Raw genomic sequence first — 288,358 nt, forward strand, 5'->3', positions numbered from 1 at the left:
TTGCGTGGCTGAAATAGCAGAATCCACAAATTTGAAGGGGTGTCAACATACTTTTTGTGTATTATATAGTGTATTATCCATCCTTTGGCCTCACACAGTGTCCTTGAACTCATATGCTATTTATGACAATCTTGGCCTCTTCCCTTGTGGAATAATTTCCTTGGACTGATCTGGAGTCTTCCATTAGCCAATTTCATGTAAAGGATGATGTATTTAAGAGACTTGCACGTGAAGATAATTTTTTTCCAGGACTAGGCCTTACCTTCGTCTTGAAAACTGTCCCATAATGTCTGACTGTGTGTAGTGCTTACAGAGATTGCAATAAGTTGCTCGGAGAAGACATTATGTGGGCCGGACTCTGATGCAGAGCTTTGGCCAAGAGTTAAGACAGGTAAACAAGAACATTGTCACCTTGACCTCCAGCACCAAGTGTTTGCTTGACACAGTTCAGTCTGTGAGCTGACTAGATTGCCAAGGCTGGCAAGCCAACACCTCCCCAAGTTGAAGACTGTCATTGGCAAATGACCAGAGAACAAAATCATCACAGGTGGAGTCCTATGGGCAAATTATTTTGGTCTTGGACTTGAAAGCACCCAGATGATAAATCTGCTGAGAAACCACACTGTTGAAAGAGGAATCTGAATCTGGTTGTAGTAACCAGATTCAACAATGTTATTGATAGCATTTTTCAAACATTTTGCCTTGGCTTGCCAGCACACCTTCTCTCCAGCACACGTCAGAGGGAAGGGTAACCGTTGCACTGGACAGCATTCTTGACTTGAAATGTTTTTTTTTTAGCTTTACTTAAGTAGGCAAGTCTGTTAAGAACAAATTGTTATTTTCAATGACGGCCTAGGAACAGACAGTCTTGTCTACTAGATATTCTTTAATTAATTACAATTACAATTCTGCAACAAGCATTTTCACACAATACTGCAACGAGCAGTCCGCTAGTTATTCTGCAACAATGCCCTCTTTTACCCTTCATCTTATAGGATGTACAGCCAGTATATTATAGTCTCAGTAAGTGACTGGGTTTGAAGTTTTGTAGCCTAATTGGTTGAGTCTGGAAACCTTCAATGTTCCACGCCACCAGGTCTTAAGCCTCTGCTCTTAAACACACTGGTCTAATCTGGGAACAGATGTCTTGTCTGGGCTCTCTGTGCACAAGCACAACAAGAAACAGCCTTCCTTATGGATAGAATTATGTACACAGGCTACAGGATATTATGGACATAATTACAGCCATCATAATTCATGATACCTATGTGTGTAATTTACTGTAGTTTGTTTGACAAGTGAAGTCACCACCAGTAGCTGGGTGTGGTTTTAGTGTATGATGTAGAGCCTGGAATATATGTTGGGAGGTTGTCAGAGTTCCATGCCATGGGTCTTTTCTTAGGTTATTTAAACCAGCGTGTCCCAAACTCAGTCCTACTAACTCCAAGGGGTGCACATTTAGGTTTTTGCCCTAACACTACACAGCTGATTCAATTAATCAAAACTTGAGGATGAGTTGATTATTTGAACCGGCTGTTAAGTGCTAGGGCAAAAACCTAAAAGTGCACTTGTTTGGGAAAGGCTGCTTTAAACACACAGCCTGGTTTAATCTTCTTTAGCCTGGTTTAATCTGGGTGCAGATTTCTGTCTGGTGTGTTTAGGGGTCCCTGGCTCGTTTTGGTTTCAATATCCTCCTTTGGAGACATTCTACTTTTTCTTCTGTGATTTCCTTTTACTTTTCTTCCTTTTACTTTCCTGACACTTCTTGCCGCTGTGGTCTGCATCATCTTGTGGTGTTTGTTCAGTTTTTTTTCTTTATCTCCTCTTCCATAGCAGGAAAGGATTGCCCCATGGGTAGGTGAGTGTGACTGTTTGAACTCATTGCTTTATCTTTGCATGATACCCATCTGTTCCAGAGCGTGAAAAGTCTGTGACTACCAGTGTGTCCATTTTTACTACTCAAGATCGGTCTGTGAAACTGCATGGAGAATGTTTTGACAGTTTAAAAAATATGTTTAGTTTGCCATCTAAGTACATGGACAGTTGCCCACTGTGGGAAAAACAATTTACAATTCGGTGTTTACTATTTCAGAACACAGATAAGATTGATACGACTGATGTAGCTTACCTACTATTGTGGCAAATGTGGCATGGTTTTACACTAGGGACCAACCAGCCCCTTACCTTGAGTCATGTGAACGTGTTCACATTCACAGCTGAATCGACAGATGAAGTCATGGCCATAAACCTGCTCTCACAGCTGGACGCTAACCCCTCCCCCCCTCGATCGTTGCATATATTTTCCTATCATCCCTCATTATTTTACAAAGTACTCTTTAAAACACATGGGAGGGAATGGCAACCAAAGCTGTTGTCCTGTCGGTGTTGTCAGGTCTCACCCTCACCCTGTCTTGCAGGTCTTATTAGCCTCGTTTTAGCTGGGCTGTTCTTCAGAGACCCCGACCTGTTGCTGGGGGATCTCGAGTTTGTGTTACAGGTGGCACAGAGACGCTGCTTTTTACCCTCAGGGAGCTGGAGACACTCAACCTCTTTCAGTCAGCTGGGACATGTGTCATTTGATAGCATCGACAAGACTTTTGGGTTTTACGATGCAGTTATCAGACATTGCTCTAATCAGAGTGGACTGTATAGGCACATTTGAGGTCTATGAATTCAGTAATGGAATGATCTATCTCAATATAGAACAATATTGGAACGATTCAACTGAATGTGTGGATTGGATTCATGTAGGGCTTGTGCTGTCTTTCCAGCTGAACATTCTGTCTTCGTTTTGGTATTTTAATTTTTAATTTTATTTCACCTTTTATTTAGCCAGGTAGGCTAGTTGAGAAGAAGTTATCATTTGCAACTGCGACCTGGTCAAGATGAAGCACAGCAGTTCGACACATACAACAACAGTTACACATGGAATAAACAAACATACAATCAATAACACAATAGAAAACTCTATATACAACATGTGCAAATGAGGTTGGATAAGAGGGGTAAGGCAATAAATAGGCCATGGTGGTGAAGTAATTACAATATAGCAATTAAACACTGGAATGGTAGAATGTGCAGAAGATGAATGTGCAAGTAGAGATTAGAGGTCGACCGATTATGATTTTTCAACTCCGATACCGATTATTGGAGGACCAAAAAAGCCGATATCGATTAATCGGCCAATTTTTTAAAATGTGTTTATTTGTAATAATGACAATTACAACAATACTGAATGAAGACTTATTTTAACTTAATATAATACATCAATAAAATCAATTTAGCCTCAAATAAATAATGAAACATGTTCAATTTGGTTTAAATAATGCAAAAACAAAGTGTTGGAGAAGAAAGTAAAAGTGCAATATGTGCTATGTAAGAAAGCTAACGTTTCAGTTCCTTGCTCAGAACATGAGAACATATGAAAGCTGGTGGTTCCTTTAAACATGAGTCTTCAATATAGGTTGTAGTTATTATAGGAATTATAGGACTATTTCCCTCTATACCATTTGTATTTCATTAACCTTTGACTATTGGATGTTCTTATAGGCACTTTAGTATTGCCAGGGGTCCAAAATGTTTATTTCAATTTTTTTAAATCTGCAAATCGGCGCCCAAAAATACAGATTTCCGATTTGTTATAAAAACTTGAAATCTGCCCTAATTAATCGGCCATTCCGATTAGTCAGTCGACCTCTAGTAGAGATACTGGGGTGCAAAGGAGCACGATAAATCAATACAATACGGGGATGAGGTAGATTGGATGTGCTCTTTACAGATGAGCTAATTACAGGTGCAGTGATCTGTGAGCTGCTCTGACAGCTGGTGCTTAAAGCTAGTGTGGGAGGTAAGAGTCTCCAGCTTTAGTGATTTTGTAAAAAAAATTGCAGTTCGTTCCAATTCCAGGCAGCAGAGAACTGGAAGGTGAAGCGGCCAAAGGAAGAATTGGCTTTGGGGGTGACCAGTGAGATATACCTGCTGGAGTGCGTGCTACGGGTGGGTGCTGCTGTGGTGACCAGTGAGCTGAGGCGGGCTGGGGCTTTACCTATCAGAGACTTGTAGATGACATGGAGCCAGTGGGTTTGGCGACGAGTATGAGGTGAAGGCCAGCCAATGAGAGGGTACAGGTCGCAGTGGTGGGTAGTATATGGGGCTTTGGTGACAAAACGGATGGCACTGTGATAGACTGCATCCAATTTGTTGAGTAGAGTGTTGGAGGCTATTTTGTAAATGACATCGCCGAAGTCGAGGATCAGTTGGATAGTCAGTTTTACGAGGGTATGTTTGGCAGCATGAGTGAAGGATGCTTTGTTGTGAAATAGGAATGCCGATTCTAGATTTCATTTTGGATTGGAGATGTTTAATGTCAGTCTGGAAGGAGAGTGGCAGCTTTCCAATCTATGGGAATCTCAAATGATACGAAAGAAAGGTTGAACAGGCTAGTAATAGGGATTGCAACAATTTCGGCAGATAATTTTAGAGTGAGGGGGTCCAGATTGTCTAGCCTGGCTGATTTGTAGGAGTCCAGATTTTACAGCTCTTTCAGAACATCAGCTATTTGGGTGAAGGAGAACTGGGGTAGGTTTGGGTGAGTTGCTGTGGGGAGCGCAGGGCTGTTGACCGGGGTAGGGGTAGCCAGGTGGAAAGCATGGCCAGCCATAGAAAAAAGCTTATTGAAATTCTTAATTATAGTAGATTTATCGGTGGTGACAGTGTTTCCTATTCTCAGTGCAGTGGGCAGCTCGGAGGAGGTGCTCTTGTTCTCCATGGACTTTAGTGTCCCAGAACTTTTTGGAGTTTGTGCTACATGATGCAAATTTCTACTTGAAAATGCTAGCCTTAGCTTTCCTAACTGCCTGTGTGTATTTGTTCCTAACTTCCCTGAAAAGTTGCATATCACGGGGGCTGTTCGATGCTAATGCAGAACGCCACAGGATGTTTTTCTGCTGGTCAAGGGCAGTCAGGTCTGGAGAGAACCAAGGGCAATATCTTTATTTTACCTTTATTTAACCAGGTAGGCTAGTTGAGAAAAAGTTCTCATTTGCAACTGTGACCTGGCCAAGATAGCAAAGCAGTGTGACACACACAACAACACAGAGTTACACATGGAGTAAACAATAAACAAGCCAGTAACACAATAAACAAATCAATGACACCGTAGAAAAAAAGAAAGTCTATATACAGTGTGTGCAAAAGGCATGAGATGAGGAGGTAGCCAATAAATAGGCCATAGGAGCGAATAGTTACAATTTAGCAGATTAACACTGGAGTGATAAATGAGCAGATGATGATGTGCAGGTAGAGATACTGGTGTGCAAAAGAGCAGAAAAGTAAATAAAATAAAAACCTTATGGGGATGAGGTAGGTAGATTGGGTGGGCTAATTAGATGGACTATGTACAGCTGCAGCTGTTCCTGGTTCTACATTTTTTAAATGGGGCATGCTTATTTAAGATGAGGAAGCACTTTTCAAGAATAACTAGGCATCCTCTACTGACAGGATGAGGTCAATATCCTTCCAGGATACCCGGGCCAGGTCGATTAGAAAGGCCTCCTCGCTGAAGTGTTTTAGGGAGCTTTGACAGTGATGAGGGGTGGTCGTTTGACCGCAGACCCATTACGGATGCAGGCAATGAGGCAGTGATCGCTAAGATCTTGGTTGAAAACAGCAGAGGTGTATTTGGAGGGCAAGTTAGTTAGGATGATATCTATGAGGGTGCCCCTGTTTACGGATTTGGGGTTGTACCCGGTGGGTTCATTGATAATCAATTCCCATATGGTGTCCAGGAGAGGAACAGAGGATGGTGGGATGAGGGTACGGCTAAAGGCTATCAAGACTGGTCGTTTAGTGCGTTCAGAGCAGAGAGTAAAAGGAGCAGGTTTCTGTGCGTGAGAGAATAGATTCAAGGTGTAGTGTACAGACAGAGGTGTGGTAGGATGTGAGTACATTAGAGGTAAAACTAGGCATTGAGTAATGATAGAGATATTTAAACCAGGTGATCTCACCGCATATGTGTGAGGTGGAACTAAATGTTAGGTTAAGGCATATTGAGCAGGGCTAGAGGCTCTATAGTGAAATAAGATGATAATCACTAACCAGGACAGTAATGGACAGGGCATATTGATATTAGGGAGAGGCATGCGTAGCCGGGTGATCTGGCGGGAGACGCAGGGATTCAGACAGCTAGCAGGCCGGGGATAGCAAACTAGCAGAAGGGCCTTTGAGGGACTTCTCGACGCGTGTGGTGACGTCGACAGACAAGTCGTGATGGATAAGTTGGGTTCCGAGTAGCAGAGAGGTCCAAGTCCAATTGGCAAAATAGGTATAGTGGCCCAAGAAATTGGCAGATTGATCTATACAGCTAACAGTCCAATATGCTCTAGACTAGAGGTCGACCGATTAATCGGAATGGCCGATTAATTAGGGCCGATTTCAAGCTTTCATAATAATCGGAAATTGGTATTTTTGGGCGCCGATTTGCAGATTTAAAAAAATATATATACATACACAAACACGCCTTTTTATTTAACTAGGCAAGTCAGTTAAGAACACATTCTTATTTTCAATGATGGCCTAGGAACGGTGGGTTAACTGCCTTGTTCAGGGGCAGAACGACAGATTTTCACCTTGTCAGCTCGGGGGATCCAATCTTGCAACCTTAGTTAACTAGTCCAACGCAATAACGACCTGCCTCTTTCTCGTTGCACTCCACAAGGAGACTGCCTGTTACGCGAATGCAGTAAGCCAAGGTAAGTTTCTAGCTAGCATTAAACTTATCTTATAAAACGCAATCAATCATAATCACTAGTTAAGTACATATGGTTGATGATATTACTAGATATTATCTATCGTGTCCTGCATTGCATATAATCTGACTGAGCATACAAGTATCTGACTGAGTGGTGGTTAGTCAGAAGCAGGCACGTAAACATTCATTCAAACAGCACCTTCGTGCATTTTGCCAGCAGTTCTTCGTTGTGCGTCAAGCATTGCGCTGTTTATGATTTCAAGCCTATCAACTCCCGAGATGAGGCTCGTGTAACCAAAGGGAAATGGCTAGCTAGTTAGCACGCGCTAATTGTCGTTGTGTTGCTGGTTCGAGCCCAGGGAGGAGCGAGGAGAGGGACGGAAGCTACTGTTACACTGGCATATGTGCCTATAAGAATATCCAATAGCCAAAGGTTAATGAAATACAAATGGTATAGAGGGAAATAGTCCTATAATTCCTATAATAACTATAACCTAAAACTTCTTACCTGGGAATATTGAAGACTCATGTTAAAAGGAACCACCAGCTTTCATATTGTCTCATGTTCTGAGCAAGGAACTGAAACGTTAGCTTTCTTACATAGCACATATTGCACTTTTACTTTCTTCTCAATTACCAAATTAAACATGTTTCATTATTTATTTGAGGCTAAATTGATTTTATTGATGTATTATATTAAGTTGATGTATAAAATAAGTGTTCATTCAGTATTGTTGTAATTGTCATTATTACAAATAAAAAAATAAAAAAATAGACCGATTAATCGGTATCGGCTTTTTTGGTCCTCCAATAATCAGCATCGGCGTTGAAAAAAAATCATAATCGGTGGACCTCTACTCTAGACAGCTAGCGAGCCTCGGCTATCGGATGGGTATTCAGGGCGGGTCGCGATGTAGAGGCCAGTTGGGTACCCCCTCGAGCAGATTACATCTTAGTCCAGTCGTAAAGGATCGGCGGGGTTCCGTGCCCCGTACCGGCAGTAGAAGGGGTCCGGGTATTGTAGCCCAGGAGTGGCTGATGGGCCTCTTTCAGCTAGCTGGGAGAAAGGGCCTAGCATGCGCTAGCTCCAGGCTAATTGTTGCTTGCTCCGGGACCGACGTTAGCCAGTACTTGGATAGCAGCTAGCTAGCTGCGAAGATCCAGGTGAAATTGTCCAGAGCTTGCAGTAGGAATCCGGGGATATGGAGAGAAAATAGGTCCAGTATGCTCTGGTTTGAGTCACGTTGTACAAACTGGCAAGAGCTTTCTGAGCTAAAGGTTAGCTGATGACCGCTAGCAGTGGTTAGCTGACTATTAGCTAGTGAGCTGGCTAGCTTCTGTTGGGGGATTCCGAATTCGAGGTGAATAATACTTTAGAAATAAACAGATCCGCATTGGGTGAGGCGGGTTGCAGGAGAGTGTTTTAAAGTTGAGTTTTAGAGGACAAAAGACGTCTGACTGCTACGCCATCTTGGATTAATGGTGTATAGATTAGATGGTTTGATTTGGATTAAAGTTTTAATTATGCAAAGTGGGTAATGGATTTCAAACTCGTCCAAGGTCATCGTGGTGACTAATTGTAAACCACCGTTCTCCATGGTCTTGGAGAGAACTACACCCTGTTAAATTGGCCTTGTGGCTTCCCTGCTCTTCAGAACATAGTGGATAATTACAAGGGGATAACCTGAGCTCTGACACATGGTGCATCTTTAGGTTAGTAGACATTGGATGTAATGTTTACCTCAGTGTCCCTATATAAATAAAAACACACATACCACCCCATTCAAATGGATGTTTATGAACATTAGAGCCCTAAGGCTGACAATAACCATATTGAGTCAGCGAATAAGTGTTTTGATTTCTGTGAGGATTTCAGAGAGTAGTCCCACTGCACTTTCAGCTATGCCATTTAAATGAAAGGATTCTTTATATCAACAAGCTGAAGAAGTCAATAGCAGTTGTTTGTCCCTTTTAACTGGTGGTTTAAGTATGGACTTTTAAATTGCATGTCTGATAGCAATTTTCTCCTCTGCGGGAAAGAACACACACAGTCAACCCCTTTTTTGCACCACATGGGTAGCGGGTAGTTGATGTACTGTTGTTGGATTGGGATGAATGTGTCTTCAATAGATCTGTTTACAAATGGCTTGTCCTATAAATGTTTGAGAAGATTTAATAATTTTTGCTGATTTTGTTTGTTTAAGGGAGGGTTGCTCTCTATATTGTGTCTCTTGTGGAAAGGGCTTCCTTGCCAGCCTGTGCCAAGGCCTGTTGCATTGTTTCTGAACGGCACATGCTCATTTGATGTGAAAGCACCACTAAGACCAGGGTGCAAAGTTTTCATCTGCATCACTATATCTGTGTTTGGAGTCAGTGGATGGGCTGCTGCGCTCTAAGCAGTGTCACTTGGCATGTTTGTGTTTGTATTTATTAGGGATCCCGGTTAGCTGCTGCCAAGGCAGTAGCTACTTTTCCTGGGGGTCCAAACACATTAAGGCACTTACATTACATATAAAACAGTACATCATATAACATTATTACACCACTACATATCTACAATACAAAATGTGTAATACCACCTGACAGCGTCACAAAAACGATGCACACGCTTCAATGGGGCAGAAGTCTGTGTGTTGTGATTCTGACAGGTCAGATGGCTAGCAACAATGACAAGAAGCTGCCATGTGGGGAGTCGTAGGTGGCTAGTTTCAGCTAGTTTTATCTTATTCTTGATGCCATGTCTTTTGACTAAAGTCAATGCTATGCTAAAATTCACTGAGAACTAGTGCTCATTGTAAAAATGTTGCATGAAATATAGTTTGCGACATGTTGTCAACAAATATAGTTTACTACATGGTGTCAACCAATTTAGTTTACTACATGTTGTCAACAATCTAAGCCAACCCTGTCTATTTTGCCATATACAGTAGTTGCAAAAGTTTTGGTTTTGTTGCTAAACAACCAACCTGTCTATAGAAGGCAACACAGGCCTGTCTCTGCAAGTAGCAGTCTGAATACTTCCTCCTGAACGGGCAGGATTCCCGTTTCTTACTGTGTGGTGGTTCAGCACCCTTTTTTTTTCTCTCAATCTGTCGGGAGTTCGGCACATTTTTTTGTCAGAACGTTAACTTAGGAGCGCATACAATTTTGTGTCAAATGAAAGCTGTCATATTTTTATTAGGGCATATACATTTTTCAACAACTGTGCATCTTTAAAAGGTAGGAATAAGCTAAGGCTTTGATTTCTGATCAAATGGATAGAAAGGGGGTCTTAGAAAACATCTAGCAGAACATGGAGTGGTAGAGGACCATGAGATAACATCTAGCAGAACATGGAGTGGTAGAGGACCATGAGATAACATATTAAACATGAGGTGGTAGCGGACCATGAGATAACATATGAGGTGGTAGCGGACCATGAGATAACATATTAAACATGAGGTGGTAGCGGACCATGAGATAACATATTAAACATGAGGTGGTAGCGGACCATGAGATAACATGTTAAACATGAGGTGGTAGCGGACCATGAGATAACATGTTAAACATGAGGTGGTAGAGGACCATGAGATAACATGTTAAACATGGCGTGGTAGAGGACCATGAGATAACATGTTAAACATGGTGTGGTAGAGGACCATGAGATAACATGTTAAACATGGCGTGGTAGAGGACCATGAGATAACATGTTAAACATGGCGTGGTAGAGGACCATGAGATAACATGTTAAACATGGCGTGGTAGAGGACCATGAGATAACATGTTAAACATGGCGTGGTAGAGGACCATGAGATAACATGTTAAACATGGCGTGGTAGAGGACCATGAGATAACATGTTAAACATGGCGTGGTAGAGGACCATGAGATAACATGTTAAGCATGGCGTGGTAGAGGACCATGAGATAACATGTTAAACATGGAGTAGTGAGGACCATGAGATAACATGTTAAACATGGCGTGGTAGTGGACCATGAGATAACATGTTAAACATGGAGTGGTAGCGGACCATGAGATAACATGTTAAACATGGCGTGGTAGAGGACCATGAGATAACATGTTAAACATGGCGTGGTAGAGGACCATGAGATAACATGTTAAACACGGAGTTAATTAGAAATGCATCAAAACTAGGGCTCGGTGATACGTCAAATGAATTAGATTAATTCAAATTTGTTTTTTTGCTATTCCAAATGCCTGTATTGTAAGAATCAAGTAAAAAAAATATATTTTAAAAAATCAGCATTTGGCTGCTTTTTCTCATTTTGTTTTTGGTCTTGTCTCCTTGGCTCCTTCTGTGCTTTGTTTAATGACTGTAGGCTGTGTGCACCCTCACATTTCTCTCACTCACTCACACACAAAGCCCCTCACCCTGCCACTCACAACAACGAAGAGATCACTCCTTCCTCTCTGACAAGCGGTTTCAACTCGCTTTTTGCATTTGCGGTTTGGTCCAACAGAATCGGTCATATGGACACCGATACACATTGAGGCATTATTTTACTTTTAATAGAGAAGTTATCCGTAGAGCTCCGAAACAGAATTGTGTCGAGGCCTCGATCTGGGGAAGGGTACCAAAAAAATTCTGAAGCATTGGATGTCCCCAAGAACACAGTGGCCTTGATCATTCTTAAATGGAAGTAGTTTGGAACCACAAGGACTCTTCCTAAAGCTGGCTGCCTGGCCAAACTGAACTTTTGATGGAGAGAAAGGCCTTGGTCAGGGAGGTGACCAAGAACCCAATGGTCACTCTGACAAGAGTTCCTCTGTGGAGATGGGAGAACCTTCCAGAAGGACAACCATCTCTGCAGCACTCCACCTATCAGGCCTATCTGTCAGAGTGGCCAGACGGAAGCCACTCCTCAGTAAAAGGCACATGACAGGCCGCTTGGAGTTTGCCAAAAGGCACCTAAAGACTCTCAGACCATAAGAAACAAGATTCTCTGGTCTGATCAAAACAAGATTAAACTCTTTGGCCTGAATGCCAAGGGTCACATGTGGAGGAAACCTGGCACCATCCCTACGGTGAAGCATGGTGGTGGCAGCATCATGCTGTGGGGATGTTTTTCAGCAGCAGGGATTGTGAGACTAGTCAGGATCGAGGGAATGATGGACGGAGCAAAGTACAGAGATCCTTGAAAACCTGCTCCAGAGCATTCAGGACTTCAGACTGGGATGAAGGTTCACCTTCCAACAGGACAACGACCCTAAGCACACAGCCAAGACAACGCAGGACTTGCTTCGAGACAAGTCTCCGCATGTCCTTGAGTAGTCCAGCCAGAGCCCAGTCGAACATCTCTGGAGAGATCTGAAAATATCTGTGCAGCAACGCTACCCATCCAACCTGAGAGCTTGAGAGGATCTGCAGAGAAGAATGGGAGAAACTCCCCAAATACATTTGTCAAGATTGTAGAGTCATACCCAAGATGACTTGTCGCTGTAATTGCTGCCAATGGTGCTTCAACAAAGTACTGAGTAAAGGGTCTGAATACTTATTTAAATGTAATATTTCAGTTTTTATATTTATAAATTAGCTAAAATGTGAACTTGTTTTTGCTTTGTCATTGTTGTTTTTTTCCTCCCTCATCGATATACACACAATGTAATACATTTCAGAATAAGGCTGTAATCTAACAAAATGTGAAAATAGCCAAGGGGTCTGAATACTTTCTGAAGCTAATGTGTAAGGAATTGTCAACTGGTTCTATTTCTGAGAAATAAGGTAGACCTCATGATTTCAACATCTGAACAAAGTGGACGGGCTAGCATGCTGTTCAAACAGTTGGAGACAGACAAGTGTGTGTTCATAACAATTCATCTGTTCTACCTTGTTATCTAGCAAATGGATCCAAGTTGGCTAAACTTGAAATATAAAGATTAGCTGGCTCCTCACTAGAATGTGGGCTTGTGCTTGAGAGATTTGAGTTAATTTGTGTACATTTTCTTGTAATGCCTGCTACAAAAAGTTAGTTATTATTAGTGAATGTGTATTATGCATGGTTCAGGTTTAAATACAAAAATAAAAATGCTTTTTCTTAGACTCAGTGATTATTGTAAAAAAGCAGGTTAAACTTTTGATAAAATTATTCAATTATTGGTGGGTCTTATGGTTGTGGAAGGATATTTTTGATTTATTTAAACTTTTATTATGACTGGGAAGTTGTTCTGAGACCAGGGTCTCTTTTACAGATGAGCACTGCAGGAATACATTTAAATGCATACAATTAACAAAACGGACCCATTTATCAACAGAGGTTTCCGATCAGTACTCTGTACTGGTCCCCCTTGGTCAGTTCATATCCTCATAATCTAAAATGGCCTGGACAATTTCCTTCCTATTAACAAAAGTCAGACATCCTTTTGTTTCTGTAAAATAAACCAACATTGAACTTTGACTTCACCAGCTGTGACATTTTTTTTAAATGACAGTTTATCATCAAGATATTTGTAGGAACTCTCAATTTCTGTACCGTTCAAACTAGTCATTACAATTAATTGAAATCTGATTTATGGGGCCTTGGAAAAATGCATGCGTTTTGTTTGGATTTAACACTAACTTTAGATCCAATGGTGATCTCTAAAGTGCTTGAAAACCAGACTTCAAATGTGAAAAGGCTTTTCACATTTCCTGACATTTAATCTTAACAATGACCTGTCCCTGCTCAGTTAGGATCACCACTTTATTTTAAGAATGTGATGTCAGAAATAATAGTAGTGATTGATTTCAGCTTTTATTTCTTTCATCACATTCCCAGTGGGTCAGAAGTTTACATACACTCAATTAGTATTTGGTAGCATTGCCTTTAAATTGTTTAACTTGGGTTAAATGTTTCTGGGTAGCCTTCCACAAGCTTCCCACAATAAGTTCGGTGAATTTTAACTGAGACAGGTTTGTAAGGCCTCCTTGCTCGCACACGCTTTTTCAGTTCTGCCCACAAATTTTCTATAGGATTGAGGTCAGGCCTTTGTGATGGCCACTCCAATACCTTGACTTTGCTGTCCTTAAGCCATTTTGCCACAACTTTGAAAGTATGCTTGGGGTCATTGTCCATTTGAAAGACCCATTTGCGACCAAGCTTTAACTTCCTGACTGATGTCTTGAGATTTTGCTTCAATATATCCACATGAAGTAGGAAAAGTATGATGCCATCTATTTTGTGAAGTGCACCAGTCCCTCCTGCAGCAAAGCACCCCAACATGATGCTGCCACCCCCGTGCTTCAAGGTTGGGGGTTGGGATGGTGTTCTCTGGCTTGTAAGCCTCCCCCTTTTTCTTCCAAACATAACAATGGTTATTATGGCCAAACAGTTCTATTATTGTTTCATCAGACCAGAGGACATTTCTCCAAAAAGTATGATCTTTGTCCCCTTGTGCAGTTGCAGACCGTAGTCTGGCTTTTTTATGGTGGTTTTGGAGCAGTGACTTCTTCCTTGCTGAGCGGCCTATCAGGTTATATTGATATAGGACTCGTTTTACTGTGGATGTAGATACTTTTGTACCGGTTTCCTCCAGCATCTTCACAAGGTCCTTTGCTACTGTTCTGGGATTGATTTGCACTTTTCGCACCAAAGTACTTTCATCTCTAGGAGAGAGAACGCATCTCCTTCCTGAGTGGTATGATGGATGTGTGGTCCCATGGTGTTTATACTTGCGTACTATTGTTTGTACAGATGAACGTGGTACCGGAATAAACGTTTTGATTTCGAGGTGATTGTTTCCAGATTTGACCTAAGGCTCGTATTTCTGTGTGTTTATTATAGGTAAGTCTGATATTTGATAGAGCAGTCTGACTGAGGGGTGGTAGGCAGAAGCAGGCTCGTAATAGTCAAAGGTATATGATTTAGAGAGAAATAGTTGACGTGTTATAATTCCTGTAATAACTTGCGGCTGAACTTGAAAGGGGTTCCTTTGTTATTTTACCGTTCATGTCTTCCATAGAGAATGTCTTGATCTTCTTCGAATAAGGTCTGTGTTTCATGCAGGCTGAAACCGCCTCAGCATTTTGATACCTTATCCTAGTGAGATTTACACTTGTCAACATATTTTCATAAATCCACTCTACAAAAATTATGATCTTCGCTTATTTTTAGCCAATATTGATCAGAGTTACCTTGTCCTATGGATATCTACACAGTTATAAAATTGGCAAAGTGGTGTAAGCCTACACGAAACACAGACCTACACGAAACCTGTTTTAAGTGAACCTAAAAATATCCTATGGAATAAATGAAGGAACCACTTTTCAGATTTTGCTAGAAGGTGTCATGGGAATTATGACTCGCACTTTGGTAGTCAATTCTTACCATGCCCATTATTAAAATGATTAAAATAGGATTTCCTGCATATAGAAATTACAGTTTTTGTTTTCAACATTCATCATTCATGTTATTTGAGACCAAATAGATTTTTATTTGTCCTCCAATAATCACTATCGGCGTTGAAAAATCATAATCGGTCGACCTCTATAACAGTCCATTACTTTAAGACATGAAGGTCTGTCAATCCGGAGATTTCATGAACCTTGAAAGTTTCTTCAAGTTCAGTTGCAAAAACCATCAAGTCCAAATTTGAGATTTTTGGTCCCAACCGCAATTACTTTGTGAGACGCAGAGTAGGTGAGCGGATGATCTCTGCATTTGTGGTTTCCACCGTGAAGCATGGAGGAGAAGGTTTGCTTTGCTGGTGACACTGATTTTCTTTCTTTATTATTCCACAAATTAACTTTTAACAAGGCACACCTGTTAATTAAAATGGATTCCAGGTGACTACCTCTTGAAGCTGGTTTAGAGAATACCAAGAGTGTGCAAAGCTGTAATGGCAAAGGGTGGCTACTTTTGAAGAATCTCAAATAATTTGTTTTGATTTAACACTTTATTTTGGTTACTACATGAATGCGTATGTTATTTCATAGTTTTGATGTCTTCACTATTATTCTACAATGTGGAAAATAGTAAACATTAAACTCTGGAACGAGTAGGTGTCCAAAACTTCAAATCAAATCAAATTTTATTTGTCACATACACATGGTTAGCAGATGTTAATGCGAGTGTAGCGAAATGCCAACTTTTGACTGGTAGTGTGTGAACTCAACAAAAAAAATAAACGTCCTCTCATTGTCAACTGAGTTTAATTTCAGCAAACTTAAGATGTGTAAATATTGTATGAACATACAGTTCAAGTCTGAAGTTTACATACACCTTAACCAAATACATTTAAACTCAGTTTTTCACAATTCCTGACATTTAATCCTAGTAAAAATTCCCGGCCTTTGGTCAGTTAGGATCACCACTTTATTTTAAGAATGTGAAATGTTAGAATAATAGTAGAGTGATTTGATTTCAGCTTTTATTTCTTTCATCACATTCCCAGTGAGTCAGAAGTTTACATACACTCAATTAGTATTTGGTAGCATTGCCTTTCAATTGTTTAACTTGGGTTATATGTTTCTGGTAGCCTTCCGCAAGCTTCCAACAATAAGTCCTTGCTCGCACATGCTTTTTCAGTTCTGCCCACAAATGTTCTATAGGATGGAGGTCAGGGCTTTGTGATGGCCACTCTAATACCTTGACTTTGTCCTTAAGCCATGTTGCCTCAACTTTGGAAGTATGCTTGAGGTCATTGTCCATTTGGATGACCCATTTGCGACCACGCTTTAACTGATGTATTGAGATGTTGCTTCAATATATCCACATAATTTTCCTACCTCATGATGCCATCTATTTTGTGAAGTGCACCATGACTTCCGGCGCCGACAGAGATGGCCGCCTCGCTTCGCGTTCCTAGGAAACTATGCAGTTTTTTGTTTTTTTTACGTGTTATTTCTTACATTAGTACGTGAAACAAAAAATTGAACGGTTTGGCCATAATGACCATTATTTTGTTTGGAGTAAAATGGGGGAGGCTTGCAAGCTATAGAACAACATCCCAACCGTGAAGCACGGGGGTGGTAGCATCATATTGTGGGGGTGCTTTGCTGCAGGAGGGACTGGTGCACTTCACGAAATAGATGGCATTATGCGGTAGGAAAATGATGGGAAGCAACATCAAGACATCAGTCAGGAAGTTAAAGCTTGGTTGCAAATGGGTCTTCCGAATGGACAATGACCCCAGGCATACTTCCAAAGTTGTGACCGAAAGGCTTACGGACAATAAAGTAAAGGTATTTGTGGCCATCAATCCTGAACTGAACTGAAAAAGCGTGTGCAAGCAAGGAGGCATCATAACCTGACTCAGTTACACCAGCTCTGTCAGGAGGAATGGGCCAAAATTCACCCGACTTATTGTGGGAAGCTTGTGGAAGGCTACCCAAAACGTTTGACCCAAGTTAAACAATTTTGAAGGCAATGCTAACAAATACTAATTGAGTGTATGTAAACTTCTGACCCACTGGGAATGTGATGAATGAAATAAAAGCTGAAATAATGAATTCTCTCTATTATTCTGACATTTCACATTCTTAGTGGTGCTCCTAACTGACCTAAGACCGGGATTTTTTTTACTAGGATTAAATGTCAGGAATTGTGAAAAACTGAGTATTTGGCTAAGGTGTTTGTAAACTTCTGACTTCAACTGTATATTTAAACGTTTTTGGAAAATGTGGTCACAAACAGATTTGACTCATTCTTGTTACCAAACTTTAAATCTGCACTATTAAAAAAAAAAACTATGTACAGTGGAAATGAAGTAGTCCTTGTGCTTAGATTTCTATGTTTTACCTTTGGAATCAATGATTTTTGTTTAAAAGTATGCCAAAGTAAAACACATTGGCGTCTCAACTTCTTTCTGTTACCATGGAATTGTCCGGAGGCTTTCCTGGCACTGCTCTTTGCAGCTGGGTAGTGTCGGGTTATTCCCTGTTTGATGGGCCACCTTTCTAAATATAACCCCAAACCACCTCTACGTGGGCACGCATAAGCCCTTCGGCTCGACTGCACTCCCTCTGTCAACACTCTTACTCACACACTACGTCTCCGGTACACACACAGACACTCTCCCAGTTACCGTTTTGTACCCTCATTCAATCAAACACTCACTCTTCCTCAAACACTCCATGTAATACTTCAAAGTATACTGAGGAAATAATTCATATTGACTATATAGCCTTCTGGTAGTTGGTAGGAGTGATTCCCCTGGACAAGCTACTTTACTGTAATGAATGACATCCGGTGCAGTTGGCAGACCATCTTAGGTCATTCAATATTGTTTGTCAGCTACAAGACAACTGGACGGGCAGCATGATGACATGTCCTCTTTAAAAGACTGAAACATACACTACTTGACCCGAAAGTATGTGGACACTTGTCAAATGTCTCATTCCAAAATCATGGGCATGAATATGAGGTTGGTCCCCCCCTTTGCTGCTATAACAGCCTCCACTCTTTTGGGAAGGCTTTCCACTAGATGATGGAACATTGCTGAGAGAACTTGCTTCCACTCAGCCACGAGCAGTAGAGAGGACGGGCACAGATGTCGGGAGATTAGGCCTGGCTCGCAGTCGCCGTTACAATTCATCCCAAAGGTTTTCGATGGGGTTGAGGTCAGGGCTATGTGCAGGCCAGTAAATTTCTTCCACACCGATTTCGACAAACCATTTCTGTATGGACCTCGCTTTGTGCACGGGGGTATTGTCATGCTGAAACAGGGAAGGGCCTTCCCCAAACTGTTGCCACAAAGTTGGAAGCACAGAATCGTCTAGAATGTCATTGTCTGCTGAAGCGTTAAGAATTCCCTTCACTGGAACTAAGGGGCAGCCCCACACGATTTTTCCTTCTCCACCAAACTTTACAGTTGGCACTATGCATTGGGCAGGTAGCGTTCTCCTGGCATCCGCCAAACCCAGATTTGTCTATCGGACTGCGAGATGAAGTGTGATTCATCACTCCATAAAATGTGTTTCCACTGCTCCGGAGTCCAATGGCAGCCAACATTACACCACTGAAGCTGACGCTTGGCATTGCGCATGGTGATTTTAGGCTTATGTGCGGCACCCGGCGAACAGTTCTTGTGCCGACATTGCTTCTAGAGGCAGTTTGGAACTCGGTAGTGAGTGTTGCAACCAAGGACAGACTATTTTTACGCGCTGCACACTTCAGCACGGGGCAGTCCTGTTCTGTGAGCTTGTGTGGTCTACCACTTCGCAGCTGAGCTTTTTGTTGCTCCCAGAATTTTCCACTTCACAATAACACTTAGAGTTGACCGGGGCAGGGCGTGATTCATCACTTCATAAAATGTGTTTTACGAACTGACTTGTTGGAAAGGTGGCATCCTATGACGATTCCACATTGAAACGAAGAGCTCTGTGATTTAACGCAAGTCTACTGCCGATGTTTGTCTATGGAGATTGCATGACTGTGTTGGATTTGTCTACACCTGTCAACAACGGGTGTGGCTGAAATAGCCAGATCAACTATATTGAAGTGTTGTCCTCATACGTGTGTGTGTGTGTGTGTGTGTATTATATATATATATATATGAGGTTAATGACTTTATTTGGGACATGATGATAGGGATGGGAGACTAATGCCTCTTGAGTTTTGTTCCCTTTTTCTGCATGAAGTGGATGGAAATAGACATTTGTGTCGCAGCAGCCCCTAGTCCTCATGCTGTAGCCAATGACTGGTCTCTTCATTAAAAATCAAGCAGCAGTGCGCTCAAAGCTTTTCAAGATTATTACCATATGTCTGCAAAGCCCAAAGCAAGAGTGACAGAGCAGACGGGCTCCCATCTTACCCTCTAATTTCTCATCCCAAATTTGGATATTTTGGTTTTTGTGTGACATTGTCCCTCCCTTCCATGGCTAGCAGAGCGCGTTCTCGCACTATTTCTATTATAGATGTATAGTAACAGTGAATCAACTGTTCAGCAATGGTATGCCAATAGACTGATAACTTACTGGTCTGGTTTTAACCCATCCTACGTTTGCAGAGCAGAGGATGTGTCTGTGGCCTCTTCACAAAAGAGCTTGGTTCTGCTACATCTGTCTTCTCTCTGGGAAACTGTTTCTCAATGTTTGTAATTTAATACTGTACCTCTGCAGAAATAGATGAACCCAGACATTAGACGTGTTGCATTCCTAAAAACAATTAATCTTTCTGGAGACAAAGAGCAAGGCTCTAGCAAGCCCAATTAATGCAGAAAAATGTCAGGCTTTTACAGTTTGCGCAAAACAAAGTTCTACTCTCCTTGTAGGAGTGAGTTTTTAAAAGAGATCTTTGTGTCAGTTAGAAAGCCATTGGCCCAGACTGCCAGTCCCAGCATGCATTGCAACTCACCTCTGTATGAATACATCACTTGTTTGATTGAGTGGGTTGAATGCCCCTCTATCGTCCACACATCCTACACGGGCTATGACACTCAACAGCTTGTCGCACAGAAGATGTTAGGAAGTTGAGAACTTTATCATTGCTACATTTTAAATCTATGAGGGGATGCTGACAACAGTTATTACTAGGTAGCAGTAACAAAGTACCTTGGGAAGACAACTGTGTGAGCGGTAATCAGGGTGTGTTTTGAACTCCTCAGGAGTAACTCAAATGAATGGCTTGGAAGAGGATGTTGGAAGGGGACTTGACTTTGTTTGGATGCTTATAACACTTTAACCCCGGGACGACAGAAGGAGCAACAGGAAGAGACGTTATCAAGACCATGGAAATGGTCTTTAGTTGATGGTTGTGGATTATGAACATCTGTCAGATTCTTCAAGGATTTTGAACTGGAGCACAGTTTGCATTGAGAGTTTAGACCAGTCTTCTCCTGCTGGGTTGGATCTTCAATACAGATCCTGGAGGGCTCTGATAAATCAGGTGTCAGCTGTCTGTTTATTATTAGTGATGGTTTGGTTTCCTTAGAGAGCTAATTGAAACCCAGTTAGAAGGACTTCTTGACTAATGTATGCCCAGTTGGACCTGAAGTGAGTAGCTCTGGCACATGGCTTGGAGAGAAGGTTCAAAGCAAGTGTTTAGTGGTTGAGCTGGATGAGGTAATATTGCCTAGTTTTGCAGGTGCAGTTTTTGAATGAAGTTGAATAAGCTATTGGCAGAGTGCAAGATTTGTACTGCGTTGAGTTGGACTCTGTTAAGATGGGTTTGATGTAGGTAAGATATAGGTAGTTGTTGGTAGACTAGTGCTTAATGTTGGTGTGTGGCATGAGGGTCAGTCTACTGCAGTGATCGGGGACAGAATTTAGGTTATTTACATAAGGTTGAGGTTGTTAAGATCCATGGTTAGGGTTGAGAGTGAGGGAGACACGGGTTGGTCACCATGTTCCTGTATTGGAAGAAGAGGGGGGCATATGAGCTCGAGACCCTCCCATCCTACATCATTGACCAGGGGGCAGAACGCTACTCCTGGTCCTCCTCATTTGACGTCATCCGTGATCTTTGCGGTAAGCTTTAGGAGCTATGAAACAGGTTAAGTAGTACACCTGATCTATTCAGGTGGCATGCTTAATTCCATTCAGACTGATATCCTAATATGTCACTGGCAGAGGGAATTGGATTCCATTGGAAGATGATCATAGTAACAGACTCGACGACGCCTAGCATTTGACATTTACAATTAGGCCTATGATGTTGTGTAATTTATCTGAATCAGCCACAATGTCATATGACACTAGGTTTCCATCCAATTGGTGACAGATTTTCATGCAAATATTTTAAAATATGCATAAAACAATATGCACATTTTCCCAACGGAATTGTTGCAGATAAAAGGCTGTGTGTGATGATGTAATGCACAGAAAAATAACTTTCGCAGTTCAATTAAATCGGTTTGAATCGCATTTAACATATGGTTTTGTTACAAAAACTGTTGCCGTTATATACAGTTGAAGTCGGAAGTTTACACACACCGTAGCCAGATACATTTAAACTCAGTTTTTCACAATTCCTGACATTTAATCCTAGTAAAAATTCAGTTAGGATCACCACTTTATTTTAATAATGTGAAATGTCAGAATAATAGTAGAGAGAATGCTTTATTTCTGCTTATATTTCATTCATCACATTTCCAGTGGGTCAGAAGTTTACATGCACTCAATTAGTATTTGGTAGCATTGCCTTTCAATTGTTTAACTTGGGTTAAATGTTTCAGTAGCCGAAACGTACGACAATAAGTTGGGTGAATTTTGGCCCAATCATCCTGACAGAGCTGGTGTAACTGAGTCAGGTTTGTAGGCCTCCTTGCTCGCACACGCTTTTTCAGTTCTGTCCATACATTTTCAATAGGATTGAGGTCAGGGCTCTGTGATGGCCACTCCAATACCTTGACTTTGTCCTTAAGCCATTTTGCCACAACTTAGGATGTATGCTTGGTGTCATTGTCCATTTGGAAGACCCATTTCCAAAGCTTACCCTAGTAAAACTGACTATCCTTCCGATCCTCGACTTCGGCGATGTCATCTACAAAATGGCTTCCAACACTACTCAGCAAACTGGATGCAGTCTATCACAGTGCCATCCGTTTTGTCACTAAAGCACCTTATACCACCCACCACTGCGACCTGTATGCTCTAGTCGGCTGGCCCTCATTACATATTCGTCGCCAGACCCACTGGCTCCAGGTCATCTACAAGTCCATGCTAGGTAAAGCTCCGCCTTATCTCAGTTCACTGGTCACGATGGCAACACCCATCCGTAGCACGCGCTCCAGCAGGTGTATCTCACTGATCATCCCTAAAGCCAACACCTCATTTGGCCGCCTTTCGTTCCAGTACTCTGCTGCCTGTGACTGGAACGAATTGCAAAATCGCTGAAGTTGGAGACTTTTATCTCCCTCACCAACTTCAAACATCAGCTATCTGAGCAGCTAACCGATCGCTGCTGCTGTACATAGTCTATTGGTAAATAGCCCACCCATTTCACCTACCTCATCCCCATACTGTTTTTATTTATTTACTTGCTCTTTTGCACACCAATATCTCTACCTGTACATGACCATCTGATCATTTATCACTCCAGTGTTAATCTGCAAAATTGTAATTATTCGCCTACCTCCTCATGCCTTTTGCACACATTGTATATAGACTCCCCCCTTTGTTTTCTACTGTGTTATTGACTTGTTAATTGTTTATTCCATGTGTAACTCTGTGTTGTCTGCTCACACTGCTATGCTTTATCTTGGCCAGGTCGCAGTTGCAAATGAGAACTTGTTCTCAACTGGCCTACCTGGTGAAATAAAAAAAAATAAAAAAATAAAAAAATTTGTGACCAAGCTTTAACTTCATGACTGATGTCTTGAGATGTTGCTTTAGTATATCCACACAACTTTCCTGCCTCGTGATGCCATCTATTTTAAAGTGCACCAGTCCCTCGTGCAGCAAATCACCCCCACAACATGATGCTGCCAACCCCGTGCTTCACGGGTGGGATGGTGTTCTTCGGCTTGTAAGCTGCCCCCCTTTTTCCTCTAAACACAACGATGGTCATTATGGCCACAGTTCTATTTTTGTTTCATCAGACCAGAGGACATTTCTCCCAAAAGATCTTTGTCCCCATATGCAGTTGCAAACTGTAGTCTGGCTTTTTTTTATGATGGTTTTCGAGCAGTGGCTTCTTCCTTGCTGAGCGGCCTTTCAGGTTATGTCGATATAGGACTCATTTTACTGTGGATATAGATATTTTTTTACCCTTTTCCTCCAGCATCTTCGCAAGGTCCATTGCTGTTCTGGGATTGATTTACACTTTTCGCACCAAATTACATTCATCTCTTGGAGACAGAATGCGTCTCCTTCCTGAGCGTTATGACGGCTGCGTGGTCCCATGGTGTTTATACTTGTGTACTATCGTTTGTACAGATGAACGTGGTACGTTCAGGCGTTTGGAAATTGCTCCCAAGGATGAACCAGACTTGTGGAGGTCTACAATTTTTTTCTGAGGTCTTGGCTGATTTCTTTTGATTTCCCCATGATGTCTAGTGTAGAGGCACTGAGTTTGAAGGTAGGCCTTGAAATACAACCACAGGTACACAAATGTCAATTAGCCTATCGGAAGCTTCTAAAGCCATGAAAAATTACTTGTGTCATGCACAAAGTAGATTCCTGAGTGACTTGCCAAAACTATAGTTTGTTAACAAAATATTTGTGGAGTGGTTGAAAAATGAGTCTTAATGACTCCAACCAAAATGTATGTAAACTTCCGACTTCAACTGTAGCAACGGTACCCACTCTGTTCTTGGCATGCGCACTCTAGCAAACATCTCGCAGATACAGTGAGAGGAGCAGCCTACATGGAGATTATTATGGATAAAGCAAGATTATTTTGACTTGTCCAACGGCAGCTCAGGATCGCTCATTTTGTCACCAGAATAAGATCCTAGATATTTATTGGAAAGCATCAAGCTCATCACTGTGCACTTTCACCACCCTGTGAAGTTCATCATAAATGATTTATTCTGTAGCCTAATGAACTGAATTATTTCCTGAGTCGTAGTGGGAGGACCACACAACATATCGCGTGACTCCAAGTTTACTAAGATACAGTATAATGGTGGTTATATCAACTGTTGAGCATAAAGGCATTTACAGCATAATTAATTTTAGACACAAAGATCCCACAAAGTCAAATGTACAAATTGTCTATTGACAATTAAGAAATTGTACTGACATTTCCTGTTTCCATCAGACCTGTCTTGACTTTTTTTCTCATGTGGGCTAATTCATCTGCATGAAATGGTTGGATGGGAACCTGGTTACAGATAGACTTGAATAATGAAATGTAACCAGTTTCTCTGCGAGCAGATGGCAATGCGCTGCCGCATGGTTCACATACATCTGTGATCTTGGTCTCAGCATTTCAGCACCATCATGGAATCTTTTTTTCCCATTCACACTTCTTCTGTTCAGTCCGTGAAAAGCACTCGAACATGACATAGAGAGCACCTCAAATGAGAGGAGCCGAGACTGGGATGGGAACAGCTGCTGCTGTGAAGAGAAAATATTTACCACTGAAGGAGGGAGTGCATAATATAGGCCTAGAAGTGCTTCTACTTTTTGAAGCTTGAAGCAGCACAGGCTTTCTGCTTTCCACCATCCGGTGCCCTCTATGCCATTAGTGAACGGGAAGTAATAACATTGGGCTGGAATGCTCTTATACAATCCTGCCAGGCCAGCAGTGTCTTGGAGGTCTGCCTGAGTCGCTAGGCAGCTTCAGGTGTCTGCAGGTCAGAGTAGACCTCCGTGTTCTAGAATGAGAAATGGAATGTCTGACTGCTACAGAGGGAACAGAACGACAAGTCTTTCATCCCCACCCAGTTCCTGTAATTCAGCCTCAACTGAACTGCTCCTGAAAAAAATTCTCCACTCTGCTGTGGGATAGGGTTGCTTGGGGCTAGTGGACTATTCTACCTGGATCCAAAAAGGGTTCTACACACCATGTATGGTTTAGGTAGCTCTCTTTTTCTAAGAGTGGGGCAGGAGGTATAGGGCTGGGGGACTTGGATCATACCTTTCCACCCTCTCTCTCTGTGCCATTTTATCCCATAGCTCCTAAAGAAAATGTCCTGACACGTGATCACATTATATAATCAACTGAAATTACCTATTGCTTTATGATGTTGCTCAGTCAGACATTAAGGCCCTCAAACCTTCTGCTTACGTAATGAATGATCCCCACATATCATCTTCAATATGGTTATAAGTGTAATACGTGGGTGCACTTATACTCCTATGTAATGAATCCTCTTCAAAATGGTTATAAGCGGGTGCACAAATACTCCCACGGTGGACACAATTATGCTTTCAGTTTTGTTACGTTTGGCACTTTGATGACATGTTTTAGACTTCTTGACTATGGCTTTTGCAACATTCGATTGAACTGTGAAACAATTGTCCTTTTTAGCTATGTAACTATGTTGTACTCTGTTGTCCAGGCACAGCCTGAAACTCGCATAAGATTACTCATTGAAATAAAATCAGCTTTATTGTATTTCTCCATCCGAATGGAGTGATCCACCATCCAGCCCTCTACTGTTCTGAATACATTCCACTTGTGCGCTGCTGGCCATGTTTTGATTGGTGTAATGGTGTGTGTGTGCGCGCCAAACAACATCAACAGGATGGCTTTGTTCAATACCCACTGACTGCCACTTTATATGCTGTTATGTTAATAACCGCTGGTCTGTCATTTTTTGTTGTTGTACTGGAACAACAAGGCCAAGACAGGCAGCCCGGCCCACTCAGTTCATGCCACCATTTCAGCTGTGTGCTGAAGTGTACTAGCCCGGTCCCAGATCTGTTTGTGCGGTCTTTCCAACTCCTATTGTTTGGCATAACAATGAGCTCAGGAATTGGAAAGCACAAACTGATCTGGGACCAGGCTATGACAGTACCAGGGTTTCATTTACAGTGGTGGTCTAATTAACATTCACTGTAGTCACATTTCCCTCCCTCATCTTAGAAGCCTTGTGTTTTAACAAGACTATCTGTAACAATGGAGGTGGCTAGACTGCACAAACAGATCTGGAACCAGGCTAGGGCGGCAGTGCTGCAGGTCCTGCCAGTGCTGAATAATGTCAGCTTCTGAAACATGCAGCAGAACTCCACAAACCCCAGGCCTTGGAAACACCTTGTTCGCTGGCCAACTCCTCCATCTGCCATCCATCTTTTGTCTTCCAGGAGACAAAAATACAGTACCTAACATTGTATTTGTACCAAACTTTTTTCTCTAAGACTTGAGGCATCCAGCATCCAACATCATGGTCAAAAGCAACCCACGGACACCCCAACAGCGAGTATACAGTATCAGTTCTCTGTCTGGCAGGTACTATGGAGCTGTGGCTCTGAGTATTGTTTCTTCATGCTATGTCATGTATTCTCAGTGAATGTGGTGATTTCCCCCTGTTCAGAAACATTTGTCATTGAAGTTTGTATCCCATCCTGATATTACCATGTTCTGACCACTAGATGGTGCTCCCCCCCACTGTCTCAATATTAAAGGGAAAGTTCACCCAAATGACATTGGTTTACATATCGAAAAGGTATAATGGCAACCCATGTTTTTGTTTTTCTGGCCACTGATTCATGTGCTAGCTTTTTAGCATTTATGGCACAAATCTAATGCAAGTACCTATATTAGCATTTTCACGCTTCATATCCAAATAATCTGTATAAATCAATGTATGTTACTTAATCAAGTTTTAGATACTTAAGGATGATTTGGACATGACCACTTACAGGGTAAGGAAACCAATGTCATTTTTTAATTTGGGTTAACTATCCCTTTAACATGGGGGGGGGAGAGAACTCATAGCAGGAACACCACCATCTAGTTGTCAGAACCTGGTAAGATGGGACATAAACCTAACAACTTCAATGACAAATTCCTCTGAAGAAGGGAGGCCGTGGGTGGCTTTAGACAGTTGTTGTTGGGATTCCTCATGTCAAACTCATGGTCCGAATTGGATGTTAGGTTATATATAAATGCAACATGTAAAGTGTTGGTCCCATGTTTCATGAGCTGAATTAAAAGATACCAGACGTGATCCATATTAGAGGTCGACCGAATATGATTTTTCAATGCCGATACCGATTATTGGAGGAACAAAAAAAAGCCGAAACCGATTAAACGGCCGATGTTTAAAAAAAAATATATATATATTTTTTTTCATTTGTAATAATGACAATTACAACAATACTAAATTAACACTTATTTTAACTTAATATAATACATCAATAAAATCAATTTAGCCTCAAATAAATAATGAAACCTGTTCAATTTGGTTTAAATAATGCAAAAACAAAGTGTTGGAGAAGAAAGTAAAAGTGCAATATGTGCCATGTAAGAAAGCATTTAAGTTCCTTGCTCAGAACATGAGAACACATGAAAGCTGGTGATTTCTTTTAACATGAGTTTTCAATATTCCCAGGTAAGAAGTTTTAGGTTGTTGTTATTATAGGAATTATAGCACTTTCTCTCTATACCATTTCTATTTCGTATACCTTTGACTATTGGATGTTCTTATAGGCCAACGCTCAGTCAGACTGCTCTATCAAATATCAAATCATAGACTTAATTATAACATCATAACACACAGAAATACGAGCCTTTGGTCATTAATATGGTAAAATCCGGAAACTATCATTTCGAAAACAAAACGTTTATTCTTTCAGTGAAATATGGAACCGTTCCGTATTTTATCTAAAGGGTGGCATCCCTAAGTCTAAATATTGCTGTTGCATTGTACAACCTTCAATGTTATGTCATAATTACGTACAATTCTGGCAAATTAGTTTGCAACGAGCCAGGCGGCCCAAACTGTTGCATTTACCCAGACTCTGCGCGCAATGAACGCAAGAGAAGTGACACAATTTCACCTGGTTATATTCTCTGCTAACCTGGATTTCTTTTAGCTAAATATGCAGGTTTCGCAACGAGCCAGGCGGCCCAAAATGCTGCATATACCCTGACTCTGTTGCAAGGGCAGTGACACAATTTCCATAGTTAATTTCCCTAGGAATTAATGTTAGCAGGCAATATTAACTAAATATGCAGGTTTAAAAATATATACTTGTGTATTGATTTTAAGAAAGGCATTGATGCTTATGGTTAGGTACACGTTGGAGCAGCGACAGTCCTTTTTCGCGAATGCACACCGATTATATGCAACGCAGGACACGCTAGTTAAACTAGTAATATTATCAACCATGTGTAGTTAACTAGTGATTATGATTCTTTTTTAGAAGATAAGTTTATTGCTAGCTTGCAACTTACCTTGGCTTCTTACTGCATTCGCATAACAGGCAGGCTCCTCGTGGAGTGCAATGAGAGACAGGTGGTTAGAGCGTTGGACTTGTAACTGGAAGGTTGCAAAAACGAATTCCCGAGCTGACAAGGTAAAAATCTGTCGTTCTGCCCCTGAACAAGGCAGTTAACCCACCGTTCCTAGGCCATCATTGAAAATAAGAATGTGATCTTAACTGACTTGCCTAGTTAAATAAAGATTAAATAAAGGTGTACATTTTTTTTAAAGCTGCCAAATTAGTGTCCTAAAATACCGATTTCCGATTGTTATGAAAACTTGAAATCGGCCCTAATTAATCGGCCGACCTCCAATTAGAAGGCATAATATTAATGTTATTACTTAGTTTCGACTGGTGGAGGTCCTGATGAACCTCGTCCAGATAAAGCATCGGGGGTGAAAACGTTGAATGAAAGAAAAGTTGAGCAAGAGGAAAAAATATAAAACGGTAATTCAAAAGTAAAAACCAAGTTTTGAGGGAGTGTGCAATTGTCATGCTGACTGCGGGAATGTCCACCATAGCTGTTGCCAGAGAATGTGATGTTCATTTCTCTACCATAAGCCGTTGTTTTACAGAATTTGGCATTACGTCCAACACGCCTCACCAACCGCAGACCACATGTATGGCATCATGTGGGCGAGTGGTTTGCTGATGTCAACGTTGTGAACAGAGTGCCCCATGGTGGCAGTGGGGTTATGATATTGGCAGGCATAAGCTACGGACAACGAACACAACTGCATTTTGTCTGGCAATTTGAATGCACAAAAATACCTTGATGAGATCCTGAGGCCCTTTCGTTCGATCGGTTCGGTTGTGTGACGACCCTACCACTCTGTCTGACGAATTCTTTCAGTTTTCTCTTGTTTTCCTTAGTAGGATGTCTGTGGGTGGGGCTGGGAGGGTCGTCAGCGAAATGGGACACACCTGGGCTCAGGTTTTTGCCTGCCATACAAGTTCTGTTATACACAGGCATCATTCAAACAGTTTTAGAAACAGTTTTCTACCCAAATCAACTAATAATATGCATATCTTAGCTTCTGGGCCTGAGTAGCAGGAAGTTAACTCTGGGCACCTTATTCATCCAAGCTACTCAATACTGCCCCCCAGCCATAAGAAGTTAAGCTGTTTTTCTAGTGGCTATTTGGATACAACCATAACAGTGAGCTAATGTGGCGCGATTTAGCCTGAAATAGAACATTTGCTCAATCGTCAGGACACTGTTGTTCAGAGGTGCTAGCCAACAACACAGCTAACACAATCACTTCAAACTGAAGCTGGAAAGACTGCAAACTCTATTGGCATGGGTGCCTTACACCCATGCCAATATATCCTCCAAACACTGGCATCTCTGGCATTATCACTTCAATGTCTAATTATACTGTAGGCCCTGTCTGCACCTCCCTGTAGAGAGAGCAAAGAAAAAGGCTGTGCAAACTGAACCTGTTGTTTCTCTTAGTGTGCATCAACTCATTGTCTGCTATCACGTGAGTATGCATGCATGCATGCATGTGTGTGTGTGTGCATGTTTGTAAATGTTTTGGCTTAATCAGCAGTGCTGAGTTCTGGAATTCCTGTTCATCGCAGAGAGAGAAAGGGAAAAGGAGAAATATAGTGAGGGGGTCAGAGCAGACAGTGTGAGCTTGAGAGATTAAGGGGAAGACAGAGGATATAAGACCGTCCCATAGAAAGGGTATGTTATACAGATAAATAGTTATCTAGCTATATGAAGGACAGACATGAACATCATAGGTGAGCGAGGGTGCTGAGTCAGAGATCCAGAAGCTGACGGTTCTGCAGTGCACTCTGAAATTTCCAAAGCATTGTTGCTGTAGAACTAGACAGATGTAGTTTTAAGCAAAGTGCCCCTGAAGTGCGCCATAGTTCTGAAATGTTTTCTGTAGTTAGAAAACAAAAGAAAAGCATTCCAGCAACATTATTTTAATCAAAGACAATTTGAACTCTTAGAAATGTAGCTAATTGATTCCACCCATATTGGCCATTTCAATTTATAGTATAATATCTAATAAATATAGTACCCAACATCCAATTTGGACATTTTTTGGGGTGTTCAAATCAAACTGGTAATAATAATGAAAATGACATGCACTACCATTCAAAAGTTTGGGATCACTTAGACATTTCCTTGTTTTTGAAAGAAAAGCAAGAAGGCCAGCATCCAAGAGTCGCCTCTTCACTGTTGACGTTGAGACTGCTATTTTGCGGGTACTATTTAATGAAGCTGCCAGTTGAGGACTTGTGAGGCGTCTGTTTTTCAAACTAGACACTCTAATGTACTTGTCCTCTTGCTCAGTTGTGCACCGGCCTCCCACTGCTCTTTCTATTCTGGTTAGAAGCAGTTGGCACTGTTCTGTGAAGGGAGTACTACACAGCATTGTTCGAGATCTTCAGTTTCTTGGCAATTTTTCACATGTAATAGGCTTCATTTCTCAGAACAAGTATAGACTGACGAGTTTCAGAAAAAAGGTCTTTGTTTCTGGCCATTTTGAGCCTGTAATCGAACCCACAAATGCTGATGCTCCAGATACTCAAGTAGTCTAAAGAAGGTCCATTTTATTGCTTCTTTAATCAGCACGACAGTTTTCAATTGTGCTAACATAATTTCAAAAGGGTTTTCAATTAGCCTTTTAAAATGATAAACTTGAATTAGCTAACACAACGTGCCATGGGAACACAGGAGCGAGTGATGGTTGCTGATAATGGGCCTCTGTACGCCTATATAGATAACCATTAAAAAGCATCCATTTCGAGCTACAATAGTCATTTACAAAATGTTTTATTTTATTTTTTAAATGTTTTATTTAACTAGGCAAGTCAGTTAAGAACAAATTCTAATTTTCATTGAGGGCATAGGAACAGTGGCTTAACTGCCTTGTTCAGGGGAAGAACGACAGATTTATACCTTGTCAGTTCGGGGATTTGATATTGCAACCTTTCGGTTTTATGTCCAACACTCTACCCACTAGGCCACCTGCCTAGTGGGTAGAAACATTAGCAATTTCTACACTGCATTTCTGATCAATTTAATGTTATATTAATGGACAAAAAATGTGCTTTACTTTCAAATACAAGGACATTTCTAAGTGACCCCAAACTTTTGAAGCACCCCCTTCATGGGAGACCCCCCCTATGCTGTCCCTTCCCTGTGGGCCTGAAAGCAAAGAAAGAAAATAAGATGTTTTAAATATTAATATGTATGTGTGTGTGTGTGTGTGTGTGTGTGTATATATATTGTTTGCATGTTTTGGGCTTTAGCTGAGATTATTTTCTAGAGTCAAGTATATTTGTCTAAGCCTCAATTGTTCCTTGACTAGCAGTATTCATGCTCACTGTCAAATTCTGTTAGAACTTCTAATAGTAAGTGTAGCCGCTGGTGAGATTATTGCCATCTAAGAGCCAACATCTTTTTATGTGGCAGTGCTGTCTGCCAGTGGTAAAAGTCTCTGAGATATTCAAGGAGCTATCATCGTTAAGTGACATAGTAGATGCTGTTGTGTCTTTACTATCATTAACTGAAGACTTAATTTTGATCAAATATTATTATTACGCTGATAAACGGATTAATCAAATAACTGTAATTAACTACGAAGTCAGGGCACCAAGGAAAATATTCAGATTACGAAGTTTAAATTTTCCTAATATAACTTTTCAGATATTTTCATACCTGATCAATAGTCTTCTGATTAATGAATTCTTCTTTACCTCACGTTAGTCTCATTCCAAACATCGTAAATTGTTGGTTATCTGCACGAACCCAGTCTTCACTATGAGTCATCCATACATCAATTGTCTTAAATCATTTATTTATTAACTAACTAAACAATCACAGAAGTGCACACACAAACAAAGTAAATATGGTTACAAGAAATTATAGGGGAATGTGCCCTAGTGGGCTAAACCGGCATCGCGGCTTGGTGTACAAAAGGGAAGTGGGGGTTGACTGAGAAGACAACACACAGTTGATAATTATAACAATTGAAATGCTAATCCCTTGCACATGAACGCTCACTCATTAAGGAAAAATTGCAATCAATATATATATTTACGCTCCGTGTGTCGTCGGGGTCTCTGTTGAAAAGTTTGTTTCTGTTGGAGAGAGTGTCCGCCCTCTCTGTCGTGGTTAGAATGGATAGTTCAGAGTAACATTCATTAATGTCGTTATCGGTCTTCACGTTCAATGATACCAAATTCCTAGCTGCAGACTAGTAATTAATATCAAAGACTTGTTCTTATTCTGTCGGTATCGGTAGTCTAAGAGTTTAACCACGTGCGATGGTTAAATATTTCAGCAGTCTGGTCTCAAACCTTGGCCCTCTCGTCATCGAGGTAAGCTGGTCTGCAACCTTTGTCCTCTCGTAATTGAGAGCAACATGGTCAGTTGAGAAATTCTCAAAGTGGGGGTTTTATTCGGGAGAGCAGAAAAGGGCCTGTCCCAGGATGCCCGACCATAACTGTGCTCATGGGCGGTCCTCTGATTTAGTTAAACTCCTAAGGGAATTGGAGTTTCCTTCATTAAACAGTCAAAAATCACGACACAATTTCACAAACAGTGTCATTCTCACTCATTCATCTTATACAACAATTAGATGTAAGCCTCATATCTGAGGCTATTATATAAACAGCGTTGTGGTAATGTGGCCATATTGTCTCCCATGAGTTTCACTAAATTGTACCAAACGGACCTAGCTGGATTCTTCACGGATCTTTTCTACTTTCTCCAGAACATAAATGTTGTTTGGACCTCAAGTTCTGTGAGGTGGAAGAAATTCCTTTGTTCTCTATGAAAATTCAATCTGTCTCTATACTTTGGCCATGAGCAGATTAGCTCCTCCAGGAATTTACCTCTCTCTGACCACAGCAGCCTGGGTGTAGGAGACAGGGAGAGGGGGATGGGGCTTGCTGTACCCAAAGAGGGCAACATCATGACAATGCAAATAACTGAATATTTAAATTCATGCACTTCAAAATTAATTTTTTGACTTTGTCCCAGAAGCATTTAACTGCAGGGCACTCCCACATCATATGAAGGAATGTGATATAGAAACCAGTCCTTCTGGGATAATTGATCAATTCCATCATTGGAGAAGTTGCCTGATAATGTGTCTTTTCAAATCTTGGAATGTTCTCACCATTACTGTCCATGATATTGGCAAGGGTACAGATTCCACATTTGGGGGGACGGGGGAAAGATATGCAAAAGGATGCCTTCCAGATTGCAAGGAATTGTGAAATAGTGGAGAATGGGTATGCCATTTTGATTTCCAGTTGTATTGTTTTAAAATATTGTGCCAAATTAGAAATTGTGAGAAATAATAGGACCAACGCGTAGTTTACATTGTTTAAGTGATATCATTGAAGACCACCTCTTCCAGGGCAATAGGAGGCACCATATTTCTCTCTATACTCAGCCAGAGGTCAGAAGAATCATGTCTAAACCAATTTATGATGGGGCGAAATGCTAGTGCATGGAAATACAATTTAAAGTTTGGTATGGGTAGTCCTCCTACGTCTTTCCCGCTTTGCAAGTTTCATTTTATCTGGGCTCATTTACCTTGCCAAATACATTTTGAGGCCACACTATGGATTTTATCCCAATAGCCAGAAGATGAATACAAGGGAAGCATTGAACTACCGAAATTCAGCCACTCTCTTCTTAACAATGATTTAAGGAATCCAAATAAATTGTCAAAAGCCACCCACGGACCCCCCACACCCCACCTCAAGCCCACCCCAATGGCCAGTATACAGTATCAGTTCTCCATGGTTGACAAGTAGTATGAAGCTGCTGCTTGGAGTTTTGTTCATTCATATCATGTAATGTATTCTCAGTGAATTTGGTGATGTTTTTTCCCCCGTTTAGAGAAATTAGCCACTTGTCGTCGCTTGCATTTCCCCCCATAATTTAATGTATAAAGTACCAGGTTTTGCCAAATAAATGCAGCTGTTCCTGCTACTGCCACACTATTTTATCTATTTTGCTTGTCTCTTGTGTTTATCAAATGGATTCCAACATGTTTTGGGTAGAAAACCAATAGCTTTTGCTCATGATGAAAAATCAATTGTGTTAATCCTCAAGTCAAACCAGTCATCCATGAAAGCAATTGTTTGTCTTTCTCTTAGCAACCTAATGCTTCAACCCAACTCTCCTTGAACAAATGGCAAGGCTCTGAGATGGCTATCCCTAAGGTGAAATGATCATTTATCATATGTGACAACCCTAATAAAATATTACAAGTGTAAACATTTGTATGGTAGGTATGTTTTTCAATAAAAGTATTCAAATATATCTCTGTGTTGTGAGATTGGTGACATTTACCATCAACCCAACCCAATACCTTTGTAAAAAAACTATACATTGTGTGTGTTTGGGACTTGTACCATTGAAGACCATTAGACCATAACATTGAAACGATTAGAACTTCTGTAGCCTAATGGTTTGCTTGTTCACCAGGAATGGTCTAACTAATCCAAACATTTTATTGAAGGGAATAAACCACACACACAGGCCGTTTCCTGGACACAGGTGAAGTTTATGAGAAGGACAAAGTGAATTGCTTTCATGGAGGACTGGCTTGACATGTGAGGTTGCAAAGAAAATGTTGTGACCCATTTTTAACAAACATTTTGAGACCAGCAAAATGGATAAAAGGGTGTTGTGGGATCTAGTGGGCAACTTCAATAGCAAAAAAACAACCTTCCCCCATATTCACAGTGAATACATTACATAGTATGAAACAAGTATTTCCCTACACCTGCTTAACACGTGTATGTGACCAATGAAATTTGATTTGATACACCAAGCCGCAGCTTCATATTACTTGTCAAACATAGGACACTGATGCTGTATACTGGCTGTTCAAATCAAAATCAAATCAAATTTTATTTGTCACATACACATGGTTAGCAGATGTTAATGCGAGTGTAGCGAAATGCTTGTGCTTCTAGTTCCGACAATGCAGTAATAACGAGCAAGTAATCTAACTAACAATTCCAAAAAAAACTACTGTCATACACAGTGTAAGGGGATAAAGAATATGTACATAAGGATATATGAATGAGTGATGGTACAGAGCAGCATAGGCAAGATACAGTAGATGATATCGAGTACAGTATATACATATGAGATAAGTATGTAAACCAAGTGGCATAGTTAAAGTGGCTAGTGATACATGTATTACATAAGGATGCAGTCGATGATATAGAGTACAGTATCAACGTATGCATATGAGATGAACAATGTAGGGTAAGTAACATTATATAAGGTAGCATTGTTTAAAGTGGCTAGTGATATATTTACATTTTCCCATCGATTCCCATGATTAAAGTGGCTGGAGTAGAGTCAGTGTCATTGACAGTGTGTTGGCAGTAGCCACTCAATGTTAGTGGTGGCTGTTTAACAGTCTGATGGCCTTGAGATAGAAGCTGTTTTTCAGTCTCTCGGTCCCAGCTTTGATGCACCTGTACTGACCTCGCCTTCTGGATGGCAGCGGGGTGAACAGGCAGTGGCTCGGGTGGTTGATGTCCTTGATGATCTTTATGGCCTTCCTGTAGCATCGGGTGGTGTAGGTGTCCTGGAGGGCAGGTAGTTTGCCCCCGGTGATGCGTTGTGCAGACCTCACTACCCTCTGGAGAGCCTTACGGTTGAGGGCGGTGCAGTTGCCATACCAGGCGGTGATACAGCCCGCCAGGATGCTCTCGATTGTGCATCTGTAGAAGTTTGTGAGTGCTTTTGGTGACAAGCCGAATTTCTTCAGCCTCCTGAGGTTGAAGAGGCGCTGCTGCGCCTTCCTCACGATGCTGTCTGTGTGAGTGGACCAATTCAGTTTGTCTGTGATGTGTATGCCGAGGAACTTAAAACTTGCTACCCTCTCCACTACTGTTCCATCGATGTGGATGGCTGTTTCCTGAAGTCCACAATCATCTCCTTAGTTTTGTTGACGTTGAGTGTGAGGTTATTTTCCTGACACCACACTCCGAGGGCCCTCACCTCCTCCCTGTAGGCCGACTCGTCGTTGTTGGTAATCAAGCCTACCACTGTTGTGTCGTCCGCAAACTTGATGATTGAGTTGGAGGCGTGCATGGCCACGCAGTCGTGGGTGAACAGGGAGTACAGGAGAGGGCTCAGAACGCACCCTTGTGGGGCCCCAGTGTTGAGGATCAGCGGGGAGGAGATGTTGTTGCCTACCCTCACCACCTGGGGGCGGCCCGTCAGGAAGTCCAGTACCCAGTTGCACAGGGCGGGGTCGAGACCCAGGGTCTTGATGACGAGCTTGGAGGGTACTATGGTGTTGAATGCCGAGCTGTAGTCGATGAACAGCATTCTCACATAGGTATTCCTCTTGTCCAGATGGGTTAGGGCAGTGTGCAGTGTGGTTGAGATTGCATCGTCTGTGGACCTATTTGGGCGGTAAGCAAATTGGAGTGGGTCAAGGGTGTCAGGTAGGGTGGAGGTGATATGGTCCTTGACTAGTCTCTCAAAGCACTTCATGATGACGGATGTGAGTGCTACGGGGCGGTAGTCGTTTAGCTCAGTTACCTTAGCTTTCTTGGGAACAGGAACAATGGTGGCCCTCTTGAAGCATGTGGGAACAGCAGACTGGTATAGGGATTGATTGAATATGTCCGTAAACACACCGGCCAGCTAGGGCGCGGCTGGGGATGCCGTCTGGGCCTGCAGCCTTGCGAGGGTTAACACGTTTAAATGTCTTACTCACTTCGGCTGCAGTGAAGGAGAGACCGCATGTTTCCGTTGCAGGCCGTGTCAGTGGCACTGTATTGTCCTCAAAGCGGGCAAAAAAGTTATTTAGTCTGCCTGGGAGCAAGACATCCTGGTCCGTGACTGGGCTGGGTTTCTTCCTGTAGTCCGTGATTGACTGTAGACCCTGCCACATACCTCTTGTGTCTGAGCCGTTGAATTGAGATTCTACTTTGTCTCTGTACTGGCGCTTAGCTTGTTTGATAGCCTTGCGGAGGGAATAGCTGCACTGTTTGTATTCAGCCATGTTACCAGACACCTTGCCCTGATTAAAAGCAGTGGTTCGTGCCTTCAGTTTCACACGAATGCTGCCATCAATCCACGGTTTCTGGTTAGGGAATGTTTTAATCGTTGCTATGGGAACGACATCTTCAACGCACGTTCTAATGAACTCGCACACCGTATCAGCGTATTCGTCAATGTTGTTGTCTGACGCAATACGAAACATCTCCCAGTCCACGTGATGGAAGCAGTCTTGGAGTGTGGAGTCAGCTTGGTCGGACCAGCGTTGGACAGACCTCAGCGTGGGAGCTTCTTGTTTTAGTTTCTGTCTGTAGGCAGGGATCAACAAAATGGAGTCGTGGTCAGCTTTTCCGAAAGGGGGCGGGGCAGGGCCTTATATGCGTCGCGGAAGTTAGAGTAACAATGATCCAGGGTCTTTCCACCCCTGGTTGCGCAATCGATATGCTGATAAAATTTAGGGAGTCTTGTTTTCAGATTAGCCTTGTTAAAATCCCCAGCTACAATGAATGCAGCCTCCGGATAAATCGTTTCCAGTTTGCAGAGAGTTAAATAAAGTTCGTTCAGAGCCATCGATGTGTCTGCTTGGGGGGATATATACGGCTGTGATTATAATCGAAGAGAATTCTCTTGGTAGATAATGCGGTCTACATTTGATTGTGAGGAATTCTAAATCAGGTGAACAGAAGGATTTGAGTTCCTGTATGTTTCTTTCATCACACCATGTCACGTTGGCCATAAGACATACGCCCCCGCCCCTCTTCTTACCAGAAAGATGTTTGTTTCTGTCGGCGCGATGCGTGGAGAAACCCGCTGGCTGCACCGCTTCGGATTGCGTCTCTCCAGTTAGCCATGTTTCCGTGAAGCAGAGAACGTTACAGTCTCTGATGTCCCTCTGGAATGCTACCCTTGCTCGGATTTCATCAACCTTGTTGTCAAGAGACTGGACATTGGCAAGAAGAATGCTAGGGAGTGGTGCACAATGTGCCCGTCTCCGGAGTCTGACCAGAAGACCGCTTCGTTTCCCTCTTTTTCTGAGTCGTTTTTTTTTTTTGGTCGCTGCATGTGATCCACTCGGTTACACTGGTTGTAAGGCAGAACACAGGATCCGCGTCGCGAAAAACATATTCTTGGTCGTACTGATGGTGAGTTGACGCTGATCTTATATTCAGTAGTTCTTGTCGGCTGTATGTAAAGAAACCTAAGATGACCTGGGGTACTAGTGTAAGAAATAACACGTAAAAAAACAAAAAACTGCATAGTTTCCTAGGAACGCGAAGCGAGGCGGCCATCTCTGTCGGCGCCGGAAGTACAATGAGTGGGCTTGGTGTAGGGGGTCCGTGGGCAGCTATTGGGTGGGCTTGGTGTAGGGGGTCCGTGGGCAGCTATTGACAACTTTTTTTGAATTCCTCATGTCTTACTCATTGTTGAAGAAGTTTTGATGGGTGTTATTATATTAATCATAATCAAATTAAAATGGCCAGTTGGTGCAATCAATTAGCTTATTTTCTCAGAGATCAAATTAAATTTAACAAAATAACATTACAGGAATGCTTATCTTATGTTTCTAACTACAGAAATTATTTCAGAAAAATCTGAGATGGTTGGTGCCGAAATCCTTTCTTTTGCTTTTTGAGGCTGAACATATAATGTATGCTGGAACGACCCGTATGCTAGATAGGCTATGTGTAATTGATCCTGATTGTATCCATAAAATGGAGATTATAAGAGAGCAGGAGAAACGGGCATCATTGTGGACAGGTCTGCTAATCTATTGTTCCTGGAAAGTTATTACAGTACAGCCTCTCTGTTAAACTCTTACACTCTTGTCAATCTGTCTCCCTCTTATGCCTGATGGGTTTACGATATGTTTTGACACATTTACTTAGTTTGCGTGTCTGTGTGTTTGACCTACAGTTGTAGTCGGAAGTTTACATAGACCATAGCCAAATACATTTAAACTCAGTTTTTCACAATTCCTGACATTTAATCCTGGTAAAAAAAATTGTCTTAGGTCCGTTAGGATCACCACTTTATTTTAAGAATGTAAAATGTCAGAATAATAGAGTGATTTATTTCCGCTTTTATTTCTTTCATCACCATTCCCAGTGGGTCAGAAGTTTACATGCACTCAATTAGTATTTGGTAGAATTTATTTTAAATTTAACTTGGGTCAAATGTTTTGGGTAGCCTTCCACAAGCTTCCCACAATAAGTTGGGTGAATTTTGGCCCATTCCTCCTGACAGAGCTGGTGTAACTGAGTCAGGTTATGATGCCTCCTTGCTCGCACAAGCTTTTTCAATTCTGCCCGTTCCGCCCGTCAGGGCTTTGTGATGGCCACAACATTGGAAGTATGCTTGGGGTCATTGTCCATTTTGGAAGACCCATTTGCAACCAAGCTTTAACTTTCTGACTGATGTCTTGAGATGTTGCTTCAATATATCCACATAATTTGTCCTCCCTCATGATGCCATCTATTTTGTGAAGTGCACCAGTCCCTCCTGCAGCAAATCACCCACACAACATGATGCTGCCACCCCCATGCTTCATGGTTGGGATGGTGTTATTTGGCTTGCAAGCCTCCCCCTTTTTCCTCCAAACATAAAGATGGTCATTATGGCCAAACAGTTCTATTTTTGTTTCATCAGACCAGAGGACATTTTGTCCAAAGAGTACCATCTTTGTCCCCATGTGCAGTTGCAAATGTTGTCTGGCTTTTTTTTATGGCGGTTTTGGAGCAGTGACTTCTTCCTTACTGAGTGGCCTTTCAGGTTATGTCAATATAGGACTCGTTTTACTGTGGATATAGATACTTTTTACCAGTTTCCTCCATCTTCATAAGGTCCTTTGCTGTTGTTCCGGGATTGATTTCGAGGCAAGCAACACTGAGGCATGCATGAGCATCAGCTGTTCCGGATGACTGTGATCACACTCTCTGTAGCCAACGTGAGTAAGACCTTTAAACAGGTCAACAATACACAAGGCTGCGAGGCCAGACGGATTACCAGGACGTGTGCTCTGGGCATGTGCTGACCAACTGGCAGGTGTCTCACTGACATTTTCAACATGTCCCTGATTTGAGTCACCATAGTCCCTGTGCCCAAGAACACAAAGGAAACCTGCCTAAATGACTACAGACCCGTAGCACTCACGTCCGTAGCCATGAAGTGCTTTGAAAGGCTGGTAATGGCTCACATCAACACCATTATCCCAGAAACCCTAGACCCACTCCAATTTGCATACTGCCCAAACAGATCCACAGATGTTGCAATCTCTATTGCACGCCACACTGCCCTTTCCCACCTGGAAAAAAAGGCCTATGTGAGAATGCTGTTCATTTACTACAGCTCAGCATTCAACACCATAGTACCCTCAAAGCTCATCACCAAGCTAAGGATCCTGGGACTAAACACCTCCCTCTGCAACTGGATCCTGGACTTCCTGACAGGCCGCCCCCAGGTGGTGAGGGTAGGTAGCACCACATCTGCCACGCTGATCCTCAACACTGGAGCTCTCTCCAGGGATGCGTGCTCAGTCCCCTCCTGTACTCCCTGTTCACCCACGACTGCATGGCCAGGCACAACTCCAACACCATCATTAAGTTTGCTGACGACACAACAGTGGTATGCCTGGTCGCCGATAACAACAAGACAGCCTATAGGGAGGAGGTCAGAGACCTGGCCGGGTGGTGCCAGAATAACAACCTATCGCTCAATGTAACGAAGACTAAGGAGATGATTGTGGACTACAGGAAAAGGAGCACCTAGCACGTTCCCATTCTCATCGACGGGGCTGTAGTGGAGCAGGTTGAGAGCTTCAAATTCCTCGGTGTCCACATCAACAACAAACTAGATTTGTCCAAACACACCAAGACAGTCGTGCAGAGGGCACGACAAAGCCTATTTCCCCCTCAGGAAACTAAAAAGATTTGTCATGGGTCCTGAGATCCTCAAAAGATTGTACAGCTGCAACATCGAGAGCATCCTGCCCGGTTGCATCACTGCCTGGAACTGCAATTGGTCGGCCTGAGACCGCAAGACACTACAGAGGGTAGTGCGTACAGCCCAGTACATCACTGGGGCAAAGCTGCCTGCCATCCAGGACCTCTATACCAGGCGGTGTCAGAGGAAGGCCTAAAAATTATCAAAGACCCCAGCCACCCCAGTCATAGACGGTTCTCTCTACTACCGCATGGCAAGCGGTACCGGAGTGCCAAGTCTAGGATAAAAAGGCTTCTCAACAGTTTTTACCCCCAAGCCATAAGACTCCTGAACATCTAACCAAATGGTTACCTGGACTATTTGCATTGTGCCCCCCCGCCCCCAACCCCTCTTTTACGCTGCTGCTACTCTCTGTTTATCTTATATGCATAGTCACTTTAACTATACATTCATGTACATACTACCTAAATGGCCTGACCAACCAGTTCTCCCGCACATTGGCTAACCAGGCTATCTACATTGTGTCCCACCACCCGCCAACCCCTCATTTTACGCTTCTGCTACTCTGTTCATCATGTATGCATAGTCACTTTAAAAATACCTACATGTGCATACTACCTCAATAAGCCTGGCTAACAGGTGTCTGTATATAGCCTTGCTATCCTTTTTTTCAGATGTCTTTTTACTGTTTTATTTCTTTACTTACCTACACAAACATACACCTTCATTTTCGCACCATTGGTTAGAGCCTGTAAGTAAGCATTTCACTGTAAGGTCTACTACACCTGTTTTCGGTGCACGTGACGTATAAACTTTGATTTGCACATCTCTAGGAGACCGAACACGTCTTCTTCCTGAGCGGTATGACAGCTGCGTGGTCTCATGGTGTTTATACTTTCATACTATTGCTTGTACAGATGAACGTGGTACCTTCAGGTGTTTATTGCTCCCAAGGATGAATCAGACTTGTGGAGATCTACAATTCTTTTCTGAGGTCTTGGCTGATTTCTTTTGATTTTCCCATGATGTCAAGCATAGAGGCACTGAGTTTGAAGATAGGCCTTGAAATACATCCACAGGCACACCTCCAACAGGCTAATTGACATCATTTGAGGCAATCAGAAGCTTCTAAAGCCATGACATAATTTTCTGGAATTTTCCAAGCTGTTTAAATGCACAGTCAACTTAGTTTATGTAAACTTCTGACCCACTGGAATTGTGAAATAATCTGTCTATAAACAATTGTTGGAAAAATTACTTTTGTCATGCATAGTGTAGATGTCCTAACCGACTTGCCAAAACTATAGTTTGTTAACAAGATATTTGTGGCTTGGTTGAAAAATGAGTTTTAATGACTCCAACCTAAGTGTATGTAAACTTCCGACTTCAACTGTATGTGGAGGTGTGTTTTTCTTATGGTCTTTCCTCTGCTGTCTTCCAGATGAGAAGCCCGTTCAGGAGGAGGACTGGGTGGTGTGCCAGCACGCTGAATGCCCCGACCGTCGACGAGCCTCGAAGGTAATACACATCCTGGGATGGGCTGGTCTGTTTGAAGGCACTATAGCCCAAACCATGGTCAAATAAATCCATGGCAAGGAGAGCTCGGTGTGTAACTTTATTTAATTCGGCTTGTCCCTTTGGACAGAACTCTTAAGGCTACATGAGGTGCAGCTTGAGTCCATAAGACCCCCCCAAGTCCTTTACCCCCCCCTTTGACGTAGCCAGACACTATTGAAGCTCTCTATGGTGGGGCCCCTGTTACATACGACATGATCAGAGAGGAGCAGGGAGACCCCTTTTCTTCTGTTAGGTGTTAAAAGGGTGCGAGACGTGAGGCTGTGTCTCGCCACTAGACTGTGAAATGAATTTGAATTTTTCCTTTGAAGCCTTTCTGAAAAGTGGACCATAGCCAGGCGGCCAGATGAACCAAAGCAGTGTTTGTCTCCAAGCCTGGTTGCTCGCCCCACCCCCCCCCAAAAAAAGTCCATGTCACTGTAGCCTTTTCTGTCTGTATTAGCTGTATTTTTCCCTCGGTATCTGTGACTGAGAGCAAGCAGCCCCTCCCTTTCACAAAAAATGGAAATGATGGACTGGAGTGAAAGATGAGAAAATAAGAGGGAAGCGATGGAAAAGAGCACAAAGATCGAGGATGACGACGTCACAGCACACACAAATAATAGTTATAGATAAGGCCAGATATAGAAGCATATTATTATACAAAAAGTAGAATAAAGTGAAGTCACAAGTAGAGCTTAACCTGCAGTAGCCTCCCGGTCGCTCAGCCTCTTCAGCTTCACATGTTATTGAGCAGATCCTCCTCCCCCTCCTTTCCCTGATAGATCAAAGCACCACTCTTCTCTTCCCACACATGTTATAACAGGCGACAAGGCTCTTCTTCTGCAGGCCTTTTAGGATTTGTTTTGTAAAAGTTGAGCAAGAGAAAAGCCATGTACACAGTGGTTAAAGTGTCTACATTTATGTGTGTGTTGACCTGTGTACTGGAGGAGGCTGGGTGACGTGTCTACATTTATGTGTGTGTTGACCTGTGTACCGGGGGAGGCTGGGTGACATGTCTACATTTATGTGTGTGTTGACCTGTGTACCGGGGAGGCTGGGTGACGTGTCTACATCTATGTGTGTGTTGACCTGTGTACCGGGGGAGGCTGGGTGACGTGTCTACATTTATGGGTGACGTGTCTACATCTATGTGTGTGTTGACCTGTGCACCGGGGAGGCTGGGTGACGTGTCTACATTTATGTGTGTGTTGACCTGTGTACCGGGGGAGGCTGGGTGACGTGTCTACATTTATGTGTGTGTTGACCTGTGCACCGGGGGAGGCTGGGTGACGTGTCTACATTTATGTGTGTGTTGACCTGTGTACCGGGGGAGGCTGGGTGACGTGTCTACATCTATGTGTGTGTTGACCTGTGTACCGGGGAGGCTGGGTGACGTGTCTACATTTATGTGTGTGTTGACCTGTGCACCGGGGAGGCTGGGTGACGTGTCTACATTTATGTGTGTGTTGACCTGTGCACCGGGGGAGGCTGGGTGACGTGTCTACATTTATGTGTGTGTTGACCTGTGTACCGGGGGAGGCTGGGTGACGTGTCTACATCGTGTGTGTGTGTTGACCTGTGTACCGGGGGGTGAGGCTGGGTGAGGCGTGTCTACATTTATGTGTGTGACCTGTGTACCGGGGAGGCTGGGTGACGTGTCTACATCGTGTGTGTGTGTTGACCTGTGCACCGGGGAGGCTGGGTGACGTGTCTACATTTATGTGTGTGTTGACCTGTGTACCGGGGAGGCTGGGTGACGTGTCTACATTTATGTGTGTGTTGACCTGTGTACCGGGGGAGGCTGGGTGACGTGTCTACATTTATGTGTGTGTTGACCTGTGTACCGGGGAGGCTGGGTGACGTGTCTACATCGTGTGTGTGTGTGGGTGACCTGTGCACCGGGGGAGGCTGGGTGACGTGTCTACATCGTGTGTGTGTGTTGACCTGTGTACCGGGGGAGGCTGGGTGACGTGTCTACATTTATGTGTGTGTTGACCTGTGTACCGGGGGAGGCTGGGTGACGTGTCTACATTTGTGTGTGTGTTGACCTGTGCACCGGGGGAGGCTGGGTGACGTGTCTACATTTATGTGTGTGTTGACCTGTGTACCGGGGAGGCTGGGTGACGTGTCTACATTTATGTGTGTGTTGACCTGTGTACCGGGGGAGGCTGGGTGACGTGTCTACATTTATGTGTGTGTTGACCTGTGTACCGGGGAGGCTGGGTGACGTGTCTACATTTATGTGTGTGTTGACCTGTGTACCGGGAGGCTGGGTGACGTGTCTACATTTATGTGTGTGTTGACCTGTGTACCGGGGGAGGCTGGGTGACGTGTCTACATTTATGTGTGTGTTGACCTGTGTGTGTTGACCTGTGCACCGGGGGAGGCTGGGTGACGTGTCTACATTTATGTGTGTGTTGACCTGTGCACCGGGGAGGCTGGGTGACGTGTCTACATTTATGTGTGTGACCTGACCTGTGCACCGGGGGAGGCTGGGTGACGTGTCTACATTTATGTGTGTGTTGACCTGTGTACCGGGGAGGCTGGGTGACGTGTCTACATTTATGTGTGTGTTGACCTGTGCACCGGGGAGGCTGGGTGACGTGTCTACATCGTGTGTGTGTGTTGACCTGTGCACCGGGGGAGGCTGGGTGACGTGTCTACATCGTGTGTGTGTGTTGGCCTGTGCACCGGGGGGGGAGGCTGGGTGACGTGTCTACATCGTGTGTGTGTGTGACCTGTGTACCGGGGAGGCTGGGTGACGTGTCTACATCGTGTGTGTGTGTTGACCTGTGTACCGGGGGAGGCTGGGTGACGTGTCTACATCGTGTGTGTGTGTTGACCTGTGCACCGGGGAGGCTGGGTGACGTGTCTACATCGTGTGTTGACCTGTGTGGGGAGGCTGGGTGACTGTGCACCGGGGGGGGAGGCTGGGTGACGTGTCTACATCGTGTGTGTGTTGACCTGTGCACCGGGGGAGGCTGGGTGACGTGTCTACATCGTGTGTGTGTGTGTTGACCTGTGCACCGGGGAGGCTGGGTGACGTGTCTACATCGTGTCCTGTGCACATCGTGTGTGTGTGTGTTGACCTGTGCACCGGGGAGGCTGGGGAGGCTGGGTGTGACGTGTGTGTGTGACCTGTGCACCGGGGAGGCTGGGTGACGTGTCTACATCGTGTGTGTGTGTGTGACCTGTGCACCGGGGAGGCTGGGTGACGTGTCTACATCGTGTGTGTGTGTTGACCTGTGCACCGGGGGAGGCTGGGTGACGTGTCTACATCGTGTGTGTGTGTTGGCCTGTGTACCGGGGAGGCTGGGTGACGTGTCTACATCGTGTGTGTGTGTGACCTGTGCACCGGGGAGGCTGGGTGACGTGTCTACATCGTGTGTGTTGACCTGTGCCTGTGCACCGGGGAGGCTGGGTGACGTGTCTACATCGTGTGTGTGTGTGGCCTGTGTACCGGGGAGGCTGGGTGACATGTCTACATCGTGTGTGTGTGTGACCTGTGGCCTGTGTACCGGGGGGGAGGCTGGGTGACATGTCTACATCGTGTGTGTGTTGGCCTGTGTACCGGGGAGGCTGGGTGACATGTCTACATCGTGTGTGTGTGTGTGGCCTGTGTACCGGGGGAGGCTGGGTGACATGTCTACATCGTGTCTACATGTGTGTGTGTTGACCTGTGCACCGGGGAGGCTGGGTGACGTGTCTACATCGTGTGTGTGTGTGTTGACCTGTGCACCGGGGAGGCTGGGTGACGTGTCTACATCGTGTGTGTGTGTTGACCTGTGCACCGGGGAGGCTGGGTGACGTGTCTACATCGTGTGTGTGTTGGCCTGTGCACCGGGGAGGCTGGGTGACGTGTCTACATCGTGTGTGTGTGTTGACCTGTGCACCGGGGGTGGCTGGGTGTGTGTGTTGACGTGTCTGGGTGACGTGTCTACATCGTGTGTGTGTGTTGACCTGTGCACCGGGGGAGGCTGGGTGACGTGTCTACATCGTGTGTGTGTGGGCCTGTGCACCGGGGGGAGGCTGGGTGACGTGTCTACATCGTGTGTGTGTTGGCCTGTGTACCGGAGGAGGCTGGGTGACATGTCTACATCGTGTGTGTGTGTGTTGGCCTGTGTACCGGGGGAGGCTGGGTGACATGTCTACATCGTGTGTGTGTTGGCCTGTGTACCGGAGGAGGCTGGGTGACATGTCTACATCGTGTGTGTGTGTGTTGGCCTGTGTACCGGGGGAGGCTGGGTGACATGTCTACATCGTGTGTGTGTGTTGGCCTGTGCACCGGGGGAGGCTGGGTGAAGTGTCTACATCATGTGTGTGTTGACATGTGGGGAGGGGAGGCCGGTCGGACTGACACTACCTGTCTCCTTGGCTGAGGTCACGGGCTGACGTTATGTAAAGAGATTAGGATAAGGCCTGTTTAGTTATGGGGAGGGGACTGGAATAGGAGGGGAGGATTGAGAAGATGGCTGGGGGGGGGGGTTTCAACTGCAAGCAACAGCTCAGCCTTGATCTCTTCTTTTTCTCTGACTTTTTCTGGCAGATTTCCATTGAATACCCTTAATTTGTCCAGTCAGCTGACAAAACTGTACCTGTCAGAGGATGGCACGGCAAAGCCTTGTTCCTTCACTTGTAAGCATTTCACTTTTCCCCCCCACAAGTATTTATTAGGTATATAACAATTAGTTTCAAAATATATATTTTTTTGGTAAATAAATATATCCATACATGCATACACACACACACATATACACATACCTATTTAGACATACATACTTTTTAAAGAATATACCTTTATTATTATTCCCCGCAAACCCTACCACCGATCCCCCAATTGAAGTAAACTAATGAATACTTCGGCTTTTACCTTCAATTTATACACATTTTACAGGCAGTCTATTTTACAATACATAGTTTTGTTTGTTTTTAGTCCTTCCTCTATTTCTGATGTCCATCCAGTTTGATTTCTATGTGTAACTGTGCTATTTCACAAAAGTTCTGAACCTATATACATTTTACAGACCCCATATGTATTACATGTTTTATCTTGCTGTTAGTCCCACCCTTCAGCTCCATTCAACCTCTCCCATCCATCTCTCAACATCATCCATTTTGGATTTCTATTTGCCATATATTTTTCAACTGTGCTGTGATGCTTCACAAACGGATTGAACCTTTCTATTCTCATAGCTTCTACAGATTGTAAATTAAAAATAAACGTTTTTCCTAAAATAATGATTATATTATTGATTGATTGACTATGGCTTTTCAAATCACCCAGTATTGCTATCTGCAGCGTTAGTTTTAGGCAAATGTTGCAATTCTTCAGCCATTCCTGGACCTGTGACCAAAAACAAGCTACATATGGACAATACCAAAATAAATGATCTAATGACTCTGCCTCCTCACAGCAGAATCTGCAGAGCTGGGAAGATTGTAATCCCTCATATATACACTGCTCAAAAAAAATAAAGGGAACACTTAAACTTCACAATGTAACTCCAAGTCAATCACACTTCTGTGAAATCAAACTGTCCACTTAGGAAGCAACACTGATTGACAATACATTTCACATGCTGTTGTGCAAATGGAATAGACAACAGGTGGAAATTGTAGGCATTTAGCAAGACACCCCCAATAAAGGAGTGGTTCTGCAGGGGGTGACCACAGACCACTTCTCAGTTCCTATGCTTCCTGGCTGATGTTTTGGTCACTTTTGAATGCTGGCGGTGCTTTCACTCTAGTGGTAGCATGAGACGGAGTCTACAACCCACACAAGTGGCTCAGGTAGTGCAGCTTATCCAGGATGGCACATCAATGAGAGCTGTGGCAAGAAGGTTTGCTGTGTCTGTCAGCATAGTGTCCAGAGCATGGAGGCGCTACCAGGAGACAGGCCAGTACATCAGGAGATGTGGAGGAGGCCGTAGGAGGGCAACAACCCAGCAGCAGGACCGCTACCTCTGCCTTTGTGCAAGGAGAAGCACTGCCAGAGCCCTGCAAAATGACCTCCAGCAGGCCACAAATGTGCATGTGTCTGCTCAAACGGTCAGAAACGGACTCCATGAGGGTGTTATGAGGGTCCGACGTCCACAGGTGGGGGTTGTGCTTACAGCCCAACACCGTGCAGGACATTTGGCATTTGCCAGAGAACCCCAAGATTGGCAAAATCGCCACTGGCGCCCTGTACTCTTCACAGATGAAAGCAGGTTCACACTGAGCACATGTGACAGACGTAACAGTCTGGAGACGCCGTGGAGAACGTTTTGCTGCCTGCAACATCCTCCAGCATGACCGGTTTGGCGGTGGGTCAGTCATGGTGTGGGGTGGCATTTCTTTGGGGGGCCGCAGAGTCCTCCATGTGCTCGCCAGAGGTAGCCTGACTGCCATTAGGTACCGAGATGAGATCCTCAGACCCCTTGTGAGACCATATGCTGGTGCGGTTGGCCCTGGGTTCCTCCTAATGCAAGACAATGCTAGACCTCATGTGGCTGGAGTGTGGCAGCAGTTCCTGCAAGAGGAAGGCATCGATGCTATGTACTGGCCCGCCCGTTCCCCAGACCTGAATCCAATTGAGCATATCTGGGACATCATGTCTCGCTCCATCCACCAACGCCACGTTGCACCACAAGACTGTCCAGGAGTTGGCGGATGCTTTAGTCCAGGTCTGGGAGGAGATCCCTCAGGAGACCATCCGCCACCTGATCAGGAGCATGCCCAGGCGTTGTAGGGAGGTCATGCAGGCATGTGGATGGCCACACACACTACTGAGCCTCATTTTGACTTGTTTTAAGGACATCAAAGTTGGATCAGCCTGTAGTGTGGTTTTCTGCTTTTAATTTTGAGTGTGACTCCAAATTCAGACCTCCATGGGTTGATAAATTTGGTTTCCATTGATAATTTTTGTGATTTATTTCTTATTAAAAGTATTTAATAAGAATATTTAATTCATTCAGATCTAGGATGTGTTATTTTAGTGTTCCCTTTATTTTTTTGAGCAGTGTATAACATTCTATTACTTGCAAGAATTCTGTATAGTAAATTTGAAGTTTTGCATCCGGTGTTGTTTTGCGTATCAATTCATAAACCATGTGCCATGGAATGGGTACATCGCAAATCTCTTCCCAACTATTTTGCAATTTATGTGGCACAGATGTCAGTTTTTGGTCCTTAAATGAAATTGGTATATGTTTTTATTTATCACACTTTTCTTTAACCATTTATGTTCTTTAATACAGGACCGACATAAAAGTTCCTTACTTTTTCCCCTTTTACTCTTCCATCTTTGTGGTAATGCTGCAATGAATTGGTTGTAATTTTGGGTAGAGCAGACATTTCCATATGTATGTGTTAGCTGCATGTGTGACATAACTCCACCAGTCCTATTTATGATATCCTATTTATGATATCATTCACAAAAATTATAGTTTTTATTTTAACATTTCTTAGAATTTTTTTATTTTTATCAATTAGTATATTTGAATTGAACCACTATTTGTTGTATTATTTGTTCTGTCTTTTCAGGTGGATTAAACTGAAATTGCAACCAACTTTCTAAGGCTTGTTTAAAAAAGAAAGATATTTTGGAGATTATTTCCTTTTCAAACAATCGAAAGTGGGCCGGTGTAATCTGAATAAAGGGGAAAAGGCCCTTCTTGAACATAGGATGAGACATTCCTACCAATTTACTAGAGAACCAGTTTGGATTGTATTATAACTTTTGTATGACTGATGCCTTTAGTGAGAGGTCTAATGCATTAATATTTAATAATTTCTGCCCTCCAAAATCATATTCATTATATAAATAGGCCCTTTTAATTTTATCTGGCTTGCCGTTCCAAATAAAATTGAATATTTTATGTTCATATAATTTAAAAAGCAGGACACTAGGTGTAGGCAAAACCATAAGCAAATAGGTAAACTGTGATATGACTAAAGATTTAATCAGGGTGATTTTTCCACAAATAGACAGTTATTTTCCTTTCCATGGTAGCAAGATCTTATCTATTTTTGCTAACTTTCTATAAAAATTTATTGAAGTGAGAATTTCTTTCTTTTCGGATTTGTATACCGAGTATGTCCACATCTCCGTCAGACCATTTTATTGGTAAACTACATGGTAATGTAAAATGTGCTTTTTTTTTTTAGTGGTCCAAAATGTAATATATTTACTTATCATAATTTGGTTTTAATCCAGAGAGAATAGCAAAAGTATCTAGATCCTCTATGAGGATTTCACTGTTAGTCTACACCTGTTGTTTACCAAGCATGTGACAAATACAATTTGATTTGATTGTGCTTATGTTGTCTTCAGTTGGCAGACGGAGCAGCAGAGAAAGGACCATGTCTCCAGGCTGTGACAGGTCTGGTTTTAGACACCAGGGGTCACTAGTGAAGCAGCCTCATCTCTTGCTATTCTCTCTTGTTTCGTCTTTAATGGCCTGTATTGCACAAGCATTCGAGACATGATTTAGAGCATTTTAAATATGCACTTTGTATTATATCCAATGTGGTTTTAAATAAACTCGTCAAAGAAGCCTTTTGACTTACAACAGAAACATTAAATTTTATGAGTATTTTAAGGAGTTTGAACTGAGCTGCTTCTAGCAACAGTTCTATACACTGAAGTCTGTTTCCTCCTGTTATGTCTCCATTCTGTTTGAGCATTCTTGGTCTTTATAGCTCTGGCTTTTGGTCTCACTGCATACTGTAGTATTTGATTAGTTCCCTTCTGCAGTAACTCCGATCCTCAGGCATTGTGTCTGTTCCAGTTGCAGCATGAGCCCTGGCTGGCGTGGCGGGAGTTGAGTTCACCTGTCCTGTTCACTGAATCAATCCAGGCTGCTCTGAGGTACTGGCAGTGCCTACTATAGCTGTGTACAAGTCGAGTCATCACATTATTCAACACTACCTGTACTGAGGTATGTCTTAGATAACGCTTTAATGTGTTTCCATAGGGTTTGAACATTCATTTGAACCTGGTTGTAGGTCTGTGACAACGCCCCTCGTTATTGCTATTTATTGTTACTACTTTTACTTTAGTTTATTTAGTAAATATTTTTTAAACTCTTATTTTATTAACAGCATTTTTGGTTAAGGGCTTGTAAGCATTTCACGGTAAGGTCTACACCTGTTGTATTCGGCACACGTGACAAAATCAAATTTGATTTTATCTGTGAATGTTTTTCAGGCCGATAGCTAGGCCTTAGCCCTAAATTAATACTGAACCGACGGACTGCTGTTAAGCAGCCCCAGTAGCAGTCTTGTTTACATACAGTAAGGAGATGAGGAGACCAGTCTGAGCTCGCTCTGGGACACAGGTGTCTCACACATACACCCCTCCCCCTCTCAGTCACTACGGGACAGGATCAGACAGGGCCCCTAAAGGTGTGGGTTCCCATGGCAACGTGCCCCACCTAGGACAAACAGCTGGAGGGAGAATGGATGGATGGAAGGGGAAGAGGGGTGGGGCAGAGAGGAAGAGGAGGAGAGACGTTTCAATCAGCTGATTGACTTTTTTATTTTCTTGCTCTTTTTTTTCCTAATTTCTTCTTTGTTTTGTTTCATTGGTTTTGGTTTCACTTGGTGGGTTTCCATATTTCTTCCTGTCCCTTGTGTATCTATTTGATGACTACTTGTCTGAGGTTGTTTTCTATGGATGTAATATTATCCACGCGTTAAAGCTACTTACTAATGAAACAACCCCTGCAGCTTCCAGCAGAATTTATGATTTAAATAATTATTGTCAAAAGCCACTGTCAGCAATTCAACACTTCGATCTACACTGAGTATACCAAACTGACACCTATGATCATATCCTGTACAAAGGCACTTATATCTTTTGTCTTGCCCATTCACACTCTGAATGGCACACATACTGTACGCAATCCATGGTTTTAAAGGTCTCCTCCCCTTCATCTACACTGATTGAAGTGGATTTAACAGGTGACATCAATTAGGGAGCAGAGCTTTTACCTGGATTCAACTGGTCAGTCTGTCATGGAAAGGGCAGGTGTTCTTAATGTTTTGTACACTCAGTGTATATAGCGAGACTGAAACCCAGGAATTGAACCTCTATTTCCAGGTACAGCATTCACTCTAAGTTTGGTGTAGTTCTCTAGGTTTGGTAAGTTAGTCACGTATAGATGTGTTAAGCTGTCCGTACTGGGGTACATAATGATGCTTCCCTGGCCTGCTTGGCTCTCTTCAGGCAAGAGTCTGGCTGTAGCCTCATGGACGGATTAGAGGACTATTTAAAGCAGCTGTGCTCATCCCTTTAATGTTCATCCTGACCTTTCTCCTTCTTTCTTTTGTCTTTTTTTGTTCTGGGATAATGAGGAACACAGTCTGTTTGAAAAGGTCTTGGACCCGAGGGGATCAGCCAACACTGGAGAATAATTTATAGATGTACCTTGAATAATGGGAAGTGGAATTATCTAGCACTGTGTGTGAGGGCATAAGCACGTGTGTGTATGTGCGTTTGCATGCATGTGCAAACCCTTTCATATCCATTTGAAAGTAGCCCAATATTCTACGTGCTTAGAGTACTGTGTCCTGGCTGTCTCGGGCTGTTGATTTGTGAATACACACATACTTCTACCATCCCATTGGTCACTCCGCTATGGTGATTCATATCACTTGAAGCATTAAAATGTCTGAGTACGTCACACTTGATTGTCATCCGTATATTCCTCACAGCTTGTATTGCCGTTATATAACAAGCACCAAAATCGATATAGCTTAAGTAGACAAGTTAATGAGTCGAAATGAGAGAGCACAGTCTCCTAGGGGTTCCTGAGAAGGAAGGATAACCTCAGTTTCTGTGTAAGAGCCCAGAGGAAAGTTTTCCCTGTATGAGAAGTCAGATACTTTGTCCCTTATGGCACCCTATTCCCTATTTAGTGCACTACTTTTGACTACGGCCCATATGGGTCTTTTCAAAAGTAGTGCACTACATAGGAAATAGGGTGCCAATTGGGACTGTGCCAGAATAACTGCTGCTGGCATGGATGGGCTCTGCTGTGGTGGGACTGTGATGTTAGACTCCCAAGCAGGATTTGGCCATTGGGATTGCAAGGCTAATGGTTTTTCAATGTGAAGTACATAGAGAAAGTTAAGTGCGGGGTCTTTGATATGCCTGTTAGACTGGCACTTCAATCATCTTTACAGGGAAATCAATAACGCTAACGATAGTTTTTACATTCATTTCATCCCATTTTATTTTTTTACCGGATGTGATTTATGGAAATGTTTGGGGTAACAGAATTTTAAGTATTTAAACATCATAGGCTACATCTCACTTATGTGACACTGTAGTATGGTTGAATTGGCTGAGGACAGGAAAGCATTTGCTGTCTATGAAGTGATTTCATCTCATAAAGTGCAGGCTATAAGCTCCTCAATGACAAGAATAATAGTTAAGGTATTTAAAATGTGCTGTATCGTATTTTGCACGCCAGTGGATATACTACTTCAGGTAGCATTACTGTATGATAATCCACTTATCTTAATCGTTGTTGTGTACATTATGAACACAGGCATGTACACAGGGCGATTTGGGTAAAAACTGGTGGAGGCTATAGCCAATCATGAAGCAGTGGCTGAAGTGCGACCTTGTACATCCGTACAGGATCATCCAGGATGAGTATAATAATAATTTATTGGCATACCTGTGTAGACTGAGGTTGTAAAGAGAGGCCTTTGCGGTCTGTTTTGGTAAAGGACAGTGTAGAGAAGGGTTGGGCAATCTCATTTCACCCTGCAAGGCAAAGCAGTTACATAGCTGATTCAACTAATAAAGTATTCATTGAAGACTGAGTAGTTGTATAGGTGTGTGTGATAAAGTTGAGCCCTATAGATAAGCCCTAATGGGATAAATGGTGGGTCCCCCTGCTTGAGGTAAAGTCCCAGTGTTAGTCTGCAGCAGACCTAGAATCATAGTCAGCCTCAGAAACAAGCTACAACAAGCTTTTCACTCCACAGAACTCCATTGCACAGTCATCACCTATGAGCCAATCACAGAGCTTGTTATACTGTACTTTTCCATGACTCTTTTGAAGTGGTCATAGTGAATGAAGGGGGTGTTTTCAAAGTAGTCCCAGGGACCATCAGAATACTGCTGAAAATATTTGTATCTCGTTCTCAGTGACAGTGTCAGGTTTCTATTGAATGTTTTTCTTGAAATTCTTTAGAAAGTGACTAGAACTCTGACATCAGAAGTCAGGGATGGGCAACTTTGATTTTAAATTTTAAAAATATATATTAATTAACCTTTATTTAACTATGCAAGTCAGTTAAGAACACATTCTTATTTCCAATGATGGCCTACCCGGGAACAGTGGGTTAACTGACTTTAACTGACAGATTTTTACCTTGTCAGCTCGGGGATTCGATCCAGCAACCTTACTGGCCCAATGCGCTAACCACTAGGCTACCTGCCGATTAAACCAATTTAGTAATGTAAATGTTAGCTGACATGGATAATTGAGTGACTATCTGTGACTGACATAACGAGGGAAAACTGCTGATGCACAACCAAATTTTGAAAATGCACCTTGTGAATTCTACTATTCTAACCCCTTTTAAGAATTCAAATAACAGCTAATCAAGCTATGAAGACAGTTATCAGATTGAAATTAGTCTGCTGCTCTTCCTGGAGAGATTTACCTTGATTAGTAGTACACTTGTGTTCCAACGTCACATAAAATTCCATTGCAATGCAGAAAAGAAAAGAGATGGCCCTGTATGTTGGTGTATAGAAACTAGCCCTAAGGCATTTGTTTTGCATCCAACAATAACAAACATGATGCGTGCCGATCGGTAAATGTCTTGTCAGGAAGGTATTCAGAGTCAGAAGGGGGTCCCCGTGACGATGGTGACGTCAACCCTAGGCCCCATGGGTCTCTGACAGGAAGCAGACGGCACAATAACAGGAAGAGGGCACCTGACCGACCGACACTCCAATGGAAATGGCCTTGGGCTGAAAGGGAGTCCGGGACAACCAATATAACTGCCTACTTCAAAGACTTTTAAAACGAGGCCCCCAGTGGCGAAATGATGGGTTGAAACAACATAAATCCAAATCCCTCCTCACATGCAAGGCTCTGCTCTTCTTCATGGCATACCAAACTAATAGCCTGTATAATTGTTGGTTTGGACTGATTTCTGAGGGAGGGAGTCTACAGGGTGGCTGAAGCTAATGAACTCTTTAAGAATGACTGCTTTCAATTAGGAGGAACAGTGCGCTAGATTGTCTCCCAAATCCAAAACATGTTATTATCGCGGATAAGATGAGTAATAGTAGGCAAATCTTTAAGTTGAATTAACTCACAAACGAAACTAACAACCCCTGGAACTTCCAACATAATTCATGATGAAATAATTAGGCAATATTTCTCCTTTTGTCACCCTTCTCGCTCTCTCTGTACTTTCTACATACCTTTTTTGCTCTGTTTTATCTCTTTTTGTTTTGAAATGTGTCCATCTCTTGAACTCTCCTTGTGAGAATTTCTGGGCTTCTAGGTCAGGGAGGCTTTAATGCCAAGGTCAGGCATCAAGGGAAGGTCTCCTCTATACACAGTACACACTCCCCCTCTCCTCCCCAACAATGGCATTGCCACTAGAGACTAATCCTTCAGGGTAATTGCCTGACTGCCACTCCCTCTTTTTAAATATAGACTGCTGTAATTGAGGTTGGCAACAGGGGGCAGAGGGGTGGGCGGGGCACCAGTACTTTGACTTGTTTTGAACAGGTGAGATTAGAGGGAACAGAGGAGAGATGAGTTTGGCTTTCCAACCGAACAGAACAGACCCTTCCCCAAACTGTGCCTCCAGCCATGGAGTCCTGAATAGATTTTCTGAGCTGGTTAATTGAGGACTTAAATGATGCTCATATAGTAGGCTTAGGTTTAATGACAAAACAGAGAGCAGTGGACAGGACAGCGCTGTAGACCCAGCAAAGACATGGGGATGATGAAGGCAGTAGTGTCTGATATTACAGCCACCAGCAGTTTTAACAGTATTGAGGTTAATGTCCTTGTATGGGAGGCTCCTAGGTTAAGATTATTCCAAAATCATGTCTTCAAGATTGAAATCATATAAACTGATTTATTAAATTTTTTATCTGAAAAGTAAACAAGTTCAGTTCTCCAACACTTCTCACACATTTCCTCCCATTGATAAGAACTAATTTTACTACATAGGCGCAAACCACTAAACACCTCCCCCACTTATTTTCCTGTCAGCGCTTTTTAAAGCACATCTATTCCGTCCTCTGACCTTGTGACACAGAGGTCAGGAGTCAAACACAGGGACAAATTGGAGCTGAATACGGAGCAAGATAGACAAGGGTAGAGAGAACCGTATAAATCGTGGGAATGCAGTTCTGGTAATTCCTTTTCTGTGACAAGAAGCAGTGACAAAGCTGATTAACTTATATTACAGGCTCCTGGGGGGGGTTGATGGGTCAGCCCAGCGTGTGTGCTTGTAGGTCTGTGACTGGCTAGGCTGAGGCTCAGAGGCTGACGGTGGTCTAATGTGGTCGGGGGTGGGGGGTTGATGGGTCAGCCCAGCATGTGCTTGTAGGTCTGACTGGCTAGGCTGAGGCTCAGAGGCTGAAGGTGGTGTAATGGGTCAGCCCAGCATGTGTCCTTGTAGGTCTGTGACTGGCTAGGCTGAGGCTCAGAGGCTGATGGTGGTGTAATGTGCGTTGGGGGCGGGTATCGTAAATACAGCAGAGGCAGCAGCAGCTCACATGCTCATTCTGGGTGATTCTTCACGAAACTAGAACAAAACAGGACCATTTTGCGGATTTTCATGAAATTGAATCCATAGAAGGGACCTTTGGAAGGATTGTTGACATATATTTGACATGTTGACATTTTGTATCTTAAAGTATCATTGAGAAACACTTTGGGAGGGGTCTGGTGGTCCTCCTGCAGAATATTTTGGGGCACATAATGCATTTTTACACAATCCAATATGTTGTCTCTATTTAGAAGAAAAGTAAGCAAAAATGCCCACAGTCATCAAGCTAGATAAGAGATGATTATTAAATAAGTAATTAACAAGACTGAGCTAGATCAAAAGTAATTAAATAATACATATTGTGTTGTACCTTTAACCAATAGCCTAACAAATGAACAACTCTGGATTTTCTCAAAATACTTTTCATTGTTTTTATTAAGAAATCCTCTCAAATTTGACAGCCTGAGCCGCCTACACGCCGGACCCCGACCAGCCTAGTCAATAACTCAACTCTCTCCCAACACATTTTCCTTAACAGTTCACACCTTATTTTTTTCATTCCCTAAGGGAAAGGTAAAAAACACAAGCACATACGGTGCCTTCGGAAAGTATTCAGACCCCTTGACTTTTTCCAGATTTTGTTATGTTACAGCCTTATTCTAACATGGACTAAATACAAAGACATACTCAGCAATATGCACAAAATATCCCATAATGACAAAGGCAAAACAGGTTTTTAGAAATAGTTTAAAATGTATGAAAAATAAACAAACACCTTATTTACATATGTTTTCAGACCCTTTGCTATGAGACTAGAAATTGAGCACCGGTGCATCCTGTTTACATTGATCATGCTTGATGTTTATACAACCTGAATGGAGTCCATCTGTGGTCAATTGAATTGATTGGACATTATTTGGAAAGGCACACACCTGTCTATATAAGGCCCCACAGTTGACGGTGTATGTCAGAGCAAAAACCAAGCCATGAGGTCGAAGGAATTGTCAGTAGAACTCTGAGACAGGATTGTCTCGAGGCACAGATCTGAGGAAGGGTAACAAAACATTTCTTCAGTGTTGAAACTCCTCAAGAACACAGTGGCCTCATTTAAGAAAGAAGACTCTCAGACCATGAGTAACAAGGTTCTCTGGTCTGATGAAACCAAGATTGAACTCTTTGGCCTGAATGGAAACCTGGCACCATCCCTACGGGGAAGCATGGTGGTTGCAGCAGCATGCTGTGGAGACTGGAAGACTACTTATGACCGAGGCAAATATGAACGAAGCAAAGTACAGAGAACCTTGATGAAAACCTGCTCTAGAGCACTCAGGATCTCAGACTGGAACGAATGTTCACCTTCCAACAACTCTAAGCACACACTCAAAACAACGCAGGTGTGGCTTCGGGACAAGTCTTTGAATATCCTTCAGTGGCCCAGCCAGAGCCCGGACTTGAACCTGATCGAATATCTCTGGAGACACCGAAAATAGCTGTGCAGCAACGCTCTCCAGCCAACCTGACAGAGCTTGAGAGGATATGCAGAGAAGAATGGGAGAAACTCCCCAAATACAGGTGTGCCAAGCTTGTAGCATCATACCCAAGAAACCTTGCGGCTGTAATCGCTGCCAAATGTGCTTTAACAAAGTACTGAGTAAATGGTCTGAATACGTACAGTACCCGTCAAAAGTTTGGACACACCTACTCATTTATTTTTCTATCAAATCTATGAAATAACACATGGAATCATGTAGTAACCAAAAAAGTGTATGTTATATTTGAGATTCTTCAAAGTAGCCACCCTTTGCCTTGATGACAGTTTTGCACACTCTATTATTCGACAATGTAGAAAATAGTAAAAATAAAGAAAAACCCTTGAATGAGTAGGTGTCCAAACCTTTGACTGGTACTGTACATTGACACAGAAACAGCAAATCCTCCAAATGAATTTAATCTTATAGGACTGATTGTAGAGCTCTTTTTACTTGCAGACAATATACAGTAGCTGGGTCCCCCCGTCCTTAATGGTCTACCACCCTGCAGCGCCCCAACCCAACACACCCCACTCAACTTTAGGATCTTAGTGAAGCATTACTTATTGGTTTCGGGTGTGTTAGGCCAAGGCCAGAGTGACCTACAGGGCGGCAGACCTAAATAGGTATCTCCCCTGACGTGGGCATGTTTTCAATAGACTATAGTCGTACTGTATTCCATATAAGTCATCCAGACCTAATGAAAGTTGCCCAGTATACCCTTAGTCTTGTAATAAATCAAATCTAGTAATACATAACTGGGAGGATAACCAACCTTCCAATTAATGACAATGTACTTCTTAGCCGCTATAAATGCTTAGTTACACAGTTTCTTCAGATAAGTCTCCAGTATCAACATTTCCAAGCAAACAAAAACAAAGGGAGAATCTATAGACATGCAGAGATAAAATAACAACTCTTTGCCAGAATTCAGCAAGCCTTAAGAACCAAAACATATGCAAATATGACCCCTTTTGTGTGTTACACCTCCAAATCAAATGTTATTGGTCACATACACATGGTTAGCAGATGTTATTGCGAGTGTAGAGAAATGCTTGTGCTTCTAGTTCCGACAGTGCAGCATTATCTAACAAGTAATCTAACAATTCCACAAAAACTACATAATACACACAAATCTAAGTAAAGGGATGAAATAAGAATGTATCAATCTATGGATGAGCAATGACAGAGCTTGCATAGGCAAGATGCAGTAGATGGTATAATGTATGAGTAATGCAAGATATGTAAACATTAGTGAAGTGGCATTGTTTAAAGTGACTAGTGATCCATTTATTGAAGTGGCCAGTGATTTAAAGTCTATGTATATAGTGCACAGCCTCTGTGCTAGGGGTGGCTATTTAACAGTCTGATGGCCTTGAGATTGAAAAAACGCTAGTAAAAACGCAAGTAGTTTGCCCCTAGTGATGTGTTGTGCAGACTGCACCACCCTCTGGTGAGCCTTGCAGTTGTGGCCGGTAAATTTGACGTACCAGGCGGTGATACAGCCCGACAGGATGCTCTCAATTGTGCATCCAAAAGTTTGTTAGGGGTTTTACGTGACAAGCCAAATTTCTTCAGCCTCCTCAGGTTGAAGAGGTGCTATTGCGCCTTCACCACACAGTCTGTGTGAGTGGACCATTTAAGTTTGTCCATGATGTGTACACCAAGGAACTTCAAGCTTTCCACCTTCTCCACTGCTGTCCTGTATATGCGGATAAGGGGGTGCTCTGCTGTTTCCTGAAGTCCACAATCATCATCTTTGTTTTGTTGACGAGTGAGGGGTTGTTTTCCTGACACCACATTCCGAGAGCCCTCACCACCTCCCTGTAGGTTCTCGTCGTTGGTAATCAAGCCTACTACTGTTGTGGTCTGCAAATTTGCATGAGTTGGCGACGTGCATGGCCAGGCAGTCATGGGTGAAGAGGGGAGTACACGTGCATGGCCAGGCAGTCATGGGATGAAGAGGGGAGTGGACAGGAGGGGGCAAGTTTTAAGTTCTGAGCCACTCACACAGACAGCACCCTTGGAGGCTGGGGCCCCAGTGTTGAGGATCATTGAAGCGCCCTCAACCGAGAGAGGGTGTTGTTTCCTCCACCTTGCTACAGGAAGGCCACCTCAACCACCCTAGCCACTGCCTGTTCACCCCGCTGCCATCCAGAAGGCCAGTACAGGTGCATCAAAGCTCCAGGACTGAAAAACAGCTTCTATCTCAAGGCCATCAGGTTAAACAGCCACCACTAACATTGGTGGCTACTGAGACACTGTCAATGGTCCTCAAGCCACTTTAATCATGAGCTGGGAAATGATGTAAATATATCACTAGGGTTACTATGGTGATACTGAATGACTGCATCCTTATGCTGTAGCCACTCATGCCACTTGAACTCACATTCATCTACTGTATTTGCCTATGTGCTCTGTACCATTCATTCATCTTGTACCAGATGTGATGACAGTAGTTTTTTTGGAATTGTTAGTTAGATTAATGTGATTACTGCATTGTCGGAACTAGAAGCACAAGCATTTCGCAACACTCGCATTAACACCTGCTAACCATGTGTATGTGACAAATAAAATTTGATTTGATTTACATAGGTATTCCTCTTGTCCAGATGTGATAGGGCAGTGTACAATGTGATGGCGATTGCATCGTCTGTGGACCTATTGGGGCGTTATGCAAATTGAAGTGGGTCTAGGGTGACGGGTAAGGTGGAGGTGATATGATCCTTGACATTTTTGTTTTACTTGTTTTGTGTCATTGGGAAAAGCCTCTATCAACCCTTGATACAGTTTGGAAATGAACTTTGGAGGTTTGTCAGACGGCCTTAAAATAGCACCTGGCTTGTCTTGCGTTTGCTGCACAGAGAGCGTAGTGTTGTATCTGCAAAAATTCACCTCACCTCCGTAAGACTGGTCTTCCCTGGCTGCCTGACCCTGCTGAGACCCCTGTCACCATCTGATCCTCCTAAAATAAGGCATGACAAATAATTACCTTGGTGTACATTTATACATTATATTATCCAAGAATATAATCAATGGTTCAATAATTGAAATTACCATTATTCCCAGACTGTAGCTTTGCTTAAGCTGCTGTACTGTAGGTCTACCCATCAATTCAAGATGGAACTTTGTATCATTCACTGATATTGTTAATATACAGCAAAATTCACCTGAGCTCCGTAGACTGGTTTTCCCTGGCTGTCTGACCCTGCTGGTACCCCTGTCACCAACTGATCCTGCTAAGACATGATGAGCATAGGGTTGCGTACTGACTGTGCTAGAGGGCTGCATTCCCGTGGGATGCCTCGGGGTCCATGTGGGTCCAGACAGATCATTGCGGTGTGGTCTGCGCTTCTCATGCTGCCAGCAGGAGCACATATCATTGTGGCGTGGTCTCTGTTTCTCATGCTGCCAGCAGGAGCACAGATCATTGTGGCGTGGTCTCCGTTTCTCATGCTGCCAACAGGAGCACAGATCATTTGTAAACATTCCTTATTTCTGCTTTGTGTGCATTAGTCTACCTATTGTATTAGAAGCACATCTTTTTCACAGTCAGAATTCGGTACTTCAACTTCAGTAGCCTACCTCTCCAATCAAAAAATGCAATAATTGAAAAGGAAAAGCGCACATAGGTTAGGCTGCTAAGGTGAGCGAGCGTTGCACCTTTTTCATTTTCATTGATTACCCATTTATTTGTCTCTGCCTGCAAATCGTCCTGCTAAAAGGTAGGCTATATCCAGTAGGTCTATGCAAAACATTGCAAGAGTTGCTGTCATCATTCTTGCTCCTTAAAGTTCAGTAGCTATACCTGCGAGATCAGGTATAGCGCATTTGGTCTCAATTAAATAGAGTAGCCTAAGCATGGGCGTTGAAGCATGGGGCAGTCATCTTTCCAAGGAAATGTACTTCCTAAATAGGCCTAGAAATAGGGCTAAATATTGATCACCCATATTTCTTTGTCTGAAAAACATCCCACTCCTAAAAGCTAGTCTATAAAAATAGCTCAATAGAAAGTACTAGTCTCTCTGACCGCTGAGGCATCCACATGGTTCTGTAGCAGACCTTTGCTGCTTTTTGTATCACATCGCATTGATAAAACGGCCCCAGTGAAAGTCGCGCCCCTTCTGAGAAATAATTGAAGTTTGAACATTTGTGACATTTTGACCTTACCCAGGCCTCCTTTTAAGACTCTGATGTTTAATTGGGGCGGCAGGGTAGCCTAGTGGTTAGAGCATTGGACGTTCAAATCCCCGAGCTGACAAGGTACAAAATCTGTCGTTCTGCCCCTGAACAGGCTGTTGGCCTAGGAATAGTGGCTGTTCGTCATTGAAAATAAGAATTTGTTCTTAACTGACTTGCCTAGTAAAATAAATGTGCAACAAAGGACAAATTGGTGTCATGCTGAATGTTTATTTATTTTTATTTTACTAGGCAAGTCAGTTAAGAACAAATTCTTATTTTCAATGACGGCCTAGAAACAGTGGGTTAACTGCCTGTTTAGGGGCAGAACGACAGATTTGTACTTTGTCAGCTCGGGGATTTGAACTTTCAACCTTGCGGTTACTAGTCCAACACTCTAACCACTAGGCTACCCTGCCGCCCCAAGTAGTGTTTTTCCTTTCAATAACAATGTTCTGACATTAAAATTATATCTTAATAAAAAGTGAGTCACCCAGTAAAATGCTACTTGAGTAAAAGTCTAAAAATATCTGATTTTAAATATACTAAAGTATCAAAAGTAAAAGTATAAATCATTTAAAATTCCTTATAAATTAAACAAACCAGATAGCGCATCTTCTTATAGCACCTTCTTATTTACGGATAGCCAGAGGCACACTGCAACACCAGACCTAATTTACAAATGCGTGTGTTTAGTGAGTTCGTCAGATAAGAGGCAGTACGGATGACCAGGTATGTTCTCTTGATAAGTCAGTGAATTGGACCATTTTCCTATCCTGCTAAGCATTCAAAATGTAACGAGTACTTTTGGGTGTCAGGAAAAATGTATGGAGTAAAAAGTACATTTATTTTCTTTAGGCATGTGTAAAACTAACCAAAAAAAACTATTTAAGTAGTACTTTCAAGTATTTTTACTGAAGTACATTAAACCACTGCATAGTAGGGACAACTAAATGAAGCATTCAAAGAAAAGAACACCCTCCCTACAATCAAACATGCGGGAGGTTTGATAATGCTGTGGGGTTGCTTTGTTGCCTCTAGTACTAAGGGCATTGAACATGCTCAAGGTATCATGACATCAGCAGATTTTCAGCTCTTCTGGAGTCCAATGTTCAACCCAGCGTCCAAAAACAGGGTCTCAATTGAAGGTTGTGGGTCTTCCAGCAGGACAACAACCCCAAACACATATAAAAAAAGGAGTGGTTCAAGAGGAAACATTGGCCTATTCTGGAGTGGCCAGCGAACAGTCCAGATCTGAATCACATGGCGAGATCTGAAAACAGCAGCTGCTGGAGAGCACCCTCAAACTTTGAAGAATTAGAGAAGTTTGCTCCAGGAAAGTGGGCCACTAAATAGGTGCAGCAAGCTCATTGAATGCTACAATAAGCATTTGTCTGCAGTTGGGGTATACAACAAAGTACTAGCGCTTGGGTGCCAATCATTTTGTCCAGGTCCCTTTGTCTTTATTTTCTACTTTAAAATTGTAAACTTAAGTTTACAAAAATGAAACAGGTTCTGCAATGTTGAAATCCAATAAGGTGTGGAGACAATTTCATTTAGAATAAATAGGGAATTCTTTAAGAAAAGTTAAAGGGTGCCAATATATTTGGCCGCAGCTGTATTTGAACAATCCTTCCTCCAAAGCACCCTCCTATGGATTACATTTTGTGAAATTCCCAAAAACGATGGTCCTGTTTTTGTTCTACTTTTACGAGGAATTCCCCTCCTAGTCTCTTGTCTGTCAGATTATCCAGATTATCAAACACTTTCTCACTCACTCACTGATGGACAAACTTTACTGAACATAAATATAAATGCAACATGTTTAAATTTCTATGATTTTACTGAGTTACCGTTCATATAAGGAAATCAGTCAATTCAAATGAATTCATTAGGCCCTAATCTATGGGTTTCACATGACTGGACAGGGGCCCACCCACAGAAGCCAGGCCCAGACAATCAGAATGAGTTTTTTTTCCCACTAAAGGGCTTTGTTACAGACAGAATTACTCCTAAATTTTATCAGCTGTCTGGGTGGCTGGTTTCAGAAGAAGCCGGATGTGGAGCTCCAGGGCTGGCATGGTTACACGTGGTCTGCAGTTATGAGGCCGGTTGGACGTACTGCCAAATTCTCTAAAATTACATTCCTGCAGTCCGCATGCCAATTGCACGCTCCCTCAATTTGAGACAACTCTGGCATTGTGACAAAACTGCACATTTTAGAGTGGCCTTTTATTGTCCCCAGCACAAGGTGCAGCTTTGCAATGATAGGCTAATGCGATTAGCATGAGGTTGTAAGTAACAAGAACATTTCCCAGGACATAGACACATCTGAGATTGGCAGAAAACTTAGATTCTTGTTAATCTAACTGCACTGTCCAATTTACAGTAGCTATTACAGTGAAATAATACCATGCTATTGTTTGAGAGTGCACAATTTTGAACATGAAAAGTTATAAATAAACAAATGAGACACATTTGGACAGTCTTGAAACAAAATTTTGAACAGAGATGCAATGGTTCATTGGATCAGTCTAAAACTTTAGACATACACTGATGCCATCTAGTTGCCAAAATCTAAATTCCACCTGAGCTGGAATAATACATTATGGCCTTTCTCTTGCATTTCAAAGATGATGGTACAAAACAAATACAAAAGACCGTTTTTTTCCTATGTATTATTTTTTAACAGATTTAACAGTATTGTGTGTTCTACTACATTCCATTCACATTTCCACAAACCTAAGTGTTTCCTTTCAAATATTTTGGCCAGGACGCTCTTGAAAAAGAGATTTTTAAATCTCAATGGCCCTTCCTGGTTAAATAAAAGTTAAATAAAAAATAATAAAAAAAATAAAAAATGATACCAAGAATATGCATATCCTTACTTCAGGACCTGAGCTACAGGCAGTTGGATTTGGGTATATAATTTTAGGTGAAAATTGAAAAAAAGTGGCTAATTCTTAAAAGGATTAAGATTTTCAGCTTCTTGATATGCTACTACACCTGTAAGGTTGGATGGGCTATCTTGGCAAAGGAGACATTTCGCTAACAGGGATGTCAACAAATTTGTGCACAATTTGAGAGAAATAAGCTTTTTTTGCATATGGAAAATTTCTCTGATCATTTATTTCAGTTCATGAAATGTGGGACCAACACACATGTTGTGTTTTATATTTTTGTTCACTATAGATTAGAGAGGAGCTTCTATCCAGGGTGGGACTTTTAATTCTGGTCTGCCTGCCACCAACCTTTAAAAAGCTGGAACTATTTGCCACTTTCCCATTAAAACTTGAATAAACATTTCCCATCACACTTTTTCTCATTGCATTTTTTTTCATACTGGGGGTGTGTGATTGAGAAAACATCCTCCCTCTCTCACAACTTCTTCCACTGTCTTCATTAGTACGGAGGTTCAGTGAAAGCAGGGCTGTTCAATTCTGGTCCTGGAGGGCTGATAAGCTTCTGTTTTTTTTGTTTCTACCTGGTAAATTGCATTCACCTGGTGTCCCAGATCTGAACTTGTTCCTTATTAGACAGAGAGGATGAAAACCAGAATTATTACGGCTCTCCAGGACCAACATTGAACAGCCCTGAGTATAAGGATCCCAGCATGTGTCGTTATCATCTACCTAGGATTGTGTAGTTTAGGGTTGATCTTACATTTGGTTCACATCTAGGTGTAATGTATAGGGACTGATGGGATATCATACCTGGCTGAGTATAGCCAGAGTGAAGGTGATAAGGGTATTTTGTTCCTCAATGAGAGTGCTAGTGCAATACACCCGCTAGTTCTGTCTTGACTTGTAAACTCTTGCTCCTCAGGTAGCATAGGTTGACAAACTTCCTCCAGCTGTTCTATAGTTTTTCTCAGTGTTTTGCTGGGTTTGTTTACGTGTTGTGTGCCTCTGACAATGTTAGCTGCCTGCTAGGGATGATGGCACACATACGCACGCGCATATACGCACACAAATCCAAATCCAAAGTTTAGTGGCCTTTTAAGTCTGGTTTTCCTTAGACGTCGGCATATTCCACATCTGGTTCTTACATCAACAAGCCAAGGTCTTCAGCAGCACCAGCCAGTGTCTCCCCTCTCCGTTTTCATTATATCAAATCCAAAGTCGCTTCCAAACGATCAATTTCCAAGTTGAAAGTGGAACAGCCTGTGTCCAGATCAGCAGTTATCCTAGAGAAAGACCTAATTTGTCTCTAGGAGTTTCCAGCAGCTCCCAAAATCGTTTAGTTTTTTCTTTCTCACTTCCTCCTTTTTTGGTCATGCACACCACCTTCCTGCCTGTCTCCTTTCCTTCCCTAAAACTATGGATAGGAAGCCTGGTTGCATCATAGTCCAGCGGTGCAGCCTGAGACAACACGAACTCCCGTCTCAGTGCCCTTGACTGCATTAGAGTGGAGACCGATCAGCTGCTGGTGAGTGGTTATTTTGTTTTCTCATGTTGTCACTTCGATAACACTTTGTTTACGTGTAAAATGTCAAATAAACACATTTTGATAGTTCAGTCTGAGGTGAAGCCAACAAAATCTGCAGTTTTAGGATTGTGTATTTAAAAATGCCTCAGAGTAGATACAGTACATCATGGTTATAGGGCAAAAGGCTTGACATTACCTTTTAGGGAGAAAAGACTTGACTTCAGGGTGATCTGCGTCTTTTGATATTAAGTACTAGCCTATTTCTCAAGGTGTGGGTGTGCAATCTGTGCATGCATGTGCAGTGTACAGGCAAGGCTCTTCATGTTGAAACACTCTTAGTGGAATGTTTACTTTGTAAAAATAGCTATTTCCTGTGAGGTTCTGTTAGGTGGATGGCCTTGAGGTTATCTCTGTCATAGAACAGACAACTCACAAACTCTACTGTACAATAATGGACCAAACACAGCTAATCCAATGGACCGTTGCCCATTGGAAAAATAACATGTTTTTTGGGGGAGATGGTCAGTTCAGAGTTTTTGACACTGCTTTACTTGTGTGATTTGGGATATATGTTGGACAAGCAAGTTTCTGGACCGCTTTTTATTAAACATATATTTTTGTAACTTTTTTCCAAATTACACACAGCATCAAAATTGAGAAGCAGGGAAAAAAACTGTTGCAATAAGGTAGGTACAGTACAATATATTAAAGCAATTATATTGCATTTTTACCAAAGTAAACTTCTTTCAGGCCAGTCAGTCTTAAAGGCCCAGTGCAGTGAATTCATTTTTACCCTTTGTTTTAATTATATTTCCACATTGAGGTTGAAATAATACTGTGAAATTGTGAACATGATGATAATGCCCTTTTAGTGTAAGAGCGGTTTGAAAAGACCACCAGAAATGTCAGCTTGTTTTGGTGGGATGGAATTGTGGCCTTCCATGGTGACATCACCATGCGGTAAATTGGTAAATAGACCAATAAGAAAGAGTTCTAAACCCTTCTGCCAATAAAAGCACATTTTCAGTTTCCCCTTCCAAATTAGACCACTCCCAGACAGTCCTAGCTTGAGAAATTGCTCTTTGCTACGAATCTATTTTTTTTTCTCGTTTTGACCATTTTAATTGTAAAGTCACAGCAAGGTACTTCATTGTTACCCAGAAATGATTTGATATTGAGATCAAAAAGGCTGCTTTGGACCTCTTTTTTAAGGCATAAGTAAGTCTTTCCACAACAATTATTTCTTGAATTATACTTTCCAATTCTTCAGACTTTGGAGCTTCCACTTTATACCAATTCCTGTTAATAGCTTTAATCAACGATATGTCACTGTCAATTACAACCTCCAGAACATTACCAAGGTACATAACAGGGCAGGATCTAGGGACTTCCTATCCTAGAATATATTTTATTACAGAACATACAGTACATTGTCCCAGAACAGTGTTATCTTCAGACATTCCCCGAAAACATGAATGCTTGGGATCTAACCTACATGGCCACACAGCTGCAAGCATGCTTGTGTACCTAGCTATTGGCTTTTGATTCTAGGTGTGATTCAAAAGTCATATTTTTCCAACAAAACTCCCGCCATGTTTTCAGTTTGGAACAATATATTCAAAATACTTCAATACTTGGAGGTTTGTCATCATTATGAAACTCCATGTGGTTTTCCCCCAGTCTGCCTGACAACTTCTCAAATATACATATACACAGATGACAAGTCACAGAGTTTAGTTTGACCAAGGACTTAGCCACTGGTTTGGTACGTGATGTACTGAGCTTTTAGGCCTGTGGCCGTTTTGGTTAAGAGTGTTCAACCCAGCCTGGGAGAAATGCGTCCGGTTGTACGTCAACATTATTTGACTGGATTGGAACTAAAAAGCATAAAGCAGCAGGCATCTTAGTACAACACTAGACACATTCTAATACCTGTGGTATAGGTCTTAGTGACATAAACCAGACACTGAGCAGTCGCTCAGCCTCAGGTGTGGGCTTGGACAGTCAATCTCCTCATTACAAATTAGAAAATAAGCCTGTTCAAGTTTTATGGCTGTATCATCCCATGTGTCACAGAAAAACATGCACACACTGCCTTAGCCTTAATCTCTGACACGTGTTGTGTCAGAGGAGGGACGTGTGTTGTGTCAGAGGTTACAAGGCTAAGGCAGAGTGAGTGCATGTTTTTCTGTAGACATCCATATGTGTTTGAAGGAGACCAAACCAATCCCAAGTAAAGGGAGGGTGGTTAATAGGAGACAAACATGATAGGGTGGCGTTGGCCTCCTGCATTGGTAAAGCTCTGGCCGGCTTCTGGCACTCTGAGCCCAGCTAGAGGAATGGTCGGATGGCGGGAGAAGAAAGAGAGCGGCGGTACGGTTTTATCCTGCCTCTTCTCAGACGTGTCAAAGTTTATACATAGAATAATACTTTATTCGACCAGGTCCAGTCATGATCTGGGGCTCTGATTTGTCCCTTTGATCTCATCTGCCCCCCCCACCCATGTTTCCACCTACAATATCTACCAACAATAACCAAATGGTGAGACCTACGCTATGTAATCTGTAGGAAACCTAGGCTATCCCCCAGGCGTGTGCTCAACTCCCAAGAGGGACATCAAAATGAATTACCAGAAAACTGTACAAAAAAATAGATATAGAGAGATCCTAGATGGCAGACCCAAGAAGTAGTACTTGAAGTCATGTCTTTTATGTGAAGCATACTCCCTGGGTATTTATTGCTTAGTATTTGTGTGCCAATCCATCATTCTTAATTCAGAGAAATCATGATTGATACGATAGAGTACTTTTTTAGCTCTCCATTATTCCACCATGTCTCAGTAGTAATTAGCAGTACGGTAAGTGCTGGTCTCTCAGGCTGAAGCTATATTATTTGTTTAGTGGTGTGGAGAGAAGTCACCCAGGCAGCTTGCCGATGGAGGCAGAGGCTGTTTGAGTGAAGTCTGAACACCAGACCATAACAGACCAGAATAGGAGGGCCTGGGAAGGATTAGAGAGCAAAGAAGACATCCATGTCTAGGACATCAGCTGTGGAAACAATACATTTCTTCATTCATAATGAATACGTTATGAGTGCTGGGCCTAGTAATGTGTGTGTTTGTCATTTGTTTGACTGTCTGGATATCTCAGTTTGTGTATATTTGTATCGGTCTGTGTATACTTGATCCAAAGGAAGAGCAAAAAAGCGAGGCGGAGAGAGGAGTTGCCCAAAGAGGCCCGCTTTGCGTGTTTGAGAGAAAGAGCATAGCTCATGAATGAGTTGAAATTGGTGCTTTTCAGTGAAAGAGTATGAGCCATTAATGTTGTGTACTTTTGTCTGTGTTTGGGATCTGTTTGATTAGTTAGATGGGAGTGAGTCTGAACTTGTGTCTGTCTGAAGTCTGGACCAATGACTGTCAGTTGAGGGTGTGTGAGTACACAATTATCTTATTATTTGCACAAGACTACACAAATGAGTCAAACCAATCGTGATTGTGACACCAGACAAACCTCATATGGTTCAAGCCAGGGGTGTGATTCAGTACGTCTACTTTTAGCCACACAGTTAGCCCCTTACATGTTCAAATGACTGATGATAAGAAGGCCTAGCTGCTAAGATGGTCTTTAGTCTGGCTCACACAACTGTCTTCCTGACTTTAGAGTCTGGATAGGCTCCTTGATGGTGTAGGCACGATGCTTCAATAATAAAGGGGGCTGTACTTTAAACATTTCTTTTTTTACTGATTTTGGTTCTCCTTTTGTCTTTCTTACTCAAACACCCACATGGACAGCCACACACAGCCCCTGAGCGCAGCCCCCCTCCAATACAGCTGTTGGATTTTCAAATCCAAACAATGAGAGATCTCAACCCCCCAAGAGAGAAATAAATAAACAGTTTGAGAGAAATAATCAAAGCTCAAGACGATGTTTGTGCGAACATTGCACCAACAAACCGACTCCTGTCCAGACCAGTGTGTCACAGCTCTCCCTCACTGTGTACCACGTTAATCGTGTCAACCAGGCTCTGGAATCTCCTCTTCAAGTTTCCAAATCAAAGATGACTAACATGTTAGGGCCTGGTCCTGAAGGAACCCGTATGTGGGGTGATGTTAGGGTTTGGGATATTTCACTGAAACACTGTGCACCACACTGTCATCTGACTGCAGTGTTAACAAAGCACACAGTAAATAACTGAAATGAAGGCTTTATTAGAGCACAAAAAGCCATATCCAAATGTCATCATGACTTTTTGGTCTGTGCTCCATGTAGCTAAAACATAATCGTCTATTGTCTTGACTCTGAATGTCATAGCTGTTCACTGATGTGTTGATTCATGCTGCCTGTGATCGTGTGTGTTGTGAGAGCGTGGGAGCTGGCTGCTGGAGACAGACTGTATGTGGATGACAATGGGAAGCAAGGAATTGAATTAGCTCTGGGTGTGGGCACCAACAACGTGTGTGTGTGTGTGTGTGTGTGTGTGTGTGTGTGTGTGTGTGTGTGTGTGTGTGTGTGTGTAGAGCAGTAGACCAAACACAACGGGTCCTATTAAAAACCTGGGGCGGGGCCTTTTCTCTTTCACGATGTCTCTCCCAATAACAAGTCTCCTACTAATATCACTGTCTGCCAACTCTTTTCCAATGAGCACCACTCCATCTTTCACTCACACACTATGGCATTGCACAGGGGCTCATTGCAACATGTGTGCTGCAAACATGTCCGTTCACTGAAACGATTAACAACAGTGTTGTGCGCGCGCACACACACACACACACGTGACGTTGCTCATGTGTGATCAGACATGCACTACCTTTCAAAAGTTTGGGGTCACTTAGAAATGTTCTTGTTTTTTGAAGAAAAAAATGTTTTGTCATTTAAATAACATCAAATTGATCAGAAATACAGTGTAGACATTGTTAATGTTGTAAAAAACTATTGTAGCTGGAAACGGCCGATTTGTAAAAAAAAATGTTTTTATCTACATAGGCGTACAAAGTTCCCATTATCAGCAACCATCAATCCTGTCTTCCAATGGCACGTTGTGTTAGCTATTCCAGGTTTATCATTTTAAAAGGTTAATTGATCATTAGAAAACCCTTTTGCAATTACGTTAGCACAGCTGAAAACTGCTGTTATGATTAAAGAAGCAATAAAAGTGGCCTCTTTTGGACTAGTTGAGTATCTGGAGCATCAGAATTTGTGGGTTCGATTTACAGGCTCAGAATGGCCAGAAACAAAGACCTTTCTTTTGAAACTCGGTAAATTCTTGTTCTGAGAAATGAAGGCTATTCCATGTCAGAAGTTTCAAAAGAAATCAGCCAAGACCTCGGAACAAAAATTGTAGATCTCCACAAGTCTGGTTCATCCTTGGGAGCCATTTCCAAACGCCTGAAGGTACCACGTTCATCTGTACAAACAATCGTATGCAAGTATAAACACCATGGGACCACACAGTCGTCATACCACTCAGGGAGGAGACGCGTTCTGTATCATAGAGATGAACGTACTTTGGTGCAAGAAATGCATAATCAATTCCAGAACAACAGCAAAGAACCTTGTGAAGATGCTGGAGGAAACGGGTACAGAAGTATCTATATCCACAGTAAAACGAGTCCTATATCTACTCAGAAAGGAAGAAGCTACTGCTCCAAAACCGCCATAAATAAGCCACACAACGGTTTGCAACTGCACATGGGGACGAAGATCATACTTTTTTGGAGAAATGTCCTCTGGTCTGATGAAACAAAAATAGAACTGTTTGTCCATAATGACCATCGTTATGTTAGGAGGAAAAAGGGGGAGGCTTGCAAGCCAAAGAATACATCCAAACCGTGAAGCACGGGGGTGGCAGCATCATGTTGTGGGGGTGCTTTGCTGCAGGAGGGACTGGTGTACTTCACAAAATAGATGGCATTATGAGGTAGGAAAATGATGTTGATATATTGAAGCTACATTTCAAGACATCAGTCAGGAAGTCAAAGCTTGGTCGCAAATGGGTCTTCCAAATGGACATTGACCCCAAGCATACTTCCAAAGTTGTGGCAAAATGGCTTAAGGACAACAAAGTCAAGGTATTGGAGTGGTCATCACAAAGCCCTGACCTCAATCCCATAGGAAATGGACAGAACTGAAGAAGTGTGTGCGAGCAAGGAGGCCTACAAACCTGACTCAGTTACACCAGCTCTGTCAGGAGGATTCACCCAACTTATTGTGGGAAGCTTGTGGAAAGCTACCCGAAACGTTTGACCCAAGTTAAACAATTTAAAGGCAATGCTACCGAATACTAATTTCACAAATAATTTTTAGGATTAAATGTCAGTAATTTTGAAACTGAGTTTAAGTGTATTTGGTTAAGGTGTATGTAAACTTCCGACTTCAACTGAACGTGTGTGTGTGTGTGTGTGTGTGTACAGTTGTTGCGAGTTTTGAGAATGACACAAATATTAATTTTCAGAAAGTCTGCTGCCTCAATTTGTATGATGGTAATTTGCATATACTCCAGAATGTTATGAAGATCAGATGAATTGCAATTAATTGCAATGTCCCCTTTCGCCATGCAAAAGGGGAATCTCCAAAAAACATTTCCACTGCTATTCAGCCCTGCCACAAAAGGACCAGCTGACATGTCAGTGATTCTCTCGTTAACACAGGTGTGAGTGTTGACGAGGACAAGGCTGGAAATCACTCTGTCATGCTGATTGACTTCGGATTACAGACTGGAAGCTTCAAAAGGAGGGTGGTGCTTGGAATCCATTGTTCTTCCTCTGTCAGACATGGTTACCTGCAAGGAAACACATGCCGTCATCATTGCTTTACACAAAAAGGGCTTCACAGGCAAGGAGATTGCTGCCAGTAGAATTGCACCTGAATCTTCCATTTATCGGATCATCTAAACCTACAAGGAGAACGGTTCAATTGTTGTGAAAAAGGCTTCAGGGCGCCCAAGAAAGTCCAGCAAGCCACAGGACCGTCTCCTCTAGTTGATTCAGCTGCAGGATCGGGGCACCACCAGTACAGAGCTTGCTCAGGAATGGCAGCAGGCAGGTGTGAGTGCATTTGCACGCACAGTAAGGGGAAGACCTTTGGAGGATGGCCTGGTGTCAAGAAGGGCAGCAAAGAAGCCACTTCTCTCCAGGAAAAACATCAGGGACAGACTGATATTCTGCAAAAGGGTACAGGGATTGGACTGTTGTGGACTGGCGTAAAGTAATGTTCTCTGAATCCCCTTTCTGATTGTTTGGGGCATCTGGAAATGAAGAAGACAAGGTGAGCGCTACCATCAGTCCTGTATCATGCCAACAGTAAAGCATCCTGAGACCATTCATGTGTGGGGTTGCTTCTCAGCCAAGGGAGTGGGCTCACTCACAATTTTGCCTAAGAACACAGCCATGAATAAAGAATGGTACCAACACAGCCTCTGAGAGCAATTTTCCCCCAACCATCCAGGAAGAGTTTGGTGATGAACAATGCCTTTTCCAGAATGTTCAAAACTGAAATTCTGAATTGTTTCAATGAGCACTTTGTATCATCTGGTAGGCTGTTTGATTCAGTGTCCTTTGTCTCTGTACAACCCTGTGTGGATGAACCAGTGAGAGCTGGTCAAACCTTTGGCAAAAAGCTATTCTCAGTGCAGGTGGTACATAAAGCCCTGAAATCCTTAGATCAGAGAAAGCCTGCAGGTCCTGACCTTTTGGATCCCTGCTTTTTAAATCTGGCAGCTGATTTCATAGCTGAACCACTTACATCTCTGTTCAATCTCACCCTGGAATGTAAAGAAATTCCAAAGATCTGGAAATCAGCATTTGTCCTACCACTTTTAAAAAGGGGAGATCCAACCCTTTTAAATAATTATAGGACAATCTCAAAGCTGTCACCCCTGGTGAAAATACTTGAAACTCTTGTAAGTGAACAGCTAAAAGAGTTTTTAAAATTTACTAACTCTATTTTATCAATGTACCAATCGGGCTTCAGGAAGAAGCATAGCACAATTACAGCAGCCATGAAGGTTTTAAATGATATCACTGAAGTCATTGACAAAAAAACAGCACCGTGTCTCACTTTTTATTGATCTCTCTAAAGCTTTTGATACAGTTGATCATGCTATACTAAGGCAGAGATTGTCGAGTGTAGGTCTTTTGGAGCATGCAGTTGCATGGTTTGCTAACTATCTGTCTGATAGAACTCAGTGCACTCAATTTGATGGGCTTATGTCTGTTAAATTGTCTGTCTTGAATGGTGTGCCCAAAGGCTCTGTACTTGGTCCTCTCTTATTCACTATTTATATAAATTATTTAGACAAAAATGTCCAAAATGCACAACTTCCTTTTTATGCTGATGATACTGTTATTTACTGTTGTGCCTTGTCTCTTACAAAAGCTTTCCAGAACATGCAAACTGCTTTTTATACTGTTCAACATACTTTGTCAATTGAAGCTTATCCTCAATACTGACAAAACTAAACTAATGGTGTTTTCTAATGCAAGAAATAGACCTCTGAACCTTTCACCTATTACTACCTGTCAGGGCAAGCAGATTGAGGTTGTAACCTCATATAAATATCTTGGAATTTTAATTGATGACGGCCTCTTTTAAATTGCATATTCAACAACTTACAAAACAATTGAAGCTGAAATTGGGATATTATTTTAGGAATAAGGCCTGTTTTTTTCTTTTGTAGCCAGAAGGAGGCTAGTATCAGCTACATTTATGCCTTTACTAGACTATGGGGATATTTTAAATATGAATGCTTCCACTCAGTGATTGAGATCAATTGACACTCTTTACCATGGCACTTAGAGATTTATTTTAAACTGCAAAACCCTTACGCACCACTGCATTTTGTATACCAGGGATGGCTGGCCTTCTCTAGTCACTCGTAGGGTCAGTCACTGGTATACAAAGCCATTTTGGGTTTACTACCTTTTTTATTTGGGCATTTTTATTGTTCAGAAATGTGGTGGGTACTCTCTTCGTTCGCTGGACTTTATCCTGCTAACTGTTCCAAATGTCCGAACTGAATTTGGTAAAAGGGCTTTTATGTTCTCTGCGCCATCGTCTTGGAACACCTTACAAGATACTTTTAAACTGGAAGAACTTGTCCTGATTGGTGTTTTTAAATCACTGATGAAGGATTTTGAGGCTGATTCCCTGACCTGTCAATGTTTTTAATTTGCTGTTTTATACTCTTGTGAATTCAATGGTTTTTACTAGATTACTTTTAGTTTTTCATGTTGTCTGTCTAATTTTTTTGTAATGACTTGGTGCTGCCTATCTTGGCCAGGGCGCTCTTGAAAAATAGATTTTAATCTCAATGAGCCCATCCTGGTTAAATAAAGGTTGAATAAATAAATGAAAAATGTTGGAGCACCTTGCCATACGGCAAAAGTGATAACTAAGTGTCTCGGGGAACAAAACATTGATATTTTGGGTCCATGGCCAGGAAACTCCCAAGACCTTAATCCTGTTGAGAACTTGTGGTCAATCCTCAAGAGGGCGGGTGGAAAAACAACAACCCACATTCTGACAAACTCCAAGCATTGATTTTGCAAGAATGGGCTGCCATCAGTCAGGATGTGGCCCATAAGTTCATTGACAGCATGCAAGGGCAGATTGCAGAGGTCTTGATAAAGAAGGGTCAACACTGCAAATATTGACTCTTTGCATCAAATTCATGTAATTGTCAATAAAAGCCTTTGACACTTATGAAATGCTTGTAATTATACTTGAGTATTCCATAGTAACATCTGACAAAAATATCTAAAGACACTGAAGCAGCAAACTTTGTGGAAATTAATATTTGTGTCATTCTCAAACCAGAGTCGTGGCCAAAAGGTGTGTGTATATGTATGTGTGTGTGTGTGTGTGTGTGTGTGGAGATAGACACACACACACTAAAGGCTTCCGCATACATAGATTTGGTTTGCTCCTAGCAGAACTTGGCTATGCGACGTGAACATCTGTGCTCGCATACTCCCTTAAAATACATTTGCTTGTCCCTCTTGAGACGCCATAGCCTGTACACACATCTGTAATACATGTTGACGTTTTTGCAGAGGTCCTAGTCACCTAATTGCACATCTAATAAAGATGTTTGGTGCAGTATTTATTGCAATGTGCATGAAAACAACCAGTTGTCTGTCGTTGTATGACAAACACTTAATTGAAGGATCCCTACTGTTGACCAACCACTAACGAAGGGGGCGTAGACTTCGGCTTGCCTCGAGAGAATGTTGTGTGCTCGAACTGCTTGGGAAAACAATGGCCAAACACCAAAATGAACAAAAAACGTAAACATTTTGTTATACTATACAATGCATTCGGAAAGTATTCAGACCCCTTGACTTTTTCCACATTTTGTTACGTTACAGCCTTATTCTAAAATGTATAAAATGTTAAATCTTCAATCTACACACAATACCCCATAAAAAAGCGAAAACAGGTTTTTAGACAATTTTGCAAATGTAATACAAATAAAAAAACATACCTTTTATTTTCTATGAGACTCGAAATATTGATCTCGGGTGCATCCTGTTTCCATTGATCATCCATGAGATGTTTCTACAACTTGATTGGAGTCCACCTGTGGTAAATTCAATTGATTGGACAGGATTTGGAAAGGCGCACACACCTGTCAATATATATGGTCCCACAATTGACAGTGCATGTCAGAGCAAAAACCAAGCCATGAGGTCGATGGAATTGTCCATAGAGCTCTGAGACAGGGTTGTGTCGGTACACAGATCTAGGGAAGAGTACCAAAAATGTATGCAGCATTGAAGGGCCTCAAGAACACAGTGGCCTCCATCATTCTTAAATGGAAGAAGTTTGGAACCACCAAGACTCTTCCTTGAGCTGGCTGCCTGGCCAAACTGAGCAATCGGTGACCAAGAACCCGATGGTCACTCTGACAGAGCTCCCGAGTTCCTATGTGGAGATGGGAAAACTTTCCAGAAGGACAACAATCTCTGCTGCATTCTACCAATCATGCCTTTCTGGTAGAGTGTCCAGACGGAAGCCACTCCTTAGCAAAAAGCACATGACAGCCTCCTTGAAGTTTGCCAAAAGACACCTAAAAGACCCTTTAGTCAAAGATTTATCTAGTCTAATGAAACAAAGATTGAACTCTTTGGCCTGAATTCCAAGCTTCATGTCTGGAGGAAGAATGGTAGTGGCAACAACTTTTACTTCATTCCTAAAGATAATAATGTACTTTTTACTCCATACGTTTTCCCTGACACCCAAAAATACTTGTTCATTTGACAGGAAAATGGTCCAATTCACGCACTTATCAAGTGAACATCCCTACTGCCTCTGATCTGGCGTACTCACTAAATACACGTTTTGTTTGGTAAATGACGTCTGAGTGTTGGAGTGTGCCCCTGTCTATCTGTAAAAAAAGATTTGTACTTTTACTGTTGATGCTTAAGTATATTTTAGCAATTGTAATTTTGATACAGAAGTATATTTAAAACCAAATACTTTTAGACTTTTCCTCAATTAGTATTTTACTAGGTGATTTTCACTTGAGTCATTTTCTATTAAGATATCTTTACTTTTACTCTGACAATTGGGTACCTTTTCCACCACTGAAGAGTGGCTTCGGGACAAGTCTCTGAATGTCCTTGAGTGGCCCAGTCAGAGCTTGAACTTGAACCTAAGCAAACATCTCTGGAGAGACCTGAAAATAGTGCATTGACGCTCCCCATCATACCTGACAGATCTTGAGAGGCTCTGCAGAGAAGAATGGGAGAAACTCCCCAAATACAGGTGTTCCAAGCTTAGTGTCATAGGGGCTTCAACAAAGTAATGAGTAAAGGGTCTGAATACTTATGTAAAAGTTTTTCTGTTTTTTATTTTTTATTAATTTGCTGAAATGTATAAACTTTTTTTGCTTTGCCATTATGGGGTATTGTGTGTTGACTGAGGAAAAACAATAATTGAATCAATTTTAGAGTAAGGCTGTAACGTAACAAAATGTGGAGAAAGTCAAGTGGACTGAATACTGGGAACCATACAGTAATCTTAACACACACAGAGGTTGAGATGGAGGTTATATAAGAGTTAGGTGTGCTCTAGCAGGACAGGCTGTTCAGATTAAAGCCAGCCAGTCAGTCAGGGGAGGGGTTTGTGTCTGATCCAGTGCTGTTGGCAGCATGGTCTTGCATTTTTATCAGTATTTTCTTAATGGGGATGGAGGGGCATCAAACCTTATTATGCTGATCATACAGCCTAATAAACTGTTGTGTGTCATCATGTAGGGAGTGCATTTGTGTAGGGTTAACCCTGACTGAGGTAACCGGGCTGAATCACCTCAAGAGGCTCCAGTCCAGTCATCTCGAAGTGAGACAGCTGTAGTCAGTGAGAGGAAATCTAACCCCTTTCATTCAATATAGGTCTAGCTCTCCCGCTGAAGGGTCACAAGTTGGAACGTGGGACGTTTGTGTTCACGTGATTGTGTGTCTAGGCTACTGCGGGTGTGGTAGTGTGTGATGGCGCCTTGGTCATGTGTGTGATGGCGCCTTGGTCATGTGTGGTATGCGTTGAAACAAGTGTGCGTAAGCAGGTGCCACGTGGTAGTGAATGTATTAAGCTTGAGTGAGGGGCGCAGAGGGGCCGTGTGTGTGTTCACAGCTGCCCGGGGGGCTCCGGATGTGAGTGGTGTGTGTCGCTCAGGCCACGGTAGCTGTTCTTTCTCTAAACCCACCACTAATTCGCTTGACTTGAGAGTGCACGTCTGGACACACGCACAGAACACACATACTCAAACACAACATACACAAACCAGTGGAGGCTTCTCAGAGGAGGAAGGGGAAGACAATCCTCAGTGAATTTCAGAAATGTTTTAATTAAAAAAAAAAACACTTCAGGGCCTCCCGGGTGGCGCAGTGGTTAAGAGCGCTGTACTGCAGTGCCAACTGTGCCATCAGAGACTCTGGGTTTGCGCCCAGGCTCTGTCGTAACCGACCGGGAGGTCCGTGGGGCAACGCACAATTGGCCTAGCGTCGTCTGGGTTAGGGAGGGTTTGGAAGGTAGGGATGTCCTTGTCTCATCGCGCACCAGCGACTCCTAGCGCAGTGCGCGCTAACCAAGGTTGCCAGGTGCACGGTGTTTCCTCCGACACATTGGTGCAGCTGGCTTCCGAGTTTGATGCGCGCTGTGTAAAGAAGCAGTGCGGCTTGGTTGGGTTGTGTATCGGAGGACGCATGACTTTCAACCTTTGTCTCTCCCGAGCCCGTACGGGAGTTGTAGCGATGAGACAAGATCGTAGCTACTAAAACAATTGGATACCACAAAAAAGGGGTCAAATTAAAATATATATATATATATATATGTGTGTGTATATATATGTGTATGTGTGTGTATGTGTGTGTATGTATGTATATATATATATGTATGTATGTATGTATGTGTGTGTGTGTGTGTGTGTGTGTGTGTATATACATATATGTGTGTGTGTGTATATATATATATATATATATACACACACATTTCAAACATTATCCTTTTACATAAAACTGTACTAAATATACTCACGGCACCAAATAATTGATTAAAGCAAACTGTTTTGCAATGAAGGTCTACAGTAGCCTCAACAGCACTCAGTAGGGTAGCACCATGGTGTAGCCGGAGGACCGCTAGCTTCCGTCCTCTGGGTACATTTTATTTATTTACAAAACTTAGGAGACACATGGTTCTCACCCCTTTCCATAGACTTACTCAGTAATTATGACAACTTTTGGAAGACATCCTACAACCTATCAGAGCTCTTGCATCATGAACTGACAATTTTTTCCACCCAGTCAAAGGATCAGATAATGAATCTAGTACTGAAAACATAAGCTACAGCTAACTAGCACTGTAGTACATTAAATGTGGTGAGTAGTTGTCTCAAAGAGAGAGAGAGGCAATAGTTGAACAGTTTTGAACAAATTAATTTCTTAAAAAGTTAAGGAGAAGCAAAAGATTTCTCAACAAAAAAAAGTTTCACATACTTAGTTAGCAGATGCAGCTAGCTAGTTTAGCTTACTCAGAGGGATGCTATGACTATCCAACACAACACTGGAACTCTTCCAAGTCAAAGTAATCTACCAGAAGATGGTTAGGCCTATCATTAGCATCAATAATTTTTTTTCCTATTCCTTAATCGTTTGAAACCTGGACTTCATATTGTGAGGCATGTCTTAGGCCTTACTTAAAAGTAGCATAAAGCCAAAATCCCACCATAGAAACGTGGAGGCAATTATTTCTATAAAGTCTTACTCATATGCTTTCTCCTGTTCTATTGATTAATTTTCAATTGTCTAGCAGTCAAAGGCATTATCGTAGTCATAATAGCAACCCATGATAGTTGTTGCATATTTAAATCCTCCCCTATTTCTAACATATTTCTGTCCACTGTTGCCAACTAATTTTCAGGGGAAGTTGCTAGAGGCAGGTCGATTTGTTTGATAAATGACGTGATGTCATTGCGTGATGACGTCATTACGTAATGTAAAACTGCGTCATTACGTAGAATACACAATAACATTACTTAAATTGACTGGTCAACTCAGTGTAAAAAATATGATTTTACATTTGTTAGTTTAGATTTGTTTTATCACATTTTTATTTGTAAAAGTAATTTCAAACATTTTTTTATGATCAGATTTTTTAAAACAACACATTGAATTATTGAACAATTACACATTATTGAACAATTACATTTGATTGATTTTCTTTTTAACTAGTAAACCTACACCTTCTGATCAATTATAGTTTTAAGCATTGGTAGTTAACATGCTACCTAACTGATCAACAATTATAAGTACAAGCTAATAACAAGGTATATATGCTATCTTATTGAACAAGCAACTTAACTCAAATAATGTGTGCGTTAGGCAGCTTTCTCCAGGTTGTTGTGCTGATCAAATGGTTTCCTCCAGATATTGCCACTGTTCTCGCTCACACTGCGGTGTACACTGCCACCATCAGCTGTGTCTCCGCCAGTTCCAGAAAGTCCACTCCTTGCATACGTACTGTAAATATGACGAATCATAGATTGGCAAGGAAATCCTCTTCATCTTCACTGTCCAACTGCATTGTCACGGAGCTGGAACCAGCAGAAGAGGATGGAGTGGCCTTTAAGCTGTATGCTGCTGTGGTGCCAAACTGCTGTCGAACTTCACTTGGTAGTTTATGCTGGTAACAGGTATCACCAGCCAGCTTTAGTTCATACTGCACCAGGAGTATGGAGTTAAGTGTGCAGTGACTTTGTATTTCTTAACTTTGACTTACCACACTTATTTGGCTGAACAGCAGTTCAACCTCCACATTTGAGTGTGGCAAGGAGAGGGCATTGAGTGCAGCTTTGCACAGTTCTTCAAGTGGATTTAACCCGGAAGAGTGTTTGTAGTTAGTCAATTCACTCCAAAACTCAACTGTATTTTCAGTTGAGTCCCACCTAAACAGATGGATGTTTCTCTATTGGGAAACAATTTGATCATTTGTTTGGGCCTGGTACCCCAGTAGCTCAGCTACTTTAATAATTTCAGTGGTGCCTTTATTGTGCTTTAGCGTTTCCTTAACACTGAACAAGGCCATGTTTCACAAGACTTCTAGGTTGTCTGAGATGTCCATCAATGGTATCCTTCAGGACATTCATTTTTGCCGTAGGCTTGACTACTCTGCTACAAATTGATGTTGATGTGTACCAGATTGTCCAAAAGCTTGACAGGATCTGTCTGTTCTCCCTCAAATGACTGCAAGTTGTATGTCGGACAGGGTTGATTTCCAGAATGTCAGGTAGACATAGTTGGTCTTGTACATGAAGCACATGGAGCACATCCACCATGTAGCAATGCTCACTGGCCTTGGTCAACTCAAAGTAGAGTTTCAGTTCTTCCCACTGGCTCAAGTTACAGCGGGCTCATCGATAGTCAAGATGTGGCACACACTTTGGTGATCTGCAGGGTTTTCTGGCCACAATTAATGATGGCATAAACTGCTTTGTATGCCTTGTGCCGTTTTGGGGAAATTGAAAACCAGTTGTAGGTTTCTCTGATTAAGTACTCAACACTCCTAGGGATGGTTTATTTGAATGCTGCACTGACAGCCAATTGTAAAGACTGGCACACATAGTGGATGAGTACCAAATTGGGCAATGCACATTCTTCCTTTAAAATCCTGTGCACCCCAGTCATCACGGACACATTATCAGTGCCAATACCCCGAAGATTATCTTTAAGGTTACACTTCTCAAGAAACTCAACTATCGCCTTTGCTATTGATCCGGCATCGCCCCCCTTCAATTCAACCAGCCCGAGAAATGTGGATAGCGCTTTTTATTTTACCACTGAAATACCGAATCACCACACCCAGGTATTTTGAGACACTGACATCAGTGAACTCATCCAAAAGGAGACTGAACTTCTCATCCCCCCACATCTGATGTTACCCTTTTGTGAAAATAAGGAGCCAGTACTCCCCTAATCATTTCTGTGCACTTGGTGCGGTGCATTTGGAAGTTTGTTGCTGCCACATAATCTGAAAAGGCAGCTTTGCAAGCCATACCTAAATGGTTGCATGCTAGCAGCGAACAATGCTCCATAATGACCATTGCCATAGTAGCTTCTGCACTTTTGCAGTTATCCACTTTCTTAACCAACTGCGGTAATGTAGACTGCGTTGTGGGGTTGTACGGTTTTGATTTATTTATATGCTTTGCTGTAGCACAATGTTTTTTGATGTCATACATTGTTGCAAGCATATCTGATTTGCAGTATGCACAGTATGCCCAACAATCATCCCCAATTACTGGCTTCAGCCAACCTTTAAATTCAGGTACAGACTCCCACTCTTTTCTGTACTTCTGGCTGTACAGTTTTGATTGAGACATATTGATTGATGTTGTAAGTTCTGTTCAAGATCAAACATTCGTGACCAACTATATTCATTGGGTTTGTCTCGTCGAAAGCATACTACTGCTGCTGCAGTCAGCCAACAATGATTTGCAATTTGCTGATATTGTTGCTGGCCTGTTGCTGCCTGTGCACGAACTGAGCGCCTGCTGTTGACGTCACTCACAATGCAATTTTGCAGCCAGGCACATGTTGTGACTGAGTGTGACATAGAAAAATCGTTTTTTTGTAATTTAGAGCGGAAATGCGTGCATTTTAGCATTTGAGTCACTTTTCAAAAGTTGCTAAAAGTTCCAAATACATTTTAAAAGTAGCTACATTTGTTGCTAGGTGCTGTTTGAAAAAAAGTTGCCAGGGTAGTCTGAAAAGTTGCTAAATCTAGCTAAATTGGCATCACTGTTTCCGTCTCTGTCCATTTTAAACCGCTCACATGTGAGGAACTTTCACGCGAAGGCTGACCGCCGTCGGTACATTTCTGCGCCTGTGAAGAATAATAGTTTATAAAAATGATAAGTTAACATTCTGATCTGTTTCATCAGCCGTATTAATTGAAACGCCATATATCTCCACTACGCTACTTTATTGCGCATCGTACAGTAGGTATTAAGAATTGAGTATACGCAATGCCCATGGAAAAATACGTGGGTATACCCACATATGGTGCATATACCACCCTCTAAACCACGGTGCACATCAGTCATCGATAATTGAGCGATGGCGATTGAGTTTGTACACTGCCATGGGACACAACGCAACGCGAGCAGTATTGCAGCTTTCATTTATTTCAAAGAAAGCGTCCAATCAATGGCTGATGTCAATGCTGGATGGCTGTTGTGTAGTAAATAAAATGGTAATAGAACATTCATGATTTCTTTGACAAAGCCTCTGAGTATGTTCATATTTAGTCAGTTTTGTCTTTAAAAGGAAACTCTCAGACAGGTTTTGGGAGTAGTATCACAGTTCTCCTCATCCCAGATCCAACAGGCTCATTTTTGTTGGCTCGGCCAAACAACAGATATTTTCAGCAGCTTTATTCCTGAAAGGAATGCAGCCAGCTGCCTGGACACCCAGCCCATGGTTGTCTTTTTGGCTACCTTTCTGAGCCTGTAGTTGTCTAAATATGCCATCTTATTTTACCTGTCTAAACACACACAAACATAGACATACAGTATCTTCTGAGCGGAGGTTCATTGTTATTTTGAGGAGACAAATTTGAAAGCAGTACTCTTTTGATTTCTGACATGCTTGTGTTGTTACTTAGCACAATGCTATCTATGTACACTGAACAAAAATATAAACCCATCATGTAAAGTGTTGGTCCAATGTTTCATGAGCTGAAATAAAAAATCCCTGAAATGTTCCATATGCACAAAAAGCTTATTTATCTCTGTTGTGCAATAATGTATTTACATCCCCGCTCGTGAGCATTTCTCCTTTGCCAAGATAATCCACCCACCTGTCAGGTGTGGCATAGCTGATTAAACAGCATGGTCATTACACAGCTGCACCTTGTGCTGGGGAAAATAAAAGGCCACTTTTAAAATGTGCACATTTGTCCCACAACACAATGCCACAGATGTCTCAAGTTTTGAGGGAGCATTCAATTGTCATGCTGACTGCCTGAATGTCTACCAGAGTTGTTGCCAGAGAATGGAATGTTCATTTCTCTACCATAAGCTGCATCCAACGTCGTTTTAGAGAATTTGGCAGTACGTCCAACCGGCCTCAAAACCGCAGGCCACGTATAATCAGCCAGCCCAGGACCTCCACATCCGGCTTCTTCACATGTGGGATCATCGGGGAGGGGGGAGGGAGGAGGAGGGGGGGGGGGTCATCTGGGGAGTGGGGGCCATAGATTAGGGCCTGATGATTTTATTTAAATTGACTGATTTCCTTATATGAACATCTATGAACTGTAACTCAATTGTTGCATGGTTGTATTTATATTTTTGTTCAGTATGTTTTATTTACAGAGAGAAAGAGAGAGCAGAAGAAATATTCCGACCAAACTTGATTAATATAATTATCAATATACCACCATAACAATGTTTATGATGAATGGAACAAGGCCTTTCAAGTTGCATTTGAAACTCCCATCCAACTGCCAGAGACATGCTCCGTCTAAAAATATGAAAGCACACTTAACTTAATTGTGCCTATTACAGTTAACAAGGGCCATTCTCTGGGTGTTGACTAGAGGTCCTAAGGAAGGGAAGGGAAGGGAGGAGCATCAGAGAGGCGAGGACTCTGGCAGACTGAGAGCTGAAAGAGGCCCCTGGTTTAATCTCCACCCTGCCTGTCTGCCTGCCGAGGGAGCGTCAGATGGCTTTGACAGAGAGTCCAGCCCATCTCACTGAGCCCAGGCAACAATTAGAGCTCCAGATTAAGGGGGCTTTGGACTACTGAAAGCTGTTCATATTCTCTTCCTTCTTATGGGTCCTCTCTATACTGGGATTCCTTACCCCCCCCAGCTTAATGGCACTGGCAAGAACATATCTACATTTTGTGGATAGCTTGAGTAGACATCCTGCATGTTTGTGTTATGTATTTGATATCTGTGTATGGAACACAGCCCACAGGTGTATTTATTGACTTGTTAACATAGTAAGAACATGGTTCAACCTGAGTGACTGGAAACTTGCGGGAAAACACTTGTGCTGTTTTTCTTGTGTGTACTCTATTTGTGCCTGCTTACTTGCAGCCCCCACTACACGCGCGTGCGCACACCTCCAGTCCCAAGCAGAGCACACGGAGACAATGACAGGAAATACATTAGCAGGACTTCCATTGTATCTCCCCATACGTCCTAATTTCCTGTATAGAAGTCATAGCGGGTAGTGGTGGTGCTGGAGAGGGGTAACTCATGCGGCTCTCCTCTTCTCCCTGGGCCAAGGAGGCCACCCCTTGAAGGTGCTAGAGGAGGGGGAGATCTGTCTGTCTGTCTGTCTGGCTCCAGGCAGAGGGGGCCTAATCCAGCTCATTTCTGGTGCATGTCTGGCTGCTTGTATGGCTGGCTGCGTGGTTGACTGGCTGGCTGGCTTACTGACTGGCTGTCTCTCAAGCTTTAGTCACAAGACCTCTGTGTACTTCGATATTGAACTTTGTCTGCTGCTTCTATCCCTGTAATGGTGTAAACAATGGCTTGGGGACTAGGTGGCTGTCTGTCCTGCCATCAGTTAGATGTGTGTAGCGTTATACTGTGACCTGTCTCTTATCTCAGCCAGACCACTGCCCTGGCTGTGTGTTGATGGATGTGTGGAGCTTTATACTGTGACCTGTCTCTCTGTAGGCCTACCTAACCTCCCCAGGGCTCCAGACTAACCCTTACCCTACCTAACCTCTTCCCCATTTCAGATTGTCAATGATGTGGACGCAGAGGTACTTGAAGCTTTTCACCTTCTCCACTGCATCCCTGTGGATGGGGGCATGCTCCCTCTGCTGTCTCCTAATGTTTACAATCAGCTCCTTTGTTTTGTTGACACGGGAGAGGTTGTTTTCCTGGCACAACTCCACCAGTGCCCTTACCTGCTCCCTGTAGTCTCGTCATTGTTGGTAATCAGGCTTACCACTTTTGTTGTCTGCAAACTTGATTATTGAGTTGGAGGCGTGCGTGGCCATGCAGTCATGGGTGAACAGGGCTGTAGAGAGGGCTGAGCACATACCCTTGTGGGGCCCCTGTGTTGAGGATCAGCGTAGTGGTGTTGCCTACCTTCACCACCTGGGGGCGACATGTCAAGAAGTCCAGGACCCAATTGCACAGGGTGGTGTTCAGACCCAGGGCCCGAGCTTAATGATGAGCTTAGAGGGAACTATGGTGTTGAAGGCTGAGCTGTTGTCAATGAACAGCATTCTTACATAGGGATTCCTCTTGTCCAGATGGGACAGGGCAGTGTGATGGCGATTGCGTCATCTGTGGATCTGTTGGGGCGGATTGCAACTTACAGTGGGTTGTGTCTGGTTCGCGAGACTACTCTGTACCTGAGCCCGACTACTGACCAGGTAGATTGGTACATCTGCTGTACTGACCCTCACACCCATCTCTCCCCAGGTGTGCCACCACTTGGACTGCCAGGACCTGAACAACAAGAGCCCACTTAATTTGTGTGAGTCATGTGACTCCCGCTGCCACCTGGAAGACACAGACAACATGCACTTTGACCGACACCCCCGCTTTGACCTGCAACCCCAAGGTACACAACACTACCCAGTACCAACCACACCAACAGCTTCACACCCAGACTTCCTCCCCACTAGTTTATATACATTTAGTGCCCAATCCTACACTCAGTAGTAATCCTACACGCAGGTAGCCTATCGAGCTTTGGGCCAGTAACAGATAGGTTTCTTGTCTGAATCTCCGTGCCGACAAGGTGAAAAATCTGTCTCTGCCCTTGAGCAAGCCACTACCCTAATTGCTCCATTGTCGCTGTTGATAATAGCAGGGTGTCTCGGTGAGTTGAGATATGCAAAAAAACACATTTCCAATTCACACATGCATATTAATACACACTTATACATGTGTGAAATGGAACAAATAATGTGTAAGCACCCACCAAATTATTATTATTATATGCATGAAAAGTAACACTGGCACATCTTCCTGTTCCACCACTGACTTCCCTCCACCTGTGATTTTTATCTTAAACTGGGGTTCATAACCTTAAGATATGAGACTGTCTGTCATGCAATTACGGCTTCTAGGCTCATTGAACTGTTGGTCGTGACAGCTGGACTGACTCATTCTTTCTGCGTCATCCATCGTGACTGTCTTCCACATTTAGAAGAGTTGATAAACTTTTGTCATGCTACATTAAACTGGAAGTACCTGTGTTATTAAGGAAAGTGTTGTTAAAGAATATTATTAATGATCTAATATTCTGTGTAACCCCCGTGTAAGGTTCCATCCTGGCCCGGAATGTGTCGACGCGCTCCTGTCCCCCCACCAGCCCCCTCTGATCTGGAGGAGGAGGATGAAGGGGCCAACAACCAAGGGTATGTCAATCCTCGTTATGCGAAAATGTATTACATCTGTCTGTCTGCATGGCGCTTGTCACTTCGATTTAAAATACAAAATGTAAACTAGTAGAGCGAGGAGTGTCCTCTTTGACTGCACTGCTCTATTTATATACAATAGTTGTAGTTATGCTTCAGTTAGTGTTGACCTGTTGTTCCATAGATCAGGGATCATCAGCTATATTCAGCCACGGGATGATATTTTCTTGAGCGGATGGTCAGGGGGCCGGAACATGTTTACAAAACATTTGTAGACTATAAATTACTTCAGGAAGCCCAAACAGATATAATGTTTGACTAAAGCATAATCATTTCAAACCTTTCTTACATTTGTATACGTTCGCATATATCTATATTTTATACCTGGGAATACTTTAGAACTTGATTTCCAAAATGAAAATCCCTTGGAGCTGATTTGCTGAGAGGAACTAGTGGGACAAATTTAGCCCAAGGGCCACCAGTTGGTGAGCCCTGCCATAGATAGTTCAATTACACTATGTGCATAGGATATTATTTTTCTTTCAGGGAGCGTAAAACTGGGGGTCTGAAGTTGGTGAAGAAGAAACCACGGCGGCGGCACACAGATGTGAGTATTGATACAGCCAGGTAGGGGTGTGACACACACGCCCCTTAAGAAACCACATCTCTTCACCTTAGACTTGTCCCAATACTATTAGGAACTATGTTGGTTAGAACATACCTGTCTTGTTGTATGTGGTGGAAAGTTAGATTGTATGATGATCACAGTGCCATCTACAGGCGAGGACTCTGTCTGGCTACAGGCTTCAAGCTGTTATGTTATACAGCTGAAAATGGCAGCCATTATCAGCAGAGGCCAGGGACCCAGGTTAGGGAGTGATATATCATGGTGTCCAATGGTCCATCCCTCAGTGTTCCTGGCCAGTCAGTCTGCCTGGTAAAGTGCCTCCCTGTGGATCTAATGAGAGAGAAATCACTATAGGAGCTCTGGCCTTCTCAGTTTTACAGCCATTATCTTCTATTGTCTGTCGCCCCCTGCAGGACCCCAGAAAGGAGTGCTTCAGCCTCAAGTTTGATCTGAACGTGGACATTGACACAGAGATCGTCCCCGCTGTGAAAAAGAAGACCCTGAGGTGAGTTAGGAGAATTGGTAGTGGGCTGAATAAATAGGGATGATTGTGACCGATTTCTGTCTTTTCTATTTAAGGTCTGGTCTGAGTTTGTCCAAGGCATGGGACAAAGTCATAGTATATATTAATGTTCCATTTGATTATTTGGATAGGACCCACTGCATTAGTGTTGCATAAACATATGGTGTGAATGGTCTCTGTTGACTCTGTCCTGTGCTTACATAACTGTATTGGGTGAATGTTCTGTGTTAATTCTGTTCTCTCTGTCCTGTGTGTTCCTCTATTCCAGGGAGGTGCTGGGCCCTGTGTTTGAACGAAAAGGTATTGAGTTATCCCGGGTAGATCTGTTCCTAGACCAGTCCAACACTCCGCTGTCCCTCAACTTTGAGGCCTACCGCTTCGGAGGCCACTATCTCAAGGTCAAAGGTAAGAGTCAACTGCATCAGAGGACCAGTCAGAACATTTTCCTCAAGCTTCACAATTAATAGAATAAAAGAACTCTGTGGAAGTATGGGTGTTTTTGATTCTAAGCAAACCAAGGTACAATGTGTTTCAACTTTTGATTACTGCCCTGCACTGAGAACTACATTTTAAGGGTTGGCAAAATATGAAACAAACACCAATCTAATGAATTTGCATTTATTATAGAGTATTTGGCTCCTCTTTGTACCCCCTAGCATAAACAATGCCTGGGTGAAACCGATGGCAGAGCCTCCGTTTCCTATCTCTCCCTTGATTCAGAGGAAACTGGACAAAGTCCTTCATCTTGGATCCCTGGAGGAGACTATGACCTTTTCTCATTTAGGAAAAAGTCTGACCTCCAGCCTCTCTCCTCTGTCCTCTCCTCCCTGACCCTCAAACCCACGAGAGGTTTAGTGGTCGAGGAGAAGTCAATTTGTTAACAGGCGAACGGAAGAGTGTTCTCCCCTTCTCGACAGTCTACTTTCATTGAGGATAGTCATGTGCATCTTATCTGAGTCCCTCGCGGAATAGTATTGAAATCTGCCACACCCCCTTTGAATCAGCTTTTGCTTTGTCAGAGTAGAAAAGCATGCACACTTTACACATTTGTTTTGGGATCTACCCCTGTAAACGTAATTTGCCTGGTAAAGCACGAGTAGAAAAGGAGTCTGATTTCATACAATTACCTTTTCGTTCACTTTCCCTCTCCACGACGCCTCTCCTTGATTTACCTTTGCCCTTTTTCAAAAGGAGGTGAGAGAGGACACATGAGTTGAGCAAATCCAATTGAGAAAAGGCCTATATCTGTGGCAGCAGCCTTTGGATCAAAGACCCATACACGGGTTAGCTGAGAACGTTGCGAAAAACAACACGCACCCTTCAATGGGCCAGATGGCCGTGTGTTGTGATTCTGGATGGCCAGATAGCTAGCAACAATGACATGAAGCTGCTATGTGGAGAATCGTAAGTGGCTTGTTTCAGTTAGTTTTATCTTGTTCTTAATGTCTTGTTTTGGTGTGTTTTAACTTCTTATGGCTGGGGTCAGTATTGAGTAGCTTGGATGAATAAGTTGCCCAAAGTAAACGGCCTGCTCCTCAGTTGCTAATATATGCATATTGTTATTTGTATTGGATAGAAAACACTCTAAAGTTTCTAAAACTGTTTGAATGATGTCTGTGAGTATAACAGAACTCATATGGCAGGCAAAATCCTGAGGAGAAATCAAAACAGGAAGTGAGAAATCTGAGCTTTGTATGTATTCAACAGAGTCCCCAATGAAATCCCCTTGAGATATTAATGATGTTGCACTGCCTAGTGCTTCCACTAGATGTCAACCATCGATAGAAATTTGAATGAGACTTCTACGGTGTTGTGGGAGTGAATGAGAGCAGAATCTATCAGGTGTCTGGCAGTCAGCCATTTTCTGATCACGCTTATTCCCCATGGTATCCACTTGCGTTCCATTGCTCAGGAAGACACACAGGATTACTCCGGTTGGAACTTTATTGAAGCTATATGTTAAAAACATCCTAATGATTGGTTCTGTACTTAGTGTGAAATGTTTCTTCGACCTGTAATAGAACTTTTTGAAGTTTTTGTCCAATGTAACGCTGACCAGAATGAGCGTTTGGATATGTATACCAAACGCGCTAACAAAAGAAGGTATTTGGACATGAATAACGGACATTATCGAACAAAACAAACATTTATTGTGGACCTGGGATTCCTGGAGTGCTTTCTGATGTAGATCATCAAAGGTAAGGGAAAATGTATCATGTAATTTCTTGTTTATGTTGACACAATCATTGCGGCTATTGTGACTTTTACTTCTGAGCGCCGTCTCAGATTATTGCATGGGTTTCTTTTTCCGTAAAGTTGTTTTGAAATCTGACACAGCGGTTGCATTAAGGAGAGATATATCTATAATTCCATGTGTATAACTTGTATTATCATCTACATTTATGATGAGTATTTCTGTTGAATGATGTGGCTACGCAAAATCACCAGATGTTTTTGGAACTAGTGAATGTAATGCGCCAATGTAAACTCATATTTTGATAAATATAAATTTTATCAAACAAACATACATGTATTGTGTAACGTGAAGTCCTATGAGTGTCATCTGATGAAGATGATCAAAGTTTAGTGATTACTTTAATCTCTTTGTGGTTTTTGTGACTGGCTGGAAAAATGGCTGTGTTTTTCTGTGGCTATGTGGTGACCTAACATAATCATTTGTGGTGCTTTTGCTGTAATGCATATTTGAAATTGGACACTGTGGTGGGATTAACAACAAGATTAGCTTTAAAATGGTATGAGATACATGTATGTTTGAGGAATTTTAATTACGAGATTTGTGATGTTTTGAAATTGGCGACCTGCACTTTCACTGGCTGTTGTCATATCGCTCCCGTTAACGGGATTGCAGCCATGATGTCACATCTAACCAACTGTTACAATGTATTTGAAAGACAACAAGTGCTCATTATGCAACTTTATTTATGTTTTCAATAAACTTTGGAGACAAAATATCTTCATCGACGTCATTGGCACCTGGGGAACAGTGGGATAACTGCCTTGCTCGGGCAGAACAACAGATCTTGTTAGCTAGTGGATGTTATCCAGCAACCTTTCGGTTACTGGCCCAATGTTCCTACCCGCCAGGCTCTCAACTTATCCAATGCAATCTGCAGCTATTAAGCAAATTTTAAAAGCTAGCTTTGTTGTATAATATTTTCACAATCTAATGTTTAAAAGGGATTTAAGACTGTCCACTAGAGATCCTGTTTTGGTGCCTGAGGAAAGAACTTAAACAGGAAGCTAGTCCTGAAATAAATAAATGTTGATGTACTTCTCTATTACACCTACCTATCTTCAATAAGAGAATTATAACACACTAAGCTAACCCTCCATGTTGGTTTCTCCTCAGCACGGCCAGGTGATGAGCTGAAGGTGGAGCAGGGAGTGAAGGACCTGCGCTCGCTCAGTCTGCCCAACATGAAACCCTCCTCTGGGGTTCAGAGCCCCTACATCCTCACTGCAAGCAGCGAGAGGGTGGAGCACGGCTCTCTGGGACGCATGAAGAGCAACGTTGACCTACTGGTCAGCGCAGCCTCTACTACAGTATGTATTCACTCACACACTGCAACCGATGTACATCAAATCTCTCTCTCGCGCACACCATGGGTCCATATACAGTATCACACATACAGTATACACACAGAGTTCAGGTGGGCCTTCGCAGATGGGCCTTGAACAAATGAAGGAAAGGAGAATGACTAATTCAAAATGACTAATTCAAGGAGTTGGAGCACTCAACAAAAAAAGCAGAGTGATTTATTTTAGGTCACTTTAGTTTGTTGTCCAGGATGTGAACAGGTGACAGATGTTACCACTACATGAGCTCAGTATAAGCACACTTAACCTATACATCCTATCTGACTTATACACACCTACTACTGGTTGTGACTAGATGGAGTACAGCTACTACTGTTTGTGACTTTTTGTTGCAGGTTAGGAGAGCATTTTTGCTAACCCTTTTCAGAACCTTAACCTAATTATCCTAACCTGTTACATTAATTATCCTAACTACCCCCTCATCTCTTAAACATCTTGAAACTTTAGATGCCACTTTCTACCTCTTTCCATAATCTAACCCTTTATCCCATGATGCCTTTATGAAGTGGATCGTTTTATGAAGTGGATGATAATCCAGTCATTATCATAACCCTATTTTTCATTACCTTGCTATCTTTCATCCCATCGGAACACTTAAAGTCTGCTTTCCTCATATGCCTTGTGCTGTGCCAGCCACCTTTATGGCCTTCAAGCCTTGCTGGGTAGGCTGGTGACCTAGAAGAAGAGGCATTGCCATTAGCTGCTTATTCTGGCTGACAGGAAGAACCCGGTAGTGTTCACTTTGGCCTGGAGGAGAGGTGCTGAGAGAAGGAGTCTGCTGGACCAGGGGGAACTGGCACCCTGCTTCACCCTGTGTTAATAGACCGTGGGAGAGGCTAGAATCATAAGGTTTAGTGTCCTGTCTGTCTCATTCTGTACTGCAGTTATTCTCCGACTGACTAAAACCTACATTCTGAGATGTCATTTAGTCAACTTTGCTGGAAGAAAATGAGATTGTCCATTGCCTTCTCAGTATAATCTCGGAACCCAGAAAAAAGTTTGGCGTGCCAGCAAGTCAATTTGTGTTAAGTCTGTCATGAGCAACTACTTTCAGTATGAAAACAGCATGCTCTTTTTGTGCCATACTCTTTCGCTGCCTCTGCACATTGCTTTGAAAGATTGGTAACTGTCTTGTATGGACTAGCCCTTAACACTTACAGATTGAAAAACAAGTCAGTGGGTGTGAACTGTGGAGATCCCTGCAGGCAAGTCTAGACACACTCAGTCAGTACTCACACACTCAGGTGAGACAGTGTAGCATTGCATGCACTGAAAACGTGTGATGTCATTGTGGCCGTGCTGCTGTGCTAGGCAACGGGGTAGAGCCTGGGAGGATACCTGAGGTTTCTGTAATTTAGGGATTTTAGTGTCTGTCTGCAGGTCGGTAAGTCATCACCCTTGGACATTAAGTTCTTACGGCTGAATTCCCGTTAACGGGATCGATTTGACAGTGAAAGTGCAGGGCGCCAAATTCAAACAGAAATCTCATAATTAAAATTCCTCAAACATACAAGTATTATACACATTTTAAAGATAAACTTGTGTTAAGATATGTAAAGATATCCCACCACAGTGTCCGATTTCAAAAAGGCTTTACGATGTAAGCATACCATGCGATTATGTTAGGTCAGCACCTAGTCACAGAAAAACACAGCCATTTTCCAGCCAAAGAGAGTCACAAAAAGCAGAAATATAGATCAAATGAATCACTAACCTTTGACGATCTTCATCAGATGATACTCATAGGACTTCATGTTGCACAACACATGTATGTTTTGTTCGATAAAGTTCATATTTATATCCAAAAATCTCAGTTTACATTGGCACTATATGTTCAGTAATGTTTTGCTTCCAAAACATCCAGTGATTTTGCAGAGAGCCACATCAATTTACAGAAATACTCATCATAAATGTTGATGAAAATACACGTGTTATACATGGAATTAAAGATATACTTCTTGCCATATTTAAAAAAAATCTTTACAGAAAAAGCACACCATGCAATAATCTGAGTACAGCGCTCATGCCCAAAACAAGCCATACAGATACCCACCATGTTGTGGAGTCAACAGAAGTCAGAAATAGCATTATAAATATTCACTTTTGATGATCTTCATTGGAATGCACTCCCAGGAATCCCAGTTCCACAACAAATGTTTGTTTTGTTTGATAAAGTCCATAATTTACATCCAAATATACCTCCTCTTTGTTTGCGCGTTTAGTTCACAAATTCACAAGGCACAGGCACTTAGTTCAGACGACAGTTCCATTACAGTTCGTAGAAACATGTCAAACGATGTATAGAATCAATCTTTAGGATGTTATCATAAATGTTCAATAATATTCCAACCGGACAATTCATTTGTCTTTAGAATTGAAAAGGAACGCAGCTAACTCTCACGGTCACGTGCCTGACTGAGCTCATGACATTCTGCCAGACACCTGACTCAAACCGCTCTTATTCTCTCCCCCTTCACAGTAGAAGCCTGAAACAAGGCTCTAAAGACTGTTGACATCTAGTGGAAGCCTTAGGAAGTGCAATCGGACCAAATTTACACTATCTTGGATAGGCAAAGACTTGAAAACCAACAAATCTCAGATTTCCCACTTCCTGGTTGGATTTTTTCTCAGGTTCTGTTATACTCACAGACATCATTCAAACAGTTTTAGAAACTTCAGAGTTTTCTATCCAAATCTACTAATAATATGCATATCTTAGCTTCTGGGCCTTAGTAGCAGGCAGTTTACTCTGGGCACCTTATTCATCCAAGGTACTCAATACTGCCCCCCAGCCATAAGAAGTTAAACATGTCTGTCTGATTTAGTCAGGAGTTTGGTCATACTGTTCCTCTCCAATCCTGTCTTTGTTTAGTTTGAGGAGTCTCATTCAGTCAAAGACAAGCAGTAAATGCATGATATACAAAACCCCTTCAGAAAAAAAGAAAGTAAAAAAGCCTGTATCAGCTCACTCAAACTTGGACACTGTTTATATTCATACACAGAGAGCAGCCATTATGCCCTCAAGGAGGTGATAAAGAGCAAAGTAAAGGTACACACTTTAAAGAACTGCCCCTATAAATTACACAATGTACATGGGACAATGTTAAAATTCCAATAGCTCTACATTTCAATGACTTAACCTCAAACCAACTATACATTTTAGAAATTCCTTTAAAAATATTGAAAGCATTTAATGAGAACTAAAAGGTGTGCAACATTGAAAATATTGTCTCATTTACATTGTGTAATTTATTGATATCCCTAACTAGCCCTGGAGTTATCCAAAGTGAAACCAATTTTCCCACAGTTGCACACCAGACAGCTGAAGCTAATTGGCTAAGTAATTTGGCTAACTCTTCACACCTGAAAACACACACACTTAGTAATGTAGTCTGATTTCTTGTTCTGGAGGCAGCTCTGCTGAGTGGTCACTAGCTGGCACAGCCACAGTCAACCTTAATGCCTAAACCTAACCTTAAATTAATGCAAATTTACATTTTTACAATGTTGCCAGTTTTTACTTTGCATCTGGCCCATCTAGCAGAAATTCTCAGTTCTGCCTCAAGACCAGACTCATCCAAATAAATGTCAACCTGCTCAAGAGGCATTAGAAGACAAAAATTAATATTACCAATTGAAGACATCTATAGCAGGATAAATCAATGTTAGTTTACATAGCTGGCCATGAATGTTGCATTTTTCTTCATGGGTTGTTTATGGAAGTGTATACTACATATAATATAATTATGATATCTTTACATAAAACCAAAACAGAGTCTGTCTAGTCATTCCAATTATTTTAATACCCCTTGGTCTTCAATAATAGAACTTTGAAATATAGTATTGTGGAGTAGCTTCAATGTTATTTCTCCTATCACAGCCATTAAACTCTAACTGTTTTAAAGTCATCATTGGCCTCATGGTGAAATCCCTGAGCGGTTTCCTTCCTCTCCGGCAACTGAGTTCGGAAGGACACCTGTATCTTTGTGGCGACTGGGTGTATTGATACACTATCCAAAGTGTAATTAATAACTTCAGGGATGTTTCTGCTACATTCCAGGAGGTTAAGTTAAGTTGTTAGGCTCAGATACAAATGCTGGGAAGAGTTTGACCAAAGGCTAAATTACTACATGAGTAATTAAGCATGTCCAATAGTTTGGCTTTCATGTACTGGCTTTGTGGATTGGCTAGTCACTGTGTAGGCCTACAGTGTGTAACTTTTGAATAATCCCATTTGTCGAGAATCTAAACAGTTGACCTCGAGTCACATGGTTTACAATGGGTACTTCAAACAGAATGCTCTAGACAGATGGGGATCATGTGATTTACAATAGCTAGATCACATCTATAAAAGTGATCTTTGAACCTTTTAGAAGGCCTTTGTGTAATATGCGCCATTTGGTTGCCATGGAAAACAACACACTACAAAGATAGCCAAAGATTCACCTGGTCAGAATGAAACAGCATTTGATAGCTAGACAGAATCATTTCAACGCCTTGTCACTGTGAACTGATTGGACCTCAGTTTATAAAGATTATTATTCAAAAATTCTCCCCAAAATAATATCTGTATCCCATAAGTATTTTATTGGGTGAATAAAAATGTGATATAACAAACCCCTCTACCAATGACTGTTGTGAAATGCAATGGTGCACAGATTTCTTTAAAGAGAAGAGCAGTACAGTAGAGCACAGATGGAAATGTAATTTAGGGAAGAAGAAGACTCAAGGAAACCCTCCACATCCTCCCACATGTTCGTTCTTGTCTGTCTTATTCCGTGAGAGGACTCACTTATCTAACAGTCTCAGATTACCCCCATTCCCGTCAGTCGGTCACTCGGTAGGCTACGTGCTGACATTGGCTCACCATGATCTAACCAGTAGAAACTCTATCCACGCACCAAGTCAACCAGGGCTTGTGTTTCACCCAGGTTTATAGTAGATGGTCTTATGATGGTCTAGCCTAGAGTTATCTGCTGGCATCTGTGGAACTTGAGTGTTGGGAGGGAGGGGGAAGAATGTTGTGTAAGGACAGGTAGGTCAACAAGAAGACTGATGGGGAGATTATTGGAGCTGTTGAATAGCCTGGATGGTTGAAGGAACCATACCCTCTTCTTTTAGAGGATTTGACATAGATGTGACACATGAGCACTCCATTTACATTTTTACATTTGAGTCATTTAGCAGACTCATTTTACATTTGAGTTGTTTAGCATACGCTCGTTTAACAGACTAGGTGAAAAATATGTTGATGTGCCCATGAGCAAGGCACATTCCTAATTGCTTTTAAGTAGCTCTGGATAAGAGAGTCTGCTAATGACTCAAATGCATGCATTAAGCCTATGTAGTTATAATGTGCGTTTGGTTATATAAACTGGTAGCTTAAGTTAGTGTCTGGTTTATTAATTCTTTGGTAATGGTAGCAGGAAGTAGGTTATGTAAAAAACTGTTTTTCGTCATTTATTTTTCCTTGTTTATATGCTGTATTTTCCCCCGCTAAGCAGTGTTCACATTCATGTCTTTCCCCTAAACTACAGTTGTAATTGTTTTGCTTAGCCAGCCTAACAAAACTAACAGCTCATTCATTTAAGGACATCAAATCTCTGAGTGAAATACACAATCAGGACAATCAGCAATTTGCGCAATAGTCATTTGAATGACGATGGAGAATGGGGAGTAGTCACATGCATTTTACTTGTATGTTTATGTTTGATGATCTGCACTTACATGCCTATTTATTGAAATGACTAGCCATTCACACATCTCAGGTTAGTTGAGATGAAATACAGACTGCCTCGCAACAATAGAAGTACAAGTTGAAATTGTTATACTTTGATAGACAACTCCACTATGAAAATGCTACATTTTGTTAGATTTATATTGCATTGGTCTTGGATCCCAAGTGGCACAGTGGTCTAAGACACTGCATCTCAGTGCTAGAGGCATCACTACAGACAACCTGGTTAGAATCCAGACTGTATCACAACCGGCCGTGATTGGGAGTCCCATAGGACGGTGCACAATTGGCCCAGCGTCGTTCGAGTTTAGCCGGTGTAGGCCGTCAATTGTAAATAAGAATTTGTACTTAACTGACTTGGCTAGTTAAATAATAAATATGAGAGGCTGAAATATACAGGCTGTAGTGTAGATTTGGTGTACATTGGTGATTCAACCAATTACTATTTATTTTTTATTTTACCTTTTATTTAACTAGGCAAGTCAGTTAAGCACAAATTCTTATTTTCAATGACAGAAGTGTCATTTAAATATTGCAATGCTGAACCATATTCTGTTGAACCGCATGCTGTTTATCCATCTATCCCTAACTGACATTTATTTATTATTTAACCTTTTATTTTAATCAAGTGTGTTTCTCGAAAACGGTTTGTTTATCCAGCATGAAAGGGGATTTTTGTGTGTACTTGGTGGTGTTTATGTTTAAAATAGGCCTACTGTTGTGTGGTTGAGTATGCAGGCCCTGGTGGGCACGGATGTCTGCTGTTTACGGCCTATCAGGGTTGGGAGCTCAGGTGTGACTAGGCGTGGCTGGGAGCCATTTGAACTGCTGCAGGAGAGGTAGTTGTGTGTTTCGATGTGTTAGACTGAGACAGTAAAGTGTGTTTAGGTGTGGAGGCTTGAGGAGAGAAGGGAGGATACAGCGTTTTTATGATCCCAGTGTGATTGTCAGGCATTACTGCTCTGGTGACAGACAGAAGAAGCAGCTACAACTCTCCTCCACCTCAGTACTTCACTGTGCGTTGTTGCACTCCCCGTCTCTGTGGACTTTGGTTGGGTGCTTCCTCTTTTTTTCTAGCTGTAATGTTTTTCGGATCTCATAGACTTTTGGATTTAGGGTCTTCCTAATTTAAATTAGTCATATTTACTTTTGGATGACTGGTTTTGCATCTATTCTTAAGTGAGGCTTGAGAATGGTGCGGTTTAATCGCCTCTCGTCTTGGCGTAGCTGGGACCTGCTGCATGTGGAGTGTATTCCTGAATCAGCCCCCCTCCAGAGCCCAACAACAACACAATGTCAGGTGAGACAGACAGAACCACTGGGTCTCTGTTCCTCTGTGGCTTCAGTATTTAAGTTGATATTAGATAAGGAAATGCCATTGTAATGTAAGCCATCTTGAATGTAATACTTAGGCAATGATTGCAGGATTCTCAATCTGTAACCTTAGCCATGGTGGAGATTGTATCTGATTTATTTATCTCTTTGTCCCGTGAATGGTGGAAAACACCAGCCAGGTAGTGTGTGTGTAGTGGCAACAGTGGAGACACCAGTCATGCTGGTGGGCCTCTTCTGATGGCACGTTTGGGATCCAGTGCCAGGTAGGCGGCAGGTAGCCTAGCAGTTAAGAGCGTTGGGCCAGTAACCGAAAGGTCTCTGGCTCGAATCCCTGAGCCGACTAGGTGAAAATTCTGTCTGTGCCCTTGAACAAGGCACTTAACCCTAATTGCACCTGTAAGTTGCTCTGGATAAGAGCGTCTGCTAAATTACTAAAATGTAAATGGGTCCCATGCTGACCATTAACCAGTGATATCTGGGTTAGCAGGTGATAAGGACTATCCTATTGTTGTAATGGACGATTCATCTTCTTCCCTCTAACTCAGTGGTTCTTTGTTTCACCATGGCGCTAACTGGCTGTAGAATTAGGTGCAGATTTTTGGAGCAAGGCCACTGGCCCTGTGATATGTTGACCATGATGGGGGTTTGCACTGCATTCCCATCCAATGGAACTTGACATGGTCTTGTGTGTCGTTGCACATACGCGTGTTTGCGTGTGTGTGATTGCCTTTCTTCCTGTCTTTGCGTGTGTGTGTCACAGTGGGTGTCCATGTGGGCAGGAAGGTTAACGTCACACCTTTTGCATCGTTAATCAGACAGCCCGATCAAGGATCCTCTTATCGGTGAATAACAACATAACTGATAGGCCAGTAGCGCGGTGGGGGCGGGTTGCTACAGCATTACCGCTTAGCTACTTTCAATTAGAGGTCGACTGATTATCGGAATGGCCGATTTCAGGTTTTCATAACAATTGGAAAATGGTAATTTTGGGCGCCCATTTGCCGAGTTTAAAATTAAAAAAAAAAAAAACTAGGCAAGTCAGTTAAGAACACATTCTTATTTTCAATGACTACCTAGGAATGGTGGGTTAACTGCCTCGTTCAGGGGCAGAACGACAGATTTTCACCTTGTTAGCTCAGGGGATCCAATCTTGCAACCTTACAGTTAACTCGTCCAACGCAATAACGACCTGCCTCTCTCTCGTTGCACTCCACAAGGAGACTGCCTGTTATGTGAATGCAGTGAGCCAAGGTAAGTTGCTAGCTCGCATTAAACTTATCTTATAAAAAACAATCAATCATAATCACTAGTTAACTACACATGGTTGATGATATTACTAGATATTATATTGTGTGTCCTGCGTTGCATATAATCTGACTGAGCATACAAGTATCTAAGTATCATATAATACATACAAGTATCATATAATCTGACTGAGCAGTGGTAGGCAGAGACAGGCATGTAACATTCATTCAAACAGCACTTTCTTTGCGTTTTGCCAGCAGCTCTTCGTCAAGCATTGCGCTGTTTATGACTTCAAGCCTATCAACTCCCGAGATGAGGCTGGTGTAACCGAAGTGAGATCGCTAGCTAGTTAGCGCGCTCTAATAGCGTTTCAAACGTCACTCGCCATGAGCCTTCTTGTAGTTGTTCCCCTTGCTCTGCATGGGTAACCCTGCTTTGATGGTGGCTGTTGTCGTTGTGTTGCTGGTTCGAGCCCAGGGAGGAGCGAGGAGAGGGACGGAAGCTATACTGTTACACTGGCAATACTAAAGTGCCTATAAGAACATCCAATAGTCAAAGGTTAATGAAATACAAATGGTATAGAGGGAAATAGTCCTATAATTCCTATAATAACTACAACCTAAAACTTCTTATCTGGGAATATTGAAGACTCATGTTAAAATGAACCATCAGCTTTCATATGTTCTCATGTTCTGAGCAAGGAACTGAAACGTTAGCTTTCTTACATAGCACATATTGCACTTTTACTTTCTTCTCCAACACTTTGTTTTTGCATTATTTAAACCAAATTGAACATGTTTCATTATTTACTTGAGGCTAAATTGATTTTATTGATGTATTATATTTAGTTAAAATAAGTTTTCATTCAGTATTGTTGTAATTGTCATTATTACAAATAAATAAATATAAAATCGACCGAATAATCGGTATCGGCGTTAAAGTCATAATCGGCCGACCTCTACTTTCAATACTTTCCTCCATTCAGGTCTCTGGGTTTTTTTTTTTTCAAACCAAGGTTAAAACCACAAAGGGCTGTGATAAGATGAGGAAGGAACCAACTGGACACGAGACTTTGTCATTAACCTGCTTGGAGCTGAACGTGACTGCCAACTACTCAGGGCCACCAATTTCCCTAGTTCCCAGACCTGTCAATGGTGTTGTAGGTCAGGGTCCTCTCTGTTATTAATGGACGATGACAGATAGGTCTGCACAGAGGCCAGGTGAAACTCAATAAAGTTTAGAGAGGGCTGGTCAGATATACAGGGCTGCACAGAAAAGTAGGTAAAATGGTTTTTAGTTAGGTGTTGAATGCTGCTCTTTTGAACAGACTTCTGCAATATCTGCTGTTTTTGTAAGTAGAGAATCTGTACAAATAGGTCATTAAAATAGCCCATTGAGAAATATATAGGATCAATGCTAAAATAAGTACATGAACCCCAGTTGATTAGATATGACCTGAATTTGATGGTGTGTAGTTGTGCTGCCACGTATTGTGGAAAGGGGTGTTTGCTTAGTCATATCTGTGAGGAATATCTAAGCATACTAAAGAAATGTTAAAACAGGTCATTACTGGTCATTTCTTACCTTGTTACAGTCAACCAGGAAAGCTTTGTGGAAAGTTGTGTCCACGGGCAAACAAAAACATAATTGATTTGAGAAAACATAGGCCTAATGGGTTGGGTAACTTGGGTTCAAACCACAATAGAGCAAGACTTTGTGGTTGTCATTGCGGTAAAGGCCTAACTGACGTTCTCACCAGTTCAGTAATACTTGCTTTTGTTAGCTCACTCATTGCCTATTTTTCTCCTCCTGGAGACATTCCAAAATCAATTTGTCTATACGTGACAATTAGCTTTGCTCCCAAGAGGCACAACTGTCCTTGTAAGTATGTTTCTATATGCCTGGTATAGGTGTCACATTAGTGACTGAATACATGTCTGTTCTGTGTTAGAGTATCAGTTTCATTTACAATCAGGGAGTGGAATTGGAGGCATGCCAGATTTTAAATGACGTAAAGCTGTCAGTCAGTTTGGAAAGAGAATCAGTGGTTTAAAAGAAAAGGGAAAAGAAGTGAAGGGAGAGGGGGTGTGTGTCTGTGGGGGATTCAGAACAGTCAGAACAAGGAAAGTGGACGTCAGAGGCAGCGACTAAACAAAGGGTGAGTTACTATGAACAGTTGGCATGTCCTCTGCAGCACCAGGATGCCTGCTCTTTTCTGTTGGAGCCCTGCAAGCTGTTGCTCTGGCCACACCCCTTTCTATGCAGATCACACACAGACACTCACTCACTTTTCCTGTAGCCCCGCCTCCTCTTCCTTTCCTCCTCAACACAATGGGGCAGACAGGATCCTCCTGGTTGCTATGACTCCAGGACAGTGGCTGTGTGAAATTCTAGGCAGGCAGCAGACTCAATCAGCACAGCAGGCTTCACCTCTGAGTTAGAACAGCGGGACAGGCAGGACTACCACGGAGTACACAGAGACACAGAGTTCAAAGACGAGACCTGGGGTGGTGCTCATGGTGTATTCATGGAGATAAGAAGGATACAAGAACTTCTATCAGACATACCAACCTGGACTCTTTCAACTTGAGCAAGACCTCTTATCTCAGTTCATAACTGGACTTCAGAAGCACTTTTCTTTGAGGAACAACCTTTCATTGTTCCAGCTGTCGCTCTTCGGGGCTTTCCTCTCTTAGTCTGAGGGCTCTGGCACGAGTGTATCGTGAATGTATGCGTAAGAGAAGGAGAGGTTGAACTTGAGAGAACACAGCAGCTGGGTCCAGTATGGGCTGCAAAATCTAACTAACAGAAGGATTAGGATGGTTTTTCAGATCTTTGACATGCCGCTGGCTTTAATGGTGAGTACTCTACTGCTTCCATTGTGTGGGAAGCTTTGGGGAGCCTTTCCCCTACTATATCTGGGTGATCAATCTGCAGTGTAAGAGAGAGTTATACATCCCAGTTTAGACAGTAAGTCTTGAAGTCAGTAGAGGCTTTAGGCTACTTGTTTCTGGGTTGTTTGGTATAGTGCCAGGACTTTGATTTGTACTGTAATGTTCTGCAAATTACTGATTTGCTTAGGTTTTAGTTTTTCTGATTAGGTTTTAGTTTTGGTTAAATGTTCATACTACTCTAAAACCCATGTCACTAAATCAAAGAGTCACATTTTTCGCCCCTACCATGCTCTGTGTATCTGTTGCCAGAGCATTCCTGAGCCAAGGTAATCGGAATTCAGCCCCTCTAGTCCAGCCCAATGAGCTGCTGTCACTGGCAGAGAGTCCAGTGTGTGTCTCTCGCTGTCTCCCTCTCGCTCCACTTCCTGCACCTGTGTCCTTGTCCTCTTGGCCGAGATCCCCCAGAAATCCCCCTGGTCAGAGCTGGATGAGGGGCCTCGCTGTTTGCCCCACTGAAGCGATTATATCTAAATATAGTGGATGGGAAATTTAGCTTGAAATATTTGGTCCTTTCCCCTTCGATTTTCGTCCCACTTGAATACTAAAACAGAGGAGGAAAACTATCCACCATATGGAGTTGAAGTAATATATCTTTGGACAGAAGGAAAAGATTGTACTCTAGTACAGCGATTGGTCTAAATGTTTGCTTCTGCATGAACACTTTTAAAGAATCCCGAAAGGTAATACATTTGGAACAGTATTGTTTATAGATGGGCATGTTTGTGTCTGCGGAGAGAGAGAGAGTGGTTTATTATTGCTCCTCTCTGTCTGACAGTTTGTTTAGAGACCATTGCTCAATCCTTACCGACCTCTTGTGTGGACATTCTCACTGTTGGTCTTATCCTGTAGGCCCGTGAGGGAACTCAGCCGGGGTCTCAACTTACTAATGAGAGTTAGAATAGTAGTTGGGTTGTGCATCAGCAGTCACTTAATTAGCCGATGTCAGCTAAATTATTTTAGATTGTTAAATTAGTCTAGCAGCCAGCTATTTAAACTTGTAGTAAGCATGGTTGAATTACCAACTATGCTTACTACATGCTTACTGATGATCAATGGGGTGGGGCCCATTGATCATTGGTTGTAAAACTGATAATTTTTCTCTCCGCCCCATGGCAAAATGTGTAGAATTGCAGGAAATTAACTCTAAAACATTTTTTTCTTCTCTTTGCTGTCACAAGGGGGGCCGCTAAAATGGTTTGCACGCAAGGTCGAGGGAGGGGGGGTCTAAAGGCTGCACATTTTGGGTTTTGCCATAGCACTACACAGCTGATTCAAATTGAATCAGCTGTGTAGTGCTAGGGGAAAAATACAAAATTGCACCCCCTTGGGGTCCCGAGGACAGAGTTTGGGAAACGCTGCTCTTCTGTGTAATGACCTAAACTGGGGTCAATGGCCCAGCGACTCCCTAGTCCCCACTAGCACATTACTCTGCACTGACATACTGTCTCTCTCTGATGGCAAAAACAACTGCTTCCTCAGATACTGAGGCCTGAGAAGGCCCATGTTTGTTTGGTTTGCACGGCGGCCGGTGCTCGTAAAGTGGATTGAGATTGCTTGTCTTTAAGACTCACAGGCCGGCAGCAGGGCTTGCTTGATGACAGGGTAACGATAGGAATGAAACGATGGAGTGGAGTGACTCTAGCTGACCTGTCTGTCCGTTCTGCCATGTTCCCTTTGATTTAAGGAGTGTTCCGTCTCAGGAAGTGGCATTCATTTCCTCTCAATCCTGTATGTCTGAACGGCAGTTAGGATGGCTTTAACAGCTCTCCTGATGACGATGTCATTCCTCACATCAAAAATCCCCTTTGATTGCCTTTTTATTCTCCTTGTGTATTTCTCATCTTTTTTAACTTCTGTCGCGTCTCTTTCCATATCTCTGCCTGACGACTCACTATTATCTCCAAGTGATGCCCTCACCTAAACGCTTTCAATCTTATTTACTTTTTATTAACTCTGTCTGTTTCTCTCTCCCTCTCTGCCTTTGGTGGGGATTCCATGTGAACACTGGTCTCTCCTGGTTCTTGCAGGGTCAGGCGCGTCGCAGGAAAAACATGACAGAGTTCCTTGGGGACGCCAGCATCCCGTCTCCGGACTCCTTGGCCGGGCTGAGCGGCTCTCTGCCAGGCGTAGGACCTGGACCGGACAGCTGGAAGAACCGTGCAGCCAGCCGCTTCTCTGGCTTCTTCAGCTCCAACGCTGTAGCAGGGGCTTTCGGAAAGGTGATGGGAAAGGCCTGGTCTGGGCCATCAGGGGGGGGACCCAGCCACTAGTAGAGGGAGGGGCTTGGTGGTGGGCTGGTTAGTGTGTGCGCAATCATGTGTGTGTGGTGCAGGGGTCAAAGGCCATTTCCACTCAGCTCCCAGTGAGATCACTTCCCTTCTCTCCTAAGCCTCCGAGTTGGCTCACACAGCAGCTTTCCACTAAACAAATATGCTTAGTAGCTGTGGTGGAAGTGGCCTGGAAGAATGAAGGTTTAACAAAGGTGTTCCGTGTTAGACAAAATTCTATTCAGGTCCCTACCATGATGATGATGATAATAATACAATAAGACACAAGGATCTGAAATGAAAATAATCATTAGCCTTTATCGCCTAACAAAGCACAGTCATACACACGCTGACGCACACAGACACCCTCCTCTCCCCCCCACACACACATACATTGTCTCCACTCCCCTGAGGTCATATCCTGCACTGTAGCAGATGTCAGAGGGAGACGGCGTCTGTCACTCACCTGTCAGCTACCAGATCATCTCTATTCATCTTGTCAGGGCAGTGTAGGGTAGGGGCAGATCAGAGACCTGGCCCCTCTCCTCCACAAAGCAGGGGTGAATCAGGGCATCCTGTACCCCCTTCAGGGAACAGGTCCCTTAAGCACAGTTGGCACACCCCCTCCTTCCCACTCCACTAGCCTCCTTCCCCCTCCACCCACCTCCTCTATTGTCCAACTGATCTCAATGCACAGAGCTCATTTTCATAAGTACATGAGGCTGGTCTGTGTCCTGGCAGGACAATAGGCTGGATAGCTGTTGACAGATTTAAGAATTCAGTGGACTCGAGGGAGGGTTATGCTAATGCAGGATTTCAAGCCTGTTTACATTTTGCTTTAGGAGTGTAATAAGCTCTATTTTAATATTGTAATGGACAGGAAAATGCACTGTTCCTGCCTCTCCCCTTCCTATAGTAATACTGATTTAATCTAAATGTGCTCTACATGTGAATGACTTTGTAGTGAAGCAGGAAGAAGAATATTGCCCAGGGTCTGTTTGTTTACATGTGTTGGCATCCATTCTAACAGGAGATGGACCGCATGGAGCAGCTCCAGAATAAGCTGCAGTCGTACACTCTTTTTGGCCTTCCCAAGGTTCCTCCTCAGCTGTCCTTCCACCAGGACTCCTGGGAAGAGGAAGAAGAGGAGACAAGCTTTGCACTGGAGGACAGCTGGACGCAGCTACTGGACCATCCTGAGGTATGGTAACAAGAACACGCACACACATGAATACAGGCACTCACCAAAACACACTCCACTGACACAACCACACATGCTTGTACCAGTCAAAAGTTTGGACACACCTACTCATTCAAGGAGTTTTCTTTATTTTATTTTTGATGGCTTCACTCTTATTCTACAATGTCGAAAATAGTAAAATATTTTCGACATTGTAGAATAAGAGTGAAGACATAAAAAATAAAATTGGGGGATTATTTGTCAGTCACACCAATTTAATCAGTGTTTAAGTGCTAGAATGGTATCATTTTGACATACTCTTGTAACAGTAAAGCTGTTATGTCATGAGCTGGATGATATAGAAAAAAATACATATCGTGTTAAATTGACTGAATTATTGCCTTAACGATGAATTGAATGATAAGTTTATGACATTGATGTGCGCTACAGTTCTTTTTTTTTAATCTACCTTTTAAATTACTAATACTACTTTGATTGTTGTAGCCATCAATTTTCCCATTAACAAACCTATTTCATTTTGAATTTCACACTTTTTATTGTTTTTCAATAATAATAAACTGTGACCGTTTACATACAGACATGCCAATAGACAGCCACAACACAGGGCAACAGTGACCGTATACATACAGACATACCAATAGACAGCCACAACACAGGGCAACAGTGACCGTATACATACAGACATGCCAATAGACAGCCACAACACAGGGCAACAGTGACCGTTTACATACAGACATACCAATAGACAGCCACAACACAGGGCAACAGTGACCGTTTACATACAGACATACCAATAGACAGCCACAACACAGGGCAACAGTGACCGTTTACATACAGACATACCAATAGACAGCCACAACACAGGGCAACAGTGACCGTTTACATACAGACATACCAATAGACAGCCACAACACAGGGCAACAGTGACCGTATACATACAGACATACCAATAGACAGCCACAACACAGGGCAACAGTGACCGTTTACATACAGACATACCAATAGACAGCCACAACACAGGGCAACAGTGACCGTTTACATACAGACATACCAATATACAGCCACAACACAGGGCAACAGTGACCGCATACAGTATACAGCCACAGACATACCAATAGACAGCCACAACACAGGGCAACAGTGGCCGTATACATACAGACATACCAATAGACAGCCACAACACAGGGCAACAGTGACCGTTTACATACAGACATACCAATAGACAGCCACAACACAGGGCAACAGTGACCGTATACATACAGACATACCAATAGACAGCCACAACACAGGGCAACAGTGACCGTTTACATACAGACATACCAATAGACAGCCACAACACAGGGCAACAGTGACCGTATACATACAGACATACCAATAGACAGCCACAACACAGGGCAACAGTGACCGTTTACATACAGACATACCAATAGACAGCCACAACACAGGGCAACAGTGGCCGTATACATACAGACATACCAATAGACAGCCACAACACAGGGTAACAGTGACCGTTTACATACAGACATACCAATAGACAGCCACAACACAGGGCAACAGTGACCGTTTACATACAGACATACCAATAGACAGCCACAACACAGGGCAACAGTGACCGGGCAACAGTGACCGTTACATACAGACATACCAATAGACAGCCACAACACAGGGCAACAGTGACCGTGATACATACAGACATACCAATAGACAGCCACAACAAGGGCAACAGTGACCGTAGACAGCAGCCACAACACAGGGCAACAGTGACCGTTACATACAGACATACCAATAGACAGCCACAACACAGGGCAACAGTGACCGTTTACATACAGACATGCCAATATACAGCCACAACACAGGGCAACAGTGACCGTACATACAGACATACCAATAGACAGCCACAACACAGGGCAACAGTGACCGTTTACATACAGACATACCAATAGACAGCCACAACACAGGGCAACAGTGACCGTATACATACAGACATACCAATAGACAGCCACAACACAGGGCAACAGTGACCGTATACATACAGACATACCAATAGACAGCCACAACACAGGGCAACAGTGACCGACATATACATACAGACATACCAATAGACAGCCACAACACAGGGCAACAGTGACCGTTTACATACAGACATACCAATAGACAGCCACAACACAGGGCAACAGTGACCGTTTACATACAGACATACCAATAGACAGCCACAACACAGGGCAACAGTGACCGTTTACATACAGACATACCAATAGACAGCCACAACACAGGGCAACAGTGACCGTTTACATACAGACATACCAATAGACAGCCACAACACAGGGCAACAGTGACCGTACCAATATACATACAGACATACCAATAGACAGCCACAACACAGGGCAACAGTGACCGTTTACATACATACAGACATACCAATAGACAGCCACAACACAGGGCAACAGTGACCGTTTACATACAGACATACCAATATACAGCCACAACACAGGGCAACAGTGACCGTTTACATACAGACATACCAATATACAGCCACAACACAGGGCAACAGTGACCGTTTACATACAGACATACCAATAGACAGCCACAACACAGGGCAACAGTGACCGTTTACATACAGACATACCAATAGACAGCCACAACACAGGGCAACAGTGACCGTTTACATACAGACATACCAATATACAGCCACAACACAGGGCAACAGTGACCGTTTACATACAGACATACCAATAGACAGCCACAACACAGGGCAACAGTGCTGAGCGATTCATCAGAATGGAGCTTTTTTCCTGGTGGTTAAACAACTAATTGACAGATGTCTTGTACTAGAATTCCATTTTTTTTTGTGTGTGCCCAACGCACCGTTTCTTTAGAGAAATCAAATAATTCACGAGAGAAATCAAGTCAAGAACTTTGTGTGAAGCTGGGCTGAAGGGAGTTGTAGTTTTCATTAAGCAAAGTGAAAGTGTTGTGTTCACAACAGGGTTGGTGTCACTTCCATTTCAATTCCAGTCAATTCAAGAAGTACACAAATTCCAATGCTTTTCAATTTGGAAAATGTTGAATTGGGTTTATTTTCTGAATTAAATGGAATTTAAATTGAATTGACCCCACCCCTGGTTCACAAACATGAGGCCATTATCTAATGTGTGTGTTTCTAGACTTTGACCAGACGCCAGTTCCATCAGCAGGAGGCTATCTGGGAGCTTCTGCACACTGAGGCCACCTACATCAAGAAACTACGAGTCATCACTGATGTAAGTACACTTTAGATAAGAATGTCCATATTCCCACACTGTAACCCTGTCTCAGGTCCTAAGTAATCACTTGAATTCATCTCAATTAGATGTCCTATTTGTTAGGCATATGAGTGCTTTACCTAGATGTCCCATTCTGACAACTTTTCTCCTCTCTTCCTGTAGTTGTTCCTGTGTGGGCTGTTGAACCTGCAGGAGAGTGGTCTGCTGACAGAGGTGGAGCCAATGCGTCTCTTCAGTAACATCCAGGACATCGTGCGTCTACACACTGCCCTTTGGAGCCAGGTGATGCTGCCCGCCCTGGAAATTGCTCGGCAGGCCAGGACCCTTCTCAACCCTGTTGACCTCCACCATGGCTTCAGGACCTTTGGCTCCCGTTTCAAGCCCTACATCCGTTACTGCATGGAGGAAGAGGCCAGCCTGGAGTACATGAGATCACTACACAGGGACAACGAGCTCTTCAGGATCTACGTCACGGTGAGTTGCAGTCTGTCGGTCTTCCCTATTTCTCTGTTTATAGTGACAGTGTAAAGTTAAACAACTGCCTACCAAAGACTGTTTGCTCCTCTCAACATGTATCTCACTAACACAGCACAGTCAACCAATTTGAAACATCAGTAGTACATTCTACCTGACACTTTTCAGTACTGGTCATTATGTGCCACAATTTCTTTAAGCTTCAACTCTTGATTTTGTATTTTATTTCTTTATTTTATTTCACCTTTATTTAACGAAGTAGGCAAGTTGAGAACAAGTTCTCATATACAACTGCGACCTGACTAAGATAAAGCAAAGCAGTTCCACACATACAACAACACAGAGTTACACATGGAGTAAAACAAACATACAGTCAATAATACAGTAGAAAAATAAGTCTATATACGATGTGAGCAAATGAGGTGAGATAAGGGAGGTAAAGGCAAAAAAAAGGCCATGGTGGCGAAGTAAATACAATATAGCAATTAAAACACTGGATTGGTAGATTTGCAGTGGAAGAAATGTGCGAAGTAGAAATAGAAATAATGTGGCGCAAAGGAGCAAAATAAATAAATACAGTAGGGGGAGAGGTAGTTGTTTGGGCTAAATTATAGATGGGATATGTACAGGTGCAGTAATTGATCTAACGCCTGGTGTGTCTCTCGCTCTCTCTCTCGCTCTCTCTCTCTATTTCTCACACACACACACACACACACACACACACACACACACACACACACACACACACACACACACACACACACACACACACACACACACACACACAGTGGGCTGAGACTCATAAGCAGTGTAATCGTCTTAAGCTGGCTGACATGCTGGCCAAGCCCCACCAGAGACTCACCAAGTACCCCCTACTGCTGAAGGCTGTCCTCAAGAAGACTGACGACTCATCATCCCGCGACGCCGTCAGCAGCATGGTGGCGTGTGTGGAGGGCTTTATCAACAGTGTGGACTCTCAGATGCGTCAGCGGGAGGAGCGGCAAAAGCTAGCCACCATCTCTGGACGCATTGACTCCTACGAAGCAGTGGAGGGGAGCAGCGAGGAGGTGGAGAAGGTGAGCACACACCGTACTCAGGGCTGGTTTCCTGAGTATAATGCTGCAAGTCTACTGCTAGACTAAAAGCACGTTCAATTGAGAATCTCTATTGACTGTGAATTTTAGTCCAAGTTGAAGTTGTGCTGCATTTTGCTACAAGAGGCTTGTATTTCTGCTTGGTGTTTAACCCTTCTCTCGCTCCTCAGATACTGCGTGAGTTTAACTGCTTTGACCTGATGGCTCCTATGAGAGGCACATCACCAGAGGAGACTAGAGAACTCCATCTAGAGGGGGCACTGCGCATGAAGGAGGGAAAAGACAGCAGGGTAAGAGACTAGCTGGGCTGCTTCTAATTGATTTTAACACATTAGAATTGCTTTTAACTCATCCTAACTGGTTATAACTGCTTAACTGCTTTTAACTCATAACTGTTGCAGGCTGAGAACTACCCAACACTGTATTTTAAGTTGTGGTAGAATATTTCAATGACCAGGGTGATTGGGGAGCAAATGATTTGATTTAGCCTAGTTATTGAATGATTGGTGAATGAATGAGGATGATTGACCTGAAATTAAGCTGGAAGTATTTCCGCATCCGTCCCTCCTTAGATGGACGTCTACTGCTTCCTCTTCACGGACCTGCTGCTCATCACCAAGCCAGTGAAGAAGGTTGAGAAGGTCAAGGTGATCAGACAGCCACTCCTCATCCACAATGTTGTCTGCAAGGAACTCAAGGACCCTGGTGAGTGCCGGCAATCAACTACATTTGAACCAGACCTGTATTCAAAGTATTTGTTTTCTTTCAAATTCTTTAGCTGTGCTTGATTAAGCATGTCTGGGGCAATGGAACCAGTGGAAAAGTCATAAAAGTTCAAGCACAGATCCCTACCAGTTAACATTTTTTGGGCTGTTCAAGTAAGCTCATGATTGTTTTTTAGAGAACTCCATAATGACTGCACTGGAAAAACATATGTGCGCATTTATCTATAGGCCTATGCCAATAGTGTGCAACAATGTCTAATTTATCATAACCGTTACAGATAACAAATCCTAATTGCTAAGTTGCCCAATATACTGTATATTCATTCAATAAAAATAAACAAGTGCCATTTAAGATAAATGTATTGAAACCATAATATCAACTGGTTATATTATGGAGCACAATCTTCAAAAAGCCAGTAACCTCAGCAGTGGTGCTTGTAGAAGCCTATGACTGCAATGGCATAGCCTTGTTATGTTCGTTTAGCAGATAAGACATTCTTATTTCCCCAGCCTATTTTACAGTAAAAGAAAGATGTGATATAACAGAATGAAATGAAGAAAGTTTCCAGTCTGATGATCATCTCGAGTCTGGAACAGTTATTCTCAGTGATCATTTGAAACGGGCTCTAATTGGCGAGTTGAAAGGAAAATATTTAAGGGTTACAAACCAAAATCTGTTGTCTTTTAGATATAAAGACGTTCGATTTAGTTGGAATTTGGAATTTTCCAAATGTATTAACAATTCCACATTGAACATAGAGGAATTACGGCCATGACATCTGTTGGTGAGTAGGCATATGCTTAATGATTCTGCTGCAAATATGTTCTTTGTCATTATCAAACTAATGTTTTTGCATATTTTCAGTGTTTTATTTTTAAATTTTATTTCACCTTTATTTAACCAGGTAGGCTAGTTGAGAACAAGTTCTCATTTGCAACTGCGACCTGGCCAAGATAAAGCACAGCAATACGACACATGGAATAAACAAAACATACAGTCAACAATACAGTAGCAAAAAAGTCTATATACAGTGAGTGCAAATGAGGTAAGATAAGGGAGTTGAGGCAATGGCCATGGGGGCGAAGTAATTACAATATAGCAATTAAACACTGGAATGGTAGATGTGCAGAAGATGAATGTGCAAGTAGAGATACTAGAGTGCAAAGGAGCAAGATAAATAAATGAATAAACACAGTATGGGGATGAGGTAGGTAGATAGATGGGCTGTTTACAGATGGGCTATGTACAGCTGCAGTGATCTGTGAGCTGCTCTGACAGCTGGTGCTTAAAGCTAGTGAGGGAGATATGAGTCTCCAGCAATTATTCCAGAATGGCAGCTCGTTGTTGGACACATTGTCCTACTTAAATCAACCAGTCCATTTACAATTTGTGATAAAACTGTCGTCATTTGGCAAGGAATGTACAGTGCCAATTTTAGCATGTAAATCTAGGTTGGGCAAACTCCATTTCTTTTTTTTTTTTGGCATGCCAGCAAAGCCACAACAAGACATGTTTTGCACTATAAACGTGACAAACGGTGCCTCACTTTAGATTTTGCAGTGACGTAGTGGCCCCATGAGTGACAGAACACTGAGCCAATCACGGGCACAACTAGAGAACATTACTAACCCCTACTCTGTATTTTCCATTGGCTGCCCCACCACCACAGAAAGCACTGAGCTAGGCTGAACACCTGCATTTTGGAGCTGCCTTACTCAAGAAATCAAAAAAGAAACCATGCTTGTATGCGGCTTTGTTTTTGATTACATTGTTTGAAAACGGTTATATGACACGTATCAATGCCAAACCTACATGCAAAACAGGCCACAAATTGTAGCTTGTGTGTCCCATTAGTTAGATATATTTTTATAGGAATTTATTTCTGTAGGCCTAACGGAAGCACTCAGCACGTGTGTGTGAAGGGAGCGGTTGAAAGGCAATTGAGTGAATGAGACAAGGAGGGGAAAGGGAAGGACTGTGTGATGCTTGTACATTTGTGGGACACAAAAAAATAATTATAAACCCATGTACAAATGGAACACTACAGTCAAAGCAAATTAACGTGGTCTTCAAGACAGCATTTCACTTGCCTGTTCGGGCAGCCACATCACTTTCCACCAAGTAGTTTTCTCTTGTTAAAAATTGAGCTTTGATGTCTGTTCAAGTACTGGATCACTCAGGTCCATCCCTACCTTCTGGCACTCATGGCACGCTCAAGCAAACGCTCAAACTGTCTGAAAGATTTGAACACATGCAATTCAACCCAAACTAGCTCTATTTACTTAATAAACACCATGATGATTCTCTGTTCTCTCTTCCTGTAGGGTCCTTAATTATCATCTACCTCAATGAGTTCAAGACTGCCGTGGCAGCCTACACATTCCAGGCCAACAGCGCCACCCAGGGGCGAAGCTGGGTAGATGCCATCTGCAACGTCCAGAACCAGCTCGAGAGACTGCGGACTGTAGAGGTTCTCAGGCAGCAGACCACCTTACAGCACCGGCTACATGGAGAGGAGGAAGAAGAGGAGGAGGAGGTAGACGAGAGTAGCAACTCCACCGCCAGCTCTCCCGGCACAAGGCACAAAGACGAGCAGGGACCAAGGTACAAACCCAAACCACTACTTAGCTACAGAAGAGTGAAGCACTACTAGAAGGACATTGTGTAGATGGTCATCAGTTCTGTGCAGAGATTATTTATTGTCAACATTATACATTATACATTATACATTATACATTATTGTTAATGTTATAATTATTCTCATCATTCTAACCTTTTAGTTCTCTTTCTCTTCCAGTCAATCGGACGGCTCCACAGAGACCCTGTCAGTCATGGACATAGGAGAAGACTTAGTAGGGCACCCAGACCCCTCCGCCCCACACACAGACCCAGGCGGACCCTTAGAGAAAAGCCCAGACTCAAGCATAGTTACCCCACCTACTGGCCCTGAGCCCCTGCACTGCCACCCTGCTAGCCCCCTGGACCCAGACCGGGACCCTGAGCAAGAGCAGGAGGGGGGTCTGGAGGGAGGGGAGGGTCAGCTGGAACCTCAGTGTCGCTCTCTGTCCATGGATAGTGCCTACGGTACCCTCTCCCCAGAGTCCCTCTTGAGAGAGCTGGACCTGCAGACACGGCCAGGCCAGAGCGATGGAGAGGAGACCGAAGAGGAGGGAGAGGTGGAGAGCCACGATGTGGGTGTGAAGTTGGACAAGAAGGTGGAAATGGAACTGGTAGAGGAAGGGGGAGATGAAGACGATTCAACCTCTGTTTGTTCCCAGCTGTCAGTGGTTCAGTCTCTGAAGCCTCGGCGACGCCCCCCGGTGACTCCCCGCCTCCACTGCTTCCAGAGCCGAAACATCAAGTCCCGTTCAGAGGACAACCTCCTACAGCTTTTCCACGATAACGTCTCTGTCTCCTGGATACACACCCGCAGCCCTACAGTCCAGGAACAGTCAGAACACAGGAGAGAACAGGCGGATTGCCTGGCCCATAGTAAGAGCCTATCAGAACTTGGCCGAGCCCGTGACCTCACTGGGCTGTTTCAGATTGACCTCGACTCAGAACAGACTGATGATGACTTCCTCACCCTGAGCATGCCCTCTAGTAAGCTATGTGACACCCTGAGGAGGGCAGAGGCCCGCAAGAGGGCTCTGGGTGCAGCTGAGGCCTGCGAAGGCAGCATGAGCCTGGCCAACAGTAGCGGCTCGGCGGTGGCGCCATCTGGAGGACAGGAAGGGAAGTGCAGTAAGTCGTTGACAGCCGGTGGCCCAGAGGAGCAGTCATTGGCCAAAAGCAGAAAGTCCCCGGCCCAGCAGCACAAGAAGCTGACCCTTGCCCAGCTCTATAGGATACGCACCACCCTAGTTCTCAACTCTACGCTCACCGCATCGTAAGTCACAGCTCACTTTATACCGGGTATCATCTCTATGTACGTGGATGTGCTCTTTTCTATTTAACCTTTTCACTAACAGGGAGTCATGCTGAGACCAAAGTCTCTTTCACAGATGAGCCCTGTATTGCAAAATAATATACAGATCAATACCATATGAAACTCAAGAGAGGTCCAAAACACAACGATAGACAACAAACACATTTGTCATTTAAAAAGGTCCTCAATCAGCCATCTGAGATGACTTAGTGGCACCAAATCATCACATTTTAAAGCTGATTTACCTGACTCTGTAGAGACCGAAGGAATTTTCAGAGTTAGTTGCTTGTATGTCTAAAGGTTAGTTATGTTAGGTAGAGAGGGAGTTTTTGTAAAATAACTTTATAAACAATGAGAGCAACGCATCAATCTACAAGACTTCAAAGAGGACCATCCTACTTTCTGATTCAGAATGCAGTGATGTGTACTGAACCTCCCGCCTGTTGTAAAGTGTAGTGCTCTGTGATAAACTCCAGTCTTTGGGCTTCCATGTGTCATTCTAAATGTAGGCCTATAGTATTTGATTATATGAAGTCTCTGCCAAGTTAACACAATTCAAGCTATGATTATTTGCGCTAAAATCACTACCGAATTACAAGCATCAGAGGAACTGTTTTAGTATACTATCTGTATTGTTAGGAGCTAGTAACACAAGCATTTCGCTGCACCCGCTATAACACTTGCTAAACTATTTACGCGGCTAATAAACTTTATTTTGATCTGTTTTACTGTGTTCAATATCGAAGTCCTTGTGGTAATCAACCTCTGTTGTGTGTTTTTGTTTTTCTAGGGAGGTGTAACCACTGGCAGACAACCAACCAACTAGTGACACCTGAGCATGAAGAGGAACCACACTTGGTGGTGTCTGCATGGAGGGGACTGAATTCCTTGACACAAATGCACTCTCTCAGATGCCTTTTCCCTTCACATTGCCTGTTGGACAGTGTCTGCTGCACAGTTTTGCTATCTGACAATAAGAATATTATTTGTTGCATTTGGTTTCAGTTTATTGCGAGGGGAAAGGCAGAGAGACATTTAAATGCTTGCACTTTGAAACGGACGGACATAGCTTTGAGGGGAGCCGAGGCTGGGACCTTTGGGTGGACTGGACAATTACTGGTGTGGGGTAACTCTACTGGCCACCCAATTAAAGGAGACTGTAAGAGGGGTCGTCCAGGCATAGATCTACCTGCTTCACTCTGCTATGGACCGGACTGGATCAGAGAAGATGTAAGAAAGGCTTGGATGGCCCAAAAACTCTTAACTCTTAAGTTATGAAAAAAAAGTGAACAGTTCCCGAAATATACCTGCTCTGTAGAATGTGGTTTGAAATACCAGCTCTGTAGAATGTGGTTTGAAATACCAGCTCTGTAGAATGTGGTTGAAAATACCAGCTCTGTAGAATGTGGTTGAAAATACCAGCTCTGTAGAATGTGGTTGAAAATACCAGCTCTGTAGAATGTGGTTGAAAATACCAGCTCTGTAGAATGTGGTTGAAAATACCAGCTCTGTAGAATGTGGTTGAAAATACCAGCTCTGTAGAATGTGGTTGAAAATACCAGCTCTGTAGAATGTGGTTGAAAATACCAGCTCTGTAGAATGTGGTTGAAAATACCAGCTCTGTAGAATGTGGTTGAAAATACCAGCTCTGTAGAATGTGGTTGAAAATACCAGCTCTGTAGAATGTTGAAAAGTCCGGCTCTCTAGAATGTGGTTGAAAATTCCGGCTCTCTAGAATGTGGTTGAAAATAACAGCTCTCTAGAATGTGGTTAAAAATAACTTTTCTTGTGAATGTGGTTGAAAATTCCGGCTCTCTAGAATGTGGTTGAAAATACCGGCTCTCTAGAATGTGGTGGTTGAATTGCAGCATTTAGGATGTCATGGTATTTGTACTCCTCCTGGTTCGCTTTTGACAAAACAATACATGTTGCACAATGGTATCTTTGTGTTAAATAGAAGAATCACAAAGGGAATTACTTTACATTCACAATGCACACTTTGAATTTGCTGTGTGTGTGTGTGGGGGGGGGTTTATGTCTGTTTGAATGAAACATTGTCCTAAACTCCTGACTGAACCAAAAATACTTCCTTCATGATTTCCATCCTCTGTGAGTAATGCCAACATACCCAAAGATGTAAAGACCTGACTAGCCAGTAGATTTCAAACTAAAGGTTAACTTACAAGTGTTCAAACAACCATAACAAACAGAACATAATGTATTACTGTATGTTATCAACTGCTGTGTGTTTTCAAATGTACACAGGCAACTATTACATTTTCAAAGTGGCTGCGTTTAAGACATGGAGTATTCTCTGGGCTTTGTATTTTCTACTGGGCTGCTGCAGCCATTTTTTTGAATGAATAGTGGTTGTATGATTTAACTATGAGATGATAATGATCTGGTTTTCCATTCTCAGATGAACCCTTGGTTATTGGGTGGAATGGAGTTGTTTTGAGGAAACATTACTGCACCAATGTAGAACGATGTGAGCAAGCACTCACAACCTGCAGCCTACATAAGAACAAACAGCAGCAGGTAGAATGTGGTGATTGTAAAAAAGCAGTCTACACTAAAAAGTATTCCATGTCATGATGAGCTTGGAGCACTTTTTGAGACATTGTATATTTTGTGTTTATTTAATGTACAGTAACTTAGAAACTGAAAACAATGGTTTGGGGTTGCATATTATTCATGAATGAGTTTTTTTTAAATGGTTTTCTGTCCACACTAATAGGAGAAGTGATTTGGCGGGAGCATTGACCACCATAGTAGACTAACATGGTCTAACTGACATGCAGCTTGTTCTTATTGATGATTTAATGAGTTGTCGAAAAACCCTCCTTGTCAAGTGTTTCGCAAACTAAATAGTTTAACATTTGTTTACTTCTAGTTTTTGTTTATTTGTAATATTTATTAAGCTTGCTATGTTTATATATATATATATATATATATATATAAATTCTTTGATTTTATGACTTGTACATTTTGTCTTAATATTTTGTTTCTTGTTTTTCATATCAGGAATGATGAATCTACTATGAACCAAAACCATTTGTTTTCCCTTTCAGGAATGTCTCGAAAGTGTCTTACCAAATAAAAAATGATCATCAAATTGTATTAGTCAAGTACACATATTTTGCAGATGTTGTTGCAGGTGCAGGTAAATACGTATCTTTCTGGCTCCAACAGTGCAGTAATACAAAACAATACACACACATCCCAACAATACAGGAATTAAGAAATATCAGAACAGGCAATGTCAGAGTCTAGAATGAATATATACACTGTGCATTCTGAAAGTTTTCAGACCCCTTGACTTTATCCACATTTCGTTACGTGACAGCCTTATTCCAAAATTTTTTATTTTTTATTCCCTCATCAATCTACACACAGTAGTACCCCATGATGACAAGCAAAAACAGGTTTCTAGAAATTATTGCTAATTTAATAAAAAAATGTAAAGTATTCAGACCCTTTACTCAGTACTTTGTTGAAGCACTTTGACAGCGATTACAGCCACACGTCTTCTTGGGTATTAAGCTACAAGCTTGGCACAACTGTATTTGGGGAGTTTCTCGAATTCTTCTCAGCAGAACCTCTCAAGCTCTATTTGGTTGGATGGGAAGCATTGCTGCACAGCTATTTTCAGGTCTCTCCAAAAATGTTTGATCGAGTTCAAGTCCGGACTCTGGCTGGGCAACTCAAGGACATTGAGACTTGTCCCGAAGCCACTCATGCGATGTCTTGGCTGTGTGCTTAGGGTCGGTGTCCTGTTGAAAGGTGAACCTTCACCTAGTCTAAGGACCCGAGGTCTCTGGAGCAGGTTTTCATCAAGGTTCTCTCTGTACTTTGCTGCGTTCATCTTTCCCATGTTCCTGCCGCTGAAAAACAACCCCACCGCATGATGCTTCCACGACCCTGCTTCACCGTAGGGATGGGGCCAGGTTTCCTCCAGACATGACGCTTGGCATTCAGGTCAGAGTTCAATCTTGGTTTTATCAGACCAAAGAATCTTGTTTCTTTGGTGTGTAGTGGAGTACACAATGTATATCACATTCTACATTTACATTTTTAAAGAGTAGTGACCTGACTATTGGGTACCCAATTTACAAAATTATATTGATTTCCTCACACAGTAAGCATGTTCTTATTTAACAGCACTGAGTGGTCTGTGTCTTAAAAGTCTGAAATGGAGTCCAATTATAGCCTAGTAACATTACTGGACGAGCGATTAACGTCACATTAGTGTTCTTATGAACTGCCAGCAGATGGCGTTACAAATCTTTGGTGTTTCATCATTGTATTTCACCAATATTAGTACCAGGGAGAAGCAAGATATTTATGCTCTTTAGCAACGACTAAAATGGGTGGATCCTTATGTTTACATCTCTACATACATGTTTCAATTGAGTTCATTGTGTATAGCACAATACCTCTTCGTTTGAGGTAGGTGTACCATTTACTACAAAGTCTGGATCCTCTTATTAGGCGGCGCACAATTGGCCCAGCGTCGTCGGGGTTTGGCTGGGGGAGGCCGTCATTGTAAATAAAAATTTGTTCTTAACTGATTTGCCTAGTTAAATGTTAAAGAAAAAATAAGATTTTTTTGTGTAAGATGACAATCAGAAAGCTTCCGAATGTATTTTCAGAGTTTGGCAGATGTTGCTGTTTTTTACATTTGGACAGTGTGACGGGTTGAAGAAAGTGTTGGATTTGTGGTTTTAACCTGGGTGCCGGTCTGTTTCTGCTGTCTTGCCAACCACTTACTGTATGTGGAATTGTCATGTTTGACAATGACAATGGTGTAGGCAAAAGCACAAACAGATCGGGGACAAAGCTAGTGTTGGATTACTTATGAATCAAGATCATCTTTTATATTCCTCTACAGAGATAGTTCCTGCTGAATTAGTACAAATTTAGGATTTTAATTTGAGCCAGTTTGCTACAGCAGGAAAATTAACCTGCAGCAACAGTCGATGTGAATTATTACGTGGATTTTTCGGAAGGGAAAATCAAGTCTCTGAAATTTGTGGAAATTACAAACATCTAATACATTGCAGGGAAGTTCACCTGCAACAGGATGATCCAATTAAGATCCTACATCTGTATGAACTCATGATGCATGATGAGATCATACCATATATTTCTGGCTGACTAACCTCTCCTTCCTTTTCCTCAGCATATGAAACTGCATCCACATATTCCCATAAGACACATTGTTTTCATGCGGAGGCTTTGAATAGTGGGATGTTCACGGTCCACAAGTGTGTGGCAGATCTTCCAGAGGCATGGCAGGGACATGCATGCACGTAAGTGCGCACGCACTCAAGCACACACACACACACAAACATATCCACTTACAGGGATTGCTGGTCCTGTGCTATCCTGCCTTGCCCTGGCTGTAGTGTGCACTGGACAAGGTGTATTTACAGGTGATTATATCAGCTAATCGGTGCATTACAGCATGTTGATTCCACACAAGCCCCTAATCCACATGGAAAAGGCAGCATGGCCCCTCTGGGATAGTCTCTAGTCTTAATCTGATCCAGAATCCGGTCGGTCGGTGGGCGGTGTCTCCTCCCTTGCTCACATCTGGCCCTGTGGGATTTAATGTTGTAATCCTTGATTTTAAAACAATTTTATTGTGCTTTAGCGCTGATATCCTGGACTTTAATTATTGAAATGCAGCTTTCGGTTTGAACCACAAAGTAATTACACAACCTCTGCTATATTAGCTTCTCCTAATATGGAATGTGTGTGGTACACAGAATGTACTCTCACTGGACACTGCAGTGCAGTGTGCACGTCCTCACAATTATAGTCGGAAAGGTGAAAGACATTGCTTAACCTGGTTTCTTTAAACACTTTCTATGTGATGTTACTGTTGGAGCAAAATTGGTGTATGTAAAAGAAGTATGACATATGAGGCATTGTTATGCTCTCCCACTTTTGCTTCGTTTTTTCAACATTGGGATACTCCCTTGAACTCTTATGGTGGCAGTAATTACGTGCTGTATATGGGATTGTGGATGTATTGTCTATGATGAGATCCATTTTAAATATATAGTATTATCATCCTGGTTGTTCTGTTTCGTTCCAAGCAGCTGGGGAATGTGAGGGTTAACACTCCTCCCTGTGACAGATGTCAAAAAGCATGCTGTAAAAAATGTCAGATTAACACAAAGGGGCACTTTGTGCAAATCCCGATTATGGAGAGCACTTTCATTTATTAAAGTCTGCCAATCCCTGTGCTCATTTGGAGCCGAGATTAAAATCAGGTAGACACCATTGTTTGTCTAAACAATCCCCTCTCTAATCTAAGCTCTCCCTCCTTCCCGCTCTCCCTCAACTTGTTTCCTCTGTAGCTTGGAGCCTAAATGGGCCCAGGGCTGGCCGGCCGGCTGGCTGGCTGGATGTACTGACAGCAGGGGCTTATGTTATGGGTCGTCCGCTTGCTACTGCCACCACTGATTCCCATTAAATCAACATCATCCCCTTTAGAAAGGCTAGGTGATTGGATTTAGGACGTGTTTTTACAGAGGGGTAAAAAAGAGAACTGATAACTAAAGCGTGTTCAAAAGGTCTGTGCTGTGAAAAGGCCCACGGACAAGTGGCAACCATATGGAGTGGATCACTGTGCTAGTCATAGTGAACATCTGCCCTATATCAGAGCCAGGACACCACCAGTCCATGTCACGCGCTGCCATTAGTTAAAGACTAATTGACCCTCATATTGTTGGAGACTGAGAGGGCCACAGCTCTCAGAACATCTGGCCCCTCAAGGCCCCAAGGCAGACTCTGGGCCCCTAAAGGTTTAAGCAGACAGGTGCCCAATAATCCGGTCATGGGTCACCCTGTGTTGTTCATGGTGGAATCTTTGTTACACATCTCAATCACATCTCGGAGGTTAGACCAAGGAGGTTAGACCAAGGAGGTTAGACCAAGGAGGTTAGACCAAGGAGGTTAGACCAAGGAGGTTAGACCAAGGAGGTTAGACCAAGGAGGTTAGACCAAGGAGGTTAGACCAAGGAGTTTAGACCAAGAGCAGTTGTTTTCAAAAGTAACATCTTGGAAATGTTATTATTTGCCGTGTTTTCTATAAAATAGTTGTATTCAAATTGTTTCCCCATGGACATATGTCAACTTCACGCTTGTACAGACACATCCTACCTGCTTTATATATTAGGATTTGTGTCTTCATTACTGTGATAGATGTACTTTCTAAATCATTTTCCAAATTGCTCCATACTGTATTGTGAGCGAAGTTATTACATGATTGATACATATTATTTACCCTCCACTTTGTGTCTTTTCAGTAATGGCAAAGTGATTATTGAATATGTTCTCAGCTTCTGTCTGGAATTTTACAACACACAGACATGGCATAGGTCAGCGGATCATCATTCTTTATCCTCATAGTAAAAGTTAGGGTGTTTTTCAAAAATGGCAATGCATAAGGTCTCATTTTGTTGTGTGAACTGCAAGATTACTAGGGCCTACTCCACACTGTAATTGTATCAGCTCATAAGAAGCTTATTGTCATCTCAACATTGTATTTTTTAGGATGATAAAACATATGAAATTGAAATCACAAGCATATTTCTTAATTAAATGGAAACTCATCTAAAGAGTATCTAGCTACAAGTGGAAAAAGAGAGAGAGCAAGTGAGATTACTGAGGTAAATCGAACACATTTAATATTCAGAACGCATTGACACAATTAATCTGACATTGTGGTGTAGGATAATACCTTAACTGACACTAGGCATCAACTATAATGGGGCTCTGTCTGAGCACCATGGTCCCTCTTGCTGTGGCATATGTTTACACACCGGATAGATGCTTTCACCTATGTGAACCCAACTAGTCCTACTGCATGAGTTGTATGATTCTAATGGTGACTTTTGTCATGAAATTCTAAGGAAAATGTTTTTATCTAAACCTAATAAAAAAGTTTTTAAAAAATCATAAATATTTGAAGGGAAATGTTTTATTCTAAACCTTAAAGTCATATCATAGATGAAGCATCTCTCTAAAAGGCAGTAGAATTACATAGGCCCCTAGGTCCTAAACTTTGTGGAGGATGCTGACTCAAAGGCTATAAAATAACTATACGATAGACTAGGCTAATAATGCATTGAGAAAGGATGGGTTGCTCAGTGCTATGCCAAAGACTTTGACATTGTAAGAGAAGCCTAGGCCTTGTTTGAACAAATCTATATGCCACTGTAATAAAGTTGCAACATGCTGTCAAAAACCCTTGCTGTCTCCCTCTCAGCTTTGTTTCAGTCCTGAAAGAGTTAACCGGAGGAGGCGCAGTGAGTGGTTGGGTTTGGGTGGAGTTCGGTGGAGTAAAGTTGGATGTACTATACCATTTTTTTTTCTCTCAAATTAGCCAGGATACGCTACAATGTCATAGCAGCAAGATCATAAGAATTCTAAAAGAAACCTGATTTTATCATAGAACACGAGCATTGATATATCGATAATGGGCGATGTAAGTGAAGAATCGTTGTTGGATTATTTCTACTCAGCCGGAGGGAAAGTAAAAAATTCAGATTTAATGAAAACATACAAGCCTTTTATTGGTCACAAGGACATGGAGCTGCGTGGTAAGTAGCGGTACATTGTATCTGAAATGTAGAATTGAGAAAGGATTTAACCTCAACAGCAACAGTTTCATGTGTTCAGTGATGGATGGCTTTTAGCGATGTCACTGACCGTACCATGTCTCGCCTCATGCGACATCTGTCATGTAGCTTTCATGATATGATCATATTCAACGGTTTCCAATTTCATATATAGTTTTCCCGTAAACCCATTTGTTTCTCATTGTTCCCAATCCCCAGTCGGTTAGCTTAAACGTAACATCTGCTTTACATTAAAGGTCCTTTAAAAAGATACAATTACACCAGGAATTCTGTCATTTCCTTTGAGACCAGTTATAGCTGCATGAATTCTCCAGTGCCCGCTACCCAAGCCTCAGATCCAGACCACTCCAACGAATCATTTTCACCATTGGACTGTGGTATTCTGTTGTGACATTACAACAAAGCTTCACCCTACCCTGATAAACAGTGTGATTACGGTGCTGCCTTTCTGTAATTGATACCAGCCCCTGAATCATGAACCCAAGTCAGCATTATCCTTAAACCTGCTACTGTGACATAAAAATATGTTCTTATGCTTATGCTTTACCAATCATTTCCCATGCACTACACCACAGCATCATCCCTGCTTGGTACTGGATAACATAACTAGGCCTTAACATGTTTGACCGGCTCTAGATAAATGATTATCCAATGTGACCTTGTATTACAGTTGTACCGCTTGTACTGTCCAGATGCTATCTCAGTGGTACAGTTGTTGACAGAGGTTTCCAACGAAAGCTGCTTTACTGTGCCATCTGACATGGCTGGAGTGTCCAATTATGGAAATGATTTTCAGTACATACAGTACTTAAAGTCTGTTATAACAACATGTGTTCCCTTCTTTAATGGGCACTATTGCACCATAATAGTGTTTGAATCATAATGAAATAAATTAGGCCACATGTACCAGCACAGCTAGATCTCTAATGGAGTGCTCTTTTATTACGATTGAACAAAATGGGGACATTGTGGGAAAGTGATAGCTAACATGGCTGTGTCTGTCCAGTTGCTATGGTTATCTGTCTACCTCAAGATAATGAATAACTGCAGGTGTAAACTGTGTCACCCCTATATTACTAAGTCAGGAATTATTTTGTTGATGTGATGTAAGTGGCCACTTCCTCTGGATTTCCTGTTTTTGTGGATGTGAACTACTGTCTTATTCTGAAATGTTATTTCCTTACCCTGTTGTCAGGAAAAAGGAAAGAGGTCAATTGTCCAGCTCTATATATTCCTTCATAACTAAGCATTCTTTCAAACACAGGGCTTCTGCCATTGGTATTTTGTATGTTGAACTAGGATGGTCTATGTTAATTAGGTGGTCTGGCCGCTGGAGTAATGGATCAATTCTCAGAAACAGTACCCTATATAAACCAACGTCTGTTAGCATCAAGTCTGAATATAATTTCACAAACTCAGTTGTATTTGTGAGAGGAGTTAAATAGTTAACTATTGTAATAGCCATCCATCTGCAGTTGGTTTGGGTTCCCATAGGAAAGATTTAATACTGCGGAAATAGACAGATAGGTTGGGGTTGGGAGTTTTGGAGATGATGCGTGAGTAGAGTTTTTTTTTATTTTATCTGCCCGCCTCTCATGTTGGCAGCGAGGGGTCTGGTTTCCTCTCTGTCCCTTTTCCCAGTCAGTGACTTTGTTCTGAGATGATTGTTTTGCAACTGGAGCAGTGCTTGGCCTGCAGAGGAATGAAGAATGAAAGCCCCTCACTCCTGGAGCCCCTGGAGTTCACCCCAAATTGCACCCTATTCCTTATATAGTGCACTACTTTTGCCCAGAGCTCTATGGGCCCTGGTCATAAGTAGTGCACTAAATTGGCAATAGGGTGTCATTTGGGACAGAAGCCTGGTCTCTGCAGGCAGGGGGAATATGGTGAAATAACAGGGAGGGGAGATCAACCACCAGCCTTCACAGGCCACACAATAATCTCAAATAGCCATCACGCATTCTTCTGGTTCAAAAGGTCTACATCTTGGAATGCCAGAGTGATGCAACAGCCTTATTTAGAGTAAATAGAACATTCCGTTTCAGATAAATCTAATCAATCATAAGATAACACTTGATTTGATTAGTGGTTATTATTCCATAAGAAATCTATTACTACACTTGTTATAAAGTATTGTTAGACCAAATTATATTTGTTTTCCTCGTCATCCTTTGACATGTTTTCTCCAAATCCCTCAGAGAATGAAAGTCTGAGGTTTTGGGAGAGAACTAAAAGCGATATCATGTTTTTGAAAGTGGATATGCCAACATTGTTTCTTTTCCCCAGCCAAATACAGAGAGGAGTTCAAACAGATCATCGACAGGATTGCTCTTGTGAAATCAGAGAATGTAAGTGAAGTAGAGCTTTTGACCATTTGTGGATTGTGTGCCGTGAAAAGCTGTGATAAAATCAGTGTGCATAATTCTTTAATGCTCCACACTCAAATCACGTTCCCTTTCCACAATATTGAGTCAGCCATGGTAGTTAAATTGTATGAAACTAAAAAAATATATGGTATTTCTTTGCTTCTTTGCTTTGTCTGTTTACTATGTAGTTTGTTGTGTTATTGGTTATATACAGTGTTGTTATTACCATTCAGTTACATATTAATTAGAAAGGGCAACTTACAATAATTACTTTTAGGTCAAAGTTGACATCTCATATACAGTAGGCCTTTACCTTCATCTCCTGCCGGCCTGCTGTCTGTCCCTATCAGGGTGAGAAGTACCTAGTTCTGAAGAAGAGATACCGGCAGCAGAAGCAGGACAGTGAGACAGAGCCTGGGACAGACAGACAGGCCAGCCCTGCCAGGCCATCGGCCTCAGCCCAGTGGGATGGGTCAGGGGTCTCGTCTCTCTCCAGTGCCCAGATGGAACCAGACCTCCAGCCTGAACCGGCCAAGTGGGCAGAGGAGAGGAAGCCTTCCCGGGTGACGTGGTGTGGAAGAGGCCCCAGCATTACTGTCACAGAGGCACCCGAGCAGGAGCACATGCAAGAGGTCAGTCTCTATGTTGGCTCACTAGACTCTGTCCTTGATACTTGTGTGTGCCCTTTAGCCTGCTCAAGTCTGCACATTTGATAAAATATAAATGCCATGACCGCATTAGAGAGGAATAAATCTGTATGAAAACAAGACTTGCCACTACTATCATTCTCATCCATTTCCTATGGATTTGAGTTAAGTATGACTGCTCTCTCATTCTGGAATCAGACCTCATTCTGGGCATAAGAGTTGAAGCACAGACGAGTTTAATGATGAGAAAGTCAAACAACTTGTTCCAGTGGCTGTATCGTTTACTCAAAGGGTATAGCGGTTCAGAACCAAATGTGGGTTGTCATTCCCATTATGTTTGAGCTGCAAAATTGCAATTGTATTTCCTGATAAATCAGGGGTGGACTGGGACCAGAAATGGCAACTGGCATTTCTAACACACCAGCCCATTCTTTCCCTTGAGGCACCCACACATTTTCTTCCCTCATGCCCCCCTTGAGGCCCCTCTTATTAGTCAGATAATGATCATTTGATGCTAAAAACCCAAGTTAGATAGGCCCACTGGGCTAAAAATGGACCAGCCCAGTCCGCCCCTGTGATAAATGTAAGGGTAATTTGTACATTGATATTTGACCTCAATAAAACCCATATTCAGCATTTTCATGATAATGTGGCTGAAGTGATTTTACATATTGTTCATGGAAAACAATCTTAGTAGTAGTGTGTCTACAATCCTAGCATTTAAAGAGATTATTCAGTAACAGTAAAAAGGTTTGGACACACAGGGTTTTTCTTTATTTTGACTGTTTTCTATGTTGTATAATAATAGTGAAGACATCAAAACTATGAAATAACACATATGGAATCATGTAGTAACCAAAAAAGTGTTAAACATATCAAAATATATTTCATATTTTAAATTCTTCAAAGTAGCCACCATTTGCCTTGATGACAGCTTTGCACACTCATGGCATTCTCTCATCCAGCTTCATGAGGTAGTCACCTGGAATGCATTTCAATTAACAGGTGTGCCTTGTTAAAAGTACATTTGTTGAATTTCTTTCCTCTTTACTGTGTTTGAGCCAATCAGTTGTGTTGTGACAAGGTAGGGGTGGTATACAGAAGATAGCCATATTTGGTAAAATACCAAGTCCATATTTTGGCAAGAACAGCTCAAATAAGCAAAGAGAAACGATAGTCCATCATTACTTTAAGACATGACAGTGCAGTCGCAAAAACCATAAATCGCTATGAGGAAATTGGCGCTCATGAGGACCGCCACAAGAAAGGAAGACCCAGAGTTACCTCTGCTGCAGAGGATAAGTTCAGTGGAGTTACAGTGGCTTGCGGAAGTATTCACCCCACTTGGCATTTTTCCTATTTTGTTGCCTTACAACCTGGAATTAAAATGTAAAATGATTCCATGTGTTATTTCATAGTTTTGATGTATTCACTATTATTCTACAATATAGAAAATAGTAAAAATAAGAAAAACCCTTGAATGAGTAGGTGTGTCCCAACTTGGCTGGTACTGTATGTTAAGCCGATAGTGTCAATATCCACAGAAGTATGTATAAAGCGTTCAAGCTCAAACGGTATCTACTCACACTGTTGTTGAAGACAGGAAAAGGTCAACAGCACAACACAAGTAGTTTCTGCATAAAGTGTGAATTGTAGCTGCTCACCTCAACAAGCCGTTAACAGGCCGTTAACAGAACACATTTTACACCCTGTGCACTGCACATGCAGTCTAATGTGGCTATAATTTTGGCAGAGCTACAGTAACCAGGGGTAAATTGAGAATGTTCGTATTAAATGGAGAATGGAGAAATGGCATCATTCTGTATGTTATGTCGCTGTGCCTCCAGGATCAGCACACTGAGAGAAAACCCTCACCGTCTGTTTCGGAGGAACCCCTTGTGCACAGCAAAGGGGAGAATGAGCTAGACAGAGACTCAGGGTCAAAGGTGAGAGGCTAGTGACACCAGGAGTAAATCTCAAAAGTATTTTCCTCAATTCCTTGCATCCCATCTTGCCTCGTCTCCTCATAAAGTTGGAGAGAAGCGGAGAGAGCGTTAGAGAAGTTCTGAGGAGAAGATGTCTTCCAATGCTCTCCTCACATCCCTCTCAAAATGTCAGTGGGAGGTGAGGAGAGCAGCTCCAGGAATTAGGAAAATACTTTTGAGATTGAATTTTCCCCTGATGTTACTTCATCATATTTCACTGTGTTGGATTTTAACAGGTCTGTGGAAAGAACCAGTTGTCAGCAAATATTCCCCTGTGTAAAAATACTGTTAAACTGTGGCAGGTTGAACTTCCTCTTTGCACTCTGTTTATACTACTCTCCTTTGCTCTTGAAGAGCTTGGTGTTCTAATCTCTGGCTCTGAACGTTGTTCTAATCCTTGGTTCTAAACGGTGTTCCAATCCCTGGTTCTAAACTGTGTTCTAATCCCTTGTTCTTAACTTTATTCTTATCCCTGGTTCTGAACAGTGTTCTAATCCCTCGTTCTGAACCTAGACAAAGAGAATGGAATTACATGACAGAGAGAAGAAAAATGCTCAGAGCTCTTATTGTAATTATTCAGAACTCAACGATAAAAAAAATCTGTCCAACAAATAGACTACATGACTAAATGTATGTGGACACCTGCCCGTCGAACATCTTATTCCAAAATCGTGGGCATTAATATGGAGTTGGTCCCCCCCTTTTGCTGCTATAACAGTCTCCACTCTTCCTAGAAGGCTTTCCAATAGATGTTGAAACATTGTTGCGGGGACTTGCTCCATTCAGCCACAAGCACTTTAGTGAGGTTGGGCACTGATGTTGGGCTATTAGGCCTGGCTCGCAGTAGGAATTCCAATTCACCCCAAAGGTGTTTGATGGGGTTGAGGTCAGGGCTCTCTGCAGGCCAGTCAAGTTCTTCCACACCGATCTCGTCTAACAATTTCTGTATGCACCTCGCTTTGTACAAGTGGGTATTGTCATGCTGAAACAGGAAAGGGCCTTCCCCAAACTGTTGCAATAAAGTTGGAAGCACAGAATGGTCCAGAATGTATAGCACTAAGGGGCCTATCCGAACCACAAAAAACATCCCCAGACCATTATTTCTCCTCCACCAAACTTTACAGATGGCACTATGCATCGGGGCAGGTAGCGTCGGAATGACAAATGGTGAAGCGTGATTCATCACTCCAGAAAACGCGTTTCCAATGAGTCCAATGGCGGTGAGCTTTTTATTTTTTTATTTTAATTTTACCTTTATTTAACTAGGCAAGTCAGTTAAGAAGTTAAGAACAAATTCTTATTTTCAATGACGGCCTAGGAACAGTGGTTTAACTGCCTTGTTCAGGGGTGGAACGACCGATTTTTACCTTGTCAGCTCGGGGATTTGATCTTGCAACCTTTCAGTTGCACCTTGGAAAGGTGGCATCTTATGACTGTGCCACATTGAAAGTCACTGAGCTCTTCAGTAAGGCCATTCTACTGCCAATGTATGTCTATGGAGATTGCATGACTGTGTGCTCGATTTTATATACCTGCCACCAACGGAAGTTGCTGAAATAGCCGAATCCACTAATTTGAAGAGGTGTCCACATACTTTGGTATATATAGTGTATTTTTTTCCCTTGTAATTTTTCTTTCCAGCAGAGAAAAAAGTGGACATGTGCCATTGTGGAATTGGTTGAATAAATAGACTTTTCTTGTTACACAAGGCATGTATGACAGCGACATGAAAGAGTTGTGTGTTTTACACCATCTCTCTGTATGATCTGAGAACAATTAGCAATCAAGAGCTTGACCAAACAAAACATAAAGAACATTTTCTCCCTACATTAATCAGCCAGAATGACTCTTTTGTGCATACCGAGAATTCTGTGCTTTATTTTCTGAGCATTTTTGACCCTCTGTAAAACGGTGGGTGTTCACAGTTATTATTACATTGTACCCTTGGTGTGAAAAACTGTGTTTGCTCTGTGGCTCCATTTGCCATCCTGTCTGTTTGTATGTCTGTCTCACTCTTTTTGCATCACTTCATCCCTTTTGATCTCTGAAGTTTAAGGTGATAAATACAAACAGTGTGATTGTAATAATTATGTGTGTGTGTGTGTGTGTGTGTGTGCGCACACATGAGTGTGAGTTAGGCTCTGAACACATACTCATCATATTCCATGATAATTTACTTGAAGTAAGCGCTACCAAAATAGTGCAGTACCCTTCATAATAAGTCTGCTCAACCATTGATCTATGGACTGCCACCTTTGTCTAAATGTGACCTAAATGTATGAACCTTAACCAGGCACTGATGTTTTTCCAGAAAATATGTATTTTAAAGTCGTGGATTTTATTGTATTGATTGTTTTATTGTGTATTTATGACTATTGTGAATTGTGTCCAAAAAAAATCAGCATTAGCTGCCATTGATACTTTCTTTATTAAATTGAAATAAACCATTCGTGTATGTCTCTCAGTCAGAGTCCGAAGATCAGGAAGAGGAGTGTACGGGCAGTATGGGCTCCACCCCAGTGGCTGTGAGTTTCCTCATTAATTTACAGGTAGCATTAATATACAGAGGCGGCAGGTAGCCCAGCGGTTAAGAGCATCACTGCTTCGAAATTCCCAAGCCGACTAGTTGAAAAATCTGCCGATGTGTCCTTAAGCAAGGCATTTAACCCTAATTGCTCCTGTAAATCGCTTTGGATATGTGCGTCTGCTAAATTACTAAAATGTAAATGTATACAATCATATATTCATACTACACGTTAATGTATACCGTACTGTGATATCTGTGCTGGCCATTTACTTAGCTCATCCACTCCCTGTCCTACAGCTGGACCCTGTGGAAAAGGAATGGATCTACTCTGCTGCATGTGGCTGTCTCTCTGACCTCGCCCAGCTGCTACAACAGGAGCCCTCCCTGGCCAACAAGAAGGTAACCCCACCACATGGCCCACCCCAACGTTGCCCTTAAAAATATGTTATAAGTCACCCTCATCATTCTGTATGCCATTGCAATATAAATGTTGTGGATGAATAAGTAGCCATGTTTTAATGGGAGTCAGTTAAAAGTATTCTAAGATGTTTAACTCAGAGCACCACACTGATATTGAGTTTTTTCCTTCTTTCCTTCATTTGGCTTTTAAAGGACTTCACCTCGGTGAGTATACTTTCTCCAAGCTTTTGAATATAATAAATATGTATACTTCATGTGCATGAGCGGTCTACATAGAAGAGTGTATGTTATGACCTGCATGAACTATGTAGTTAGTTTGACTAATATTGTTTCTTTTCTGGTTGGAATCTGCTATGTTTTGCCTGCCTGTGACCATGACTGTCTCTCTCAGGGGGTAAGTAGTCTGACTATTGATATCCCACTGTATGGGCAGTCTTTATATGTTCTGTCTCTAAATTCTTGACCACTTAAACTTCTTATGGCTGCAGGGTCAGTATTGAGTAGCTTGGATGAAAGGTGCTCAGAGTAAATGGACTGTTCCTCAGTCCCAGTTGCTAATACAGTGGGGCAAAAAAGTATTTAGTCAGCCACCAATTGTGCAAGTTCTCCCACTTAAAAAGATGAGAGAGGCCTGTAATTTTCATCATAGGTACACTTCAACTATGACAGACAAAATGAGAAACAAAAATCCAGAAAATCACATTGTAGGATTTTTTATGAATTTATTTGCAAATTTATGGTGGAAAATAAGTATTTGGTCACCTACAAACAAGCAAGATTTCTGGCTCTCACAGACCTGTAACTTCTTTAAGAGGCTCCTCTGTCCTCCACTCGTTACTTGTATTAATGGCACCTGTTTGAAATTGTTATCAGTATAACATCCTAAAGATTGATTCTATACTTAGTTTGACAAGTTTCTTCGACCTGTAATATAACTTTTTGAAGTTTTCGTCCGACTTTCGAATGGACCTGGATGAGCGTTTGGATTTGTGTACTAAACGCGCTAACAAAAGTAGCTACTTGGACATAAATAATGGACATTATCGAACAAATCAAGCATTTAATGTGGAAGTAGGATTCCTGGGAGTGCATTCTGATGAAGATCGTCAAAGGTAAGCAAATATTTATAATGTGATTTCTGTTGACTCCAACATGGCGGATAATTTTATTTATTTTCTGAGTGCCGTCTCAGATTATTGCATGGTTTGCTTTGTCCGTAAAGTAAAAAAAAAAAAATCTGACACAGCAGTTGCATTAAGGAGAGGTATATCTATATTTCCATGTCTAGCAATTGTATTTATCGACATTTATAATGAGAGTTTCTGTCAAATGATGTGGCTCTCTGGGGCGGCAGGGTAGCCTAGTGGTTAGTTCAAATCTGTCGTTCTGCCCCTGAACAGGCAGTTAACCCACTGTTCCTAGGCCGTCATTGAAAATAAGAATTTGTTCTTAACTGACTTGCCTAGTTAAATAAAGGTAAAAAATATATAAAAAATATCACCGGATGTTTTTGGAACTAGTGAACATAACGTGCCAATGTATACTGAGATTTTTTGATATAAATATGAACTTTATCAAACAAAACATACATGTATTATGTAACATGAAGTGCTATGAGTGTCATCTGATGAAGATCATCAAAGGTTAGTGATTCATTTTCTCTATTTGTGCTTTTTGTGACTCCTCTCTTTGGCTGGAAAAATGGCTGTATTTTTCTGTGATTTGGTGGTCACCTAACATAATCGTTTGTGGAGCTTTTGTTGTAAAGCATTTTGGAAATCAGACACTATGGTGGGATTAACAACAAGATTACCTTTAAAACGGGATAAAATACATGTATGTTTGAGGAATCTTAATGATGAGATTTCTGTTTTGAATTTGGCGCCCTGCATTTTCACTGGCTGTTGTCATATCAATCCCGTTAAAACCTCTTGTGACTAGGGGGCAGTATTTTAATTTTTGGAAAAATAACGTTCCCAAAGTAAACGAGATATTTTGTCAGGACAAGATGCTAGAATATGCATATAATTGACAGCTTAGGATAGAAAACACTCTAAAGTTTCCAAAACTGTAAAATCATTGCCTGTGAGATCTGATATTGCAGATATTGCAAGCCTGAGAAAAATCCTATCCGGAAGTGCCTCATGTTTTGAAAGGTCTGTGTTCCAATGCGTCCCTATTGAGCAGTGAATGGGCTATCAACCAGATTACTTTTTCTACGTATTCCCCAAGGTGTCTACAGCATTGTGATGTAGTTTTACGCCTTTATGTTGAAGAATACCCATAAGCGGCTACATTGTGTAAGTGGTCACCTGATGGCTCTGAGTGATTCTCGCGTAAAATACAGAGGTAGCCATTTTTCCAATCGGTCCTACTGAAAAACCAATTGTCACGGGGGATATATTATTGAATAGATATTTGAAAAACACCTTGAGGATTGATTATAAACAACATGTTTCTGTCAATATTATGGAGCTAATTTGGAATATTTTTCAGCGTTGTCGTGACCGAAATTTCCGGTCGATTTCTCAGCCAAACGTGAAGAACAAACGGAGCTATTTCGCCTACAAAAATAATATTTTTGGAAAAAAGGAACATTGGCTATCTAACTGGGAGTCTCGTGAGTGAAAACATCTGAAGCTCATCAAAGGTAAACAATTTAATTTGATTGCTTTTCTGATTTTTGTGACCAAGTTACCTGCTGCTAGCTGGACATAATGCTATGCTAGACTATCAATAAACTTACACAAATGCTTGTCTTGCTTTGGCTGTAAAGCATATTTTGAAAATCTGAGATGACAGAGTGATTAACAAAAGGCTAAACTGTGTCTCAATATATTTCACTTGTGATTTTCATGAATAGGAATATTTTCTAGTAGTATTTATGTCCGTTGCGTTATACTAATTAGTCTCAGTCGATGATTACGCTCCCGGATCCGGGATGGGGTGTCACTAGAGGTTAACAGGATTGCAGCCCTAAGAAGTTTTAAAAGTGCCTAACAACAATAGCCTATATTAGGTGTATTAACATTTGGTCATGATTGCTCATATTTTCGTTGCTCATCATTATCAACAGGTAAAAAGCAGTGTCAAACATGCTCCTAACTCCCAATTCCATATGTACTAATTGCAAATAGTCAACATTCCATAGTTTTTGTTTTACTTAATTGTATTTTAAAAACCCTGTGATGTAAAAACATCAGATCATGCATTTCCTGCGGTGCCACTATCAAAAGGATTATGAAAGATAGCTTTTTAACTCCTGAACCCCCCACCCGACAACCCAAATCCCTTTATTGGTCTCCCTGTGCGCTCAAGAGATTTGGGTTTATGTTTGTTGTCCCTCCCCTCTGTTGGGGTTCTCACACTGTCCTGTTTCAGACCACCTTCTAAGACCTAACCCTAAGCCCCTGCCATCACCACACCCACCCGGAAAATATTCAAGGGTCGCCATTGAAGTGCAGGGAGATGGGAGGGGGGGATTAGAGAGAGACTCTTAATGCTCCACAAAGACTTCAACCACTTAAAGATAAGCTAAAAGTTATAGAGCAGGCTTGGATTAATTGAAGAACAATTTTGGTTGTGTCCTCGGGAAGATGCTTAATCTCCCTCGGACGGCTTTGATGCCCACCCTTCGGCGGTGAAGTCACCCGTACCTAGGGCCTGAGTTTGAGGAGGTCTGGGTGCCATTTGTTCCTTGGTCTGAGGTTGTAACTGACTCTGTGACCTACAAAGATTAGACCATTCATAAACTTTGACTTTCACAATAGCAGATGCATTGTGTAGCCTTACTCTCCCCCTCAACCGTTATTAACTAAGACTTGCTTATTCAAAGACCAACAAATTTTAACCACATCTAACATATAGATGTAGGATCTTCATTTGATCACTCTTCTGTTGGTGAGAATTTTCTAGCACCACAGGAAATGCAGATGAGCTTTGTGATTTACATAACTTCACTGAAAACCCACACTAACACATGGTAATATTAACAGAAACATAAGTGTTTTGCTGCAGCTGCAATAACATCAGAAAAATATGTGTACAAATATGGAGCAATAAAATTAGATTTTGATTTGACTGTATTGCACTTTTCATGTTACCTACTTTTAGCTAGCTAATAGCCTCCGAAGTATTGGTACACTAGCAATGATAAAATACATTATTTACCATGAATTTCTATTTGGCACAAAATAATCTGAAACACAACCAAGACAAACAGCAAATGCATCCAACATTCAACTTGATGCATTCAACTTGATTCAACACTGTGTGTTCTGAATATAGGACCAAATATTTAACTTTTTAAGTGCATTTTCTCCAATACCTTTGGTACCCTAAAATGGGGGGGACTATGTACAAAAGTAATTTCTAAACGGTTAACCCACAAATGATGAAAATACCATCAAATTAAATCTGACCGTCTGCACTTTAACCTAATAATCATTGTATAATTTCAAACCAATGTGCTGGAGTACAGAGCCAAAACAAAAATTGTCACTGTCCCAATTATTTTGGGGCTCACTGTATGTCAAATTAAGATCCTACACCTGTATCATATTCCTTCATCATCTCCATCTCTCTCTTTTTCTTCATCAACATGTGACATGGGCTCCCCCCTCCTGCCATGTTGGACTGGGATGTACTTCCTTTTACCCTGTCCTGTAGTTTGTAAGTATATCATTCTCCAATCCCTCCTCAGTGGTCTTACTATGAACAGCAAGGTGTCACACAGGCCATAGGTCATTTTGTCAGATGTGTCTCCAGTTGACCAACCCTTGGCCCTTTGGCCACTACTTACTTACCTCCACAATGGGTGTATGACACACACACACACACACACACACACACACACACACACACACACAAAGTTGGTCATCAGTCAAGCAGGCAGGCATGCGGGGGGTGCCCCACCGAGCTAGGACAGGAACGAGAGGCACGTGGAGGGGTTGAGGCCACATCCTGTCCGACTTCATCCGTCACTCCTGCCCACTAGGGGACCCGCCGAGCAGCCACTCAAACGACCCATCCGACCAATCCGTCTTCAGCGTGTGACAGGACAGACAACAGAGATAGAGATACTCAGAGCCAGAGTTCATCTATCACAATCTGTCTCCCAGACTGTTTTTTTTACATCTAGAGGTATATCTTCCCCCATGCTTCTATGATATCTGATATTGAGGTTTTGTATAGTTCACTGAGGTTGTGGTATATAGTGCACAATGCAGGAGACAAAGAATAACCATTATGGCCATAAACAAGCATGAATAATCATCACAGATTGTAAGCTCATACTTTCTAACAAACTAAAGGAGATGATTGATTGACATATTTTGATTGATATAGGAAACCTACTTTTGTTTTCCCTGTTCCATGTCTGGAGTCAGACTCAGACACACAGGTTGTAGTTAACAGGCTGACATCTGTAGCAGCCCATGTTTTCACCTGCCAAATAGCTTGTTATTACACAGCCTGAAGTGCTCAGTGCTCAGAGACCCATTGACAAGAGTAACACAGTTGATCACAACAGCAGCACTGTCAGACAGGTGGATGTGGTGTGAATGGGAGTTTTCATGTGTGTGCATGTGTTGTTTTGTGTGTGTGTGTGCATGTCTGTCTGTGTATGTGAGAGTTTGTGTGTGTGTCTTTGAGTATGTATGTGTGTGCGTGTTGTCTCTGAGCGTGTGTGGTAGGCCCACAGCACGGAGGGGCCCCAGTGCTGTTCTTCTGACGGCTGCGTGCTGACAGTGGTGCGTTGCTTGGGTGGGTCTCCCCTCTGTGGGTCACACCAACACCATCAATCTTCCCCCCCGTGACAGGCGGCTGGGCACCCCTGTTGTGCGCACAGTGCAGTGTTGTTTTGTAATTAGGCTCAGTCAGATGGCAGGAAACCATCCCACCACCTTTCCCTCCATCTCTACTCCTCCTGTGCACAGCTGGGCCACTGCCTCAGCCAGCCTATCAGAGCTCTCAACCTGATATGATTCACTCTGTTTAAACTCCTTGTTAGAGGAGTAATGACGCTATGCTAATTACTATCTACTAAATAACCACCACTGGGAATGTACATGTATCTACAAGTATTTGTGTATATGCAAATACAAATATTTGTGTATACTTAAAAATAAAATGGCAACTCCTGTGTCAGTGTTGTAGTAAAGTGCTTTTGTTATGTACAGTATAGGGAATTCGTCTGTATTTTGTAAATGGCTTACATTTCCCTCCTTGTTTTGGCCACAGACAGCTCTACACTGGGCAGCCAAACATGGCAAAGAGGACATGGCTACCATGATGGCCAATGCAGGGGCTGACGTCAACACTAAATCTGTGAGTATTAGCCTAGTGTTTAGAGCGTTGGACTAGTAACCGAAAGGTTACAAGATCGAATCCTGAGCTGACAAGGTAAAAATCTGTCGTTCTGCCCCTGAACAAGGCAGTTAACCCGTTGTTCCTAGGCCGTCATTGAAAATAAGAATTTGTTCTTAACTGACTTGCCTAGTTAAATAAAGATTTAAAAAAGGTACACCGTGGGTCGGTCCACGAAGTGAGTTCCTTTTGCGTCCCTTTGATATTTTAAGTAGACATTGTGCACAAATATTTATTTTTAAAAGCCTGTTATATTAAATGAAGTGCCCATTAATACAGACCACATGGAGAATTCAATAAATCTGATTTTCTATATGAATAAAGGCTTGCTAAAGTGCCAAAATGTGCATTTTGAAATGTCCTTCTGTGACTTCTAGGAAGATTTTAACCCACTTGTTCCCAACATTTCTGAAAGTTTTCAATATAATTGTAAAGCCCTAGTTATTTTGTTGCTGTGACAGTCATTTCTGAAGATTATTATTTAGTTCATGTTAATATTAATAAATAAATAAAATAATAATAATGATGGCCCTCATTTTAAGGTCAACCCTGTTATGTGAACCGAACTCTATTTTTAAGAGAGATTTTATTTTCAAAAGAAACATTGAACAGCTAATAGTCAAATAACAGTGTAAAATCAGATGAGCTGATTCTATTCTTTTTTGGCAATTTGCTAGTGTTTTGTGGTGGAAAACTGAGTGGGTCGAGCATAACATGTCAACCATGTTACCCATATATAGACAGGCTAGAAATCAACCATTTCAATATTTTTTGTGAAGCATGCATTTAATTCCTGTTGTGTTGCACACAACAAGCTTCCATTCCGCCTGTCACAAGACATGGCTGATTTTAAGATGAACTTGTCAACCCTGTTATTTTATTCAGTAATTAATAGGCATGGGAAAATATGTTTTTTATTAAGTTGAACATATGTTGTTCATGACAAAATCTTAAAACTAAGTTAAATAAAAAAGTTGTTTCACTACTCAAAAGGGACTTTGAGTTTGAGTTCATTTTTATTTTTACGACAGTGCACATTAATCAACATTTCAGTAAAATAGCAAGCCGGCTCATTTTCAATGGCAGCCCCGGAACAGGTTATTGTTTTGTGGATTGACTCCTGTTTGGCACAGCTGCATTTGGGGAGTTTTTCCCATTCTTCTGTATCAGAAATTGGAATGGTCTGTTACAAAATATTGTCTTACTGTACAGGTAATAACATTACTCCTGCTTTTATTTTCTTTCAGCATGTGAGTATCTCCTCTTTCATCTAAGTGTATCATGCACAGGAAGTGATCTGGTAAAATAGGTACTGTATGTTGTTGTCTGTATACACTATTTGGAGGCTGGCAGCCAGGTTAGATGTAATGTTGCATCATAATGGTTCCTGTGAAGATACCGCTTTGCGAATGCATTACAGTAGTCACACACACACACACACACACACACGCACACACACACAGTGTCTACTAATAAATCAAGCCACATAATGTTCTTTCCCCTAAACACTGTCGGAATGTATTACCGTGCCAAACTCACAACTATGGCAATTTTTGGGGAATTACTAGCTAATTATGTATTTGGTCATTAGGTTTTGTTGCCATAACCTCTGGTAATTTGTATATTCTCTCCTTTCATGTATTCATTGGCTGTGTTGGGGCCATGGGAAACTGTAGGGGGTAGGTATTAAAACGCCTTGTACATTTTTCCATTGTTGAACCCTGCACACAGTAGACATCAGAGGTTATGTTCAAATAGCTATGTTATCCCATTTGCATTTTCCCCCAATGTTTTTGGTGGGGAACATACAGTATAGACACATTTGCATGATTTTGCCCTTTTTGTTTTGCAGGGCTATACACCCCTGCATATTGCAGCATTGCATGGCCATCGAAACATTTTGGAGCTGCTCATTGGAACATATGGTAAATGACAGGGAAAGTTAACTCACTTGCTTTTTGTCTTTGGGGTGTGGAATGAAGGGTATCAATCATTGTCTCACGTCAGATACCGCGATAGCTGTCTGCACTGTTCTGTCTGATAACTCGCAAACACTCATGAAATAGCTAAAAAGAAATTTGGCTACAATATACTGTCCTCACATTCAAAAAATTTACCAATGTGACTTCGTCCACTGAGCCCCCTTTCATCCTCAAAAGAGTCAGTTAATCTGACCCAAAATTATAAACCTGTAGCTAATATTGATGGGGCCGACAGAGATGGCCGCCTCGCTTTGCGTTCCTAGGAAACTATGCAGTTTTTTGTTTTTTTACATGTTATTTCTTACATTGGTACCCAGGCAATCTTAAGTTTCATTACATACAGTCGGGAAGAACTACTGAATATAAGAAAAACATCAACTCACCATCAGTACGACCTGGAATATGACTTTCCCGAAGCGATCCCAGCCTGCGACCCAAAACAAAGACGTTGTAAAAGAGGGAAACGAAGCGGTCTTCTGGTCAGGCTCCGGAGACGGGCACATCGCGCACCACTCCCTAGCATACTTCTCGCCAATGTCCAGTCTCTTGACAACAAGGTTGATGAAATCCGAGCAAGGGTAGCATTCCAGAGGGACATCAGAGACTGTAACGTTCTTTGCTTCACGGAAACATGGCTCACTCGAGAGACTCTAACGGAATCGGTGCAGCCAGCTGGTTTCTTCACGCATCGCGCCGACAGATACAAACATCTTTCTGGTAAGAAGAGGGGCGGGGGCGTATGCCTTATGGTTAACGAGACGTGGTGTGGTCACAACAACATACAGGAACTCACCTGATTTAGAATTCCTCACAATCAAATGTCGACCGCATTATCTACCAAGGGAATTCTCTTCGATTATAATCACAGCCGTATATATTCCCCCCCAAGCAAACACATCGATGGCTCTGAACAAACTTTATTTGACTCTTTGCAAACTGGAAACCACATATCCTAAGGCTGCATTCATTGTAGCTGGGGATTTTAACAAGGCTAATCTGAAAACAAGACTCCCTAAATTGTATCAGCATATCGATTGCGCAACCAGGGCTGGTAAAACCTTGGATCATTGCTATTCTAACTTCCGCGACGCATATAAGGCCTTCCCCCGCCCTCCTTTCGGAAAAGCTGACCACGACTCCATTTTGTTGCTCCCTGCCTACAGACAGAAGCTAAAACAAGAAGCTCCCGCACTCAGGTCTGTTCAACGCTGGTCCGACCAATCTGATTCCACGCTCCAAGACTGCTTCCATCACGTGGACTGGGATATGTTCCGCACTGCGTCCAACAACAACATTGACGAATACGCTGATTCGGTGAGCGAGTTCATTAGAACGTGCATTGAAGATGTCGTTCCCATAGCAACGATTAAAACATTACCAAACCAGAAACTGTGGATTGATGGCAGCATTCGCATGAAACTGAAAGCGCAAACCACTGCTTTTAACCAGAGCAAGGTGACCGGAAACATGACCGAATACAAACAGTGTAGGTATTCCCTCCGCAAGGCAATCAAACAAGCTAAGCATCAGGATAGAGACAAAGTAGAATTGCAATTCAACGGCTCAGACACAAGAGGTATGTGGCAGGGTCTACAGTCAATCACGGATTACAAAAAGAAAACCAGCCCCGTCACTGACCAGGATGTCTTGCTTCCACGCAGACTAAATAACTTTTTTGCCCGCTTTGAGGACAATACAGTGCCACCAAAACATGCGGACTCTCCTTCACTGCAGCCGATGTGAGTAAAACATTTAAACGTGTTAACCCTCGCAAGGCTGCAGGCCCAGACTGCATCCCCAGCCGCGCCCTCAGAGCATGCGCAGACCAGCTGGCTGGTGTGTTTACAGACATATTCAATCAATCCTTATCCCAGTCTGCTGTTCCCACATGCTTGAAGAGGGCCACAATTGTTCCTGTTCCCAAGAAAGCGAAGGTAACTGAGCTAAACGACTACCGCCCCGTAGCACTCACTTCCGTCATCATGAAGTGCTTTGAGAGACTAGTCAAGGACCATATCACCTCCACCCTACCTGACACCCTAGACCCACTCCAATTTGCTTACCGCCCAAATAGGTCCACAGACGATGCAATCTCAACCACACTGCACACTGTCCTAACTCATCTGGACAAGAGGAATACCTATGTGAGAATGCTGTTCATCGACTACAGCTCAGCATTTAACACCATAGTACCCTCCAAACTCGTCATCAAGCTCGAGACCCTGGGTCTCGACGCCGCCCTGTGCAACTGGGTACTGGACTTCCTGACGGGCCATCCCCAGGTGGTGAGGGTAGGTAACAACATCTCCACCCCGCTGATCCTCAACACTGGGGCCCCACAAGGGTGCGTTCTGAGCCCTCTCCTGTACTCCCTGTTTACCCACGACTGTGTGGCCATGCACGCCTCCAAATCAATCATCAAGTTTGCTGACGACACTACAGTGGTAGGCTTGATTACCAATAATGACGAGACGGCCTGTCGGCTTGTCACCAAAAGCACTCACAATCTTCTACAGATGCACAATCGAGAGCATCCTGTCGGGCTGTATCACCGCCTGGTACAGCAACTGCTCCGCCCACAACCGTAAGGCTCTCCAGAGGGTAGTGAGGTCTGCACAACGCATCACCGGGGGCAAATTACCTGCCCTCCAGGACACCTACACCACCCGATGTCACAGGAAGGCCATAAAGATCATCAAGGACAACAACCACCTGAGCCACTGCCTGTTCACCCCGCTATCATCCAGAAGGCGAGGTCAGTACAGGTGCATCAAAGCAGGGACCAAGAGACTGAAAAACAGCTTCTATCTCAAGGCCATCAGACTGTTCAACAGCCACCACTAACATTGAGTGGCTGCTGCCAACACACTGACTCAACTCCAGCCACTTTAATAATGGGAATTGATGGAAATTGATGTAAAATATATCACTAGCCACTTTAAACAATGCTACTTAATATAATGTTTACATACTCTAAATTATTCATCTCATATGTATATGTATATACTGTACTCTATATCATCTACTGCATCTTTATGTAATACATGTATCACTAGCCACTTTAAACTATGCCACTTTGTTTACATACCCTACATTACTCATCTCATATGTATATACTGTACTCGATACCATCTACTGCATCTTGCCTATGCCGTTCTGTACCATCACTCATTCATATATGTATGTACATATTCTTTATCCCTTTACACTTGTGTGTATAAGGTAGTAGTTTTGGAATTGTTAGGTTAGATTACTACTGCATTGTCGGAATTAGAAGCACAAGCATTTCGCTACACTCACATTTACATCTGCTAACCATGTGTATGTGACAAATAGATTTGATTTGATTTTTTCATGAGCAAGTCTTCACTACCTACTTCTACATCTAGTTAAGATGTTTTGTGGTTGTAGAGTCAGTTTTTATGAAATTTGAAATGTGCACGAAAATGTTATTAGTTAGCTCGCAAGTATCAAATCAAATTGTATTTGTCACATGCACCGAATAAAACAGCTGTAGACTTTACAGTGAAATGCTTACTTACAAGCCCCTAAACAACAATGCAGTTTAAAAAAATATGAATAAGAATAAGAAATAAATGGAACAAGTAATTAAGGAGCAGCAGTAAAATAACAATAGCGAGACTATATACAGGGGGTACCAGTAAATCAAATCGAATCAAATCAAATTTTATTTGTCACATACACATGGTTAGCAGATGTTAATGCGAGTGTAGCGAAATGCTTGTGCTTCTAGTTCCGACAATGCAGTAATAATCCAACAAGTAATCTCACTAACAATTCCAAAAAAAACTACTGTCTTATACACAGTGTAAGGGGATAAAGAATATGTACATAAAGATATATGAATGAGTGATGGTACAGAGCAGCTTAGGCAAGATACAGTAGATGGTATTGAGTACAGTATATACATACAGTGCCTTGCGAAAGTATTCGGCCCCCTTGAACTTTGCGACCTTTTGCCACATTTCAGGCTTGAAACATAAAGATATAAAACTGTATTTTTTTGTGAAGAATCAACAACAAGTGGGACACAATCATGAAGTGGGACGACATTTATTGGATATTTCAAACTTTTTTAACAAATCAAAAACTGAAATTGGGCGTGCAAAATTATTCAGCCCCCTTAAGTTAATACTTTGTAGCACCACCTTTTGCTGCGATTACAGCTGTAAGTCGCTTGGGGTATGTCTCTATCAGTTTTGCACATCGAGAGACTGAAATTGTTCCCCATTCCTCCTTGCAAAACAGCTCGAGCGCAGTGAGGTTGGATGGAGAGCATTTGTGAACAGCAGTTTTCAGTTCTTTCCACAGATTGTCGATTGGATTCAGGTCTGGACTTTGACTTGGCCATTCTAACACCTGGATATGTTTATTTTTGAACCATTCCATTGTAGATTTTGCTTTATGTTTTGGATCATTGTCTTGTTGGAAGACAAATCTCCGTCCCAGTCTCAGGTCTTTTGCAGACTCCATCAGGTTTTCTTCCAGAATGGTCCTGTATTTGGCTCCATCCATCTTCCCATCAATTTTAACCATCTTCCCTGTCCCTGCTGAAGAAAATCAGGCCCAAACCATGATGCTGCCACCACCATGTTTGACAGTGGGGATGGTGTGTTCAGGGTGATGAGCTGTGTTGCTTTTACGCCAAACATAACGTTTTGCATTGTTGGTAAAAAGTTCAATTTTGGTTTCATTTGACCAGAGCACCTTCATCCACATGTTTGGTGTGTCTCCCAGGTGGCTTGTGGCAAACTTTAAACAACACTTTTTATGGATATCTTTAAGAAATGGCTTTCTTCTTGCCACTCTTCCATAAAGGCCAGATTTGTGCAATATACGACTGATTGTTGTCCTATGGACAGAGTCTCCCACCTCAGCTGTAGATCTCTGGAGTTCATCCAGAGTGATCATGGGCCTCTTGGCTGCATCTCTGATCAGTCTTCTCCTTGTATGAGCTGAAAGTTTAGAGGGACGGCCAGGTCTTGGTAGATTTGCAGTGGTCTGATACTCCTTCCATTTCAATATTATCGCTTGCACAGTGCTCCTTGGGATGTTTAAAGCTTGGGAAATCTTTTTCTATCCAAATCCGGCTTTAAACTTCTTCACAACAGTATCTCGGACCTGCCTGGTGTGTTCCTTGTTCTTCATGATGCTCTCTGCGCTTTTTTTTATTTATATTTTTGATTAAACACACACAAGAATGCTGTATAGGTATACAAGACAGGTATACAATTCTTATCTAAACATAAAAGAGCATACAGGAACAACAAGACCCAGAGTCCTGGGTGCAGAACAAATAATACAAAACACGACATACAAAACAAGGACACGTAGAAAGAAAGAGGGAAGATACCCCCCCCCCCTCCCAACTGCTCGGGTGGCAGGGCCAGCACATGCTGCCCAAAGGTAGATTCAAATATTACAATTGAGAGTGCGTTAAAAAGTACAAATTCACAGCGCCGACTCGTCCAAGTAGGAAAGGAAAGGCTGCCAGATTTGATCAAATGTTGATAATTTATTGTTCAGAATATATCGAATTCTTTCTAAGTGTACAGTGTTTGCCAATTCACTGAGCCATAATTTGGTAGAGGGCGCTTCCCTCCTTTTCCAAAACAACAAGATGAGTTTTTTTGCCGAGATGAGACCGTACGAGATTAGTTGTTTTTGGGGGTTGGTTAATCCGTTTAGGGACTCAGATACTCCCAGGATTATCAGAAGCGGGTCTGGATCTATTGAAGTCTCCAAAACTTCAGAGAGGATCCCAAAAATTCCACACCAATAACCACGCAAGCTAGAGCATAGGGCAAAGCAGTGGAGTAGTGTACCCTGCGTAGCCTGACATTTATCACATGTAGGGGATGTGTCAGGAAATATCCTATGCAGTTTAGTTTTGGAATAGTGTAATCTGTGTAATACCTTGAATTGTATGAGACGATGTCTGGAAGTAATGGAGCATGTGTGGATATACTCCAAGCTCTCTTCCCAGTCTGCCACCGAGATGTCAGTCCCTAGTTCTTCCTCCCATTTTGCCTTGATGGCATCAGTAGAAGGTGTGCTAACAGATTGAAAAGCATCATATAGACGCGATATCAGTTTATCTGAGGTGGGGCATATTTTTATGCATCCGTCAAACATGGACAGTTTAGCATTCCCAAATGTTGGGAGGTGTTTTCTAACGTAGTCTCTAATTTGTAGGTATCTGAAAAAATTACTTCTGGGAAGATTATAAGTTTCCCTCAGCAACTCAAAGGAAGCAAAGGTCCCTTCTATGTATAAATCCCCTATGGTACTTATCCCCAACTCTCCCCATCGCTCAAAGGTGTTATCAAGGTTAGAAGGGGCAAAGGAGGGATTCCTGGCGACAGGGAGCATGAATGACATTGGTCTAAGCTCAAAGTGGACTTTAATTTGCTTCCAGATTCGGACTGTGCTATGTATAATAGGATTGTTACAATAAAGTGACATCTCCAGATTGACAGGCGACAAAATCACAGCGCCAATAGAGAAGGGGTGACACTCCTCACGCTCCATACTAAGCCAGCTGGATGCCGGGAGTACGTCATCCAACAGAAACGTAACAACGCGGAGGTTAGCGGCCCAGTAATAAAATATAAAATTTGGGAGAGACAATCCTCCTTCCATCTTGGGTTTACAGAGGTGTTTTTTACCTATCCTGTGTGTTTTATAATCCCAGATGAAAGGATTGATAATTGAGTCCAGTTGTTTATGAAAGGATTTAGGTATGAATACTGGGATGTTCTGATATAGGTAGAGCAGTTGTGGGAGGAAGACCATTTTAATGGCATTAATTCTTCCGAGCAAAGAAATTGGGAGAGTTCTCCAAAATAGTATGTTTGCTTTGAGTTTTTGTATCAGAGAGGGGAAATTCTCTTGAAATAGTAAGGAGTATTGTTTAGTAACTACAATTCCTAGGTAGGTAAATTTTTCTGAAGATAACTTAAATGGGAGATGTTCTAGCCAGGAGGTATTTTGCGACCGTATGGGCATTAATTCACTCTTGTTCCAATTTATTCTGTATCCCGAGAAGGTACCAAACAAATTGATCACATCAAGAATAGCTGGGATACTAGCCTGGGGTTCTGTTACATAGAGGAGGATGTCATCTGCGTATAGGGAGATCTTATTTAGAGTATCTTTAGTATTATAGCCGTGTATTGCTGCATGAGATCTAATCGTCTGAGCGAGCGGTTCGATAATTAGGGCGAAGAGCATAGGCGACAGCGCACAACCCTGCCTTGTCCCCCTGTTGAGGTTAAATCGGGGCGACAATGATTGGTTAGTGAGTATTCTGGCACAGGGGTTCCTATATAAAAGCTGGATCCAATTTATGAACCTATCTCCAATATTACATTTCTGTAGGACCTTGAATAGATAGGGCCACTCAACTTGGTCAAAGGCCTTTTCTGCATCAAGAGATATGACGGCAAGGTCCACATTGGGTAACCTCTGAGAATACATAATATTGAAGAGGCGCCTGAGATTGAAGAATGAGTTTCTGTTAGGGATAAAGCCGGTCTGATCCGAATAGACCAATTTGCCAATTAAAGTGCTAAGCCTGTTAGCCAGAGTTTTTGCTCAAATCTTTTGGTCTGTATTAAGGAGAGATATTGGTCTGTATGACCCTACCTCTTCTGGATCTTTACCCTTCTTATGTATAACTGTAATGAACGCTTCGTCCAAAGTAGAAGGGAGAGCTCCATCCTCATTGGCCTGAACCAACATTTTGTGCAGGTAGGGAGAGAGCATGTTGCTGAATGTTTTATAGAATTCACCAGGGTATCCATCTGGGCCCCGGGGTCTTGCCACTCTTTAGAGATTTAATTGTTTCTCGAATTTCATCGAGATATTTCCTTATTCAGGAAGTTAGAATCTTCCTGGTTCAGGGCAGGAAGATTACAGTCCTCCAAAAATGTTTGCATAATTAAGGGGTTAGGATCCGCTTTAGATGTATATAGAGTCTCATAAAACTGCCGTTATCTGTCATTGATGTCTTTGGGGGAAGAGAGTAATTCCCCAGATGCAGATTTAACCCTGTGAATCATTCGGTCACTCACATTTTTTCAAAGTTGTCTGGCGAGTAATTTGTGTGGTTTGTCACCAAACTCAAAATATTTTTGCTTGGCATAGAGAAAAGATTTAGCAATTTTAGCTGAGAGAATCTGATTATATTCAAATTTTAAAGAGGTAATTTTTTTTATGTTTCTCCATAGATGGGTGGCTAGCATTCTCCCTATCCAGTAAGTGAATTTGTCCCTCCAGTTCTTCCAGTTTTCCTCTGTTTTGCCTACTCCTGGCAGCCTGAAAGGAGATGATACAGCCTCTCAGATAAGCCTTCAGTGTTTCCCACAATAATGCTGGGGAGGTCTCTGTGTTGTCGTTGGTATCAAAGAAAAATGTAATTTGGTCTTTAAGATATTCACAGAATGTTGGTTCTGTGAGGAGCTGAGGATTCAACCTCTAAACCCTCTCGTTTGGTACAATGTCACCCAATCTCAGGGAGAAGGTGAGTGGACTGTGGTCCGAGATTATAATATCATGATACCTCACATTACAGGTATAGGGGAGTAGTCTAGCATCCAACAAAAAGTAGTCAATTCGAGTGTAAACCTTGTGAACATGAGAGTAAAAGGAGTATTCCCTACCCGTAGGGTTAGCGATCCTCCATATATCAAATAAGTTCGAATTTTTTATGTAGGTATTCAAGAATTCGCTTGAATAGGAGGTAGGGGTTCGCCGGGTAGAGGATCTATCCAGATATTGGTCTAGCACACAGTTAAGGTCCCCTCCAATGACCAGGTTAGTATGAGAGATATCTGGAATCAGGGCAAGGACTCTTTTGAAAAAAGAGGGGTTGTCAATGTTTGGCCCATAGATATTTAGTAGAGTTACTGAGGTAGAGTGGATTTCTCCTATTGCGATCACATACCGACCCTCTTTATCCGCAATAGTGGTTTTATGTTGAAAGGGAATTCCTTTCCGTACCAGAATCGCTGTGCCTCTCGTTTTGGCAGAGAAGTTAGTGATACACTTGCCCCACCCACCTACACTTAAGTCTGCTATGAGAGTTATTCTTCAGATGGGTTTCTTGCAAAAATATAATATCAGACGAGAGTGCTTTCAAGTGGGCTAGGACCTTGCCCCTCTTAATTGGTTTGTTTAAACCCTTGACATTCCAGGAAGTGAATGTAAGCCCCGCCCTCCTCTCGTTTGTAGTTCCTATGGTGGCCTGCATACCAAGTAACTTGATAAAAAGGTAAGAAAGCGCACCAAACCGTCACGATCAGCATATGTAGCACCTACACCCGAGCAGTATCCAACCCACCCCTCCCCCTGCAAGCACCTTTACTTCCCACCCTGTTCCCCTAATTTCCCCAACACTTACCCCCCCCCATCAACCCACATTTAACAGGCATGTACAAACAGGAGAGAAAAAAAGGAAAAATAAAAATAATAAACACATTGTCTGGCCGATGCCAAAAAGGCACGGCGCGACCTCGAACAAGAGGTAAAACAAAAATAAAATCTCAACTATACTTTCACCTCTCACTATCCTGGAACTTCTACTAACATATGAACTGAGGAGGCTCCCGCGAGTTAAGTGTTCAGTTAGCATCTAATAAACCTAAACCGAATAAGTTGCAACTTAAACATATTGCGCATTTAAGCGTCATCCTGGGTCAATCCCAGAGATAAGCAAGATATAGCCTCAAGATTATATTGCTAAGCACTGCCGGTCAAAAAATAAACCATCCGCAACCAACATAGTCAGCCGTACCTTTACATACTGTGGGTCAGGAGATCGGAACAAGGATTTGTTAAATTAAATTTAAAAAAAACATGTTTAATAAAAAATAAATAAAAATATATACATATACATACACATACGCATACACATACACACACATACATACACATACATACACACATACATATACATATATATACTCATACACACATACATACATACACATACACACATACATATACACACATACATACATATACACACATACATACATATACACATATACATACATATACACATATACATACATATACACATATACATACATACACACATATATACATACATACACACATATACATACACATACCTACATACACACATATATACATACATACACACATATACATACACATACCTACATACATACATACATACATACATACATACATACATACATACATACATACATACATACATACATACATACATACATACATACATACATACATACACACATACATACATACACACATACATACATACACACATACATACATATACATGTATGTATACATACCCACACAAAAAAATCATATATATATTTAAAGAATATGTATATACATCCATATGCACACATACACATACAAACATTCATACCCCAGAATAACAATCTACACTGATTTAAAATATACACATACATAATACTAAAATGCTAAGAGAAAATAGTAATAAAGTACAAATAGTAATTATATGTACGCACACCTACACAGACATAAGCACTACAGAGGGCTGGTGGGACTCTAGTCGGGAGAGAGGCCCACGGCCAGACAAAGGCAGAACGGCACAAAACATCAACCTGCTAACCAGGTGTCTGCCCCCTCCCAACCATCACCCCCAGTCCCCTGCAAGCAATAAATAAATGGTATGGTAGTAAGAATAATGTAAGGATTGTAAAATAAATAACGAAACAAAACAAAAGTGGGGGAATATAAGTATATCCGTCCGAAGGTGTCAGTGATCAAACCTGGAAGTAAAAAATATGCATCGCTGAGCACAGCCGGGATGAAAGTGAATTTAACGTTAAATGAGAGCTCTGACCGCCATCCATTGGTCTGCTCAGCGTCTTACATGTTCGGTAGCCCTTGTTGAGCCCGTTTAATACGTTTTCACCCAATATGGTATAGTATGGATTCGAGTCCATGAGCAGACCCTGACACGCAATAACAAGGCACTCTAACCTGTACGGGGGATTGGTGTATATCCCCGGATAAACTTCTCTGCGTCCAAAACTGAGGAGAGCCAAATTTTCTCACCGGAAGGCGGGGTAATTATTAGTCTTATTATTAGTCTTGCAGGCAAGAGTAAGGCTGGGCGAAGATGGAGTTTGTAGAGTTTGGTCATGACATCTCTGTAGTCGGCGCGATGCTTTGCCACATCGGGCGCATAATCCTCATAGACACGGAATGGATGCCTTTTATGTGACAGGTTGCCCCTCATTCGAGCTTCACGCAGGATAAGATCCTTGATCTTGAAACTGTGACAACAGATGATTACTGGGCGAGGACGTTGGCCCGGTCCAGGCACTGGGACAAGGGAGCGATGTGCGCGGTCCAGCTGGGGATCCGAATCCAAAACATCCGATCCCATTGCATCCTTCAATAGCTTGGCGAAGAAGTCGGTGGGGCGAGAGCCCGCCTCTACCCCCTCTGCCAGACCAACAACGCAAAGGTTATTACGTCTGGATCGGCCCTCCAGGTCCACCACTTTCACAGAAAGCCTCTGCACAGTATCCTGCAATGATGTGCATAGCTTCTCTAACTCGTCGATCCTACCAGCGTTGAATTCAGAAGCTTTCTCAAGGTCCACAATACTCTGGCCATGCGAAGCGACCGTTCGAATGATGCTCTCGATTTTGGTGTCCAGTTCAGCAATAGTGGCCTTAAGATCCTCAGCTATAGCAACACGTAGCTCCCCCAAAGCCCGGGTAAGTTCTGTAAGTGTCACGTTGTTGCATGTGCCTCCCGCCATATCTGTCTCGTTGTTTAGTGGGGAGTAGGCCTCCGCTGTGGATTTATTGTCCTTTGGTCGCTTATTACTCGGCATTTTCATATAAAAAGTTACAATCTTGTATTAGAAAGAAACGTTTGTTGTAAAAAGTGCCATAAAGTAGGTTAAATTAGATTATTTCGCAAAAAAGTTGCAGGAGCCTCTCTCGCACAGCCGTTCACTCCAACATGCTAGCTCCGCCCCGCTCTCTGCGCTTTTAACGGACCTCTGAGACTATCACAGTGCAGGTGCATTTATACGGAGATTTGATTACACACAGGTGGATTGTATTTATCATCATTAGTCATTTAGGTCAACATTGGATCATTCAGAGATCCTCACTGAACTTCTGGAGAGAGTTTGCTGCACTGAAAGTAAAGGGGCTGAATAATTTTGCACGCCCAATTTTTCAGTTTTTGATTTGTTAAAAAAGTTTGAAATATCCAATAAATGTCATTCCACTTCATGATTGTGTCCCACTTGTTGTTGATTCTTCACAAAAAAATACAGTTTTATATCTTTATGTTTGAAGCCTGAAATGTGGCAAAAGGTTGCAAAGTTCAAGGGGGCCGAATACTTTCGCAAGGCACTGTATGAGATGAGTATGTAAACAAAGTGGCATAGTTAAAGTGGCTAGTGATACATGTATTACATAAGGATGCAGTAGATGATATAGAGTACAGTATATACCTATACATATGAGATGAATAATGTAGGGTATGTAAACATTATATTAGGTAGCATTGTTTAAAGTGGCTAGTGATATATTTTACATCATTTCCCATCAATTCCCATCATTAAAGTGGCTGGAGTTGAGTCAGTGTGTTGGCAGCAGCCACTCAATGTTAGTGGAGGCTGTTTAACAGTCTGATGGCCTTGAGATAGAAGCTGTTTTTCAGTCTCTCGGTCCCAGCTTTGATGCACCTGTACTGACCTCGCCTTCTGGATGATAGCGGGGTGAACAGGCAGTGGCTCGGGTGGTTGTTGTCCTTGATGATCTTTATGGCCTTCCTGTAACATCGGGTGGTGTAGGTGTCCTGGAGGGCAGGTAATTTGCCCCCGGTGATGCGTTGTGCAGACCTCTCGTCGTTGTTGGTAATCAAGCCTACCACTGTTGTGTCGTCCGCAAACTTGATGATTGAGTTGGAGGCGTGCGTGGCCACGCAGTCGTGGGTAAACAGGGAGTACAGGAGAGGGCTCAGAACGCACCCTTGTGGGGCCCCAGTGTTGAGGATCAGCGGGGTGGAGATGTTGTTGCCTACCCTCACCACCTGGGGGCGGCCCGTCAGGAAGTCAGGTACCCAGTTGCACAGGGCGGGGTCGAGACCCAGGGTCTCGAGCTTGATGACGAGCTTGGAGGGTACTATGGTGTTGAATGCCGAGCTGTAGTCGATGAACAGCATTCTCACATAGGTATTCCTCTTGTCCAGATGGGTTAGGGCAGTGTGCAGTGTGGTTGAGATTGCAGAGTCAATGTGCGGGGGCACCAGTTAGTCGAGGTAATTGAGGTAATATATACATGTAGGTAGAGTTATTAAAGTGACTATGCATAGATAATAACAGAGTAGCAGCGGCATAAGATGGGGGGCGGGGGTGGGCAATGCAAATTGTCTGGGTAGCCATTTGATTAGATGTTCAGGAGACTTATGGCTTGGGGGTAGAAACTGTTTAGAAGCCTTAAAAGCTTCAGTACCGCTTGCTGTGCAGTAGCAGAGAGAACGGTCTATGACTAGGGTGGCTGGAGTCTGACAATATTTAGGGCCTTACCCTGACACCGCCTGGTGTAGAGGTCCTGGATGGCAGGAAGCTTGGCCCCAGTCATGTATTGTGCCATATGCACTACCCTCTGTCGTGCCCTGCGGTAAGAGGCCAAACAGTTGCCATACAAGGCAGTGATGCAACCAGTCAGGTTGGTGGTGCAGCTGTAGAACCTTTTGAGGATCTGACGACCCATGCCAAGTCTTTTTAGTCTCCTGAGGGGGAATAGGTTTTGTCGTGCCCTCTTTACTACTGTCTTGGTGTGCTTGTTTGTGATGTAGACACCAAGGAAGCTCGCAACATTTTAATTTATTTTAATTAACCTAGGCAAGTCAGTTAAGAACAAATTCTTATTTTCAATGACGGACTAGGAACAGTGGGTTAACTTGTTCAGGGGCAGAGCGACAGATTTGTACCTTGTCAGCTCGGGGATTTGATCTTGCAACCTTTCGGTTACTAGTCCAACGCTCTAACCACTAGGCTACTCTGCCGCCCCACTACAGCCCTGTCGATGAGAATTGGGCGTGCTCGGTCCTACTTTTCCTGTAGTCCACAATCATCTCCTTTGTCAAGGTATTGGAGTGGCCATCACAAAGCCCTGACCTCAATACTATATAAGATTTGTGGGCAGAACTGAAAAGAGTGTGCGAGCAAGGAGGCCTACAAACCTGACTCAGTTACACCAGCCCTGCAGGGGGAATGGGCCAAAATTCACCCAACTTATTGTGGGAAGCTTGTAGAAGGCTACCCGAAACATTTGACCCAAGTTAAACAATTTAAAGGCAATGCTACCATTTAACATTCTTAAAATAAAGTGGTGATCCTATCTGACCAGAGACAGGGAATTTTTACTCGTATTAAATGTCAGGAATTGTGAAAAACTGAGTTTAAATGTATTTGGCTAAGGTGTATGTAAACTTCCGACTTCAACTGTACATAGCCTGTCCCACCTTGTCTTATGAGACGCCGCTGTTCTATCCTGCCGATACAGCGTATAACCAGTATGTTGATAATGTTGTCTCTGTGAAGCATAAGATATTACAGTTTTTAATGTCCCGTTGGAAGTTTAATATTCCTCGTAGGTCATCGATTTATTTTACATTGATTGCATATTAGCTAGTAGAACAGAAGGCAGTGGGGGTTATGCAATCGCCAACAAATTCTCAGAAGTCAGCCCGACCTCCGTCCTCTTTTTCTTCGTCTTCTCTTTGAGCAAATGACGGGTATTTGGGCCTGTTCCCGGGAAAGCAGTATATCCTTCATGTCGGGCTCATCGGACTCGTTAAAGGAAGAAAAATCTTCTGGTGAGTAATTGCTGTTCTGATGACCAGAAGTTATTTTTGGTCATAAGAGATGGTTGCAGCAACATTATGTACAGAATACGTTTTTAAAAAACAAGTTACAAACAACGCAAAAAAATGAACAAAAGAACACAGTTGGTTAGGAACACGTAAAACATCAGCCATCTTCTCCTGCGCCATGATACCAATCAATCCGTATAAAATGGATGGCAGGGATGCTAACAACGCCCGTTAACACACTAAACGTGGAGTACTTCCGCTAGCTAACTAGTTTACAGGACAGCTGACTGCTCTCTGCGATTTATTGCGTTGGACAAATGTTATAAAGTTTGCGAGACACAGTGCTAGCTGTCAGAGTGAGATACATGGTGATTGCTGAGAACAGTTCCATAACTTTGGTGCCGTACAACTTCATCAACAAGCTGACAAACAAGCTGACAAACTAGCTACCATATGGCCATCCAAACAAGCTTGCACTAGGCTGCTAGCTTGAGCAAGTTTACTCAGCTGATCGAGCATGGTTTGTCATAGTAGACAGTGCATCATAGCTACTAAGAGCGGAGTGATTTTCAGAATTAGTAACTAGTGTTAGGCGGATGAGCATAATCGTGATTTTTAGAGATGAGTTCCACGTCCTACAATATAGATTGGCTGAGGGACAAGCGTTGTATAGGAGTGACGCTATCTGACGTGAGACAATGGGGTGTCAATGCAACATTTCAGCTATTATCGATCTGCCATCGATTGCCCCCCTAAGAAATTTCTGAGTCAATGTTTGACATGTTTTTCCTCTTCTCTCAGATGCGAAGGAGAACCTCCGGGACTACAGTGGCCATCTTGCATGCCAGTACCTGAACATCAGGGAGCCTACAGAGGATGACAGAGCAGCTCCAGAGGAGATACGTGAGTGTCTCTTACTCTCTTCTTTTTGACTCCAATGTCTCTGAAATGTTGTCTAAATGTGTATGTGGCTTTGTTAAGATCTGAACAGAGCATGAAAAGGTCACTCATAGTTAGGTTTCAGCCTTTACATTCACTCTTAGAAAAAAAGTTGCTTTCTAGGACCTAAAAGGGTTATTCGTCTGTCCCCATAGGAGAACCCATTTGGGTTCCATGTAAAACCCTTTTCACTAAGGGTTCTACATGGAACTGAAAAGAGTTCTACCTGGAATCAAAATTATTCTCCAAAGGTTCTCCTATGGAGACAGCTGAAAAACCCATTTAGGTTATAGATAGCACTTTTTGTATTATACAGCTATGGTGGTCCGTATTTTGTTACATCAGAATTCCCTGAGTTCCATATGGCCCAGGCCAGAGACCGCAGCAGGAACAGGAAGTTGACCTCATTGTTCCAGTCCAAGAAGAAGTGGGGCTCAGCGGAGGAGCTAGCCCCTGTAGAGGAGGAAAAGGTGGCACTTGCACCGCATCAACTCATTGTCCCCGCATTCAGACCCAGGAAATTCTCACGCTGAGAAAGTAGGTAACCAAATGCCCCAACATGCATTGATGACATAAGTACATGTTCAGTCAGTGTATGTTTATTTGAATTTGAATATATGCTTTTATGGTATGTATGCTTGTGTGTCTCGTGCCTTCAGAAAGTATTCAGACCCCTTGACTTTTTCCACATTTTGTTACATTACAGCCTTATTCTAAAAATTATTAAATCGATTTTCCCCCTAATCATCTACACACAATACACCATAATGACAAAGCAAAAACAGGTTTTTAGAAATGTTGCTAATTTCTTCTTCTTTTTTACGGAAAAATCACATTTACATAAGTATTGAGACTCTTTACTCAGTACTTTGTTGAAGCACCTCTAGCATCGATTATTCTTGGGGATGACGCTACAAGTTTGGCACACCTGTATTTGGGGTGTTTCTCCCATTCTTCTCTGCAGATCCTCTCAAGCTCTGTCAGGTTGGACGGGGAGCGTTGCTGCACAGCAATTTTCAGGTCTCTCCAGAGATGTGTGATCGGGTTCAAGTCTGAGCTCTGGCTGGGCCACTCAAGGACATTCAGAGACTTGTCCTGAAGCCACTCCTGCATTGACTTAGCTGTGTGCTTGGGGTCATTGTCCTGTTGGAAGGTGAACCTTCGCCCCAGTCTGAGGTCCTGAGCGCTTTGTAGCAGGTTTTCATCAAGGATCTCTCTGTACTTTGCTCCGTTCATCTTTACCTTGATCCTGACTTGTCTCCTAGTCCCTACTGCTAAAAAATATCCCCACAGCAGGATGCTGCCACCACCATGCTTCACCGTAGGGATGGTGCCAGGTTTCCTCCAGATGTGACGCTTGGCATTCAGGTTAAAGAGTTCAATCTTGGTTTCATCAGACCAGAGAATCTTGTTTCTCATGGTCTGAGAGTATTTAGGTGCCTTTTGGCAAACTCAGAGTGGGCTGTCATGTGCTTTTTACTGAGGAGTGGCTTCCATCCGGCAACTCTACCATGAAGGCCTAATTGGTGGAGTGCTGCAGAGATGGTTATCCTTCTGGACAATTCTTCACAGAGGAACTCTGGAGCTCTGTCAGATTGACCATCAGGTTCTTGGTCACCTCCCTGGCCAAGGCCCTTCTTCCCCGATCGCTCAGTTTGGCAGGGCGGCCAGCTCTAGGAAGAGTCTTGTGGTTCCGAACATCTTCCATTTAAGAATGTTGGAAGCCACTGTTCTTGGGGACCTTCAATGCTGCAGACCTTTTTTGGTACTCTTCCCCTTTTTTGGTTCTCTGTGCCTCGACACAATCCTGTCTCTGAGCTCTACAGACAATTCCTTTGACCTCATGGCTTGGTTCTTGCGCCGACATGCACTGTCAACTGTGGGACCTTATAAAGACAAGTGTGTGCCTTTCCAAATCATGTCCAATCAATTGAATTTACCACAGGTGGACTACAATCAAGTTGTAGAAACATCTCAAGGATGATCAATGGAACAGGATGCACCTGAACTAAATTTCGAGTCTCATAGCAAAGGGGCTGAATTCTTATGTACAGATGAAGTCGGAAGTTTACATACACCTTAGCCAAATACATTTAATCTCAGTTTTTCACAATTCCTGACATTTAATCCCAGTAAAAATGCACTGTTTTAGGTCAGTTAGGATCACCACTTTATTTTAAGAATGTGAAATGTCAGAATAATAGTAGAGAGAAGGATTTATTTCAGCTTTTATTTCTTTCATCGAATTCCCAGTGGGTCAGAAGTTTACATACACTCAATTAGTATTTCGTAGCATTACCTTTAAATTGTTTAACTTGGGTCAAATGTTTTGGGTAGCCTTCCACAAGCTTCCCACAATAAGTTGGGTGAATTTTGTCCCATTCCTCCTGACTGGTGTAATGGAGTCAGGTTTGTAGGCCTCCTTGCTTGCACACGCTTTTTCAGTTCTGCCCACAAATTTTCTATAGTATTGAGGTCAGGGCTTTGTGATGGCCACTCCAATACCTTGACTTTGTTGTCCTTAAGCCATTTTGCCACCACAACTTTGGAAGTATGCTTGGGTTTATTGTCCATAATAATGGGAAGACCCATTTGCGATCAAGCTCTAACTTCATGACTGATGTCTTGAGATTTTGCTTCAATATATCCACATAATTTTCCTGCCTCATGATGCCATCTATTTTGTGAAGTGCACCAGTCCCTCCTGCAGCAAAGCACCCCCACAACATGATGCTGCCACCCTCGTGTTTCACGGTTGGGATGGTGTTCTTCGGCTTGCAAGCCTCCCCCTTTTTCCACCAAACATAACAATGGTCATTATGGTCAAACAGTTCTATTTTTGTTTCATCAGACCAGAGAACATTTCTCCCAAAAGTATGATCTTTGTCACAATGTGCAGTTGCAAACCGTAGTCTGGCTTTTTTATGGCGGTTTTGGAGCAGTGCCTTCTTCCTTACTGAGCGGCCTCTCAGATTATGTAGATATAGGACTCGGTTTACTGTGGATAAATGTACTTTTATACCCGTTTCCTCCAGCATCTTCACAAGGTCCTTTGCTGTTCTGGGATTGATTTGCACTTTTCGCACCAAAGTATATTCATCTCTAGGAGACAGAACATGTCTCATTCCTGAGCGGTATGACGTCTGCGTGTTTATACTTGCGTACTATTGTTTTTACAGATGAACATGGTACCTTCAGGTGTTTGGAAATTGCTCCCAAGGATGAGCCAGACTTGTGGAGGTCTACAATTTTTTTCTGAGGTCTTGGCTGATTTCTTTTGATTTCCCCATGATGTCAAGCAAAGAGGCACTGAGTTTGATGGTAGGCCTTGACATACATCCACATGTACACCTTCAATTGACTCAAATTATGTCAGTTAGCCTATCAGAAGCTTCTAACGCTATGACATAATTTTCTGGAATTTTCCAAGCTGTTTGAAGGCACAGTCAACTTAGTGTATGTAAACTTCTGACCCCATGGAATTGTGATACAGTGAATTATAAGTGAAATAATCTGTCTGTAAACAAATTGTTGGAAAAATTACTTGTCATGCACAAAGTAGATGTCCTAACCAACTTGCCAAAACCATTGTTTGTTAACATGAAATTTGTGGAGTGGTTGAACATTTATTTTAATGACTCCAACCTAAGTGCATGTAAACTTCCGACTTCAACTGTAAATACCTATTTACGTAATTATTATTTTTTTCATTTTTCAAACATTCTAAAAACCTGTTTTCCCTTTGTCATTTTGGGATATTGTGTGTAGATTGCTGAACATTTTTATTTATTTAATCCATTTTAGAATAAGGCTGTAATGTAACAAAATGTGAAAAAGTAAAGTGGTCGGAATACTTTCTGAAGGCACTGTATGTATGCTTTTATGGCATAGAGAGCTCTAACTATTGACCTGTTTTTTTGTTTGTTTATCGCTTTGATTGTATTGTAGCAATCTTCAAACATTATTTGATTGTCATTTTATTCCATTTAAAAAGTCATTTTATTGTAGAGAGAAAAATGTTACAAAAACTTTACATATGGAGCTATTTTGCATTCTGCATTGATTTTTGTCTTGTTCTTTCAATTTAGTCTGTATTTGAATTTTACTTGCCTTTTTCTCACACCGTGTTTAATTATGAAAGCAGGTGGAATGCAAACATTATTTCTCGTTGCGAGGGCTGATGTGACATTCCAGATTTGAAGTGCCATGTTTATATGTTGATTGCATTCTGTTGTCAGTTGGTTAATAAGGGATGTTGTTTTGTATAAGTTCATCCTCAGTATTTACATTGTATTTCTATTGAAGGTCAAAACAATAACAGATTATTGGCATAGAATCGTCAGTTCACAATGAAGTGGCTGTTTTATAAGATTTTGAAACAAGAGTTAATTAATGCCATGACTTTCCATCGTGTGTTTTTTCTCAAGTTGTCAGTATTGCCTCAGTCTGAACTTGTTTTGTTTTGCACATTATTTATATTTTAGTCAATATTTTGATATTAAACTGCCATTTTGTGCTACAAATGTTGTATCTTCACTTTTTAATCTTTTTGACAGCAACAGTAGGGTGAATTTTACCAAGTAAACTTAGCTCTTAAATGGGTACTTATATCAGCTGTGGGGATGGTTTTAAGATTACTCAATGCATAATGAAATATTTTCCTTATACATAGGGGTAATATAACAAGATTACACTTAATTAAATCTTCAGCTTTAACCCCATAGTTCCTCTCACATTATGACTCCTCCTCCCCAACAACAAGAAATGAAACTTGTGAGAACGCATTTAAAATAAAATAAATGGTAATACACTCGTTTTCTAAGCCTCCTTTGATCTACATCAACCTCCTCACTCCTCACTTTGCACTTTAAATATCGGTCCTGGTTACTCTCCATAAGGCTTTGGTCCTTAATTCCAGATTAGTCGAAAAGGGCAGCACCACTTGGTTTTGGGGTTTGGGGTATCAGAAAACATGGAGGCACAGAGGCAAGTGTTTTGTGCTTCAATTCTGAAGAGGGGGAGGTTGTTGGGGGATGGGATAAGAGGGGAGGTTCTGTAATAGATACTTATCTTACTGCCCTCAAGCCCTCAAACAAAGTCCCCCTATGAAGAGATTATAACCCAGGGAGGGCACATTAACTCTAATTCCATGCTTTGAGGCCTAGGCACCCCATACCAACCCCCTGCTCACATACCCCACCCCCGATACCACCCCCTGCCCCACTGCCTAGCCCCCATACCATCACCTGGCCTGGCTATAACTACCCCTTACCCCACTTACGTCTACCCTTCTGTTGTAGGGGCTACCTTGTATCTGGGCCATGTGTGTGTGTGTGTGTGTGTGTGTGCTCGTAAGCGTGGGGGGGTGGGGAGGGGCTTAGGGTTAGTGTTTCAATAGCACGCTGTTTCTAATGAAAAGCTTTCAGGGGTGCATACTGCTGTGTAACCGATTCCCCTCTCTGAAGAGATTAGGAGCTACATTGTTGGTTTGGTTGCTCATTTCCATGAGAGCACTGCCTCCCACCAGCGCCTGCTTGCTATTGTTATCAAGGGGTTGAAACACAGAGAACCAGTGCCCCTGGCTTCCTTGTAGCCTTTGTTTTACAAATCGGTCAAAATGTAGATGTCACGTCACAGATGCTTTACAAGCTCATTATGCTGGCTGTGAAGGTATAGTAAAAAAAATTCTAGCTGCATGAACTTCAGTTTGTTACATTTTGAAGAGTTACTTTCTTCTGCTTCCTCCATTTCCTAGCGCTTTAACTAAACAATCTTACATTATTTTGAGCAACATTATAGATATTACAATGAATGAAACATATTCTACTATGGTTTAAATGTAGCGTTTCATGCCCATGCACATCGAGTAGCAGTGAAATGATTTGCCACAAATATTAGTGTATGTTAGCAATGAAGTATTTCTCATATTGTGGATGGTTATCTGCTAATGATGATAATAAGTGGAATCTTGTAGCATGTAGAAGAAGTACTCCCATGTCACGTTATATGTTCTACTGTAGCTACTGTCATATAGTATAATATGTGCTCCCAGGTGGCGCAGCAGTCTAAGGCACTGCATCTCAGTGCAAGAGGTGTTACTACAGTCCCTGGTTTGAATCCAGGGTGTATCACATCCGACTGATTGGCAGTCCCAAAAGGCGGCTCACAATTGGCCCAGCGTCGTCCTTAACTGACTTGCCTAATTAAATAAAGGTTCAATAAAAAAATACAAATAAATGTGTGTCTGTGGGTGTTCACTATAACATTTTCTATAATATGTAATTATGTGTCTACATTGCTATTCCTGACTTTAATGAATAAACCATGTACACTCCTGGGCAGCAGGGCATGTTGACTTGCATATGCGTGGTGGAGGCCAACTTACCAAATCAAAGTTTATTGGTTGCGTACACAGTTTTGCAGGTGTAGCAAAATGCGTATGTATCTAGCTCCAGCAACGCAGCAATATCTAAAAATATAATTACAATGCACACAAATCCCAAATTAATAAATAAATAGCAAGAAATTAGGATATCAAATCAAAAATATAATTTTATTTGTCACATACACCTGTTTAGCAGATGTTATTGCAGGTGTTACGAGCAATGTCTGAGTCCGGAATACAAATCAAATCGTATTTGTCACATCCTTAGTAAACAACAGGTGTAGACTACCAGTGAAATGCTTACTTATGGGCCCTTCCCAACTGTGGGACCTTATATAGACAGGTGTGTTTCTTTCTGAGTCATGTCCAAACAATTGAATTGGCCACAGAATGACTCCAAGTTGTAGTGACGTCTCAAGGATTATCAAAGGAAATTGGATGAACCTGAGCTCAATTTGGAGTGCCATAGCAAAGGGGTGTGAATACCTATGTAAATGTGATTTCTATATTTAATTTTCATTCACTTTGGTAAAATTTCTAAAACTTGTTTTCACTTTGTCATTATGGGGTATTGTGTGTAGATGGGTCAAATAAATAAAAAAAATATTGAATTCAGGCTGTAACACAACAAAATGTGGAACTATTTAGCAGTCTTATGGCTTGGGGGTAGAAGCTATTCAGGGTCCTCAGTGTCCTGTTGGTTCCAGACTTGGTTAGCGTGGCAGATGTGTGAACACTGAGCTGTAGTCGATGAACAGCATTCTCACATAGGTGTTCCTCTTGTCCAGGTGGGACAGGGTAGTGTGGAGTGCAATAGAGATTGTATCATCTTTTGATGCATTGGGGCGGTATGCAAATTAGAGTGGGTCCAGGGTGTCTGGACTGATGGAGCTGATATGAGCCATGACCAGCCTTTCAAAGCATTTCATGGCTACAGATGTGAGTGCTACAGGGCGATAGTTATTTAGACAGGTTACCTAGGCACAGGGCCAATGTGGTTTGCTTGAAACATGTAGGTATTACAGACTGGGTCAGGGAGTGGTTGAAAATGTCAGTGAAGACACTTGCCAGCTGGTCAGTGCATTTTCTGTGTACGCATCCTAGTAATCCATCTGGCCCTGTGGCCTTGTGAACTTGTTTAATGGTCTTACTCACATCGGCTATGGAGAGCAAGATCACACAGTCATCCAGAATAGCTGGTGCTCTCATGCATGGTTCAGTGTTGCTTGCCTCGAAGCGAGCATAGAATAATTTTAGCTTGTCTGATGGGCAGTTCGTGGCAGGGTTTCCCTTTGTAATCCCTGATAGTTTGCAAGCCCTGCTACATCTGAAGAGCATCAGAGCCGGCGTAGCAGGATTCAATCTTAGTCCTGTATTGGCTGTTTGATGGCTCGTTGGAAGTCGTAGTTGGATTTCTTATAAGCATCCTGATTCGACACCCACTCCTTGGAAGTGGAAGCTCTAGCCTTTAGCTCAGTGTGGCTGTTTCCTGTAATCCATGGCTTCTGGCTGGGATATGTACATATGGTCACTGTGGGGACGACGTCAGTGATGCACTTATTAATGAAGCTGGTGACTGATGTGGTAAACGCCTCAATTTTATCGGATGAATCCCAGAACATATTTCAGTCTGTGCTAGCAAAATAGTCCTGTAGCTTAACATCCACTTCACTTCTGTATTGAGTACTTCCTGTTTTAGTTTTTGCTTGTCAGCAGGAATCAGGAGGATAGAGTTATGGTAAGATTTGCCAAAGGGGGGGTGAGGGAGAGCCTTGTATGCATTTCTGTATAGGGAGTGAAGGTGATCTATAATTTTATCGCCTCTAGTTGCTCAGGTGACATGCTGGTAAAAATGTGGTAAAACTGATTTCAGTTTCCTTGCATTAAAACCACCATCCACGGAAGCGCCGCCTCTGGCTGTGCATTTTCTTGTTTGCTTATGGCCCTATACAGCTCATTAAGTGCCAGCATTGGTTTGGAGTGGTAAATAGACTTCTAAAAAATATAGATGAAAACTCTCTTGGTAAATAGTATGGTCTGCAGTTTATAATGAGGTTTTCTAGCTCAGGTGAGTTACAGCTCCAGACTTCCTTAACATTAGAGATCACACACCATCTGTTGATAAAAAAGAGAACCCGCCCCCAATGTTACACGAGGCTGCCGACCGGTCTTGACAATGTATGTCAATGTTTTCTGTCACTGGAAATGATGGCAGAGACATTATGTATTTGTGTTTTATCATCGTAAAAAAACACAAATTTGCAGAATTGTTCAGCATCCCGTAAAATGGCTGCTATCCAATGCAGTGCCATCATTCAGTATGGTATGTATATGAATAGAAAAGGTGTGCACAGCAGTAGTGATATATGGTGAGCCATGATTAGTAAACAGTATACAGTGGGGAGAACAAGTATTTGATACACTGCCCATTTTGCAGGTTTTCCTACTTACAAAGCATGTAGAGGTCTGTAATTTTTATCATAGGTACACTTCAACTGTGAGAGATGGAATCTAAAACAGAAATCCAGAAAATCACATTGTATGATTTTTAAGTAATTAATTTGCATTTCATTGCATGACATAAGTATTTGATCACCTACCAACCAGTAAGAATTACGGCTCTCACAGACCTGTTAGTTTTTCTTTAAGAAGCCCTCCTGTTCTCCACTCATTACCTGTATTAACTGCACCTGTTTGAACTCGTTACCTGTATAAAAGACACCTGTCCACACACTCAATCAAACAGACTCCAACCTCTGCACAATGGTCAAGACCAGAGAGCTGTGTAAGGACATCATGGATAAAATTGTAGACCTGCACAAGGCTGGGATGGGCTACAGGACAATAGGCAAGCAGCTTGGTGAGAAGGCAACAACTGTTGGCGCAATTATTAGAAAATGGAAGAAGTTCAAGATGACGGTCAATCACCCTCGGTCTGGGGCTCCATGCAAGATCTCACCTCGTGGGGAATCAATGATCATGAGGAAGGTGAGGGATCAGCCCAGAACTACACGGCAGGACCTGGTCAATGACCTGAAGAGAACTGGGACCACAGTCTCAAAGAAAACCATTAGTACACACTACGCCGTCATGGATTAAAATCCTGAAGCGCACGCAAGGTCCCCCTGCTCAAGCCAGCGCATGTCCAGGCCCGTCTGAAGTTTGGCAATGACCATCTGGATGATCCAGAGGAGGAATGGGAGAAGGTCATGTGGTCTGATGAGACAAAAATAGAGCTTTTTGGTCTAAACTCCACTCGCCGTGTTTGGAGGAAGAAGAAGGATGAGTACAACCCCATGAACACCATCCCAACCGTGAAGCATGGAGGTGGAAACATCATTCTTTGGGGATGCTTTTCTGCAAAGGGGACAGGACGACTGCACCGTATTGAGGGGAGGATGGGTGGGGCCATGTATCGCTAGATCTTGCCGAACAACCTCCTTCCCTCAGTGAGAGCATTGAAGATGGGTCGTGGCTGGGTCTTCCAGCATGACAACGACCCGAAACCCACAGCCAGGGCAACTAAGGAGTGGCGCTGTAAGAAGCATCTCGAGGACCTGGAGTGGCCTAGCCAGTCTCCAGACCTGAACCCAACAGAAAATATTTGGAGGGGTTCTCCCCACTGTATATATGCACCTGTAAAGTTGGTAAAACAGTCTGTAAACATATTAAAATGACCAGTGTTCAATGACTCTATGAACGTAGGGCAGCAGTCTCTAGCACTGGAGTAATATGATCAATTGTTTTGGTTCTAGTCAAGATTCTGTCTCTGAGGAGAGGCTTACAGCTAACGAGCTGCTCTGGTACAGCAAGCCCGCTGGAGAACTACCCTTGCTGGACAGACAGGCTGGGCAAGCTGGGCGTCCTGGGGGCCAACTAAGGCCCCCAAGGGGTGGTGGAGCAGGCCAGAGGGCCCCAACGTCCAATGCAGCAGAGGGCCCAACAAGCACCACCAGCAGTCATTCAGTCCCCCAGCTGTCGGCCTGTCCGTCACAGTCTAACGAATGTGGCTTGTCACTCACCCAGCAGAGGGCTGTCAATCAGTGCACACCCAGGAGGGAACAGAGGGGCGGGACACCGGCCCACCACCAAGATACTAACAAAGACATACTTAGAGTTGCAAGCGGTTTCAGCGCCACTTCTCTATTAAAATAATCATGGAGTGGAGCTGATAAGAGTAATGACAAAGGACAAAGAGTTAGGAGGGATGAGAGTCAGGGGTTGATAGCTGGGAGTGGGTGGGAGAGCTTTGACGCTTGGCTTAGAATAGAATCTCATGGGGGGGGGGGAGAGTTATGTGTTTGTTGTCAATTTGTACTGGTGCTCTTTGATTTTTCACACCAAAATAACTAGTTTCAACATTCCGATTTAAGATTTCTGGTAACAATTGTTGTGATTCTTTATCAACTTGAAGAGAATGTATTGTTATATTCATTTTTTCCATGTCATGGGTTGACATTCACTTAATTTCCTGGAAATGGAATGGACCTGGAATGAGTCATTGAGTCAGATTTGAAGAGGGAAGTGTCTCTTGCCTCCTATGATTAGATTATATCAGTAGTGATTAATTCTGTATTTGGGTGAATTATTTTCAAATAGCAAGCATTTTATAATTATATTCCATTCCCTCTTAATGCCAAATATCCAGATGTACCTTCTACTTAGCACTTTCCCTCTACATTATAAGAAGTACAGGTATCTGGATGGGGTTTTTAAAAAAGTAACAAGGACTAGGTGTTGAATACTCTGTGGATTCCCTTCAAGCTTTTGTTGTGTTGACATACTTACAGAGATATAGGATCTTAATTTGATCACCCTGTTGTTGCAGGAAATTTCCTGCACAGCTAACTTGCAGTGTATTCAAGGTTTCAACAGGGTTCTACATTTTGTAATTTCCACTTTAATATTTCAGACTTGATTTGCCCTAACTAAAAATGTATCAACCCTTACAAAAATGTCCATTAATTATAATCCACATTTCCAGTTGCCGGAGGATTATTTTCCTGCTGTGAGAAACTGGTCAAATTAAGATCCTACATCTGTAGGCCTTTTGTTGGGTCAACTCAGCAGGAGGTGATAGCCAGAAATTGAACTCACACCTAAGACCATTGTTGTTACCAGCTGATCAGAACTCACACTGTTGTCATGGTCCTGGATCTTCTCCTCAATCAGAGGCCCGCCCTAGAGAAGGACATTTACATTTCAGTTATTTAGCAGAAGCTCTTATCCAGAGCAACTGTCAGGTGCAATTAGGGTTAAGTGCCTTGCTCACGGACACATTGACCAATTTTTCACATGGTCGGCTAGGGGGTTCGAACCAGCGATCTTTCAGTTACTGGCCCAACGCTCTTAACAGCTGGGATACCTGCCACCCTGAACACAGATATAGGATACTTTATGTATGAGAATGGGATATTAAAGGCATCATTGAGAGTTCCAATAGAGAAAGTGGGCTCGTACTGTTGTCCTGCATGGCTCTTCTACGGGTTTCAATCAGAGGCCCACTGTTTAGACCCACTGTTAACTGTAGTGACATAGTTATATATATATATATATATATATATCTGAGAATAAGAAATTAAAGGCATCATTGAGGCTTCCAGTCGACTAGAGGGGAACCCTCAATCCATCTCTGATGGACTAAGGTACTTGTCTTGTCTTTAAAAGGGGTTGAAACAGAGGACAGAGGTTGAAACATTTCCATTCACCTGAACTTGTAACCAGCCAAAAGTTGCATGTGCTGGCCATTTAACACTCACAGTAGACTATCATTAATCTTATCTTGTATACTGTATCTCACATGGAAATGAGGACAATCCTCCTCCATTTGGACACTTTTTTGCACAATCTAGGGACATCCTGAGAGCAAACAATACCTATCCAACCTGTCAGAAGGAGACCAAAACCTGCATTGTAGCTGCAAAAGGAAAATATTTGAAAGGAGAGTCTACAAGTCAGACAAAAGCCACTGCCCTGAGCTGTTTGTCTCCTGAGATGTACGGATGACATTAGCTAAGCCTCCGAATCTTTGCTCTCCAGTCAACCCATTGTACCAGGTATACATATCCCCCCCCCCCACCACCACCACACACGCACAAATAAAAAACATTTTTATAACAAAATCTGTGAAATATTGGATTTCCAAAACGTTCAGCATAATGTGAAAATGTAAATCAACATGATGAGTGAAGTGCATTCTGCTAATAGCAGATGCTGGTCAACAGTCTTCTGTTTCAAATTGATCTTATGTTAATTAAATTATTTCCATAAATAAAGAAATCATAGGATATGTAGTTAGTCTATGGATTGTTATTTTATTTGAGACTTGTATGCATGGCTACACTTTTCCTCTGATTTAAAAAAAATACTTTAACAATTCACCCTTTTAGAATTGACCCAGAGAGACCTACTTAGCAGTAGCTACGCACAAAAGGTTGAAACCAAACCACCACATAATACGAGCATCATAAAGGAAAAACGTCTTCTTCAACCAATGTCCCTTTGGAGAAGATGAAAGGGCAGTGGAATAAGATTTGTAATATTTTTTATCGTATCTTTAACAAGCCTTCAAGCTCCCCACATTACCATTTGTTATCTCATAATTATCATATACATTAGTAACACCTGTTTTACTTAACAGCTTTTAATTAGCCCCATTGAAACGATATGCTGAAGCCACAACAAAACCATCCGACATGTAAAGGGAGGTCTGTTGTTGTTCAATCACAATAAATTAACAAAATAGTTCTAGGGTATCGCCAGCCGAAGGCAGGTAACCCATTGCCCCAATGACACCCAAAACATAACCACCCCACAGTTGTTAAATAGGAATAGTAAATTGGTATCTTATAAAACATGTTAGATTTTTTTCGATGTTATATCAATAAATATCACCATAATGCCTACATGTTTTTGTTTCAGTTGAGGGAAATGTAGGATACAGAAACCAATAGCCTAATTCAATCGAGAAATATTAGATGAAAACTCGGACAAATCTAAATAAAACTATATTGAAGATATCACAGTTTCAGTCAATGGTCATGGAAAGAAGCCTGGAAATGTGTTAATGTCATTAGGCTAATTCAGTTGGCTAATTCAATTCACAGCTACATGTTCAGACTTCAATTTCAAACAGAAGTCTGATCGTATGACAAGAGACAGGGTCTGGTGTTAATCCTATTCAAGTCATTTTATTATCCTACAGTGAGTGTTGCACAAACAATGTCAAATTCGATGGGAAACTATCGATATTAACATGTAATATGCTATTAGGCTATATTTACCATGAATGGTACGTTTACAACAGTTTCTCTTTCCATTATTATTTTTTATTTTGGAAATGCAGTTTATTTTTTGCTTGAAATGCACTTAATTCCGTTAGATTTTTTAAAAATAAAGTCATTTACTTTTTGGCATATTTGGAACTGAAAAAATATGTATGGGGACGGGTGATGGCATTGATAAAACTGGTGGCCTACAATAAATTAATAGTTAAGGATCTATAAAGGACCTAACATTATAGATCGTATTGTGACAACAAATAGTAGGCTAAGTGAATTATGAGAGATTCTAGTTTCTAGTATCCTCCTCATCAGAACAAAACTGTGAAATTCAAATGAAATATCATTATTCGTCTCTCACCATAGAAATGATTGGTTTGAGATACGTTTTACACAGTCTATTTAGCGCCTTTAAGAAACCGTTAAAAGGAACAGCGGAGTTCTCCTTTGATGGGATTTGGTGCGAGTGAAAGCGAGGTATTTTGAACGTAACTGTCAGTCACCGCGGTTAAGAACCGCCCATTACTGGATAAGAGTATATTTAGAGCTGGTGAGGGTGCACATTACTGTCATTCAAGCTCTGATAGTCAGGGGGTAAGGATGCCTGCGTCACAAACAGGCAACTTCTTTGAGAGAAATATCAACATGCCCCCTGGATATCAGATACCGTTTTGGGGAGGTCCAGCTGGGGTACAACAGCAACAAGCCCCTTATCTTGCTGCGATGGTTGGGGTACCTTTGACATATTCCGGACTACAGGGATACAACTTCATCCCCTATCCACACCACAGATACATTGCGAACATGGTAAGTTATTTGACTATATGTTTTCTCTATTGTATACCTAATCAATAACATTTCCAGCTAATAGTCTAAATGTATTCATAATTTATCAATGTCGGAAAAAGAAAGCATTCTACAGACCTTTTTAATACCAATTAAATATAATGCGTAATTACACACTTAACAAATCAATGTGGTCAGTTATGCACGAATTTAAACATATAATCTAATCACGTTCTCTTATGTTTTCAGAACAACTCTTTCGACCTGAAAGCTGTCTCTCCATATCATCAAGCGCTTCTCGGCCGAGGAGGTCCATTCTACCCGCAATACCGACCAGGCGCAACCGATGACCTGATCAGGGTCGCCAAGGTGGCTACCCGGGAAAGCACCAGCGCGCTCAAGGCCTGGTTGAACGAGCATCTTAAGAACCCGTATCCCACGAAGGGTGAGAAGATCATGCTTGCTATTGTAACCAAGATGAGCCTCACGCAGGTTTCCACTTGGTTTGCCAACGCCAGGCGACGACTGAAGAAGGATAATAGGGTAAACTGGGCGTCCAAGGGGAAATCTGACGAGGAGGGCGAGAGCGACGAAGAGGAGGGCGAGGGCTCTCTGCAGAAAACCCGGTTGGACGAAGAAGATGAGATAGATCCTCCAACCGAAGATGACAATGAGGATATTGGACATAGATTATCCAACTCAACGACAGAGCCGGTGGATGAGCTCCTTGTGAAACAGTCAAACGACGAAAATAGAGCTGGTAGGCTCGCGGCGCACGCGGAAAATGTGGTAAAGAATGACACAGAACCCAAATCATTTCCAGCTAATCTGGAAAGTAAAGATAACGTTGAGTGTCAAAAACCCAAAATATGGTCTTTGGCAGAAACCGCGACATCGGAAACGGGGAAAAAGCCCCAGTACAGTGCTTGTCATCCTGGCACACAAATTGGCAAATTCTGGGCAGAATGGGAATCAAGGAACGGACTGTACATTCCCGTATACCCTGCTCACGATATTCTATAACAGAGCATTTATTATTTAAAACAGTCGAGGACTCATTTTTACATCTTATGCACTTTAAAATACCAAATTCCATGGCGTGGGTCTACTTTTTGTCGTTTAAACGTGGACTAATTTGCTATGAAAATGCGGGGTATATGTTTGTTACGCTACTTGTAAGACCAACAACTCTTACAGAACATGTTATGTGTACATATGTGTATATATATTTTCGATGACCAATCTGTAAATTCTTATTTCATTTATCTTATCACAAAAAAATATTTTGGTAAAATAAAATCGCTCAAAATATAAAATACAATTTTCGTGTGTGTTCCACTATTTTCAAGGATCAGTTCTTACAGTAGGCTATTTGGGTTGGGAAAGGTCTGGTAAAGCCACAGTCTGATTTCAACTGAAATGTTACATTATTTTACATTCTCGTGTAGCTTATTATATAGTTTCAGACGCATGTATCCATGCATATTGCCAATATATCTAATGTTAGGAAGTTTAAGCAAGCTGACTGTTGTTGAATAACAACCATCTACAAAAAAATGGGTTATAATTTCATTGATAAAACATTATAGAATTTACATATCAAACCTAGATCTGTTAAAATTCATGTATTAGGTTAACTCATTGTTGGTCCATGCAGGATGATAATGGCCTCCACAAATGGCCTACCTTAGGCAACTGACCACATTGGCCAAAAAAAGAAACTGCATGGCTGTTCAATATAATACAGCAGAACTTTAAATTAGTATAAAATATTCACAATGTATAATACAAATCTATATTATCTTTATGGGAAGTATAAATTGAAACGGGTTAAGTGTTCTGCATCTCCAAACCTCCACAGGTAGAGAGAGATTGTGTGTGTGTGGTGTGTTTATTTGTAGGAGAGGAACTAACATACACATACAACAGGAGAGCATACAGTATCTACAGAGTTGGAGGTGAAAGACTGGATAATCCTGTCCCTTGCTAATCACAACCCCAGAGAGGAAAGAAGCCCCTTCACACCACCCCGAGACACACACATCCAGACACACACAGAGGGTTGCGTCGTGCCCTTTTCACAGGTGGCCACAGGTGGCAAATGAGGTGTAATCCCAGACAGAACAGGACCCAATCTGCCACAAACTAGTGGACATATTTAATTTGATCTCATTACATTAATCCAAGCATACTCTATCCAAGCACACTCTTTAAAATCCTTGGACATTTTCATTTCTAGTTTTAATTGTGACATGAATATACTTTTTACAGCATCTAAAAGGTCAAGCTAATGTCTATGAGTAGCCTAGCCTTATGACCTCCCAAGATCTTGACATTCTCACAAAAGTATGACAGAGGCTGAAGTCCACCCCTTGACTGATGCTGAAACCTCAAGTCAGAGCCATTTATAGGGCTCTGTTCTAGTGAAGTACTACCTCCTCCTTGTGGAAAATCGGAGTATATGCCTCTGACACCAAAACAAAACAGGCAGTTTGCATTTGGGTCCCGAGTGGCGCAAGTGGTCTAAGGCACTGCATCTCAGTGCTAGAGGCATACCTACAGATCCTAGTTCAATCCCGTGCAGTATCACAACCGGCTGTGATCGGGAGTCCCATAGGGCGGTGCACAATTGGCCCAGCATCGTCCGGGTTAGCGGAGGGTTTGGCTGGGGAAGGCCGTCATTGTAAATAAGAGTTTGTTCTTAACTGACTTGCCTAGTTAAATAAATAAAATAAATGTACATTTGCATTGTCTTTAAAGGGTGACTACACTTTCTGATTTGGCCTCACTTTAGATTTGGTTCATTAAGAAATGCTAGCAGCCATGACTGAATTCAAACCTGAGTTGGTTTTGTGGTGTGGTTTGATGTGAGTGTCTCTTGTGTGTGTGTTTGCAGATGGGAAGAGTTAGCCAAATTATTTTGCCAATTACCTTCAGCTGACTGGTGTTCCGCCTTGACAAAATTGGTTTGACTTTGGATAGCCTATCTCTGGGGCTTGTGAGGGACTGTCAATAAATTACACAATGGAACTGAGACAATATTTTCATGTTGCACACTTTTTAGATCTCAATAAATGCTTTCAATATTTGTACATGAACTTCAAAATGTATAGTTGGACTGAGGTTTGTAATTCATTGAAATTTGGAGCTATTAGAATTTGTACATATTGTCCCAATGTACAGTGCCTGAAAAGTATTCACCCCCCTTGGCGTTTTTCCTATTTTGTTGCCTCACAACCTGCAATTTAAACTGATTTTTATTTGGATTTCATGTAATGGACATACACAAAATAGTCCAATTTGGTGAAGTGAAATAAAAAAAATAACTTGCTTAAAAAAATAATTCAAAAAAAAAAAACGGAAAAGTTGTATGCACATGCATATGTATTCACCCCCTTTGCTATTAAGTCCCTAAATAAGATCTGGTGCAACCAATTACCTGCATAAGTCACAATTAGTTAAATAAAGTCTACCTGTGTGCAATTTAAGTGTCACATGATCTCAGTATATATACACCTGTTCTGAAAGGCCCCAGAGTCTGCAACACCACTAAGCAAGGGGCACCACCAAGCAAGCGGCACCATGAAGACGAAGGAGCTCTCGAAACAGGTCAGGGACAAAGTTGTGGAGAAGTACAGATCAAGGTTGGGTTATAAAAAAATATCAGAAATGTTGAACATCCCACTGAGCACCATTAAATCCATTATTAAAACATTGAAAGAATATGGGAGCCATAGGAGACCTGCCAAGAGAGGGCTGCCCACCAAAACTCATGGAACAGGCAAGGGGGGCATTCAACAGAGAGGCAACAAAGAGACCAAAGATAACCCTGAAGGAGTTGCAAAGCTCCACAGTGGAGATTGGAGTATCTGACCATAGGACCACTTTAAAACCTCTCTAGGGGGTGTGGGACGGTAGTGTCCCACCTGGCCAACATCCAGTGAAATTGTAGAGCACCAAATTCAAAAACAGAAATACTCATTATAAAAATCAATAAAACATACAAGTGTTATACATCGGTTTAAAGATTAACTTCTTGTTAATTCAAGCACGACTGTAGATTTCAAAAAGGCTTTATGGCAAAAGCATACCATGCGATTATCTGAGAACAGCGCCCAGCAGACAAATCATTACAAACAGTTACCAAAAATTCGAAAAGTATCATTAAAGTTCGTAGAAAACATGTCAAATTATGTTTATAATCAATCCTCAGGTTGTTTTTAGTTATAATAATCAATAATATTTCAACCGGACAAACGCTTCATCAATATAAAACGAAAACAAGAAAGGTGCACTCTCGGTCGCGCACATGAAAAACCTCTGGGACACTGCAGTGTTCACTCATTCAGAGTGGTCTTACTCCCTCATTTTTCAGAATGCAAGCCTGAAACAGTTTCTAAAGACTTTTGACATCTAGTGGAAGCCATAGGAAGTGCAATTTGAGTCCTAAGTCAATGGACTCTTGTATAGGCAGTCAATGGAAAACTACAAACATTTTAAAAATCTACCTTTTCTCAGGTTTTCGCCTGCCATTTCAGTTCTGTTATACTCACAGACATTATTGTTAACAGGTTCAGAAACGTTGGAGTGTTTTCTATCCAAATCTACTAATTATATGCATATCCTAGCTTCTGGGCCTGAGTAGCAGGCAGTTTACTTTGGGCATGCTTTTCATCCGGAGGTGAAAATAGTGCCCCCCTAGTGAGGTTTAAGCCGTACACTCCACAGAGCTGGGATTTACGGAAGAGTGGACAGAAAAAAGGCATTGCTTAAAGAAAAAATTAAGCAAACACATTTGGTGTTTGCCAAAAGGCATGTTGGAGACTCCCCAAACATATGGAAGAAGGTACCCTGGTCAGATGAGACAAAAATTTAGCTTTTTGGCCATCAAGGAAACGCTATGTCTGGCACAAACCCAACACCTCTCATCACCCCGAGAACACCATCCATCCATGTTTTTCATTGGCAGGGACTGAGAAACTGGTCAGAATTGAAGGAATGATGGATGGCGCAAAATACATGGAAATTATTGAGGGAAACCTGTTTCAGTCTTCCAGAGATCTGAGACTGGGAGAGGTTCACCTTCCAGCAGGACAGTGACCCTAAGCATACTGCTAAAGCATCACTCGAGTGGTATAAGGGGAAACATTTAAATGTCTTGGCGTAGTCAAAGCCCAAACCCCAATCCAATTGAGAATCTGTGGTACAAGAAAGATTGCTGTATTAAAGATTTCTGTACACCAGCGAAACCCATCCAACTGTAATTGCTGTAAAAGTTGGCTCTACAAAGTATTGACTCTTTTTTTAAGGGGGGGGGGGAATAGTTATGCACACTCAAGTTTTCTATTTTTTGTCTTATTTCTTGTTTGTTCACAATAAAAAATATTTTGCATCTTCAAAGTGGTAGGCATATTGTGTAAATCAAATGATACAAACCCCACAAAAATATTCCAGGTTGTAAAGGCAACAAAATAGGAAAAATGCCAAGGGGGGTGAATACTTTCGCAAGCCACTGTACATACCAAATGTAAACAGCGCATTTCCCCAAACCATAGCCCTATCCTTAACCACTCATAATTAATACCTAAGCTTAACCCTTTGAGTTGTTTCTGTTTAAATCCTGTAACCATGTGGCTTGAACTCTGTAACCATGTGGAATTAATGGGTCAAAATTAGACATTCATCCACATTACGTTAAATCCCGACTTGAAAGCATGAGATCAGGTTGGATATAGAGTTGAAATGTATTCAATTTTGAGTTGCATCCCAATATTACACTTTATATACTGTTATATCACAGAATACTGAAATATAACAAAACCATTTAACATAGAAACACCGGATTTTCGTCAGCATTTTTTAAATTTAATTAATTATGAAACATATTAATAACATTCCACCCATGAGGCCACTAGAGGGTGATTTGGTCATTTCAACAACACACCCACTGGGCACAGACATCAATTCCACGTCTATTGTTGGTTCAATGTAACTTCATTGAAATGATGTGGAAACAACGTTGATTTAACCAGTGTGCGCCCAGTGGGCAGTGGCATTTATTTTCGATAGTTTAGTGCAAAGGAGAGTAATTACAACAGAAAACACAATACAGGCATACTCTAGTATGCCTATGAAAATGTTCTATAACATAATACAGTAACAACCAATACTTTTTAAAACAGTTTACAATGTACAGAATATTCAGGAATATTTAATGAATATTTCATGGTAATGCACAATCTGACAATTGTATATTGTGTTCGGCACTGGGTAAAGCCGAGTGGTTATGTGATACCATTTGTGGATCAGACAAATAAGTATTGTGTTGTTTACCCTGCTCCTGCGCCACCACATGTCCATTTTCTGTCATCTCTTCAGCTTTGGCAGAAGACTCGGCTTGAGAGTCGTTGACATCATTCTCCACTGGTGTTTGAGTACCTGGTGATGGTGGTGATAGTGGCTTTCCATTTTGGATCATAGGTTTGAGTTGTTCCCTTTCCTCATCAGGTCCTTCTGAGTTTCTCCCTTCATTGTTTCTGTCTTCTGTAGGTCTCCTCTCCCACCCTAGACACTCCACACAGGGTTCCTATGGCGAAAGACACAATGTCAGCCATATGTGCATTAGTTTGTCAAAATACTAAATTATAGCTGTATTACTGTCATGGCTGATCGAAATGTCAGAAAAATAACATACCTTTCCTTTCTTGTAGGCCTCTCCATGTTTACCTAGTACACAATAAAATATGATTATTTTAAAAATCCTATGTAAAGTTTTCACTCAAATAACATCATAAAAGGAGTGTTATATACCTTTATATTTCCACAGGATAATGCCCACAACACTCGTGACCAATGCAACAATCACAAGGGAACATCCTGCTATTCTTCCAGAGAATGTGGGTACTAACACTGTAAAATAAATCAAAAGAACATCACAAACAATAAAACCAACTATTGTCAATCAACAATATGCCTACGGCCTATGTGTTACTGACACTAGTTTTGACAGACGTATATAGGACAGGCTACTACAGTAAGCTGCCCTACTATAGAATACTGTAATACCGAGAAGATTCCTCCACACAGCCCCACCACATGTTTTGGTTTCAGTGATGTGAATTAAACAGTCCCGTACAACCATGTTGCACAGTTCAGGAGAATGAGTTACTGTGAAGAAGTGATGGTCAACTGACAATAACGGAATACATTCTATTGTTCAACAATTTATTATGGTTGAAGGAAAATGTTGTAATGTTTGGGTAAATTGTGTTGCATTCATCGTATGGACCCTGTACTTACCACAGACAATGTCAGAGGTGGATGTCCCATTGGCTTCAGTTTTGGATTCTTTGTCACAACTGAAATTTTTTAGGGGAATGTTTTTGAGTATACAGTGCAGTTTATGAACAACATTGGTCAAATATGTGGAAAAATAATCAAGCAATAAATCAAGCAATTCTTAAGTTGTTCAACCAACTAATCAAATATAATTACATTGACTGTGACTAACAGTTACAACTGCAGTATGATAAAATACGTTACATAAACTCAGCAAAGAAAGAAACGTCCTCTCACTGCCAACTATGTTTATTTTCAGCAAAATTAACATGTTTAAATATTTGTATGAACATAGCAAGATTCAACAACTGAGAAATAAACTGAACAAGTTTCACAGACATGTGATTAACATAAATGGAATAATGTGTCCCTGAACAAAGTGGGGGGGGGGTCAAAATCAAAAGTAACAGTCAGTATCTGGTGTGGCCACCAGGTGCATTAAGTACTGCAGTGCATCTTCTCCTCATGGATTGCACCAGATTTGCCAGTCCTTGCTTTGAGATGTTACCCCACTCTTCCACCAAGGCACCTGAAAGTTCCTGGACATTTTTGGGGGGAATGGCCCTAGCCCTCACCCTCTGATCCAACAGGTCCCAGACGTGCTGAATGGGATTGAGATCCGGGCTCTTCGCTGGCCATGGTAGAACACTGACATTCTGTCTTGCAGGAAATCACGCACAGAACAAGCAGTATGGCTGGTGGCATTGTCATGCTGGAGGGTCTTAGTCAGGATGAGCCTGCAGGAAGGGTACCACATGAGGGAGGAGGATCTTCCCTGTAACACACAGTGCTGAGATTGCCTGAAATTACATCTAGCTCAGTCCGATGATGCTGTGACACACCGCCCCAGACCATGACGGACCCTCCACCTCAAAATCAATCCCGCTCATTACAGGCCTCGGTGTAGAGATCATTTCTTCGACAATAAACGGAAATCCAACCATCACCCTTGGTGAGACAAAACAGCAACTCGTCAGTGAAGAGCACTTTTTGCCAGTTCTGTCTGGTCCAGCGACGGTGGGTTTCTGCCCATTGGCGACGTTGTTGCCGGTAATGTCTGGTGAGGACCTGCCTTACCACAGGCCTACAAGCCCTCAGTTCAGCCTCTCTCAGCCTATTGCGGACAGTCTGAGCACTGATGGAGTGATTGTGCGTTCCTGGTGTAACTTGAGCAGTTGTTGTTGCCATTCTGTACCTGTCCCGCAGGTGTGATGTTCGGATGTACCAAACCTGTTTAGGTGTTGTTACATGTGGTCTGCCACTGCGAGGACAAACAGCTGTCCATCCTGTCTCCCTGTAGCGCTGTCTTAGGTGTATCACAGTACGGACATTGCAATTTATTTCCCTGGCCACATCTGCAGTCCTCATGCCTCCTTGCAGCATGCCTAAGGCACGTTCATGCAGATGAGCAGGGACCCTGGGCATCTTTCTTTTGGTGCTTTTCATAGTCAGTAGAAGGGCCTCTTTAATGTCCTAAGTTTTTATAACTGTGACCTTAATTGCCTGTGAACTGTTATTGTCTTAACGACCGTCCCACATGTGCATGTTCATTCATTGTTTATGGTTCATTGAACAAGCATGGGAAACAGTGTTTAAACCCTTTCACAATGAAGATCTGTGAAGTTATTTAGATTTTTACTAATTATCTTTGAAAGACAGGGTCCTGAAAAAGGGATGTTTCTTTTTTTTGCTGAGTTTACATGTTATATACAGTACCAGTCAAAAGTTTGGACATAAACCCTTGAATGAGTAGGTTTCTTTATTTGTACTATTTTCTACATTGTAGAATAATAGTGAAGACATCAAAACTTTGAAATAACACATATGGAATCACGTAGCAACCAAAAAAAGTGTTAAACAAATCAAAATATTTTTTATACGGGTGATTCTTCAAAGTTGCCACCCTTTGCCTTGATGACAGCTTTGCACACTAGGCATTCTCTCAACCAGTTTCATGAAGAATGCTTTTCCAACAGTCTTAAAGGAGTTTCCACATATTCTGAGCACTTATTGGCTGCTTTTCCTTCACTCTGTGGTCCAAACATCTCATTTGGGTTGAAGTCGGGTGATTGTGGAGGCCAGGTCATCTGATGGAGCACTCCATCCACTCTACTTCTTGGTCAAATAGCCCTTCCACAGCCTGAAGGTGTGTTTTGGGTCATTGTCCTGTTGAAAAACAAATGATAGTCCCACTAAGCACAAACCAGATGGGATGGCGTATCGCTGCAGAATGCTGTGGTAGCCATGCTGGTTAAGTGTGCCTTGAATTCTAAATATATCACACCAGAAAAGCACCCCCACAGCATCACACCTCCTCCTCCATGCTTCACGGTGGGAACCACACATGCGGAGATCATCCGTTCACCTACTCTGTGTCTCACAATGACACAGCGGTTGGAACCAAAAGTCTCAAATTTGGACTCATCAGACCAAAGGACAGATTTCCACCGGTCTAATGTCCATTGCTCGTGTTTCTTGGCCCAAGCAAGTCTCGTCTTCTTATTGGTGTCCTTTAGTAGTGGTTTCTTTGCAGCAATTCGACCATTCTGTAATATCCTCATGAGAGCCAGTTTCATCATAGCGCTTGATGGTTTTTGTGACTGCACTTGAAGACAACTTTCAAAGTTCTTGAAATGTTCCGGATTGACTGACTTTCATGTCTTAAAGTAATGATGGACTGTTGTTTCTCTTGGCTTATTTGAGCTGTTTTTGCCATAATTTGGACTTGGTCTTTTACCAAATAGGGCTATCTTCGGTATACCAACCCTACCTTGTCACAACACAACTGATTGGCTCAAATGCATTAAAAAGGAAAGAAATTCCACAAATGAACTTTCAATAAGGCACACCCGTTAATTGAAATGCATTCCAGGTGACAACCTCATGAAGAATGCCAAGAGTGTGCAAAGCTGTCATCAAGGCAAAAGGTGGCTACTTTGAAGAATCTCCATAATAAAATATTTGGATTTGTTTATCACTTTTTTGGTTATTACATGATTCCATATGTGTTATTCCATAGTTTTGATGTCTTTGCTATTATTCTACAATGTAGAAAATAGTACAAATTAAGAAAAACCCTTGAATGAGTAGGTGTGTTCAAACTTTTGACTGGTACTGTATTACTAACAGATCTATTGTTATTATTTAACACATCACAGTTATTAGTAAAAAGATTGAACTCAGTACTTACACTGTCCATTGCTTGCACTTGCTCTCTGCTGAGCTGTCGCTGGAGAAGGTGTTTGCAGGACAGGCCTGACACACCGTGTCCCGGATGTGGTCACCTGAGAAAATATACAGCATACGGCTATAGTGACCACATGCTCACAAATGACATCATTCAGGTAGCCTAACTCTAGCAGCTCAAACCACGTAATAAAATAGAATAGAAACAGAAAAGGAACAATAAAGTCTATGTTTGAATACATAGCAGGCTCACTAGTCTAGAATTCAATCGTTGCTGATAGTGTTATAAAGGCGTGTTTTCTACCGGTGTAAAGTGTCTCTTGTCCTGGTCCACATTTAGTGTGTGGTACACATGTCAGGCACTCTTTACTGGAACAGTGGTGTCCTGCCTTACATATGCATTGGCTGAGGCTTGTTTTGCTCCTATTGGTACTGCCCTCAAAGTTTTTATCTGTGGCAGGAAGGAGATACAAGTGTAGTGTTATTACAAGCAGATGAGGCAGATCAACAGTAATGTCCTTGAATATGTAAACATTATAACAATTCTCACTTTGGTCACAGTATGGTTGCACTTCGCAGATGATCTTCTCTGTGAATGCTTCCTGGTATTCATTCTCTTGGCAGGGCATACAATGTGGATCAAAACAACCACTATGGTCGGATGACATCCTTGTGCCTATTAAAATAATGCATTTTTATCATAATAAATACTGTACTCTTATAGCCTAATTAAGTGTACATCATACAAGGGTTCAGACTCTGTTTGACTCAACAACAAAAAAATGTAAGAGGTAGTGAATGGGAGTATATATAAGCTATAATGAATGTTCTCTTCCTTACCTGGCCCACACTTATTACAACACTCCCCATTATTATCATACTGTGTTGCTGGATCACAGGAGTAAACTGCGGGGAAAACCTGTAAACAAAATGTATATTAAAAAAATCCCTATTATGATGTCTTAGAAACCTCAGGTCAACTGTCGCAAGTCACAACCGAACAACTGTCTCAACCACAGTAGCGGTGGAAAGTACCTAGATTCACGCTCTAGAGTCTGGACTAGACTAGACCACCATTCACTTTACTTTTCTAGTACTGAGCATAGCAGCATGAACGTTTCAAATGAGATGCGAGCTAGTAAAATAACATGAAATGTAGGTATTACAGCTTTAACTATGACAATGGTGTTCTTAATCGAAAGTAAAAGTGTGTTGAATGAGCTTTCTGTGCATTTAGCAATCTTGGTTAGAAACGCATCAAAATGTACACATTTAGTCAATCACTTTGTGTTACAAAAGAAACCTAACACTCATCCTCAATATAGGGTCATTGAATACATTTAAAGTGTAGCCTATTGTATGCGTACAGAAAATGGGTGGGAGCTATTGCTCCCGGGAATGCAGAAGGCATGTCTTCATTTACACATAATAGACTAAAACCTACTTACCGCCAGCATAAATAAAAGCGTAAAAATTTCGATCCTTTTCGTCTTGAAACAACCCAACATATTTGCAACTTCTCAGATTCTAGGTATTCACTCCGCAGCTACTGTACAAGCAAGTCAGTCGATAACAGCTGAGCGGTGGGCTGGGCTCTGAGCATAAATAACTGAGAGAGGGAAATTCCCAAAACACGTGTGACCATTTCCTAAAAATGACAAAAAAAATTGGAACTCAAGATTATGTGGAATGCACGATTATTCCCAAACCATCAAGTAGGCCTACGAAGATTTTTGTGAACAATGCCATCATTATCTTGGATTAGTTATCATAGCGGTCTACAGACAATTTATATGTAGGTTTAGTAAGCAGCGGCTTCTTTATTTGAGTGTCGTTTGTGCTTGCATTTAGAACACACTTGTGGGAGTGTCATTCGCTCCCCACATTTGCTACACTTGTGTCAGCAGTGGGATGCAGGTGACCGTGAGGCCAGGCCATCGTAGGTGCTGTTAGGACACCACCGCCCAGTTGAGTTGATTTAACATTGAGTGGAATCTGGATTATTGGTGATTTCCAACATTGAACTCTTCTATAATGGTCAGGAGGTAGCCTACCATTGCTGACTGCCAGAGGTGCGAGATCGTGCGTGTCCCCCTTTGTGCAGGAAATCCCCCGCCAGTGAGTCGGAGTGAGGGAGCCGCTTTCCATGGAGGTTTCAGTGAGTAGCAGACAATAATGTAGCGGTACAATCCCCAGGAATCCGGATGAGAAGTTTACTTGAGAGTAGTTGACAAACTGTAAAGCAAAACAACAAACAGGATGATAACTAAGAACGCAAACACAGCTCTCAAAATAATCAGGCCTCAATCAAGTTGAGTTAAACTCAACTCCATCTCAATGGTGATGAGAGTTGTGATGAGTGTGGGCATACTGCGCCTCCCTATCAGTCAATAGTTGTGAACATTTCAGTTCTTAAACTCTTCACTTGTATCTATGTTTGTCCTATGTAATTGCTTGCCTTTATTTGTTTGCTTAAAACCTCGAAAGGATTGGCCCCTTTTTTCTTCAATTTTCGCCAAAAATGACATACCCAAATCTAACTGCCTGTAGCTCAGGCCCTGAAACAAGTACATGCCTTTTCTTGGTACCATTTGAAAGGAAACACTTTGAAGTTTGTGGAAATGTGAAAGGAATTTATGAGAATATAACACATTAGATCTGGTAAAGGATAATACAACGGGTTTTTTTGTATTTTTTTGTACCATCTTTGAAATACAAGAGAAAGGCTATAATGTATTATTCCAGCCCAGGTGCAATTTGGATATTGGCCACTAGATGATCCAATGAACCATTGCATTTCTGTTCAAAATGTTGTATCAAGACTGCCCAAATGTGCCAAATTTGTTCATTAATAACTTTTCATGTTCTAACTGTGCACTCTCCTCAAACAATAGCATGGTATTCTTTCACTGTAATAGCTACTGTAAATTGGACAGTGCAGTTAGATTAACAAGAATTTAAGCTTTCAGCCAATATTCAATATGTCTATGTCCTGGGAAAAGTTGACATTTCAATATTAGTTTGGGGATAGGGTGGGGATGCCAAGAATATGTTTGGGATAGGTTGGTGGGGAGGGTGTGTTTGGTAAAAAAAGGGGGGAAAGTATGTTTTTTTGATGATTGTATTGCTATTGTAACCCTATAAAAACAACTGTTCACTCTCCCCCCAAAAAGTTGCTTATTAGGCTATATATTGATGTGTGCCAGATGCCGACACTCATCTCTGATTCTCCGTTGGGCGTGCACTATCAACTGCACCTTTAGGCTATTTAGTGTCGTCTCAATCAAATCAATAGCCTATAGGCTATATATAGGCTATACAAAGTGCATGCTCGGAGAAGCACAGAGCAATGTTATAATTCTAAGAAAATGTACTTCCTTCCCGAGTCTTTTGTTCAAAAATATAAACGCAACATACAACAACTTCAAAGATTTTACTTATAGTTTATATACAGTTACAGTTCATATAAGGAAATCAGTCAATTGAAATTGTCACACCCTGATCTGTTTCACCTGTCTTGTGCTTGTCTCCACCCCCCACCAGGTGTCTCCCATTTGTTCCATTATCCCCTGTGTATATATACCAGTTGTTTCTATTTGTCTGTTGCCAGTTCGTCTTGTCTCATCAAGCCTACCAGCGTGTTTTTCTAGTCCCTGTTTTCTAGTCCTAAACAAATCTAAATACATTTTAGATTTTAGATTCTTCAAAGCAGCCAACCTTTCCCTTGATGACAGCTTTGCACACTCTTGGCTTTATCTCAACCAGCTTCATGAAGTAGTCACCTGGAATGCATTTCAATTAACAGGTGTGCCTTGTTAAAAGTACATTTTTGGAATTTCTTTCCTTCTTAATGCATATGAGCCAATCAGTTGTGTTGTGACAAGGTAGGGTGTCATGCCCTGATCTGTTTCACCTGTCCTAGTGCTTGTCTCCACCCTCTCCAGGTGTCGCCCATCTTCCCCACTTATCCTCTGGGTATTTATACCTGTGTTTTCTGTCTGTCTTTGCTAGTTTGTCAGGATTACCAGTGTTTGTCCTGTCAGCTACTGTCTTTTCCCAGCCTCGCTTTTTCTCTTCCTCCTAGTTTTTGACCCTTATCTGTCCTGACCCCGTACCTGCCCGCCTGACCACTGCCTGAACCTGCCTGCCATCCAGTACCTTTGCTCCACCTCTGGATTATTGACCTCTGCCTGTCCCTGAGCCTGCCTGCCGTCCTGTACTTTTGCTCCTACTCTGGATTATCGACCCCTGCTTGCCGTGACCTGTTGTTTGCCTGCCTCTGTTAGAATAAACCTTGTTACTTCACACAGTCTGCACTTGGGTCTTACCTTGATACCTGACATAGGGCTGGTATACAGAAGATAGTACTATCTAATATAAACGCAGCATGTAAAGTGTTGGTCCAATATTTCATGAAATTAAAGATCCCAGAAATGTTCCGTATACACAAAAAGCTTATTTTTCTCAAATTTTGTGCACAAATGTTCAACATCCCTGTTAGCGAGCATTTCTTCTTTGTCTAGAAAATTAATCCACCTGACAGGTGTGGCATATCAAGAAGTTGATTAAACGGCATGATCATTACACAGGTGCACCTTGTGCTGGGGACAATAAAATGTGGTGTTTTGTCCCACAACACAATGCCACACATGTCTAAAGTTTTGAGGGAGTGTGCAATTGGCATGCTGACTGCAGGAATGTCCACCAGAGCTGTTGCCAGAGAATTCTATCTTAATTTCTCTACCGTAAGCCACCTCCAATGTCGTTTTGGAGAACTTGGCAGTACATCCAACCAGCCTCACAACCGCAAACCACGTGTAACCATGCCAGTCCAGGACCTCCACATCCAGCTTCTTCACCTACAGGATCGTCTGAGACCAGCCACCCGGACATCAGATGAAACAGGAGTATTTCTGTCTGTAATAATTCCCTTTTGTGAAAAAAAACCTCTGATTCTGATTGGCTGCGCTCCTGCCCAGTCATGTTGAAATCCATAGATTTGGGCCTAATGAATTTATTTAAATTGCCTGATTTCCTTATATAAATTGTAAGTCAGTAAAATCGTTATAAATTGTTGCATGTTGCATTTATATTTTTGTTCAGTGTATATATACTGTATATATATATTTTTATATATATATATATATATATATATATATATACTGAACAAAAATATAAACACAATATGCAACAATTTATACATATTTATCTCCTTAATAGGCCTAGTCTTTTAGACAAAACCACAACATCATGAAATAAAGACTACTGGGCAAAAACTAATTGCAGGAGCAAGTCACAACATGAACTGACTCAAGAACTGACACACCATTTGTTGAGCGTTGTAGAAACTATAGAGACCAGAGAGATGCGAAATCTGATAGGTGGGTGGGGTAATAGAGACCGGTAAATCCCTTTTCTTCTCCTTTCCTCTTAGATGGCTTTTAAAGGAAGTGTTACTGTAAATTAGGTGAAAAACTCCATGCATTCTAGACAGAAGTTTTGCTGAGATTTTCTTTTGAAACCCCATACATTATGTTGCCACGGGCAGGGCCCAGGAACGAAAACCCCTCTTTGATGGACAGAAAAGGTTCAGTAGCCGTGCCACAGGTAAGATTATGACATTTCAGCCTCCATAACTGAACAACATCCTCATTCCAAGCAATGACATTATGATTAATGCTGTTCGTTTCAATGAAAAGGCACATTTTCTCATATTCCATTTCGACATGTTGACTGTCATGATTTGTAGAACTGTATATCTGTTTAATGCCATTTAGCACACCCTTTTATCCCAAGTGACTTAGTCTTGCGTGCATACATTTTATATGTTGGGGTGGTTGGGTCAATCAAACCCACTATCCTGGTGTTACAAGTGCCATGCTCTAACAACTGAGCTACAGAGGACCATAGACATGGACCGTAGAAATAGTTGCTATTCAATAGGCATCTGTATGACTGTAATAGCATAGTCAGTAAGCTTCTATACTAACACTGAAACAAGCTGTGAGGAAGTTGTGTGGGTACTTTCCTTTGGGGATTCTACTTCCTTAATTCCAGACATGCAGATCTTCTATTCTGTCACTAAAGAGGAACTAAGATTCTCACAAATCTAAATATAAAATGTTTGATACAAAGACAAATCAAGATGTTTTTTTCCTGTTGTGACACATTTGTTTGACAGGTGCTTTTGTTAGTTGTTCTCAGTTGCGTAGCTCAGTTTTGCGGTTAACATGTCTTAGGGGTATGATATTTGTGCGTCTGTAACTTTCTCACTAATCATTATTCACATTGAAAGAAATGAGGGCCCCCAAAGCTTGTGGCCCTCCTACCTTGTGGGGGCTGTGAGGTGTGTTCTACGCCAGTGGTTGTTCTATGCAAAGTGAAGCGTTCTGTGCATTCAGAACACTAGCTATCATTTATGTGCCTTCGGAACACTAGCTATCATTTATGTGCCTTCGGAACACTAGCTATCATTTATGTGCCTTCGGAACACTAGCTATCATTTATGTGCCTTCGGAACACTAGCTATCATTTATGTGCCTTCGGAACACTAGCTATCATTTATGTGCCTTCAGATCACTAGCTATCATTTCGATGCATTCGGAACACTAGCTATAATTTATATGCATTGCTTATCTGTGATCATTGTCCTCCTGGTCCAGCTGAGCAACGAGATGCAGCTGAGCATCATGATGAAAGTGAAGAGTGGGGAGCTGACCATCGATGACGCCCTGAACCAGGCCAGGAGGAGCAATCAGGAGCAGCTAAAGCAAAGCCTGGCCACAGAGGTACTGTTATGTAGCCTGGCCCCAGATCGATTTGTGTTATTTTGCCAAGACCCAGTATTACAATACCTCCACAACGATGTGTTTGTGTCGTCTTGCCAACTCCTATGGTCATTGTCACGCATTGGCCTCAAGAGTTGGCAAGACAGCACAAAGAGATCTGGGACCAGGCTATAGGTATTTTACTACTGGGCCTTGAATTCAGCACGGGAAACTATGGCAACAACAAGGCCTGACAGTTACCTTGGACGGTCTGTGCACACACATAATGGACTTTATCTACGCATGACACAGTACTTGTCATGCATGTTATTCTGTCATTCACTATACATTTTTAAGTTATGCGGTTCCACTGTCCTGTCCACCAACGTAGAACTGGATGTTTCTGATCACTCTTTGATGTGTTCATAACATTTTGTCCTGCATCATTGTCATTGGTGTATTGATCTTCATTGCAGGAACAGCAAGCCTCCCAGTACAACTTCAGTGTTTACAAGTACAACCGCTACAGGTGGCAGAAGCGCATTCTTCAGGCGAGTCAGATATGGGTACCCTTTTGACATTGGGTTAGTTGTTATCACATCTCGTATTTACAGTTTTTCCCAAATGATAACACATGTTTGCTGAAACTACATCTCAGGTACTCAAAACTCTAAACACTAAATAGTTAGCCAATTTCCCCGAACCCCACTGACATCTTGCAAAATGAAACACAGAAATCAATATAATGTTCTCCCTGCTCAAAATGAAACTGCATACAAATGAGACAAACACACATCAAATGAATCTAACTTAGTGACAAATGAGATCACTCTAATGTGACATATTCAAAACTACTTTCAGAACCTATTTCAGTCTAAAGACTAAGATTTTGTTCAATTGTTTGTGTGTACTCAAACAAGAAAGGAACACAAATGCAAGATGCGGGCTATTGTTGATAAACTCACTCTGATGTTGTAGAAGATGGCAGGGTTTTCAATAATCTGTTGGATTTCCCGCAGTCTTCACCCTCCACCTCCCTCTGCTAAGTTTGAGCTTAGCTTGTTGAACAGTATTGCTTTTCATTTGCACACAAGGGATTTTAGCTGTGAAGGTTGTGCCAAAGGTAGAGAATTGCCAAATGTTTGTTATAGAATTGCAATCTGAGTGTAAAGCAAAACATGTGCAAGTAGTATTGCAGATTTGGTGTTGCTTCTGGTAAATTAATTACAGGTTCGGGTCATTGTGCCTCATAGGCCAGTTTTAGTGTGTAAACAATTGGGAAAAACTGTAAACAGGTATTACAACTTCCATTACTGTAAGTAAACAGCAACTCCTGAGTTGTGATAACAATACTGTACAATGCAAGCCTGTAGTGTGCTTGTACATACTGTCCATGTCATGCATCATTGAGTAAAAGCAGTGATAATCTCAGAATAATGTGTATCTCTATACTCTATGTTTAGATTGACTTCAACACTAAAATGGTGTGCAGCATAGAGAAAGGCATCGTAAAGCGGCAGCTGCCGTTCCTGTGTGTTAAGAGCTGTGATGACGGAGTTGGGACCAAGTTCTCTATATCTTTCGGAGGAAGACATGACTATGAGCTGGAGGCCACCTCACTGGAGGACAAACACAAGGTAAGACAGTCGTCCCTGCCCCTGCCCCTAACCCTATGAGCTGGAGGACACCTCACTGGAGGACAAACACAAGGTAAGACAGTCGTCCCTGCCCCTGCCCCTAACCCTATGAGCTGGAGGACACCTCACTGGAGGACAAACGCAAGGTAAGAGAGTCGTCCCTGCCCCTGCCCCTAACCCTATGAGCTGGAGGCAGCCTCGCTGGAGGACAAACACAAGGTAAGAGAGTCATCCCTAACCCTAACCCTATGAGCTAGAGGCAGCCTCGCTGGAGGACAAACACAAGGTAATAGAGTTATCCCTAACCTGTAATAGAGGTAGACAGCAGCCTGGTTTGTCTATAGACATAAGAGATGTGAGAGATTTCAATAATTTCCCCTAATTGGTTAACAGCGGGACATTCATTCTTTAAATAAAGTTTGAAGACATTTTGAGGACTTTATATTTTCAATTGACACGATTTTGATTGAGACTTTTTCACACTGATGTTGTGTTTTGTTGTGTAGATAATGCAGCTTGTAAACAAGATAATCTACAGAAACATCTACAGACATCCAGTGGAGGGCAGTGAAGACACGTGTGTGCATCCCCTGCTTCTAGCACCAAAGAGCCTCAGGGAGGGCCTGCTGTTCCTGCAGAGAGGTGGATTGGCATCGTTTAAATGGGTGAAGTATGTTTGTATTCTATACTAGACTACTACTACTTCTACGACTACTACTACTTCTACAACTACTACTACTACTATTACAACAACAACAACAACTACTACTACTACTACTACAACAACAAGAACATGAATTACTACTACCACTACTACTATTACTACTACTACAACAACAACTACTACTACTACTATTACAATTACTATTACAATTACTACTACTATTACAATTACTACTACTATTACATCAACTACTACTACTACTACTGCACAGTGTTTTTACAAAGTTTGGAAGAGTCCTGCATTGACTATAAGTTGTTTACTATCTACATCATGATGTGATCTACGCTTTTGTTGTTAGGTACGAGGCTCACCTTCACCCTGGCAAGCTGACCCTGCTCCCCATCAGCCGGCGGGGAGTAGGTGCAGATGGGGACATGATCACCTCGTCATCCTTACCAGTTGTCATTCATTTCTCAGACGGGGAAGCGAGTGTAGAGAAACCACGCAGCTGTGACACCTTCACTCTTTTGACTCACAAGAATGAGTACCAGTGAGTGACCATGTAAAACCCATTCTGAGACTAGGGCGGTAGGTGTTTAGGATGAGAGAAGCGAGTATAAGGAATTTAGGTTATGTGTTCTTGTAGTAATTTGTTTTGTCAAACATTTTAAAATGTTAGTTAATCTATATATCTAAATACAGCAACAATGTTGTAACTTTTTAACAGAATCATGTTTCAGAATAATGTATATCTGAACAGTTGAGGATTGCTGCTACCAACAAACCATTCTCATCACTGTATGTATTGTATAAACACACCATAAGCACTTCTATTTGACAACATCTAATACCATACATTTAGATTTCAATTGTTTGTCCAGTGATTGCCATTGTTTGTTTACTCCCAATAGAGGAAGTTAAGATGAGTTATGTTGATGTATTGCAGGTTCCAGGTACCTGTGACAGAACTTTCCAAAAGCACAGAAGCCATCCAGAAGGAGAGGGATGCTTGGGTCCAGGCCATAGATGAGCTATGCCTGAACTGGAAACGCACATCTCAGTCTGAGCACTTCTATGAGGAAACCAGGGCTTTAAGAATCTATGACAATGTCAAACACATTCTGGAGGAGAACAAGTCCACTGACGGACAAGGCCTCCGAGGAACAGATCTTGTCTCCAGTGCAGATAATCTATCGGCTGGAGAAAAGATTGAGAGTAAACCTCCAACCTCGCCTCTCCCAAAACCCTGCAGCCCTGTGAAGTTACTAGTGAATGTCCCCTTCCCTGGTCCTGTCCTTTCCCCTGCACCTGCCCCTGATTCTGTGCCTGGTCTTGCACTTGTTCCTGGTTTTGTCCCTGTTTCTGTCCTGGCACCAGTCCTTGATCCTGTCCCTGTCCCCACCACTGTCCCTGTACCCATTCCCTCAATGGCGCCAGCTCCCCCCTTCATTCCTATGCCTCCTCCATTGCCCTTTAAGCCCAGTAGAAAACCCCTAACAGAGCGGACCAGGGCCTTCCACTGGGATGAGGTTGGTTCTGATAAGGTACTACAATGGTTTTATTTATCCCTCTTTATTACATTTGTAACCATGTAATATAGTTGTGCACATTGTCAATTATGTTATATTATGGTATATCGCCTTATATGACGCTACACTTGAGTCCAATCCGTGAGAAGGTTTTGTCTGATAGTTTGCAATGATAAGGAATTACCTAAATTCCACTTCCTAATTTCCTTGAGGACTGTAGGGAATTATTCTCTACAGTGTCTCTGTAGCTTCCTGGATCATTGCATTTCATAGAGAATCCAGTTTGTCTTTGTGGTGATTGTGATTGGTCTCTCGGCAGATAGAGAAATCATGCTGGACACGGGGAAATGCTGAGAACATTGAAATTGACACTTCACGCTTGTATGAGCAATTTGCAGTTCAAGATTTGGGAACATTTGGCGGGATCACCGAGCCCAGCATTAACCTTCACATCATGCTCAATACGAAGGTTGCTCACAACTTTAGTAAGTAGCTTTACAATGACTTGTATGGAAGTTTGAGGTGATAGGCCTATATGCTTTCACAACTATATGCTCTATTTTTTGGCCATTTTTCCCCTGGTTGTGCACAACCTATTTATCAAGTTTCAAGTTTTATTGTCATGTGCAGTGAAATCCCTTTCTTGCGAGCTCTTTCCCAAAAATGCAGCAATCAATATCAGTAATACTATAAAGTAAAGTAGAACAAAAACACATGAGAAATTGAAATGAGAAAAACACGAGAACGTAAGTAAGCTATATACAGGGTCAGTTCCAGGGTCAGTTCCAATACCATATTTACAATGTGCAGGGATATTGGAGTGGAGTGGCGGGGGTAAATATGTATAGGGGTAAGGTGACTAGGCATCAGGATATACTGTATGATAAACAGAGTAGCTGCAGCGTATATGATGATTGTATGCGAGTGTGTGTGCGTGTATGTAGAGTCAGTATGAATGTGTGTGTGTGTATTATGTGTGTGTGAGCAAATTAAGGGTGTGTGTGTGTGTGTTGGAGTGTCAGTGTGAGTGTGTAGAATCTTGTGAGTGTGCATAGAGACAGTGCAAAAATACAAATAAAATATAAGGGTCAATGCTGATAGGCATTTTGTTAGCTATTTAGCAGTCTTATTTATGGCTTGGGGATTGAAGCTGTTTAGAAGCCAATTGGTGTCAGACTTGTTGCTCCGGTACCGCTTTCCAAACAGAAGCAGAGAAAACAGTGTGACTCGGTTGGCCGGGGTCTTTTCACACCGCCTGATATAGAGGTCTTGGATGGCAGGGAGCTCGGCCCCAGCATTGTACTGGGCTGTCGCTCTGTAGGGTTATGCGTTCGAGGGCGGTGCAGTTTCCATACCAAGCAGTGATGCAGCCAGTCAAGATTCTCTCAATGGTGCAGCTGTCAAACTTTTAGAGATCTTTTGAATCTCATGAGGCAGAAGAGGTGCTGTCATGCCTTATTCACGACTGTGTGTGTGTGTGTGGGTGTGGAACATTTTAATTATTTTGTGATTTGGACACCAAGTAACTTGAAGGTTTGGACCTGCATGGTTGAGGTGATGTTACCTATCCTCACCACCTGGGGTCGGCCCGTCAGGAAGTCCAGAATCCACTTGCAGAGGCAGGTGTTCAGTCCCAGGGTCCCAAGCTTGATGCTGAGCTTGGAGGGGACTACGGGTTTGAACGCTGAGCTGTAGTCTATGAACAGAATTCTCACATGGGTATTCCTCTTATCAGACCCATCAACATTATTTTCTCGCTGATAACAGATTTGTTTGAAACTACACTCAGTGCTTGATTACTGTAGTTGAGTTGTAAAAAATAACACCTTTTTGCAACCACCAGATGGTAGTACTTAATAAGGAAACTCTATGAGCTTTACATCGGTGTATTGACTCATTCTCCATCTAATCTCCATACCACATGTATTTGCTTGAGAAAAGATGCAAAAAATGTTGTACAGTAGCTACATAACAAGATGCAAGAAATAACCAACATTGAAGGATTAGGTTGAACATTGAAGCATTGGAATAGAATTAATGCTTTGAGACATTAAGATTTTTTTTTTTTTAAATGGCATTTTATTAATTTAGCAGAAGCTCTTATCTAGAGCGATTTAAAGTAGTGAGTGCATGCATTTTCAGATAACCATCCTTGAAGAATAATGCTGCTAGTTTCAGTGTAGATACAGATATGGGTTGTTCTCCCCTGTGAACTGCACAGCATGTCTACAGGGGGCAGTCTGAGTCTATCAGAACCTTGGTAAAGCCATAGAAATAGAATGAATAGAATGAGCTTGGACCTGCTAATCCTGGCAATCAAATGGGGACCACATTCTATACATTCTATTTCTATGGGTAAAGTTTCCATCTTTTTTCTTCTTCACTTAATGGCTTTGACTGCTGTTCAGTGGAGCATCATTTTTAAAAATTTTATTTAACCTTTATTTAACTAGGCAAGTCAGTTAAGAACAAATTCTTATTTACAATGACGGCCAAACCCTAACCCGGAAAACTCTGGGCTAATTGTGCACCGCCCTATGGGACTCCCAATCACTGCCAGTTGTGATACAGCCTGGAATCGATCCAGGGTCTGTAATGACACCTCTAGCACTGAGATGCAGTGTCTCGCTGTACCACTCAGGACCAAGTCTATGACTTGGCGTAGCTCAAGGCAACCTAAGATCAATAGATAAAGTGTGTGCATGTGGCATGTGAGAATGAGGAAAAAAGATTTTAGAGAGGTCTCTTCTCGCAGGTCTTCAAAGTGACACAGAAAGAGTGAAGTGATACACGTGTGGGGCAGCAGAGAGGGTTGTTAAATGGCATCAGTACAAGTGTGCAGGCTGGCAACACAATTAGAGTATGCATGGCCATGAATTATGGATGGAGTCCTGTGCAACAGTTTCTATGAGCGTCTGTCATAGGATAGAACAGGATAGGATACACTCCAAGTGTGCTCCTCTCCTTTCTGTGCCCTGGAAAGTTGTGCTCTGACTAGGCAACCCCACGTGTTTCAGTTGGTAGAGCATGGTGCGTACCATGCCAGGGTTGTGGGTTTGATGTCCATTGGGGAGCAGTACGAGAATGTATGCATTAACTACTGTAAGTCGTTCTCTGGATAAGAGTGTCTGCTAAAATGGTGTAAATGTAAGGCACTGTGCTTGGTGACTACCGCCTGTGGGCAACTCCAGGTGATGCATCTCTCTGCCGCCAGCATGAGAGAGGGAAAAGGGTGCTACGCACGCACGCACACACACACACACACACACACACACACACACACACACACACACACACACACACACACACACACACACACACACACACACACACACACACACAAAGATTATGCTTGCTTTAGATGAGCTCTGCATGCTCATCAGCAGGATCTCTGCTAACTAGCTGTTATCTATTATTTTCCTGTTGTGCATGGACAGTGACAGTATTTTCTCTATTTATCCAAGGAGCTATAGCTAATATTGTTGCTAGATGCATACAGTATGACTTCTATTAGTGTATTGTAAATTACAATACATAATTTAGATAAATAATTAATGGTTATTATACGTAGTTATTACAGTATAACGGTTATGTTCTGCGTTTGCAATCATAACACTCTTATCCTTAATGACAAAGTGCTATGCATATAGCTTACAGTTTTACATTCAAACAGATGGATATGAACTATCTATATCCAGGTGGCGGTATTATGATGAGATTAAGAGCATTTTCCCTTCTAGCAGTGAGCTTATATGTGGTCTCTGTGGGCTATAGCCTGTCTCTATGCCACAGGCAGGCTGCATGACAACACGTAGATGGGAGCAGGGGAGGCATGCAGGATGGTCATGGACAGGTGGTTATATGGTGTTGTGTTTGTCTTCATTCCTTCAAGAAAATATCTGAACCCTGAGAGGAGATAAACAGAACAGAATTACTTATTGTGGGTCTTATACTATGTAGTCAATAACCACTGCTCAGGTCATGACTCACTCTTTTTCCAGGTATTACCGACGAAACAGACTGTGTTGGACTAAATTGATTAGAAAAATATTGAATATCAAGGAGTGAAGCACATTCCATATAGCTAGTTACAAATGTAGGATCTTAATTTGATCACCCTGTTGCAGGAGAACTTTCCTGAAATGCAGGACATTTGAAACTTTAGTGTATTTCAGTTTTAAAAAGGCTTCTGGAGTTTGTCATTTCCACTTTGAAATTTCAGACTTGATTTTTCCTTACGAAAATGTTCAATTTATTATAATATACATAATAAATCACATGTCATGTTGCTGCAGGATTATGTTCCTGCTGTAGCAAACTGGCTCAAATTAAGATCCTACATCTGCAGCAGAAGAAGATTACGCCAGTTGGATTTTCTCAATCCTTTTATCTGTTTGATAGCTTAGAAGACTGCAATGATCAGTTTTCTAAGACAAGCAAAAAAGTCTAGTTAACCTCATTGTATTAATACATTAGTTGTTTCACACAGAGGAAAACATCAGCAAGGTCACACATTCAAATACCCCACTCAGTTTTAAGAGGAAATATTTTATTGTGCACTGTGTAGTGCCATCCCAGAGCTTGCCCTTCTTGTACTTTTAAACATGTGCTTAATTAATATGGTGATTGATTCGACACGAGAGCTCCCTAGTATGCTCTTATGTTAGCATGTCTAATCAAGGTTGTGTTGAGAGCATTATCCAGTGTCTCATTGAGGACTGAGGGTGTTCCCCAAATGGCACCTTATTCCCGACAGCCCTATGAACCCTGGTCAAAAGCAATGAACTATGTAGGGAATAGGGTGCCATTTGGGATGCACAGTCAGAAATGACTGGATTAGCAATTAAAAGTACACCTGTGGTTCACTCTGTTTCTATAACTTTCTGCCAAGGCTAGGCAGCAGCATAGCAACATCAGGTAATTACTTGAACACTTAATCTTTCGTAGAACATCACAGCTCTTAAAGGCTTTGTGCAGTCAAAAATGTGATTTTAATGTTAAAAAGAAATATATATATTTCTACACTATGAAGTTGCAATAATACTGTGAAATTGTGAAAATTATGATAATGCCCTTAGTTTAAGAACCGTTTGAAAAGACCGTTTTGGCCTGCTTGGTGACATCAAAAATGGCTATTTTCTAAGGAACGATATATTATTTATAATGAGTGATACCTGGAGAACATTGGACCTCTCTGAAATGAAAATAAATGGCCCTCCAGTAAAATATATATTTTTACCTGACCCTCCCTGAACGTTTGAAAAAAACACAAACAAGTGACCCTCTCCTGAACCCAAAATAATAATGAAAACATAAAGTGCATAGCAAAGAACATGCCTACCGTTTACCCTCACTCCTAGAACAGACCAGTGCCTTAGATATGCAGTTTTAGAAACTGTTCTTGGTTTTGTAAGCATTACATGGCAAAGTAGCCAGAAGATTGTAGTCGCAGTACACCGGAGACAAGGGTAGGGGTGAAAATATCTCTATTTTAACAAAAGCACTGCATTAATCTATAATCTTATTTGCGGTTCAAGAAGAAAAATGCCTTTTATAAACTCATTTCATGCAATTTTACATCATTTTGGAGACAACTACAATATTTTGTAATACCACAGTAGGGCATGACAACAAATGAGCGCATGCAGCAGCACCGAAGTGGTTTTGATTTCTGTACAGGGTACGGGTAAAAAAAGAGGATAGTCTAAGTTTAGAACAGTGCCAAAGTTGTTTATCAATTGTAAAAATTAAGTGCAACAGAACCAGTTCCAACCGAAGTATCTGATCATCAATGATCAACTTCTTTTCATTTGGGAAACATTCATTTATATTTTGTCTCTTCTGTGTTCCATAATTTTCCTTCAATTCACAAGAGGCTGAATGTATCTCACTGGAGAAAGCATCTGAGCAAGTTAAACAGCGCCCTTCTGTCTGTATGTGTAGGCCATCTATCTCATGCTGTCTGGTCCGAAAGAGTATGACATTGTTGCCGCCCATAGAATTGAATGCAAGGAAGCCAGTGAGCATTTGGCCTCTCTTGATAAAAAAGTACAAAATAATAGCCAATCAGCATTGAGCTAAACTGAGTGAGCTCAACTGTGAATGGTCCTGGCGCACCAAGAAAAAGTGTCAAGGGAAGCCAGTTTGGTTTTGGCGTCACTTCTATGAAAATCGTATTGAGAGCTTACATCATTGACAGAAACAACTTGAATTGTTGCATCTTATTATGTTGTTGTCTTCCGGTGGCTAGCTAGCTAAAATTGGCCTTTTCCTAAATTAGCCATGGATGGAGATAGTTTTTGGTCTTGTGGTTTTACTTAATTCTTCGTACTGGCCAATGATTGTATCTGCGATACTGATCCAACCATTAATTCATATATTGTGCCCCTGGCCTGAGACGATGGAAGTTCAATATGTGTCTAGATGTAGAAGGCTAACGTTAAACTAGCTAAAGTTGCCCATGAAAGGAAGTTGAGCTAGCGAACAACTATTTAGCCAGCGAGGACAACAAAAAATCAAAGTGTGTACTGTCAGACAAAGTGATAGACCGTTTCGTCAACATGAAAGAGAGGAGGATGGCATTGGTGTTTCTCTACAAGTAGGGTGAGTCAACATGTTTTTTTCTACTTGCACAAACACGCACGCAAACACACCATCATATTTAGCTTATGTTGATTGGACTAAATCGTTTTTGGCATCTTTTAGTTGTCACTGTATTAGACTAAGCATCGGTGATTTGATGATGTTTAAATGTTGAAGTTTAAATGGTGCTGGATTAGTGGAGGCAGCTCTTGTTTTCTTTGCGACTTGCGGGAACTGTCCGTGGTTCTATATCTATAGTTGTTTAGTGGTCCGAAAATGTCGGAAACATTAACTTACTTGACCATTATGTAGGTTAACTGTTTGTTACATGCAATATACTTTGTGGACATCACCTGACAGAGGTTGCTCTCTGGTTTAATTTATTCTGCTACTGTGTCTTCTTATTGTCTCGGCTTTTAGGCCTATATATCCTGGTCGCAAGGCATGTGGACTAACAGGTTATAGAGCAAACAACGCAATTATCATAACACATAGGTTGTAATATGGCTTTTTTTAAACCCATGGAACACTGTTTGATTCCATGATATTTTTGTTAAAAAATAGATTTGTGTTGACTGTAATTGTTATGCATTTCATTTTTTATTTAACCTTTATTTAACTAGGCAAGTCAGTTAAGAACAAATTCTTATTTACAATGACGGCCTATCCCGGCCAAATTGTGCGCCGCCCTATGGGACTCCCAATCACGGCCGGATGTGATACAGCCTGGATTAGGGCATGGGAAAACAAGAGCATCTGCTAGGCTAAATTGACAAACTAGGCACTAACTGAAAGTCACTCTGGATAAGACCGTCTGCTAAATGACTCAAATGTCGAATGTAAAAATGTAGGCATGCATAGCTCACCGCATGATCCTCAAACCAAAGACTGGCCAAACTCGGGTTTCTAAAAGTGAATTCAAAGGCAGTGTAGAATGACTGTATAGCCTAATATGGCATTTTTCATTTAATTATTATATAATTCTAAGTGATTATTTTTGAAAATGTCATTATATACAGCCTAAATGCGAAATTTATAGGCATATTATAGGCAAATTTATAGGCAAATCCTGAGCACTCCTGCCAGCCTGTAATGTGTCACAAATGCTTCACAATTTATTTCCTAAATGGCAAGCTATAGCCTTGAAATAATAATAATATAGCCTAAATAATACATTTTTGTTCCTTAGCTAGCTTGCTCCTGACTGATTTAGTGTTAGTATGTTTTTTAATAGCCTGTTGAAATGAACATCAATTGATAGTGACAGAATCACACATTACTTCCCAAGCAAAGTACATTTTTGTCTCCTTGTCTATAGAGGGTTGTAGCGCAGCCTCTGAATGTCATGTAGAGAAACCAAAGATATCCCATATGCATCTGAGTCACGTCTTTCCCCTGCATTTAACAGCTTCTTTCTAGTATAAAGCATTGCGGACTAAAGCTTCGTTATAGATCACTTTATATAATCAGTTCCATCATTTTTATAGTAACAAGAGGTAGGCCTATGCTTTTAGCCATTTTCTTTAACAAAAGTCACAATTCCCTCACATATGCTCTCAATTTGAGCCCTGGTTTTAACACACAAAGCCCTTCACTGACAGAGATATTTAAGTAGTGTATGGTGACTGAAGGAATTGACTGACATAGTATATGAATAGTAAACTTTCATTTCATCTGTCAAACAGGTAGGCTTACCTCTTATTTTTTGAATAGGAAAAAATAGGCTCCAACGCAAAGCCCTCTTGTTGTTAGTAGCCTAAATTAAAATTAAAATGAAGACTGTTTACATTATTTAGCCTACTTTCAGCACCCATGCCCTGTCTATCTCTGTGTCTGCCGCTTCATTGTAATGTAAGTTATGTAAATTACTCGAATATGGAGTATTGTGAGTTTACATACACCTTAGCCAAATACAGTTGAAGTCGGAAGTTTACATACACTTAGGTTGGAGACATTAAAACTTGTATTTCAACCACTCCACAAATTTCTTGTTAACAAACTATAGTTTTGGCAAGTCGATTAGGACATCTACTTTGTGCATGACACAAGTCATTTATCCAAAAATTGTTTAGACAAATTACTTCACTTATAATTCACTGTATCACAATTCCAGTGGTTCAAAAGTTTACATACACTAGGTTTGACTGTACCTTTAAACAGCTTGTAAAATTCCAGAAAATTATGGCATGGCTTTAGAAGCTTCTGATAGGCTAATTGACATAATTTGAGTCAATTGGAGGTGTACCTGTGGATGTATTTCAAGGCCTACCTTCAAACTCGGTGCCTCTTTGCTTGACATCATGGGAAAATCAAAATAAATCAGCCAAGACCTCAGAAAAAAATTGTAGACCTCCACAAGTCTGGTTCATCCTTGGAAGCAATTTCCAAACAACTAAAGGTACCAGGTTCATCTGTACAAACAATAGTACGCAAGTATAAACACCATGGGACCACGCAGCCGTCCTACCGCTCAGGAAGGAGACGTGTTATGTCTCCTAGAGATGAACGTACTTTGGTGCGAAAAGTGCAAATCAATCCCAGAACAACAGCAAAGGACCTTGTGAAGATGTATCTATATCCACAGTAAAACTCCTATATCGATATAACCTGATAGCCCGCTCAGCAAGGAAGAAGCCACTGCTCCAAAACTGCCGTAAAAAAAACAGACTACAGTTTGTACATGCACAAAGGGAACAAAGATCCTACTTTTTGGAGAAATGTCCTCTGGTCTGATGAAACAAAAATAGAACAGTTTGGCCATAAGGACCATCATTATGTATGGAGGAAAAAGGGGGATGTTTGCAAGCCGAAGAACACCATCCCAACCATGAAGCATGGTGGTGGCAGCATCATGTTGTGGGGGTGCTTTGCTGCAGGAGAGACTGGTGCACTTCACAAAATAGATGGCTTCATGAGGTAGGAATATTATGCGGATTTTTTGAAGCAACATCTCAAGACATCAGTCAGGAAGTTAAAGCTTTGTCGCAAATGGGTCTTCCAAATAGACAATGACCCCAAGCATACTTCCGAAATTGTGGTGGCAAAATGGCTTAAGGACAACAAAGTCAAGGTATTGGAGTGGCCGTCACAAAACCCTGACCTCAATCCCATAGAAAATTTGTCGGCAGAACTGAAAAAGCATTTTCATACTATTTTTTCATACTGGTCCCCCATGGGACATTTACCCTGTTGCCCTGTCCTCACTGGATGCCGTATATCAGGATGATTTTGACACATTTTGTCATGTTAATTGTTACACAGACACTGACATTTGAATAGAAAAGAACTTTAGTCTTGATGTGGCAAGATTAGAAATATCAGTCTTGTCACATTACATCCAAGGTAAATAAAAACATCAAGGGTCGTGACTGACTACCCACTATACCTGTACTTCTCAACACTCACTCAACACAAATGTTCTATAATATATCATTTATGCCATTTAGCAGACTCAAAGTGTCTTACAGTCATGCGTGCATAACTTTTTAAGGTATAGATGGTCCTGGGAATTTAACCCACTATCCTGCTTTTGTAAGCACCATGCTCTACCAGCTGAGCTACAGAGGACCACAATTTTCTTATTAAACATAATATAAGAAAATGATGGTCCAAGGTAACATAATTAACATGGAGGAAAGGAAAGTAAAAGGGACAGAAGGGAATGGAATATATTTGTGGCGTGGTGTTTAAAATGACCTTGTAATGTAGGAAATACTTAAACATTATTTCTCCTTCTAGATGAGACCTCTTGCTTTGGCCCAGAGCAGAGCAGAATGATCAATACATAAAGAAGCAGAGTGCAGTGAGCACCCCGCACACCCCTGTCAGATTGGGGCTTTTTAATTAACTGACGGTCGACCTATTAAATTAAGACGAGCAGAATAGCATAGAATCTAGCTGCATATTACTTCTAAAACCTTAACCTTGAACTGGGTGTTACTTAATCAGTGCATGAATCCATCCCTGACTGCATATCACAATAATTCCTTACCATATTTAATTTGAAAGTGTTTTAGTGTAATAGTGTACTCCTTTTCCCAGCTCCTGCAGTATACACAGAGGTTGTTAGGTAAAACAAAAATTCCCATCAGTTTGTATTTGATAGAATACAAATGAGTGCACCCCAAAGGCACTCGAGAGAGATAATTAATCCAAGCACCTTTTGTCTTCAGTTATTTCATTTCAAGTTGCAGGTACAGGAAAAAGAGTATCTCCCTGTCAAGAGTAAAACCATTCATGTGTCGTTTTTGAGTGAGTGTGTTGATCTTGTTTTCCTGATTTTTCCCCCAGATATTTTCCTCAAAAGTTTCCATGTGCAGCCAGGAGAACTAAAGGACAAACTGTTCTTGGTTAATGAGGGTGAGGGAGGCTTCTCTGACGAACAGATCACTTCCCTGAGGAGGTAAGAAGGGATTACATGTTGCATTCATGTTGCAGATTAATCTCGAATTTGGATACAACTGCAGTTGCCTGCATTGAGAAGGAAACAAATGCAGACTTGATGCAGGATTGTATCAAGTCCGATGCAGGGCAGCAGTATAACTTGTAAGATTTGACATGGTACATACACAAGACCAGTAAGGGGGCAGGTTGGTAAAACATTAGGTTGTGTAAGAACAAGTGTTACGAGTGCAGGGTACATACAGGGATCATATATACAGGAATAAACCCAATGAAACCTATGAGACATGACAAGGCACAAGCAGTAGTCTCTATAGCGTTTGCTCTAATACTAAAGAGCAGATGCCAGAACCTTTTACCAGAGCAGACTACTAATAAAACTTTCATTGGTGAGGTATTTGAGGAGATAGACACTATTGAGTTACTCTCAGGGGTGTAACACTGAAAGCCGGGTAAAATGCTTACCTCCTTCTCTACAGTTTACTCAGTGCTTTCTTTCGGTGAGGTGCTGACCTGATCAAAGAACTGTGATCTAATGTATCTCATAGAGGATTATATTTATTCTATGAAAACGTAATATATATTTTAATGTGGCATCGCGTGGGCATCAGGAATACAATCTCTAATAGAAACCACTCCCCACAGGGCCTGCAATATTAATGACATGCGGCTATAGCTCTATAGCTCTAATCCAGCGCCACATCCCAGGGCTCATGAAAAAGTGAATGTCTGGTTTGGAGTTGAAATACACTCAGATGACAGAGGATAGGAGAAAAAGAGATTCCATTTGGGTTCAAACTCAGTGCAAGTGAATGACTGGATGGTCGTAGCTGGCATCAACGGTCCTGCTGCTTCATAGGAGCTGACGGAAGCCATCAGAGCTACTTGGCTTTTAATCACTCCCCTTTCTCCGGGTCACTGGAAATCAGCCTAGCATTATGGCTCTCTCAGAGAAAGAGAGAGAAAGGGGGCATGGCATTGCATGATCCTAAATGGGACATTGACCTATTTCCTTTATAGAGCACTACCTGGCTACCACTACTTGGTGCCATTTTGGATGAAGCCCAGATTGTGTGTCTTGTGAAAAAGTGTTTGTTGTATTTCACTTAATTTATGCATTGTAACTGAAAATGGTGACTCCTTTTATTCAATTACCAAAGCCTCAGTGCCATTCAGACTATGTAGACAACTGATCTATAGTCAGACTATACTGACTGACTGAGGGAGGCATTATATTTAGCCTGACTTATTATTAGACATTGAGGAGGAATGAAATGTCACACCGTATCGATAAGATGTCAACTACTGTTTGGATCTGCAGCAAAGCAGAGCAGATCCACTCAACCCTAACATTGCTTATTGACTCTTATGACACAATCAAGAGGGAACTCTCTTATGACATGAAAAATGACAAACTGGGATTTATGTTGTGATTTATGTTTAACAAAGACAAAAAAAGAACATAACAAAGACATAACAAAGACATACATTTAAATATGTTAAATATGTTTCCTTTATAGATTTGTACCTACCTCAGACGATGTGGAAATGTATAAATCTTACAAGGGGTCTGTGTCAGAGCTGCATGTTGTGGACCAGTACATGATGGAGGTAAGTATCTTAGCATGCCATGCTTTCCAAGACTACGGTAATGCCTTACCGTACCTACTTATCACAGATGTCCTAGATAAACCTTAATGTTTGCAATTTTGATTTTGTTTACATAAATTAGAAGAAGAAGCTCTTACCGTCCATGTGCTGTGCATGCTTCATGAATGGATGACCAATTAAAGTAATTATAAACACCTTGTGAATTTTAATGAGGGGATGTGATGGATCTACAAAATAAACCACATTTTTCAATTCCTGAAAAGGGTTAGTTCACCCAAATTACATGACACATTGATTGACTTACCCTGTAAGCAGTCTATGGACAATGTATTACAGCGATCCATGCTTTGGTCTAGTTACCCTGGCACTGTTTCCACATGCTAATGTTTTAGCATTTGTTGCACAAATCCCATTCATGTCATGGGACTGATATTAGTATTTTTCATGCATCACGTTCAAATCATCCAAAAGTATATTCAATTTATTGTGAAACTAAGTCACTTAGAGATGATTTGAACATGATGTGCGAAAAATGCTAATATCGGTCCCATGACTAGAATGGGAATTGTGCCACAAATGCTAAAACGTTAGTAAGGAAACCAATATGTAATTTTGTTGAGCTATATCTTTAAATTTCCAGGATGCTGATGTTATGTAATTTCTGCATCAATGATTTGTATGGTAATAATATGCATTTCTTCCTCTATGATTCCTCTTCTCCTTATGGAGTCCTGCTGTATCCTTAGTCACCTTTATCCCCCTTCACACATACTGGATGATGAGGCTTCCCACCTCTAGATACACTGTAAAAGTACCCCATGTGGTTGATGATGGGCAGAAGGGATGGCAGATGCGCCAAGAAGCAAGATCAGCCGGCCATGTTCTTCACACTATGATCTGACACCATGCATAGGGATATGTTGGGAGACATTGTGGCAGTAACACCTCTCATGGTGGAAGGGCTTAGCATCACAGTTTGTGTCCTCAGTTCACATGCATCCTGTAGTGTTTCCAAGGTTCTCTGGGTAAGAGGGGTTTTTAGTGAGTCCCATATTCAACCTTTGAGATAAACTAAAAAGGGATGTCCCTTGTAACAATTTTCAAAGTAATGTTTTTATTTAGGTAGGTCATATGTATCAGTATGTTAATAAGCGGGTCTTGAAAAATGTATATTACAAAAGATTCAGCTACACGCTGTCTGTAGTAGCTAATTAATTACAAGGATCAAGAAATAACCCCAAACCTAACATCTTTCACTAATCCCGATCAGACCAAGGCCCTTAGGCTTCTGGGGCCTAATGCACCTGTGCATGAACGACAGTGTCTGGGGCCTGATGCACCTGTGCATGAACGAGACACTGTTGCGTGACAACCCAGAGTGATTCATTAGAGGTTAGCAACCAACCCAAAGGTCGACTAGGCAGCTCAGCCAATCTTTTCAAGATGTCAAGCCTTCAGCTTCTCTGCTAAATCAAACTGAAGACAAGACAGCCCACAACATACCCACCAGGGAATCTTAGCTCTTAGATGTAGCTGCTCCTGTTAGAGAGGAAGGGTTGAGGAGAGTCTTTAGGAAGAAGTAATTAGTAGCCACCCCAAAGTGTCTCTTAAGCGGATCCCAGTAGACAGAGTGTTTTTTAAATCAATCTGAAAAATCACATATGAATAGAATGTGTGATATTGTGTGTGTTTGTGTGTGGTGTGCATGTGGTATGTGTGTGTGGGTTCTGTGTCTACATTCTGTGACTGTGTATTACTCATGTAACTGCCTCCCCATTACAGATGTGCAACATTCCTTACCTGAACTCCAGACTGGACCTGCTGCTGACTCTAAGAGAGCTGCCCATAAGCATGGAGGATCTGCAGCCGGTGAGTTCACTTTGGCCTGATATGAACATTAGCTTAATATCAACACTAGCATACTACAGCTGTAGGATCTTAATTTGAGCCAATGTTCTACAGCAGCAAAATCATGTTTGAAATTTTGAAGTGGAAATTACACACTTCAGAAGCCTTTTTAAAGTTCAAATACACTACAAATGTAAAATGTCCTGCATTGCAGGAAAGTTCCCCTGTAACAGGGTAATCAAATTAAGATCATATGTCTGAACTTAGTATGAAGCAATGCTTTGGACATGCATTCTGAGTGGTAGGACATATTGAATGTTATTGGTTTATTCTGATCCTCATTAGCTTTTTCTGAAGCAGCAGCTACTTTTCCTAGAGTCCACAAAAAATACAAAACATGACAAGTAACAAAACACTGATACACTGATAGACAAGGACAGGCACACAAATGTAAAATAAAACAATAAACAAACAATGCAAAAAAATCTACAAACAATACAAAGAAAATGTGTGTTAGAATGTGTCTGTGTGTCCCCTTTTTAAAGGTAATGTTGCTGTTTGCTTGGGAGTTTCATGTGATTATGGGTCTGTATAATACTGTGCGTTGCCGTGAATTCATTTTGGACTTGGAGACTTTGAAGAGACCCATTGTGGCATGTCTTGTGGGGTATGTATGGGTGTCTGAGCTGAATGTTATTCGATTATGCAGACTATCTGGAATTTTCATTACAGTAATCCTTCTCATAAAAAACTAGAAGAGAGGTACTTAATCTCTCCTCAACCCTCAACCAGGAAAGACTGGCAGGCATGTTGTTGATGTTAGTTCTCTATTTTGCAGTTAAGGACTTCATGGTGTGCTGCTCTGTTTTGAGCCAGCTGCAGCTTTGCTAAGTCTTTCTTTGCTGCACTTGACCATATTACCGGACAGTAATCAAGATGGGACAAGAACAGAGCCTGAACAACTAGTACAGTTGATGTTTGTGTCAAAGTCATTCTAGCCTTGTGTAAATCTGCCCTGAGGGACACCCCACAGTAAATATCTAGTGTTAGAGAAGCTTCCATTGAATAACACTCTGGGTTCTATTGGATAAATAACTATCCAACCATGTGATGGCAGGTGATGTAAAGCCATAGCAAGTGAGTTTCTTCAATAACAACTTCTGATCAATAACATCAAAGGCTACACTGAAAGGTAACCATACACCTCCAACTATCATCTTATTATCTATTTAGTTTAACCAATCATCTGTCTTCTGAGTCAGTGCAGTACAAGTTGAGTGCTGCTGAAAGTCAGTTGTTAACTTGTTCTCTAAAAAATAGCATTGTATTTGGTCAAACAATTCTCTCCATCAGTTTACTAATGGAGTGGTTGTTAGAGCCAGCAAAGGGAGCTTTACTATTTTTAGGTAGTGGAATTGGTTTAGCTTCCTTCCACACACACACTCTTTTGGCTTTGGTTAAGGATATCGAAAATTGGGGTGGCAATGCAGTCTGCTACCATTCTCAATAGTTTTCCATCAAGATTGTCTATACCTGGTGGCTTATCATTATTGATGGATAATAATCGTTTTTCCACCTCCCCCACATGAATTTGACCAAATTCAAAATAGCAATCCTTCTCTTTCATTATTGTTATCAGAGCAACATAAATATTTTATATCTTCAACAAAAGAGTCATGAGAAATAATTTTGTATGATCTCTTATAACTTTCTTTAGGCCTAACCTTTGGCAATTTGGCTTTCCTTGTTATTGCCACAATGTTACGGTCACTACAGCCAATGGTTACTGATATTGCTTAGGAGCAGAGCTCTGCAGCATTAGTGAAGATATGATCAATACAAGTGAATGTCACAGATCCAACACTATTGGTATGACCTGAGTCATATTACAGGCATAAGTCACATTTAGAAGATTCCTCTTAAGAGGAAAGCTATTTGCTAACCAGTTCAGGTCACCCAGAAAATAGCCCTCTCTGTTATTAACATCACAAACACTATCAACTTCTTCACACACATAATCTAAATATTGACTGTTAGCACTTGGTGGCCAATAGCAACACCCTAAACCAATAGGCATGCGATGAGGCAGGTGAAACTGCAAAAACAACACTTCAATAACACTTGACATGAGATCTTCTCTAAGCATTACAGGGATATGGCTCTAAAAATATACAACACCTCCCCCATAGGCATTCCTGTCTCTTCTGTAGATGTTACATCCTTGTATTGCTACTGCTGCATCATCAAAGGAATGATCTAAGTGAGTCTCAAAGATGGCTAATATATGAACATTAACTGATGCTATCAAGTTATTGGTTTCATTAACCTAATTTTTAAGGCTACATATCATAATATGGGCTATTTTAGCCCTTTCATGTGTAGCTGTTCAGATAGATAAAATATGGAAAAGAACAAACAAGAGAAAAAAACAACAGCATAATTCAGAAGTCCATCAACCAGTTGATATGTGTAAGTGGCTTGGCTCTCTCATCCTGTCCAAGCTTTTGGGAGGGAGGGTAGACAATGAGCCTGCCATAGCAAATGTAAGCAATGTCCCCATGTGCTCTGGCAGCTTTCATGGCTGGGATAAGTTTTTTCCTCTTCTGGCGCACAGCTTAAAGATAGTCCTCGTTGAGGAAGATGTACGTTCCTCTAAAGTTCTTGGCTCTTTCCAGAACAGCCACCCTTGTCCTTGAACCTCAGGAACTTGACCACGATCAGCCTGGGTGTCACGTTCTGTCCTTAGTTCTGTTGTTGTTTTAGTATGGTCAGGGCGTGAGTTGGGTAGGTTGTCTATGTTCCTTTTTCTATGATTTGGTATTTCTGTGTTTGGCCTGGTATGGTTCTCAATCAGAGGCAGCTGTCATTCGTTGTCCCTGATTGAGAACCATACTTAGGTAGCCTGGTTTCAATTTTGAGTGGTGGGTGATTATTTTATGTGTCAGTGTTTGTTTCCACATGGGACTGTTTAGTTTGTTTCGGTTATTCACATTGTTATTTTGTAGTTTAGTGTTCATGTAAATAAAGTATAATTATGGACACTTACCACGCCACACATTGGTCCGATCTCTCCTACTCCTCCACAGAGGAGGAAGAAGAAAATCGTTACACTGGGCCTGTCACCTGGGCCAGTGGTGAGTTTTCCAGTACTGTGGGCTCGTTCCATCTCAATCTTCCTGTGGTCCGTCTTCAGTTTCTCAGTGATCATTCCGTTTACATTGTCCTCCCCTTCTGACATTTTCTGATTCTACAAGAAGTTGGGGAAACAACCACATAAAAATAAAAGCCGTACATTTAGAGAATTATTCTGAATTAGGTGTGATCTCGTTAAGATTCTGCAATTCCATCAACAACGATGTTGTTCCGCCTTGATTGTCCCTTGAGGTAATCTGATTTCTCCGTTGTTATCATGAATCCACATACTGAACTGATATCCTCTCTCAATGACTTACCGATTGCTGTCATCTTTCTGTTGTCCTGTTTAAACTCACATAGACACTTTAACCTCTGTAGAATTCAGCATCCAGAAACACCTGTTGTGTTCTGCCTAGACTCATATTCTCTCCACTCTGCATTAACAACTCACTGTGACCATTAGCTATCTGCTGTAGATGCAGATAGCTAGTGCATTCAACTGGTAGACAAAAAACGTTGTATTGTCACATACACAGGATAGACTAGACCTGAGCATAAGCGAAAAACCTAATAACAATTGAATGGGTGCACAAGATATTAACATTACAATGTATTGCATGGAATATATTATGTTTACCTTTCAAAGACGGTATCCTCACCAACAATTTTCTTTGTTAATGTGAATTGTGTTTCATCAAGAAGTTGCAATTTGTTCCTGCAATGTAGGCTGATAATGGTTAGCATTTCAATCTAACAACAATATAAAAAAGAAGAACATAAGTCAATTCTCTAATGCAAAATGTCATCTTAATTCATCATGGTTTATAACATAAATAAAATGGACTTCTGAAAAGGTAAGTAAGAAACTCAAAAGCTTTCTCCTCTTTAAAAGTACCTAAGCTCTTAGAGTTAAAGTGCGAAACTGAAGTATTTTTGTTCAATTCATTTGTTGCTGGATAGTTAAATTCCACTCATGAAAGAATGGCATGAGATGCACTTTTACATAACCTTCTACGTTTGTGAAATGCAAATAATTTTCTATCGCCTTAATTCAACAAATAAATGTTCCACCTCACACCTTAATATATTAAATAGCAATTTGTAAAATCCAAATGTTGTTTACACATATTGTATGAAAACCCTTTTCACCCCTCTACCATCTAAAAATACTTTCCAAAATGTAGTTGCAATTCATAGACAGTAGCACAGTGTTGATTATGGATTATTACGTGATTATGGAATGGTTTGTGTACTGCATTCTGTGTGTGTACTGTATATTGCAGGATTATCCTAAAGATAATTATGTGAGATAGTAACATCTGCCTGTGCCTTGCATTTATTTGTTGTTGGAGTTTTGGTTAGTCACACAGTCGGTTTGACTTCTATTACTATGGTACATGGTCTGTACCTCTAAATCCAAATAGGATATTTGTATCTGATAAGATCTTACTCCGATCTTCTGCTATGCAAGAAACTATTATTCTCAATTTTGCAGTATAGGGTGACAATTAATATTCTTGTTGCTGTCATGAGCCCAGCAGTTTGTATTTGTATGTCAGACCTATTCTTTGCACAATCAATTCAATTGGACAGTGCAGTTAGATTAACAAGAATTTAAGCTTTCTGCCAATATCAGATATGTCTATGCCCTGGGAAATTTTCTTGTTACTTTTCTTGTTAATCGCATTAGCTCAACCGTCCCATGGGGGACCCACCGATCCTGTAGAGGTTTTAAGTAACCGTCTGTCGTTTGTAACCATACCATATGTAACATATCATACTAATTAGAGTTCCCAGATTCACATTTACTATGTTATGTATAGTCTATGAGACCAGGCTGCAATGAGAGGTTGCCCTCTTCAAAACCTGATTTGCATTCTTTGTATTTGCATTCTGCTCTGTTAAGGCTTGAGGAGGTCACACTAGTGTGCTATGGGAAGTTACTTTGTAAACTTGAGCATATGGTTGGATGTTGTATCAGACACGCACCTTTGCTAAGTGGATTTGTTTTTCCAGAGGGCTGCTCTATCTCCCAACTACATCCCATCCTCACCTTCCTCCTTACTTTACTAGCAGACCTGGAAATTCTGTGTTGAGAGAGATTGCAAACAAAATCTAATACCTGTCCCATTTTTTTATACATTCTATGAATATCGTGCAGTGTGCACCATGTTTCTTAGATATATAAGACACAATTGCTTGTGATAGGATGGTTAAAAACTGTGTATGAATGATAACAAATAATATAATCTGAAAACCACAATGAAATGCATATGATGAAAATATAATTACTTTTGCAATGTAGAACAAGTCAATCTACTTGTTTACTTCAAAATACAAGCCTGTCATCCAAAATAAATGTGTGCTATTGAAATTTTGTCACGTCTCTAGTCTGACTGCAAATTTACTTGAAAACCAAAAATGATTTCGCCTGGGTTTACTCAACTCTCATAAGCTCATGAATCAGACAAAACAAAAGAGTCTGATTCAGACAAAAAGAGTGAGTATGAAGTTGGATTAGTGAAATGACTTCTCCTGAACCACTATCTTTGTCTTTCAGCTGATTAACCAGAAGATCAGGATGTGCACGCAGTTGTACAGCTCCAGGTCGTTTGTCTCCGTGCTGGAGTACCTGCTGGCCATTGGCAATTACCTCAATGAGAACGCAGGGAAGGGAAAGGCCAAGGGATTCCGCCTCTCCTCCTTAACTAAAGTAGGTGCTCCTCTCCTCTGTTGTCACCTGACCTTTGGTGGAGTGTCCAGCACTAGGCTAATAAAACTTCTCATTGATATACACAGACAGATCTCCCTCCTCCTTCTCGCTCCTTTCAATTTCTCCTCCTATCCATCCTCTGCCTGGTCAGCTGAGTCCAACTCAGGTTGGGTCATTACCCGTAGTGTGTCTAACTCTGACACGCAGGTAATTGTATCACCGCCTGGCTTCACAAATCAAATGGAACCTCTTGCCATGGCGCAGATGCTGGGTTGGTGGACATTGGACAAGTCTACTGTGAGGTACCCTACAATTCACAGTGGGCAATGGCAGCCGCAACTTCTTTCACCTTACTGGTCCTTTTCTTTAAATCTCAATATTGGTAGTCTTAGATTAGCCTTGTTTTGGATTAGACTACTTGTTTATTAGATACATGCTTTTTTTATACATTTATCTGGGATCATTTTAGATCTCTCTGAACTATTAGAATAGGTCTTTCAGCATAGTAGACGACTCCTTGGCAGTTTCTATAGATTGCCGCCTGAGCCGCTGCTGTGTTGTACTGGTCCCCTGATGGGAAGATTTAATGGCACTTTGCCCCAGATTTAAAATGCTTCCTCTCTATCTAATAAGACTGGAGTCTCTTACTCCCAAAGCCTCACATAGAAGGTTTGAAGGTGAAACAGAGAGGGCTAAATTGTTTGCACTGTGAGGGGACTCTATGTTTTGAAATAAATGGCTGGACCTGGAAGTTGATACAGTAACTGTAAGGTAAGAGAAAGCCATAGAGGTTGTTGTTGTTAATCTTCAAGTTGATGATGCATGCATCTCTTCTAGACTGGTCCTCAGGGAAGTGCCCTGGACTTCAAATTGGTAAACAACGTAACCTAAAAAAGACTATGGAATAAATCCCATCACAGGATTAGAGAGAGAGAGATGTCCCCTTTGCATTTCAATTAAGACAGAAGGCATAAGCCACTGTGATTGCAGCAAGGCTTGAATTTTAGAAAGATCATTTACATTTGATATAAATAGGTTGAATATGGATGCATTTTTATTGAATATTTTCATTCATTTTCAGGAAACTTAACACTCCAAGTATTTTTTTATTCACAGAAAAAGCTCCCCACAGTCTAAGTAAGGACACAACGTATTACGGCTCTAGTAAAGGTGATAATGACTCTGCATGTAATATGGAAGCTTTTATGATGTAATGTTTGTGTCATGATGTGATGATTTTTGTTTTGATTTGTTTTCAAATCAAATTGATAACAAACACACAGCCATATCTGAGTAACAAAAGCAATACCTTGAACAATCAGTTGACCTCATCAAGTTAATGCAAAAATGGAAGAGTCAAGGAAAACCTTGTGGATTGTTGATACATGCATCCAATAACACAAAGCAACATGCCTCAATATTAACACAGAGAGAAATTCCATTTTTAGTGTTTAGGTTAACAGAAACTGTACATTGAGGTCCTATTGTTTGAGTAGCCTTGGGGCAAGGCACTTGCATTTGTACACACAGCGCACAAAAATGTGTGTATTCTTTTGCTCTGCTGTGCATCTCAAGGCCTGGTAGGAACAGTAGTTGTGTGGCTCAGCCAGGACTCTGTGACATAGGACTGCTGCAGGTGTACCAGCACGGCTGATCTCTCCTATTTCTTTTTCTGGTGAAGATCTCTGTGTAGATCGAAACAGCACAGTATGACTTGGTAGCAAGATGGTGGCAACAGACAGGGTTGCCTCGCTTCTAGTCCTTAGAAAACGATTCAGTATTTTGTATGTATTATTTCTTACATTGTTGGCCCAGAAAATCTTAAGTGTTATTACATACAGCTGGGAAGAACTATTGGATATCAGAGCGTCGTCAACTTACCAACATTACGACCAGGAATATGACTTTCCTGAAGCGGATCTTTTGTTTGCACCACCACCCAGGGCATTTGATCTGATTCCAGAGGCCGACCCAAAACAACCTCGCCGCAGAAGACCTTCTGGTCAGACTTCAGAGTCGTGCACACCACCCACCGCTTCTGAGTATATTACTCGCCAATGTCCAGTCTCTAGATAACAAGGTTGATGGAATTAGGGCAAAGGTTGCTTTCCAGAGAGACATCAGAGATTGTAATATACTCTGTTTCACAGAAACATGGCTCTCTCGGGATATGTTGTCGGAGTCGGTACAGCCACCGGGATTCCTTATGCGTCACGCCGACAGATATAAACATCACTCTAGGAAGAAGAAGGGCGGGGGGGGTGTATGCTTCATGATTAACGACTCATGGTGTAATCATAACAACATACAGGAACTCAAGTCCTTTTGTTCACCTGACCTAGAATTCCTCACAATCAAATGCCGACCATATTATCTCCCAAGAGAATTATCGTTGGTTAATGTCACAGCCGTATATATCCCCACTCTTGCCGATACCATGATGGTCCTTCACTGGACTCTCTACTCTCCTTGTTCCAAGATGGCGTAGCAGTCAGATGTCCTTTGTCCTCGTCTTGTGCCGTGTATGTATATTTTATATATTTTTATATTTTTCTTCGCATATCTTTTTAGATATTATTTCCAAAAACTCAACTTCAAAACACTCTCCTGCAACCAGCCTCACCAAATGTGGTGCGGATCTGTTTTTTCCCAAAAGTATTATTCACCTCGTATCCGAAATCCACAAAAGAAGTTAGCCAGCTCACTAGCTAAGGGTAGTATTCAGCTAACCACGGCTAGCGGTCATCAGCTATCCTTTAGCTCGGAAAGCTATCGCCAGTTTTGTACAACGCGACTCAGACCCGAGCATACCGGTACTATTTTCTCTCCATATCCCCGGATTTCTACCGCAAGCTTTGGACATTTACACCTGGATCTTGCAGCTAACTAGCTGCTATCCGAGTGACTATTGGCTAACGTCGATTCCGGAGCAAACACCAATTATCCCGGAGCTAGCCAGCTGAAGAGTTCCGTCAGCCACTCCTGGGCTACAATCACCTATCAGGACCCGTTTTACTGCCGATGCGGAGCCTCATCAGCCCTTCACGACTGGAATACCGACGTTATCTGCCCGAGGGAGTTATTCAACTGGCCCCTCCATCGCAACGTAACCTGAACGCCCATCTGCTAACTGCGGCCCGCTAATCGTTAGCTGTCTTGAGCATATCGGCTGCTATCTGAACAGGTCTGTCGAACAATCTTCTTGGGCCACTATAACTATTTTGACAATTGGATTGGTCCCCTCTACCACACGGAACCCCACTAATCTCCCCCGACGGAAACGCACGGGGTGGCTAAAAACAGACCTCCATCTTCTGCTAGCTTGCTACCCATGGCTCGGCTAGCTGTCTGAATCGCCGTGACCCCAACCAACCTCACTACTCACTGGACACTACTCACTTATGATCACTCGGCTGAGCATGCCTCTCCTTAATGTCAATATGCCTTGTCCATTGCTGTCCTGATTAGTGTTTTTTGGCTTATTTCACTGTAGAGCCTCTAGCCCTGCTCATTATACCATACTTTATCCAACCCTTCAGTTCCACCACCCACACATGCGATGACATCACCTGGTTTCAATTATGTTTCTAGAGACAATATCTCTTTCATCATCACTCAATGCCTAGGTTTACCTCCACTGTATTGACATCCTATCATACCTTTGTCTGTGCACTATACCTTGAATCTATTTTATCGCCCCCAGAAACCTGCTCCTTTTACTCTCTGTTCCAGACGTCCTAGACGTCCAATTCTCATAGCTTTTAGCCATACTCTTATCCTACTCCTCCTCTGTTCCTCTGGCGATGTAGAGGTGAATCCAGGCCCTGCAGTGCCTAGCTCCACTCCTATACCCCAGGTGCTCTCTTTTGATGACTTGTGTAACCGTAAAAGCCTTGGTTTCATGCATGTTAATATTAGAAGCCTCATCCCTAAGTTTGTTTTATTCACTGCTTTAGCACACTCTGCCAACCCGGATGTCTTAGCCGTGTCTGAATCCTGGCTTAGGAAGACCACCAATAACTCTGAAATCTCCATCTCTAACTACAAAATTTTCAGACAAGATAGAATGGCCAAAGGGGGCGGTGTTGCAATCAACTGCAGAGATAGCCTGCAGAGTTCTGTCCTACTATCCAGGTCTGTACCCAAACAATTAGAACTTCTACTTTTAAAAATCCACCTCTCTAAAAACAAGTCTCTCAGCGTTGCCGCCTGCTATAGACCACCCTCTGCCCCTGCTGTGCTCTGGATACCATATGTGAACTGATTGCCCCCCATCTATCTTCAGAGCTCGTGCTGCTAGGTGACTTAAACTGTGACATCCTTAACACCCCGGCCATCCTACAATCTAAGCTTGATGCCCTCAATCTTACACAAATTATCAATGAACATACCAGGTACAACCCCAAAGCTGTAAACACGGGCAACCTCATAGATATCATCCTAACCAACTTGCCCTCTAAATACACCTCTGCTGTTTTCAACCAAGATCTCAGCGATCACTGCCTTATTGCCTGCATCCGTAATGGGTCAGCGGTCAAACGACCTCCACTCATCACTATCAAACGCTCCCTGAAACACTTCAGCGAGCAGGCCTTTTCTAATCAACCTGGCCCAGGTATCCTGGAAGGATATTGACCTCATCCCGTCAGTAGAGGATGCCTGGTTATTCTTTAAAAATGCCTTCCTCACCATCTTAAATAAGCATGCCCTGTTCAAGAAATGTAGAACCAGGAACAGATATAGCCCTTGGTTCTCTCCAGACCTGATTGCCCTTAACCAACACAAAAACATCCTGTGGCGTTTTACATTAGCATCGAACAGCCCCCATGAAATGCAACTTTTCAGGGAAGTTAGAAACCAATATACACAGGCAGTTAGAAAAGCCAAGACTAGCTTTTTCAAGCAGAGATTTGTTTCCTGCAACACAAACTCCAAAAAGTTATTTGACATTGTAAAGTCCATGGAAAACAAGAGCAACTCCTCCCAGCTGCCCACTGTCACCACAGATAAATCCACTATAATTGACAATTTCAATAAGCAGTTTTCTACGGCTGACCATGCTTTCCATCTGGCTACCCCTACCCCGGTCAACAGCACTGCACCCCCCACAGCAACTCGCCCAAGCCTTCCCCATTTCCCCTTCTCCCAAATCCAGTCGTCTGATGTTCTGAAAGAGCTGAAAAATCTGGACCCCCACAAATCAGCTGGGCTAGACAATCTGGACCCTTTCTTTCTAAAATGATCTGCCGAATTCATTGCAACCCCTATTACTAGCCTGTTCAATCTCTCTTTTGTATCGTCTGAGATTCCCAAAGATTGGAAAGCAGCTGCGGTCATCCCCCTCTTCAAAGGGGTGGACACTCTTGACCCAAACTGCTACAGACCGATATCTATCCTACCCTGCCTTTCTAAGGTCTTCGAAAGCCAAGTTAACAAACATATCACCAACCATTTCGAATCCCACCGTATCTCCTCCGCTATGCAATCTGGTTTCAGAGCTGGTCATGGGTGCACCTCAGCCACGCTCAAGGTCCTTCAATTGTTTTTATTTTTATATAACTATGCAAGTCAGTTAACAACAAATTCTTATTTTCAATGACATCCTAGAGTGGGTTAATTGCCTGTTCAGGGGCAGAATGACAGATTTGTACCTTGGGGATGTGAACTTGCAACCTTTTGGTTACTAGTCCAACGCGCTAACCACTAGGCTACCCTGCCGACCCAGGATATCGTCCTAAACAATATCTTAACTGCCATCAATAAGAAACAATACTGTGCAGCCGTATTCATTGACCTGGCCAAGGCTTTTGACTCTGTCAATCACCACATCCTCATTGGCAGACTCAACAGCCTTGGTTTCTCAAATGATTGCCTCGCCTGGTTCACCAACTACTTCTCAGACAAGAGTTCAGTGTGTCAAATCAGAGGGCCTGTTGTCCGGGCCTCTGGCAGTCTCTATGGGGGTGCCACAGGGTTCAATTATTGGGCCGAGTCTCTTCTCTGTATACATCAATAATGTCGCTCTTGCTGCTGGTGAGTCTCTGATCCACCTCTACGCAGACGACACCATTCTGTATACTTCTGGCCTTTCTTTGGACACTGTGTTAACAACACTCCAGATGAGCTTCAGTGCCATACAACTCTCCTTCCGTGGCCTCTAACTGCTCTTAAATACAAGCAAAACTAAATGCATGCTCTTCAACCGATCGCTGCCCACACCTGCCCGCCCTTCCATCATCACTACTCTGGACAGCTCTGACTTAGAATATATGGACAACTACAAATACCTAGGTGTCTGGTTAGACTGTAAACTCTCCTTCCAGACTCACATCAAACATCTCCAATCCAAAGTTATATCTAGAATTGGCTTCCTATTTCACAACAAGGCATCCTTCACTCATGCTGCCAAACATAACCTCGTAAAACTGACCATCTTACTGATCCTCAACTTTGGCGATGTAATTTACAAAATAGCCTCCAACACCCTACTCAACAAATTGGATGCAGTCTATCACAGTGCCATCCGTTTTGTCACCAAAGCCCCATATACTACCCATCACTGCGACCTGTACGCTCTCGTTGGCTGGCCCTCGCTTCATACTCCTCGCCAAACCCACTGGCTCCAGGTCATCTACAAGACCCTGCTAGGTAAAGTCCCGCCTTATCTCTGCTCGCTGGTCACCAGAGCAGCACCCACCCGTAACACACATTCCAGCAGGTATATCTCACATGTCACCCCCAAAGCCAATTCCTCCTTTGGCCGCCTCTCCTTCCAGTTCTCTGCTGCCAATGACTGGAACAAACTACAAAAATCTCTGAAACTGGAAACTCTTATCTCCCTCACTAGCTTTAAGCACCAGCTGTCAGAGCAGCTCACAGATCACTGCACCTGTACATAACCCATCTATAAATAGCACAAACAACTACCTCTTCCCCTACTGTATTTATTTATTTATTTTTCTCCTTTGCACCCCAGTATTTCTACTTTGCACACTCATCTACTGTCAAATCTACCATTCCAGTGTTTTAATTGCTATATTGTATTTACTTCGCCACCATGGCCTATTTATTACCTCCCTTATCTCACCTCATTTGCTCACATTGTATATAGACTTATTTTTCTACTGTATTATTGACTGTATGTTTGTTTTACTCCATGTGTAATTCTGTGTTCTTATATGTGTCGAACTGTTTTGCTTTATCTTGGCCAGGTCGCAGTGGTAAATGAGATCTTGTTCTCAACTTGCCTACCTGGTTGAATAAAGGTGAAAAAAATAAAATAATACATTTACAAACTGGAAACCACATGTCCTGAGGCTGCATTTTTTGTAGCTGGGAATTTTAACAAAGCAAATTTGAGAACAAGGCTACCTAAATTCTATCAGCATATTGATTTTAGCACTCGTGCAGGCAATACACTGGATCACTGCTACTCTAACTTCCGCAATGCATATAAGGCCCTCCCCCGCCCTCCTTTCAGCAAATCTGACTACGACTCCATTTTGCTCCTCGCGTCCTATAGGCAGAAACTCAAACAGGATGTACCTGTGACAAGAACTATTTAACCTCTCTGGGATATGTGGGACGGTATCGTCCCACTTGGCTAAAAGCCAGAGAAAATGCAGAGCACCAAATTCAAATAAATTCCTATAAAAATCTAACTTTCATGAAATCACACATGTAAGATATCAAATTAAAGCTACACGTGTTGTGAATCCAGCCAACATGTCAGATTTCAAAAGGCTTTTCCGCGACAGCAAACGTTGCTATTTTCTGAGGATAGCTCCTCCGTAAACAAAAGAGAGAAAACATATTTCAACCCTGCATGCGGGAAACAAAACGCAGAAATATAAATATAAATGCCTTACCTTTGACGAGATTCTTCTGTTGGTACTCCAATATGTGCCATAAACATCACAAATGGTCCTTTTGTTCGATTAATTCCGTCCATATATATCCAAAATGTCCATTTATTTGGCGCGTTTGATCCAGAAAAACACCAGTTCCAACTTGCGCAACGCGACTACAAAATATCTCAAAAGTTACCTGTAAACTTTGCCAAAACATTTCAAACTACTTTTGCAATACAACTTTTGGTATTTTTAGTAAATAATCGATAAAATTGAAGATGGGATGATCTGTATTTAATACAGGAAGAAAACAAACTAACGCTAGATTTCTGGTCATGCGCCTTTATCAAACAGTACACATGAAGTGACCCTTGTTCAAGATGGCCGTACTTCTTCATTACACAAAGGAATAACCTCAACCAATTTCTAAACACTGGTGACATCCAGTGGAAGCGGTAGGAACTGCAAACAAGTCCCTTAGAATTCTGGATTCCCAATTAAAACTCATTGAAAAGAGAGTGACCTCAAAAAAGAAAACATCTGAATGGTTTGTCCTCAGGGTTTCGCCTGCTACATAAGTTCTGTTTTACTCACAGACATGATTCTAACAGTTTTAGAGTGTTTTCTATCCAAATATATGCATATCTTATCTTCTGGGGATGAGTAGCAGGCAGCTGAATTTGGGCATGCTTTTCATCCAAAATTCCAAATGCTGCCCCTATCCTAGAGAAGTCAACAAAGGTCTGACCAATCGGAATCCACGCTTCAAGATTGTTTTGATCACACGTACTGGAAAATGTTCCAGGTAGCTTCAAAGAATAATATCAATTTATACTCTGAATCGGTGAGTGAGTTTATAAGGAAGTGCATTGGAGATGTTGTACACACTGTGACTATTAAAACCTACTCTAACCAGGAACTGTGGATAGATAGCGGCATTCGCGCAAAACTGAAAGCGCGAACAACCGCAATTAACCATGGAAAGATGCCTGGGAATATGGCTGAATTACAAACAGTGTAGTTATTCCCTCTGAAGGCAGTCAAACAAGTGAAATGTCGGTAAAGGGACCAAGTGAAGTCTCAATTCAATGGCTCAGACATAAGACGTACGTGGCAGGGTCTACAGGCAATCACAGACTACAAAATGAAAGCCAGCCACGTCATGGACACTGATGTCTTACTTCCAAGACAAACTAAAAACCTTCTTTGCCCGCTTTGAGAATAATACAGTGTCACCGATGAGGCTCGCTACCAAGGACTGTGAGCTCTACTTCTCCATGGCCGACGTGAGTAAGACATTTAAACGTGTCGCAATGCTCGCAATGCTGCCGGCCTAGACGGTATCCCTAGCTGCGTCCTCAGAGCACACGCAGACCAGCTGGCTGGTGTGTTTACGGACATATTCAATCTCTCTCTATCCCAATCTGCTGTCCCCACATACTTGAAGATGACCACCATTGTACCTGTACCTAAGAAGGCAAAGGTAACAGACGACACAACAGTAGTAGGCTTGATCACCAACAATGGCAAGACAGCCTCTATGGAGGAGGTGAGGGTCTCTTGGAATGTGGTGTCAGGAAAACAACCTCTCCCTCAAAGTAAACAAAACAGAGGAGATGATCTTGAACTTCTGGAAATAGCAGAGCGAGTACCCCCTATCCATATCGACAAGACAGCAGTGAAGAAGGTGGAAAGTTTTAAGTTCCTCGGCATACACATCACGGACGAACTGAAAACGTCCACCCACACAGACAGTGTGGTGAAGAAGGCGCAACAACACCTCTTCAACCTCAAGAGGCTGAAAAAATGTGGCTTGTCACCTAAAACCCTCACAAACTTTTACAGATGCACAATTGAGAGCTCCTATCAGGCTGTATCACCTCCTTGTATGGCAACTGCACCACCCACAACCGCAAGGCTCTCCAGAAGGTGGTGCGGTCTGCACAACGCATCACCGGGGGCAAACTACCTGCCCTCCAGGACACCTACAGCACCTGATGTCACATGAAGGCCAAAAAGTTCATCAAGGACAACAACCCCCTGAGCCACTGCCTGATCCCCCCACTACCATGCAGAAGGCGAGGTCAGTACAGGTGCATCAAAGCTGGGACCGAGAGACTGAAAACAGCTTCTATTTCAAGGCCATCAGACTGTTAACTTCTTTGGGATAGGGGGCAGCATTTTCACTTTTGGATGAATAGCGTGCCCAGAGTAAACTGCCTCCTACTCAGTCCCAGATGCTAATATATGCATATTATTAGTAGTATTTGATAGAAAATTATGTCTGTGAGTATAACAGAACTCATATGGCAGGCAAAAATCTGAGTTTTGTAGTTTTTGAACTCAGCCCCTATCGAATACACAGTGGGATATGGGTAATTTTGCACTTCCTAAGGCTTCCACTAGATGTCAACCGTCTTTAGAACGTTGTTTCAGGCTTCTACTGTGAAGGGGGAGCGAATGAGAGCTGTTTGACTAAGGGGTCTGGCAGCAGCCTCGTTCTCAGTCATGCGCATTTCACATGAGAGGTAGCTCTCGTTCCATTGCTTTTCTACAGAAAATGGAATTCTCCAGTTGGAACATTATTGAAAATTTATGATAAAAACATCCTTAAGATTAATTCTATACATAGTTTGACAAGTTTCTATGACCTGTAATATAACTTTTTGAACTTTTCGTCCGACGTTCGGCTGGACCTGAACATGCGTTTGGATTTGTTTACACAACGCGCTAACAAAAGAAGCTATTTGGACATAAATGATGGACATTATCTTACAAAACAAGCATTTATTGTGGAACTGACCAATCGGAATCCACGCTTCAAGATTGTTTTGATCACACGTACTGGAAAATGTTCCAGGTAGCTTCAAAGAATAATATCAATTTATACTCTGAATCGGTGAGTGAGTTTATAAGGAAGTGCATTGGAGATGTTGTACACACTGTGACTATTAAAACCTACTCTAACCAGGAACTGTGGATAGATAGCGGCATTCGCGCAAAACTGAAAGCGCGAACAACCGCAATTAACCATGGAAAGATGCCTGGGAATATGGCTGAATTACAAACAGTGTAGTTATTCCCTCTGAAAGGCAGTCAAACAAGTGAAATGTCGGTAAAGGGACCAAGTGAAGTCTCAATTCAATGGCTCAGACATAAGACGTACGTGGCAGGGTCTACAGGCAATCACAGACTACAAAATGAAAGCCAGCCACGTCATGGACACTGATGTCTTACTTCCAAGACAAACTAAAAACCTTCTTTGCCCGCTTTGAGAATAATACAGTGTCACCGATGAGGCTCGCTACCAAGGACTGTGAGCTCTACTTCTCCATGGCCGACGTGAGTAAGACATTTAAACGTGTCGCAATGCTCGCAATGCTGCCGGCCTAGACGGTATCCCTAGCTGCGTCCTCAGAGCACACGCAGACCAGCTGGCTGGTGTGTTTACGGACATATTCAATCTCTCTCTATCCCAATCTGCTGTCCCCACATACTTGAAGATGACCACCATTGTACCTGTACCTAAGAAGGCAAAGGTAACAGACGACACAACAGTAGTAGGCTTGATCACCAACAATGGCAAGACAGCCTCTATGGAGGAGGTGAGGGTCTCTTGGAATGTGGTGTCAGGAAAACAACCTCTCCCTCAAAGTAAACAAAACAGAGGAGATGATCTTGAACTTCTGGAAATAGCAGAGCGAGTACCCCTATCCATATCGACAAGACAGCAGTGAAGAAGGTGGAAAGTTTTAAGTTCCTCGGCATACACATCACGGACGAACTGAAAACGTCCACCCACACAGACAGTGTGGTGAAGAAGGCGCAACAACACCTCTTCAACCTCAAGAGGCTGAAAAATGTGGCTTGTCACCTAAAACCCTCACAAACTTTTACAGATGCACAATGCACGAGTTTTGTAGTTTTTGAACTCAGCCCCTATCGAATACACAGTGGGATATGGGTAATTTTGCACTTCCTAAGGCTTCCACTAGATGTCAACCGTCTTTAGAACGTTGTTTCAGGCTTCTACTGTGAAGGGGAGCGAATGAGAGCTGTTTGACTAAGGGGTCTGACAAGTTTCTATGACCTGTAATATAACTTTTTGAACTTTTCGTCCGACGTTCGGCTGGACCTGAACATGCGTTTGGATTTGTTTACACAACGCGCTAACAAAAGAAGCTATTTGGACATAAATGATGGACATTATCTTACAAAACAAGCATTTATTGTGGAACTGCGATTCCTGGGAGTGCATTCTGATGAAGATCATCAAAGGTAAGTGAATATTTATAATGCTATTTCTGACTAATGTTGACTGTGCAACATGGCGGATATTTCTTTTGGCTGGTTTGGGCTCTGAGCGCCATACTCAGATTATTTTCCGTAAAGTTTTTTTGAAAACTGACACAGCGGTTGCATTAATTAAGGAGAAGTGTATCTAAAGTTCCATGCATAACACTTGAATTTTCATCAACATTTATAATGAGTATTTCTGTGAAATAATGTGTCTCACTGCAAAATCACAACATGTTTTTTAACTACTGAACATAACACACCAATGTAAAATTAGATTTTTGGATATATATATGCACTTTATCGATCAAAACATACATGTATTGTGTAACATGAAGTCCTATGAGTGTCATCTGATGAAGATCATCAAAGGTTAGTGATTAATTATTTGATCTCTATTTGTGCTTTTTGTTCTGTGACTTGGTGGTGACCTAACATAATCGTTTGTGGAGCTTTCGCTGTAAAGCACTTTTGAAATCAGACAGTCTGGCTGGATTAACGATAATTTTGTCTTTAAAATGGTGCCTAATACATGTATGTTTGAGAAATTTGATTAATGAGATTTCTGTTGATTTGTATTTGGTGCCCTGCAATTTCATTGGCTGTTGGCGAGGGGTTCCGCTAGTGGAAACAACCGTCACTAACATAGAGAGGCTGCTGCCTACATACAGGCTTGAATTCATTGGCCACTTTAATAAATGGATCACTAGTCACTTTAATAATGCCTCTTTAATAATGTTTACATATCTTTCATTACTCATCCCATATGTGTATATACTGTATTTTTATACCATCTTGCCTATTGCTGCTCGGTCATCACTCATCCATATATTTATATGTATATATTCTTATTCAATCCCTTTACTTAGATTTGTGTGTATTAGGAAGTTGTTGTTGAGTTGTTAGATTACTTGTTAGATATTACTGCACTGTCAGAACCTGAAGCACAAGCATTTCACTACACTCGCAAAAACATCTGCATGTGACCAATAAAATTAATATTTGATTTATCGTTAACTGTTTTTATAATGGAGAGCGTGTTGCACGCCACCTTCGAATGTCCCTCATGAACCCCACAGATCTCCCAGCTCCGTGGGATAGACAGGAAGTTCACCTTGCTGCATGCCCTTGTGGAGCAGATCATGTTGCACGAACCCGGCTTGGCCACTTTTCCACAAGAGTTGACGGAATTCGAAACTGTCCCTGGGGGTAAGTATTCAAGATTTTGGTCAAAGCCCCGAAAACCTGTACTTTATGTTTCAATTGGAGCAGTTTAGGTAAAACAGTTAGGTATTTCTCTCTGTGTTTCTGATCAGCTTCCATTAAAGGCCTTACTGCTGAAGTGGATGGTGAGTCTACCACGTTTCCAATCCTGTCCAATAATGTCTCTGTAAAAAACAGGTGTTGCTCTTTACAGTGCTGAGATCTAATTATAGTGACTGTATTTTTTATATACCTATGAATAATATTATCTAAGATAGGATAATCTAGCTAGTTCAAAGAGATGACCGGTTTGATGGTGCAATTAAATGTAAAGTGTGAAGACATGTAGGCCTAATATCAGCTTCATGTATAGACATTTATGGTTACTTTTTGGCTGAAGAATTGTGTTGAATAGTTGACATGAGTGCAGATCAGCCACTTGGCTTGATCCAGCAGCAGAAAGGAGAAAATAGTGATTTAAAGTAGAGAGTATTTGCTTCAGTGATCAGGTATGATGGATGATGGACATGATGTGTCATCCCCTCCAGTTCTCAAGAATGAGTTACAGAAGGCCATTCAGTACAAGAAAACGTACAAGAGAAGAAACCAAGGCGATCAACACCTAAAGTTTTTGAAAGACCTGAAGGTAAGTTATTCTGATACACCTGTTCTTTCTTTTCAGTTCACATTCAGACAAACAGATATAAGATTAAGAGAAACACAAGAAAAACTTTGACACGCTGAATTAGCATCAGTCAGTTGCATTTCACCATCACACTACATTGTTAATTCACAGTGCTTATCTCAAGATGAGCACATCATAGGGAAGTTCATTTCTATTTGCCCGATATACTGAATGTTGCTTCATATTGCATTATTTTTCACTTATGGTGTCTGATGTCAGTTTGCAGTAGTAGTTTTGTGATGCAACAAAAAAACAGAAGGTATTCTGATATTATACATCAAATAATGTTCTCCTTTCTCCCTCTCACCCCAGATGGCGATTGAGAAGTACAAAACTGATCTCTCCCTGCTGACAAAGAGGTCTGAGGAGATGAAGAAACTCTACACTGACATATTGGTAATCCCTGAGTTATTATTTTAATATGTCTGTTGTGTTGCCCCTCCGGAGATAAATGGTTCCTCTTGTCCTGAAATGTCGAGATGGCCCTTTTCCATTGTTTCAGCTTATCTATCTTTCCACTATGGAGGGTGGAATGGGGATTGAAGAGGATATACACTACCGTTCAAAAGTTTGCAGTCACTTAGAAATGTCCTTGTTTTTGAAAGAAAAGCAAAGAAAGGTCCCAGTGCACAATTGAGCAAGAGGACAAGTACATTAGTGTCTAGTTTGAGAAACAGACGCCTCACAAGTTCTCAACTGGCAGCTTCATTAAATAAATTAAATTTATTGGCCAGTCTCAAGGTCAACAGTGAAGAGGCGACTCCGGGATGCTGGCCTTCTAGGCAGAGTTGCAAACATAAAGCCATTTCTCAGACTGGCCAATAAAAATAAAATATTAAGATGGGCAAAAGAACACAGACACTGGACAGAGGACAGAGGAACTCTCTTGCTTAGTAGACATACACTGTATTTCTGATCAAGTTGATGTTATTTTAATGGACAAAAACAAGGACATTTCTAACTGACCCCAAACTTTTGAACGGTAGTGTATATTTAAAAAATATATATATATCTTCAAGGGTACTTCTGCAGCAGATGCTTAAACTTGATATACAATAGTTAGCATAGACCACAGACTGTCCCTATTAATACTGTAATACACAGGAGGGTATTGTAGTCGGTCCCTATTTTACATTTTAGTAATTTAGCAGACAATCTTATCCAGAGCGACTTACAGGAGCAATTAGTGTTAAGTGATTTGCTCAAGGGCACATCAACAGGTTTCACCTAGTCAGCTCGGAGATTCAAACCAGCAACCTTTCGGTTACTGGCCCAACCTCTTAACCACTAAGCTACTATGAAGCCCTATTAATACTGTAATACACAGGAGGGTTTTATAGTCTGTCCCTATTAATACTATAATACAAAGGAGGTTATTAGAGTCTATCCCTATTAATACTGTAATACACAGGAGGGTATTAGAGTCTGTCTCTATTAATACTATAATACGCAGGAGGATATTAGAGTCTGTCCCTATTAATACTATAATACGCAGGAGGATATTAGAGTCTGTCCCTATTAATACTATAATAAGCAGGAGGATATTAGTCTGTCCCTATTAATACTATAATAAGCAGGAGGATATTAGAGTCTATCCCTAGTAATAGTGTAATACACAGGAGGGTATTAGAGTCTGTCCCTATTAATACTATAATAAGCAGGAGGGTATTAGAGCCTGTCCCTATTAATAATATATACATAGGAGGGTATTAGAAGCTATCCCTATTAATACTATAATACACTGGATGTTATTAGGTATCTAACGAAAGTGGTTTGTCTCTCAGATTCAGTCATAGACAAGATGACGGAGTGTTACTTTTTGACACACATAAGAAGATGCTTAGGGATATTTACCAACTTAGTACACCTTTATTTTAGTGTAGTTTGGCATCAGCCTAGGTGCTGTTTCTGCCCAGTCAGAACAAAGTAAAACTCTTACAGAACAATGCATTTTTAAAGAAAGTAACGGCCATTTTCCAACCCCCTATTTCCAGAAGGACAATCCATCATCACAAAGAGTCCATATGACTCTTCTGTGTTCTGGGTGTGAGTTGTGAGCCTTGACAGAGTGACGGGTGAGCCTTGACAGGGTGAGGGGTGAGCCTTGCCAGGAAATTGTGATATAGTAGGTTCCACAATTAAATTCCTGTGCACTCCAAACTTTATCCTTCCCACCCTCTCGCACACACACGGATGCACGTACGCACACCAATAATGATGTGCTACAGCCTGAGCCAGCAGCAGCATAGAGAGGAGAGAGACAGAGAGAGAGAGAAGACTGACCCTGACACAGCTTATATCTGTGACATTATCAGAACCTTCTCTCTGCTCCCCAGGGGAACAAAATTGCTGCAGTCAGACACGGAACCAATGGTAGTAGCCTATACTGCATGCTTAAATTGCTCTCCCAGTGTTACTGTAACTTGGGCATGTTAATTTAGGGTGAAATGCATCAAAATACTTTAAAGTTAATAGGTTAAATTCAGAGTTCCATATGTGCTGCAGTGTTGTTGGCGTAGCTTTTCTGATTAGTGGTGTGGTGAAATACTGTAGCAGTTGAGCCGTGTTTGACTGATATTAGATGTTACTATTGAGCCACTGTTTTAATGACACACCCTTTGTATTAGCTAACCCTGTAGTGAGTTAAGTGTGGCCATGGATTCATGCCATGGGCACCCGTCTGTCTCATTGAAGATATTTAAGTCCAATAATTGCTTCCATGCTCACACAGTTTATCAGCTCATTATTATAAATGGAGTTTGCAATGAACTGGACTTACGTTATGCTTCAAACCAGGGACATCGGTTAACCCCAGGAATTAGACAAATGTATTATAACCTCTGAAAGAATGAAAGCAACTGAAATGCTTTGGACTTGAGATGTCAAAAATAATACCTTGGGTCATTTGTCTTTTTTCTTGAAGGTTAAATTCGGAGAGCCGATGGATCAAGATTCTCAGGAGCTGTTTGGCTTGGTGTGCCAGTTTGTCAACGACTTCAAGGGGACACATGCTGAAATCAGATAACAATTTGCTGTCCTTGTGTGACTATCTATAATTCTTCAGCCAATCCAAACACAATTCAGTGCTGCATACTTTGTAATTATGCAAATACAAGTTTATTTACTTCAAATTGTAAAGAGGCCGAGACTTCTTAGAAATTGCACTGATCAGTGACAAATAACATTAATGGTAACCTTAAAACCTTTAAGCGTCTTTGGGTCTTTGAAAAGCGCTATATAAATCACATTATTATTAATATTATTATTGTTATTTGTGTGCACTAAGATGCCACACAAGCTGTGGTTTAATACTATGTTCAGGCAGCTAGACTTGGGGATTGCAATTTCAGTGGGAAAATATTAGTGTATAATGCTTTGCTGTAATTAAAAGGAATCTATATGGGATATATAACAGGTACTGTATATTGTTTGAAGACAGTAGACTGATAGTTGGTCGGAATTCATTGTGACAAATTGTCTGAAATCGATTGAAAAAATGTATTGAATTGAAGTTATGAGACAGGGGGAATGCCTACTGGTTTGAATGGTGTCAGCAATGTTGAGCTTGTATTATTTTGAACTTAAAAACATGAATTGGGATATTTAGTGTACTATATACTATAGGCAGAGAACATTTAACAGAACAAGGCTATGTCGATAACTTAATTTGGACAAAAATTCTGATAGCAACTTATAGTCCCAAGCTCTCTACTTTCTGTCCACAGCTGTCTGTCTGATGACAAGGGAACCAAATCACAAAGAACACACACACAGTGGCCTCGCCAGCTGAAAATGGTCCATCTGATTACCCATTTTTCTCTGAACGTGCAGACATTCTTGCCTTGGTCGGGGACACACAGATGTTCTATTCCAGTACTCCAGTCAGGGATCCAGGACCCTTCTCTGATTCTGGACAGCATCTAGTGCTTTTTGCCATCTGAAATTGATATTTTTTCCCATTGTCCTTCCCTCACTTACAATTGGTTACACAGCAGCAAAATGGGTGCTGTTAGCAACTGCTTGAAAATACTTTATATTGATTTGATGAGAGAGAGAGTAATTGATTCATTGAAAATGTACAGAAAATATTTAATTAAATGTGGCTTTCATTCACAAGATGACTTACTTTTATGATATTACATAGTTACCAAGACTGGGTTATTTTTTTTCTCATTTCTGAAACAAATTCGATCTGATTTGATTATAATACTTAGCCATGTCAAGTGTGAAACTTCAAAGCAGGTTGTTTTTATGTAAACCCCCGTTTAAACCTGGTGCTAACATGTGTCCTTTGTCCTGATCTTGTCGATATTCTGATTTAAGCCCACATTTCCAGAAATGTGTCTACACATGGTATTAAAATGTGTCTGTTATCTGTCCACTGTGTCCACATTGTTGCCATATTTCCTGGTCCCTTCCTTTATGCAAATTATTTCACAGCTATTCTTTCAAAATAATGTTTATTCATTGTAAGACACTTATATTAATGTAATAAGCCAATGGTGCCACCTGTCAATGATTTTAGAGGGCAAAATATTTATGATTTAGATGACTTCTCGGTCCAGATCTTGTAAGATATCCAGACACAATGCGTGCCTGAATACCTCCGGAGGTGGTCAGGAAAATCTGATCACAATCAGATCACAATGTGTCTTTTAATCATCTACACTTGATCAGGACAATGGATGCTATAATAATGGAAGTTATAACCAGGTAAAAACAGGGTTTCTGATAGAATATGTATATGACAACTTGACTCCCACTACCACTCCATGTTATAAATGGCTATAGTAGGTGATGTGTTTAACCTACAGTTGAAGTCAGAAGTTTACGTCCACCTTAGCTAAATACATTTAAACTCAGATTTTCACAATTCCTGACATTTTAATCCTAGTAAAAATTCCCCGTCTTAGGTTAGTTAGGATCACCACTTTATTTTAAGGATGTGAAATGTCAGAATAATAGTATAGAGAATGATTTATTTCAGCTTTTGTTTCTTTCACCACATTCCCAGTGGGTCAGAAGTTTACATACACTCAATTAGTATTTGGTAGCATTGCCTTTAAATTGTTTAACTTGGGTCAAATGTTTCAGGTAGCCTTCCACAAGCTTCCCTCTATTAAGTTGGGTGAAATTTGGCCCATTCCTCCTGACAGAGCTGGTGTAACTAAGTCAGGTTTGTATGCCTACTTGCTCGCACACGCTTTTTCAGTTCTGCTGACAAATTTTCTATGGGATTGAGGTCAGGGTTTTGTGATGGCCACTCCAATACCTTGACTTTGTTGTCCTTAAGCCATTTTGCCACCACAACTTTGGAAGTATGCTTGGGGTCATTGTCTATTTGGAAGACCCATTTGCGATCAAGCTAAAACTTCCTGACTGATGTCTTGAGATGTTGCTTCAATATATCCACATCATTTTCCTACCTCATGCCATCTATTTTGTAAAGTGCACCAGTCCCTCCTGCAGCAAAGCACCCCCACAACATGATGCTGCCACCATGTGCTTCACGTTTGGGATGGTGTTCTTCGGCTTGCAAACATCCCCCTTTTTTCTCCAAACATAACGATGATCATTATGGCCAAAAAGTTGTATTTTTGTTTCATCAGACCAGAGGACAATATTCGTCCCCATGTGCAGTTGCAAACCATTGTCTGGCTTTTTTTATGCCGGTTTTGGAGCAGTGGCTTCTTCCTTGCTGAGCGGCCTTTCAGGTTATGTTGATATAGGACTCGTTTTACTGTGAATATAGATACTGTTGTACCTGTTTCCTCCAGCTTCTTCACAAGGTCCTTTGCTGTTGTTGATTTGCACTTTTCCCACCAAAGTACACTCATCATTTTCTGAAATTCTCCAAGCTGTTTAAATGCATAGTCAACTTAGTGTATTTAAACTTCTAACCCAATGGAATTGTGATACAGTGAATTATAAGTGAAAAAATCTGTCTGTAAACAATTGCTGGAGAAATAACTTTTGTCATGCATAAAGTAGATCTCCTTACCGACAAACTATAGTTTGTTAATAAGAAATTTGTTGGGTGGTTGAAAAATGAGTTTCAATGACTCCAATATGTATGTCATCTTCCGACTTCAACTGTATATGTTAGATTTGAGTGTATCTGGCAAACAGCTATAGTGCTCTGATTTAACTACCAAGTCCACTGTCTGTTAACATTCACTCTACTCAGATAAATATGTGAAAGTAATATATCTTTTATTTAGACAAGGAAATTATACTCTTTAGTATTCCAGACTAGTCTGGTTCCACTCCTGTGAGCAACAGCCAATCAATAGTATTTCCGTTTCCTATGGAAACTATAAATCCTTTTAATTAGGACAATAATAACTTTTGATTATTACAGATACTCCCCTCCATATGTATTTGGACAGTGAAGCTAAACAAAAATATTTGGCTCTATGCTCCAGAACTTTAGATTTGAGCATTAAGATGGGCAAAACATAACACAAAATACAACCAAAACAAACTGAAAATTCATCCAATGAGTTTGTAGAGCCACAAGTTTGAGGTAGTCATTGCGTGCAAGGGATATGGAACCAAATACTAAACTGGACTACTTGATGCATTTGGAAAGTATTCAGACCCCTTGACCTTTTCCACATTTTGTTACGCTATAGCCTTATTCTAAAATTGATTACAAAAATAAAATTCCCTCATCAATCTACACACAATACCCCATAGTGTCAAAGCAAAAACAGGTATTTAGAATTTTTTGCAAATTTGTAAAACATAAAAAAGTAATATTACTTTTACATAAGTATTTAGACCCTTTACTTAGTACTTTGTTGAAGCAACTTTGGCAGTGATTACAGCCTCTAGTCTTTTGGGTATGGCGCTACAAGATTGGCACACCTGTATTGGGTAGTTTCTCCCATTCCTCTTTGCAGATCCTGTCAAGCTCTGTCAGGTTGGATGGAGAGCATCGCTGCACAGCTATTTTCAAGTCTGGGCTCTGGCTGGGTCATTGAGAAACTTTTCCCGAAGCCACACCTTTGTTGTCTTGGCTGTGTACTTAGGGTCGTCCTGTTGGAAGGTGAACCTTCGCCCCAGTCTGAGGTCCTGAGTGCTCTGGAGCTGAGAGTCTTTAGGTGCCTTTTGGCAAACTCCAAGCGGGCTTTCATGTTCCTTTTACTGAGCAGTGGCTTCCGCCACAAAGGCCTGATTGGTGGAGTGCTGGAGAGATGATTGTCCTTCTGGAAGGTTCTCCCATCTACACAGAGGAACTCAAGAGCTCTGTCAGAGTGACCATCGGTTTCTTGGTCACCTCCCTGATCAAGGCCCTTCTCCCCCGATTGCTCAGTTTGGCCAGATGGCCAGCTCTAGAAGGAGTCTTAGTGGTTTCTAACTTCTTCCATTTAAGAATGATGGAGGCCATTGTGTTCTTCGGGAACCTTCAATGCTGCAGAAATGTTATGGTACCCTTCCCGAGCTCTGTGCCTCGACATAAGCCTGTCTTGGAGCTCTACGGACAATTCCTTCGACCTCATGGCTTGAATTTTGCTCTGACATGCCCTGACAACTGTGGGACCTTAGACAAGTGTGTGCATTTCCAAATCATGTCCAATCAATTGAATTTACCGTAGGTGGACTCCAATCAGGTTGTAGAAACATCTCAAGGATGATGAATGGAAACAGGACGCACCTGAGCTCAATTTCGAGTCTTATCGCAAAGGGTTTGAATACTTTTGTAAATAACTCATTTCTACAAACCTATTTTCGCTTTGTCAATTTGGGGTATTGTGTGTAGATTGCTGATGAAAAAAAACATATTTCATCAATTTTAGAATAAGGCTGTAACGCAACAAAATGTGGAAAAATGTTCAGGGGTCAGAATAATATCCGAAGACACTGTAAGTGATTTTGTCCAAATACTCATGACTTGTTCACATAGTGAGGACTAAAACCATAAAGTGTTTATATTTATAAATGGTAAAACAGATATGTATAAAAACAACCTTAAATTAAAGGTGACATTCAATACCATTGCCTCATATAAAACATTTAATCTCAAATCCAAAATGCTGGAGTATAGAGACAAATTTAAGATTTTAGCTTCACTGTCCAAATCAAATCAAAGTTGATTTGTCACGTGTGCCGAATACAACATGTAGACCTTACAGTGAAATGCTTACTTACAGGCTCTAACAAACAGTGCGAACAAAAAGTTGTGTGTGTGTGTGTGTGTGTAAAGAAATAAAGTAAAGAAATAAAACAACAGTAAAAAGACATTTGAAAATAACAGTAACAAGGCTATATACAGACACTGGTTAGTCAGGCTTATTGAGGTAGTATGTACATGTAGGTATGGTTAAAGTGACTATACATATATGATGAACAGATAGTAGCAGTAGCGTAAAAAGAGGGGTTGGTGGGTGGTGGGACACAATGCAGATAGCCCGGTTAGCCAATGTGCAGGGCACTGGTTGGTCGGACCAATTGAGGCAGTATGTACATGAATGTATAGTTAAAGAGACTATGCATATATGATAAAACAGAGCGTAGCAGCAGCGTAAAAGAGGGGTTGGGGGGTGCTTATGTAAAATGTAAGTGATTTTTTAAAATTTACATTGTATAAAAGTATGGACTCAGCTGCGTAATGGTATATCATACACTACAGTTGGAGAAATATACAGGAAAGCAATGCTGCATTAATAGTTGATATTCTTGTATTCCCAATTTTGAGAAAAAGCCTTTCAAAGTTTTAACTTCTTTGTCTACACCCATTCAATATTAAGGATTCACATGGATTCACATGGGGGCACCTGTCTGTCTTTGGCCTTGTGCTAAACTGAGTGAGAGTGAATGTGGTGACAGTAGTAGCCTACATACAATAAGGAATAACTCCAGGTTAAAATAAATCTTATCTAATCTTTGGCCTATATCTTAACCTGACTTTGGTGCAAGGCATGTTGGTCTTCACATTATTGTCTCTGGTAAACACACACTATATCAAACCAAATCAAAGGGAAGCTTATTTGTCACATGCAAAGGATACCGCAGGTGTAAATGGTACAGTGGAATGCTTACATGCAGCTTATGTAGCCTGTCTGGCTACTTTTCTGCATTGTGTTCTGGTATATTGCTAACGAACAGGACTCTGGGCACTCATTGCTGGTTTCTGGTATTTTATTTATCTGGATTGGATTAAATAAATGCAATACAATACAATGAATGGTGAATTTCTCAGATACGGTACATTCAAGGGATCCACATATTTCTGTGAAATAATACAAAATTACTCCAAAGTAATTACTTATTTATCTGTTATTTTACCAGGTAAGTTGACCGAGAACACATTCTCATTTGCAGCAACGACCTGGGGAATAGTTACAGGGGACAAATTAGGCAATTGTAAACTGGGGATTATTAGGTGACTGTGATGGTTTGATGGCCAGATTAGGAATTTAGCCAGGACACTGGGGTTAACACCCCTACTCTTACAATAAGTGCCATGGGATCGCAAAGAGACAGGACACCCGTTTAACATCCCAGCCGAAAGACGGCACCCTACACAGGGCAATGTCCCCAATCACTGGCCCGGGGCATTGGGATATTTAGGAAAGAGTGCCTCCTACTGACCCTCCAACAGCACTTCCAACAGCATCTGGTCTCCCAACCAGGGACTGACCAGTACCAGCCCTGCTTAGCTTCAGAAGCAAGCCTGCAGTGGTATGCAGAGTGGTATGCTGCTGGCTATTATCTTCTAGATGCTATAAAAGCTCTGAATTATAAAAATTATGTTGAACAATTCACATTACAAAAGACCACCGGGCTATACTATAAACAGTGATAAACTAGCCACATATGTATGCAATAGATATAGCGTACAACTGTAGACCTACATACCTGGATTGGATTAAATAAATGTAATACAATGAATGATGAGATTCTCAATGCTGCACACAGTGCACACCTAACATGAGGAAAGGTAAAGTGAGCAAGTGCCAGCACGAGGGAAGCTACGTTGCAGACAGCCTGCTAGCATGTACTGTAGCTAGCTAGCCTAACATTGCACCACTCGGTAGAAAATGATTTTAGCACAATAATATTTCATCACAAAAGGTTCGCTAGGAACAAAACAAGTTTCACTTGTTCTAAATGTTTATACTACACTCACAGGGTAAACTCCAGTATAGCAAAGCTACAACAGAACACTAAAAAATACATTAATAATAATAATGGCGACAAACGCTGCCCACAAACTGTTAGGGCCTATATAAAGCTGTCCCAACAAAGCTTTCTTTTCAGCACCATAGAGTTAATCCTTACCACCGCTACACCTGCCTATCAGCAGAGTCTTGTCTGACAGCGAAACATTTCATTCAGCCTCATTTACTGCCTTTTTAAAAACATTGTTGAGTGGCTGAGTTGCTTACACAAATGTGATTTCTACTGACAATTGAAATGTACAAACTATGGCATAAGGGGACGACGAGCAGATCCGTAATTTTGACTAAGACATTAATGAGAGCACTAGGATGGACGTACTGAATATAACTATTGGGCTGTTCTTACAGTATTCTCCCTGTACACCAAGTCAGAACCATAGGATAAATAAAGGAGGTATACAGTATAAGCAGACAATGAAAGCTCTTACAATATTAAATCATTACATTTCTCTAAAACAGGCTATAGGATACATGTGCACCTCCAAGTCAGAACAGTAGGCCAAGGACCAAATTATCAGGGTGAGGCACATGGGCTACTAACAGCTTACTACACAACATACACTTAGGATTACTTTCTTAACTACAGCATACATATCTCCCTGCATATTACATAATTTATGCAGCAGCATACAATGCATTTCTGGACTGTGCTGTGCTCACTTGAACAGGAAGGTGGCATGGTGGTCCTTCTTGTGGGCAAATTTTGTCATCAAACTTTGTCATCAACGTCTTGCATTCTCAAGATTTATAGAAAAAAACAAGGTTGAATCATGACATCAGTGAGCTTCAGGTCGGAGCTTGGAATTACGAGTTGGATGACCGTTCAAAAAATATTTTCCCAATCTGAGCAATTTCTTTCTGAGTTCCCAGTTGTCTTGAACTCACTGAAGTCTGAGATTTCCCAGTTCCGAGTTTCTAGTTGTTTTGAACGAGGCTGAAGTCATGCTGGCTTGACAGCATGGCCAATGTATTCAACCTTTTCTGGCCCATGGTGTTGCATGTGAATGTTTATCCTTTCAAGCTTGGAAAATAGACCCTTAAACCCAGATTTGGACCACACACCCACTCCCCTTAATAGCAGGCTAGTGATGGCTTTGCAATGCTTGCAGTTAGCCACTGATTCCTTCCAAAACACTAATTGTTGAATTTGCGATTTCCAACTTGTTGTGTAATGTTTATGTCCAATGGCTGATGAGTACCGATACGTTTTATGTATAATTTCTCCTCGTATGACAAGGATTAAAAAGGATTTGCCAGTAGATTGTCGACTTGATTCATCATGATGACTGTTAGCTTGCTAGCTAAGATTTTGAATGTATGATGCTGACATGATCAGTCCAATCAAAGTTACGGTAGATATAATGTGATTTGATGTAATTTTATCCGTGGCCATTTGACCTTATCTATAGCTTTCTTGGATGGGCACTTCTAACGTAAATCTATGGCAGCACCCAAGGGGCTTGAATTTTTGAGAGCTCCCCATAGATTTTGCGGTGACATAGTGTCCCCAAGAGTGACAGAACACTGAGCCAATCATGGTGCAGCTAGAGAACATTACCAACCCCTAAGCTCCGTATTTTCCGCTGGCTGCCCCACTCACACAGAAAGTAGCTGTATTTTGGAGCTGCCTTACTCAAGGAAACAAGAAAGAGACCATGTTTGTATGCGGCGTTATTAACTAAAATATATATATTTTTACATTGTTGGCAAACTGATATGTGACACGTATTAATGCCAAAATAACATGCAAAAAATATATACTTTTTTAATTTTATATTTTATTTAAACAGGTGGGGCTCGAAACAGATCGGGCTCTCCCCTGAATGACAGGTTACCACTGATCAGGGGTAAAGTAGCTGAGCAGCAGGATGAATATAATAAATAGTAGCAGCAATACGGTGTGTCTGTGTGTGTGCATGTGCGTGTGTGTGAGAGAGAGAGTGTTAGGAGAGTCATGTGAGTGTGCATTATCAGTGCAGATAGTCCGAGGGTGAAGGTAGATAGCCGTTGATTAGCTGTTCAGCAGTCTTACTGTAGTGATGGACTAGGTCGTCTGCATCATGCATCAACAAGGGGATCTATATTCTGAGAGCCTGTTTCTGTCATGCCCCCGACTTTGGTGCAGGGCATGTGATGTCCATGGCCTCTTCATAGCAAAACTCCCTGATCTTCACAAAAATATATGTTTGTCGAGCTGTGTCCAGTCCAGGTGGTATTTGTATATATCAGAAATATTAGAACCAGCAATGTCAGTGTCCAGAATATATATAGAGTGCCTTCAGAAAGTATTCATATCCCTTGACTTATTCCACATTTTATTGTTGTCACGACTCCTACCGAAGGAGGCTCCCCTTCCCGTTTGGGTGGCGCTCGGCGTCACCGGCCTACTAGCTGCCACTGATCTTTTCCTCCCCCTCCTTGTCTGTTTATTAGTTACACCTGTTGTTAATTCGGTTTATTAGTTGGGCTTTATTAGCCAGCCGGCCCGCCTGCTGGGTGTGCGGGATTGTTTTATGTGTACTCTTTGTACACGCATGTATGTCACGGTTGTTCGTGTATGTGAGCTGTTTTTTGGGACTGTTTAGTTCCCCTGTGTTTTGAGCCATTTGTTTTGAGTGGCGTCTGTTTTCACCTGGTCGGTGTATAAAGAAGTAGCTTACTCTGAACTCTTTGTCTCCTCCTTCCTCCACTACACCCCGGGCATTACAATTGTGTTACAGCCTGAATTCAAAATGGATTAAATAAAAAATGTCTCACCCATTTACACACAATACCGTATAATGTCTTAGTGAAAAGATGTTTTTAGACATTTTAGGAAGTTTATTGAAAATTAAATACAGAAATATCTCATTTACATAAGTATTCACAACTCTGAGTCAATACATGTTAAAATCACCTTTTTTTCTGTCAAATTGGTGGTTGATCATTGCTAGACAGCCATTTTCAGGTCTTGCCATAGATTTTCAAGCCAATTTATGTCCAAACTGTAACAAGGCCACTCAGGAACATTCAATGTCGTCTTGGTAAGCAACTATTGTCCTGCTGACAGGTTCATTTGTCTCTCAGTGTCTGTTGGAAATCAGACTGAACCAGGTTTTCCTCTAGGATTTTGTCTGTGCGTAGCTCTTTTACATTTATTTTTATGCAAAAAAACTCCCTAGTCCTTGCCAATGACAAGCATACCCATAACCAATGTTCCCTCAATTTTTTTTTGTCACTGATCAAATTTCACGTCTGCTGAGTGCAAACTTGAATGTTGTGAAAATCCTTCCAGCATGTGTTTATTGTGAACTGAGACTGTATCCATTTTAAGTTCCATATATGTTTGTTGTTGTTGTACTTTCACCCCTTTTTCTCCCCAATTGGTATTTACAGTCTTATCCCATTTTCTTTATTTTATAAATGTGTAAACATTTCTGTAATGTAACAAAATGAGAAAAAAATCAAGGGGTCTGAATACTTTCCAAATGCACTGTAGTAATACGCTCTAAACCGCTCTGGTGACAAACTTTGCTGCCATCTTTCCAATCATCCATATGGCTGTGAGAACCTATTCAAGTAAGTAAGTACATTTCGAAAATGTAAAAAAACAACAACTATGTATTATTAGCTAACTAGCTACAGTGCAGGCTAACTCAAATGAGCTGCTAACATAGCTAACTAGCTATCGAGCCAACTTTACATAATGTATAGCTAGCTAACCAAGTGAATTAAATATCACCAGCTACCCAACTTCATATTAGCTAGCTATCTTGATCTATTTATCAATGTAAAAAAAATGTTTTTGAAAGTTAATTTGTAGGTAGCTAGCTAACCGCCATGGAGGAGGGTGAAAAGATAGCAGCCCCAACTGTCAAACTGAGAGAGTAGGGTATTCTGGATAGGGCAGGTACTTTTGTATTGTTCCAGTCCCTAGAAGTGAGGACAGAGATAATAGTAACATAATATTCAGTGTTGTCTAATTTGAGTATAGTGAATTCTGTTTCTTGTGATGTTTTCTGTCCTCAGATACAGAGAGCTGTGAAAGCCTGTCTGCAGATGAATAGGTCCCAATGAAGAGCAGTGGTTCTCAGTCCTGGTCCTGAGGACTCAAAGGTGGGCACAGTTTTGTTTTTGCCTTAGCACTACACAGCTGATTCAAATGATCAACTCATCATCAAGCTTCAAGTAGTGTTTATGTATTCATTTGTGATGCTATCCTTGATATGATCCTGCTGTTCTCACATGCTACACATGCACATACTGTATTTTTGCACATGCATCTATCTATCCAATTTTACACGGAACCCAAACCGGCTGTGCGCTTGTGCCATCGTGTGCTATCATGCATACATTTATTTTGTCCCCCTACACCAAACGTGATCACGACACGCAGGTTAAAATATCAAAACAAACTCTGAACCAATGACATTAATTTGGGGACAGGTCGAAAAGCATTAAACATGTATAGCAATTTAGCTAGTTATCTTGCACTAATTTGTCCCATTTAGCTAGCTTGCTGTCGCTAGCTAATTTGTCCTGGGATATAAACATTGAGTTGAAATTTTACCTGAAATGCACAAGGTCCTCTACTCCGAAAATTAATCCACACATAAAATGGCCAACCGAATCATTTCTAGTCATCTCTCCCCCTTCCAGGCTTTTTCATCTTTGAACTTATATGGTGATCGGCATCTAAACTTTCATAGTATTACCACGATGACCGGCAAAACAGTTCATCTTTCAATCACCCACGTGGGTATAACCAATGAGGAGATGGCACGTGGGTACTTGCTTCTATAAACCAATGAGGAGATGGGAGAGGCAAGACTTGCAGCGCGATCTGCGTCAGAAATAGAAAGGAGTTCTAATTTAGCCCTTAGCATCGCAGACGCTTGTTGGCGCGCGCGAGCAGTGTGGGTGCAATAATTGAATAACATGGACTTCTAAATGTATTTGGTCTGGTCAGCATGTTATCATGATTTGTTATGAGATATTATATTTTAGTAATCCACAATGACCTGGTGATGTAAAAGACGAATAATAACATTATCTTCCATATTCCTACAGATACCTTGCAATTGGAAATTCCTTTGAAATGATTGCATACAGTTACCGTGTATGGCACTGCAAGGTTGGGTTACCAGGGCCATCTGGGACTGCCTCCTGGGGTAATTCAGGCATGTGAAGGGTACCTATGTTCTGCATAACTTCATGAGGATGGACACGAGGACCAGGAGGGGTTCTGCAGCTTGCCGCCGTGTGCCAGAGGAGAGGTCTACTGCTCTGCAGGATGTTTCAAGGATGGAGGTCAGGAGGCAATCCTTGTGCGGGAGATCTTCACCTCCTACTTCTTCAAAAGAGAGTGCTGTTCCCTGGCAACACCATAGACTACCCTATGCACAACCAAAGGCTCTTTTAAGAGCAATCCATATTGCAATAAGATTATTCTTTCATTTATTTAGCTATGTGAACTGATGTTATTCAATTCCCAGTTTCTCTCCTTTTGATTTTTACTTCTCAGGTGACGGTGCTGTACAAGACATGTTTTAAGAGTCACCCATATAGATTTTTAAAAAACAATTATACATTGTATTACCCACACCTACACACTCATGTATCAATCTGATTGATGGATTGTGTTGTGCAGTAAGCAGGCTCAGGTGTATACTGGCTCCTTCCACCTTCAAAGAATAGGCAAGAGGACCAACCATGGAGAATAGTAAGACACTTCCTTTTTTCAATTTATATAACTACGCTATATTGTTTGTCCTTGTGTGTCTGTGCATGTTTTTCATTATAAAGTAATCTGCAGCCACTTTGGTCACCAGGTGAGGCCACACACAGATTCCTGTTAAACGCTGTCTCTTTAACGACCAAGTTTTCTTAATAACAGTCTCTCTCCTTCACTTCATCCCCCTTCTCCCTAAATCCTCTAGGTTATATCAGCTGTGTTGTTCAACCCCTCCCACATCTGAACTGGCTACATAGAGGGCACATCATGATCAGAGGTGGGAGGTCACTTGGTCGGGTCAATATGAAATATTCTCAACGAGATTCTTTACATTGAAATACAGATAGAGATGTAGTAGTCCCAGAGTTAATGATCCAAGGTCAGTTTTGCATTTCACCTGCTGATGATTATGATGACTGACAGTGTTAAAATAAAATAAAACACAAGGCTTAATCATGCTATCTCTCTCTCTCTGTCTGTCTCTTGTCTGCAGGTATGCTTTGATGTAAGAGAGGATGCCAACCCCCAGTCCCATCATCGCCACCTCACCCGCTCTTAAGATAACCTTCTGGCCAACTGGGGGCCCAAGGCTGGTTAGGAGACACCGCTAGAGACACTATTATGTATTTGTGATGAACTGAGAGAATATTAAGTTTAGTAACACTGTAATTCATTAATCATATGCTGTCTTCCCTGCTTCTCTGTTCTTACCCCTTTCCCTTTGTCTTTTACACTCCCGCACCTCTCTCCCCATCTCCTTTCCTCCTCTGTTTTTATAAAGCACACCAGATGTGCATTGAAGTACAGATTGAACTGTATTTGCAATACAATATTACAATTATAATATGTATAATGCATGTATTAATACTACACCTATCCTGTGTCCTCAGGTCAGTGCAGATGAAGGGAATTAGATATTGAGATGAACCAGTTTTAGAGTATTTACATGATGCATAGGAAGTGTAGTGTGCAGTTTTTAAATGCTGTTTCTGTATATATGAATTACAAATCAGTATACAGTGGGGCAAAACAGTATTTGTGCAATTGTGCAAGTTCTCCCACTTAAAAAGATGAGAGAGGCCTGTAATTTTCATCATAGGTACACTTCAACTATGACAGACAAAATGAGAAACAAAAATCCAGAAAATCACATTGTAGGATTTTTTATGAATTTATTTGCAAATTATGGTGGAAAATAAGTATTTGGTCACCTACAAACAAGCAAGATTTCTGGCTCTCATAGACCTGTAACTTCTTCTTTAAGAGGCTCCTCTGTCCTCCACTCGTTACCTGTATTAATGGCACCTGTTTGAACTTGTTATCAGTATAAAAGACACCTGTCCACAACCTCAAACAGTCACACTCCAAACTCCACTATGGCCAAGACCAAAGAGCTGTCAAAGGACACCAGAAACAAAATTGTAGACCTGCACCAGGCTGGGAAGACTGAATCTGCAATAGGTAAGCAGCTTGGTTTGAAGAAATTAGCTTTGAAGTTAGTTAGCTACATTACTTCAGCTGCATTGCATGTCAAATATCAAATCAAATTGTATTTGTCACATTCACAGAATACAACAGGTGAAATGCTTACCATAGCATTAAATGCTTACTTATAAGCCCTTAACCAACAATGCAGCAAGGAAGCTTACTAAATTGTACATTCAATTGGCAGTAAATGCTTTAGTTAGCTAGATTCTTTACATTCACTGTTTCACAGATGACAGCCTGGTTTGCTGGTTTTCTCAGGAGTCCCTAAAACATTAAGCAACACGAATGACAATTTCATACTCATGTCACAACACCCATAAAGCTAGCTATCCAGTGCAGCGAGACCCTCTTTGTCATCCATAAGTGGGACCACCGCCGCCACTGGTGCAGCAAGACCCTCTACAACATCTACGTCATCCACAAGCATGACCACGAGATCAATGGCACGTTTTTTTTATCCACACCACAGGTAGTGTCATAAGTATTGCGGCAGTGAAGTAAAGTGGGTCATTTTTGCAATATACTCATGTGGGCTAATTGGCATTTAGATCAATGGATGAATATGAGTCAATGTATAGTTGTTTTTTCTGGGTTAGAAAAAAGTCTGAAACACCAGTTTGCTGTCTAAATATTTGTCTGTTATATTCATCTTATGATCTGAAATGCATATGATCTGAGTACACAGCAAGAATGAACAACTTTGCCACACTATTCCATAATTTATGGCACTAACTACACTATACAAGAAGTATTTAGTTAACATACATTTCACCTTCTATGATGTTATATTATGTAATGCTTGTATGAGTTGTTTTTCTCTTCCCTTCCAGAGGCAAATTAACCGACCACAGGAAGGACAGGAAGAGGAGAGGAGTTTTGACCTCCCTCATTGTAACTTTCCTTTCACACACATGTCAATTCTGGTTAAATTCAGTCAATTTATAAAGTAAATTGTTACTCAATTCTAAGTATTAGTGTTACATAGATTTCTGAATTGACTGAATTGAAACTCACACACCAGAGAATTCACAGATGCTCTTGTTGGTCTCTGGGATTAGATTTTAAAATATTTTAAAAACACCTGAAAACCAGTGTGTTGGAACTTTCTGTGAAGTTATGTTCCATGGAATGGTCCATGATGTCCGGGGGCCATTTTCTTGTTTAGCTGGTTATGGCTACACACTTTCTTTTCAGAGAGAGATACACATACACTCTGCTCTTCTTCTCATGGCACCTCATATTTCCAGGGCCCTGCCCTTTTCTAGGCCATCATTGTAAATAAGAATGTGTTAACTGACTTGCCTAGTTAAATGGTGGTGGCTATGGATTTTTTTTATTTAACTAGGCAAGTCAGTTAAGAACAAATTCAAATTTTCAATGACGGCCTAGGAACAGTGGGATAACGACAGATTTGTTCCTTGTCAGCTCAAGGATTTGAACTTGGAACCTTCCGGTTACTAGTCCATCGCTCTAACCACTAGGCTACCCTGCCGCCCCATAAAATGGATGGAATGAGCAGAGGCAGATAGAGGGGAGAAGGTAGGCAGACTGTTGGGGGGGTGGGTTGACTATCTGTATTATTCTCTCATGGGAGAATCTAAACTGTATTTTCTTGACTCCTCACGTCCTCTCTCCTCGCCTCCTTCTCAAAGCCCATCGACAACACGGAAACAGTAGTTGGCATCTACACCAGGCAAGAGTACAACTGAATATGTACGCTTGTAGTTGTAGAATTGCGAACCCGAGCTCAGTAGAGCCTGAATTACTACATGTTTCCCGTCAATGGAGCCAAGACAGTTGGGGAAATCCCTCCTCTCCAGGAACTCTGCAGCGATGGCCCTCCAGTATTCCTCCTTGGGGACAGGCATGTATTTGCAGACCAGACAGTCCCAAATGGCTTGTGCCACAGAGGGGACAATGCCTGCCACCATGGTCATGGTGGCAGGCATTGATGGTCATGTAGGAGTCCACTGTCGCCAAGAATCTGAAATATGATTCAAAATAACTATCAATATTGTGTGTAACTTGAATTATACCCACATATTCTATCTACTGATATAGCTACCTCCCTATTGTTTACTATGCTCTACTAATTATATTGAAATAATCATCATCCATCATTAACAATGCCTTGAAAAAGTACAATTCAGTCTATGACTGTACCAATGAACTGCAGCCCAGGCCAACTCTACACTCCTAGAAAATAAGGTGATCTCTAGGACCTAAAAGAGTTCTCCAGCTTACCCCATAGGAGAACCCTTTGAAGAACCATTTTTGATTCCAGGAAGTACCCCATTGGCTTCCATTTAGAACCTATTCCCCAAAGGAATAGGAACCCAACAGAGTTCTACATGGAACCCAACAGAGTTCTACCTGGAACCAAAAAGGGTTATTCTATGGGGATTTGGTGAAAGTTAATACTTTTAAAAGGATTTTAAACTTTGAGAAAAGTAATAGGCCTAATGAACATTCTTTAAAATGACATCTGCTGTCACATCGGGGCTATTAACTAGAAAGCCCTTTAGCTAGGTCAGTTTGACATAAAATATATTTCATATCAATCAATTATGGTATCAAAGGATTTAAAAACTTACTTGAATTTAGCTTCCCGACGACAAAACACCAGATGTTCAACTGGGCTGATGGCATCCCGGTAGTTAGGAATCCATCCTGGTGATCCTGGCTCCAACCATCTGGAGCAGGTGATCGAACTGGCTTCGGTCCAGATGAAAGTAGCGTTGGAATTCTCTCCAAACAGTCAAAGCTCTTGAATGAGACGGTGGAACTCCCCTGCCTGCTTTCGTAACTTCAACCATCCCTGGACCCACACAGACCTGCGATTTCGGTGGAGCTGGTCCCAGTCCAACAGTGTAATCAAAACAACCTTCCTCAACATTGGTCTCATTGTTGGAAGAGCCTACTCTACTATTATGACTATTTATTATTGCAATTATCCTTCCAAAACTATTGGAAATTATTTTGACATTTAAACTCAGTTTTTCACAATTCCTGACATTTAATCCTAGTAGAAATACCCTGTTTTGGGTCATTTAGGATCACCACTTTATTTTAAGAATGTGAAATGTCAGAATAATAGTAGAGAGAATGATTAATTTCAGCTTTTATGTCTTTCATCACATTCCTAGTGGGTCAGAAGTTAACATACACTCAATTAGTATTTGGTAGCATTGATTTTAAATTGTTTAACTTGGGTCAAACGTTTCAGGTAGCCTTCCACAAGCTTCCCACAAGTAGTTGGATTAATATTGGCACATTCTTCCTGACAAGAGCTGGTGTAATTGAGTCAGGTTTTTAGGCCTCCTTGCTTTTTGAGTTCTGCACACACATTTTCAATAGGATTGAGTTCAGGGCTTTGTGATGGCCGCTCCAATACCTTTTCTTTGTTGTCTTTAAGCCATTTTGCCACCACACTTTGGAAGTATGCATTGTCCATTTGGAAGACCCATTTGCAGCCAAGCTAAAAGTTCCTGACTTCTTGAGATTTTGCTTCAATATATCCACATAATTTTCCTTCCTCATGATGCACCAGTCCCTCCTGCAGCAATGCACCGCCACGACATGATGCTGCCACCCCGTGCTTCACGGTTGGGATGGTGTTCTTCGGCTTGCAAGCCTCCCCCTTTTTCCTCCGAACATAACGATGGTCATTATGGCCAAAAAGTTATAGTTTTGTTTCATCAGACCAGAGGACATTTCTACAAAAAGTACGATCTTTGTCCCCATATGCAGTTGTAAACCATAGTCTGGCTTTTATATGGCGGTTTTGAAGCAGTGTCTTCTTCCTTGCTGAGCGGCCTTTCAGGTTATGTCGATATTGGACTTGTTTTACTGTGGATATAGATACTTTTGTACCTGTTTCCTCCAGCATCTTCACAAGGTCCTTTGCTGTTGTTCTGGGATTGATTTGCACTTTTCACACCAAAGTACATTCATCTCTAGGAGACAGAACGCGTCTCCTTCCTGAGCGGTATGACGGCGGTGTGGTCCCATGGTGTTTATACTTGCGTACTATTGTTTGTACAGATGAACGTGGTACCTTCAGGGATTTTGGAAATTTGGTTGAAAGGTTGAACCAGACTTGTGGAGGTCTACAATTTTTTTCTGAGGTCTTGGCTGATTTCTTCTGATTTCCTCATTATGTCAAGCAAAAACGCACTGAGTTTGAAGGTAGGCCTTGAAATACAACCACAGGTACACCTCCAATTGACTCAAATTCTGTCAATTAGCCTATCAGAAGCTTCTAAAGCCATGACATAATATTATGGAATATTCCAAGCTGTTTAAAGGCACAGTCAACTTAGTTGACTGAACGCCTGGAATTGTGATATAGTGAATTATAAGTGAAATAATCTGTCTGTAAACAATTGTTGGAATAATTACTTGTGTCATGCAAAAGTAGATGTCCTAACTGACTTGTCAAAACTATAGTTTGTTAACAAGAAATTTGTGGAGTGGTTGAAATACAAGTTTTAAATGACTCCAACCTAAGTGTATGTAAACTTCTGACTTCAACTGTACATTTGTCACCGAATAAATAATATTGATTCATGCTACTAAATACAAATAAATGAATTCAAATTTTAAGAAATTCTGCAGTAAAGCATTTTTTATTATGTAATCTCACTATTTATTTAACTGGATATGTGTGCAACAAAAGTTAAACATTTACATTTTGCTACTTTCTGTCAAGTCTACACATAAAATTTCATGCATATGTTCGATAAATCCAACATATGCACCACACAGAACGTACTGCAACTGCTTCTGAAACAAAACACAGCGTTCCATTGGAAATGAATGTACTTCTGTTGTACCATAATGTATTGGTGCTGTCAGTGTGATCGAGGTGTTAGAGGGAACATTGCCCATAACATGATGCAGCCACCACTATGCTTGAAAATATGAAGACTGGACCTCAGTGATGTGTTGGATTTTCCCCAAACATAACACTGTATTCAGGACATAAAGTTCCTTTCTTTGCCACATTTTTTTTACAGTTTTAGTTTAGTGCATTGCAAACAGGATGCATGTTTTGGAATATTTTTATTCTGTACAGGCTTCCTTCTTTTCACTTTGTCATTTTGGTAAGTATTGTGGAGTAACTACAATGTTGTTGATCCATCCTCAGTTTTCTCCTATCACAGCCATTAAACTCTAACTGTTTTAATGTCACCATAGGCCTCAGTGAAAAACCTGACCAGTTTCCTTACTCTCCGACAATTGAGTTAGAAAGGACGCCTGTATCTTTGTAGTGACTGGGTGTAATGATACACCATCCAAATAACTTCACCATGCTCAAAGTGATATTTAATGCATCCTCCCACCCCCCATCTACCAATAGATGCCCTTCTTTGCGAGGCATTAAAAAACATCCATGGTCTTTGTGATTCGATCTCTGTTTAAAATTCACTGCTTGACTGAAGGACCTTGCAGGTAATTGTATGTGTGGGGTACAGAAATGAGGTAGTCACTGTTGCACACAGAGTTAGTCCATGCAACTTATGTGACTTGTTAAGCACATTTTTACTCCTGAACTTATTTAGGCTTGCCATAAGAGGTTGAATACTTATTGACACAAGACATTTCAGCTGATAATTTTTTATTAATTTTAAAAAGAGAGCCAGCTGAGGTGCGGGAACCTAACGAGCCAGCTGATGCGCGGGAACCTAACGAGCCAGCTGAGGCGCGGGAACCTAACGAGCCAGCTGAGGCATGGAATCCCAGTGAGCCAGCTGAGGCATGGAATCCCAGTGAGCCAGCTGAGGCATGGAATCCCAGTGAGCCAGCTGAGGTGCGGGAACCTAACGAGCCAGCTGCGGCGCGGGAACCCGATGAGCCAGCTGAGGCATGGAATCCCAGTGAGCCAGCTGAGGCATGGAATCCCTGCGAGCCAGCTGTGGCGCAGGAACCCGACGAGCCAGCTGAGGCGCTGGGAACCCTACGAGCCAGCTGAGGCATGGAATCCCTATGAGCCAGCTGAGACATGGAATCCTGACGAGCCAGCTGAGGCATCCTCGGTTGCGTCGGCAGCCACCTTTAGACCCAATGACACCAGTAAAAAATAAAAATCCCTGTTGCTTCCTTTTGGTGAGGTGTTATTTTCTAACGTGTATGCTGGGAGTCGGGAAGCAAGTACAGGGAGTGAGTTGAATAAATAAACAAACAAAACAAGAAACACGAGTAGTGTACAGACAGTATCTAAGGTGTAGGGTAGAGTACTGGGTGGTAGCAGGCTAGTACCAGTGACTAAGTTCAGGGCAGGGTACTGGGTCGATGCTGGCTAGTGGTGACTATTTAACAGTCTGATGGCCTGGAGATAGAAAGATAGCTTTGATGCACCTGTACTGTCTGCGCCTTCTAGATGGTAGCGGGGTGAACAGGCCGTGGCTCGGGTCGCAGAGGTCCTTTATCATCTTCTTTACCTTTCTGTGACACAGGGTGCTGTAGATGTTCCGGAGGGCAGACAGTGTGCCACCCTCTGGAGAGCCCTGCGGTTGTGGACGGTGCAATTGCCATACTAGGTGGTGATACACTCCAACAGGGTGCTCTTAATGGTGCATCTGTAGAAGTTTATGAGAGACTTAGGGGCCAGGGTGAATTTCTTCAGCATCCTGAGGTTGAAAAGGTGCTGTTGCGCCTTCTTCGCCAAACTTTCTGTGTGGATGAACCATTTCAGGTTGCCAGTGATGTGTACACAGAGGAGCTTGAAGCTTTTCACTCTCTCCTCTGCGGCCCTGTCGATGTGGATTGGGGCGTGCTCTCTCTGCTGTTGCCTGAAGTCCACGATCAGCTCCTTCGTTTTGTTGACTTTGAGCGAGAGGTTATTTTCCTGGCACCACTCCGCCAGGCGCCTCACCTCCTCCCTGTGGGCTGTCTCATCGTTGTTGGTAATCAGTCCTATGACTATTGTGTCGTTAGTAAACTTGATGATTGAGTTAACTCTTAAGGATCTCTACAGATCGGTGTCCCACCCTCGGGATGGTTGAGCTAACATGCGCTAATGTGATTAGTAACAAGAACATTTCCCAAGACATAGACATATCTTATATGGGCAGAAAGATTAAATTATTGTTAATCTAACTGCACCGTCCAGTTTACAGTAGCTATTACAGTGAAAACATACCATCCTATTGTTTGAAGAGAGTGTACAGTTATGTACTTGAAAATGTATATATTGACCAATTAGGTACATTTGGGAAGACTTGCTAGAACATTTTTAACAGAAATGCAATAGTTCATTGGATCAGTCTAAAACGCGTCCTAAATCAGATAATGCATTTCAAAGATGATGGAACAAGAAAATACAAACACGTTTTTTTTCTTTGTATTATGTTTTACCAGATCTAATGTGTTATATTCTCCTACATTAATTTCACATTTCCACAAACTTCAAAGTGTTTACTTTCATATGGTATCAATAATATGCATATCCTTGCTTCAGGTCCTGAGCTACAGGCAGATAGATTTGGGTATGTCATTTTAGGAAAGAATTGAAGAAAGGTGTCTGATCCTTAAGAGATATTAACTAGCCTCTCAAAGCACTTCATGATGACAGAAGTAAGTGCTATGTGGCGATAGTAATTTAGTTCAGTTACCTTTGCTTTCTTGGGTGAAGGAATAATGGTGGACATTTTCAAACAAGTGGGGACAACAGACTGGGATAGGGAGAGACTGAATATGTCCGTATTGTGCCGAGGACGCAGCTTGTGTTGCTGTCTGGACCGGCAACGTAGCGAGAGTTAACATGCTAAATGTCTTACTCATGTCGGCCACGGAGTGTCTCGTGTCTGAGCCGTTAAATTGCGATTCCACTTTGTCCCTGTACTGTTATATTTGCCTCTTTGATTGCCTTACGGAGGGCATAGCTGGTCTGTTTGTACACGTCCATGTTCCCAGTCACTTGTCATGGTTAAATGCGGTGGGCTCGTGCTTTCAGTTTTGTGTGAATGCTACCATCTATCCAAAGCTTTTGGTTTGAATAAGTTCTAATCGTCACAGTGGGAACAACATACGCATCATTGATCTCGGGGCCCTGGGTCTGAACCCGACCCGTGCAACTGGGTACAGACGGGCCACCCCCAGGTGGTGAAGGTAGGAAACAACACCTCCACTTTGCTGATCATCAAGTACAACAACGACCCAAGACACTGCCTGTTCACCCTGCTATCATCCAGAAGGCAAGGTCACTACAGGTGCATGACAGCTGGGTCCAAGAGACTGAAAAACAGCTTCTATCTCAAGGCCATTAGACTGTTAAATAGCCCTCACTAGGCGACTTCCAACCGGTTACGTAACCTTGCATCTTAGAGGCTGCTGCCCCATATGCATACTGTAGACTTGAAATCACTGGCCGCTTTAATAATGTTTACATATTATTGCTTTAATCATCTCATATGCACAGTTGAAGTCAGAAGTTTACATACACTTAGGTTGGAGTCATTAAAACTAGTTTTTTTAACAACTCCACAAATGACTTGTTAACAAACTATAGTTTTGGCAAGTCGGTTAGGACATCTACTTTGTGCATGACACAAGTACATTTTCCAACAATTGTTTACAGACAGATTATTTAACTTATTAATGCACTGTATCACAATTCCAGTGAGTCAGAAGTTTACATACACTAAGTTGACTGTGCATTTAAACAGCTTGTAAAATTCCAGAAAATTATGTCATGGCTTTAGAAGCTTCTGATAGGCTATTTTACATAATTTGAGTCAATTGGAGGTGTACCTGTGGATGTATTTCAAGGCCTCCCTTCAAACTCAGTGCCTCTTTGCTTGACATCATGGGAAAATCAAAAGAAATCAGCCAAGACCTCAGCAAAAAAAAACGTTTTTTTAGACCTCCACAAGTCTGGTTCATCCTTGGGAGCAATTTCTAAACGCCTGAAGGTACCACGTTCATCTGTACAAACAATAGTACGCAAGTATAAACACCATGGGACCATTCAGCCGTCATACAGCTCAGGAAGGAGATGCGTTCTGTCTCCTAGAGATGAACGTACTTTGGTGCGAAAAGTGCAAATCAATCCCAAAACAACAGCAAAGGACCTTGTGTAGATGCTGGAGGAAACAGGTACCAAAGTATCTATATCCACAGTAAAACGAGTCCTACATCGACATAACCTGAAAGGCCGCTCAGCAAGGGAAAAAAACACTGCTCCAAACCCCCCATAAAAAAAGCCAGAATGCAGTTTGCAACTGCACATTGGGACAAAGATCATACTTTTTGTAGAAATGTCCTCTGGTCTGATGAAACAAAAATAGAACTGTTTGACCATGATGACCATCGTTGTGTTTGGAGGAAAAATGGGGAGGCTTGCAGCGAGAAGAACACCATCCCAAACGTGAAGCACGGGGTGGCAGCATCATGTTGTGGCGATGCTTTGCTGCAGGAGGGACTGGTGCACTTTACAAAATAAATGGCATCATCAGGACGGAAAATCATGTGGATATATTGAAGCAACATCTCAAGACATCAGCCAGGAAGTTAAAGCTTGGTCACAAATGGGTGTTCCCCATTGGGTGTGGGTGTTTAAATGTATTTGGCTAAGGTGTATGTAAACTTCCGAATTCAACTGTATATACTATATTATATTCTACTGTATTTTAGTCTATGCCTCTCTGACATTGCTCATCTTAATATTTATATATTCCTTAACTCCAATGTTTTACTTTTAGATTGTGTGTGTTGTTGTGAAATGTTAGATATTACTGCACTGTTGGAGTTAGAAACACAACCATTTCGTTACACCTTTAATAAAATCTGCTAAACATGTGTATGTCACAAATCAAATTTGATTTTGATTTGATTTATGCACTTCCTGATGAACTCAGTCACCGAGTCAGTCTATACATCAATACTATTCTCAGAGGCAACCAAGAACATTTCCCAGTCCTTGTGCAATTAGATTTTTGCTTTTGATCCAACCCCTCCGAAAGACACACACACACACACACACACAGGTTTTGGGGTGATGCCTCTGACTGCTGGCTCACCTCTCTAACCGCTAGGCTACCTGCCACTAGCCTACCTGCCGCTAGCCTATTTCTTTACCCCAGACAGTTCAGGGTATTGCAATGTCACGGAAGTACCTTGTACAGACAGACAATCACAAGAGAAAGACCCACAACCATTCACAGTGCCTCTGTGACCAATAATATACCAATATAGTACAATATTTTTATCCCTAGATTGTTAGCCTCTTGAAGTGTCCAATGCTGACCATGTTGTGATGGCCCAAGTTTGAACAATCTCCAATGGCTTACATGTCTCCCTCCCACTGATCATACAACTGTCTGAGGTGAATTCAACAGCCAGTCAATATTATGTCATAACTGATGGTTCTTTGACCCAATAGTTTTACTCTAAATTCAGTGGTTACCATTAACCAGCTGTTGTTAGGACCATTGTTACAGTGACTAATGTACAGTATTGTAATGGTTTTCTTCATCTGAAGGAGAGGCAGACCAAAGGCGTGGTGGTTATTCATATTCTTTAATTTATAAAGAAACTACACATGAGATAACTAACAAAAACAACAAATGTGAGAAAACCTAAAACAGTCCCATCTGGTGCAAAACACAAAGACAGGAACAATCACCCAGAAACACACAGTGACACCCAGGCTACCTAAGTATGATTCTCAATCAGAGACAACTAATGACACCTGCCTCTGATTGAGAACCATACTAGGCCGAAACATAGAAAACCCCAAATCATAGAAAATCAAACATAGACTGCCCACCCAACTCACGCCCTGACCATACTAACTAAATACAAAACACAGGAAATAAAGGTCAGAACGTGACAAGTATGCACTATGTGGCAAGTCAGTTTACAGTGAGGTATGTCGGCCTATAATGGGGCTAAGCAGCATTGCCATTGTTTAAAATCTCTATATCCTATCATTTATTTTGAATAGGCAATAATTGCCAGCGAGATTTCTATTTTTAATAAAGCCCCAGAGTCTGTAATTCCAATGACAAAACAGTTTTGTTCCCCTCTCTATAGATTGCATTTGTTTTAAAATTAATTAATTGCTGGGGGGCTGTTGTTGGAATATTCATTCAATTTGTGCTCTGTTCCAAAGTCAAAAACTGAGCAATTTTATAGAGGCCTCTCTTCACACACCAGCCACTGAGCACACACTGGTTGAATCAACGTTGTTTCCATGTCCTTTCAATAAAACAATGTTGAACCAACGTGGAACAGATTTGCTTTGTATAACAGCTTTGTATAATACAACAGAGCATCATACTCTTGACAGTCTTTTTAGCTAACATTCCACTCCTTGCCACTCTTGTCATGACATGTAATAGCTGAACAGAGGGTGCAACCAGTCTACATGCAGAAGAGTGTAAAACGTTGTAATTCCATTAAGTGGATTCCATACCATTTAATGGATCCATTCAGGTTAGTTTGGTGTCATTAAGGGACTCTTTTTTAAATAATATTTATTATAGGGTTAATTGTTTAAAGACCGCTTATTATACGTTTGTGGTAAATAAATACCACATATCCACTGTTCTAAACAAAAAGCTTTGTTTCAGCTCCAAACAATTATGTTTATGACCAAAGATTGAATTGATTAACAGTCTAGTCCATACCTTGGCTTGCATCCACTATGTATCCAATCTCATTGTTGTAACTTTCTTGAACGAGGTCAGGTATAGGCTACAGAAATACTGATGTGAGGAATATGTCAAGATAAAAACCTGGCGATAAAGATGCATAATAGAAGAAAAACGAACTGTGTGAAAAATATTTGCATACATACGTTGGTAAATGAATGCGTCTTGACCGTGCGTAGGCATATCACCACGGGGACTAGCAGTCATACCGCGTAATTTGGAGTCGCAGAGCATCAACCAGTCATTGCGCTTCTTCTCCTTAGATTGAAGCCCTCATGCAGCCACCTATTTCGGATTATTATTTTAGTCACAAACATCATGTAAAAGAAAATGAGACAAAGAGAAAATAAACTGGATCTTCATTTCAATCAATTGTCAACATTTGAAGATCTGGATGTTGTTGAAAATATGTCTTTCACCAATATAGCATACGGGTGGATCCAATAAGAATTTTAACTCGTCAGAAACGTGTGCGACGGGGGGACCAGAGAGGAGGACTCGGAACTTCAACCGGAGTCTTTTTTTAAAAATGGGTCTGTTACGGTTGTTGTACAAGGTGATGGTAAACTCTCTTGTTCTTATGTTCAGTTTGGCGTTGATCTCTGAGTTTGTGGGAGCTCAGAATGACACGGAGCCTGTAGTCCTGGAGGGCAAATGTCTTGTGGTTTGCGACTCTAATCCGACTACGGATTGGAAGGGCTCGTCCTCTCCTCTTGGTATTTCGGTACGTGCTGCAAACTCCAAAATCGCTTTTTCTGCGGTCCGGAGCAACAACCACGAACCGTCGGAGATGAGCAATAAAACAAGAATCATATACTTCGACCAAGTAAGACGGTTTTGTATGTTTTTAAGATAGTAGATAATGTTTCATTTTACTTCAACTTTATAACATCAAAATTGCCGTGATAAAACTGCGCTGCAATGCTGTGTAGGATCCACGTTTTAGGCTACATAGGTAATTGAGGATTTAGTGGCAGGTTTTTCCCCCAGCAAAACTAAATTGAAATAATACAACAAAACAAAAATATTTGGAGGGGTCTAACAGTTGATTTAGAGAGCAACCTACATGTATCAATAATAATTCATTATTGATTGACTGATTGGTTTATTTTAATTTTAATGATTGATCAACAATAATGGGTATAGCTCACATGTGATCAAACACAATAAAGGGATATATATGACCAGCAGGCAGAAGCAATGGTAGGGGTTCATCTGAGAATAGGACATAGCACACTCCCTGTCACAATCACACATGCACCTGAATTTACCCCTCATTCTTTACACACGTGTATGTGACAATGTGTATGTGACAAATTAAATTTGATTTTGATTTAATTTATGCACTTCCTGATGAACTCAGTCACCGAGTCAGTATATACATCAATACTGTTCTCAGAGGCAACCAATAACATTTCCCAGTCCTTGTGCAATAGATTTTTGCTTTTGATCCAACCCCCTCGAAAGACAGACATATACACACACACACACACACACACACACACACACACACACACACACACACACACACACACACACACACACACACACACACACACACACACACACACACACACACACACACACACACACACACACACACCCACCCTAACCTTAACCTAACCTAAAACTAACCCTAGCTCCTAAACCTAATTCTAAACCTAACACTAATTCTAACCTAACACTAATTCTACCCTTAACCCTAAACCCCCTAGAAATAGTATTTGACCTTGTGGGGACCAACAAAATGTCCCCAGTTGGTAAAATGTTTGTTTGCTTATTATTCTTGTGGGGACTTCTGGTCCCCACAAGAATAGTTAAACATGTCTACACACATATACACACATACACACACACATGATAGAGATGCTTGGTTTGGCTTCATCAATTTGATTGGGTGGTACCAGGGCCATTTCTAGCATTTTGGGGGCCCTAAGCAAGATTTGGTTGGGGGGCCCCACCACCTCACAGGCAAAATATTTTATCCTAAAATCACTGTGATAGTACAACTCCTGGTGGCACCTCAACTAGAAGGACCTTACATACATCACCTCTTCATCGCCAAAGCCTTACATAAATCACCTCTTCATCGCCAAAACCTTACATAAATCACCTCAACATAGCCAAGACTTTACATAAATCATTGGCTGAATCTGCCTAATTGGAAGCCTATTGGGCAAGATTACAGCTGGGGTTTTTAGTCATCGCTGTTGTTAAAGAATCATTAACTCTATATCTGGCAGTTGGTCCTAGAGGTTTGTGGCGATGTGCTTGATTGAAGTTACACTCGCAAATCTCTTTGTGTCTTGTAGGTTGAGTCACAGGCTGCATGGAATGTCACATCACATGATTAAAACTGTCAGTAAATTTTTTCTCTAAGGAGTTGAGGGGTCTACGACTGCTGAAATATCAGGTTTAACACTACAGTCTTGTCACCCTAATTTGAGTGTCACCAGATGAACAGCTGGTGGTTGAGCCATAATTATTTGAATAGTTAGTTGAACCATTGAGGATAATATTTATTCACCTTCTAAAATGCCTTATTCTTCTTTCTCTAGGTTCTTGTGAATATAGGCAACTATTTCACATTGGAGTCAGTGTTTTTGTCACCCAGAAAAGGAATCTACAGTTTTAATTTTCATGTTATAAAAGTGTACCAGAGCCAGACTATACAGGTAAGCAATTTGTTTTGGCCTAATTGATTCAGCAATTTAGCTCCAGTTATGATATAATTTGATTCCCCAGAGACATAATTTGATATACATTTGCTATGGCTACATTCTTTGAAAGGGCCTTGTAATGGAGTTATTAACAGTGTATTGTGTCATGACACATGTGTCACATAAATCTATTCTGGACTATTTGGACATATTGGATTTGCATTGACAGAATGGTGCACTGCAGGTTATGAGAGGAAGCTGAAACACATCTCTGACAAATAACTTAATTTCAATAGATGAGCAAATTACCTGTGTTAATGTACTATTTTTTTTAACCTTTATTTAACTAGGCAAGTCAGTTTAAGAACAAATTCTTATTTTCAATGACGGCATAGGAACAGTGGGTCAACTGCCTGTTCAGGGGCAGAACGACAGATTTGTACCTTGTCAGCTCAGGGGTTTGAACTTGCAACCTTCCGGTTACTAGTCCAACACTCTAACCACTAGGCTACCCTGCCGCCCGCTATAAAACAATCATGGGAAATCACAGCCACTGCATGGCTAATCTTCTAATTTGGTTATGTATGTTTGCACAATTGTAGCCTCAATTTCCAGTAGTTTCATTGCGAATGTCCTAATCCTGGTGAATTCTGAGCTCTCTAACGGTGTGAAAAGTGGGAGGAGACTACATTAGTTTATTAAACATACCATCTTATTATTCAGGCTATTTAAGAGAGTGACAAAACTAAGCTAAAAAATTATGTTGTTTTTTCAAAGTACATTGTCAAGGGGAGGGCTTCTGCATACTGTTCATATTTGAACCAAGATCAGAAGTGAATAGCAAATAGCTACAGTAGGTAGCTGTGGATGATTACAATGTTTGACTATGGGCATGCAGTAATATCATTGGGACATTAACTGTAGGAACATTAGCTGTATTTCTCCGCTGTCTCATCTATTTTTTCTCATTGCTGTCTCTTTGGGTCATCTAGGTGAACTTAATGTTGAATGGGAAACCTGTCATCTCAGCTTTTGCGGGTGACAAAGACGTAACTCGAGAGGCAGCCACCAATGGCGTTCTGCTCTTTTTGGATAAAGAGGACAAGGTCTACCTTAAACTGGAAAAGGGGAATCTAGTTGGCGGATGGCAATACTCTACGTTCTCTGGTTTCCTTGTTTTCTCTCTGTAAAAAGATAGAAAACCTCACCATTCAAATGACTTTATCAACAATGTGTTGTTACTGTATAGTTAAAACATTTCTACATCAGTTGGATCTAGCTAAAGGATGGATGATATTATGTTCCGTGGTCAAGGATTGCTACAGAGAGAAGAAAAGCGACATTGGAAAGAGTTGATGTTTGATAGGAATGGGAATCCCTCTACAAATGCAATACTGCTCCAGAAAATGCCATAGTACAGCTCATTGCTCATGTTACTTGACAACTTCAACAGAGGATCAACACTTCACAACAATTCTTCCCTCACAAACTTAACAGTCCCAGAATATGTTTAGCATCTTTTAAAAAGTTGACATGACAGGCCTTTCTAAGTCACCATGTCTCTTTTTAGGATGTCTTTCCTATAGGGGACATGGATTTGTTTTTCTTGGCAAGTGTGGCATGTGTGATATTACAATGCCGAATTCAGAGCAAAGTCTATCTTCCAACTATAAAATGACCCCCTTCTTGCGTGTACAGTCACACACGCTCTCTGTAGAAGTGATAACTAGTGTCACACTTGTCTTCATTTGGAGGGTGTCATTCTAACACCAGGATTAACTTGTGATATGAGTCTGACAATGCAGGTGTTGAATTAATAATTGAATGCACCTTTAAATAAGACCAGGTAGATTTTAATCAGATAAATTGAACAGTCAGGGATAAAATGCTCTGGGAAAGTAGACATAACCAGAAAGTTAGAAAATGTTTGAGTACACCAGACAAATCCTGTCTCGTCTGATAAAACAAAACGTTTGTGATTGCATAGGACTGCATCAGAGAAGCAGGTCATTGCAAAGATCCACAGCACAAGTTTATTTTGTCTGGCCATTCTCATAACAAGAAGAGATCTGGCTATTAAACAAATTTATGTCTAAACAGATGTTGTAGATGCAATATTGTCATTGAACTGCGAAGTATTGGAGGCTCAAGTTCATGCTCAAGATTTGGACACTGCAGTAGGTCTGGCCTTTTGACGTCACCATTGACCTCCCTGTCATGTGTTGGTTAGCCTCAGTGGAGGCATATGTGATACTTTGTTGAAGAGATCACAATTGTATACTGTATGTTAACATTTGATTTTATGCACAATAATTTCTTTATTAATTGAATATTTACGCATTGGTTTATTCATAATAGTTTGTTTGATTTAAATGCTTATTTGAATTAACCGATTTGGCATTTACAGCCAATGATTTCAATGTGCTATGTTGTCAATGGCTGCCACATAGCCTGTAGCATCTGCAACCCATGTGAAATTCCTTCATACCATTTGTTTACAGTGCATTTTTGCAATATTCGTTTGTTTTTTACAATATCTTAAATAATTGGGAGATTTGAAAGATAATTATTTGATCCAATCTATCAACAGATGAAATGTAAAGAAAAGGTGTGTGAAATGTGAATAATGTAGATAGTTCCATAAGACTAGACATTTTCCACACAAACTTAATCTCACCCACCTTCTCTAACCTTTCTCCCTGAAATACACGTGGGGAAAGTGTCCTGTTGGCCATCTTGCATTGATAGAGTAGCTGTTGTGTTCACTCTTCAACTTATGTAATTGTATGGTCAACAAAAACCTTTCCTGAGTAAATATAATGGCACTACACTATTTATTGATTTATATTATCTAAACTCTGAATGGTTTGATTTTCTCATAACATATTCCTGAGTTGACAATTGCTTTCTATGCATATACTGTAACTATCATGGTTGTGAGAATATATGTTTTGTCTGTGAATGTTATGCCTCTGTGGATCTCAAAAGTGTGTCATTAGAGAAATGAATGGTTTGCCTATTTCAGAATTCCTCGGCTGGCAACTCAAGTCACTTTAATGTTGGTGCGTATACTGTAGGCCTACTGTGCGATCGTTTTAGGCACAGCTCTCAAATGAACATGCTTTACTACTGGATTCCTTTCTTTCAAGACATGAATGATGTCTCCAACTCCCACCAAGAAACCACACCTTGGAGGGTAGCTATACAGTAAAAGTGTATTACATTAACCAGATATGCGACATCTCATTTGTGAAATAAAAATGTTATAATGGACTGAATACTTTAACTTGGCCTCATTATGGACGCTGGAGAAGAATACAACTCACTATTGTATTTCAAATTAATGAATGCACAGAATGATATACATATATATATATATCATTCTAAACATATATATATATATATATATATATATATATATATATGTTTATATATATGTTTACAATTGTCTGTTGTGGGTTCTATAATGTGATAAGTATTGAGTGACTCAAATGAAGTATGACTGATTTTAATTGAAAGTATTCTTGATTTGCAATATATGATCTATCCCTTACAATTGAGAATCTAACTCCCCTTCACTTGATTGAGAGCCAATTTACCCTAACAATTTATACTTATGTCAACGGATGGGCACGAAACCCAAACTAGCAAAATAAATGATATTATATAATAGCAGCCTGGTTATTAGGCATGCATCAATCCAATATGATGCTTTTTTTTTTCAACAAAGATCTTCCATTTCCCGGTGGTAGATGCACTGTGGTTGTATGAACAACCCCGAATAGGTTTTGTTTATGGATACAAGAAGAATTCAACATACCACATGAAGCTATGTAATCAATGTAACAAACCATTGGTACAGATATGTGTTCAAAAACATGGATGGATTATTGTTGAGATTTCCAAGAGCCTTATCATGCAGGCATATTGTATTACTTTCAAATTAAATCTGTGTTGAATTGTGGTCTTTATTGGTATACAATAATGTCAGAAGAAAATAATTAGATTTATCAGCAACATAATTTCATAACCATATTTGGGCCACGTTCATGTTCTCTGTGTTTTAGAGTGTGGGTCTGAATCCATTCTGTCTGTCTTACAACTATCTTGATTTGAATTGGTGTAATACTATGAATAAATTATGTACATTCAGAATCAGCTATTCTCTCAGAGAGATTGGTTTATGATCAAATAATTAATCACTACATAATGCCAACTATTTGGAATTTGGCAAAGGTGCTTGTTGATTATGAAGTGAGAAGTTTTATATTCATCTCTATTGTAGAACGGAGAGAGACATTGCTCTTGAGGTACTGTTTCCTGTCTTGGGCTTTGATTAGCAGGGTCGTTCCACCAATTTGGTGCCTTTTGAGAAGTGTAACTTGGTCAAGAAAACCTTTTGATTTCACCTAATTTTAACATTCTGTCATAAAGAGCACATGTTCAACTTTTAAAAATAAGTTTTCCATCTCAAGAGGTTAAATAAAATAAGTACTATAGAAAGTCCTATTAAGTGCCAAATAATGTAACAGGGTTGACTGTAACAGGGTTGACGACAGGGTTGATTAAATAAAACTTGTTGTGTACAGCAGGGAGTGGCAATTGAATGCAAGCTTCACAAAAAAAAATAATGAAATTGTAAAAAACATTCTACCCTGTCTGTCTATGGTAACAGGGTTGACGTGTTATGGTCACGGCTGGCCTGCTCATTAGACAGGATTAGGCAGCCGCCTATGGCAGCAGATTGACGAGGGTGGCATATTCTGAGCTAAACTGACCAAGACAACAACAACAACAAAATGACAATTTCTCTCAACCAGCGGTATATGGGCTTTTTAGGTGAGCGCTGATGCCGCCCTTTGATAATGCAGGGGCGCCCAATATTTTTGCTCATCCATTCCTAGCGCGCCTCTCCAGGGTGCTATTGGAGAGATGCATCTCTGCAGCGCAAAACAATGATCTTACATAAATAATGTAGCAGATATAGGACATGGTAGAAAGAGTATGTGACCTTTTCTCTAGCCTACTGGCTACTGGCTGTAGATAACATGTATGACTATGTAATGAGACGGACACTTTTTACATCATGCAGGTTTCTCCCATCAAATAGCCTAACCTAAATGGCACTCAATCAAATAATCAAATGGACAATCACAACTGCTTTCCAGGTGTTTCACCCCATTGTCATGATCAGTGGTTTCAAGTTTGTATCAGTACAATTTTGACAAGCTGATCACAGCAATAAAATGAAATATTTGTGTAAACACTGCAAATAGGCTTGTGATAGCATCACATTTATTTATTCAACCTTCATTTAACTAGGCAAGTCAGTTCCAAGCAAATTCTTATTTACAATGACAGCCTACTGGGGGATAGTGGGTTAACTGCCTTGTTCAGAGGCACAACAACAGATTTTTACCTTGTCAGCTCAGGGATTTGATCCAGCAACCACTAGGCTACCTGCTGCCCCAGGTAACTAATATTCAGAGCTTAAATAGCCAAATTGATTAGTCACAGGAATCAAGACTAATAAAGCAAGTGCAATAGCCTGTTTTATAAACAGTTGGCCTTCCGAGTGGATCGGGATTCATACAATTCTATTGCTGTCTGACATGGTAGGCTACACCCCAGTAAGCACGAGCCAACATCTTTTGGATGTCTTTTTTGTCCTGTCTGGATGTCATTTTTTGCGGTGTTTTACAAACAGTAGGCTTACCACATCGATGGACATTCATAAAATAACATTTCAGGCAACATTGTAGGCTACACCTCAGTAAGCATGGACCGATGCCAACGCCTTTTGGACTCTTTTTTTGTTAAAGTTCCGGACCGGTCTTGATTTCTACATCCACAGACATTGGTTTTTGGTTCAGTCCGGACCAAATCCGAACCAATCATAGACGTCTATGTTTGGTTCAGATTTTGTCCGGTCTGGACCAGCCTTGATTTGGCCCAAACATAGATGTCTATAAAATACTTATTTTCAACTTTCATTCAGAACCAAAAAGTTCCCTGATTTCAACATCTGTAAAATACATATTTTCAACATCTGCAAAATACGTATTTTCAGCTTTCATTCAGAATCGAAAATTTACCTGATTTCAGCGTCTGGAAAAGACGTATTTTTCAATGTCTGGAAAAGATGCCTTTTCAATGTCCTGGAAAATATGTATTTTAAACATACGGAAAATACCTTTTCACCTTTAATTCAGAACCTAAATTGAACCCAACTTCTACGTATTTTTAATGTAATTTTGCTTACTGGGACTATTCTAGTTTTGGAGGGGAGGGGGGTCTCGCCTATGGCGGCAGAATGGCAAGGACAGGCCCTGGTTATGCTCGACCCACTGAGTTTTTCAACACAAAACTCCAGCAACTTGCCAAAAAGATTAGAACCAGCTCACCAGCTGACTATTAGATGTTCAATAAATAAAAAAGGAATAGTTTCACCGTATTAAAATGAGAGTTCAGTGTTGGGGTTGACCTTCAAATGAGGGACAGAATAACTAAATACATTAAATATCAAATCAAATCAAATCAAATTTTATTTGTCACATACACATGGTTAGCAGATGTTAATGCGAGTGTAGCGAAATGCTTGTGCTTCTAGTTCCGACAATGCAGTAATAACGAACAAGTAATCTAACTAACAATTCCAAAAAAACTACTGTCTTATACACAGTGTAAGGGGATAAGGAATATGTACATAAGGATATATGAATGAGTGATGGTACAGAGCAGCATAGGCAAGATACAGTAGATGATATCGAGTACAGTATATACATATGAGATGAGTATGTAAACCAAGTGGCATAGTTAAAGTGGCTAGTGATACATGTATTACATAAGGATGCAGTCGATGATATAGAGTACAGTATCTACGTATGCATATGAGATGAATAATGTAGGGTAAGTAACATTATATAAGGTAGCATTGTTTAAAGTGGCTAGTGATATATTTACATCATTTCCCATCAATTCCCATTATTAAAGTGGCTGGAGTAGAGTCAGTGTCATTGACAGTGTGTTGGCAGTAGCCACTCAATGTTAGTGGTGGCTGTTTAACAGTCTGATGGCCTTGAGATAGAAGCTGTTTTTCAGTCTCTCGGTCCCCGCTTTGATGCACCTGTACTGACCTCGCCTTCTGGATGACAGCGGGGTGAACAGGCAGTGGCTCGGGTGGTTGATGTCCTTGATGATTTTTATGGCCTTCCTGTAGCATCGGGTGGTGTAGGTGTCCTGGAGGGCAGGTAGTTTGCCCCCGGTGATGCGTTGTGCAGACCTCACTACCCTCTGGAGAGCCTTACGGTTGAGGGCGGTGCAGTTGCCATACCAGGCGGTGATACAGCCCGCCAGGATGCTCTCGATTGTGCATCTGTAGAAGTTTGTGAGTGCTTTTGGTGACAAGCCGAATTTCTTCAGCCTCCTGAGGTTGAAGAGGCGCTGCTGCGCCTTCCTCGCGATGCTGTCTGTGTGAGTGGACCAATTCAGTTTGTCTGTGATGTGTATGCCGAGGAACTTAAAACTTGCTACCCTCTCCACTACTGTTCCATCGATGTGGATGGGGGGGTGTTCCCTCTGCTGTTTCCTGAAGTCCACAATCATCTCCTTAGTTTTGTTGACGTTGAGTGTGAGGTTATTTTCCTGACACCACACTCCGAGGGCCCTCACCTCCTCCCTGTAGGCCGTCTCGTCGTTGTTGGTAATCAAGCCTACCACTGTTGTGTCGTCCGCAAACTTGATGATTGAGTTGGAGGCGTGCATGGCCACGCAGTCGTGGGTGAACAGGGAGTACAGGAGAGGGCTCAGAACGCACCCTTGTGGGGCCCCAGTGTTGAGGATCAGCGGGGAGGAGATGTTGTTGCCTACCCTCACCACCTGGGGGCGGCCCGTCAGGAAGTCCAGAACCCAGTTGCACAGGGCGGGGTCGAGACCCAGGGTCTCAAGCTTGATGACGAGCTTGGAGGGTACTATGGTGTTGAATGCCGAGCTGTAGTCGATGAACAGCATTCTCACATAGGTATTCCTCTTGTCCAGATGGGTTAGGGCAGTGTGCAGTGTGGTTGAGATTGCATCGTCTGTGGACCTATTTGGGCGGTAAGCAAATTGGAGTGGGTCAAGGGTGTCAGGTAGGGTGGAGGTGATATGGTCCTTGACTAGTCTCTCAAAGCACTTCGTTTAGCTCAGTTAGTAGTCGTTTAGCTCAGTTACCTTAGCTTTCTTGGGAACAGGAACAATGGTGGCCCTCTTGAAGCATGTGGGAACAGCAAACTGGTATAGGGATTGATTGAATATGTCCGTAAACACACCGGCCAGCTGGTCTGCGCATGCTCTGAGGGCGCGGCTGGGGATGCCGTCTGGGCCTGCAGCCTTGCGAGGGTTAACACGTTTAAATGTCTTACTCACTTCGGCTGCAGTGAAGGAGAGACCGCATGTTTTCGTTGCAGGCCGTGTCAGTGGCACTGTATTGTCCTCAAAGCGGGCAAAAAGTTATTTAGTCTGCCTGGGAGCAAGACATCCTGGTCCGTGACTGGGCTGGGTTTCTTCCTGTAGTCCGTGATTGACTGTAGACCCTGCCACATGCCTCTTGTGTCTGAGCCGTTGAATTGAGATTCTACTTTGTCTCTGTACTGGCGCTTAGCTTGTTTGATAGCCTTGCGGAGGGAATAGCTGCACTGTTTGTATTCAGTCATGTTACCAGACACCTTGCCCTGATTAAAAGCAGTGGTTCGTGCCTTCAGTTTCACACGAATGCTGCCATCAATCCAAGGTTTCTGGTTAGGGAATGTTTTAATTGTTGCTATGGGAACGACATCTTCAACGCACGTTCTAATGAACTCGCACACCGAATCAGCGTATTCGTCAATGTTGTTGTCTGACGCAATATGAAACATCTCCCAGTCCACGTGGTGGAAGCAGTCTTGGAGTGTGGAGTCAGCTTGGTCGGACCAGCGTTGGACAGACCTCAGCGTGGGAGCTTCTTGTTTTAGTTTCTGTCTGTAGGCAGGGATCAACAAAATGGAGTCGTGGTCAGCTTTTCCGAAAGGGGGGCGGGGCAGGGCCTTATATGCGTCGCGGAAGTTAGAGTAACAATGATCCAGGGTCTTTCCACCCCTGGTTGCGCAATCGATATGCTGATAAAATTTAGGGAGTCTTGTTTTGTCTTGTTTTCAGATTAGCCTTGTTAAAATCCCCAGCTACAATGAATGCAGCCTCCGGATAAATCGTTTCCAGTTTGCAGAGAGTTAAATAAAGTTCGTTCAGAGCCATCGATGTGTCTGCTTGGGGGGGGATATATACGGCTGTGATTATAATCGAAGAGAATTCTCTTGGTAGATAATGCGGTCTACATTTGATTGTGAGGAATTCTAAATCAGGTGAACAGAAGGATTTGAGTTCCTGTATGAGTTCCTGTATAAATAATCATCTTCAGAAATGACCCATACATCTGACACAACCCGATGACCAGCCCTCTGACCTGAGACCTGTCTGCTGTTGTGTTTGAGGTTTGTTTTGATCATTGGGTGGGAACATTCAGTATTTTTTTTATTATCAAAGATATAGAAGGTATTACTCAAGGTCTGATACAACTCGGATTAATTTCTCAATCCTCAGATTCTGGGGGCTACAATTCAATATTGGTCCACACTTTCTATATATCAAAGGGACGCAAAAGGCACTCTTTTTGTGGAACAACATTTTTGTATTATAAAAGATATAGAAGGTATTGCTCATTTATCATGGTCTGATACAACTCTGATTCAACTCTAGTCCTCAGATTCTGGGGGATATATTGTTGTGATATTTGTCAGCCTATGTAACTTGGCCTCCCAAATGACTCCTCCACTGAAGCCCTACAACACAACATTTAGGCATAATCGAATGAGATGTACACACATACTGCAGGAGGGATTTCTTTGGTGTGGGACACGCAGTATGTCAGTGTGTTGTGTGTACAGGCTTTGATTGCATCCGGTGGGACATGTGACCCCTTAACTGAGTAATACATCTTAGATAACTCTAACAAACAAGCAAAGAAGAAATGAATTAGGGGACATATTCTATTTGGAAATTCCAATCAATGCTCTTGAGGATGTTAAAGTTCAGATATAAGGGAAAGGAAAGGGAAAGGGGGATACCTAGTCAGTTGTCCAACTGAACGTATTCAACTGAAATGTGTTTTCCATATTTAACCCAACCCCTCTGAATCAGAGATGCCTTAATCGACATCCTACCTGGTTTGAGTTTACTCAACTCCACAATATACACTACTGGTCAAAAGTTTTAAAACACCTACTCACTCAAGGGTTTTTCTTTACTTTAACTATTTTCTACATTGTAGAATAATAGTGAAGACATCAAAACAATGAAATAACACATATGGAATCATGTAGTAACCAAAAAATTGTTAAACAAATCAAAGTATATTTTACATTTGAAGTTCTTCAAATAGCCACCCTTTGCCTTGATGACAGCTTTGCACATTCTTGGCATTCTCCCGACCAGCTTCATGACGCAGTCACCTGGAATGCATTTCAATTAACAGGTGTGCCTTGTTGAAAGTTCATTTGTGGAATTTCTTTCCTTCTTAAAGCGTTTGAGCCAATCAGTTGTGCTGTGACAAGGTGGGGTGGGGGCGGGGTATATGGAAGATAGCACTATTTGGTGAAAGACCAAGTTGTTTTCAACCGCCGTGTCTTTGTGAGACGCAGTGTGGGTGAACGGATGATCTCCGCATGTGTATTTCCCACTGTAATGCATGGATGAGGAGGTGTTATGGTGTGGAGGTGCTTTGCGAGTGTGCAAAGATGTCATCAAGGCAAAGGGTGGCTATTTGAAGAATCTTAAATATAAAATATATTTGATTTGTTTAACACTTTTTTGGTTACTACATGATTCCATGTGTTATTTCATAGTTTTAATGTCTTCACTATTATTCTACAATGTAGAAAATAGTAAAAAAATAAAGAAAAACCCTTGAATGAGTAGGTGTTCTAAAACTTTTGACAGGTAGTGTACATACCATTAAAGTTGAGTTGTGACGAGTGTGGGTGGACTTTACCTCCGACCACATCGAGTCGCTGTCAGTCGATACTTGTAGAAATGTCCATTCTTTAATGCTTTCCTTATACCTATGTTTGTCCTGTGTACATGAATGCTTTTCTTTGGGTGCTGAAATCTGTAGTGTCTGATAAAAGTAGCATTTTACTGGACTTCTGCCAGTTGCAGCTGTTTGTTAATGGAGAATGAGCAGCTTGTCATTGCAGGGCCAATTTTTTTGTTCATGCAGGGGACACTTAGAATGCTTTTATTTTTGATCAATTACAAATCCAACTGACAACTCGATAACATTCAGGACAAGCACAGGTACACAGTAAGCGATAAAAAATTGATATTTATAAAAGTATCGAGTTTGAAGTTTTAACTTCCCACTCCTTTGGAAAACAGTGGATTACAGGGAGCAGTTTGACAGACATCACGTAAAATGTATTTGATCAAAAACTAAAGATTTCAGCACCCAAAGAAAAGCGTGCATTTACACAGGACAAACATAGGTACAAGGAAAGCATTAAAGAATGGACATTTTTACAATAGTGACTCGATGTAGTGGTGGCATACTCTTCTGGGATTAACGCACTAGAACCCTGAATCCAATATTACAGGAATCTAAACTACAGCTTGTATAAGGCAAGGAATCCAAGAGGAATCCACACAGTACCAAGTCTTTTATTAGTTGTGTTCATGTTGTCACATTGGTCTGTTAACCATTGTATTTTGAATGTATCTTATTTTGACATATTTAATAAGGTTTCTACACTCTTAGAAAAAAATGTGCTATCTAGAACCTAAAAGCACTGTCCCCATAGGAGAACCCATTGAATAACCTTTTTTGGTTCCAGGGAGAAATCTTTTAGTTTCAGATAAAACCTTTTTGTGTTCATATAGAACCCTTTCCACAGATGTTCTACATGGAAACCAAAAGGGTTGTACCTGGAACCAAAAAAGGTGCTCCTATGGGACAGCCGAAGAACCATTTTGGAACCGTTTGCTCTCATTTATAGGTTCACATTAGCATAGTGCTGAACATGAGAATCTCCTCTTGACAGAATCATTTTTTCCTAATGTGTTGTGTACAGTTGACTGTGTTTTCCGTTCTTCAGAGACCCACAGCTACTGTAGTAATAAACATCCCCTTCCTGCACTGCAGTCTTTTAAGCTCATCTCATGTACAGTATCTAATGAATGCTCACGACACAATTTAATTTCAGCGTTATTTATCCCTCTTATTGGGACAGTAGTTTTCAGTGCAGTGGGTTCATGACAATTCTATGCTTGATAGAAGTTAAGCCTCTAGATGTATTCAGTGTTCTAATATCAAGAGAGAAGGATTTCATTTCTCTGTGTCACATTATTCATTCGAATTGTAAGAACAGAAAGCACAAAATGATAATACCATAGTGTTTTTAATAATGTTTATTCATTATAATCCTTTGGCTACATTGGTGAGCAAGTAATAAAGGGATAAACATGCAGGGATGAACATGTGAAGATGGTACAACCATAAAGCAAGGGTTATATGACTATCCATATAAAATGCTACTGTATATTCTACCTAATCCATTATATATGATTATACCAGCTTTATATGGCGATATACAAGAAAGATGACAGCAGTGAATAAGAATGGTCGAGTGACATTTCATTGTGCTGGAACTCTCTGAAAAGAAGAACCATAGACTAGATTCATTCCTCTGTATTCCTGATGACGGGTTAGGGTTCCCATTTGGGAACGATCCCTTCCGACGTTAACTGGGACGTGGCGCATGGAACGCAAAAATATTCTTAGAAATATTTAACCTCCATACATTAACAAGTCCAATAGCTCAAATGAAAGATAAACACATTGTTCATCTAGCCAGCAAGTCAGATTTCTAAAATGTTTTACGGCGAAAACATAGCACATATTTATGTCAAACCACCACCAAAGACACAGCTAATTTGAATAGCCAAGTTGAACAAAATATGCAATCAACAACCGCAGGATTAAAAGAAAAATAATTCACTAACCTTTTGAAAATCTTCATCAGATGACAATAATAGGACATGTTACACAGTACATTTATGTTTTTTTCAATAATATGCAATTTATATCCATAAATCTCTGTTTACAATGACGCCATGTTCAAAAAATGCTACTCAAATGTCCGAGAAATGATGATAGCCCCGGCAGATAACGTCAGATAACAAGCAATACACATCATAAACTTTGACTAAATATACATGTTCTACATATAGTTAGAAAGATACACTTCTTCTTAATGCAACCGCTGTGTTACATTTATTTTTAACGTTACAGAATTCGTTCACTAGGCTATAATATGAGACGGTGCTCAGAAATTAGCATTATGTCTCCTCTATCTCGGAGTCCACAGAAACCCATAATTAACACATAAATATTCCCTTACCTTTGATGTTCTTCGATCAGAAGACGTGGAAGGAGTTATACTTACCAAAAACTGCGTTTGGTTTTCAAGTCTGTGTCTTTAGGTCATCAAACGCGACATATTCCGGTTGAAATGCAGCCAAAATTCTAGTGGATGCGCATCAAAACTTCAAAATTACATATTATATGTCGACTAAACTTGTCAAACTAAGTACAGAATCAAGCTTTAGCATGTTCTAAACATGCAAAACAATCCTTAGCTCGAACAGACAAACCTACATCGTTTGGTGAATCTTGGAACAAAGAGAGCTCCGGACCCGACGCGCACATGAAAGTACATGTATTTTCACGTGACCCGGAGGTTTCAGCCCGCCAAAACTCGAGGGAGCACGCGATTCTCACAATGACAGGCCCCACTGAAAGGGGACATCGCGCTGAAGAGATAGGAACTGTTCCCAGATCTGTAGCTGGTTGGGAAGGGTGGGGGCGATGACGTCAAAGTTGGGCCAACTTTCATGATGGCAAGAGAGAGTTTGGGAGAATGGCTGCCCTGAGAGTTCTGCTTTACATAGAGACATAATTTGAACGGTTTTAGAAGCTTTAGAGTGTTATCTATTCAATAATAATTATTATATGCATATATTAGCCATTTTTGACAGATTTGTTTTCTGTTTACTATGGGCATGCAATTCCTCCAAAGGGGGCAGTAAGTCAGCCCTATCTTTAACAGGTTCTCCATCTGAACGACAGTCCAGCAGTGTTCACCAAGTTGAGAATGTGCCAGGGCCCTCGTGGCCAGCAAAGCTCTCTTTGCTCATTTTACTGATCACTGAAGGGCAACACTGACAGACCTATGGTACACAGCTGTTGTCACGGTACTGGTCTGTATATGAGTCACTGGTGGATGGTGGCATTTTAAATTGGGAGGACGGGCTCATAGTAATTGCTGGAACAGAATAAATGGAATGGTCTGAAACACCTGGTTTCCATGTGTTTGATACCATTCCATTCACCCCATTCCATTATTATGAGCCGTCCTCCCCTCACCAGCCTCCTCTGAATTTGGAGTAGTAGTGTGCACTGGGCTTTAATACCGTGTTTATAGTGTTCTTAGTGATGACATAAGAGATAGGCTATATTTTGTTGTGCGATGGTAGATGTTCTGCTTCTCTCGCCAATTCAGTCTGCGCATTAGTCTTTAATTTGATATTTTTATTAAATATTTTGAGTTTTTTCCCCAATGCTTTAAGTAGTTCAACTAGAACAGTGGTTTTTATAGTCCCGTAGCCCTTCAAACATTCAACCTCCAGCTGCATACCCCCTCTAGCACCATAATTGCAAGCCTCCCACACACACACTATACGATACATTTATTAAACATAAGATAAGAATGAGTGTTTTTGTCACAACCCGGCCTGTGGGAAGTGACAAAGAGCTCTTATAGGACCAGGGCACAAATATTAATATAATATTAATCAATCATTTTGCTCTTTATTTAACCATCTTACATATAAAACCTTATTTGTTCATCGGAAATTGTGAATAACTCACCACAGGTTAATGAGAAGGGTGTGCTTGAAAGGATGCACATAACTGCAATGTTGGGTTGTATTGGAGAGAGTCTCAGTCTTAAATCATTTTCCACACACAGTCTGTGCCTGTATTTAGTTTCATGCTAGTGAGGGCCAAGAATCCACTCTCACATAGGTATTAACAGCGCAATTTGCAGGATACTCTGAGCGCAGCCCAATCCAGAAATCTGGCAGTGGCTTCTGATTAAATTCAATTTTCACAGATCCGATTGTTGCAATTTTGATGAGGCTCTCTTGCTCAGATATCGGTTAGTGGACTGGAGGCAGAGCATGAAAGGGATAACGAATCCAGTTGTTTGTATCATCCTTTTCGGGAAAGTACCGATGTAATTGCGCACCCAACTCACTCAGGTGCTTTGCTATATCACATTTGACATTGTCTGTAAGCTTGAGTTCATTTACATACAAAAAATCATACAATTTAGGAAAGACCTGTGTGTTGTCCTTGTTAATACAGACAGAGAAGAGCTCCAACTTCTTAATCATAGCCTCAATTTTATCCCGCAGATTGAATATAGTTGCGGAGAGTCCCTGAGAGTCCCTCAGCCTCCAGTATTTATGCTGCAGTAGTTTGTGTCGGGGGGCTAGGGTCAGTCTGTTATATCGGGAGTATTTCTCCTGTCTTATTTTAATTTTTAAAATTTTTATTTCACCTTTATTAAACCAGGTAGGCAAGTTGAGAACAAGTTCTCATTTACAACTGCGACATGGCCAAGATAAAGCAAAGCAGTTCGACACATACAACAACAGAGTTACACATGGAGTAAAACAAACATACAGTCAATAATACAGTAGAAGAATAATGTGAGCAAATTAGATGAAATAAGGGAGGTAAAGGCAATAAATAGGCCATGGTGGCGAAGTAAATACAATATAGCAATTAAAACACTGGAATGGTAGATTTGACATGAGTGTGCAAAGTAGAAATATAGGGGTGCAAAGGAGCAAAATAAATAAATAAATAAATACAGTAGGGGAAGAGGTAGTTGTTCGGGTTATTTATAGATGGGTTATGTACAGGTTCAGTGATCTGTGAGCTGCTCTGACAGCTGGTGCTTAAAGCTAGTGAGAGAGACAACTGTTTCCAGTTTCAGTGACTTTTGTAGTTCGTTCCAGTCATTGGCAGCAGAGAACTGGAAGGAGAGTGTTACGGTTTTCTAGGTGTGAAGGAGAGTAGGACCAAACTGCAGCGTGTAGATTGCGATCCATGTTTAATGAACAACGTAAACACGAATTAACACAAAACACTACAAAACAATAAACGTAACGAAAACCGAAACAGCCTATACTTGTGTCAACTAACACAGCGACAGGAACAAAGACATTAAGGACAATCACCCACGACAAACTCAAAGAATATGGCTGCCTAAATATGGTTCCCAATCAGAGACAACGATAAACACCTGCCTCTGATTGAGAACCACTCCAGACAGCCATAGACCTTGCTAGATAACCCCACTAGCTACAATCCCAATACACACACACCAAAAGCCCAAGACAAAACACACCACAATACAAAAACCCCATGCCACACCCTGGCCTGACCCAATACATGAAGAAAAACACAAAATACTTAGACCAGGGCGTGACAGAGAGGCCTGCTGGAATGCGTGCTACGGGTGGGTGCAGCTATGGTGACCAGTGAGCAGAGATGAGGCAGGACTTTACCTAGCAGAGTCCTGTAGATGACCTGGAGCCAGTGGGTTTGGCAACAAGTATGAAGCGAGGGCCAGCCAACGAGAGCATACAGGTCTCAGTGGTGGGTAGTATATGGGGCTTTGGTGACAAAACGGATGGCACTGTGATAGACTGCATCCAATTTGTTGAGTAGGGTGTTGGAGGCTATTTTGTAAATGACATCGCCAAAGTCGAGGATCGGTAAGATGGTTAGTTTTACGAGGGTATGTTTGGCAGCATAAATTAAGGATGCTTTGTTGTGAAATAGGAAGCCAATTCTAGATATAACTTTGGATTGGAGATGTTTTATGTGAGTCTGGAAGGAGAGTTTACAGTCTAACCAGAGACCTAGGTATTTGTAGCTGTCCACATATTCTAAGTCAGAACAATCCAGAGTAGTGATGCTGGATGGGCGGGCAGGTGCAGACAGCGATCGGTTGAAAAGCATGCATTTAGTTTTACTTGAATTTAAGAGCAGTTGGAGGCCATGGAAGGAGAGTTGTATGGCATTGAAGCTCGTCTGGAGGGTTGTTAACACAGTGTCCAAAGAAAGGCCAGAAGTATACAGAATGGTGTCGTCTGCGTAGAGTTGGATCAGAGACTCAACAGCAGCAAGAGCGACATCATTGATATAAACAGAGAAGAGAGTCGGCCCAAGAATTGAACCCTGTGGCACCCCATTATCCGGTGTCCTGTGTGAATTTAAGTATGCTCTCTCTAATTCTCTTTCTATCTTTCTTTCTTTCTCTCTCTCGGAGGACCTGAGCCCTAGGGCCATGCCTCAGGACTACCTGGTGTGATGACTCCTTGTTGTCCCCAGTCCACCTGGCCGTGCTGCTGCTCCAGTTTCAACTGTTCTGCCTGTGGCTATGGAACCCTGACCTGTTCACTGTGATTACTATTATTTGACCACGCTGGTCATTTATGAACATTTGAACATCTTTGCCATGTTCTGTTATAATCTCCATCCGGCACAGCCAGAAGAGGACTGGCCACCCTTCATAGGCTGGTTCCTCTCTAGGTTTCTTCCTAGGTTTTGGCCTTTCTAGGGAGTTTTTCATAGCCACCGTGCTTCTACACCTGCATTTCTTGCTGTTTGGGGTTTTAGGATGTGTTTCTGTACAGCACTTTGATATAAATACATTTGATGATGATATGATTTGATTTGATCTGTAATCCTAGGTTCAGATCATTCAGGTGAGAAAAAACATCACCCAGATAGGCCAGTTGTGTGAGAAACTCATCATCATGCAAGCGGTCAGACAAGGGAAAATTATGGTGCGTAAAGAAAACTGTAAGCTCGTCTCTCAACCAGCTCATTTCTGTATGTTGTAAAAGCATTACATGGTCACTGCCCGTATCATTGCATAGTGCAGCAATAGCCTCTCGGTGGATGCTGCAGTGTACCCAAGTGGCGTTGGGAGCAACTGCTTGCACGCGCGTTACCACTCCACTATGTCTCCCTGTCATGGCTTTTGCAGATGCCAACTGCAGTACAGATACCAACATGAGCAGCCGCAACGTTTGACTACATACTGACCATTACTGGAATTCACGCGAGAGAGTAATAGTAAATGTGATTGGATGTTAATTATTTGACTAGGCTACCTGTATTTGAAATTGTTTTGTTATTTTGCTGAACACTAGATGGTTTAATTGTATTTTTGGCAGTGAAATGAGGCTACTCAGGTGAGAAAAAAACAAATGTATAGCCTCGTTGGAAAATATAAATGGACTGTTTGAATACCCCGACGGAAGGACCCCAGTTTTACTAGTGGACCCCACCTGAACTGGTGGATTTAACCAGAGGATGGCTTATTTTGATACAACCCTCATGTCCACTGTCTTCAGACCTCTGTTTAATCTGGTTTACTTCTACAGAGACCAACTCTCATTTGTTCATCAACGCGTGCTCTTTAATTAATGCTGGTGCATTATGCATTCTTATTTAAGTCAGCTCGACCATCTTACACAGCTTCCTCATTAAATAATTACATGTTTTTCCTTCATAAGAACCAAACAAAATATGCATTAATAAAACTTAAAAGTGCATGTCTAACATTAAACGTAAATGATCCTATTGTGTTAAAAACTACAGTATTTCCAGAAATGGCTGTACAAATACCTCCTATTTGCACAGAAGACACTGCCAAATGCATAGCTAAGTATGCAAATTAGCATGTGACAACATGGGCTGGTTGTCATTAGGCTTGGCGAACTTGAACCCAAGTTTGCATCCAGTGCAATCTCTCAGCTGAACACCGTTTGACTGGGGCTGACTGCAACATGACAAGTGCTGACTTCCTGAATGGCAAATGAAAAGCTCATTTGGTAGCTTAGTGTTTGGCATGCCGTGGGTATCTGAAGCTCTCCGTTTATGATCAGACTCTCAGCTCATTTCTCACACTGGCAGGTCAGTGCTTCCAGGCATGATGCTTTGTGTCCACAGGGATATTGCTGCTGGGCTGGACCGGGTTGGCTAGTTTGGTTTTGGTAAAGCTTCAGTGTTTTGAGGTGGAGTCAATTAATAAAGAAGGGATGAACTTCTGTAGATTATCCTGGTCATCCTGGACTTGCCTAGTTAAATAAAGGTTGCATGTCCTGCCTGCACAGTGTCCTCAAAAGTTTGGTGTTTATCTCACAATTGTTGATTTCAGTGTTTTTCACATGGTAACAAAGTCTGTCTGTGTGAAATTCTGTAAATGTGGCAAACTCTAAATGTGTACACTAGATTTCGTTTAATCTTTAAGTCTACTGTAAGCACTGACGTGACACTGTAAAAGTGGTTTCCCCACAGTGATATTAATCTGTATTACCTACCTAGTACCCTTCTGTTAGAACTACTATTGATTACACTAATGGTAATTAATATTAGCCTGATGTCTTTCCAATCAGTTTTTCACCACTGGGATATATGCTTCATGATTAAGATCAGTGCACTTGCTATAGCTTACCCAAGCTATTATTCATTACCATTCAATAATTTAGCCAAGCTTCTTCTTCATATCACCTGTTCCAAATAACAGATGCACCACTCCATGCCTAACAGTGATTAGTCTCAGTTAGTCCATACACTCCATACTAAAACAGCAGTCACCGACATCTGTTAGTGAAAGATAACTCTTGGACAGCAACATGCAGAGTAGGCTTATGGTGTGGTGTTCAGAGTAGATGATAGTTGTGAGGAAGGTGGGTTGCCTGTTGTTTTTTTTAAAACAATGAATATTCTATGTTGATATATTGCCTTGTAGTGAACCACAGAAATGCATATGGGTAAATACTAATATATTCTAATTACTCAGAAGAGACTAATTGGTGAATCAATTAAGTGAACAATGCACAAGTACAGGTTATCACTTTCTTCATGCTTTTTTCAACATCATGATTATGTGACAGTTAAAAAAATGTAAAAATACCAGCTCCAAGTGATTTTAATTTGGGAAATCTGTTCCCAAATATTCCCACGCATAATAGAGACATTTATTTATTTTATTTATTTTATTTTACCTTTATTTAACCAGGTAGGCAAGTTGAGAACAAGTTCTCATTTACAATTGCGACCTGGCCAAGATAAAGCAAAGCAGTTCGACAGATACAACGACACAGAGTTACACATGGAGTAAAACAAACATACAGTCAATAATACAGTATAAACAAGTCTATATACAATGTGAGCAAATGAGGTGAGAAGGGAGGTAAAGGCAAAAAAGGCCATGGTGGCAAAGTAAATACAATATAGCAAGTAAAACACTGGAATGGTAGTTTTGCAATGGAAGAATGTGCAAAGTAGAAATAAAAATAATGGGGTGCAAAGGAGCAAAATAAATAAATTAATTAAAATTAAATACAGTTGGGAAAGAGGTAGTTGTTTGGGCTAAATTATCGGTGGGCTATGTACAGGTGCAGTAATCTGTGAGCTGCTCTGACAGTTGGTGCTTAAAGCTAGTGAGGGAGATAAGTGTTTCCAGTTTCAGAGATTTTTGTAGTTCGTTCCAGTCATTGGCAGCAGAGAACTGGAAGGAGAGGCGGCCAAAGAAAGAATTGGTTTTGGGGGTGACTAGAGAGATATACCTGCTGGAGCGTGTGCTACAGGTGGGAGATGCTATGGTGACCAGCGAGCTGAGATAAGGGGGACTTTACCTAGCAGGATCTTGTAGATGACATGGAGCCAGTGGGTTTGGCGACGAGTATGAAGCGAGGGCCAGCCAACGAGAGCGTACAGGTCGCAATGGTGGGTAGTATATGGGGCTTTGGTGATAAAACGGATTGCACTGTGATAGACTGCATCCAATTTGTTGAGTAGGGTATTGGAGGCTATTTTGTAAATGACATCGCCAAAGTCGAGGACTGGTAGGATGGTCAGTTTTACAAGGGTATGTTTGGCAGCATGAGTGAAGGATGCTTTGTTGCGAAATAGGTAGGACATGACATAATATACAAACATAATATACAATATAAGCAAGACATAATATACAAATGTAAGCAAGGTTTGAAATGATTATGTTTTACTCAAATAATGTATCTGTTTGTTCTTCTTGAGGTTAATTTGCAGTCGACAAATTATTTGTAATTATGTTCCGACCCCCCAACCATCCGCTCAAGAATAAAATCAGCACGCAGCTGAATGTAGCTGATGATCCCTGCCTTACACCATGCAGAAAATGATGTTACAATATTTAACATTCAAGGGCATAGAACATTTCCATATTAGGATAGCGAGAGGATATCATTATTTTCAATGATCACATGAATTCATCTTCAGTACAAAGCCTCTGTTTGAAGATATTAACTACAAATGACATCTGAAGCTCTTAAGATACTCCTAACATATTGAAGCATTCCTTAGCATACATTTGGGAGTGAGGACTCTTGCATTATTATCCAATGGAAATGGGCTCTGTGATAATGGATGATGAGGAAGAAGATAATCCACATTGTCTCTTTTATCCACATTGTCTCTTTTGTAGAGACCACCTTGTCTAAATCACTGGAGCAGAAGGGTAGACATGTAGAGAACACCTTGTCTAAATCACTGGAGCAGAAGGGTAGACATGTAGAGACCACCTTGTCTAAATCACTGGAACAGAAGGGTTGACATGTAGAGAACACCTTGTCTAAATCACTAGAGCAGAAGGGTAGACGGGTAGAGACGACCTTCTCTCAATCACTAGAGCAGACGGGTCGACGGGTAGAGACGACCTTCTCTCAATCACTAGAGCAGAAGGGTCGAGGGGTAGAGACCACCTTCTCTTAATCACTAGAGTAGAAGAGTAGGCGGGTAGAAACTACATTGTCTCAATTACTACAACTGAAGGGTACATGTAGAAACTACCTTTGGGCATCCTGGCAGCCTCAATTAAAATCCAGTTCAAATATGCGTTTGTGAGAGCTGATGGAAAGTAAGCATGCAACCTGTGGAGGGTATGAATATATAAATGATCTGTCAGTCAGAATAGACAGGATAATATACAGCAGTCTGAGGACGCAGCCATCTGCAGTAACGCACCCGCTCACCTTTCAAACTGTCTCCAGGCAAAAGGGGTTGTAGCTGAGTGGATATGAACCTATCTGACCCTAAATGGCCCATGATCCAGCTTGCACATCAATGTAGGACAGGCTCTATTGTGTAAACAGCTATTTTTAACTGTTTGCTCACATCAGGAATTGCTCTAAATATGATTTATTTGTTTGCTAACAAAAATAGGGATAACCTAACCTTAGGTTATGCCCGGGTTCCCCACAGTTAGAAGTAAACTTCCTGAATTGCAGAGGTGTTGTTTCTATTTAGTTTTAAAAAATGATACTTTTTGCAACTATTGAGCTGAGACTCCCGTCATCAGTGTCTGTCTATGCAAGGGGCCCTTGACATTAAGCCAAGCTGTGTTGGAATGGAGCGCTGCACAACTTAATGGCTCATTCAGTGTACTTGTGCAACTTCAGTTGATTAACAGTAATTCAATCAGAAATCAGAAATAACTATTTAATTTAACACTCTTCAGATGATGATGTCTTCCTGTTCTTAGTCCATGAGGGAGCATTGCATTAAATGGATTATGAATCACTGCTGTAATATCAACATGAGGCTTAAAGACTGGAAGAAAGATGCACTCAGATGCACTCACATTTACTGTTAGATCTGTAATATACATAAGTATGTAAAGATTACAGCACATATACTGGTAGTAGAACTAACACTCTGTCTTACAAATGTAATGACTTCAACTACTTTTACACAGCATCCTCTTCATAAAGTAGTTCAGGTATGCTCAGTCCTCTTATCCAATCACTTTGCAAAGGAAATAATAGGCCTGTCAATTAACTATGTGCTTTGCAATTACAGTATGTCCTCTTTTCTTAATGGTTGATTGATGGAAAAAGACCATTCACAACAGTCACTCAGCAGGTTGCATCGACTTCAAGTGTCTTCATTAACTGTATGACTGTACTACCAAAGTGCTTGTAAATCAATCTTAAGAATTATATTCTACAGGACAAAGGCTGATTACTTTGATGTGCCAAAAGCAGAATCATGCAGAAGATGAATAAGTTGGGATTTTGCTGATAATACATAACATAAATAAAGGTGGTTCATAGAAAAAGCTATTAAAGTTATATAAAGCATAGTTTGAGTTCATACAGTTCATCCTTGTGTGAGAGAAACATTCCTCTTACTCCCTCTTTTGTTTTTATTTTTTCTTGTCAGAGAAAGCCTCATGGCCTCAAGTGGAAACGTCCTGGCATTACAGAAGATCAACCCAAAAGGCCACTGAACCAGTGTCCTATTTCAACAGCATCACACTCTTTGTTGTACAGTACCAGTGACCTTTCAAATACCACTACGGGTCACTTTGGGATTGACAGAGATACAATACAGTATGGTGTAAAGGTTTAAAACATAGAATAGGTCATCTTCTGATCTTTTTGAATGTTTTTATAGTAATAATTGATTGCATTTCCATATCACTTCTAACTAGGTCTCTAGATCCTTGACATTATTTGGGGTAACTCCACCTACACTACCTGACCAAAAGTATGTGGACACCTGCTCGTCGAGCATCTCATTTCAAAATCCTGGGCATTAATATGGAGTTGCTCTCCCCTTTGCTATAAGAACCTCCACTCTTCTGGGCAGGCTTTCCACAAGATGTTGGAATATTGCTGTGGGGACTCAGCCACGAGAGCATTAGTGAGGTCGGGCACTGATGTTGGGTGATTAGGTCTGGCTCGCTGTCGGAATTCCAATTCATCCCAAAGGTATTCGATGTGTTGAGGTCAGGGCTCTGCGTAGGCCAGTCAAGTTCTTCCACACCGATCTTGACAAACCATTTATGTATGGACCTCACTTTGTGAATGGGGGCATTGTCATGCTGAAACAGGAAAGGACTTTCACCAAACTGTTGCCACAAAGTTGGAAGCACAGAATAATTTAGGATGTCATTATATCCTGTAGCGTTAAGATTTCCCTTCACTGAAATTAAGGGGCCTAGCCCAAACCATGAAAAACAATCCCAGACCATTATTCTTCCTCCACCAAACTTTACAGTTGGCACTATGCATTGGAGCAGGTAGCGTTCTCCTGGCATCCGCCAAACCCAGATTCGTCCGTCGGACAGCCAGATGGTGAAGCATGATTCATCACTCCAGAGAACGCGTTTCCACTGCTCCAGAATCCAATGGTGGCAAACTTTACACCACTCCAGCCGATACTTTGCATTGCCCGTGGTAATCTTAGGCTTGTGTGCGGCTGCTCGGCCATGGAAATCCATTTCATGAAACTCCCAACAAACAGTTATTTTGCTGACGTTGCTTCCAGAAGCTGTTTGGAACTTGGTTGCAACCAAGGACAGACAATATTTACTCAGCTCTCGACGGTGCCGATCAGTGATCTTGTGTGGCCTACCACTTTGCGAATGAGCCGTTGTTTCACCTATATGTTTCTACTTCACAATAACAGCACTTACAGTTGACCAGGTCAGAAACTTGACGAACTGACTTGTTAGAAAGGTGTCATCCTATGACTGTGCCACATTGAAAGTCACTGAGCTCTTCAGTAAGGCCTTTCTACTGCCAATGTTTGTCTATGGAGATTGCATGGCTGTGTGCTCAATTTTATACTGTATACCTGTCAGCAACGGGTGAGCCTGAAATAGCCGAATCCACTAATTTCAAAGGGTGTCCACATACTTTTGTATATATATAGTATATGTCTCCAGGCTTCCTCTTCCCCTTCCTCATAAAAATGATTATTATTAAGATAGTTATTATACAGTGTTACCAATTCGGTTAATGTACCTCAGTAGTTTTTAACAGCAAACATTTTGTGCTGAAAGCACAGCTGAAAAATCCCTTGATGGTGCAATGAAATGCATAATTATGGAGTGACAGACTGGCCCAAGAGGATTTTGATGTAGCACTTGAAAATCATTTGATGACAGTGGTAATAATTACAGTTGGAGCATGCTGTAAGACCTGAAATAACAGACTAATTATGACCCTCTCAGTCTGTCACTGAACCTTAAGTCAAGTGTAGTATGGTCTGAGTCTATTTAGGATGAAATCCTTACTTGAGAAATGCACATTCTCTCACTCTCAACTTTCTCATGAATCGTGCATGATGTCAACGAGAGATTTGCCATTTCAGTTAGGATTCAGCCCACAGTGAGGACATTCTGTTAGTATTTTTGTCAGGTTCTGTTCATAGTTCTTCACAGAGATACAGAATGACACATATGGCTAAAGTATGAACGTTACAGATTAATGATGTCTAATCTCTCTATCTGGAGATCAAGTATACAGGTGTGGTTTAATATAATGATAACTATGTCTAAAGTGAACAAACAGCTGTGATAGCCATCCATTAACAATTCAGACCTCATATATGGCCTGGTTTCACTGTGAGTTACAGATGACCTCCCACATTGTCTTCTGAGAGCATAGTGGGATGGCTTCCAAAGTGCAGGATGACTGTTGAATTGGAATAAAGCACACATTCAGCTCAGATAATGTGATTATTATACTGTAGGTGGCAACATTGTAGCCTAAGTATTACAATGTTTTTGACAGCTAAATGGTTGATTCTTCTCACATCCTTGACTCTTACAGTATACGCAGAAAACTGCATTATATGTCAAGGAATATGCATTCAATTAATATTTTTTATTCATGTCCTGCAACTTGCTCTTACCTCCTCAAAATAATTGAAACACAGAATTACACTCACTACCCTCCTTGTCAGAACTATACAAACCAATAGTAGGATTGGGACCCGGAAACCAGTCTTTGCTAGAAGGCATGTCACAAATGAATAACAAATCCCTGCATGGTGCCCACGGCTTCTACTCATCAATATTTCCCTCCGTTCTTGAGCGCATCAACATCTAAAAGTCCTTGGGAGTACCCTCATTGCATTAATGGTCCACATAATAAACGTTATGATGATACATTCATGATTAGGGAAATAGGCTTACTGAGCTCAAGATAGGATGTGTTGGGGGGGGCAGAGAAGAATACACACTTCTGTTGTAACTGTTCGACAAAATAAAGTTGTATTGTCTTGTGAGGATGTTGTCTTGATACTATAGCCAAGTTCATAATCTCAACAGCAGTCATTTTCTGATGTGATTGATTGTGTTGAATGTCATGGACCACATGGCAATTAATCTCTCATTGATAATAACTCAACTCTACTTATAGCCACTGTAAGGGATTTCTTCCATTGACGGAGAGGTGGAGCAAAGCGCAGCGTGGTTATTTTCATTCTTGTTTTAATAAATCACTTCACATGAACAAACTAACAAACTAACAAAAACAAGAAACGTGAAAACCCAAAACAGCCCTATCTGGTGCAAAACACAGAGACAGGAACAATCACCCACAAACACACAGTGACACCCAGGATACCTAAGTATGATTCTCAATCAGAGACAACTAATGACACCTGCCTCTGATTGAGAACCATACTAGGCCGAAACATAGAAATACCCAAATCATAGAAAAACAAACATAGACTGCCCACCCCAACTCACGCCCTGACAATACTAAATAATGACAAAACACAGGAAATAAAGGTCAGAACGTGACAGCCCCAAAGCAGCCGTTTTATCTCAATATCAAATCATTTCTTGGTAACAATGAAGTACCTTACTCTTATTTTTTTCAAAATTGTATTAAAATGGTCAACAATAATTTCACTAGGACTGTCTGGGAGCCTAATGGGAGGGATGTATAACCTGAAAATTAGCTGGGTTTGGCAAGAGAGGTTTGAAACTTTCTTTGTTATTAGTCTATTAACATACCGCCTGGGGTTGTCGCCAGGCAGGCCAAAACGCCATCCTATCAAAACAGCCTGAAATTTCAGTCTTTTCAAACAGCTCTTACACTAAATCATTTTCACAATTTCACAGTATTACTCCAACCTCATAGTGTGTAAATACAGTTGAAGTTGGAAGTTTAAATACACCTGAGCCAAATACATTTAAATTCAGTTTTTCACAATTTCTGACATTTAATCCTAGT

General features: G+C 41.5%; 6 protein-coding genes across 9 annotated transcripts; 5 read left to right on the top strand and 1 right to left on the bottom strand.

Annotated features, from left to right (window-relative positions):
* Positions 1–20,168: 20,168 nt before the first annotated feature.
* On the top strand, positions 20,169–120,859 carry LOC112215228 (pleckstrin homology domain-containing family G member 5). The gene is given in 19 exon segments (XM_042299594.1): positions 20,169–21,129; positions 42,876–42,952; positions 88,812–88,953; positions 89,661–89,712; positions 89,714–89,755; positions 90,302–90,362; positions 90,797–90,888; positions 91,175–91,311; positions 94,277–94,470; positions 107,823–108,014; positions 109,093–109,263; positions 112,428–112,523; positions 112,689–113,000; positions 113,789–114,076; positions 114,265–114,384; positions 114,667–114,799; positions 117,145–117,424; positions 117,618–118,709; positions 119,539–120,859. Coding segments are annotated over 19 exon segments (3,615 nt in total). The 5' UTR covers positions 20,169–21,005; the 3' UTR covers positions 119,549–120,859.
* Positions 120,860–127,066: 6,207 nt separating this feature from the next.
* LOC112216293 (ankyrin repeat domain-containing protein SOWAHA) lies at positions 127,067–160,529 on the top strand. 3 transcript variants are annotated; one of them, XM_024376181.2, is made up of 14 exons: positions 127,067–127,363; positions 129,689–129,750; positions 130,119–130,400; positions 132,263–132,361; positions 134,866–134,925; positions 135,225–135,326; positions 135,540–135,551; positions 135,739–135,741; positions 141,588–141,674; positions 142,961–142,963; positions 143,390–143,392; positions 143,566–143,638; positions 159,392–159,493; positions 159,846–160,529. In XM_024376181.2, the coding sequence occupies exons 1-14, from the start codon at positions 127,240–127,242 to the stop codon at positions 159,929–159,931; spliced, it is 1,098 nt and encodes a 365-aa protein (XP_024231949.1). In that variant the 5' UTR covers positions 127,067–127,239; the 3' UTR covers positions 159,932–160,529. The 3 variants fall into 3 exon arrangements, with proteins under 3 accessions (XP_024231949.1, XP_024231948.1, XP_024231947.1); XM_024376179.2 differs by having other exon boundaries at positions 127,069–127,363; positions 159,875–160,529; XM_024376180.2 differs by lacking the exon at positions 132,263–132,361 and having other exon boundaries at positions 127,068–127,363; positions 159,875–160,529.
* Positions 160,530–173,360: 12,831 nt separating this feature from the next.
* LOC112216621 (iroquois-class homeodomain protein IRX-3) lies at positions 173,361–175,289 on the top strand. Its single transcript, XM_024376608.2, has 2 exons — positions 173,361–174,001; positions 174,230–175,289. Exons 1-2 carry the CDS (start codon positions 173,795–173,797, stop codon positions 175,001–175,003), a joined length of 981 nt encoding a protein of 326 aa, XP_024232376.1. The 5' UTR covers positions 173,361–173,794; the 3' UTR covers positions 175,004–175,289.
* Positions 175,290–179,823: 4,534 nt separating this feature from the next.
* LOC112216294 (tumor necrosis factor receptor superfamily member 5) lies at positions 179,824–186,024 on the bottom strand. Its single transcript, XM_024376182.2, has 9 exons — positions 185,953–186,024; positions 185,345–185,423; positions 185,055–185,180; positions 184,809–184,955; positions 184,509–184,602; positions 181,280–181,338; positions 180,791–180,889; positions 180,675–180,706; positions 179,824–180,566 (listed from the first exon to the last, which is right to left on the bottom strand). Exons 1-9 carry the CDS (start codon positions 186,010–186,012, stop codon positions 180,204–180,206), a joined length of 1,059 nt encoding a protein of 352 aa, XP_024231950.1. The 5' UTR covers positions 186,013–186,024; the 3' UTR covers positions 179,824–180,203.
* A 110-nt stretch (positions 186,025–186,134) lies between these two features.
* LOC112216295 (protein diaphanous homolog 1) lies at positions 186,135–233,804 on the top strand. 2 transcript variants are annotated; one of them, XM_042299595.1, is made up of 17 exons: positions 186,135–186,662; positions 191,167–191,292; positions 191,748–191,822; positions 192,735–192,908; positions 193,415–193,578; positions 193,931–194,122; positions 194,519–195,116; positions 195,421–195,586; positions 205,974–206,085; positions 207,605–207,695; positions 209,478–209,564; positions 215,239–215,391; positions 228,617–228,746; positions 228,854–228,886; positions 229,289–229,386; positions 229,738–229,821; positions 232,349–233,804. In XM_042299595.1, the coding sequence occupies exons 1-17, from the start codon at positions 186,651–186,653 to the stop codon at positions 232,448–232,450; spliced, it is 2,397 nt and encodes a 798-aa protein (XP_042155529.1). In that variant the 5' UTR covers positions 186,135–186,650; the 3' UTR covers positions 232,451–233,804. The 2 variants fall into 2 exon arrangements, with proteins under 2 accessions (XP_042155529.1, XP_024231952.1); XM_024376184.2 differs by lacking the exon at positions 186,135–186,662 and adding an exon at positions 189,899–190,111.
* Positions 233,805–258,597: 24,793 nt separating this feature from the next.
* Positions 258,598–264,408, top strand: LOC112216296 (cerebellin-4-like). The gene is made up of 3 exons (XM_024376185.2): positions 258,598–259,296; positions 261,029–261,145; positions 262,123–264,408. The coding sequence occupies exons 1-3, from the start codon at positions 259,000–259,002 to the stop codon at positions 262,318–262,320; spliced, it is 612 nt and encodes a 203-aa protein (XP_024231953.1). The 5' UTR covers positions 258,598–258,999; the 3' UTR covers positions 262,321–264,408.
* The last annotated feature ends 23,950 nt before the right edge of the window (positions 264,409–288,358 follow it).

The sequence above is a fragment of the Oncorhynchus tshawytscha genome, linkage group LG16, assembly GCF_018296145.1.
Source record: "Oncorhynchus tshawytscha isolate Ot180627B linkage group LG16, Otsh_v2.0, whole genome shotgun sequence".
NCBI lineage: Eukaryota > Metazoa > Chordata > Actinopteri > Salmoniformes > Salmonidae > Oncorhynchus > Oncorhynchus tshawytscha.

What these genes read in the sequence shown, in the direction of transcription:
- LOC112216293 (XM_024376179.2), top strand. Translation starts at nt 127,240, where the DNA reads ATGGGCGATGTAAGTGAAGAATCGTTGTTGGATTATTTCTACTCAGCC. An exon ending in CTCTTGTGAAATCAGAGAAT is followed by an intron (nt 129,751 to 130,118) that starts GTAAGTGAAGTA and finishes TGTCCCTATCAG; the next exon opens with GGTGAGAAGTACCTAGTTCT. An exon ending in AGCAGCTCCAGAGGAGATAC is followed by an intron (nt 159,494 to 159,874) that starts GTGAGTGTCTCT and finishes TTGTTACATCAG; the next exon opens with AATTCCCTGAGTTCCATATG.
- LOC112216295 (XM_024376184.2), top strand. Translation starts at nt 190,037, where the DNA reads ATGTTGCCACGGGCAGGGCCCAGGAACGAAAACCCCTCTTTGATGGAC. An exon ending in GCATCGTTTAAATGGGTGAA is followed by an intron (nt 193,579 to 193,930) that starts GTATGTTTGTAT and finishes TTTTGTTGTTAG; the next exon opens with GTACGAGGCTCACCTTCACC. An exon ending in AGTTTTTGAAAGACCTGAAG is followed by an intron (nt 229,387 to 229,737) that starts GTAAGTTATTCT and finishes CTCTCACCCCAG; the next exon opens with ATGGCGATTGAGAAGTACAA.
- LOC112216294 (XM_024376182.2), bottom strand. Translation starts at nt 186,012, where the DNA reads ATGTTGGGTTGTTTCAAGACGAAAAGGATCGAAATTTTTACGCTTTTA. An exon ending in CGCTTTTATTTATGCTGGCG is followed by an intron (nt 185,424 to 185,952) that starts GTAAGTAGGTTT and finishes TTTTGTTTACAG; the next exon opens with GTTTTCCCCGCAGTTTACTC. An exon ending in GCAACCATACTGTGACCAAA is followed by an intron (nt 184,956 to 185,054) that starts GTGAGAATTGTT and finishes TTCCTGCCACAG; the next exon opens with ATAAAAACTTTGAGGGCAGT.
- LOC112216621 (XM_024376608.2), top strand. Translation starts at nt 173,795, where the DNA reads ATGCCTGCGTCACAAACAGGCAACTTCTTTGAGAGAAATATCAACATG. An exon ending in ACAGATACATTGCGAACATG is followed by an intron (nt 174,002 to 174,229) that starts GTAAGTTATTTG and finishes TTATGTTTTCAG; the next exon opens with AACAACTCTTTCGACCTGAA.
- LOC112216296 (XM_024376185.2), top strand. Translation starts at nt 259,000, where the DNA reads ATGGGTCTGTTACGGTTGTTGTACAAGGTGATGGTAAACTCTCTTGTT. An exon ending in GAATCATATACTTCGACCAA is followed by an intron (nt 259,297 to 261,028) that starts GTAAGACGGTTT and finishes TTCTTTCTCTAG; the next exon opens with GTTCTTGTGAATATAGGCAA. An exon ending in ACCAGAGCCAGACTATACAG is followed by an intron (nt 261,146 to 262,122) that starts GTAAGCAATTTG and finishes TGGGTCATCTAG; the next exon opens with GTGAACTTAATGTTGAATGG.